The 288,358-nt window shown below is 35.8% G+C and overlaps 1 protein-coding gene across 3 annotated transcripts; it reads right to left on the bottom strand.

The window, feature by feature from the left end:
- Positions 1-87,963: 87,963 nt before the first annotated feature.
- On the bottom strand, positions 87,964-262,549 carry epha5 (EPH receptor A5). 3 transcript variants are annotated; one of them, XM_031903379.1, is made up of 18 exons: positions 261,491-262,549; positions 229,865-229,929; positions 197,702-198,365; positions 141,731-141,886; positions 138,810-139,145; positions 122,015-122,139; positions 119,813-119,972; positions 118,256-118,361; positions 115,669-115,698; positions 111,613-111,680; positions 110,141-110,266; positions 107,611-107,796; positions 104,540-104,601; positions 103,664-103,873; positions 102,401-102,550; positions 93,355-93,548; positions 90,056-90,211; positions 87,964-88,700 (listed from the first exon to the last, which is right to left on the bottom strand). In XM_031903379.1, exons 1-18 carry the CDS (start codon positions 261,681-261,683, stop codon positions 88,595-88,597), a joined length of 3,093 nt encoding a protein of 1,030 aa, XP_031759239.1. In that variant the 5' UTR covers positions 261,684-262,549; the 3' UTR covers positions 87,964-88,594. The 3 variants fall into 3 exon arrangements, with proteins under 3 accessions (XP_031759239.1, XP_012810832.1, XP_002936506.2); XM_012955378.3 differs by lacking the exon at positions 261,491-262,549 and adding an exon at positions 258,272-259,511; XM_002936460.5 differs by lacking the exons at positions 115,669-115,698; positions 261,491-262,549 and adding an exon at positions 258,272-259,508.
- Between the last annotated feature and the right edge of the window lie 25,809 nt (positions 262,550-288,358).

Genomic DNA, 288,358 nt, shown 5'->3' with positions numbered 1-288,358 from the left:
CTAGTGATAAAGTTGTGCATATTCTGTGAACAAAGTGACTCTTTCTTTCATATGTTAATAATCAAGGTTAAATAGAAGTCAAAAACTAAAATACATACTTTTCTGTTGTTTATCCCCAATTCCTCAGGGTTAAACTACTGTAAGAAAACCTTATTTGCGCCTAAGCAATTGTGGGACTTTTCTTCTTTTGTTTGTAAAATATCGAAGCCCTGGGCAGAGAGCTTTCAAAGTAGAAAACAAACTAGTGAAATGAAACAAAGTGGCAAATTTTCTTTCTTTCTCTTTTTTTGCTGATCGTGTTTTTTTTATTAGATTTCCTTGCCTTTATGAAACAGTGTTGGCGTGTAATAAATTTAATTAACACCCCCAGCAATCTTTAGAAGTAAACTCGCAGGGGACCCTTCAGAAAGCAGAGAGTTATTATGGTGTATACAGAAAAAGGTTGGTGCTGATGGCAATAGCTGATTGGATTCAAAGAAACTAGGTAAAAAAACTCTGAATTTTACACAGCAATTAGCCTAATGGCATCACCAGTTGACACAAACTCCATTATAAGAGAGATATATCCTAGAGGAACCTCTGACTTTACTTAATAATCAGCTGCTAAAATGATATTAGCTTTTGTTGGCTGTTTTTAGACTGCATGTTTTTTGTTGTTTCATGGTATCTTTTACCATTATTTGTCTTATGCAACCTTTGATGTTATAAGCTATTATAACTGTTTATCCCAACAGCTGCTATTCTGTTTTTAATTTATGCTGCCAATGGCCTTTTGCCATTTACAACGACATTGCACTGTGCAATATTTATTTATTCTCTGACAATGGGTTGCTAAATATTAGCATTAATTTGCCAATACATTATTTCAGAGAAATATGAATATTAAAACATCTATTAAAACTGAAGATTTAACTTGAATACACTAAGGGGGACATTTACTAATCCACGAACGCTCTGAGCGTATTTTCGGTGAGTTTTTCATACCTTGCACAACTTTGCGACAAAATTTGTGCGACAAAATTGTATTGTTGTGCCGAGTGCGAAAGTTTCAGATTCATTCAAGCTTTTCCCGTGTACAATCGTTCGGTACGACAATTTCGGATCGCCAATACGATATTATCGTGACTAATACGTTTTTTTTCATAGGCATTTTCGTGATATTTGCGATCTTCAGAAATTATCGTATCCAATCCGAATTTGTCCCTTTCGGGATTCGAACTTGGGTTTTCATGAATGTGCCCCAAATACAAAAACAAATATTCTTTCTAAGTTTTCGTACTGTGCGTATTTTTTGCAACTTTTTCGTGATGCGCAACTTTTTGACCTTGCGATAGTTTGCTCAACAATTTCTGCAACAAAATCATATTTGTCTCGCAGAGTACGAAAGTTTTGGATTCATTAAAGCTTCATTATCGTGACTTTCCTTGGGCCAGGTTGGAGCTGCAGAGTGCCATTGAGTCCTATGGGACGTTTCCAAAAACATGCACAGAAGGATCAAAGTCAGAAAGGTTTTCCCGCCATTTACAATCGTTCGGATACAAAAATTTTACGACTTTCGGATGGCTAATACGATATTATCGTGACTATTATGATTTTTTTGTAAGCATATTCGTGACATTTCCAATCATCAGAAATTATCGGACCTAATCCAAATTTTACCCATTTCGGGATTCAAACTCGTACTTTGACGAATCAGCCCCTAAATGGCAATTGCATATAGACAAAAGACAGATTCATTAATACCAGCTAATCTATGGGGCATATTTATAAAGCAGTGTAAAGGCAAGAAAAGAGTTTCCGGTGAAAAAAATTGGTGTATGGTGATGAGCGAATCTGTTCTGTTTTGCTTTGCCAGAAAATTTGTAAAACCACTGAAAAATCTGCAAAATGTCAAAAAAATGTGAGAAACGCATTGAAGTCAATAGGCAACTTTTTTATTTGTGACATTTTTACACTCAATGAATTTCTACACGCACAACAGTTTTTACAAGCAATTTTTACTCCAAATGTATTGAAGTCAATGAACATTCTATTTTTGTGGTGACTTTTTTGACCTGCAAACTAGGGGGAGGTAGAAGAGGTACCTTCTTGTTGTGCCTGTAATACATTTATAAAACTCTGTACCCTCTTCCCCTCAGTGAAACGCAGTGAAGTCACAGACAGTGGTGCTGTTATTACAAGAGGCTGGTAAGATAGCACTAAAAGCGCCAAACAGCCCTTCAGAATGCAAAACATGTCTGATGCTATACACATAGCACTGCCTTGAAACCTTGTGGCCAACTATGTATCCAGAACCACTGCTTTAATTGCACAGCCTAATAATTCAGAGCTATATATCCAAACTTACAGGCAGTTTTAATCTCTTTTCATCTCTGGATGGGAATCCAGGGGCTCTGAAATTAGATGAGTTGAAAAACTCTCCTCAGGCAGCGAACCATAAGTTACCAGGGGTGGCAAAAATCCACTCCTAGTAACTTAAAGAGCTCAATTTAGAGTTTTTAAACTGGAAATTTGGCTCTTCTAGTGCAGGGAGCACAATTTTCAGAGTGATATATTTATACCATTCGCCAGGGATGGATTTGTGGCGAATTTCCATGTTTCGCCATTGGCGGATTGTTTCGCGAAACAGATGAAAAAATTCACCACGCGTACAAAAATTGACGCGGGCGTCAAAAGAATAGTCGTGCGTCAAAAAATTATTCGCGGGAGTCAAAAGAATAGTCGTTCCTCAAAATAAATTGTCGCGGGTGTCAAAAGAATAGTCGCGCATCAAAAAAATAGTCGTGGGCAACAAATTTTTTTTCAGTACAGCGAAGCAGGACAGATTCGCTCATCACTACTATTTATACAACTTCATAAATAGGCCCCAAAATGCTCAAAATATGTACCTGTCTATTGATGTCTGACCATGACATAATGGGTATGCCATATAGAATAGTAGCTCCACTCACATGTATCAGATATGCAGAGAATAAATTCTCTTTGCACACAACAGATACCTTGTATTTTATTGTTTATATTTCTTAAAATGCAATTTGAACATCATAATTGGTTTACCTGTGATATTTGAAGGTTATGCAGATATTTGCAGATAATGAGCTGCTGTGTGTACATGTCCATCAAATATCTGTTTCCTAATAATTTTATATGTATTTATGTTTTATTTATTCATCTTATTTTTCCCGTTGTTTCAGTGATTGCATTAGTAAGTCAACAACATCTGTTTGCTTAAAAATAAATAAGAAACACTATTTTTTTTAAATAAATGCAATCAGACAACAAAATGCAAGAATATTCCAGAAATCACAGTGGTTGCCATCACTCATATTTATAAAACATGAAGAGTGTTTACCGATGATGAAAAATGACTTAACAACCCAAGAATTCAAAATTTTAGCGCAATGCTTTGTAAAAACGAACTGTTCATAAATGAAAAAAAATTAACACAACACGTCTAAGTTTGAATTGGTCTCACTTGTCATTACCAGGCACCTAGATTCATATTAGTTAAGGAAACTTAAAACAAAATGAGCTCCATGCATCCTCATTCCTATATAGTGTAAATTGCTGCATTAGTGCAATATAATAATCTGTGTATGTGGCTGAATTGCGCTGATATCCATCCATTTACCATATGGGATAACTGGTAAGATATCATGAAGCTTACAGCAGCACCCTGATATGATGTAACATGGCATCTTAGTTACAAATTGCAGTAAGGGTTGAACAGCCATTTATCAACCCTTTGGTAAGATAATCATCTTAATGCTGTTGGCTTCATGTAAATGCTGACATGGCATTTTGCAGACTTCAATTGTAAAACACTCTTCTTTTGGTATTTATGCATGTGTGGCCTATATGACAAGTTGCAAAATGAAAATACATATAACTGGTAAAGCTTAACTAACAATAGGATGTATATTTATGTATAAAGAAAGAACCATCTTTATGAAGATGATTAATATAAAAAAGGTTACTCTGATTATTGCTAAATGCACAGAATACTGTACTGTCAACAATAAATTAACCTTGGAGTGAGTATGCATACATGCAGCCTACGGTAGTAAGCAATATTAAACTTTTCATGGTATTGTATGCTGCATATTTTATTTAAATTGTGTTTTAATGTAAAAAGGTAACTTATTCCATGTACATATATATTAATAAATACATGCAAACAAAGAACTTATGCTACAAAACTGAACAAGCAGATGTGCCTCAGCCGCATTGACTCTGTGTCTAATATTTCACTGTGGCAGATGTTACCTGAAATTGTTTCTGGCCTGTTGAAATGTGAAGGTGACCAGATCTCACACTTTGAATGGTTCCTGGAAACTGAGACAGACAGTCCCAAGAGACCAAATGGAAATAAATAAACAAAATGGAAACTGCACCTGCCTTGGAAAGGACACTTCCACCTTCCCCTCTGCCTCTGTTATGAGACAAGTTAACAAAAAAAAAAAAAAAATTTCAAGATGTGGAACTGCAGAGCTGTGAAATACAGTATACATATTCATTATGATAGGGATCAGTAGCCTAGGGCTCTCAGCTGTTGAAATACCACTTCTGTTCAGAAATGGAAGAGGGAAAAGTAACAACATTAATGACTGATTTATTTATCATTTTGTAATTGGCCTTCATTTACTAATTAATGAACAGAATGATATAATTGCAAATTGAACACTGAACATAATTTTTGCCTATTGTTTTAATTTGGAATTATGAATATTTTTGTTATTTCTTTCACTTCTCAAGGCAAAATCTGAAACTGAAAATGAAGTCAGATGCTACTTACTTAAATCACAAAATTAGCAATTCACTGAGAAGCCCCCAGTGTAATGATCTGCTCTTTAGCTTAAAGTCTAATGGGCTACAACTAGGCGAAGGGAAGGGTTTGTTATTGGAGAGGGTTTCTTAATAAAGAGGTGATTTGTTGTGGTGGTGCTCATGAACAGGAAGTGGAATGTTACTTTACTTTCAACTTCAGATTTGCACTGTTTGGGGAAAGAAATAACAAAAACATTTTGTAGGGTGCTAGCTAAACTATTCAGTGGGAGCCTGTGTGCTATATAACCACTTCCATACTAAGGTTTGACATTAAGAGGCATATTTATTATAGTGTGTGTAAGCCAACATCACTGGTGATGTTGTCCATAGCAACCAATCAAATCTTTGTTAAGGCATACAATTTCACATTGCGAATATTTCTCCATTACTAACTTAATGTCTGTGTTTACTGAATTAGTGTGCCATAATTAACCAGCAGCAATCTATTTATGGACTGTCTAGCCATATGGGTGGGGAAAGTCCATATTACCTTATCTGAATTGACTCCAACTCCAGCATGCAAGCTCATGATGTTCTATTGTCCACATTGTCTGATCTAAAACCTTTGGGCCCTGGTTTCTTCTTCAGTTAAAATCACTCTCCATTGCCCCTGTCAGGATTTATTGAAAGTGCAAGGACAAGTGTTTGTCAGATGATTCTTCTTTGGACAGTGTTTTTAGGATTGCCTGATTAGCACCTGTGTTGGCTTTTAAAAGTAATCCACATAAGGTGGCCAATTGTGGACAAATTCATGCCATGCTTTTTTGCCAGGAAACAAGCCATGGGCACAAATCCAGAGATTTCCCAGTGTGACAATTTTTTAATGGCGTTTATAATTAGAAGCGCAAATAAAAATAGAAATAAATAAAACAGGTAAACCTTGGCACTGTTATCCTTTACTTACTAGGTAGCCACATACATTGCAAAGACAATGGCGATAGAGTGCTGAAAACAGAGCTACATGTTGTGATAAACGTGTTCCCTACACTAGGGGGCTGATTTACTAACCCACGAATCCGACCCGAATTGGAAAAGTTCCGACTTGAAAACGAACATTTTACGACTTTTTCGTATGTTTTGTGATTTTTTCGGCGTCTTTACGAATTTTTCGTTACCAATACGATTTTTGCGTAAAAACGCGAGTTTTTCGTAGCCTTTACGAAAGTTGCATAAAATCTTGCGATTTTTCCGTAGCGTTAAAACTTACACGAAAAGTTGCGCCTTTTTCGTAGCGTTAAAACTTAAAAGGTGCAAAGTTTCGCGTAAGTTTTAACGCTACAAAAAAGCGCAACTTTTTGCGCAAGTTTTAACGCTACGAAAAATCGCAAGATTTTACGCAACTTTCGTAATGGCTACGAAAAACTCGCATTTTTACGCAAAAATCGTATTGGTAACGAAAAATTCGTAAAGACGCCGAAAAAATCGCAAAAAATACGAAAAAATCGCAAAATACCGATCTTTACGAAAAAAACGCAATCGGACTCATTTCGACCCGTTCGTGGGTTAGTAAATCAGCCCCTAGGGATGGTCCCATGATGGTCACATGATGACATGTATGGGCACTTCTTGTGTGACCTAAGGGTCCAGCATGATATACAGACATTCCAAGAAAACATTTTCATGCAGTGACAAAAGAATGGGTATTAAAGAACTGGTAACACCAAATAATTAAAGGGTTTTATATGCATTTTAATATAATATATTGTTATGCTGCAATGGTAAAAACTACTATTAAGTTTCTATATATAAGCTGCATTGTAGCCATGGTAGCAGCCATCAAACTTAAATAGGACAAAAAGAAACATGTTTACACAGCAGTTAACTAATGAGGTCTATAACACACAATAGGGTTGATTCACTAAAGTGCGATAAGCGTTATCGCATATATATATATAAAATAACCTCTCTAATCTTTATTTACTAGTAGGTCCTTCCAACGAACAAGAGGGCACCCACTCCATTTAGAAAAAGGGAGGTTCTGTTTAAATTCTGTTTAAACTTCATTTTCTGCTTGATGATTTGCAATGATCCCCAAGCTTTGCTTCTCAACAGCTGCACAGAGCACACTGAGCATGTAGTTGCCACTGACACTTCTAACAGAATTCAAGATGCAGAGTTCCTGTAGCATCTTATTTCTATAGAGATTCTGAACCTTTAGTCTGGCGCAGCAAATTTGGTATATAAAATATGACATTTGTAGCTATTTTCATTTTTATGGTTTAGTTCTCCTTTTATATATATAATTGTTAGTATGAAACTTATTTTCTAAAGTCATAGCAGAGCTATATTGTTCTTTAATTTTTTTAATTTTTTTATTCTAGCGGCCTAATTCCCTTGTCACCTGGTGCTGCTGAACATTACATTTAGAAATTTTAGAAACAGCATAATTTTCACTTTTTGTTGATGTGTGTGTCACTTTTTTTGATGCACGCCATTTTTCACGTTTCGCAAATTTTTTGGTAAAGCAAAATGGGACAGATTCGCTCATCACTGGTAAAAAGAAAAACATTTAATTGAAATATGAATGAATTGATATATGTGCAGCAGCATCAAGACTGCGTAGTACAGGTCACTAAAGCTACGGATATTGCCATGTTCCCTGGGACTCATGAGGAAACTGTCTCACCCTTTTGAGAACTATAAAGAGGGGAAGATCACAGAATTTTTTTTGTAGATGGAGACGTTACAGGAAATTTCATAATTGTGCCTGCTCGCCACCGGAAGTGACATCACTGCACATGCACATTCATTTGCCTGAAGCCGCATGCACACACTGAAGTTCGCAGAGAAACTGAAAAAGCTTGGGAAAATGCTGTAAGGTGATGGGAGGCCTGGAGGAGACAGTCCCAATAGGGTAACTCCCAATGAAATAGGGGGAGTCAAGAGCTCTGTTTTAATATTGAAAGGACACATCTGAATAATAGCATTTATGTTACTAGTTAGTATTATGGTTAAAAGATAAACTAATAGGAAGATCTTTTCCACTTAAGAACTAAACAAAAATTTAAAAGCAAAGTGCATACACTGCTTTAGTAAGATCCTGCTTAATATATTCTCAGCTTCATATGACGCCATGCATCAATTATCGTTACAACCTCAGATTTGAAAGGTACTTGATGAACTTCAGAATAATGACTACGCTTTCAACATTCAAGGAAAAGAAAGTTGCAGGTGCAAAAGCAGAGTGAATAAAAGGTAAATACAAGTAAATGCAGATGTATGTTTCAAAGTAGTTATTGTAATTAACTGCCAGCTGTACATCACAAACATCACTGCTGTTTGCTTCTAAATGATTTAATCAGTATATTCATGGCTAAAAAGTGGAAATATCTCCCATGGCTTATTTGGAACATCCATACACAATGGGACATTAGATAGTTCTTAGTTGTAAAAATACTAAACAAATTTTCATGTGGTGGATGCTTAAGGTTCACAGCTGGGGATATTGGCACCTCTGCTTAGCCAGTGCAAAGTCAGGAGGGCTTTCTCTGCATGTCTTAGGCTAATGGCAGACGTGGCGTGGGGCAGATATTTTCGGCAAGCGGAAAACCGCTTGCCGGAAATATGCCCCACTACTGTAAAAATCGCCTACCTTGTGCATGCACCCAAATAAATGAAATACGCTTGTATGCAGGCACATGTAGCCGAAATATGCATAAAAACGCAAGAGAATGTCATATGGACATATTTAGGGCCAACCCCCAGGATTGTACTATTCATGGCTCACACAAACCAAAAGGGCACGCATACATGTTAGGTCAAATGAGCCAACTAATGGACAAAGTTCTGTCTGGTGATCACTGAGGGATCACATAGACCATCACAAAATGATGGCTTAATATAACAAAGGAAATATTTGCTGATATACTTTGTATATTCCAGTTAGAAAAGATGACAAACTGTTAATTAAGTATTTGTTCTGGGGGTATTGGAAAGGTTGAGTCTCTGGAGATTGCCAATTTGTTACACACCATCCAGCTCGGATTTGTTCTTACCCTGGGTTGGTGAACTGGTGAGCCTGGGAAGTTTACAGCAAGGTGGATTGTTGACATTTTCCCCTTTGCTTCCTAGACATTCCTGTGCCTCTTTAGACTTAAGTCATGCAAAGTGCAGAACATTTTGCAGTTCTAGATCACTTATTTGCACAGGCAAATTTATGCTTTGTATATATTAGTTTGTTATCAGTGCAAACTACAATGGGCAAAGTTATGTGCTTTAGTTTGCTTATTTTGTTTTAAATGAATATTTTCTGCAACTGTTGTTTTCAAAACTAAATATAAGTACTTAGTGACATAACCATGCAAATCCATGCTGACTTTACACCAAACTTCCTGCTGTCGCTGAACTACACTTTGCCTTCAACAGCTGTTGGAGTATACACAGTGGTTCTAGTCAGCAGCAATTGTTGGTGGAAAGGGCTCTAGTCAGCAGCAATTGTTGGGAACAGAGGTCCCAAAAGAAAATGTTTATGGGAACAGAGCTCCCTTAAGAACTACAGATGTTCTAGAAGAAAAAAAAAATCAAATTACATTTCGTTTATGGGCTATTTCTGTCTTGTGCTGAAACGATGATGCTCTAAAGATCTCTAGAGGGTTAGTGGCTTGATGTACCTTACATATTAAAGTATGATGATTTCTGTTATCCTATGGTATCCTGCTTTGTGATATAGATCTGTAGGATCAGTTCCCATGAGAAAAATAATCTACCTGTAGGCTTGAGTATACTGCAAGTCATATACTGTATTTGTATTGTTACTGATACTGACTAATATATTTCTATTATAATTTTATATTATTCAGCTACACAATATATACAAAATATATTTTTTTTATTCTAACTGTTCTTTAATTGATTTTATAATCAAATGCAATGGTCCACCAGATGGTGCTAATTAATAATATTTTTTACCACAAACTAACTGACAGTTATCATTTATATATATATATATTTTTATTCTTGATTACATGGCGTCAGATTTAACCATTGTACCATTTCATAAAAAAGAGCAGAATGTCCTACATTTCTTTTACGGCTTGTACACATGAGTATTTTTTCCTGCGCTCCCCTTCACTGGTGTTCTCCTACATTGCACCACAGGAAGAACATATCCCATTTTTTCTAATGGGGCTGTACTGAAACAGGCGCATGTAAGTGCCGAACGCAGCTGAAATGTAACTCGTTCATGCAGCCCTTACAAGTGATTTCTAAAACATTGAAAATTTCAATAAGCACTAAATGGGCACATTTAATTAATGAATGGGGCCCATTTACTTACTTTCATATTTTTTTTATCACAATTTGTGTTTTTTGTGATAAAACGCATTTTTTTCATGAAAAAACAGAAACATTTTCACTATTTATTACGCATCAAAATCACGATTTGTGGTTTTAGTGGAGATGAGTTTATTCATGGTTTCAAAAACCTTGAAAACCACAATATCAGAATGTTAATAAATATTAGTACAGGTATAGGATCCGTTATCCAGACCTGGGGTCTTCTTTCATCAGGGATCTTTCCGTAGTTTGGATCTCCATGCTTTAAGTTTACTAAAAAATCATTTAAACATTAAATAAACCCAATAGGATTGTTTAGCCTCCAATAAGGCTTAATTATATCTTAGTTTGGATCAAGTACAAGGTACTGTTTTATTATTACAGAGAAAAAGGAAATCATTTCTAAAAATTAAAATCGTTAGTTTAAAATGGAGACTATGGGAGATGGCCTTTCCGTAATTTGGAACTTTCTGGATAATGGGTTTTCCGGATAAAGGATCCCATACCTGTACAGGCATGGGTTCTCTTACTGAGCAACCTATTATGGGAAGGCAGCCTTCCATAGAGTCAATTTTTAAGCAAATATTTCTAACCATTTGATAAATGTTTTGATTTTTCAACCTTATTTAACCTCCCTAAACTGCATTAATCTACATTGGTGACGGAACAATCCTAATGGCTTTATTTACTATCCTATACTCGTTTACTTTTTTTTCAAATACATCACCACCAAACCTTAAAGGAACAGTTCAGTGTAAAAATGAAACAGGGTAAAACATATAGACTCGGCAAAATAAAAAATATTTATAATGGAATATAGTTAGTTCGGCAAAAATATGATCTATAAAAGCTGGAAGGAGCAGATATCCAACATAATAGCCAGAACACAACTTCCTGCTTTCAGCTTTCTAACCTCTTAGTTAGTCAGCAACTTTAAGTGGGGGGGGCACATGGGATATCATTTTTCAGTTAGTTTGTGAGCACGCAGGTCAGATTCAAAAACAATTAACTAAATAGTTATGTCCAATATGGGCCCCACTCAAGTCACTAAATGGTTACTGACTGCTTACAGCTTAGAGAGATGTAAAGGAGGAAGTAGTGTGTGGCTATTATGTTAGACATCTATTCACACCAGCCCTTATAGCTTACATTTTTCCCCAACTTACTATATTGAAAACATTTTTTATTTTGTGCGGTTTATCTACTTTACCCAGTTTCATTTTTACAATGAACTGTTCTGTTAAATTGGTCAGTGCCCATGCCCATGTTTCTCCACTACAGGTAATGTCATCATTATTTATTGCGGTGTATTCTGCCTTCACTTTCATTTCATAGGCCTTATCAAAACAGTGCTCATATGAAAGGAGTTATGCCTTACTTTAAATGCTTCTGTTTGCATAGAATCCAGTATAAACTAGAGCTCATTCTCTGGGGTTCAGAAGCTGGGGAATATATTCATTAGCTTAATACATTTTTTACAATTAGCCAATGTTTAAAATCCATAACATTTAAGAGGTGGAGATTGGGACATATTTTTGGCTCTCCCACATATTAGAAAGTGCAGAATCATTTTCTTTATCTAAAATTTTCTCAATTATATAGTGTCAGACTTACTGTTTAATAGTTTCAGGGTTTGTTTATGCATAGTAAAATAAAAAATGTACATTTAACATTGTTGATGATTTCTTTGAGTGTTTAAAGAAGGACAAATCTGAATTTACTTTTATTAAACAGCCTTCAAGGTTGTACATTTCTTTTGGGAATGCTCTTTCTCTTAAAAAATTAATATACTCTTTATTCCATAGGTTACAAAGGAAGCTGTACTTGAAGCTGAGATCCATTAAGATGATGATACCTACATATTTACATCTGGAATTTATTAAATTTTACTACCATTGTCTTTTTACAGTATGTCTTTATGTTCAGCTTTTGCCTGATTTGAAAAAAAAAAAGATGTTTAGAGGTGTCAGGCCACTGTACAGAACAAATAGATTACACATTAGAACAGGGAGCTCTAAAATGAAATGAGGCAAACTTTATTTCTTACGGTTGCTAAACTTGTCACTTAGATAAGTTCAAGTCAATGTCTGTTCAATGTCTGTTTTACTCTTATGCATAGGCAAACAAATGCTCACCAACAGCTGCCACAAGGCTTCCCCTTTCAAAATGAGTGTCACATTTTCATACAAATGTTTTTAAGTAGTGTATCTTTATAAAGTTATTTATTCACTACATTCTTTTTAAGTCTTCATCAGTTTTGTAAGAACAAGTGACAGTCAAGAAAAGCTTTTGTGCACCTTTATGTCCCAATACATTTTCATAAAAATCTAGACATTATTAAAATAACTATACTGACAGCCACTGTCAATGAATGCAATCTGTGATAGCCTGAGGATGGAGTAGCTCTCAACGGGAAGCCATATTATCCTTTCCAAGTAATTTGAAGGACTTCACAAGTTCTTCTGCCTCCTTGTCACAGCCTAATTAAACATGTTTAATAGAGCAATAATTTCATCTCTTATCACGGAAATCTAGCGGAAACGCCTTGCATGGTTAACCATATCTTTGCCAAATAGATTCTGCAGTTTTTCAGCAAGGCTTTAAAATAAGAAAGGCAATAAACAACTCTTATTTAAGTCCCGAGGAAAAAACCAGACATGTTTAATCAAACTAGAGTATCCTTAGGGATTCTAAGCAGTTTGATTGTTAACACAGTTATTAACACTAGCAAAGAGAAACTGTCCTTTTTGGTTTATTTAAATGTACCAATTTATTACAACTGATGTGTCTGCTTCAACTGCTTGATTCTTTATTGTTCAGAGTTATAGTTCAATGGTTATGCTAAGTTACTACACCCTATCAAAGTTAGGTGTATGTGGATTTAGAGGTAAACAGTAACACCATTTTTTTATTACATAATTCACCTCTGCACTGCTGTATTAACAGGTACATTTTAATCCCACTTACATTTTTCAGCTGCTTCACTTTTAATCAACCTTACAAAATGTGTTCTGTAGCTCTGCTGTAAGATAAAGGTGATTTGGCACCACCCGACGTGCTCAACCAGAAGTTAGCCGTCTTTAAAGCTTTATTGCAGAGGGCCTTTGATAATAAGCGCCTTCGGAGTAAATTTATGTTTATGGTCTGTTACACATCTCCCCCCAACACAAACATACATTTTCTATCTGCAGACTGCGAAGAATTCTGACCTCTGATGGCTTTTGGTTTACTATAAAATCAGCTGTGCAGATTTTAAAAAACAGCTTTTCGGTGTTTCTATTAAAAATTAAGTTTAAGTTTAAAACTAAAATGGTATAAATATAGATATACTGTATTTTTCGGACCATAAGACGCACCGGACCATAAGACGCACCAGTTTTTAGAGAAGGGAAATGAAGAAAAAAAGATTCTGAAACAAATACTGTCCTAAAATATTTTATGTGCATTAAAAGCGAACCTGTACCAGCAGCACCCAACATATTGCCCCCCACCTGTACCAGCAGCACCCAACATATTGCCCCCCACCTGTACCAGCAGCACCCAACATATTGCCCCCCACCTGTACCAGCAGCACCCAACATATTGCCCCCATCTGTACCAGCATATAGCCTACAGATATACTTTAAAAAAATGTTTTTACTTGCCGTGCTTAGCTCTGGCGCTGTGCGCATGCACAATGACGCGCATGCGTATGGGCATGCGCGTCATTGTGCATGCACACAGCGCCAGAGCTAAGCGCCGGTAAATAGAGGAGGGCCCTGCACGGAGACCACACGGGCAAGTTAAAACATTTTTTAAAGTATATCTGTAGGCTATATTCGGACCATAAGACGCAGGGACTTTTTCCCCCCACTTCCGGGGGAAAAAAGTGCGTCTTATGGTCCGAAAAATACGGTAAATATAGTTTCCCTGCAATCTTATATTCTTCACACCTTTTAACTGCAGAAAATGAAAGGTTAGGTGATACCTTTTACCTGAGATTTAATTTAAAAATATGTTTGAAAAATTCTCGAAACACATTTGTTGTGCAATTTTTTTTGTCGCCCGCATCTTTTTTTTGTTGCCTGCGTCTTTTTTTGTCGCAACCACATCCAATTTGACATGCCTGCACCCTTTTTTGATGCGACCACGCCTTTTTTTTAACACGATCGCACCCAATTTGACGTGCAACAAAAAAAAAAAAATTCTGTGTGACGAATTTTTCCGTGGCAAATTTTCACGGACGTTTCACGAAACTATTCGCCAATGGCAAAATGTGGAAATTCGCTGCGAATCCATGCCTGCTGAAAAAATTTGCTCATCACTAATATTCAGAGAATTAAATAGATCCTCACTGACACATGAAAAGGGCTAAAAACACTAAATTTGAATCACTCCTAAACAAAGATCCATTTGATACATTTGTGAACCTAAGGGGCATATTTATTAAGCTGCATAAATCTAATTCGCTGAAAAAGCTGTGTAAAATAAACGGAGAAGATCGCTCGCTGTCCGAATGCCAGATTTTACACCGTTATTTTATGTATGTTCCGGCGGAAGAAAAAACTCGTAAAATAATTACGCCTATTTTACACCATTTTCTTACACAGCAAGGCTTGCCGATGTATGGCGAATTTTCTCGCCATTTTTTACACAGCATAATAAATATGCCCCTAAGAATATTGTTAAGTTATTTGCCATTTTGATGTTGGTATCTTAAAAGATGTCTTTTGAAGAATATATCTTAGAACAGAAATGACAGTATGACAAATGACATGCTTTCGCTTCAAATCACTGATAATTTCTATTATGATATAACAAGAAAAATGTTACATTTCAATTGTATGGACAAAACATAAAAGAATGAAGATAAGGGTTTTAATGATTACCTATACGAAAGACAATGCATATGAATTATAGCTATTTCAGTTACAATCAAAAGCTGTGTTAGAAAATAACTAACAATAATTACATAAATCAAATATCTGTTATAGCAGGATTGTTCAACTAGAAGGTAAAAAGAAAGGGATTGTATTTTGTGGGCTTTGTTTTGACCTCAAGTAATAAATAAGATTTAATATATTGTGCACTCTGCCCTGTTTTGAAAGCTAGCACCTGAAAATTAACAAAATATTGAGACCAACAAAAGGAAATAAAATTGAAAGGAATAAACTAAAGTTTAGTAATTCATTATTGAAATAATTTGCATAAAGTTCCTGAATTCATTGTTTTACATAAAGAAGAAAAAAGTAACTATGCAGAAGAAATCATTTTTGAAGTCTTTGGTATTCACAAAGACTTGGTAATCTTATTCATGTTAAATGGATTAGCGCTTTCATTTTTGTTTGCATGAGGATTTTAATAAATCCTCTTTCGTTACAGCTTTGCAGTTTGTGTGTTGCATTTGTGGAAATCCAACATTTTATGGTTACTAAATTTCATCCTTATGTATTAGATAAATGCAGTGACAATCAATAGGTGTTTTAAACACTGCCAACTCTCACTTTTGCTAAAGCTGTATTTAGCATTCTTCAACATGCCATTCTCTTCCAAAGCATTTTCACTTAGTTCTGCTCTGTTTGCAGATACTATAGAAATGACAGTGTGCTTATAGCATGGGATTCATGTCAAAGAACAATTTGTGAATGCAGTGGAACAAGATAATGACCTTTCAGAGTTGTACAATTTACCCTGAATCTTCAGCAGAGATTACTAGCTTTGTCTAATAATAGTAGGATGGGAATTAAAAAAGGGAGATATATTTTGGGGGTCTAAATCTAAAAGATGAGCAGAGGTTGTAGGGTGAGGTTTAAGTTTTAGACGGGGATGGAAAAAACAAACCAAATGCCATGGTCATTATGAAGAATATTAGTATACAGTAGTTTGCTTTTTTTAATACTGTCACAAACATTCAGAAATGCAGCAACACACAGTATTCAGACCCATGACCTAATCTCCTGTTTTATTTAATAAAGAACCCTACACTGGAATTTTGCTCTCTATATTATTTTCTTTTTAATGGACTGAAACTTGAATTATTATTCAAAAAAGATTAGTCGTTTAAAAGATAAATTTAGATTTATTATGCCCCGTAAAAAACAGCAACAACATTCTAATGTACAAGTACATTAGAGGGGATTATAGGCAGATAAGGGATGTTCTTTTTTCCTATAAAAATTAACAGCGCACCAGAGGCCACGCCTTTAGATTAGAGGAATGGAACTTCCATTTGAAGCAGCGTAGGTGGTTTTTCATGCTGAGGGCAGTGAGGTTGTGGAATGCCCTTCCTAGAGATGTGTTAATGGCAGATTCTGTTATGTCCTTAAGAGGGGGTGGATGAGTTCTTGAACAAGCATAGTATCCAAGGCTATCATGATGCTAAAATCTACAGTTAGTATTGATGTTTGTATATATGATTTATGTATGTGAGTGTATAGATAGGTCAGTATAGGTTTGTGTGTGCTGGGTTTACTTGGAAGGGTTGAACTTGGCTTTGCCATATATAAAACAGTGTAAAATCCGTAGAAATTTTTTACGTGCTTTTCTTCCTCTGGAACTTATGTAAAATAACTACGTTAGGTCTGGTGTTCTGATGGCAAACATCTCCATTTATTTTACACAGCTTTTTACACTGTTTTTCTAGGCAAATTTTTATTTTACACAGCATAATAAATAGGCCCCTTAATCTTTAAAACGATTAAATATACTACAAATCCCACACATTAATATTCTGCAAAGTGAACTTTGCAACATCATAGTATAGGTGCTATGATGTCTCTACAAATAAACTACACTGGCATAACAGTCTAGAAACCAGGGGTGGGCCAAGCCCCACCTTTGCACCTCCTCCAGCTGCATTACGCAATGCTGTTGTGGGGGGGGTGTCGGATGGACAGCACTTGCACACTGTCTAGGAGGTCATAAAGGACCCCTTATATTTTCAATTATGCCACATAATGATCCAAAATACGTGAAAGAATTTAACAACAAAAAAAGGAAGGTATTATTTTAGGCTTTGAATTTGTAGTTAAACATTTAGAAATAACAGAGTGAACTACTCCCTTCTCCGAATTATGGAGAAAGTATTAGGGAACACAATCTAAATGTGGAGTGTGGAACTACATAGGCTCCAAGGTTTTTTTTTTTTTTTGCTTTTCTGGAACAGTTAACAAGGTTTCACGTAGACAAATGTTTGAACTTGATGGACATGTGACTTTTGTCAACCTCATCATTTGCCATGTAACATAGTGATTATGTTACATGTTACTATAAGAATATACGTAATAAATCCTTTTAGCATTTGAGTAACACTGATGAAAAACTCACTATGTGAGCAGTGTGCATATAGTAAGTCATCTGCCCATGTAGGTACAGTCATTTCTGGGTCCATGTATACCTCAATCCGGTGCACTGGGTTACCGAAACTTCATTGACTGAACGGTCAATAATTTTATGGCTCTTTATCTATTTCTTCACTTAAGTTGTTCACCAAATCTGAGCAAAACTGCTAGCCAGAAACTATTTGATTTCTAATGTATATTTTGCTTAACAGAAAATGCAATAAACAAGCCTGTATTGGTTAAGTAAAATTCAATTTCTTTTTTTATTCAGTGTTGAATGGTAAGACCAGTATTCTATATTTTATTCTTGCATTACTGATGAAAACCATCAGACAGTCATTTTAACTTTTCTTATTTCTATGAATATATAATAGAGAAACTTCAACATCTGAATAAGGCTATTCCCTTCATAAAGTAGTTACAAGAGTAACATACATCTTGATTGATTTTCTCTTATTTTTTGTATACACACATCTGCATGATATTAACAAGTCAGCTTTTGTTATTTATATGAAAGTATGCTGAGAGAAACCTTGCCTTTCTGGTATAAGATGAATAAGATTTCCTATTTTTATGTATTTTAAAAGAGACATAAACAAATCAGTTTTCATGGATCATTGTGTTTTTATATATATACATTATATATATATATAATGTAACTAGACGGTGGATATATGTGGAGCAGGTTCAGCTAAAGCAGTGATCCCTAACCAGTGGCTTGTGTTACACCAAGTGACCTCAAAATCGGTGCCCAATTTTTAAATATCTGGCTTGGAGGCAAGTTTTGGAAGCACATAGGCAAAGTTTTATTCCAGTCAGAGCCTCCAGGAAGCCCTGAAGCTATAAACGCAGGGGCTGCATGACAAGGGATCCAATTGACCAGCAGCCAGATTACACTGATTTAGGCTGATGCCACACGTGGCGTTTTTACGCTGCGTATTTTCTAATTCTCTCAGCGGCTAAAAAACGCACGATATCATCATCCATAGAAATAACTTGAAAAGACTCGAAGCAAACCACACAATGCGTAAAAACGCTACAAAATGCCTTACCACGGATTTTTCAAGCGTTTGCCGAAATACGCCAGTATTTGCACAGCAAGCTATTCCTATGTATACACAAAGGCTGCTGCCAGAACTAGCGGAAATACGCAGCATTTTTTACTATTTCGCACTATTAGCACCATAGAAACAGGATTTGCTACGTCACTAGTACTAGGCTGAAAAACACCATAGTCAGGGGCTGTGTGGCTTGTGCGGCGTTTTTAGGCTGAGAAAATACGCAGCGTAAAAACGCCACGTGTGGCATCAGCCTTATGTTTAAAGATTGGCAAAATCAGATGCAGCTGTGATTCAGTGATAAGCAACAAGTTAAGGAGGGGGAAAGCTAGGCTGGGGGTGGGGAAGGATAGGGATGTGATGTATCCCCTCTTTTTTGCCTATTGAATGTGAATGTTTTCCTGTATGTGCTGTTATATTGTGGTTTCGGTAATGTTATACATGCATGGTATCATTTATGTTAAATGAAAGTCAAATCCAGGGAATTTTTCAATCGCCATGGGGGCCAGGAAGGATTTTTTTCCCTCTTGAGGCATAGTTGGCACAGGCTGGGTTTTTTTTGCCTTCCTCTGGATCAAAGCAGTGGCTATATGGTAATGTATTTTAAGTTGTATCTGTCACAGCAGCAGTAGGACCTTGCCAGAGTACTGCACAGGAAATTTTAGAAGAGGGAGAAAGGAGCTTCTCTCCTTTTACTACATGGTGGGTTGATTGATACAGACGCTACTACTGCTTGTGCTAGTTGACAGCCTGCTTGGATTTCCTATCGAGGCACTGCAGATTCAGGACCAGCAGCAGGGCTGCTGAACTTCTCTCACGGTGGGAGATGCAGCTCCTGCTGGTAGCAGAGTTTAGGGCCATCCTCTCTGTAGGTAGAGGCAGTCTAATACTCAGTGGTGGATATAATGACATAGTGCTGATCTCAAGTCTTCAGTAAGGAACAGTAGAGCATAGTAACAATCTCTTATGGAATTCTGGCTTTTAATATTGCCTTGGGGTGAAGATTCAGAAGATTCATGAACAATGCTAAGATCAAGAATTATATGCTATGGACATTTAGCATGTTGCAGGGTGAAAAATACCAAAAAAATGGTGGTTTTGACCTGTTTCTTGAACTTTGCACCATTTGCTGCAGGTTGTAAATGAGCCCTATGGCGTGCTGTCTGCATTGCATGCACAACTTGACTGCTCTTCATCTATGGAAGCCTGTTTTTCACAGCTTTGCTGCAGTGCCTAGCAAAATATAATTTCTGGAAATAAACCAATGAAATGGCAACCAAGAATGGGCTATATCATTTTTAACATATTTCAAGTTAAAAATGTTGTATAATAGATGAATGAAACATTATTTTGACATGTCACAGCACAGCATTTCAAAGCATTCATTTCAGAAGACAAATGTGGGATAAAAATCTGTTTTTTTTTTTTAAAAAGTGACATAGTCAAACAATGAGCCACCTGAGATAATTTGTGATAATTTTTCATCTGCTTTTGGAGTTCTCCTCTCTGTCTGTATTTCTGCATTGCAGAGAAAATGTTTTGATAGCATATGCCCACCAAAACTACAGTAAAGGGCTGATTTAGCAAAGGTCACTTCTCTGTGTGAAAGTGGTTAATAAAAAAGGGGCACAATGTAACATTCATACTGGTTGCTGATTGCATAGACCTGCTTTAAGATGGTGTGTTCTTTTGATGCAAAAATAACTTTTTCAGTCAGTAGGTTTTTTTACACATACATTTTTAAAAATTAATGATAATAAAATGATTTTAGAAAGTATTAAGCTGAAACTTACTCATATCATATTGCATTTTTCTCATTCTGGTTTGTACCAAGGTAAGCATTACCTAGTTTAGCAAGAATGCATAATCAGCAGGGTCATTGTAGATTTATTTGAAAAAGTTACTATGTTTCTTTAACATAACCATTTTACACTGGCAAAGAACGCAGATCATCAATTACAGCTCACTCAATTATTTATAAATGGTCAAGGTAGTAAATAAAAGTGAAGATCAGCTTTCAGTACTTGTAATTATACCTCAAGGGATGTAAAATTATATATTTTTCTGTTGATGCAAGGCTAACCCTAACTTTTCCTTGATGTGCCATTTGTTGACCTGAATGAAAAATGCTAACTTGCTTAAATGTTGTCAGTGTTTGCTAGTAAATTGCAAAACAGCATATTTGCCCCAGCCCCTGTCGATCATCCCCCCACCACCCTCTTTTTACCTAGAACCAAATAAACACACAGATACCAGCTTGTGGGATGGAAAGGCCACAGAACATTAATTACAACAAGTAAAGTTTTAATTTAAATTGTGCAGTAATCAAAATGGCATTTCATAAACATATAATAACACTCCATGAACATAGCCCAACCTAACATGAATGTTTGTATAACTAACAATTAACTCTTGAAAAACCATGTAACAACCCTATAACTGCACAATGCAACTAGTGCTAGCAGCTGCCAAGCTTGCGTGGAACCACCTTCTCCCCAATCAGATTCATTTCCTTGGGTGCTTCCTTACCCCCGAGGTGCCAGGCCCTCCAGCCACCAATTAACCATGCATTTATCCTCATAACATACCCATTGATTCCTGGATTCACCCACCCCACCACAGACATGGACACTTGACACCTTGTGTATACCATGTACTGCCATCAAACAGCAACAAAGCCTTTTCCATCCCCTCATCAATGGCCAAGTTAAAGAGGTCCAGCCAACAGGTGAACCCCATCATGAAAATAGTAACTTGCCAGTTTCTCCACCAGCACCAGCTGGTGCTGGGCCTTAAATGTGGGGATGCACCGCTTACCTCCTCCCCTGCTGTTGATCCTGGGGCTTGTATCTTTGCAAAGGGCTTGTATCCTGGGGCTTGTGCCACTAGAAGAAGCGCCGCTAGTTCCCCCCTCTCTTGCTTCGGAGCACTGTGATGGGGCTGCCCCTCCCTTTTTCCCCTTGTTTCAGGCCTGCCAAAAGAAGCCCACCTTGTGCCTCGCCACTGATCCCAAAGCTGCAGGTTGGCCTGTTTGAATACTTGCCTGCTGCCTGTGAATGCATATGTAGGCCATGCCTACACTGCTGCCCCCACACTTCCATGCCTGCTGTCTCCTGGGACCTCTGCACCAGGTCTGCCAACTCTTGATTCCCTTCCATGTTAGGCAGAACTGTTCAACACAGATCCGTTTCCTTGTGCTGCCCAAGATGGAATGGAACACGGCGTACCACAGGTATCCGTTTTTGGTCCTTTGCATTTTAATTTGTTAATTAGTGAAGTGGAGGTGGGCATTGAAAGTAGAAGAGGAAAGTAGAGGAGGAACAGAACTATCATTTGAAACAGTGTAGATATTTTTTTTTGGTGAGGTCAGTGAGGTTGTGGAATGCACTTCAGAGTGATGTTGTGATGGCGGAGTCTATTAATGCCTTTAAGAGGGGGTTGGATGATTTCTTGAACAAGCATAATATCCAAGGCTATTGTGATACTAAAAATCTACAGTTAGTATTGATTTTGGTATATATGGTTTATGTATGTGAGTGCATAGATAGGTCAGTATGGGTCTATGTGCACTGGGGTTTGCTTGGAAGGGTTGAACTTGATGGGCTTTGGTCTTTTTTCAACCCAACTTACCTATGTATCCATGTAACTATATCTAGGAGTGACTTAAGACAACCTCTGGCTCTGTCATGCCCTACTTTCCCTCCACCTTGTTATGGGTCATCGGATTACTTTCTCACAATTCTGTGGTCTCACCCTCAATGGTAAAAAAGATATAAGTGTTCGCTAGTAAAATGAAAGTGTCAATAAGACACAATAAGACATGAACTGAGAAATATTATTAAGAAATAATAGTTAAGTATGATTCCTCTTGCCATTTCTGACCAGACTCTCAAACAGGTACAGTATAGGTTTCAAATAGCAAACAAAGAATAGGGGGAGTTGTTAATATAAAAACACATTATAAAGTTTCTGTACTGCAGAATTTGAATTGATGGGAGGGCCAGAGCACTGCAATATAGAATGGTATGAATTTGAGAACAAACATATACATTATGGTAATATGGTAATATAAGTAAAACTGTATTCTGTAATTGGTAATACTACAAATAATTTAGAGAAAATATATCAGCATAAAATGCTAAATTCTTTGGATTCTATTTTATTAAGTGTAAATGCCCGCCTATCAAACCTAAAAATACATCACTATTTTGATGAGCTAAGGGGAGTCTATACCTCACAGTATTTTTTACTGTATTTACAGTATAATTTAAAATTTTAAAGGTGCACTGTGGAACTTACATTTAGCAGGAATTTAATGCAGATGATTTTGAACACTACGAGGTCGGTAGATAGGTTAGGAAAGATTTAGCATTTTAAATTGTTCTTTTGGGCAGTATCAAAAATGATGACACATAAAAAACAAGTATGAGCTTATTCAATCATTTTCCATTTAACTACCAATTTTTAGCAATGTTAACTTTTTAAACACAAGTGTTAAGTCCCTATTAACTTGAACTGCTTTAATTTAGACAATCAGTGGGCTGTTAGAAGTATTCTCAGCATCCCATCAACATCCCATCTGAATTAGCTTTGGTCAATTGGAAGAGCAGAAGTGCTGCTTTAAACAAGGTTTTTACCTAACCTAAAGGTGGACACATTTTGTATCCCAAATATATCTTTCACAAGTTATTTTCTATTAAAAACATTAGTCGATTTATTTAGAGATGGATCTTTTTTAAAGCAACACAGAAAAAACAGGTAAATCATTAAATGGGTAAGACTGGGTATGAAAGAAGATGTCACTGTGGTCCACCTAATGTCACATTGGTCCACTTAATAAAGTTACATATATTAGCAATTCCTTCTCAACATTTAGAACCCCTTGGCATTAAACTGAACCACAAAGTGTTTGTTTGTCTTCCTCTTACCCACCTTCTTACCATATTAAATATAAATAAACATGGGCAATGTGCAATTTGTCAAAAGTAAGATTTCTGTCAATTGATTTTTTGTGGATAATATCTGCTTATTTGGTAAAAGTGTCATTTTAGATAAAACTTGAGATGGGAAAATCAATGCAGGTACCCAATTTCTGTGATGGCCTAGATTATACTGCTTATATTCTGCCAACATTGATCTACTCATATTAGCGGTGCTTCCCCTGATGTTCTGCAAAGCATGTTACCCTGTGTCACTTGCAGTCTATCAAATTCACTTAAACAAGTGTAGATATTTTAAAGCTGCATTTAAAATAACCCATAGAGAGCTTCCTTTTTAGAAAAATTACAATAATTTGCTTAAAATATGATAGTCCTTCTGAGAATTACTCAAATTAAAACATGCTATGGATTTCTAAGATTAAAACAAATTCCCTTCTCCATGTCTGCTTATGAAATAACCTAGTGTTCATATAAGAGTTTGTTTTTCTCTCTGTCCCAACATGCTTTATTTGTATTAAAGCAATCTATCATTATTATAGCAAGCCTCCTGTACAGCAAATGCATACTATTTAGGAGAAATAACATTTTTCTGAAATCTTTCACACATTGAAAATAAGGAAACATCATAATAATGAAAAGAATTATGTTTCTAGAAGGTGTTAATTCATTTCAAGCTTTGGCAGCATTAATGGGACAAACAATTTCCTTAATTCAGATAAAATAAATGTAGGTAGAAAACGTGTGTGCGCTTTTTCCACTTACAAAGGGGGTGGGAGGCCCTTGAAACATTTGGCTTTTTGTGCACTCAACAATAAATGCTTTTGGAAGTGTTTTTTACATCGTTTAAGGCTTGTTACTGAAAGTTGCTGAAAATTGTGAGTGAACAGAATGTAGACGGAGGGCCTAATCTAGGGCTGTAGGTAGCATGGGACTGTAGCTGGGGGGAGCAGCAGTGGCAGGGTTAATGATAACACACCTGGTGGGTAATGGGGTTCCTGATGAAAATTAAGCAGCAGCTGGGCAAGGGGTCATGGCAAGTTTAGGGGCTGACAGAACATTGGCTACAAGGAGTCACATGTACAGGGTACGGGGGGTATAAAAGGGCAAGCTCTTGGGCACAGGCTCACCTTCCATCAGGAGCGGTCTTAAGACGTTCCCACCATGATGTCCCAGCTGGTCTCCGCCGCTTCTGCTAGGGAGCTGTCGTCTGAAGAGCTACTCCGCTGGATAAGCAGCGATACCGGCCGAGACGCTATTTGGAAAGCCTTTCAGCAGCAAAAGCACCTGGAAGTCGGGGAGATGGAAGCCTGCCCATCCGAAGAAGCGGAGGAATCGGCGGATTCGGGAGCTCCAGAACCACCGCCGCCGGTTGCAGCAGCATCTGTGCCTTCTCGCAGCACTGGAGCAGGGAGGAAGCGGAAGCCGGCTACGAGAGCACGCACAGCAGGGGCGCGCACAGCAGGGGCGCGCACGACAGGAGCACGCCCAGCCAGGAGTGACGCGAAGAGGCGGGCTTTAGCGACGACGCCGGGTCCCAACAAGCAGCCAGCCAGCACAGCAGCTAGCCCCGCCCATTGCCCGCCCTGGCCTTCCATGTCACCGCCGATGGCTCCGCCCACCAGCAGCTCAGCAGAACAGCAGCAGCACGGGCTTCACAGCGCGGACTCCCAGGCTGTTAACCCCTTCAGCGCTGGGGTTGCGCAAGTCAGCTTCACACCTGCCGGCAGCACTGGGGTCTTCCAACATCTGGCGTCCGGCAGACCAGCAGCAGGTTCAAATAGCTGGGAAGCAGCATCTCCACTGCCAGGAAGCAGCAGCACTGCTCAACCAACACCCAGTACAAGCAGCTGCCTTCACTCCGGTCCTACCCAACTGCCTCAAGACGGAGTACCTCAAGCATCGCCCTCAAGCCACCCATCTGATTCAGCTATCCTGCAGGATATTGGTAAGTTAGACAGTTTTTTGCCTGGTTTCAAATCCTGCTTACTATCTTTCCTATCCAACAGCTCTCCTGGCGCAGCGGCAAGTAATTCAAGCGCAGGGGTATCAGAGCTGAGCTTTAAAGATGCTTTTATATGTGAAGTTACTCCGTTAGGTCTGCATCTGTCTAGCACGGTTAGGGATAAGATAGTAAAAGGTGATTATATCGATCTTTTGTCATTACTTCCATCTTCTAAGGAGTTTTTAAAAAATGAGAAGAAGGGAGATAATGAGGAAGATCGCAGAAGGCCTGTGGCTAGAACTTTCTCTAACTGGCTACAGGCTTTCTGTATTTATGCTAACATTTTGACAGAGAAGCAGCCTGGTTTAGCACCTGGGTTATTTAAGCATGTTGACACAATATTGGAGGCTTACAAAAGCTACGGCGGGGTGGCGTGGTTTATTTACGACGATAAATTTCGTCAGAAAATGTCTATCCATAGAACATTGAAATGGGGTGTAAAAGATATTGATTTATGGATGGGCATGTTAGTTCCCAGGCCTCAAACCCCTTCAGTAGGTCATAAGACTCCAACTGGTCAGCAAAAATACAATTGCTGCTGGGCATATAATGAAAGTGTTTGTAAGTTCCAAAATAATTGCAGATTCAAACATGAGTGTGCAGTTTGCATGGGACAGCATCCTGCTTTTCGTTGTATTAAAAGATTTCTTTCCAATACAGGAAAAGCAAGAGAGCAGCCCACAAAAAGTGACAACTCCAGTGAAGGTGGCAAAAATGCTGCCTTTCCTAAGATTATACCCAAACCAGCAGAGAGCGCAGTTGCTATTTGAAGGTTTTTCTAATGGGTTTTGGATTCCTTCAGATGATAATAAGTTTTCGCCAGTTATATTTAATAATTTAAAATCTGCAAATGAGAGGCCAGACATAGTGCAAGCTAAAATTCAAAAAGAAATCAACCTAAATAGAGTGGAGGGACCTTTCATGGAACCACCATTTTTAAATTTTAGGGTCTCCCCGCTGGGTTTAGTCCCCAAAAAAGTGCCGGGATCGTTTCGCTTAATACAGCATTTGTCATACCCACAGGGTTTCTCTATAAATGATGGCATAGACCCCGAATTGTGTACGGTGTCATATGCTTCATTTGACAAAGCGATCCAGATTATAAGGGAATGTGGCTGTGGAGCATGGCTGGCCAAGACTGACATTGAGGCAGCTTTCAGGCTATTACCTATAAATCCAGAGTGTTATCACTTGTTAGGTTTTCATTTTTTGGAGCGGTTTTATTTTGATAAATGTTTACCCATGGGCTGTTCGTTATCATGCTTCTATTTTGAGGCATTTGCCACTTTTCTACAATGGTCGGTATCATTTATAACGAAATCTGATTACATTACTCATTACTTAGACGATTTCTTGTTTGTTGGCCCGTCTCGTACTACAACATGTCAAGTACTGTTAAATACTTTCATTAATTTAGCCAACGAATTTGGTATCCCTTTAGCTCAAGATAAGACTATTTATCCAACCCAGGTTATTCAATTTTTAGGTATAGAAATAGACACAAATCTTATGCAGTTTCGCCTGCCAGAAGATAAATTGATTAAATTACGTAGTTTAGTGGCATCAACGTTAAAAGTTAAAAAGTTAAAACTTAAACACCTTCAGTCATTAATTGGTCACTTAAATTTTGCTACAAAGATTATCCCAATGGGCAGAATTTTTAATAAGAGGTTGACAGCCTTAACGGCAGGCATAAAAAACCCGAACTGGCATATACGGGTACCAACTCCAGTAAAAGAGGATTTATTAATATGGCAGGCATTTCTAGAAACTTTTAATGGTAGGTCCTGTTGGCAAGAGGAATTTAGGGATAATTCTGCTATTAACCTCTTTACCGATGCTGCTGCATCCACAGGGTTTGGTATTTTCTTTAATGGTCAGTGGTGTGCTGAGCCTTGGCCATCATCCTGGTTACAAGTTGGGTTTACTAAAAACATGGTTCTTTTGGAGATTTTCCCAGTGCTTGTAACTTTATATATTTGGGGCCAACAATTGGCCAATAAGAGAATCCTGCTACATTGTGATAATATGGGTGTGGTGGAAGTGATCAATAAATTATCAGCAAAATCTCCACCAGTAATTGCCATACTCAGGCAAATAGTACTTAAAACTTTAGAATTAAACGTTTGGCTCAAAGCTAAACATATTCCGGGTTGTAAAAACAAAGTGGCTGATTCTCTTTCACGTTTTCAGCTAGATATCTTCAAACGTTTGGTACCTCATGCAGAGGAGACCGGGATTGGCTGCCCAACTCATCTCTGGGGCTTGATCTGAACAGATTAGGAGTTATAATTGCTAATTCCATATCAGTTAATTCATGGTCAGCATATGTAAGCAGTTGGAGCTTGTGGAATCAGCAGTTAAAGCAAAACACTAAAAACTCTGATTTGGACAATTTGATTAAGTTCATATTGCAGTTACAACAGCAGGAAAAATCTCCTAATACCATTAAAAAACACATGGCTGGAATTTCTTTCTTTTTCAAGCTTTTTGATAGGCCAGATCTTACGAAAAAGACGATTGTAAAACAACTTCTTAAAGGCTATCAAAAAGGAAAACCACTATGTGACAAACGAAAACCTATTACTTTGAATTTGTTACTATTGATACTGAAAGAATTGAAACAAATATGTCTTTCAGTTTACGAGTATGTCCTGTTTAAATTGTTATACATTGTTGCATTCTTTGGTGCTTTGAGAGTTGGTGAAATAGTATCTCCTAGTAAAAATAGGCCAGGGGGTTTGAATTTAGCTGACACTGCTGTTATCGCAAATAAATTGCAAATTAAGATAAAACAGTCAAAAACTGATATAGAAGGAAAAGGGGAACTGATATGGTTAGGTTGTTTTTCCCACCAAGCTTGCCCAGTGAAGGCATATGTGGAGTTTGCCAATATTAGAGGCCCAAAGCCTGGTCCACTCTTCATGCACCAAAATGGGGAATTTGTATCTAAATTTCAATTTTCTAAAGTGCTGAGGAATACTATTGCCAAAATTGGCTTGGATCAGGAGTGCTATGGCACTCACTCCTTTAGAATTGGTGCTGCTACACAATTGTCTTTATATGGTTCCAATGAAGAGGTGATTAGTTAGGTAGATGGAAATCTGATAGGTTCAAACTCTACATACGTCCAGAGTTAGTGGATAATTGTTAATTTCTTTTTCAGAATCGAATATGGTGTCAGTCTTCATAATAGGACATTCCTACATACACAGGGCACAGAGAAGAGCAGTACATCGTTCTTATGGAGCTAATCTTAACTTCAAGGAGAAGGAGGTTAGAATAAATTGGTTAGGTAAAGGGGGGGCCAGTTGGCATGACTGGTTCCCTTTGTTATCTCAAATGATTTCTAAATGGGGTACACCAGACGTTGTAATTCTCCACCTAGGGGGTAATGATATTGGTAAGGAGAAGTCTATTGAACTTATTCGTTATATAAGGCGGGATTTAGCACAAATGCATTTCTTTTTTCCTGGGGTTGTTTTTCTATGGTCTGAGATTGTGGCACGGATTGTTTGGCTACAGTCTCCCACCACAAAACCTTTAGAAAAGTGTCGTAAGAAAATTAATAATGCTGTTTCTAAATTTACTGCAAAGTTAAAACTACTCACATATAGACACACAGACCTGGAGCTGGGTGGTAATGGCCTTTACCTAAATGACGGTGTTCATTTATCTGACATAGGTTTAGATATCTTCAATTTGGGGCTACAGAATGCAATTGAGTTAGCCATATTAAAATGGAAGGGTGCCAAAGCAAATCGCTAGGGCGATGCTTTGGCGTGGAGGTGTTTATGTTGGTCTAAAATTAATGGGAGAGTTAAAACAAATTTGATATGCTCCTGGCCTGGCATTAAGGCGGAGTCAAAAGATTTAAAATAAGGCAGCTGGAAGAGTTATTATTCTGGCGTGCTTGGTTCATTTTGTGTTTATTTTGGTGAGATTTAATAAATAAGCTGCGGCCATTATATTCCACCCAGCTCTGGTCTCCGAGTGGTTCTTTATTATTTTAAGTAAACAATATTACATCCAGCGTACAAGTCCCATGTAGACGGAGGGCCTAATCTAGGGCTGTAGGTAGCATGGGACTGTAGCTGGGGGGAGCAGCAGTGGCAGGGTTAATGATAACACACCTGGTGGGTAATGGGGTTCCTGATGAAAATTAAGCAGCAGCTGGGCAAGGGGTCATGGCAAGTTTAGGGGCTGACAGAACATTGGCTACAAGGAGTCACATGTACAGGGTACGGGGGGTATAAAAGGGCAAGCTCTTGGGCACAGGCTCACCTTCCATCAGGAGCGGTCTTAAGACGTTCCCACCCACCCACCCCATGTTAGTGTTTACTTTGTAATGATTGTAATTCAGTAGTTGTATTATAAAAAAAAAAAAAAAAAAAAAAATATATATATTGTCGCAGCTTGGAGGTGTTTATGTTGGTCTAAAATTAATGGGAGAGTTAAAACAAATTTGATATGCTCCTGGCCTGGCATTAAGGCGGAGTCAAAAGATTTAAAATAAGGCAGCTGGAAGAGTTATTATTCTGGCGTGCTTGGTTCATTTTGTGTTTATTTTGGTGAGATTTAATAAATAAGCTGCGGCCATTATATTCCACCCAGCTCTGGTCTCCGAGTGGTTCTTTATTATTTTAAGTAAACAATATTACATCCAGCGTACAAGTCCCATGTGAAGGAGACATGTCTATTTTATTAAAATCTGTGAATATATTCTCATTGCTACATGACAATGGCAGTCAATGAACCAAAATTTAAAATGTGTATAATCTTCCACCATCTGCTGCAATCAGATGTTATATTTTCTTTCATCCATGTCATGTCATTGTCTCATCTGAATTAGCTGAATCAACACAGTTGAATACTTTTCTTCACTTAACTCCCCTTTGCACAATGATCTGAAGCACCATACACCACACAAACAAACATTTCATCTGAAACAAGAACATGATTATGCACCATATGGTATGTTGTATGAACTAATGGCATGGTGTATATTTGTTCTGTATTTAAAAATTACCGTAATTACCAACTTTAATGACAAGGAGTCCTTAGAGCATTGACTTATTTCTCATCCAGTGTCTAAAACAGAAAGGTGCCCATTAATCATTTATCCACATGCATTTGCTTCTGTATTTCATGTTACACAAAGAGCTGTGGTTAAAGTAAAAGTATAATTAATAGAATCATTTTTCTCAATCAAAGCCTCTTAGCGTTAAACAAAAAGCTATTGTTGATTTTCTATAAATATGTAACCTGAAAAGGAACCTGAGATTCTGTCAGTCAGTAACTAAATCATAATGATTTGTCTGGGTTTGATTTGTTCATGAAGGAATTTAGATAATATTGAGTGCAATAAAATTTGCAATAAATTAAACATGCAACAGACTATAGGGTATACAGGGCTGTCATTTCATTCACTACTGCCCTAAACACTGGAGAAGTCGCATGCAAAGTAAAGTTTGCATAGTGCACATGTGCCACCAATAGAACCTGCTGCCAGATTTAGTCACAAGTTTTTGGGGGTGGGGTTAAACTTTTTTTTAAAATATATAGGCACCTGTGGTCCAGCCCCTAAAGGCACGGGCCCCTGGGTGCCTATATATATATAGAGCCTTGAGAAAGGTCCTAATAAGGACCGAAACGTTTTAACAATATATCTACAATAAAAAATTTTTTGATGAAACATTGAAGGGTGTGCTGGCCACAGATGATTATTTTCTACATATATATATATGTATATATATATATACAAAAATGCTGGAAGAGCTGCACACCATGAGGTAGTATTGATACCTGGGTACCTGTGCAAAAAATGAGTATACAGGCTGGAGTGACGGCACATACAGAATTTTCACAAAAGAGTCACAGGATCAAAAAAAGTGGAATAAATCAGAGGTTTATTGTGACCAACGTTCCAGCTCCACACAACTCCCTGACGAAAGCTCCTGTGTGGAGCTGAAATGTTGGTCACAATAAACCTCTGATTTATTCTATTTTTTTTTGATCCTGTGACTCCTTTGTGAAAATCCTGTGTGTGCCGTCACTCCAGCCTGTATATATATATATATATATATATATATATATATATATATATATAAATACTGTTCTAAAGGGTATAGTAGGGCTCCTTCATTAGCATACATGAACATTTGCACAAATGCTGTTACTTATTACTAGTATTCTCAAGCACTAAAGTTCTTTGCTCATCTACTGTTAGAATAATGAAAGAGAATATCTGATTCATTTCTGTGGGTTCATGCATTTTTATAGAAACATATTCTGCAATACTTTCAATAATGGTAAATTATTTGCATTATTCTCTGCCCCATTTTATTTCCAGGAAAAAAAATTGCACTTTTAAAATTCTTTACTGCCACGCTGAACAAAAAACCCATGGATAACCTGTTGCAGTCTACTAGTTTTCATCCACTTGACTTCTTAAAAGAGTTACCTAAAAGTGTCGAAGACTTACAACTACGGATGAGTTTTATGATTCTGATCAGTAAAAATGATTCATAAATTTAAGGAAAAGAATATGAAGCAGATGAAGCCTAAAAGAAATCTGTGCTGAAGTAAATGGGATTAGAAGGATCCCTGAAAGAAAAAATAAGTTGACACTAAACACATCTCCCAGTTGTTACATTTGTATCCATTTATGATAATAATTCTTTATATGGGAAATATACTATTTTGAAATATTGGGTTATTCTGAGGGCAGACCGCAAACATGGGACGATTCAGTGCCTTTCCATCCATTTTTTTCATACAAAAGAGGAAGGTTGGTTGGTAAGATAGTTAAAACCAAGCGGCACATCAAGGTGGGGAAACCAGGTTTTAAGAAAAAAAAGTGATTACACACTTAGGGGCCTATTTATTAAAATATGACAGGTACGAAATACAAAAAAATTCGTATTTGATCGTACTGTGCGTATTTTCTGCAGCTTTTTAGTATAATTGCGTGACTTTTTCGTACTTTGCAACAAAACTTACACAACAAAATCATATTGTCGCGCCAAGTACAAGAGTTTCGAATTCATTCAAGCTTCGGTATCGTGGCTTTCCTTGGGCCAGGTTGGAGCTGCAGAGTGCCATTGAGTACTATGGGAGGCTTCCAAAAACAAGCACAGAAGGATCAGAAAGGTTTTCCCGCTGTTTGCGATTGATCGGATACGAAAATTTTGTGACTTTCGGATCGCCAATACCATATTATCGTGACTAATATGATTTTTTCATTTGCGATCATCATAAATTATCTCATTTAATCCGTACTTTGATGAATAGACCCCCAAATTTACCAAATTAAGAATTATTATCATAAAAGGAGAAAAATAATAAACTTATGTGTAGCTATATTTTTGCATGTTTGCAGCAATTACTATTGTGCTGATTTGCTAATTTTATTAACTGCTGATGTTTGAAAAAGGCTCTTGGACTCTGGGAATTTACCAAGAATGAAACTGAATTTGAATTTGATATATGAAATAATTGGACACTTTTTCTAATTAATAATATATTAATTAATATTATTAAATATACTATTATTTGGATTAATTTTGTGTTCATCTTTTTAATAATGCTTATTTTTGGTCTTTATATATTTTCACTGGGCACTGATCTGCATGCTTAAATAAGGGGTGTATCCTCCAAATATTGCAGAGGGTCATCCCACTTAAAATGGTTCTGTTGTTCTTGTTGTACATTTATAGTTTTTTCCACCAAAGCACTTGGAACAATTAACATACTGACAGCAAGTCCATTTGGTATGTTTCCTTCATTTAAAGAGAAATCCCTTCAAGGCTTAGCTTTGGGTACTGCTTGCTCAAAAAGATACATGGGGACCACAGCCAAGTGCCTCTTCTTTCCATCTGTGCTGTGTAAGACATCTGGACAAACTTGGCCCCAAACTACTGTCAGGCTAAAGCATTGCAGATTTGTTTTGTCAACTTTTCACAGTCCATTGATCCAAGAAATCAGATCTACTGCAAGACACTTTCTTTGAAGACAAATATTCTAGAACTAACAAACTCCAAGGACTTTTTTTTATATAACAAAAACCAAATTCCAATTTAAAAATCAGTTTTAAATAAGCATAGGCACTGACCTATAAAAAATCAATATACACCAACTCTTTGGAAATTAAAATGTACGCTAGTCTTCTAGTAATGGCATACAGGCAAAAGCCTCCGTCTAAAGAGTCAAAGCTAGTTATCTGCTGAGTGCATTTCATTAAATCATTTCTTGACCTTCTTCAAAACCTTCAGGGAAATACCAGGCTGATATTCAGTTTTAACCCTATCACCTGTTATTTGTATAGTGTTGCAGTTAATTTAGTGGAAGCATCACTAGTGTAGGTAGTAATTCTAACTTTTGCTATGAATTATTACACTTCAAATTGATACAGGCAGTCTTCAAGGATATAAACCTTTAGCTTAGTATCAAATGTAACATCAGCAATGTGTTTGTTATTGCAGTGTTTTCATTATGTCTACAAAACCTGTCAACCAGTACTGCCTTGATGCATCCGTATTTTGTCATGTAACATCAAGCTTGCTTGACTTCATGAATTCCCTAACTGATAATCATTAAAATAGAAAATCTTATAGAAAAGAGCACACAACATTCACTACATTCATTCCTACCATGACGAGCACACAAGGATGATTTCAGCAACACTTGCATGGCATGCCATTAATAACAATGCACCTGTTTTTATAATGATTGGACAGTTAGTGCTGTGGGACTTTCAGTATTTATATGTTGCTTTCAAATTTGTGCTCTATTACCACCTTGAAGGTATTACCAAGATATAAAATATGTTAAAGGACAGATGGATACAAATATAAAGACTGATTCAGTATTGCAAACAAACCTTGTAATTTGCATAGAGAGCATCACTGTACAAACAAAGACAAAATATAAAAAGAATCAAAGAATCTTAAGTTAGTCTATAGTAAATATATTTTACAGTAGTCCAAGCATATCTTCATTTAGGAGCACATAAACAGATGTGTACTGGTTTAAGAGCTGGCAAATTTCTCAGTTTAAATGTAAAATACACTTAAAATTGTTGCTTTATATATGAATATTCATTATGTATATTTTTAGTGTAAGAAGCAGAGGCCTAATTATGCCAGGCACAAAAATAAAACAATGGTCATTGCAATCCATGTTCACTTAGGCACTATGTAGACACACAGGCAATGTATATAGAACCAAAAACAACCTATTGGTTGTTAGCAGTTACATCTTACAGGCCTTATGTAAATAATGAAAACAAAACTGTTTCTGATTAATATAGTTTACTAAGTTAAGAACATTGCATCACCTAATTTGGCATAGCCCTGAAAGCAGTAATTACTTGGTATCACTGACATTATCTGAATAATAGTTTGCAAATTAGTAAAATAAAGAAAATCTGTTTAACTACTCTGGAGCATTGACTGGAGAGTAATTTCATTGTGGTTACATATTTTCGTTTAATAAAGGGTTATTCAGTAAACTGATGGTACCCTTTAGAAATCTTCCAAAACTGTATTCTATATTTCAGGTATGTTATAGTTTCAAGTTTCAAGTTTCAAGTTTATCGTCATATACAAATAACAATGAAGCATCATTACTGGAATGAAATTTTTTTGACCCGTGTTCCTCCCAACTGGGGAGTGTGTGTTGGTTTGGGTAGAATGTCAGCAGTTCAGAAGCCTGATGGCTTGTGGGTAGAAACTGTCTCTGTATCTGCTGGTGCGGGTCTGGATGCTCCTGTACCGCCTACCTGATGGTAGGAGCGTGAAAAGTCTGTGGCTGGGGTGGCTGGGGTCAGAGAGGATCCGCTGCATCTTCCTCCTACAGCTCTGTCTGTACAGGTCCTGCATGGCCGGCAGTTCAGTCCTGGTGATGCGCTCTGCTGATCTCACCACCCTCTGCAGAGCTTTGCGGTCCAAAGCATTACAGCTGCCATACCAGGTGGTGATACAGCCAGACAGAATACTCTCAATGGTGCATCGATAGAAGTTTGTGAGTATTCTGGAGTCCATGCCGAACCTTCGCAGGCGCCGCAGAAAGAAGAGCCGCTGTCTTGCAGCTTTTGTGATCACACCAACATGGTGAGACCAACTCAGATCTTCACTGATATTGATGCCAAGGAATCTAAAGCAGCTGACTCTCTCCACCTCTGCTCCCTCAATGTGAATGGGGGTATGGCCTCCTCCCTGCAGTCTCCTGTAATCCACAATGAGCTCCTTAGTTTTGCTGACGTTGAGCAGCAGGTTGTTGTCCCGGCACCATGATGTCAGGGCTCTCACCTCTGCCCTGTAAGCCGACTTCAGATGGGGTTTTTTGCCTTCCTCTGGATCAACTAGTAGTTAGGCAGGTTATATATAGGCATTATGGTTGAACTTGATGGACGTATGTCTTTTTTCAACCCAACTTAGTATGTTACTATGTTACTATGACTCATCTCCATCAGAAATGCAGCCGATGATGGTGGTGTCGTCTGCAAATTTGATGATAGTATTGGAGCTGTGTGTTGCTGTACAGTCGTGGGTGAACAGGGTGTACAGCAGGGGGCTGAGCACACATCCCTGGGGGGCACCGGTGCTAAGTGTCAGTGTGGATGAGGTGATGTTGCCGATCCGAACCACCTGAGGTCTGTTTGTCAGGAAGTCCAGGATCCAGCTGCACAGGGAGGAACCGATGTTCAGGTCACGGAGTTTCGTGACAAGTCTGGATGGTACGATGGTGTTGAAAGCAGAGCTGTAGTCAATGAACAGCATCCGCACGTATGTGTTTCTCTGGTCCAGGTGGGAGAGGGCAGTATGAAGTGCAATTGCTATTGCATCGTCTGTAGATCTATTTGACCTGTAGGCAAACTGGAGTGGATCAAGTGAAGCAGGGAGTAAAGATGTGATGTGAGCCTTGACTATACGCTCAAAGCACTTCATGGCAATGGAGGTGAGTGCTACTGGGCGATAGTCATTTAGGCAGCTCACATTCATTTTCTTAGGGAAAGGGATGATGGTGGTCCTCTTAAAACATGTTGGGACAGCAGACTGGAGCAGGGAAAGGTTAAAAATGTCTGTGAAGACATCTGCTAGCTCATGGGCGCAGGCTTTGAAAACACGACCTGGGATGTTATCTGGTCCAGAAGCTTTCCGTGTGTTTACTTTTCTGAAGTGTTTACACACGTCTGCCTGAGATATCTGATAAGGGCGACCGTCCTCTTCCAACAAAAGCTCCTGAGATAGGTGTTTATCAAAGCGTGCATAGAAGGTGTTCAGCTCATCAGGTAGAGAAGCAGTTACCTCCCCCACTCTGCAGCTCTTTCCTTTGTAGTCTGTGATGGTCTTCAGTCCACTCCACATGTTCCTGATGTTAGAGTTGCTATAGCAGGACTCCACCTTTTCTCTGTATTGTCCCTTAGCTGTTTTTATTGCTTTCCTGAGTGCATACCGGGATGATTTGTACTCACTTGGGTCTCCGGATTTAAAGGCTGAAGTCCGCGCTCTGAGCACTGTGCGGACCTCTCCATTAACCCATGGCTTCTGGTTGGGGTAAGTCCGTACATTAACACGCGGTACGACGTCATTGATGCATTTGTGAATAAAGTCCATTACGTACTCAGCGTAGTTGTTGATGTTGTTGTCAGCGGCAGTCCGAAAGACTTCCCAGTCTGTGATGTTGAAGCAGTGACGCAGGGTGCTGTCTGACTGGTCGGTCCAGCGCTGAACCGAACGCATCATAGGCTGCTCGCGTTTCAGCTTCTGCCTATAGGCTGGCAGCAGCAGGACTGAGGAGTGATCTGATTTGCCGAAGGCTGGTCGAGGGCGGGCTTTATAGGCATGTGTGTACGGAGTGTAAACATGGTCCAGGATGTTTTTACCACGCGTTGGAAAGTTTACATGCTGGTAAAACTTCGGCAGAACTTTCTTCATGTTGGCTTTATTAAAATTGCCAGCCACGATAAAAGCAGCCTCCGGGTGTAATGTGTCGATAGCATCAAACAGTTCATCCAGTGCCTGTGTGGTGTCGGCGTGGGGAGGAATATAAACAGCGGTACAAAATATTGCTGTAAACTCCCTGGGCAGATAAAAAGGTCTGCATCTGATCATAAGATATTCAAGATCAGGAGAGCACCCAGATGAAACTGTCTGTACATCAGTACACCACCGTTTGTTGGTCAGTATACACACACCACCCCCCCTGCATTTACCTGAGTCTATTGTTCTGTCCCGGCGGTGAATGGAGAGTCCCTCAGGAACAATGGCAGAGTCAGGGATGGAAGGGACAAGCCATATCTCTGTAAAAACAAAGATGATGCAGTTCTTAATGTCCCTATGAAAAGTTATCCTGGCTCTTAGTTCATCCAGCTTGTTTTCTAAAGACTGGACGTTCGCTAGAAGAATGCTGGGAAGTGGGGCGCGGTGTTGTCTGTTCCTCAGCCTGACCAGGATCCCAGCTCTTTTCCCCTTTTTTCTCCGGTGTTTCTTCTGCCAAGGTAGCCAAGGTAAGTCACCTCTGTTCATAAAAAATTCAGTCTGTGAAGGTCCGGATTGTGAATTTTGTCGAATGTCCAGGAGAGTCATAGGAGATGAGAGCATTGCAGGTTGCAAAAAAACTAAAAAATAACACGACAAACATAAGAAAAAAGCAAAGTTGAGGAGGACACTGAGCAACGGCTGCCATCCTCATCGGCGCCATCTTGGAAAGTGCTCTTTCTATAGTAAGTAAACTTACTATATTATAGTGTAATATAGTAAGTTTACTTATATATTGAGTTTACTTATGATGCTGGAAAATACACAGTCACCTGTGTATTAAGTAGCAGACAATAAGTCTTTGTATCTGCTGTACTTTTCAATTCATATGCTTAGGGCCAGGATGGTTTTAGACCAGTATCTAGTTTTCTGCAGAAAGAAAAAAAAATAGAGCGTCTAAACATGTAATAATAGCAATTAGGTCACATTGTCAGTTCTATTAGGGTTAAAAGTGCCTCTAGTAAGATGTAGACTATTTTGTTAGGGCCTGATCAAATCAGATTCATTCCTGTACTGTTGAGTATAAAAAGGCACAACTATTTGAGAGTGATTGCCTGCAGAATGATTGTTCCAGGGGGTCAGCTGGTAGTCCCTTGACTAGAGGTGAACAAACCTCTTTTGATCCATTTACTTAATAGAGTAGATGAATGTAAAGGAAAGAAACACTAAAGGATCTTCTTGGGTAAAGCTGAATTCTAATTAGAACAAAGTCAACACCAGCAGGGGGTATCTGAAAATACTCAAAATATACTGTAGTTACAAAATCATTCCTAACTATCCTCTTTTACAATCTCCTTATACTTAAAACCTACTAAAATGTAGACAGAGGCATATTTTTAAAAAAATGTCTAATTGTTCACTGCATTTTGCAAATAAATTACCATTTCATTTTGCACCTCTTCAGACTGTAAGATAAACAGTTACCTCATTGTTAATGTTTTACTTACACCAGCAGGTGTAAAACTAGCAACCTGGCAGACAGAAAACAGGAAATGTTTCGAATTAATAAAAAAGAAATAAAACAATAATTAATAACATCAAATGTAAATTATATTTTTTACAGAGTAGTAAGCATTGGTATTGATAACAATACAGAGATTCATATTTACAAACTTATTTTATAAGTTCGAAAATTAAAACTGACTTTGAATATAAGTAATATGGAAAATAAGTCTATTATGGAGGAGGAGCTGAACAGAAAGCTTGCTTGTAGACCTGTCAATTCATTTCTCATGAATCGGCACATTTATCATATCAGAAAATGCTTTTTCAATGTGCCATACACTGTCAGGATTCTCCAGGAGTGAAATTGCCTCATTTTTCTTTGCTGAAAATATAGTGAAACTATAACATTTGTAGCCAATGAGCATTCACCATGCACGGGCATGCACCAATATGTTTCTCAAGCCTAATTCATTGGAGTCCATTTTTAGCATGTTTTTTTCCACATCTTTTCCCAAATCTTGATTTTGTTTCTGACAGAACAAAAACCTGGTGACATTCTAGCACAAATTGGCAAAAAAATATATTTTTCACGGTTTGAATTATTAGAATATTAGTAAATAGTTCTATATCAGTATGCAGCATGGCACAGGTTACAGAAACATTTTTTTTTAAATGGGTCAAATGCAAAAATTTCCATACATTAGTCAGACCATTAAAGGTCCCAACCCATGCATAATTTGTGGTTGTGACCTACTGTGAGCATGTGATGGAAGCAACCATGTATTGGGGGGATTTAGCAAAACTTGATTTTTTTAGTTTTTTTTTGTTTGAAACAAAAAAAACAACAACTTCACAAATGGCAGTCATTTATCAAAAGATCTGAACTGAAAAAGCACGAACGATTCATATATTTGCACAAAAGGCAGCATCAAACAAACCCCAAAACATCTAAAACTATGAAGAAAGATCATACAGTTGTAAAAGGTACATATACTGTTGACTTCTACGTGGTCTTGACAAGTTTTAGCTGGCATATTTTCACATTTGGAATTGCTGCGGTTTTGCTGCATAATAATTTATATTTTTTTTTGCAACAGAAAAATGTTTTTGGTGACAAAAAAAATTGAGCATTAGTAAATGCTCCCATTAATGTCGTTTTTGTCCTTTGTTAGTCATCTCTGAATGTTGGCAGCTGTCATGCCAAAGATAAAACTGTGCATGCTAGGCTGAACTATTAATACGTTCACTGGTGAAGCAAATGTAGTATAAGCGGCTTCAAGTATTTATAAAGACTTCATATCCAGTCTTTCAATTATTCTCCGTTTTTTTTTGCTGGTCTGTTGTTCAAATAAATGATTGCTATGTGCTACTGAAAGTTAGGTAAACTTTGTGTCTTTTATTACATGACATTACAACATTTATTTTGTAACGGGGGACAGAATGTATGAATATATAGTGCCATCATATGTCATATTCATATCACAGCAGGTAGCAAATTGAGCTTTCCCCAAAAGAGAATTTTCATTTTTGCTGGTATATCCAAATGCTTCTGTTTGGGAATTCTATAATAAACCCGTGTAATTAATACAAAGCTAAAGGATCTACAGATACACACTTATCTAGCAGGAAGTGTATGATAATTCTGAAACAGTATTAGCACATTAAACTACTTTAGAATACTTTATACATATTTATTCTTTAGGGTTTTTTTATCAGAACAGTTTTGTGACAAGCACAGCAAATGTGAAATAGAAATGACATTGTTGGCAAAGTCATTAGGTTTCCATTGGGGAATTAGCTGATAATAGTCTATCTTGCACCAAGTGTATGCAAAGCCATTAAAAAATTTCAAATAGATTGCAAGGTATTTCTTTATTTTTAGATAGTCCTCCATCAATCATCTGAGTCTGTTAATAACTTCCCATCGGAGACAATACCCAAGTGATCCGGAAGTCTAGGCTAATTAATAGTAATGATCTTTCCAGGAGCTGTAAAGCATAATGTGCAATATGCAAAGTAATAATTACGCACCACTGCAGTGCAAAGAATGTATGACCCACCAATTTCATTTTGAAATGAAGAAATTGATAACATGGAGCTGAAGTCATTTGTCTGAAAGAAAAAGACAGGGCTTCAGTTACAGAAGGAAAATGTGATGTTTAGTAATCATGCAGTATTTATTTAGAGATAGGCCTTATCTAGGCAGAGATACAAATTGAAGCTGCAGCGAGAGCTGACATTTACCAAACAAAATTTTGTTATTTGACCTACCCCTGTAAACATTGACTTTATACTCACATTTGTAATAAAAAATATTTTGGCCTCTTTTACTACAGCTGAATCTTACCACTGGGGATGATATTAGTTATTATGACTGGAAATTCACCTGCACCAGCTGTGAGGCTATCACATAAATACCATGCCAGGCCCCAAATCCCACAGTCTCTTAACAGACCTCAGCTTCATGACTGCCATTAAGAAAACATTCATCGTGGGATGATATGCAGAATGTCTTCCATTTGTTTTCCTTGAAAAAAAGTCAAAGAATTACTTTTTTTCATTAAATGTATTCTAAATGCAGGAAACAGATTTTGGATTCTAGCCATCTGTATTTATAGCGATTATTAAAACGACCTGGGGCAGGTGGATGGAAATCTCAAAAAATATCCTTATTTATGCATTTCTAGATGCAATTAAACATTAAACTCTTTATAAAACTATTTAGCAAAGTGCGTTGTCAGACACTTTTATTTCTAAATGGAAACTTTGCTCCTTGCAGTTAGATTAAACACATATCTTTCCTTTGGTACTAATAACATTCACTTTTTCTGTGTACTTCACTAAATGCTTATATATTTTTACACATTTATGCACAAAAAAATGCTGTTCATGAATAAACAAAGAAAAAAGCTTGAAAGAAAAACAAATAATTATATAATATAGCAGCAATCTTTTATTTGTGAAAAAAAGAAATGTATTGGACCAATAAGAATAAAATTAATGTTAACTATCACAACCCAAGTTAACATTTACTGGTCTACCACATGTATAGTATATTGATAACAGGCAAGTGTGAATGATTAATTTAGATTGCCAGACCTGGCTCACATTTCAGTACAATATAAGGGGACCTAGCTTTCTTGTTGAAGCTACAAAGACTTACAGTTATTTTTGTGAGAAATTGTTGTAGTGATATAGTTAATAGCCATCCCTACAAGATATGCATCTTTCACTGGGAACCTCTTAGTAAGAAAAAGTATGTAGTACAGAGCCTGTGGTAAGTAGCTCAGTTTAAAAGTGAGCCTTGGGACAGCAGTCTAACAAGTATGCATTCATGCAATCATATCGCCTACAATCCACACACACCTGTTAGTGTGATGGTAAAGGAAACCAGAACTAAGACTTATCAGCTGATGGTTAGATCATATGCTTACATACTATAAGAGCACACATTAGTATGTCTATCTAGGGAGTAACTATAGTATAAGGCTAATGCCAGACGAGTCGTAGGGCAGATTTTTTCGGCAAGCGGAAAAGCACTTGCTGAAAATTCTGCCCTACGCCTCCTACATGTGCCAGCACCCGAATGAATGACATACGCTCGGGTGCAGTCACATGTAGCCGATATACGCATGAAAACGCGAGATAATGCAAAGTCTTGCGTTTTTATGTGTATATCAGCTACATGTGCCTGCACCCGAGTGTATCTCATTCATTCGGGTGCTGGCACATGTAGGAGGCGTAGGGCGGAATTTTCAGCAATCGCTTTTCCGCTTGCTGAAAATATCCGCCCTATGACTCGTCTGGCATTAGCCTTAATGCAGTTAGTATCCAGAGTATCAACTTCCTCAATTGGTATTTTTTCGTTAATTTCCACAACTTTTTCGTACTTTGCAACAATTTGTGCAACAAAATCGTATTTGTCGCAACAAGTATGAAAGTTTCATTATTCATTCAAGCTTTGATATCGTGACTTTCCTTGGGTCAGGTTGGAGCTGCAGAGTGCCATTGAGTCCTATGGGAGGCTTCCAAAAACATGCACTGAAGGTTGTTGCGCTGTTTACAATTGTTCGGATACTGAAAATTTGGGATCATACCACAATATTTTCGTACGACCACAATGTAATTTTTTGCACAATTTTCACACATCAAAAATTTTCGTAGTTCATTCGAATTTTTTCCAAACATACTTTTAAATGTCCGAAATTTGAACTTTGATAAATCAGCCTCTATATACCAAAACCAGAGCTAAACGGCCCATATTAATTATTCAAGTCACCTCTAAGGATAAGTTAATGTGTATCCAATAACAATAATTGAGCCCAAATAAAATATTGTGCACATAATAATAAGTTTGGTTAAAATTCCCTAAAACTGTATAAACATCTAACAAGCAGACATCTCGAAAGTGTCCAATAGCTGAATATATGCAATATTTATAGAGTGTGAACATAATTTATAAAGCCCACAACCAAAACACAAAAATGAATGCCTGATCTTATGGTTGTGGGCTTTATCTCAAAAATTATAGTTTACAAGCTACAAATGAAGCAAGAAGGGGTGGGAACTTTATTATCACGGGGGGGTACGTTGGTTGATGAGAACGGGGAAAAAGCTGAAATTTTGAACTCTTATTTTTCATCTGTCTATACATCTGAGGAGCCAGATAATGAAGGCTTCCCTTTTAATATACCCAGTGCTAGTAATTTAGCTACTGGCGCATGGGTCACTCAGGAGGAAATTCAAAAGAGACTTGAACATGTAAAGGTAAACAAAGGTCCAGGACCGGATGGGATTCATCCCAGGGTATTAAATGAGCTGAGCGCTGTGATTGCCAAGCCTCTTCACATAATTTTTCAGGATTCATTGAGGTTTGGCATGGTGCCGAGAGACTGGCGGATTGCTAATGTGGTGCCGTTATTTAAAAAGGGATCTCGTTCTCAGCCTGAAAACTATAGGCCTGTTAGTCTGACATCAGTAGTAGGAAAGCTTCTGGAAGGGGTAATAAGGGATAGGATAGTTGAATACATTGCAGTTCACAATACTATTAGTTTGTGCCAGCATGGTTTTATGCGTAACAGATCTTGCCAGACTAATTTAGTTGCCTTTTATGAGGAGGTGAGCAGGAACCTTGATGCTGGAATGGCAGTTGATGTCATCTACTTAGATTTTGCTAAAGCGTTTGATACAGTACCTCACAGAAGGTTAATGATCAAATTGAGGAATATTGGCCTAGAACATAATATTTGTAATTGGATAGAAAACTGGCTGAAGGATAGAGTACAAAGAGTGGTGGTAAATGGAACATTTTCTAATTGGGCCAGTGTGGTTAGTGGAGTACCGCAGGGGTCAGTCCTTGGTCCTTTGCTTTTTAACTTGTTTATTAATGACCTGGAGGTGGGCATAGAGAGTACTGTTTCTATTTTTGCTGATGACACTAAATTGTGCAAAACTATAAGTTCCATGCAGGATGCTGCCGCTTTGCAGAGCGATTTGACAAAATTGGAAAACTGGGCAGCAAACTGGAAAATGAGGTTCAATGTTGACAAGTGCAAAGTTATGCACTTTGGTAGGAATAATATAAACGCAAACTATCTACTGAATGGTAGTGTGTTGGGGGCATCCTTAATGGAGAAGGATCTAGGGGTTTTTGTAGATCACAAGTTGTCTAATTCCAGGCAGTGTCATTCTGTGGCTACTACAGCAAATAAAGTGCTGTCTTGTATAAAAAAGGGCATTGACTCAAGGGATGAGAACATATTTTTGCCGCTTTATAGGTCCCTGGTAAGGCCTCACCTTGAGTATGCAGTGCAGTTTTGGGCTCCAGTCCTTAAGAAGGATATTAATGAGCTGGAGAGAGTGCAGAGACGTGCAACTAAACTGGTAAAGGGGATGGAAGATTTAAGCTATGAGGTTAGACTGTCGAGGTTGGGGTTGTTTTCTCTGGAAAAGAGGCGCTTGCGAGGGGACATGATTACTCTGTACAAGTACATTAGAGGGGATTATAGGCAGTTGGGGGATGTTCTTTTTTCCCATAAAAACAATCAGCGCACCAGAGGTCACCCCTATAGATTAGAGGAACAGAGCTTCCATTTGAAGCAGCGTAGGTGGTTTTTCACGGTGAGGGCAGTGAGGTTGTGGAATGCCCTTCCTAGTGATGTGGTAATGGCAGACTCTGTTAATGCCTTTAAGAGGGGCCTGGATGAGTTTTTGAACAAGCAGAATATCCAAGGCTATTGTGATACTAATATCTACAGTTAGTATTACTGGTTGTATATATATAGTTTATGTATGTGAGTGTATAGATTGGTTAGTATAGGTTGTGTGCTGGGTTTACTCGGATGGGTTGAACTTGATGGACAATGGTCTTTTTTCAACCCTATGTAACTATGTAACTATGTAACTATGTAACTATGTAATGGTTATATTTTTACAATTTGGTCACTTAAAAAGTAAATGTTTAGATTGCTTTTAATCCATAGTCTACTTGGATTTGTTACCTTATAACAACTGGTTTGAGATATTAAATTATTAGACTAGACTACATTGTAGATAACTAGATTAGTACATAGATACTGGACATCTATTAACAAAGCAATCACATTAAGGGAAAGAATGAGGATACTGGCAATATAATTAATTATCTACCTTGCAAGGACCAAATATGAAGTAGATTCAATAGCTCTGTTTCCCCTGTTTTGCTCAAGAAATAGCAAAAAACATAGATTAAAACAAAAGGCAAAAAAATATGTTCACCACAAGTTCTCTTTATTAAAGGGGAACTATTATGAATGGGAATCTGCTTAACTTGGCTTAGTTCTGACAGGCAGCTTGTGTTATGAACAGAGAGGGGTGGGAGGGGTACAACCATTCTGGACTGACATCAGTTGTTCACAATTTGTCCTCTTAACCCCCACCTACCCATCTTTCTTATCTGATAGAAAACCTGGAAAAGACTAAAATTCAGCCATATTTCCCCTTACATGAAACTTTCCCTCTCACACACCTGAGTCATTATCAAACACCTAGAACTTTATTTCTTTGTAATTTATGAGAAAAGCATGAAAGAAGCCACATATCACATACTTTTTTGAGCAGCAGCAATCAAGTTATTTAGCACAAAGGCCCAGCGATTTGAAACACACATGCCAAGTAAGCTGCAGGGGATGCTAAGAATTGTAGTTAAACAATAACTTTAAAGGGGACCTGTCACCTTAAGAAATAATTCCAGATTGTTTTCTATTGTGTTTGTCAAGCAAAATAAACTTCATTTACACTATATAAATTATTTTAATCTTATTTTCTTCAGTCTTGGAATTCACAATTGCAACAAGCAGGCAGGCGCCATTTGGTGGACACTGTTATTAAGGCAAACTTTGCATTCTGCTAAAATCTTGTTTCTGTGCCAGTATGGGGGACCTGATTCTCATGCCCATGCACTGGTTACAAAATTAGATGGTGAGGAGAGATAGGGAATGTGAGGAGAGCAGCAACATCTAAGTAGTTCTGAATTGAAAGTGAAAGTAACTCTCGGCCCCACCTCTATGCCATGCTCTAAGGCAGGGATCCCCAACCTTTTATACCTGTGAGCCACATTCAAATGGAAAAAGTGTTGGGGAGCAACACAAGCCTGAAAAAGGTTCACGGGGGTGCAAATAAGAGCTATAATTGGCTACTTAATAGCCCCTATGTGGACTGGTAGCCTATAGAAGGATCTGTTTGGCATTATACTTGGTTTTTATGGCACCAAAACTTGCCTCCTTACCAAAAATTCAAAAATAAGCACCTGCTTTGAGGCCACTGGGAGCAACATCCAAGGGGTGGGGAGCAACATGTTGCTCACGAGCCACTGGTTGGGGATCACTGCTCTAAGGCATAGAGGCGGGGCAGGCAATATATGATTGACATCTGGGATTTTTAAATGCTTTTATAATGGGTATAGATGTGTTAATAAAAAAATGAGTTTGGGTTTCCTTTTTAATTTAAAATGGGCTTTTATTATACAGTTTTTTATGCCTGGGTGACAGGTCCCCTTTAATGCATCCACTTGCACAATCCCATAAAACTACTTATAAATAAATGTTGTAGGAACCGTGACCTGTGCTACTGCTTGTGCAATAACATTTTAGTCACTCTTAATATGTATGAAAGCTAATTGAAAACCAAATTAAGGCCATTTCATAAGAATACATGGACTGGCTATAGCAGAGTATATGCTACATATTCGGTACGAAAATTTAGTGACTTTCGAATCGCTAATACGATATTATCGTGACTAATACGAATTTTTCGTAAGCATTTTCGTGATACTTTTGATCTTCAGAAATTATCGTATCCGATCCCAATTTATCCCATTCGGGATTGGAACTCGCGTTTTCATGAATGTGCCCCATAGGAAGGTGTCTGTGAATCCAGCATACAGGAATCTATATGCCTGTGCAGAAGTCTGTAATACTGTACAATTGATGAGTGACTGTTGACTGTTGAACAAGGGGTATACTGTCCCTGAGTACATTTGGTTATTAATTATTTTAAAGAAGAAAAAATAGGTTTAATGCAAAAAAATAGTTGAATCATTAAAATTAATTTATAGTTTAATAATTTCATAATGTAGAAGCAGCAAACCACTTTACAACAATTCCTCTTGATACACAGCAAGAATGCCAACTATGAATGCAGTTTGATTGCTAGTATACAGACATCCTGGAATATTGTGCTGTGTAACCTGTTCTGCAATACATATGCAGTATTATTATGTACATTACGTTTAGCTGACAACTGTAAAATTATCTGCTACTCGATTTATAGTAACGTGAGTAGAAACTGAACAAAAGGAAAAAAATTAGAATTAATGTGTTTATGCAAAGAAATAGAATTTCCCTGCATTCAGTTTGCTTTTCCAGAGAGTACTGCATCTAGGGTAAACCATTGGGTGCAACACAAATCAATCAATTAATAAATAATGTATATATACATTTAAAAAAGTATGTAAACTACATGTCAAAGTATGTAAACAATTGTCAAATTGTGTGGGTCATATCTGACACACAGAAATTTGTCTTGTAAAAGCCTAATATTTGATCCACACTATAATGCAATGCATCCTAAAGTCAGATGTTTGCTTTGAAAACAAATGTCACCTGCTGATTTGTTACCATAAATTGTAAGACCTTCAACAGCACCTGATCAAAATCTTTTGTCCCGCCCAATCGAAGACGAATGATATACAAAGCTTTTGTAATATTGGTCAATCCGCCATACATGCACGGAATATTGAACAAAACTAGGTTTTGTACAATAATATCTGTACATGTATGGCCAGCTTAAGATTGGTTGAACTACAGCTTACTTTTCCTCAACAATCATTGTTTTTATATAGGAGAACACTATTAGGAATGAGCAAACTTTTTTGCTTGGTACACATTCACAGCAAACATTTTTGAAAATCTGTGCTAGAATCAGACATCATTATTACCCTCCCTTGCTTTTGACATCAACCAATAGCATCAGAGCCTAATTTGAAGGGTTTCTGACCTATACAACTAGGAGGAAGAATATCTAAACTATATATTAATGGAGAAGTCAGTTTGGAGTCCATTTGGAAGAACTGACAACATAGGAGCCTTTTTTTCTATATGGAACATGTGTCTTCAAGGAAAAAACATATACATTGCCCTAACAATGTAGGTTACTGTATATGCTATTGCAAAGCTTAAATTGCCTTAACCATAAAGTGATTTCACCTTCCCATTGACTTTAATGCAGTTCAGCAAAATTTCAGTTTCACTAAATTTTCCACGGTTTCGCAAATGCTGCAAATTTTATAATCACTATGATGCCAATTTCATATGAAAAGTGCTGAATCCAAGTGAAACATGTAATATGTACAATAAACTTGCATCAGAAGTCAGGGTTGGACTGAGCCGGTGGGACACCGTGAAAAAACCCGGTGGGTCCTGGCCATTGACCCAGTCCCGTTCCTCGCTTGCTCTCTGACCCAGGCACTCACCCCCCCCCCCCACCAATTTCGGCTGCAAATAAGAACGTCGTGTCGTGCAAGGGGGCAGGGTGGAGGTTCACAACTAGGGGGAGGAATGTTCACAACTGGGGTGGGGGGGACAGCCCTGGACACCCAAGACCGACCCTGCCAGTACTTGTCTACCAACACATGCCTGCCCACACAAGCAGCCAAATGGTTTAATTAAGTCCTTTTTTATTGCCACTTGCATTATATAGTAGTAGTAAACATGGTTTGATCACGTTTTTACAGCAGCTTTTGTTGCTTGCTTAAGTAGATAACACACAAATAACATTAATAAAATCAGTTCCCCCCAAAAGAATAAGAAAACTATTAATAAATCTAACAGAAAACATATTCATATGCATACTTGGAAAAGTTACTTCTAGATTACAGGAAAGAAAGGTGCACAAAAATAATAAAAAAAAAAACAGCAGGAGCTTAAAAATGCTGCAGCCTTACTGAATGTTTTTTTTTTCTCTAAATGTAGTTCATCAGTGATTTCTCTCAGGGCAGTACCACCCTGTGTCTCCCAGATCTGGAACTGTTGCTTTGATGGATTACACTAATACATCATTCTAAAGCTAGTCAGGGCCATGATATGTTCAACTAATGTGTCTTCCCAGTGAGGACATGTTCAAGATTTATGGCTTAGATGGCAGTTACAGTAGGAACAAGTTCGCTTAATTGGAAAAGCAGAGTCCACAATGACATATTCTAAGGCATGTATCTTGATCAGCAACTAATACCATGGATAAACTTAAGGCAACCATGATAAATAAAGCTATCCAGGTAAACACCAAACATCACAACATGATTTTCTCTAGAGCATAATTGCATAGATTGTAAGCTCTTTGGGACAAGGACTTCATCCCAACTGTGTTTTAAAATACAAAAGCACTTAACCATAGAATTATCTATTTTTACTGTATAGCTTATACATGTACCCCTGTTTGTGCCTTTTAAAGCACTGCATACAATTGTCCTGTTCTATAAATAAATACACACATACATGCAGTACATAATTACTACTTAAAAGGTTTTTTTGGGTATAATTAACGGAAATTTAATTGTAAGAAACTTGCCAATAGGCATTAACTTAAAAATGACAATGGTTTTAAAATCATTTGCAAATGCAATTGCAAGTGAATGCAGTATTTGTATCCTCTTTGGGTCTCTGGTTCTGACTCTTGAAACAAATTTGCAGAAGTCAGTTTTCATCAAAGCCTATAAATGAACTGGCTTTTACTGCATTGTTTAGAAGCCAGAGCCAAGAATGTAGAGTATATAAACATGTCCTGATTTTTATAGCACCTACATTTAGAAATAACTTAAAAACCATTGCAAATTTTAAATTAAATTATTTTGGAAAATATATTCAGTAAAATACTTTGCTCATGAGAATTTTATTAACTACTAATTGAAAGATATTCTTAAACGTTAAACATTTTATTTCTAGTAAACCATGCATCTTGCTCTGCCTGCTCTTGGAAAGTTGTGTACATGTATTTGAAAAGATTGAAAACTTTCAGATATAATGTTCAGATAAACCTTAAAGATTTATATAAATACAGAGTACTAAGTCTGTGCAGTGTTCCTTGCCAGATATTGGTATATAAGTTATTTTAGATTCTAAATGGTAAAGCTGGGGATATTACAGCCTACATTGTTATCGTAGTTCCTAGGTTTTAGAGGTGTTAGTTAATATCTCAAGATAATGGGCTGTGTAGAAAGCCATATATCAAGCTAGCATATAGGATAGTGGTGGCTACAACTTTATTTGCAGCGTGCTTAGTTTTCTTGAACATAGGACTTGCCTGCCTAATTTATAAGAATTGTGCAAAACGTAAGGGCAAGTTGCAATGACTACATTGCCCCTGATGCCCCCCATTGAGTTAACACCCCCCCCCCCCATAACCTTGCCATAGAATGCTGAGACTTGCTCAGTGGGCTAATAATTGTAGCAAAGTTTCCCATAACCAGTCCCCAAACTAGGTATAGCCACCCACCCCCACCAATGTTGTGCCCTTCTGCCTACCCCTGGGTACAGCATTCATTAATAGTAAGCAATCCAAAACAAATGACTTAACACAGAACAGAATTTCAAAAAGGTTACAAAAAAGGTCTAAGTTTAAGTGAGAAACTCTTAGATCAGAATTGCCAAATTATGGGGGCAAAGACATGAACATTTATGTGTCTCCAGTCTTTTACTTTCATAAACAGTACGTTCAGCACGTTTTATTCATAGCTATGAATTAGATTTCAAATATCATAACTCCTCATAAAATGTTTTTTAATGGTGCATTTTCTTTCAGTAAAAAGCTTTGCCCAAGCATGTCCTGTTTTAATGCGCACAATAATATCCTGTCTTGAAATGAGCAGCACTTACTGAAGAAAAAAAACAGGTGCTAGCAGAAAACATTGCTGTTTAATAGACTGAAAGCAGGTTAAAAGATTATGGCATAATGATTCTGTTAAATAAAAGTCAAGGAATAACCACTTCCTACAATTCAGTAGGTAACAAATCACTCCCTTGACCATAACCACAAGAAAGAAGCCTATGAAGCCAGGCATAATCATTTTTTCTTACACATACAGCTTACAACATTACTGTTAATACTGTTATAGCACTAACATTACTATAAATAGTGTTATGGCACTATTCTATAGAAAGTACAGAAGAGCAAAGTTTAGATACAAATTCCTCAAAAAGCACACTATTCTATTATGTAAGATATGTCCGGTCTTCACACAGGTTGAAAGTACTTACTTAAGTCACTTTTGTGTGCCTATCTATCTATCTACAATATCTATGTATTAGTCAATGTTTCATCTGAAGTGAAAAACCAACAGTACTCTCCCTCCCCCCACATCTATTTAAACACTCTAGAGGAGTATTGGAGGCCGATTCTCACATATAAACAAATAAAGTGACTATAACATATAGGGGCTGATCCATTAAAGTCCAAATTACGAGTCCGATTTGCAACAATTTGCATTAAATACACACATTTCTGATGAGTGCTTCGTGCTTGTATGAAAATATTGTGGTACAATTAGAAAGTTAAAAATTTTTTGTATCTCTACAATCCTATACGGCGCAAAAACTTTTCTGGTTTTGAACCTTCAGTGCATGATTTTGGAAGCCTCCCATAAGACTCAATGGCACTCTGCAGCTCTAACCTGGCTTGAATAAATCCGAAACTTTCGAACTCGTTGCAACAAATACGATTTTGTTGCACAAATTGTCGCAAAGTACAAAAAAATTGCGGAAATTAAGGAAAAATAGCAGAAGTTAGAAAAAATAAAAAAATTTCTATTCGTAACCAATCGTACATTGATAAATGGGCCCCATAGAAAGTAAAGTAATAAACCTTTCTCCTTTTGCATTTACATTTTTGTATATAAATAATTCATTAAATCCTAGGAGTGCTGTCCTTTTTACAGTGTATTTTTCTGGTACTAGCACCCAGGTTTTGTTGCTGCATACGGTGTGCACCCTTTGGACTATATTGGCTCCAATTGTTCAAAAATATCAAAATAGTTTTATTGCTCCACACTCACATCGACGCGTTTCGATCCACAAGGGACCGTCGTCAGGATAGTACCCAGAAGTGACCAGGGTGTTTAAATAGTGCATACAACCAATCATTATACATACCCAATTAAGCATGATAATATATCTAAATTCATGCCCTCCCATGCCCTCCCATTTATATATATACACAGTCCAACGAATTTTCAGCATATCTTTTTTGTGCAAAAAACTCGACCCAGGTGCAACCAAAAATGAACTGAAATCACATATCTCTTGAATAGAGGTGCACACTAGGAACTTTTTTCATAAAGATAAACAATTCTTTTATTTAGAACATCTAAAAACAGGCCAACATTTCAGTCTCCATTTAAGGAAGGAAGGAAGACCAAAACGTTGAAATAACAAATAAACATTATTTTTTTTTTTTACCATACTTTTAAGTCCTGTGAGTGCCCTGCTTTATATGACAGTCTATATTAACTCTTTTGCGGTGTGCCCTCAGGCACTCTTTTTAATAATTGAGTGCAGCTATTGTTTGCATTTTATATATATTTAAACCACCAGGTAAGGCTGATATTTTAAATTGGATTATTAAAAGATAGTGTTAGGAATTAGAGTATAAAATGTAGACAGTATCTCTAACAAATAAAATATAGTGTACGGCTATACATTTATTACAACAGAAGGTGCAGTAGGTGGTCTGTAATGGAACAGTGACAATAACATTAACTTATTGCTGATACTCTTTTTTTAAATGACAGTTTTAGATCATACAGAAAACATATTTATGTAAATACCTAGGGGCCCATTTACTTACGAACGGGCCGAATGCGTCCGATTGCGTTTTTTTCGTAATGATCGGTATTTTGCGATTTTTTTCGGAAAATTATCGCGACTTTTTCGTTACCAATACGATTTTTGCAGAAAAACGCGAGTTTTTCGTAGCCATTCCGAAAGTTGCGATTTTTTCGTAGCGTTAAAACTTGCGCAAAAAGTTACGATTTTTTCGTAGTGTTAAAACTTGCGCAAAACGTCGCGCCTTTTAAGTTTTAACGCTACGAAAAAAGCGCAACTTTTCGCGCAAGTTTTAACGCTACGAAAAAATCGCAACTTTCGGAATGGCTACGAAAAACTCGCGTTTTTTCGCGCAAATCGTATTGGTAACGAAAAAGTCGCGATAATTTCTGAAAAGTCGTAAAGGCGCCGAAAAAATCGCAAAAAATACGAAAAAGACGCAAAATGTCCGTTTTCCAATCTGAATTTTTCCAATTCGGTCGGAATTCGTGTCTTAGTAAATCAGCCCCCTAGAGTAAGTCATTTTAACCCAGCTTCCAGGGAAAAAATGAAGGTTTTACAGAAACAGAAATAAATAAACATTCTAAGGTCATGTTATCAAGTGGAAATAGAAAAATAACATTTCAAAGCCTGTAAAGAGGGATTCTGTTTTCTTTGAAACTGCCTATGATATTTTGCTTTTGCTACTATTCCTGTCTCAAGAAAATATTTAATTTTTTTTAACCTTTCAACAATCTGCAACAACATATAAAGTTTTGTGTAAAAGAAAGTAATTTAGAGAAAAGCTGAGTTTTCATTTTTTATTGTTTTGTTTGTTTTTGTGTGTTTATCAGTATTTTATCCTTACATATTTGATTGCTAGGTATATTTTTACCATTGCGTTTAACCCAAAGCCGTTTCATGCAATCTACTGTATAACTGAACTAAAATTATTGATATTCAACTTATTTAACACCACATAAGGGAGTTCACAGTTCTCCCACCAAAAGGTTAAGCTGAGCAGCTAAAATAGTTCAGATATCAAAATCCTTCCAAAGGTCACCCTAGGTTGCAGTCTCCTCAGAATGTAGATCAATCTTCAATTGTCTAGAAAATCTAAATAATAAAGTGACACAGGCCCATTGTGTGTACAATTTAAAATTAATTATACAGTAAAAATGCCCTTATAAAGTGTCAAAGATTTTCCAGGCTTATCAGACAATTCCTGGATCACAATTGTATACAACTTGATAAGTTATATATAATTTATTGAAAGTTGGGCCATGGTCTAATGAAATGTGCAGGTCATTAGCTGGCACATCATTACTTCAGACTTCCAGTAGGGACAACACTCGTAATTATTTCCCACCTGCATAGAATGTACGCTGTCTTAACTGTAAATTGGGAGACTTATACAATTGTAATCCAGGAACTGTCTCATGAGCCTATAAAAGTCTGTGCCCCCTTATTATATATATTTTCCCTCATTAAGCCTTAATAGCCAGTAGGAGTTGTCCCCTGATGACAACTGCAGTGTATTGTGAAAAAAAAAATTCCACTAAATAGCTAAAAATTCTGGATACTAATTGGAATTAGTCAATTGAGAAGCTGAAATAAGAATGGCACATACAAGTCGACAATGCTACTAAACATACCTTAAAAGCCACCATAAGCTACTTGAAGAAAATCAAGTTGAAGGTTTTGGAATGACCCTCACACTCCTTCAGCATTATTAAAACAATCTGTGGGTAGGACTTAAACATGCAAGACAGCCCAAGAAAGTCTAGGAATTTGAAGTAATCTTCAAAATTGTGCTCTGTGTCAAAGGCATTGTTACTAACTACTGACTTTCAAGGGTGTCCAAATGAGTGAATCTGTCTCGTTTTGCTTTGCTGAAAAATTTGGGAAACCTTGAAAAGATTCGCAAAACGGCGAAAAATGCACGAAACATGGAAAATTAAGAAAAATTGTTGTGAGTATCTTTATTTTACACGTGCATCAATTTTTTTTGACACGCCCAAATCCATGCCTGCCAGAAATTTTCGCTTGACACTAATTAACTATAGTATATTTAAAACTTTATAAAATATGTTCATATTTTGGTGTTACTGGTCTTTTTATAATTAATAGGTATTACTAAAACCTGTAGGTTGCCAGGAATGGACAAGCAGTGAATTTCCGCTTTTTGCCATTGGCGAATTGTTTTGTGAAACTTCTGCGAAAATTCGCCGTGGAAGTATTCGTCGCGCATCAAAAAAAGTTTTACTTAAAACATGCTTATTTCGGAAAAAAAATCCAGCACTTGGAGAAAAAAAAGCATTTGATGCAGGAAAATGAGAGCAAGATCTCACTTGCATGTTTTATAATGATTACCACAAACCCAAGCTTTGATAAAAAAAATCTGCCCTTTATCTCTGGGGAAAGTAAATGTATAAATGTTTGAAATGAAATGACAAGCAACACTAATAATGAAAACATTTTATATTCACGTCAATAAAATGTACTTACAGTGCACTGCTAAAAACTGTGTTTTGTTTGCTTCAAAAGCACTACGAATTATATAAATAAGCTGCTGTGTAGCCACAGGGCAGTCTTCCAAGTCGAACCAGTGCTATAGGGTACATGTTTACATAGAACAGATAAGATGTGTACAGTAGCATACAGTTTTAGTTCTTACTGTACGTGAGTAAAATAAAAAGAAGTCAAATACCTCGGCAGGACTAGAATAGTATTACAACCTCTGTCATATAAAACAAGACATTTATTGAAGTAGTTTATTTAGGTGCTGGATGAATATATAGAAAGTTTATATTGAAAAAAAAAATAAAAAAAAAATATATATATATATATAACATGTAAGGGGTCATTTACAATGCCTCACTCAGTGGGCATGGCCATTTTCTTGCATGCCGCGCACTGCATGGGGCATTATGCAAATATCCACAGGCCTCTGCTCTCTGTTTCTTAGTGTATAAACCTGTAAAATGCACCTTAAATTGAGCACTGACTGCATTAGTCAGCAATTAGTTCAAGTGCTGTGGAAATGAGCACTAAGGGGAACTGTCTTGCACTTACACCTCTGGAGTTGCTGCTCTTTGCACAGAGCACCAGCTCAAAAATCTGTGCCTACGTGCCTCCCCGGGCCTGTCTCTATTTTTATCTTTTTTAATGGTGTTACTGATCCATTAAGATCGCTTTAATAGCTACCTCTTCTAAAATTGTCGAAGGATACTTTAGTGTATCAGTGTGTTATGTTCATATGATTTATTTGTGTTTCCAATTACTGTAGACATTAGTTATGTCTTAAAGGACAAGGAAAGGTTAATGTAAATTAAAAGTAAGTCTAAAGGCATTCTTTTTAAGTACTTACTGCATATCTAAATTCCCAGATCCCTGCTTGCTTCTCTGAGATATGGTGCTGGCAGCCTACAGCAGTGTGAAGACTATAGTGACATCACTGAAATCTCTCTCCCCTTCCTGTAGCCTTCAGTAGCAATGCACATGTGTGTAACTTGATCCTGTCTCCTGTTCTGAGCTACACATGCCCACCAGCCAATCAGAAGCGGATCTGGCAGAGGGGAGGGGGGGAGGGAGGGAATGAAACACATGTGCAGTATGAAGCAAGGAGGGAAAGGAAGGGAGAATACCTTTTTAGAGATGGCTGCCTGTTCTAGAAAATGTGAAGTAAGTGTGACTGTGTAAATATTTGATTAGGTGAGCCAAAAGTGTAGCGTCTTTACTAAACAATAGGAGGACTATTGGGCAGTATGCTTTTTAAATTTTGACTTGCATTCTCCTTTAAGGATCTGATTGTCTGTTAATGTATGGAGTAAAATGTATTTGTAATTGCACATGTGGCGGGTTCGGAAAAGAGGTTGTATGTGGCCTGCACCCAACTTGTTCCCTAATGTCTGAGTGACACATAAGTTAGGGGACAAGTAAAGGGGATGCCTACGTGCCTCCCACCCACCCCTCCCCCCTGCTGAACAAAGACAGGACTGCATTCATTTTCTACAAAACAAAAAAAACAGGCACTGTCCACCATTTTTTGCACTCTACACCCTGCTTTCTATTTTGTAAATAACACCTTATATTTAGTGATGAGTGAAATCATTTGCCAGGCATAGATTTGCGGAAAATTGCAGTGTTTTGGCATTGGTGGATTTATTTGTCGGCGAAAAGATTGTCACACAACAACAAGTGTCAAAAAAATGCCATCTCAACAAAAACATTGACGCCTGTGACAATTTTTTTGCGTGCATCTTTTTCACCATTTCACAAATGTTTTGCAGATCTTTTCAACACATATTTCGGCGAAGCGAAAGGGGACAGATTCTCTCATCACTTCTTATATTTTATACACCGAGCTATCAGTAGCTGTGTCTATTTTAACATTTCTTACATTTGGATATAATTTCCTGTGTCTAAACACTGAAATATATCTTTTATATAGCTAAAAAGAAGGCTTTATAAATAACATTTGTGAAATTTCTTGTCATATAATAATAAAGGCCATTGACAATTAAATGCATTTCTGGCCTTCATACATTTATAGTTATGTGTAAGAAACTGTTTCCTATACATTTATTTGACCTTTTTTACTAAGTGCTCCACTATACATGCATTGTACCCCTTTTATGAGAAGTGATTTTCTAGGTTTTCTAAAAATTACACAGCCACACTTAATACTGCTTGCTTTAGGATCTTAGATGTCAATGTCCATGGAAGGTGTTAGTATTTAGTGCCCTTGTCCTGGCTTTTCTCCCCTTGACTCTTGTTTACCCAATTGGAAATAAATTAATAATATTCAGTTTCTAAAAGAAACTTGGTATGCTGGCAGAGGCAATAGTGTAAAACAAAGCAGAGGAGAGACCAGGGTACAAGTCATATTTCTCTGCTAAGGCAGGAAAACAGTGAACCAAGCAGCTTCCGGCCTGAATATTCTTTAGAAATGGCTATAAGCCACAGCTTACTCTGTCTTTTAAGGTTGGATAGGAGCCACATTCACATTCCAATTCAAGTTGTGGTGACTGAATAGTAGCTATTGGGCAATCCATCCTCTCTGTAGGTAGACATTGTGAGCACTGTCAAAACCTCTTTTACAGTAGCTTTACATTTTAGCTGGATGTTGCTATCTATATTCAGTTTGGAGATATTGCATTTATTATAGAAACCTCAGCTAACCAGTTATAGATTTTTTAAATACCACCTTCCTGAGTTAAACAATGGCATTCCAGTCAATACAAATGCTTTGTTTAAGTGCATTTCTTTAGCAAGCCAAGAAAACATTCCAATTTGTATCATGATACGTCTACTTGGAATCCCTAATTCACTGAAAACATGCAGTATATCTACAAATATGTAAAGAAATAAGAATCTCTAGATGTACAACATTCAGCACTGTGCTGACATTTTGCAAATAGTTTTACAAATGATATTTTCATAGCCTCAGTGCATGTGTCATAGGTTTTTTTGCATTTTGTAAACACCTCCAAAGTCAAAACTAAAATATTTTCAGAAACAGGAAAGTGAAACAATATTAAACAGGTCGCAGGCTGGAATAACTAATTCAGATGTAGAAATAACAGCAACACCAATGTTTGCCATGCTCTAGTTCATTTCTTATTACACTTCTAAAAAAACAAATATAATGAACTCCTTGAGAACAAATATCTAAAACTTTATCTTTGCAAATTATCTGCCTCACTTGCAGATTTTAATGAAGGTCTCCTTGTAGGCTCTCTTTTCTTCTTAATAAATGTGTGATCTATATATTAAACAGTTTATGCCTTCTTTGTGCATTCAAAACTGGAAATAGTGACATTTTAAAGAATTTTACAGTGGTAAACTGAAATGGATGGTTGAAGTACATTAAACTTGGGTCTGTGAGACAACAAGAAACCATACAATGAGGAGGGTAGAAGTGTGTGAAACGCATCTTTATTCTTTTTATGGTCAGATAATTGAAGAAAAATGTTGAAGACTGAGCCAAGCAAATATTATAAGCCAAAAAGAATTTCAATCAATATCAATCCAAGCCTGAACAATTATATAAAGTTCCCATTCTGATATTATAGATGTTTTTTCCATAACATAAATGTAAAATTGTCTGTTATAGTTACCCACAGCAAAAAACTACAAGGTGTTTGTCTACAATTTTGATTTATATGAACATTAATTTCCTGTTACCTACTCTTTTTCATGTTTAATATTGCTTTCTCTTGAGCCTCCTTGCCTTATAACCCCCCTGATTCCCCCTCATAACCACCCTCTCACCCTTTTCTTCTCCCCTGGTGGACTACTAAGCATCTTTTATCTTTTTTAGTTGGAATAAGTAAACTTGTAACTTTCCCAATAGATTGTAAAACATGCAGTAACCAATATGTCCTTGCCAATGTTTTTAAAAATATAATAAAAATCTATTGAAAAGAAAGTTCAGGAAAAGAAGTACTGTAGAAAGGATTTACAGTATATTCAATAAATGTAAGGCATGAAAAAGATGGATGTCACTGAAGAGGATGAGAAAATGCTCTAAGGCAAGGTGGGTTGAAATTATACAGAATTTAAGGAACACTATACCCTAAAGGTTTAGGTTAGACATATATTTATTACAGAAATACAGGAATACATATGCTAGCATATTTTATAGTCCATAGACCAAAGTTATTGGTACATGCAAGTGTAGCAAAATGTAAATGTTCAGTTCTGTGCAATTGTTCTCTACATTCTCCCATTTTTGAAACAATCTGCAACATTTTACAAGTGGTGTAAAATGTCTCTGAAAAACGTTCAAAGTGCAAAGTGCTCAGTTGTAAATCTAATAGAGGGGTAGTTCACCTTTAGGTTTACTTCTAGTATGTTATAGAAAGGCCAATTTTTAGTAACTTTTCAATCAGCCTTCATTTTTTATTTTGTATAGTTTTTGAATTATTTGTCTTCTGACTCTTTCCAGTTTTTTATTGCTCTGTGAGGCTACAGTAGTATTGTTATTGTTACTTTTTACTACTTATCTTTCTATTTAAGCGTCTCCTGATAATTTAGCAATTTACATTGCAATAACATTTAAAAAAAAATATCAAGTGTGAACAAAGAAGGAAGAACTGTTGTTGGGATAGCTACTTGCATCAATGGGGCTGTTGGCCTTGCAAAACTTGTAAGAAGCTTTCAAGTGTGGCTTTAGGGCTCTGGCACACGGGGAGATTAGTCGCCCGCGGCGAGTCTTTTTCGGCGATTTGCGCGAAATCGCGCCACCGCGTCTGCCATCCCGCCGGCGACATACATGTTCGCCGGTGGGATGGCAGGGGTAGGCAACTCGGGGAGATTAGTCGCCCGCGAACAGGGAGTTTTGCCGCGGGCGACTAATCTCCCCGTGTGCCAGAGCCCTTAACAATCCATCTTTATGGTTGCAGGACTACAGTTACCATTGATTAGAACTGTTGATAATACAGTGGAAACTAGTGGATGTTGTAGTCCATAAATGTTTGTGTAAAAAAAACAGCACTTCTTTGGGAGGCTTATGTCCCCTTTAATCCTCTCTGTTTCTGTCATCTGATTGTACATTTCTCCATGGTATATAAACCTTTGTTAGAATAAAACATACTAAAGCTGGCCATACACGTGGCGATCCGACGATGTTTCGTACGACCATCGGTCGCACGAAACATCGTCAGATCCGCCACACACCATTCAGGGCTGAATCGGCAGGTAAGGAGGTAGAAACAATAGGATTTCTACCTCCTTCTGCCGATTCAGCTCTGAAGGGAGAATTTTGGTCAGGCGCCTTCTATGGCGCCCGATCAAAATTTTCTAACCTGGCCGATCGACGAGCCGACCGATTTCAGCAGCTTCCTGCGACATCGGTCGGCTCGCTGACATACCATACACGCACCGATTATCGTACGAAACGAGGTTTCGTACGATAATATCGGTGCGTGTATGGCCACCTTTAGGGTGATAAATAGCAGAGAAATGCACTTAAAAATATATATATTTATGGACATGTTACCTGTCAACTGAAGAAAAATAGTTATTAGAAAGTTAAACAGAAAGTTATGCACTGCTTTAATAAAGTTTTTAAAGCAGGCTTTTCAGAGAAAAAGTAAGGAAAACAATACAAACAAAAACTTTAATGCATATACTACTCTTTTCCCATCCAGTTTTAAAGTTATTGAGTCAGGTATCTCTTCTTTGATCAAAGGATTGGAAAGTATCATCATGAGAGCAATATACAGTTGCTGAGTTCTCAGTATTATGCTCATTGAAGCATCAGTAGTCAGACTTTAGTGCTTGTATTGAAAGGAAGGGGTAAGTGCAGAGGTACATCATCTTGATGAATCTCTGTGGCAATGCAGCCTATTATGATTTTAGCAACTCCTATTCTGAGTGTCAAAATTACTAAGCATTTGCTGACTGCATGTATAGATTACTGTAACTTTAGCATGGATTTACTAATTTTTCACTGCACTGCAGTTTAGTGCAGGAAATTACTAACACATCAAACAATAAACTGATACAATTTTGCTGACTGATGAAGGAAAGCCTGGAAACTAATATGACACCAGAATGAACTCTATATAAACAGCATATTAACCCCATATGTATCATAGAACATAGATTCTACACTGCACAAAGAGACCATAGCTCTGGTCTGCTATTGGAGCTATACTGAGAACAGGGTTAAACCACAGGTGACTTATATAGTAACATAAGGATTATTTCAGTTTATGTTCCTTTTTGTTCTAACATTTGATTTGATCTCTTAGCCACGACACAGATGCATGATAACATATAAATACCATCATCTTGCTGTCATTCCTTGGATAACAAAGGCAAAAAATAAGCCTTCACCTTTACATCTCACCATAACTGTTATCTAGGTTAGGGCACCATTGCACTGCTTTGGAGTCAGCGGCATGGTGTGGGAAGCACTCTCTACAGTATAATTACCATCCTAATAATATGCAGCAGCCTCCATATCTATAGACACTTTCATTTACTTGAGTGTGTTCTGTAGCATATAGCACAAGTGAGACATCAGACAAAAAACATTGATGGAACCTAATAAAAATATACACTGCACTTCAGATAATGCATAAGAAAATATGAATGTCAATATGAATGTCTATTACTTCTTGGTTTGGATTTTTGCAGATTGTTTTGTTACATACGTGGAGCAGTGGTTAATGCCTTGCCTTTCATCCCTGGGACATGACAAACTGATTTGTGCAAAATATCAGTTCATTGAGTATTAGGTCTGTCTTATCTTTTAGATATAATTCACCACAACAAAAGACAGCTGCTGACTATTGGTCCAAGGCAAATCAAGCAGCAGTGCAGTCATCACTACAGCTAAAGACAACAAGGGGCCCATTTTCCACCGTTCATAATTTTTTCTCACAATTTGTGTTTTTTTTTTTGCTCTAATACTCAATTTTACTGTGCAAACAAAAGGGAATTTTTCACTATGTATAATGTGTCAAAACCATATAATAAAACAAGAACATAAAAATATGCCATCTTAAAGCTTTTGAGGTCACATAGAAGTCAATGGGAGCTGACCAAGGCAATACTTTTTTGGTCCTTTTGCTTCAAGATATTTGAGCTTTTCATAATTTTTGGGGGAGTTCTTTGTGCTATTTAAAATAATGTAAAATTAATGATTCAAAGTTTTCATGTTTTTCATTACGCATTTTTTTTGCCTTGGTTTTCAATAAATAAGGAAACATTTGAGTTTTTTTCTCATTTGTGATTTTAGTTGTGGTAGAAAACACCTCTAAAACTACACACACACTTGAATTCTGCCTTCTGATTACTGATATTTGGCTGAATTAGTTAGAATACAGAAAATGTGATTGGATGGAGATCAGTGCATTGATGAGGTCCTGTCTTGACTAGTCTACATAGGCCTGTATTAGAATCTAAGCCAGGGATCCTCAACCTTTTTAACCTGTGAGCCACACTCAAATGTAAAAAGAATTGGGGAGCAACACAAGCACAAACAATTTTCTTGAGGGTGCCAAATAAGTGCTGTGATTGGCTATTTGGTAGCTCTTATGTGGCAGCCTAATTGAGGCTGTTTTTGGTGGTACATCTGGTTTTATGCAACCAAAACTTGCCTTCAAGCAAACTTCAAGCTCCAAGGAATTCAAAAATAAGCACCTGCTTTGAGGTCACTGGGAGCAACGTCCAAGGGGTTGGGGAGCAACATGTTGCTCAGGAGCCACTGGTTGGGGATCACTGATCTAAGCCCAGGGGCTTAATTGTTGGATTAGCCCAATTTGTACTACATATGTCCTGTGTGTAGTAAAATAAATAAATGTGATTCATTGCTCAATTTTTGGCAGAAAATGCAAATATGATTGCTTTCTTTCTGAAATCTACTTTGTGCATGCAGAGACAGGTGGATGCATTCATTTCTGTCACTGCACACATGGGATGAGTACGAGTAAGATAGGCCTTAAAGTTTATTTTGCTAATCCAGTTAGTCCTTTCCTTGTTAAAGCACTTTGTCAGTACCCAAACAAGGGACTCTGATGGGGAATTGGGATCACTGTTAAAAACATGTTTTTATAATATTCCATCCATTCAATTCAAACATGAATTGTCCTTAAGGTAGTGGATCATTAAAGTGCATGTTCATTTTATTTGAATGTATTGCACAAAAGCACAGACATTTCTAAAATGTTGTAGACATGTAATACTGAATCTGTAGTGGAAAAGGCAAATTGTATGTTCTTATTTGAAATTTCTGCATATATGCATCTCTATTTGAAGGTACTGTCTATCTTTTAAATATTTAAGTATAAACACACTATACAGTGTTGGTCATACTGTAACATGTGCACTATAATAATGTATAAATATATTATCTTCTCAGCATATTGTTATATATTTATATAAGTAGGAGCTGTCAGGTGGCTTGCCCTGACTGTGGCATCCTCTGTAATGATACCTAGAATCGTATAATGTATTTTAACCACTAGATGGTGTCGCTCTTTTAATAACTATAGAATAGTGAATCATAAAATAAAGAAGGAATGCCCTCTGTAAGCAATTATCTAACCCCTTATTCTACCATTTGTTAAAGGGGGAATATAAAAAAAATTATTAGTAGTGTATAGTTTTAATACAGTTATTTAACAAATGATGAGGAATTTTGTCTATTTAGGGCAGCGGAGACAAATCAGATAAACCATTAAAATTAATAGTGTGGTGTGAAAAAGATTTTGAGAGATAAGATAGGATAGACCTTAGAGTCAGGTGCTTTTTCTTTGCAGTAAAGGTCATGCATGCAGCATTAAAATTTAGCACAACAGGTTTAAAAATAAGTGCTGCAATCAACAACAACACAAGCTTGATGCATATTTATTAGGTGAATATAAAAAGACAAATAATCTCATATGTCTCAAATGCCAAGCCATTTATCTTAGATTATAAATTCAAAGGAAGCAAGACCTAGTGACCCAGCGTTTCAAAGAGTGAATAAGAGTTACACAGTAGACAACAGAACACTGTAAAAAATGTTATTTTATGAGCAGGTAATAAGACAATAGGGGCTATATATCAAGGGAATACTGGTGCACCAGTACTGAGAATAAAATAAACTGAAAGTCACTAAAATTGTATAATATGATTTTTTAAAATATATATTTTTATTGCTAGAAAATAAGTAGACAAAACAGGTAGAGAAATTTCCTAGGATGTTTGATTTGATAGCTTGTATTAAAAAAAATACTCCAATTAATGGGAAACCATATGCATAGGCATAGTTGTGCACATAGACTGCTTTATTCGAGCCACAGGAGATGCCCCTGCTGACAAGAAACAAATAATTCTCAAAAAGTATAAACAAAGAGATAGCCAGGTTAGGCAGACTCTAATATATATATATATATATATATAATATTTTAATATATATAATATAATATTATATAATATATATATATATATATCCAAAAAGACCAGCAACACCGAGTTATATTCCAAAAACAGTCAATTGTGTATTAAAAACGCATGAACAGCTGTTATATATATATATATACACACATCATGTGTGAACCCTTAAATTTGAAAAATAAATTACTAATAAAAAAAGCCAGTGGACTTAATAATGATAAACATTTATTTTTTTTGTTATGACTGTAAAAAAGAAAAAAAAAATGATGGCAACCCAGACATGCACAGAGCCTTCCCACTTACTTGTGCTTGCAAGGGCTTAACAATGAAAACTGTGTTTTTTATATTTTTTAATTCAAAGGTAGATGTAGTTCCATGGTATACACCATACAGTATGTATATAACAGAGAGACAAAGGGAGAGATGCAGCCTAAGTATTACTTCTCTTTCCATAAAATTCTAAATCAGGATTTATTACATTGTGGAACGTATGCCTAGTTCATATCTTGCAGGCGTGAATTATTGTTACCAAGATTTGAAGATGTTTTAACTAGAAATCTTGTTTCTGTGGGATGATCCCGTTGACACTAAAAGATTCCTCATTTGTTGTCGTGTTTTAATTAGCCTCTGTCCTTTTCATTTGCTTTCACTCTGACTGATTTTTAAAACATTCATGCCTATTTTCCTCCAAAAGGATATACATTGGTTTAGGCCAATATCTGCCAAGGCAATCCTGAACACAAATCAGCTGTAATACTATCCAGAATAATAGTCCCTTTTCAAGCTGACGTTAATATGCACATGAAATGTCAATTTCCTAAAGTAATTTGCAGAAGATTAGCTCCATGGTGATTCTATTTGATAAGAATAGGTATTAACATTACCTCAGTGGGCCTATTTGTAGCCTGCCCAGTGTATTGGTCATTTCCATAAAGATCAGTGAAGTGTGAATGATAAAGTAGCAGGAGAAAGGGCTCTTTTGCTAATACCAGCTGTGACTGAATTCTGGATTTCAATGTGTTCTGGTGCCTTAATTTATTTCTCTATTACATTTATGACCTAGGACCTGGTTTTGCTGCTATCATTGTCAGCCTTTTGGCCTTCTAATTATGGAAAGCACTGCACCTGAATGTTAATTATATTCACCATATTTCCCCTCTGTGAGCAACAAAGAAACCATCTGATAGCTCATGTCTGCTAAGGGAGGTGTAGCTTAATACAGCATAGCCTTCTGAGAGGATTTTAAAGTGTAGGGACAAAATAGCACACCAATGAAATGTTTTGCAAGGCACCCAAATGGCTGTGTGGCTTATATAAGCTTCCATGATGAAAACTAATTAATATGGCTTAACCACAGAGCAGTGTAGCAGAAGATTCCACATGGACTTTATCTCTCCTCTTCAACTGTGAAAAATGAAAAATGTAATTTCTCCAGTTTAATATGATGAGCTTGAGGGTTAAAATATTTTCATGTTAATATTCCAAATTCTTCTCTGCATTTCAGAAAATACTTAACTTAATGAATTTGCTAAACCAATAATGAAATCTGGAAACCACTATACAGAGCGTTGTATAGCCAATATGAAACCTTTTCAGAAGTCTCCTCTGAGAAAAACTGTGCTCCCTTTCCTAAATAATATTTATTATATTTCACTTAAATGACTTGAGATTTTGAGAATTCTTACCATTTTCATGTATTCCAAAATGCCTGGCAGTGAAAGTAGTATTTTAAAGGAATTCTGCATATTTATGAATGTCTAAAACAAAGTGGAAAGATAAATTATGTATTTATAAAACTCAGCTGTTGTCCTACTGCGTGAATTAACTCCAAAATCAATATCATGAAATTTACCGATTACAAAGAGCTTATTGCCACATTTAAAAGAGATGTGCTTCTAGAATGAGAAAAGAAACAAATACCTCTTTATTTTATTTTTTTTATTAACAGTTTTTGCCATTTTACAGGTTATAACATACAGAAAGCTAGTATAGCAAAATTAGAAAAAACTGAGGAAAGAAGAGAGCATAGAGAAGATAATAAGAGGAGGAGCACTGGCATGAAATAAGGTAAGTCATTAATTTTATATTTTATAGGTTTTTATTCTTCTATATACATATAAAGGTTTCCTTGTTAGTTTGTTGGGGCAATAAGCTGTTGAGGGTAGTAGCTTTATCTTTCTATTATGTCACAGATGATGCAAACGTCTATTCAAATAGTAGAATACGTTTTACTTCTGTGTGTATATCCTCAATATTTGGTAGGATTTGTTTTTTTTCCACTGTCTGGTAATGAGGGATCTGCTGGTGAATATTTTGTAAAAGATGGTTTGCTTATGATTTTTCTCTGACTGTTGTGGGAGAATGCCCAGTAATATTAATTCAGGTAATAATTGAATTGTGGAATTGGTAAGTTTTTGAATAAGGGTCTGTGATTTTCCCAGAAGAGCTTTGCAATTGGCCAGGACCACCAAATACGGAATTGTGACCCAATCATCTCCAACATAGGTTTAACATGTTATCTTATGCTGTATGGATTTTTTCTGGTGTCAAGTACCATCTATTCATCAGATTTATTGTTGTCTCTTAGCGATTTCGAGATAGGGGAAATGTAGGGGTTTGTCTATATAAGAATTCTCATTGATCGATCCCATTAATTTTGCTTTACATGTCTTGTTCCCAGAGTCTTAAACACCTAGGACCTAGGTTGTTTTTGTACACGTTTCAGCATCAAGAAATCATAGATGGCTGCAGTCCCCTTTTGTTTTTTAGGATGAGACAAATACCCTTTTAAATGTGGACAAAACATGTTTGGCCTTTATACCCTCTTCAGGCTGATTCATGTAAAAGGGCATGCAGGCCAAAACATGTTGTTTGCTTTATGACAAGTGTTGTAGTTAAAAAAAAAACACTAAATTGTTGCTCATTTTTCTAAAGATTATATATTATGTCTGTTTGGTGACATTTTTGGATGGGGTCAGCAACAAATTCCCCTTTGAGAACAATTATTGGTATGTAGCATCTAATAATAAATTATATTCAGGTTCATCTGCAGTTACAGTTGGGTTGTAACGAGTGCAAATTGAACCTTCACCCGCACACCCTCAGCTCTCCAACAGTCACTCACCGCTTGGTGCACAATGCTCAGAGGGATCGGCACCCTCTCCACAGACTCCAAACAAACAAATGGCAGTGGCACTCAAGAGCTTCAAACGGGACTTAGCCCTTAAAATTCTTTATTGCTGAAAAAAATGCAACGTTTTGAGGCAAGAACCGCCCCTTTGTCAAGCATAAGCAAACGTGAAAAAGACGGCAATATATAACCATTCAATTAACAATGATTGACACCAATCAGTTTAAATATGTTACTAGTGCAAAAGTGATAATTAATTAAAATTTTATACAAAAGTACCTAATACACCTTACTAAATTGAAGTAAATATACAAATAGCAGAAAAATTTTAATATTGCACATTTTGCATAGGTTTCTGCTATTTGTATATTTACTTCAATTTAGGTGTGCGTCAAAAAAAAGTTGCAGTCACATAAAAAAAAGTTGCGATTGTGTCAAAAAATGTCACGTCAAAAAAAGGCGTGGGGCACAACGGTACATTGTAAAACACATGTAAAATGTATATATAATCATTCAGTATCAAGCAACATATGAAAGAAAGACGTGTGCTGTAGCAAATTTAATAAAAGAAAAAAAATGGAAAATCATGGGTGGCAAAATAGATAATATTGAATGTTTTAGCTACAAATAAATACGGAATTTCAAGAGCACATACTGCTGATCTTTTGATACATTAAAGCTAAAGATAAAAGTGTATTATCCCTATTAAGAAATAACAGTACAAGGCTTGCACAGTGATTTTATTAGAACAAAGAAAATTTTAGGTGAATAGATCATATTTTCTATAATATGCATTTAGCCCTTTTGTTCTTTAAGAATACTTTTATTACAAAGTTAAAATTGATAAAAATGGGTAAAAGTGAAAATGTTAATAGTGGCATATACCTGTCGGTTTTCTCAGCATTAGCCTGTCAGGTTGTGGTTTATTCTCCGTTGTACTTTACTTGAAATAATGTTCAAAGGTTTTATGGCGTCATCAAATTCTGTAATTATTTTCTAGTCTACAACATTAGTTTTTCTCTTTCCGTTAGATAAAATTGAAAAGTGCAAGTAAACAAAATATGTAACAGAATATACAAGATTTGCTTTTGACAGTTTCTCCAATACAGCTGTGGATAGTTTAAACTTTAATGCAATTCTATGCGGCTCCCTCTTCCTTTTTCGTCAATAATATAGTTTGTTTTTCCATTTTCTCTGTGACATATTGCGTATATGCTTTCTGCTTGGTAGAAATATAAGTATAAAATAGCATCAGTAAAAATAAAATGCATTTTTATTCAATATAGTCATAAAGAACATTGGAATAGACTACTAGTGAAATTTCTTTTCATTTCAACAGAAATTCAGAAAATATAAAAAAAATGTCATAAAACAAGGAACTGGAAGAATTTGTGTTTAAAGATATAAAGAATAAGCCTGGTGCAACATTTTAGCACTGACAGTATTTCCACCACTCTTACTAGAAAGGGAGTAAAAGTGTAATAGGTGGGAGGCTGGAAAGAAGAAGAAGAAGGCAGAAAAGAACAGATAAGGGCCCCATGGCCCACCCTAAATCCTGCCTCTGTGATGTCATCACACTGCCCCTTGCTGCACCACTGGTATTTTGACTAAAAAGTGGCAAACTTAGTTGGCTTGGGGGCGGGGGTATTAATGTTGCACATAAAAAGGGGGACCTGAAAAAGATTTAAAAAAAAGTTTAAAAAACCTCTGGTTGATAGATTTATCTTCACCCCCCCCCCCCATATATGTATGTAGACTTAGCAGAATGAATGGTTATCCAAATTATATAGGTTTCCCTTTCTATAAAACCTCAGGTCCCAAGCATTCTGGATAATAGATCCCATACCTGTACTTTAAGAATTCTCGTACCTCTGCCCTAGGGGCCTTCCTGTAGCCTCTGGAACTCTGCTTCCTCTATAAATACACCACTAACCATAATGGTTTATTTGCTACCAAACCATAATAACACAAATAAATTCATTATTTATGTGCTTTCCATTTCTTCCTATGTGTTCTTAATGAGGTTATGAAGTATGATTTCTTTAGCCAAAAATAATTAGGATTAAGGTGCCAGAAGCAGTAAAAGACAATACTAATCTTTAGAGGGAATATGGCTTTCTGCAGTGCTATAGATATTAAACTGAAGAAACATATCTTTTCTTATTTAAATTAAGATGGCATACAATCTTGATCTGGAAACTGTTGAAAATAACATTTACAAAATAAATATTTTTCCTGCTCTCTATCCATTATTTTTCCCATCTGCCAACTGTTTTCTAAAATGCATCTATTTCTTGGAATGGTGCAGGTGGTCAATGGAAAAGAAAATGAAATCCTATCAATCCAGCAGAACTCCCAAGAAAAGCTGTTTTATAACAGGAGATTGACTTCTTTATATCGTACAATAGTGAAATCTCTCAGACTTCCCCACTATAATTTATATGCAAATGGCACTCTTGTTACTGAACACAAAGCTCTCCCCTTAGATGTAACCTCCAGAAGCTTTTCTCTGCCATTTTTGGCAAGCTGACAGCAAACATATTTTATGTAGAAGAAAGGCAATTGTTAAGACTTTGTCCAGTTCAGGAACTAGAATCAAAACACAACTGTTAAGGAAGAGGTAAAAAGAGAGTGTATTTAAATGAAAGTGTTAAAATAATAAGCTAACCGATTAAGGGTTATTGTGCTCCAACTGCTTTTTTTAGGCTATAACATGCACAGGATATATTTTTAAAATCAAAGTAGACTTAAACCAGAATTAGAATGCAGTACTGATGTTTTTTACAAAAGTTTAACTGAAAGTTAAGAAAGGCCTATCATGTGTGTAAATGTGATAAAGGAATAATGATATTCCTGTTTTAAAGAACCTTGTTTTGAAAATCAATTATTTTTACCCCACAAACTTTTACTCTCGTGCCCATTTTTGTGGCATTGCACAGGGGTGTAAATTCCATTTCCTCCCCACAAATATTTTTTGGGACCACAAGCACAAAATCACAGGTGACCAGTGGGGTGCACAAGATCATAGGTTACCCAGTGATTTCACACAAAAATTATGGGTTAATAATGAATGCCCCCTCCTTTACAAGCTCCCTGTTTCTCCACCCCCCCCCCCCCCCACATTTTTGTGCCTTAAGCATAGCCTAGTGGCTAAAGGGCTTGCAGGGTCTGACATGATAAGGGCATAACCAAAGAGATGGACAATTCCTTATGTTTGCAAAAAGTTTGTACATGGAGAGACCATAAAACTATCACACAGATTTATTAATAACTCTATGTCAAACCAAATCAATATTTACATTTTTACTATCTTGTCAGTCCTCTCATTGATGTACTTGTCTCACACAGGCCCTCTGGCCAACAAACCTCCAGGGAAACCTTACCTCCCCCTTGCCCAATAATGAGTAAACTTGTTAGCACTTTACTGGTGGATTTCATTTGACTAAAGCTAGTAGGCGTTATCTAGTTTTTAATTATGTTTTTAAATAAATATATTTTCCTTTCTGAGTTATTGTTCACTTATGCACTGATGTGTGAATACAATGTTGGGGATATTTAACATGGTGAAGATGAAGTTATGAGAAATAAATAAAATATATGTATTACATTATGTTAATATTTGTAATGAGAAAAACATATTCATAGCTAAAAGATATTCCTCTAAGTTGTACACACTAAGGGGGGATTTATTAACATTTTCATTTTTGGATTTTTGTGGGTTTTAGAGTTTTTTTTTTTTTTTTTTAAAACGATGACTAAACTCATTTCCACTGATGTCAGTCATTCATCAAAAGATCCGAATTGAAAAAGCACAAATGGATAAAAATATGCAACTTTTTCGTATTGTTGCATGAAAACGGCAATTTTTTCTACTTAAACCAGGGTGCTATTCAAGCCAGTACTATAAAAAATCCAAATACGGATGCTTACGAGGGATTTTCTCATACTAAAAACTCACCTTTTATTAAACATCATTAAAAAGATGTTTCGGCCATCTATATATCTATCTATGGAGGTGTCAGATTAAGCAGCCTATGGGTGGAATATTAGATGCAATATATAGTGAAATAGCACATGCACAGGGTATTAACATAGTAACATAGTAAGTTAGGTAGAAAAAAGACACATGCCCATCAAATTCAACCTTAATGCCTATATATGACCTACCTAACTGCTTCAGAGGATCTGAAACCTCTCTAATTTGCTGCAGAGGGGGAAAAATTCCTTCCTGACTCCAAAATGGCCAGTCCCTGGATCAACTTGTACTAACAGCTATCTCCCATAACTAGAGATGAGCAAATCTGTCCTGTTTCGCTTTGCTGAAAAATTTGCGAATTTTTGAAAAGAAAAAAAATTGTCGCACGTGACTTTTTTTATGATGCGCGTCATTTTATTAATGAGCACCAAACTTTTCTGCTGCGAATTTTGCCCATTTCATGAGAAAATCTGGCAATGACGAAATGCGGAAAATTCGCTGCTCAAGTTGTTTTATATTCTGATTTTTTAAGAAAGCAAACATTCAAGTTTTTTTAAATTGTAAATGAATTCAAAGTAGAAAAAAAGTCTAAAATCTCACAAATTTGAATGTTGATGAATATGTCTCCCTGTGTATGGTTTAATAATGCTGGGTGCAGAGTAATTAGCTATATACCAAACCTCACCTGATCTCAGTCCCTGACCAAATAGTGATAATTGGGAAGCTCAGGCAGATCATTTTCTGTGCCCACCATTGGTCAGAGGACCTGAATGCACTGTCACTGGATAAAATTATGCATGCAGAGGAATCCAGGTTAAATGACATCTCTGCAAATTAGCTGGAAATCAAATCTGTTTTATTTTTTCTGTTTTTTCACTTGCTATCTGCTTAATATCTCTACTGGACAGAACCCCCCCCCCCCCCCCCCACCAAGTCCTGTTATAATCTTTGAAAATCTATAGGAGTGAAGGTTTGTTAAACCTTGTTCTAATGATGGCTTTATAGACATCCACATATAACAATTTCTGCTGCTCTCCCTTGGAGTTTATGCTGATTTAGCCAGGTCAATACTGCTGAATGATTGTGTAGGTCTGCAAGGTATGTTTGCATTGCTCAAATCAATATAATTTAAACTCACCTATATCTAATCTGGGTTTGCTGGGATAGATTGCTTTTATTTATGACTAGAGACATAGCAAATTGTGCTCTTGAGGGTTTCTGACCTGTACAGTGCTTATAAGTGTGTGCAAGCATGAGAAAGAAATATAATTGCACTGTATATATGTTAGGATAATGGCACATTGCTTGTTTTTTTAATGACCATGCTCAACAAGTTGCCCAGGAACCCAACAGCAGAATAACTACTAACAGGAAGATTTCCTTTTAATGAAGAGCAGTTAAAGGACATATGTGCTTACTGGAGAATTTTCATGAAAACATGCTTTAGTGAGTATAAGCCTACCTTAGCCTTTCCCTACATGTGTATAATTCAAAAACTATGTGCTAGATAATAAATCCTTTGTGAGTGCTTTGCACAGTTAAGGTGCACAACAAGTTTGTATCCTGAACAATGTTATAATGCTTATTCAACATGTTGGTGCAAAACAAATGTACACTGATTAAGGTACTGTACAACATATATTTACTACAGTAAGCATTGATTTTAAATTCTAACATTATATGTCAACTGAGAAAACAGATATGGATGCAGACTTTAGTAAATCTTATTGTAACACTGCACATCATCACTTGCTTCCTTGCTGCTTCGATGACCTGTCCAAAACGACTCACTAATAATATGAAGGACAAAATGGTCAGCATCACAGAATACATTCATCTGTCAGTGGAAAGAATACAGCATGAAATTGACTCTCTAAATGTCAAGTCAATGTCATAACTCACTAGCTGTTATGTTGTGGGTCTCCCTATGTTTATTGAAGTGAGAAAGGAGAAAGAAACCCCTTTGCTTTGCATAAACAGCAGTTTAAAAATTCAGAAACCGCATAATATCACTAAATATATTATAATCTTTTATAAAAAAAATGGTACTGCTAAATTACCTAGTGAATTACAGAGAAAGTGTTAATAAATTAGACATACTGTATATACTAGTGGGAATCACAATATGAAAGTGCCCCTTTTAATATCATGTTAATATCTAAATATATTTACTAGATAATGAACGCTCCCATAACTACTGAACCAAGACAATTTTAATAATAATTGTGGAATCCACTAAAGTCATTATGGAATAGAACAATTTAGAATAAAACTGCTAATTTGTCTGTGGTAATAACAGTCATAATTAACTGAATTAATTAAACTGCAGTTCTGATAGATCAATAAAGAATATAAAACATAATGTATGCTTTTTTTATGTGCATGTTTATATTGAGAGTATCTGATTCAAACCCGAAACATTTATTTACTAATGCATATGAAAGGTTTGAAGAGATATTAGATGAGCTATCTAAACTACAGTGGGAGCAGACGCATTTGATTCTCACATCTGATTAATGCCTTTAAGAGGGGCCTGGATGAGTTCTTGATCAATCAGAATATCCAAGGCTATTGTGATACTAATATCTACAGTTAGTACTAGTGGTTGTATTTATAGTTTATGTATGTGAGTGTATAGATTGGTAGGTGTGGGTTGGGTGTGCTGGGTTTACTTGGATGGGTTGAACTTGATGGACACTGGTCTTTTTTCAACCCTATGTAACTATGTAACTATGTAACTATGATTCATGTCAGTAGGTGGCCTTGTGTGCTAAAATTAGAGTGTAGTCTTTTGAGCCTTTTATGAGACAATAAAAATATAATACTGCACTGACAGTGTCCTTTCCATTTGGTGTATCTTCTCACAATAATGTTAGCGTTGATTTTGAGATGATATTGCCACTAAGGAGGGGGCATTAAGTAATTTTGTATTTTTTGAGCTAAGACTTGCATTTTTCATGTTTAAAAAAATCACTCATTTTTTGTGAACGATTAGGCGTAAAAACCACTTAAAATTACAAAATACTAAATTTTACCATCTTAAAGCTCATGTAGAAGTCAATGGGAGTTGTAACAATTTTCATTTAATTTGTAGTTTTCTGGGGTTTTTCATATGATAGCGCGCAAAAAACCTTATGAGAACAAAAAATTTGAGGGTTTGGGGATTTTTTTTGTTTTGCATTTTAATTAGTTCATGCTTTTTATATTTTGATCTTGTACTGAATGATTATACATTCGTGATTATAGTGGAAGTTAGTAAATTTGAGGTTTAAAAAAACTTTCAAGTTGAGAAGAGACTTTTTTCGCTCTAAAACTCATGAATTTGAATTAAGATTTCAAAAACTTGAATGTTCAATATTCATTAGGTGTAAAAGTCAATGTAAGTTGTCCTAGGCAAAAGTCCTTTTTACAATTTGAGGTTTTTGACATTTTGAAAGAGGTTGTAGACCCATTGGAAATGATGGTTATAATACGAGTGTTTTATATTCAAATTTTTAAATAAAGAAGCAAACATTTGAGTTTGGTAAAATTTTGAGTTTATTTGCAATAAAAAAATCCTAAATTCAAAAACTGATAAGCCATCCAGGCCTGTTATATTAAAAAGTGTGCTTTTTTCTTGTTCAATGCTGATGTATAAAAAAAAGACAAAAAAAAACTTTTTCCCCTGAAAATTTGCATTGTAATACATAAAGCCATTGTCATTCGATTAGCACAATCTTCAAAACTTATCACAACTCTGTATTAACAACAGTCAATATCAAGTAAGTTTCATTTATTAAAACCTCAAACCTAAAATAGCTAAACTGATCATTTATGCCTTAACCAATACCTGGTACTGAGTTGAGAATCATGCCCAATTATCTTGAATGAGACAAAGCTAGTACAGGTATTTTCTCAATTTTATTTGGGCTAGATTAATGTAGCACTATAGCATTTCATGTAGTCTGCTGGCAGACAATGCATACAATACATATACATATTATAGATTACAAAGGAAAGCATAAATGTAGAATCTAACATACTGCTAGTAAAGAACTTGACAGCTAGTGCAGTATCTTTAGATTACTGGGTCCTACTATGCCCTGGGCTTATTTATTTGATCACTGTAAAACTTTCTATACTAAGAAATAAACCTTAGTTTAGCTTACAGAAGTGTTATATCTGTACTTCTTTATCTGTATTTATGTACATCCAAACATTTACTATATAAGTGTTTTTCAACAAAAAAAAACAAAAACAGGCATAAAATTTTTTGCAGAAAAATGTTTATCAAAATTCAGTTGATCAAAACTGTTTTTACCCATACTTCTTTTGTAAATCACAAAGCTTGTTGTACTAAAGAATCTGAGGTAGAAATAAACATGCTAAAAGCATAGGGTGATATAATGCATGATTTACAGTAGGGATCGTTTCATTCTCTGTCACGACTTCATTGTCTGCCTTTTTAAAAAATGATTAGAGAATTATGTTAAGACTGTTTGGAAAATCAAGTAGCTTAATACAGGACTCATCACAATTTGACAGGTACAGTGTTTGTTGTGAAACCCAGTCAAATGCAGAACAAGGAGATATAAAACCTACATTTGAACTTTTGCCAACTTCATTCATGTGTTACCCACCAAACTGGCCAAAAGTTGTGACCAAAAAAAAAAAATTTGGAGGAAATTTGCCAAGTTTAATGTATTTTAAACCCCCTGAATATAATATTGAAGAAGGCATGTATAAACCATTAGTGTTTAACCTCATTGAAGTATTCCTTCCTAAAACTAAAACACCTATTAAAGAAATCCCATGATAAATTGCTACTGATTTGTTTATTTATCATTCATAAACCCCCTCCCAATGAATTGTCATTTTGATTAGCATGCAAAATCCTTTTGTGCTTTCCCAAGGCATTGCAGAATTACTTATAACTTCAGGTGTCAGTTAAGGTGGCTTGAGTTGTTTTAGGTAGGGGTACAAAGGTGAAAGCCTCAAATTTTAAGTCCTAGATTCTTCTAGGACAAAATGTTTTTAGCAAAATGTGAGCTTAGAGCTTAATACATAAAAACTCACACAAGATATATTCATTCCTATGGGATTTTTAAAAGTGTATTTATCAATGGTTGAAATTTATAGCTCTCCATTTGATAAATACGCTTCTAAAAATCCCATCTGAATAATTTTTTAGTATCAAGCTCTAAACTCACATTTTAATAAATCTGCCCCCTAGTCTTTAGTTTTCTACTTCTTAAAGATTTCTTAAGATAGAGGGACCATTGTACTGACTGTTTATTAAAGTGACACTGACATCCACTTAAAAATTTTTTTTACACCTGCTGTTGTGTTTTAATTTGTATCAGCTTTAAATTCCTTATAAACTAAATCTGCAAAGTTTTTTTGGCTTCATAATTATGGTAGCATGAATTACAGACCCAGGGAGCAGCCATGTTTGTTCCCCTTTTCCGGGCTTTAATTTAAATGCCTCCCAAGTGAATAAATATGCCCAATCACAAACCTGCAACGCCCCTTCTGCTTTCAGCCGGTGTGTGACAAGCTCAGCTTCGGTGTCTATGTGTAATGGGGAGGGGGGAGGGAGAGGCCTTAGAAGCAGGCAGGCACAGGAAAGCTTAAGCTGGCCTGCTATTTAAGTCTTCGTGGGAAGAGCAGAGAGGGGAGAAGCCCTTTGAAGTAGGCAGGCAATGGAAAGATCAAGCCTGTCTGCTATGTAGTGCACAACGCCACGCGATGCTATGCAAGGGAGGGAGGGGGAGCTCCTTGAAGCAAACGGCAAGCTGAATCCTCCCAGTTTATGATGTAGTCCTTTTGACAGATTGAGAAGCTACAGTCAGGTTGCCAGACAGTCGGGTTCAGGATCTTCAGTAGGATTTATGTAGAGAAACAGGACTTTTAGGAAAAAACAGTCAACATGACCTATAGGTAGGTTTGGAAGTAGGTTCATATTTTTATAAGAATTTTTTTGGTGTCAGTATCACTTTAATAAACAGTGGTACCACCAGCTCTACTATCATAGTATGTGCATAGCAGTATCTGTGAGTTTTATTATAGGTATGAGATCCTGAAACCCATTATCCACAAAGCTCTGTATTATGGGAAAGTCATATCCCATAGACTTTATTTTAATTAAATAAATCAATTTTTTTTTTTAAATTAATTCCTTATTCTCTGTTGTAATAAAACAGTACCTTGTACTTGATCCCAACTAAGATATAATCAATCCTTATTGGTGACAAAACAATCCTATTGGGTTTAATTCATGTTTAAATGATTTTCTAGAAGATTTAAGGTATAGAGATTTAAATAACAGAAAATCAGGAAAACCCCAGGTCCCAAGCATTCTGGATAACAGGTTCCATACCTGTATTTTGCATCTCTCAGTACACCAATAGCAAGGTCTTTTAGAATACCTGCTATAATTCCATAGCCTTTATAAAAGCACTTGGCATGCAGTATTATGTTTTAGTATGGTCACAAAATGTCAAGGTGGTTTCTTTTACATTGATACAGTGTCAACATTATACTCTGTACAAGCATCACTGATTATGATTTACATGGTACATTCCATTTGTGCAGTATCTCTATACTAAAATCCCTACAAACCTGCCATGGGCCTAACCTCTGCGATTAGGATAACACACTCAAAGTAACAAAATACCTATACCTGGGTGTTTGCAAAAATATACAAACATTTCATGCAAATTTTAAAAATCTGATAAATCTGTTTTGAGGGATGAAAATATAGTGATGGTCATCTGAATATTGTACATTGTGCTTTGTTCATAAATGAGCCCTAAGTCTGCAGTTACCTACAACTGCAATGGTTAATAGAACTCTTGCAGTTAATAAAGCATGTTTCGATGGAACTTTCCATTTAATAAATAACAATTGTAAATGAACCCCCCTGGTCTGTTTTGACAATAACATTTTTTAGAAGTGCTTCAGCATGCTCCATTAAACTGAAAGCACTAAACCTGCAATTATTAAAACATTTAAAACAGAAACATGTCCAAAAAAGCAACACGATAAGAATTTAAAGTGCAGCCAATTAAAATTAGATTCAAACCCAGGCTACCAATTAGGCACTTAATTTAAAATGGCAAAATCACAGCTGATAGATGCCTGCACTGAGAAAGCACAGCTGTTCATTCCATAGGCATATACAGTACAGCATGGCATGACTTTCACACGTACAGTAAAGCAATTTCTTGCCCTTTATGCTTCTTCATGCTTTTGCCCTGCAAGCATATTATTTCTGTAGACTGGTAGAGTTAAATTGATCAGGGAAGGTAGGAGCTAAGACAGTGAAAGACTTGCCTAGATGGTAGCAAAAGAGAGGTAAATTATATCAGGGAACGGGGTCAGTTGCATTCCTAAGCTTCTCAGCAGGTAGTAACAATCGACCCAGCATCACATTCCTTTCCTTGTCTGAAATACTTTCTGCAGTCATAGTGTAATGCCATTGTTTACAAAGATAAATTAGACAGCATTACCATACTTCATTAAAATTGTGGAAATGGTGATCCAGCACTAAGTTGTTATCTGCTATGTAACCTGTGCCTTGGGGGTCTGGAGTTTATATGTACATTATGCAAGTTTCTTAGAAAGTATTGTAAGTTTTTGCATAAGTTACATAAATTGTGTAAGCGTAGGGGCCCAATGATGTAGCTGTGGGTCCCAATAACCAGGCATTCCCCTGGTGAAAGTTCATGTAGGAGACATTAATAAAATTCAGTAAATACAGTAGCTTCTAAAAGAAATTACATTAATTGTGTAAGTTTTAAAGTAACCATTTAAGTAACTTACGCATTTTGCGAAACTTTTGCAATGTGGCCGGGCCCCCTTCCAAACCAGATTTTCATGGGGGGGGGGGAGGCACAGCAGTACCAAGAAGTGCTTGCCTGTCCTTTTCAATTCTCTGCCCTGGTGGCGTCGACTTTTGAAACAATTTAACACAAACCAGCAGACTGACAGACCTGTCTTGCTAAAGGAGACTGACCTTTGCAACATTGTTTAAAGAGAAACAACCGGGAGTTTAGCAAATGTTGCTTTTAATAGCAATTACATTTACAAATAACTTTTAAAGCACTAAGCATCTTTAATAAATTCATATTGGAAAGGTACTTAGAGTTATGTTTTCTTTTATGAGGCAAAAAATTGTTTTGGGGTTGACATGCCCTTTTAAGAATAACTTGGCTAATCGTACTGCATTAGAAGTGCTGTCTCTAGCAAGATTCTGTATATTTTTTCTGCCTGTTGTAACAGCAGATGCCTCAGTAGCAACCCCATCGTTACCATCAGCTGGATGTAGGTCTTTTGTCTTAAATGCAGATGGTACTTGGCATACTGCTTTAGAGTCATTCGAAAGCAGCGGAAACTTCTGTTGACTTTTCCAAATCCCAGTCTTAACTGTGGAGATATGTGATGTGATCAAATTGTGCATTTAATACATGCTCTTTAGTGAAACATGAGAGTCCTTGATTATAGAATGCAACATATATAGTACACAAATATATGTTTTTCTTCCTAATCTAGTTCAAATAAGCATATATTGCTTTGTAGATGTTTTACAGCATAGGTTTCAATTCGCCAGTCTATAGAGGATCAAAAACTCATTTAGCAGTTTGGGTCAGAACATTGTAATTAATTTAAGACAATTATGATAATTCAGAAAGACTTAAAATGCTCTCCTTCACCAATTAGGGAGACATTTACACACTGCTATATATCTCCCATTATACAAAGATCCACCATGCATTATGATGAAATTAACAGCTCAAAACGCTATGTCCAACATAGCATTGTTTTGACGTGCAGAAAAAGTTCAATGCATCTGTTTACTCTGGCATAGAAAATTTTTCAAATTTCTCCCAATCTCATTGGTAAACAGCCAGATGCCTCACCATGCTTCAATGACGTAAACATTATTGAGCCTTCTGCCTCTACGTTCACATCCACAGCTCTTTGGCTTTGTATCCCACAATACAAGGATAACTCCCAACATTGGATTCCTCTATCTAAATATAAAAAGGGCAAAACTTTTAATTCTGATATTTGCATCTTATTGCAAGGAAAATATACTATATTTATAAAGTGTTTACATTCAGTTTATACGGCTATAAATATTTAATAAAACATACTATATCAGATTTAAAGTAAACATCCATCTGATGAACCTGTGCCCAATATAAGAAAACATAGGGTAGGGACCATCCAAGGGCCATATATTGCATACATATATTGTATTATTAACGAAATTAAAGGAAAATAGAAACCAAAACTCACCACAAATGCAGTAATAAAGACAAATATTTGTAAATCCCAAAAGCATACCCCATACGTATTTTGTGTTTTCATTTCCTCAATCAGCCTTTTATCCATAGTTCAAAAATAAAACCTATATGGATACAATATATGTGCATTGGGTGGAAATCACCTAATTGATTGCTAGCAGACAAGGTTTGGTTTAGTTTGGTTCAGACTACGGAAGAACCATATCCCAGATTCAGTTTGGGATACTGCTGAATTCAAGCCTTTCTCAGAAGGATTCCAATTCATCCCAATCCAAGTGCCTGACCAAACTGAAAACCTTGCTTGACTTTAGGAAATTGCTAAATCTTGCTAACCTTTTTTTTTCCTATTTGATGCTTTAATTGCATATATGTTTTCTCTAGTCAATACATGCACTTTAGATCAAATGCAAAAACATGACAAAATAAATTAATTAATTAAGTAAAGAACTTATGGAGGTGATTTTAGAGCATGATGATCGATCAAATCAAAATGGCCAAATAAGAGTCCAGAACAGAAAAATAAAATAGAACTTAACTTAAAAGCAGTGGTGTTCAACCAAGAAGATGGGTGGTGTTCAGACAAGTCTGGTCAGAACAACAATACCAAAATGTAATTTTTAGACTACAACAACTGTACCATACAACCAAGTGATCCAATTCTGGTTTATTGGACATAATTATTCTTGAGGCAGGGCTTTCCTATAATACCACATATGTTTTGCCCAAGATTCGTAAAACCACGGCTAGACAACCAGGATGACCTTTCAGCAATTGGGTCCCTTTGAGAATACATATGTGTTTTTTTTATTAATTATTTCCTTCAACTCTTGGTTGCCAGGTTACCCTCCAACCTTATTGGTGTCTTATTACGTAAAGACCCTGTATTTGTCAATAAATCACAATCGCAGTTAAACATTTTCTAATAAAATGAATATTCCTAACAATATTGGAATTGGTTTTCACACTGTTAAGAGTTTGTTCTGAATCATGATTATTTTACCTATGATAGAAAAATGTATTTGCAATTGACAGGAACAGAGTGGGTGCCAAATATGCCTCTTCATTAATTCATTTGTTCATGGAGAGATAGCAACCAAGGGTTGTCTTTGGCAATTAATATCACAGAGATTTATAGATAACATACAGTATTGTTACATGGCAAACAAGTGAGAATCACTGCCTCCAATTTATACAGTGTTTAAATCAAAATGGTTTTGGTATTCATTTAATGTCCTTGGTCCTTGGGATCTTTGTTTAATTTGAATTTTCATTCCATTACAAGCTAAAAAAAACAAAAAAAAAAAATCTCAAACTAAATATTTTACAATTTGCAAAGGACATCTCCCATTGACTTCTACATGAGCATCACCAGCCTCTAGAGTTTTTTGTGGTTCTTACACTCATTATATTATGTAAATTTGTGGTTTTAGAGTAATTATTTAAATACATGATTTTTTGCACTAAAAATTTTGATTTGATGAAAAGAAAAAATATGAATGTTTATAAATCTGCCCCCAGTATCATTACTAATCTACTGATCTACAATTCATATCAGGGTTTCATCCTAGGACATTGGGGAGTTGATATATTAACATTTGGATTAAAAATTTTCCCTCAATTCAACACTTTTTGCTCTAAAACTCACAAATTGAAAGTAAGGCTTCCAAAACTAGAATGTTCACTTATTTATTAAACACAAAAAATCTAAATACTAATACATCTAAAATCGTCTGAGTTCATTTAGCAGTCAATGGGCGTTGTCCTACAACGATATAAGCAAACTTTTTCAGTTCAAAATCTTGACATTTTTACATTGACCCACTGAAAATAATGAGTAGATTACGAATTCAATGCATTAAAAATTTTTTCACAGTTTTATTCAATCAAGTTTTTTAGATATTAACTTTTTAATAAATAAGCGAATATTTAAATTTGGTCATATTTAGAGTTTATTCAAACTAAACAAAGTCGAAATTTGCAAATTTGAATTTTGATATATAGCCTTTTTTTGCATAAGTGGTAACTTGAAACCAATTTTGTGTTGCTTTTATTTTACAACTTGTAGTAGGCAGATCAAAACTACTAGCTACTGTGCAATTTAGCATCTTCTGTATGTTTATAATCAGCACCACTGAATTCAGTAGATCACCTGAAATGGATGTTATTATGGTTGTACAACATGACCTACACGATACATTGATGCTTTTCTTTACTAACAGTATTGTTTTAAATTCTATTGGGGCACATTTATCTGAGACATTCATTTGAAAAGGGTCCAAACATTGCAGTTAATTTATGAAATACAGAACAGAATATTAGTAGGCCATGTGGTGGCCTGTCTTCCACTATGACCTTGGTTTTAAAAACCATCATACTTCAGTGATTGGCGAGAAAATCTATGGACACTTTGGAGGTGCTAGCATTGTCTTTCAATGAATCACTTTATCACCCAGTTTGTCACAGCTTTGATAAATTGTTTGGAACAGTCTATTAGTTTATAACTGCACCCAGATAATCTTTCTTTCTCTTTATTTTTCACCCATATTTTTTGTAGTGTTGTATTACAGTAGGGAAAGTGAGCAATGAGAAGTGTAAAAATAGAATCAGTAATATTGGAATCTGAAGAGTCAAGGGTAGAAAAAGGAAAAAAAATTCTAGGCCAAGCATATTACATTATAACAAGAAAACAGCAAAGTAAAGCAAAAGCATGTAATAATTCCAAAACTTTATCACATTGTACTGTGTATTGCAGTGAATCCTGTGTAATACTAATACATACTAAATCATTTTTTTTTTTATTATTCAAACGTGGGGATTGTGTCTGTGTGTATGCAATTCTCTAAATTTGATCTGTACATTTTCTATTTCAGCATAAGGTTATGTTAGTTTCTTAAAGAACCCCACATTACATGTCCATCTATTATAATGTTTTTCAAATATTACTTCAATTACTGCTGAGCTTCCAATCTCTGCCTGGTAAATAAATAAAAGTAAAGCAGCAATAGCATAATACAATTTATTTTATGTAAAAAAAATATAAAAGTAATCTGGTTACTCACATACAGTACAGGTGATTTCATGTGTCAGAATTTTTTTGTGTCTGGATCAACACACTGTTTTGCCGGAAACATTTGTCATTAATATGACATAATAAGCAAGAGGCACTTTAGATCTTGAAATACTCATTTATAATTAATTAATGCACATTTTAATTACAAATCCATTTATCCCAAAGGATTTTACTCAATTTAGGTTTGTGCATGGTTCTTTTAGAAACTAAATTATATATATATATACAGTATATAAGTAAGATGAGTCTGTTAACAGTATTGCTTTAATCGGTCAGTGTTTATCTTGTATGCCAATTAGTGCATCTACTAGTAAATCTACTAAACATAAATGCTGCTTCTTACATTTGTTACATTGTTCTTTAAATTCATTTTGACCACTGATTAATAACGTACGTAGAATGTAATGTATATTACTAATTTCACATGTTATTGTAGGTTAGAACTAAGTTTGGTTTGAATGCAGTATTCACAGTATAATATTTCCTCTTAAAATTGTATTCCTCTAGAAAACTTACCCCAAATCTACTGTTGTGTTACTTCCATAAAGATAATTAAAATAACCCTACTTTTATTAATAACAATTAAGTTAATTACTTTGTACAGGATATTTACAAACATTTTTTGTTGTTTAGTCTCCATTAAAATACATAACCGTATCCTTTTTTAAAAAATTGAACTGAAAAAGTATTAATTGTTGGCTAGCATGCTTCAATAGTCTAAGGCAAATCACACCCACTGAGCAAAAATAGTAATGAACAACATTTTCTATAATTAATGTCAGTGGGCACTGATTTTTCATCCGAGAATTTGATCGGGACGTTTTGAAAATTTTGTCCATTGTCCAGTTGTTTGTGGGACCAAACAGGTAGTTTTCTAGCTTCAACTAGACTCTATCACTTCAAATGGTCATTTTCATTGACAGGCAAATCATACTTAAATGATCATTTCAGGATAAGCTTTTTCCTATGATAACGAAAAGCTCTTTTAAGAATCTTAATGTGTATGGCCAGCTTAAAGGTGGCCATACATGCTGGTCCCAAATAGCATGGTCCCAAATTTGGTATAGTCCCAAATAAGCATATCTTTACCAATATGCCCACCTTAATAGGTGGCAATGCAGGTTATTGAAGAGAACTGCATCAAGTAGTCAATGTTGTCCTTTGGTTTACAGTAGATAAAATGATAAGACATCCTTTACTTAGCACTAATGAGTGAAGTTTTTTCATCTCTGGTATGAGGCCATTGTTTTTAATACAAATACAAGAGATGAATGTTTTAGGACATATACCCTTTCTCTTATTTTCACTTGCACCCCCATAATTAATAAAATGCACTTAGTTTGCCCAGGTACAGTAACCCATAGCAACCAATAAGATGTTTGTTTTTAAACAGGTGACCAGTAACTGCTGCCTGCTAAATAGTTGCTATGGGTTACTTCTCCTGGGCAAACGTACTGCCTTTTATTACATAAAACCCTGAATGTATACATAGTCAAAAAGAAAAATGATTTGAAAAAAACACTGATTATTTTAAATAATTTCAGACTTCAAATATCAGCTACAAACTATTTGACAGTATCATTCATTCAAACTAAAATTAATATAGATAAAGTTATCAACATCTTTTTGTGCAAAGTTAAAATAATCATTTATACTGCTGTAAATCTATTTTCTACAATTTTGTCTTTACTGTACAGTGATTTTGTGGTCTTACACAGAGCAAAAAGCTCTCATATCTGCTTATTTATTACACTGTGCCACAAGCATTCTGTGCTGTCAGAAGTAATTGTGGGAAAAAATAGAAAATTACACATTTTGCATTTAATACTATAACTCATCTGTAAATCAGTGGCTAGATCTGCTAAAATGCATTTTGGCATTTGATACATCAATACTGCATCAGATTTGATATCAGTGACAATAAATATTTATGAAACATTCCCTATCCTGTAAGTGTATGTTCAAATGGAGGCAAGCCAACTTAAGTAATACAAATATGACCAATACGACCAATGTTACTTTGTGTATCTTATAACGAAAAGTCATGTGTAGATCAAGTAAAAAATAAAAAACTAAAATATTCAGTTTTGTCCCAGCCATGTGTTTGCCCATGAAGCCTTTGTTTTGCACTATATATTCATATCTTCCTTAACTTTCTCTGTCAGATGACTTACAAATATCAATAAAAATACGAGCTTACATACAGTATGTAAGAAAGCAGAGCTTGTAACATGCTTGGTTGTATTTCTGAAAATTGTTTGCAGTTATTACGAATATCATTCAACAATGTCCTGCTTCATTAATTTTCTCCTGTTTGCCATAGCTAAACAATACTACCTCCTTTCATTAATCTGCAATGTGAATATGAACAAATTCAATAACATAAATAATGAAAGAAAGTTTATTTAATTCCTATTCTAAACTAACTAAACATTTTTGCCTAAAAATATGATAATATTCTTTTTCATTTCTGTACCCTATCTCAACAAAAGTTAAAAGGGATTCTGCTGTGATTTTTATGGTTTACTTTTTATTTCTAAATTACACTGTGTACATTGCAAATAATTCATTCTACCGTTTAAATTTTATTTTTGAAAAAAAAAAAGGTATATTTATATAATTGTAATATAGGTGTGTAGGCAGCCATCTCAGTGCATTGTGTCTGATTCTGAGCTTTCAGAAGGAGCCAGCGCTACACATTAGAACTGCTTTCAAACAGCTATTTAAACAAGCTGTTGTTTCTCCTATTCAATGTAACTAAATGAGTCATGAGCCTGACTTGAATTTTTGAGTACTATTGAGTGCTATTCTGATATGTACCACTTTTCACAATACATGTGTCAGGGAGTGGCTATCTTGCTACCTTCCCATTGTTCTGCTGATTGGCTGCTGGGGTAAAGGGGGTGTGATATCACTTCAAATTGCAGTGCTGCAGTAAAGAGAGACTGAATATTATCAGAGTACAAGTCATACAACTGTGGCACCCTGGGGATGAAAAACATGGTTAGCCTCATGTGAAATTTCAAAATCTGTTTGTACTTTTAAAAAATGGATTTCAGTGCAGGATTCTGTTGGAGAAGATCTATTATCTGATGCATTTTGAAAAAAAAACCCACTGTCCATGACAGTATTCCTTTTAGAAATTGAAGTGTTTATTTTGTCTAACAAATGATGTCTGATGTTTCTTCAATTATATTCTTTTCTTTAAATTGTTCAAAATATTCTAGGATTTTTTACATGATCCCTCCACAAAAAAAATTACAAGCATAGTGCCTGTGCATAACTGAAACCAAGTGTGTAGCAAACTGTACAATATATACATTTCATTATAGTCTGTTAATCTCACAAAAGAAGACTAAAAGAAATTCAAGAACACAAAAAAATAAATATATTGTATTTGCAAGTGATCAAGCAACATGTTTATACATTAGGTTCTATAGATAATGCTGTGTAACAGCATTTTTTAAATTTAAAAAACAAACAAACAGTATAACTAACAAGAAAATCTAAACATATTGCTCTTCAATACACCTTTGTAGACAATTGAACTTAGTAAATGTCCAAAAACTGCAGCTTTTGACTAGGCCATACATGGCTACAAAACTTGGTTTGTAAATGATCCATTCAAGTAAGTTCTTGGAAGAATTTATCGTGCTGCTACAATGAAAGCACTATCAAGATGCTATATACAATTCATGTACAAAGCATCATGGGAAGTCGTTTGTTACGGAAACTGAAGAACTGGTCACCCTGTCTTATTATACATCCATCTCCAGGTCCCATGCATGTTGCAGTTTCTTATGAAGAATGATAGAGATAAAATAAAAAATAAATGGAAGTCTGATTCCAATACTGATTTTGAGTCATCTTGTTGCGTGTGCTATTTTCTGCTTTCTATAGCACTCTACTTCCCTTTTTCATTTCAGTTTAATCTGTATCTATAAATCTCTGGGCAGGTAACAAAGTGCAGGTTTGCTTGGTGGTGAAACGGCACAATTACAATGGCACCATTCCGTTCAATAACTGGGCCCTCATTTCTTGAATGCTGTTCATTATCTTCTTCTGATGGCCAGTTAGAGTCACTCCAAATCTCCTCAAATCTCTGAAAAGGAGAAGCACAAGTACAATTACCCACTATCTAAATACAAAAGCTCTGCGCTTCAGAATTGTTATGAATTCTGTGGTCTTATCTTAATTACTTGGATTCTTTCTGTTTGGAATCGAGAAAATAGGCTGAGATGGTGTTAAATCTTAGCAGTAGGAAAGAAAACAGCTAAACCTCAAAGCCATGGTAGAAATGGTTTGGGAAAACAGATTATTAAAATATTTATGGACAGAAAATATAATATTTTATTTGTTATATATAACAAAGATAAAACTTCTTAAAATTGTGAAAACAAAATCAAAATGGCAAAAAATTACAAATCGCGCTGAAACATTTTTATGCAAAATGCATTAAAGTCAATAGGTGTTCCTGTGTGAAGTACATTGAAGTCAATGGCATTTTTCGCTGCATTTGTAATGCAAAGTGCATTGTAGTGTGAGGATTTTAAATACAAAGTAGGAATGAAGAACCTTCCTGAAAGAGCTTACAATGTATGAAGAAGAGGAGAGAGACAAACAATGGGGAAGTAAAAAGTAAACTATTTCTTTGTGTGTGATTTCACTTATGTGGTAAACTGTAAGGTAAATAGATTTTCCCGAGGTAAATGGAAGGACCAGGCAGGAATGTATATGGAGATGAAGGCAGATAAAGAGAGAAGAACAGAGGGATTCCTGGATTTAAAGTACATGGTAGGAATAGTATACTGTACTTCATTTTTTTTACTACTTTTTCATTACTCTTAGGAGCACATTTACTAATCCACGAATCCGAATCACGAATGGAAAAAAATCGGATTGGAAACAAAAATTTCTGAAGATCGCAAATATCACGAAAATGCTTACGAAAAAATCGTATTAGTCACGATAATATCGTATTGGCGATCCGAAAGTCACAATATTTTCGTACCGAACAATTGTAAACAGCGGTAAAACCTTTCAACAGGGTTCTGTGCATATTAATGGCACTAATCAAAAGTGTCAGCATATTTCAGATTTTACGTTATTTTATGTTCTGCTGTTTACAATGACTTTCTACTTATGAGTACTTGCAATTACTTTTGGGTGAGTACCAACTATCTATACATGCTAACGTGCAGGTATTATTATTTGAAAATTACTTTCGTTTTTATTGGAACTGGTTGTCACACAATCCACAGTGTTTAGCATCTGCCACACATAGCATACATATTTTGATTTTCTTAGCACACCATGCAATGGTTCAGTCACATACTGTGACACTTCTCAGGGTTTGGTTGTCCCTGAGGAAGGTCACAGTAATTTTTTACATATATAAATACTTATACATTGTATATATACAGTAGGTTGTATATCTAGTGTAAAACAATTACTTACTCCACTGTCACTTGAGTAACTGCATCCATTGAATTAAAGCCATTCTCCATAAATGTCTCAGTATACCTTCCCATTTTGATAGCTTCAAGCCATTCATTTACTGATCTATAGGCACCAGTTCCACCAGGACTATGTTCAATCAGTAAATTTGATACTCTAAAAATAAAATAATGTGTCAACTTTATACATATGATATGCCATGTTGCCAGTTATGTTAATAAATAATACCTTTCAGTATTAGCACAAAAATCAGTGTTTCTTTAAAAGTATTCAGATTTTTAATTTAAGGCCCATGTCACATGGAGTGGTTTAGATGTACTAACCATTTTACCATGCTAAAAATGTGGTGTCAAAAGACTATCAACCTTCACAAATGTCAGCCATCTTTTGTTTCTAGATTGAAACATGCCCATGAATGTAGCCACTTTATTGGCAATCGTTTTCTCTTTTGCAATGTAGTTTCCTTCATTTCAGTAGTCGTCTATTCATATATTTTCTCTGAACATCTCACATATATTTTCTCTGAACATCTTAAGGGGGCGGGCTGCCCTCCTTAACCCTGTCATGCCCTGCTTCCCTACACTACGCTCTGGGTCATTGGGCCCCATTCTAACTGCACACATTTCTAAACTGTACTTAAGGGTTTACTTTGTTAATTAATGCACTTGAAGTTAACCTGTTATATTCAAGCACAACCTTTAACCAGATGTAATACAAATACAAATTTACAGAAGGTAGTAGATATTTTTGTTGCATTTGTTACATGTGTTATATTTTTATTATTTGTCCTCAAATAAAAGACCAAAATAGTAAATTCCTGACCTGAGTCAAATGGAAATATTTGTAAAAGCCATTGCATGTATTTGTATAATGGGAAAAAGTAAGTCAAAGTTAACGGTGTTAACCGTTAACTCCCTCTAGCACTCCATACTTTTTGCATGCTTCTGATAATGTGTACAGGACACTTACAGTAAGTCCATATGAAAAGAAGTAATAGGCCATCTGAACTGTAGCATTACAAGAAAATAAAGGCAATAAAGGCTGAAATACAGAAGATTAATTCATTCATTTGAAATGCCTCTCTTTTTTATGTTGAAACAAATTCAGTATATTAGTCTGCAACACATTCTGCTTTCATTAAATCTTTTTTGGAGAACATAACTTTTTTGCTTGAAAAAGCAATATTGTAATATGACAGGTTGCTTATTTACTTTTCTGGAAACTTGTAGCAGTTTATATTAAATTAATTTCTAGTCAGCAGATATTTGTACCTTATTAGGGATTTACAGGTACCAGCATGAATGTCTTATAATTAAAGTTTTGCCGTTCTAATTTAATACTTCCTGACATAACCTTGTGCATTAATATGATTTCCAGCATCTTATTACATTTTTTCTCTTGTTGACTGCTTGAATTTTGATAACAAAGCAAGTTTATTGTTAATAATGGGATTCATTGTTTTACTCAGGAACTTTCCATTAGTGCCCCAGTGGGTGAAAGCCACACCTTCTCATGATTTATTTACACAGAGAGCTGAATTTAATTTTATCAGTGCTACTGATTCCAATGAAAGTTTCAAGTATATTCATACAAATCACAGAATTTGTTCTTTTAAGTTTGTATGTAAACTGATTAAATATCTAAATGTCAGATAAACAATTACTCATGTGTACATTATAGTTTCTACCATAAGCATACTGGCTTAAGCATAGGCATATTGTGACTTATTTTTTCTTCAAAAACCCATTTTCTTTTTTATTTTGGTGATGTTAGATTAGTAAAGTCACTTTGCAAAAGTTATGACTGACAAAACCTTTGAAAATCTGCATGCATTTGTTTGGGGTATAATTTGTAGGGTTATATAAATTTTGCTAATTTAAACTACAGGCATAAGCAGGATCATTTTGTAACTTACTATCTTTTTAAATGGGTCTCTATGGTTTTTCTTTTTCATAGTTCCTTGCATGGTGGAAAGCCTGATATTAATTTCTGAAGCAGCAGTTTTAGTGGAAGCTTCAAAAATGTGTTAAGGTGCTGCTTGTGTTAGCAAGCCAAATGACACGCAGTACAGATGCTCATCATCACTGGCAAGATATATGAATAGCAACAGCTGATTATTCATTTTGGGCATTATTTGCTAAATCACAGCATGGGCAACAGCTTGTGTCAATTACATCCAAACACACAAAAATGCAATCAAGGTCTGTACAATTATAATTATGTTTTTGGTAATGAGAACCCTTTTGACCACACTTAAATGTACTGTAAAGGTGATTTTCATTAAAAAAAAATGGAAATGGGTTATTTCTTTGAAATAATATAATAAATATTTTTGTATTACAGATTACTTATAGATGTTTAATGTATTGTTGGAAGGTCAAAAGTAAACTCCAACTTTTTTACAAGAAAACTTCTAAGTTTAATTTCTTACAATTTACATTCTTACAATTACATTACAATTCTTACAATTACATTCTTACAATGGTTAAGAGAAAATATTTTCCTCAAAACAATAGTTTCCAAGAATTCTTTTGTTTGTATTATGTGCAGTTGTAAATAAGTAATATTCTTTGACACAATGATTGAAATATTTAATTCCCAAAGCTAAATTTAATTTGAGCAAGTGTTCTGGAAGTTAAATATTAAATGGCCTCTATTATCAGCAAAATTGTGCTTAGTACAAGGGAATATCTGTACTGGCATAGATATAAAGCATCTATCTTTACAGGTAATGAATTCCTAGGGAGTTTTCTATGTTATGCACCATTTAAAGCTGACCAAACCTTGATGATATCATACAACACCTAAAAGGCTAAAAGGCTATGACCATTCTTGTTCTTGTAAAGGGAATAAAGGAAAAAGGGTTTACTTCTAAGAATGCATGTAAATATTGCATTTTTTATGAATGGGGTCCAAAATAGCTGCGGAGTGGCAAATGTACGAGTTATGTACTTGAACTTAAGTTACCTAGATTTGAAAGGCATATTTTGTTGTAGGAAATCCAGCCATTGCATTGTTTATACCCATGCAGACTTCTGACTTCCTGATTAAAAGCTGTCTATAGTGATCTAGTAATCTAAATGTGATCCTCTGTCACTATAATGCATGGGGTCTGTGGCCCTGGGATCTAAAGATATTTCAGACCAGAGAATTCTGAAAACGGCTTTAACTGTCCTTTAGAATTGTTTAAATAATGTTATTTTCTTTCCCTAGCAATTTTTCAGTGAAGGGAGCATTACCTCATCAGAATCAACAATTACTCAAGATGTATATAATTAAGAAATACATTTGTTTAATACCTGTTTGATGCATTAACAAGTGTCTTCAAGCTGTTTGGGTTACGAATCAGTTTATCCAAAATACTGACAATTTCTTCAAACTTGGGTCTGCTGTTTCGGTCTTTGTGCCAGCAATCCAACATAAGCTGGTAAAGAGCAGCAGGGCAATCCATAGGACTTGGCAAGCGGTAACCCTCCTCAACAGCTTTAATTACCTAAAAGAAGAAAATCGATTTTTGTTTCAGATACGCAAACTTAAATAACATGTTCTGTAACTGGTTGGTAATTGGCAATTATATCCATTTTAATATTAAAATTGCTTACAGCTACTGTGTTGAACATTTTAGCCAAAATCAATCAAGCAGTGAGTACATTTTACAGCCTGTAAAAGTTCTTTGTTTGCAAAAATATTCAACAGCATTAAACGAATAGGCCATGTAACAATTAAACATTTTACAGAATCTATAACTCAATAAAATCATACATTTTGACTGATTTGCTTTTAGTTATTAATATAAGGCTATAATATGTAAAATTTGCATGTTAACTATTGCAAATACAAATATTGTGGCCTATTCACTAAAGGTCGATAAACCAAGCGCTATTTATAGCATGTGTTAAAAATGTTATCGCTTCCTATTCTTTGCAACTTAACGCTCAATTCACTAAAAGCACACTTGTCATATTTAAGAAGCGATGTCCTTTGCGTTATTTAACTCGCGATGAGCAATTTTCTTTCATTATTTTCCGCTGCGTGCGTTATTTCCCGCCGCGCACGATATATAGGGCAGGTAGAGTATGGCAAAGAGGCAGCATACAATGACACAATACTGGCACTGCTTCTACAGGCTGAGGTGTGAACAAGTGAACAATCTGGTGGTTTACAGACTAAGCCTGAGGTGTGATCAATGTAGTGGGTGAACAATTCAGGGATTAAAAGATTTGAAACCCATGTATTGTTTAAACAATACATGGGTTTACAGCCTTAATCTGAAGTTTGAACAATGCAGGGGGCCAGTTTATCTCAGTACTGATACCATTTAAATATTACACAAAGGTAAGTAGTCATAGCAGCCAGACAGGTGGGGGGGCCACATAGAGGGGGGCCGAGGGCTGCCAGTTGGACACCACATATCTAAGACCATCAGTGTCTTTTGGGTGAAAGAACATAAAGAACATAAAATAAAACAATATTCCGATTTAAACAAATTCCCTTAACAAGGCATTCACTAAAACCAAATCATAGCTTAATGATCATGGTAAATCAATCAAAGCCATATATATATATATATATATATATATATTGTATAATCAACAAATGTGAGCCGCACTCGCAGGTCTTAGTATGATCAAAAAAGAAAATTTATTATAGCATCAAGCTAACGTTTCGGCTGCTTCCAAATACACAGCAAACAAAACTTGATAAACCAAATGTGGCGCCAAAAAATAAACAGGTGACGTCATTCCCCTTTCCAGTCCCACCCACCTATCGTGAGAAGATACCACAAATTAAAGACAGAATAAAAGTCCAAAAAAGAGAAATAAAATATATGTGGACACATCGGAAAATGTGGCAAGAAACGACAGACTGAAACTAGCAAACAAAAGAGAAAAAGACAATAGAAAAAAGAAAAACACTCACTATAGCGCTGAACTATAACTCTCTATTGAATCCAACACTAGGATGTCCTTCGGGTCAAACTTGGGGGTGATCGCCCATAGGGTCAGGCTTTGTCAGTCCAGTTGGTCAGGTTATAATGGAAAGTGGTATGTGTGGCTGCGATGAATCAAGGGCAAAGCGAAGCGTGTCACCGTAAAAGCGCTTAGTATAGTAGCGAGTCAGACCGCTCAAAGAGGAAGTGCAGGGGCAGCGCCGATATATCACGCACACGTACGAAGGGTGACTGTGCCCGTAGTACAGTGCGCTAAGTTAGTATGGACACGCAGCAAGGAGGGACTGGTGTAAAATTGGATACATGCCATGTCTGTGGTATAGTGCCACCCGCTTCGGATCGGAGTCCACATCACGTATAGGGGAGCTAGTGTGTCTGGGGACAGATATCGTGCCTCGACATCGGGTGTTCCTTACTCCACACATAATATGTGGAACTTTATAAACAGATCTATAGAATTACCAATGCCCTTTTTACAGGCGAATCTTTTATGTCATATAGTTGTTCCGTTGCGGGGATGGTTACACCAACCCATACCCCCATTTAGGGTCACACTGGTCCCAACTCTGAGCTACCTCAAAGGGGTACAAGATATTGAGGAGCCTCATGCCACTCACCAAATAGGTACCTATTTTCCTATCTATCCCCTATAATACTAATGGGACACCGATCCATGTCCCGTGGCCATATACCACGGGCATGGCAGGTGCCCCCTCTTCCCCCAATAGTCTTAAGGTGGACACCGATGCAGGCTCCGTGTTCATAAACCACGGGCCTGTCATCTGCTCCCATAGACACCGTGTCCTCAGGGATGACATCGGCCCTGTGGCTATAAACTACAGGCATGATATCTGTCCCCAGACACACTAGCTCCCCTATACGTGATGTGGACTCCGATCCGAAGCGGGTGGCACTATACCACAGACATGGCATGTATCCAATTTTACACCAGTCCCTCCTTGCTGCGTGTCCATACTAACTTAGCGCACTGTACTACGGGCACAGTCACCCTTCGTACGTGTGCGCGATATATCGGCGCTGCCCCTGCACTTCCTCTTTGAGCGGTCTGACTCGCTACTATACTAAGCGCTTTTACGGTGACACGCTTCGCTTTGCCCTTGATTCATCGCAGCCACACATACCACTTTCCATTATAACCTGACCAACTGGACTGACAAAGCCTGACCCTATGGGCGATCACCCCCAAGTTTGACCCGAAGGACATCCTAGTGTTGGATTCAATAGAGAGTTATAGTTCAGCGCTATAGTGAGTGTTTTTCTTTTTTCTATTGTCTTTTTCTCTTTTGTTTGCTAGTTTCAGTCTGTCGTTTCTTGCCACATTTTCCGATGTGTCCACATATATTTTATTTCTCTTTTTTGGACTTTTATTCTGTCTTTAATTTGTGGTATCTTCTCACGATAGGTGGGTGGGACTGGAAAGGGGAATGACGTCACCTGTTTATTTTTTGGCGCCACATTTGGTTTATCAAGGGGTGTTTGCTGTGTATTTGGCACTTTGATAAAGGCTGTGGAAGCAGCCGAAACGTTAGCTTGATGCTATAATAAATTTTCTTTTTTGATCATACTAAGACCTGCGAGTGCGGCTCACATTTGTTGATTATGCATTTTACTTGGACTTTGCACCCAGGCATCCTTTTCTATTGTTAAACGTGAGTGCCTGTTGCCTTATATTTTTCATATATATATATTGTATATACATATCTGACATGCATAATTATTCTCAGAGCTAAATAAGAAGATTAATTCCCTTACAACCAAATCCTAGCATAATGATCATGGTAAATCAATCAAAACCAAGCAAAGCAACAGTATGGGGCTGATTTACTTACCCACGAACGGGTCGAATGGAGTCCGATTGCTTTTTTTTCGGATTTTTTACGCGAAAAGTTGCGCATTTTTCGTAGCGTTAAGTTTTAACGCTACGAAAAATGCGCAACTTTTTACGCAACTTTCGTAATGGATACGAAAAACTCGCGTTTTTACGCAAAAATCGTATTGGTAACGAAAAATTCGTAAAGAATCCGAAAAAATCGCAAAACATACGAAAAAATCGCAAAATACCGATCATTACAAAAAAACGCAATCGGACTCCATTCGACCCGTTCGTGGGTAAGTAAATCAGCCCCATACTGTTGCTTTGCTTGGTTTTGATTGATTTACCATGATCATTATGCTAGGATTTGGTTGTAAGGGAATTAATCTTCTTATTTAGCTCTGAGAATAATTATGCATGTCAGATATGTATATACAATATATATATATGAAAAATATAAGGCAACAAGCACTCACGTTTAACAATAGAAAAGGATGCCTGGGTGCAAAGTCCAAGTAAAATGCATAATCAACAAATGTGAGCCGCACTCGCAGGTCTTAGTATGATCAAAAAAGAAAATTTATTATAGCATCAAGCTAACGTTTCGGCTGCTTCCACAGCCTTTATCAAAGTGCCAAATACACAGCAAACACCCCTTGATAAACCAAATGTGGCGCCAAAAAATAAACAGGTGACGTCATTCCCCTTTCCAGTCCCAACTTTTTACGCAACTTTCGTAATGGATACGAAAAACTCGCGTTTTTACGCAAAAATCGTATTGGTAACGAAAAATTCGTAAAGAATCCGAAAAAATCGCAAAACATACGATAAAGTCGCAAAATGTTCGTTTTGAAGTCGGAACTTTTCCAATTCGGGTCGGATTCGTGGGTTAGTAAATCAGCCCCTATGTGTGCTTGAATATGCATTTCACTTGTTTATTGAAGTCAATATTTAATTCAAACACAATCTGTTTAAGTGCTATTGTGATATTTATTTTCCATATGTTATGCATTACCTGGAAAAATAATCTGATACAGATTAAATTATCTTTGCTCCTTTTTGGTCTCCTTGTATTTGTTTTTATGTTTTCTTTTTTAGCAAAGCATTAAAACAATTTTAAATGTAAGTTCTACCTTGTACTTTATATAACCAATTAACTCAGTTGATTCAGAAATATACTCACAATCAGTTTCTGCATCTGATTAGGTGATCAGCTATAGTGCTCATAACTGTACAGGCACATTATTTATTTTAGACAAGCTAATTACATTTGGGGATTGTGTTTCAGGGTCTTTAATTACACTTTGATTTTTTTTTTGTTCAAGATCAAGCAGGTTGTAATGAAGTGATTTTTCTGATTTATGGACTACCTTATTAGATAAAAAAAAGTTTCATTACAGACCTGCTTCATGCAGAATGTGGGGATCTATTTACATAGTAACATAGTAACATAGTAAGTTGGGTTGAAAAAAGACATACGTCCATCAAGTTCAACCATAATGCCTATATATAACCTGCCTAACTACTAGTTGATCCAGAGGAAGGCAAAAAAACCCCATCTGAAGCCTCTCTAATTTGCCACAGAGGGGAAAAAATTCCTTCCTGACTCCAAGATGGCAATCGGACCAGTCCCTGGATCAACTAGTACTAAGAGCTATCTCCCATAACCCTGTATTCCCTCACTTGCTAAGAATCCATCCAGCCCCTTCTTAAAGTTATATAATGTATCAGCCAGCACGACTGATTCGGGGAGGGAATTCCAGAACCTCACAGCTCTCACTGTAAAAAATCCTTTCCGAATGTTTAAATGGAACCTCCCTTCTTCTAAACGGAGTGGGTGCCCTCATGTCCGTTGGAAGGACCTACTGGTAAATAAAACATTAGAAGGGTTATTATATGATCCCTTTATATATTTATACATAGTTATCATGTCACCTCTTAAGCGCCTCTTCTCCAGTGTAAACAGACCCAACTTGGCCAGTCTTTCTTCATAACTGAAACTTTCCATACCCTTTACCAGCTTAGTTGCCCTTCTCTGGACCCTCTCTAACTCAGTAATGTCCCGTTTGAGCACTGGAGACCAAAACTGAACAGCATATTCTAGATGGGGCCTTACCAGCGCTCTGTAAAGGGGAAGAATAACCCCCTCCTCCCGTGAATCTATACCCCTTTTAATACAGCTCAAAACCTTGTTTGCCCTTGCAGCTGCTGCCTGGCATTGCTTGCTACAGCCAAGTTTATTATCTACAAGGACTCCAAGGTCCTTCACCATTATGGATTTGCCTAGTGCAGTCCCATTAAGGGTATACGGGGCTTGCATATTTTTACATCCCAGGTGCATGACCTTACATTTATCCACATTAAATCTCATCTGCCACTTAGCTGCCCAGATTGCCAGTTGGTCAAGATCCTGCTGCAGGGATGTCACATCCTGGATAGAATTGACTGGTCTGCAGAGTTTTGTGTCATCTGCAAACACTGATACATTACTCATAATACCCTCCCCTAAGTCATTTATGAACAAATTAAACAAAAGTGGACCCAGTACAGAACCCTGAGGGACCCCACTGAGGACCTTATTCCAAGTAGAGAATGTACCATTAACAACCACCCTCTGTACCCGATCCTGTAGCCAGTTTTCTATCCATGTGCAAACGGCTTCACTAAGACCAATAGACCTTAGCTTAGAAAGCAGTCGTTTGTGGGGAACGGTATCAAATGCTTTGGCAAAATCCAAATAGATGATATCTACTGCATCCCCACTGTCCAGCTTCTTACTTACCTCATCATAAAAAGCAATTAAATTGGTCTGACATGACCTGTCCTTCATAAAGCCATGCTGATTACTGCTCATAATGGCATTCTCCACTACATAATTTTGAATGTGATCCCTTAACAAGCCTTCAAATAACTTGCCCACCACGGATGTCAAACTTACAGGCCTATAATTGCCAGGCTGAGATCTTACTCCCTTTTTAAATATGGGAATGACATTCGCCTTCTTCCAATCCCTAGGTACCATACCTGATGAAAGAGAGTCTGAGAATATCAGAAACAAGGGCCACTGCAATTCTGCCCCTAGCTCTCTCAGTACCCGAGGGTGTATTCCATCTGGCCCAGGTGCCTTGTTTACATTTATCGTGTGTAACCCTTTAAGCACCATATCCTGTGCCAACCACTGTGTAGTTGGAGCTGAGGCAACAGTGCAGCTATTGGGTGGGACTTGTCCCACTGGCTCCTCTACTGTATACACAGAAGAAAAGAACTGGTTAAGCACATCTGCCTTTTCTGTATCCGCTGTAACCATATTGTTATTATAACTCAATGGGGCCACACCCTCAACCTGCATCTTTTTACTATTAATATACTTAAAAATCTTTTTGGGGTTAGTCTTGGCCTCGGCCGCGATGCGCTCCTCATTTTCTATCTTTGCCTTCCGGATTGCTGTTTTACAACACTTGTTATAGTGTTTATAATCATTAAACGCAGCTACTGTCCCCTCTGACTTATATTTCTTAAAAGCTTTCCTTTTTCTCCCTATTAACTTCTTTACCTCAGAGTTAAGCCACATAGGGTGATTCTTAACACTTCTACTTTTTCTTATTAATGGAATAAATTGAGAACAGTAATGATTTAATATCATTTTAAATGACAACCATTTCTGCTCTGTATTTTTATCAGAAAACATAATGCCCCAATCTATGCCCTGAAGCGCTGCCCTTAAGGAGCTAAAATTTGCCTTCCTAAAATTCATTGTCTTTGTTGCCCCCGTGTAAATTTGTTTCCTGCACCAAACATTAAATGAAATAACATTATGGTCACTATTACCCAGGGGTTCAACCACTTGCACATTTGCTATACGTTCTGGGTCATTAGAGATCACTAGATCTAGTATAGCATGGTTCCTGGGTGGCTCCTCAACAACTTGTGACATAAAGTTGTCATGCAGCAAGTTTATAAACTTGTTCCCATTTACTGTCCTGGCAGTACTATTGCCCCAGTCAATATCAGGGTAATTAAAATCCCCCATTATTATCACTTGCCCCAAACTAGCAGCCTTTTCTATTTGCAACAGGAGCTGGGCCTCCTCCTCTTCGCTTACATTAGGGGGTCTATAGCATACCCCTACAATTAGTTTGGTAGATTCCTTACTATCTGTGAGAAGCTCAACCCATAAGGATTCAGCTCCCTCTGTTAACCCTATCACTTCCTCTCTAATATTTGCTTTTAATTCCTGCTTAATGAACAGACACACTCCTCCTCCTTTTCTATTTCCCATCATGAAATTGCTATTGATGAAACTTTTATACATATGCACATCAAATCTATGAAAATATATCTAATACTTGGTACTGGTAGAAAATGTGGTATTCTATATTCCCTAATTTATTAACTCTTCTATGGCATACAAATAACAATGGCCGGGAGATGTATTCAGCAGCCCTGCTGCCGGTCCTGAATCTGCAGTGTCTCGATTATAGGAAATCCAAGCAGGCTGTATAGCCACTGTTTTGATCCAGGGGAAGGCAAAAAACCAACCTTGAAGCCTGTGCCAATTATGCCTCAAGAGGTAAAAAATTCCTGACCCTAATGGCGATCGGAAACATTCCCTGGATCAAGGATTTTACTTTCATTTAACATAAATGGTACCATGCAGACTCTCACATTTATACTGTATAACCTTACCAAACCATAATATGACATTCTGTTATTATTGGATAATATGAGAGCATAAAGAAGACAATCTCCTGGCATTTTACAAAATACGCAAAAAAGAGGGGAGGTGGGTGGTATGTTTCTACCTGCTCGGAAGAGGAAATGAACTGCTTCTTTTGTGACATCACATCCCTATCCTTCTCCACCCCCAGCCCAGCTTTCCCCCACCTTGATTCATTGCTTCACACCCAATCACAGCTACATCTGATTCTGCCAAACTTTAAACATAAACCAGTGTAATCTGGCTGCTGGTCATTTGGATCCCTTGTCATGCAGCCCCAGTGTTTATAGCTCCAGAGCTTTCCTTTCTCATTGAACTGAATCTGGCCCAATGTGTTGCTATCATGTCTAAGGCTAATGGCAGATGGGTTGTGTGTGTTTGCACTGACAGTTTTGATCCTGTGTCTGTCAGTGTGCACATATACCAGATGCACTGATTTATATAAGCCAGAGGAGAAGAAAAGCTTAATATTTTATTTAGTATATAGGCCCTGGTGTGCCTTTTTTAAGCTTTCAAAAGAAGGTCACTGCCAAAATGCTATTTTTCTGTAAAGTTATACTTTTTATTACTTATATTTCTATGTAGGGCTTTTAAAACCACTGCCAGTTGCTATGGTATATTGGACAAAAAGAGCAATTGTAAAGTGTCTCCAAATAGTACTGTCTATATTATACCAAAAGTTAATTTTATGGCAACTTTCCACATTTAGTGATAAGCTTAGTCATGAAACAGTTCTTTAGAGGTAGAGATAAGGGAAAATTATTCATCAAACTGAATCAAACTAACCATTTTTTCAGTATATTGTATGAAAAAAAAGCATTTATTACATCACACAACACTTACATCCTGATTTGTCATCTCCCAGTAGGGTCTCTCTCCATAAGATATTACTTCCCACATTACAATTCCGTAACTCCAAACATCACTAGCGGAAGTAAATTTACGGAAGGCAATAGCTTCAGGAGCGGTCCATCGGATTGGTATCTTTCCTCCCTGTGAAAATGGCAGCAAATATAGTAAAGCCTCTTTAAGAATGAGAAGCATTTTCTTGGTCAGATCATTAACACTTCTAACACTGTTATTATAATCAAACTAGGCGCAGGCAGAAGAGGCAGCTGCCTAGGAAGCAACGATTGGGGGGCGACAGGCAGGAGCCTCTCCTGCCTACCCCTAGCCCGCACTCCTTTGTCATTGCCCCCGCCGCTTATCATTATGCTGTAGGGCAATCACGCATCGCACCCAAGCCGCACAGAACTGGAGGGGGAAGGTGCAGGGGCAAGGTGGCCTAGGGTGCCTGGTCGGCTTGGCCCGCCCCTAAATCAAACAACTAACAAAATGGTGAGACTATACTGCAAAATGCTACATGAAGAATAGAAAAAAACAGAAATATATAATATATAGAAAATATTATGCTTATTTTAGCAAAAAAGTGTTTTTTTTGCAAATAAGGCTCAGCATTCACTAAATGTAAATAGAAACTCCAGCTCACAGTTAAAATCAATGATAAGCTTTGGAAGTTGCTGTATTTTTACACAAGTATTTTTTAAATAAAATGTTAATCATCAAAGGTGTTGTTAACGTTTATGTTCATTTTAGTATGTTATACAATAAGCGATTCTTAGCAACTTTTCATTTGGACTTTTTTTTATATTTTTTGAATTATTTGCCCTTTTTTCTGACTCTTTCCAGCTTTCAAGTGGGGACACTAACCACAGAAACCAAAAAGTAGACTTTCTGTGAGGCTACAATGTTATTATTGTTACATTTGATTACTTATCATTCTGTTCAGTCCTTCTTATATTCACCATTCAGTCTCTCACACCATTGCTTGACAGCTAGTGTAGTTTGGACCCTAACAACCAGATAGCTGCTAAAATGCCAAACTGGAGAGCTAAGTAATTCAAACAACACACATAATAAAAATGAAAACTGATTTCAAATGGTCTCTTAAAATCATACTAAAAGTTAACTCAAAGGTGAACAACCAACAGGATTTCATTTAGAACTATTTAATAGTTCTTGTTAATGCTCTATAAATCTTAATTCAAATTTGGCAGTAAATGCTGTTGTACAGGTGTTTACATACTTGTCAGAGCGTCACCTTACCCTGGTAGTATAGGCTGCTTCAGGATCATCTTCCAGAACACGGGATAGACCAAAATCAGAAACTTTACAAACCAAATTGCTGTTTATTAGAATATTTCTTCCTGCCAGGTCCCTGTGTACATATCCCATATCAGAAAGATATTTCATGCCTGATGCAATTCCTCTCAACATGCCCACCAGCTGAATAACGGTAAAGTGACCATCATTTTTCTAAGAAGACCAAACAGTTTCATGTTAGATATAAACTTTTATAATAGTTAGTTTATTTAACATTCACTCTGGCTACACAACATATATTACATTATATAAGTAACATTTTAATTATAAATTAATTTTATGGGTTCAAATTTTAATCATGTTTCTTTAGCACATACCAGTGTTACATACATTGCAAAACATATATATATATATATATATATATATATATATATAGAAAATACTGTTTTATCAGCCCACCTGTTGTGATTTTACCACCCCATGGAGTAAGTTCCATAATTTTGCAAACCTGTTATTACCTTGAAAGGTTAGATTTTTTTTTGCTAATTATAAACTAGTGTCCATTAGTGATGGGCGAAATGTTTCGACAGGCATGGATTTGCGGCGAATTTCTGCGTTTCGCCATTGGCGGATTGTTTCGCGAAACGGATGAAAAAATTCACCGTGGAAAAATTCGCCGCATGTCCAAAAATTGTCGCCGTCAAAAAAGAGTAGTCACGGCCGTCAAAAGAATAGCCACGCAAAGAAATAATAGCCGCGTTTATTTGTGGATTTTAGATATGAAATAATTTAGTGAATTAAAGTTTTATTTTGCAGTAATAAACATTGCCAATTCTAATTAAATACTAGTTAGCATTAAAATAAAGGAACACAATTTACCTTTAGAAATGTATCAAGAGAACCATTTTCCATGTATTCTGTTACTATCATCACTGGTTTGCCTGTGTTAAAGAAGACATATTAAATTTAACAAGTGATTAGTTACAATGCTATATTTTAGCATTTATATGTATGGAAACTAAACATTAAATAATGCATATCTATTCTGAGAGACTAAAGCTAGCCTCACACACATTGGTTAGATTGACAAGTCTGAATTGGCTGACAATCCCTCCCTCCCCCCCCCCCCCCACGTTCTGGCCTCTTGATGGTTTTGAACCTCACTTGACCTTAAGGTGGAACTGACAGAACTTTTACTACAACCAATACATTCCCTCCATGATCAGAACATTAAAATCAGTGTAATTTGCAATTAAAATAAATCACCACATTTCAACTTTTAGTCTAATTTCACTCACTATACAGGGCAACGGTAATACATGTTCAGATTTTAGATTCCAGCTATTAAGCTGATTCTCAAGTTGTTTCTTATCAAACTGTCAGCTGGGGAACAAAATCAAAGTGATCTAATTCTTGCATAGAAAGATGACAAACTTGAATTTAAAGTATTTTAAGTGTCTGTGAAGAATCATGGGGGGGCATAGAAGAGTTGGGCCTGGGTTATGAAAGAATGTAACTTAAGCGACACAGAATGTAAAAAGGAATGAAGAAGAAAATCTTACATATATTAAAATGACACATATATGGTACAGATGTTAAAACTAAGGAAGGATATGAGAAGAATGGCATATGAAGGTTACTGAAAGTAAATTGGTGGGAAGCAGGTAGATGAAAGAATGGCACATAGAAGATAATAAGAGTAGAGTGACATTTAAAAATGTTAGCTAACTGCATGCAGGATGACAAAGGAAGAGCACTTACGACAAAGAGAACATGTAAAGTAAAAAGGAGAAGAGTTTTAGAAGGCAGCAAATGTAATAATGGCAATAAATTTGCTATTGTTGTATTAAATGCTAATACATTTCCATTAATTAATTCAATTATTAGCACATTTACAGTCTTTGCTCTCTGTTCCATTATCTCTAAATATAACAATATCAATATTATTGTTATTATATAATTCATAAGACATACAGTATAAAGAAAAAAAGTATATAAAGGCCTCAAAGCACTCAAAATACACACAAAGAATACTATGCACACATCTCAGACCTACAGTATAACACACTAGTGATTTTTTCTGTTAAATGTTCACAAAGAAGCACTTACATAAAAAAGCAGCATTTGAATTTTGTTGCTTCTTCATGCATTTTAATAAATGCCATTCAAACGTCCATGTGTAAGACCCTCACAAAGTTTTAACAAACGACCTGAACTCATTCTACTACAGTCACATATGGCCAGGCTTGTATTTCCTGATCTCTGTGCCACACTTTGGAGTTAATTGTTGAGCAAATTAGCATCGGATCAGGAAGCATGAAATTAAAGGTGCAAATAACACTGCAAATTAGAAACCACAGTAGAAGTCCTGTGGCTACTTAAACAGAAAACTGCTTTGCAATATACTATATTTTCAAATTTGTTTTTCACATGTTAAATTGGGTTCAAACTAAATTTATTGTATAAAAATATCTCTGGTCTATAAACAGAAGTTGTTTCTTCTTTACAGTGTATATGACTTTGTTTTTTCACGAAGCAGACACTTGTGAGCTTTGGTATATAATATAGAGCAAAACCACAAGAGAAATCTTACCTGCCTTGATCTAAATACATTCAACTCACTACTGTACAGCTGTGCATTTTACACAGTTGTTTATTTTGACTGCCTACTGTTGAGAGTTTATGACTGCATCGTATTCTCGGTCTGCGTTAATGAGAAATAAAAAGTATTCCTGTGGTGGCAATTAAAAGTAAGGAAAATCTACAAGCTGTTGCATTAGGCTGAATTCTCAAATGTGAAATGCAGAACTGGTGTTAGATTTCTGATTTTTAGATTGTAAGTTCTTGCGTGCAGGGCCTTCTCCTACTGTCTTCTGACAATATGCAATTTCTAAATATGTGTATCAACTTTGGTTAAAGATACTGTCTATTTCTGCAAACTGTTATGCCTTTTATCCGTATAGCACTGAGGGAGAAAATGGGGCTATATAAATAGTAATAATAATGATATCTCTATTTCTGATATTCTTAGAAAACCTGAAAGTGGGGAAATATATCAAGTACAAAGCACAGCAGATCATCCCCAGTCTATATTTAGAGGGGAAAAAGGATATAAATTATAGATACTATGTCTGACAGCTTTTAGCTGTTTGGTGATTTGTGGCAGAAGATCTGGCTGCTGAACATTGGCTATCCTTGTCTCATCCTTAGGTTTTTAGGTGAGTCCATCATTTCTTTTATACATACTGTAAATGAGTGATATCTCAGCTGTGCCTTTGGCTGTCACAGACTGTCAGGAACTGTAGTTCAGCAATAACTAAGGAGATACAGCCATTTCTTATCCTTACATATTTAGTTATTATTTCACCTCACATGATTAGTGACAAATTGTGACCTAAAATTGTTAAAATGATCCCTTTTTGTAAAAATATTATTATTCAGTAAAGCAACATTTTTCACGAGTTTCGTAAAAAAAAATGGCTATAGCAAAATGTGGAATTTCGCATCAAATCCATACCTGGTGAAAAATTTCACTCATCTCTACTTTTCAGTTCTTCTCAAAAATCTGATCCAGTAAATATATTTTTTACAAAAAAGTAAAATATAAAACTAAACATTAAGTCAGTTTAACCTTACATTTGTTTAACATAAGGGTTTGCTTATTCTTAAATAGTAGAGCTCTGTAAGCTATCAAACACAGCCCTCGCAAATGGGAGAAGCAGAGGTAAGTGACGTGGGGCAAGGGGTGGCATGACAAATATACTTGCGGTGGCTGGTCTCTGCTACCTTAGGGGGCATAATGACCTTGGTCATCCACCAACTTTTATTTCTAACAGCTATAAATAAAACAATCTGTGATCTGTAAAAAATATATAAAATAACATATATATTATGTATAAAATGTATTCATAATCAGGAGCAAAAAACTATATTTGAAAGAAGGAACATACTTTTGGTGACGACTCCCTCCAGGTGGATGATATTAGGATGGTCAAACTGCCCCATTATGCTTGCTTCACCCAAGAAATCTCTCCGCTGTTTATCACTATAGCCAACTTTTAAAGTCTTTATTGCTATAGGAGACTCCCGTTTTCCAGCAAGTTTGATTCGGCCACTGCAAACTTCACCAAATTCACCTACAGATGTAAAAATACATTATTGAAGTAATACTGCACACCAACTGCAAAACATTAAAAAACACCATATCATTAGATTTCTTTTATGGAGAACATGGTGATCAAAATGTTAAACCCATGTCAGTAAACAGGATGACAAATAATAAGAATTAGCATTATGTACTGGTTTTTCCATTAAATAATACAGGGTAAAGAATAATTTTATAATGGCTTTAGGCCTTGCAGCCCCGGGAAGGTGTTTCAGAATTCTTTTCAGGGCTTTGCCCATGCAAAAGGAAGTAGAAGATAGCCTATCTAAACTTAAGGATGATAATTTAGTAGGGACATAAGGATGCTGTAGCCTAACTAGAATGTGTGAAGAAAAATGGTAAAACATGTCTTAAAGCTGGTAGAGAAACAAACAAGGGACAATGACACTGAGTTGCTGGCCAAGGCAAACTAAAAAGAGTTTCATTTAATGTTATGCAATGCTATTTTTGTGCTGTTTTGTGAATTTTTCGGCAAAGTGAAATGGGACAGATTCACTCATTGTTGAAGCTTTATTCCCCTACTATTACTAGTGGTGCTTTTCTATAAAATGTTAATTTTGCTGTAGTGTTCCTATATCACATTATTTCAGTTCTGAAGAAGATATTCTAACTATAATCTAACAATCATACTACAGTGGAAGAGTTGCTAAAACCGATGCAGTCACAATCTTCTTAATGTGACTTTTAACGTTAACTGTTAAAAGAACAAATCCTGCTAGTATATATGTATTTAATGTTAAACAGACCACTTGTCTTTGTATGTTGTCTGATGGGTATATCCATGCTGGTGATTGGAATACCAAGACATAGGGGGGGATTTAATAACATTCAGATTTTCATGGTTTTATAGTCACAAATATTCTCATTTGCATGAATGGCAGTCATTTATCAAAAGATCTGAACTAAAAAAGGACAAATAAAAAAAAGTCTTGGAAAAGTCACGAAAAACTGGCCTTTTTGACTTTTTGTATAAAAACCACAACTTTTTCATATTGTTGCACAAAAGCCAGCATCAAAACCCCCCAAAAACCTCTATAACCACGAAGCAAAGAAATATCTTTCAATTATAACAGGGACATCTGCCATTGACTTCTACATGATCTCGACAGGTTTTAGCTGGTGTATTTTAGCATTCAAAATTGCCATTGGAATTTATTGCATAGTAAAGTGATACAAAAAAAAAAGAAATATAGTAAGAGAAAAGAGAGCTAGTTTTTGCAAAAAACATTATGATCCATTTAACAACGTAAAAAGGCATTTGGCATATCACCTCTCAGGAATAGTATAGCTTTATTAGAATTAAGCTGAGTACATCCAAACACTGCCTTAGTTAGGTGGGAGTTCACCCTCCCACACAGCAACTTGTTTGATTAACAAGTCTCCCATATAAGTTCTCCTATATTATCTTATTATATTACTGTATAGCAATATTGCTAGAGCTTGTTGGCTACCTGAATTCTTTTGAAATCAGAGACAGACTGGTGCATTTTACCAACTGTCTGTGTAGAAACTAATCAACTGGACTCTAAAACATTAACATTTTCCCTTTCCAATTTCTTTTGCTGCCCTTATATGAATAAATATATTAAAATTCCTCATGGGGTTTATTCTGGGAATTACTGCACATGGCATTATACTGTTCTACTTGCAATACCAGCTCTCATGGGCTTATGAGAATTTGTAACCTTTTCACAAACAGTAGTTTAGTAAGATGGACATGTAAGCACAATATTTTGAGTGATACAATGAAACCAGCAAGAGAGTTAGATAGTACTTCTATCAGTTGTACTATACTCCTATACAGTTATTCTTTATGTGAATTGTAGTCTTTCATTACATGTTAATGATGGAAAACATCAACTTGTTAATCATTGTGACTGATGTCATGGCAGCAAGATGGATTCATTGAGTAATCTAGCTGTCATTGGCCATATGCAAGAGAATCACACATCATGGAATTTTTACCATTTTGCCCTTACACTACAAGATTTAAGAACAATGAATCCCAACCAGTAAACTAAATCATTTGGCTGGTGACTTCTAATTTCTTAGCAAAATATACTATGGCAACATTATATAATATATAACATAAAAGTATACATTATTCGGGCATACAAACAGCTATGATTATATCCTGTAGTGCTGAAGTTTTACTTTTGAGTTTTTCATATTTTTGCACCTAAGAAACCATTTGCATTTTGGAGACAATTATTAAAATTTGTGAGTTTTAGCACAAACAATTTTTTGTTAAAAATTCAAATTCAAGCTATGATAAATCAGCCCCTTGAAAGAAATAAATCAATATATTTACTCACCTGCTCCAATAACTCTCTCAATTGTTATGCAGGAAGCATCTATCTCCTTAGCAAATTCGTGCACTGCTTGGTTTGGGTCTTCATATGTATGTGGGTCAATATATGTCTTAATTCCTGGTAGTTTAACTGTAAAGGAACATCATGTAGTGTATTAGTATATTGAATTGTTATTCCATTATTGTTATTTGCTAATTCCATTATTATTTGTGTGTCCTTTTCTTCACTGCTCATTCTGACTCGTGGAATAATGTAGCTGAAACTAGCTATCATTCTGTCAAGATACCTGTTTTTACAGTGTTTTTTCACAAGTCTCTTAAGCTGGCTTTGCGATTTGAGCCAGATCCAGCATTGCAACAAGAGCTAAACAAACATGGCTTTCAACAGCAGTTTGGATTAAGGTCCCCTATAAATATCAGTAAATGGGTGTAAAATTATTTAATTTTGCTTAATTTTTCCTGGTGTTCCTCATTCAACTAGCAAAGTCCGACATAATACCCACTTGTGCAGTCACAACAGCACTTTAAAGGGGTGGTTCACCTTTTGGTTAACTTTTAGTATGCTATAGAATGTTCTGATCTTAATAACTTTTTAACTGGTCTTCATTTTTTATTTTGTATAGTTTTTGAATGATTTGCCTTCATCTTCTGTCTTTCCAGCTTTCAAATGGGGGTGACTGTCCACAGCAGCCAAAACTACTATTGCTCTGTGAGGCTACAATTTTATTGTTACTTTTTATTACTTATCTTTCTGTTTAGGCCCTCTACTATTTATATTAATGTCTCTCTTTCAAAACACTGCCTGGTTGCTAGTGTATATTGGCAACCAGATTGCTGTCGAAATTCCAAACTGGAGAGGACAAAAAGCTAAATAATTCAAAAACCGCAAATAATATAAAAACAAGACCAACTGCAAATTGTTTCAGTATAGTACTCTCTACATCATACTAAAAGTTAATTCTAAGGTGAACAACCCCTTTAAGAGCTTATAAGCTTATAGAATGAACAAAGAGATGCATCATACAACTGTCAACATAGATCATGTCCCTGTTTTAAATACAATTCATCAAAAAAATGTTGGAACTTGTAAACCTATGTAGTGGTGCCCAAAAGAAAGACTGTGATCTAGCAATAGTAGCTGGTGACTAGTAAACCACTGCAAAACATTTCACATTTAAATTAAAAGGAAAAAGGAATAGAATATGTTGGTCATGTAAATGGCACACTGGTAACTAGTAAAATAACTTATGTAATCTAAATAACATGCCCTGGGTATATGTCCCTGGACTTGAGGTGGTAGATCTTAGGAGTTAAAATTAAATTTAATTGAACCCCACAAGGTTGAATTTAATGCATTCACGTATGTCACACTTCTAATAACTATTTCCTCAAAAAATATCTGAGTTTTTTCCACTTACTTACATTGGTTGCTAGAATAATTTATTGGTAAGAAAATATTTATTCTTTGGTACTTACTGTGCCCATTGTGAAAATGCATCTTCTCTTCTTCTGGATCTTGTTTAGCTTTGCTGTAGCCACAACGTCTAAATAGAAGCAATTTGAAATATTTTTAAAACACCAATATCAGAATTGTTTCTGAGCAAATAAGAAATATTGTTTTCTGGAATACACTATACAGTATGAAGAAAAAGTTGGTAACATAAACAAGAATGGCAGAAATTTGATACATTTTGATGAATAACTGTATAGATATAGTCACAAATGAGAAAAAAAATGAGAAAAAAAAACCCCTTTGTGCTATACATTTTTCCTTGCAGGTTAAGAGGTAATAAAAGCCAGTAGTTAACTGGAATAATAGTGAATACTGTATGTATAAAAGTAAAAGTTTAAATGAATATAGGTTGTAATAGTGTTGTGTTAATATGTGTTACATTAGATATTCAGATTTTACATATATATATATATATATATATATATATATATATATATATATATATACATATATATATATATGTTTAAATACATTTATGTGGGGGTAATAGGTATTTGCTATTCCTTTATGAATTCAGTATTCACTTCTATATCGTTTGATTAAATGGCTGGTCTGGACAAGCATGGATTTTAGTTGTAGCCTCATTAAGTTGTAGGCATATCCTGTTTGTTAGGAATCCCCATTGGTACAATGGCTGTTGGGTGGCTTTTCTCTAAATGTATATCAGGTAGGAGGGCTTCCAGTTTAGTTCTCTTGGCCTTCCTCCATGTTCTGCTATTACCCTGTTCTATTTTTATCAAGCTAGCCCTTAATGCACTTTTTAGGCAGGTGGTATTACCTCGCTGTTTGATCATTGCTAACTTATTAATACATTAGATTTGATCACTTTTTTTATTTTTTATCACAAAAATTATCCTGGGGTTAGTAGCAGATCAATCATGATAACTGTAAGCCAATTAACACAGGCTATTGGCAAAGTTGATTATGTAAAGAATAAGATTAGCCTTGTGAAAAAAAGCTAAAAGAAGAATATCTTGCCTTTGCTAGTTGTGAGTTGGTTAGTGGGTATACTTTTTTTGTGTGCTCTTCTAGATATTCTTTTCTGATAGATGATAAAAAGAACACTGGATTTATTTAAGGCCAAAGACTAGAATCTAGAATGCTAGCCTGGTGTTCACTGGAATCGGTATAAAAGCAATTCTGTGCCTATAAGGTAGCTTTGGAAGGACTTCTCTCTTTTTTAGAAGATTTACTTTTGTTCCCAATTGCATTTTTTTTTACTTCTGTCACTTATATTTTTGGCTTTGAGGGCATGCTATGCATGCCACTTAAGGCATGTTTATACATGCTGTTGTAACAAAGCTTTCATTGCACAGTGGTATGGCTCCCTTTAGGACTGCACTAACCAACCTGATTCTTCTGTTTGGTTACTCTTCAAGTCCTAAATATTCACTAAATATTTTAAAAACACTGGTAGAGAGGCATGACAAAAACTTGTTTGTATTGCATACTCTTAACCTGACTGCAGCTGCATATCACCCTTTTATGGCCCAAGACCAAAGATGTAATAACATAAGTTACTTTTGCATTCCATCAGAAGAGTATATGGCCAGGGCCCAATCAGATTTCATCTGAGAGAAGACCATATCTGCTTCAACAGGAATGTAAGTCTTATTGAAATATCATATAAATATCTAGAACTTTTCATATTCAAACCTTTATGTGTAACATAGGTGGCCCTCCAAAAATTGCTTGCCGGTGAAAGCTTGCCAAAAGAGGCTAATTATAGCACATTTTTTGTTTTGCTTAAAATGGCTCAGAATTGCCAATGAGTGGTTAGTTAAAATGTTTTTACACACACAGTTGTGATATGTAATGTGATTAGCAGCTGAACGCAGTGGCATGTCACGTCTGGTGTGGTCCTTGACCCACGAACCTGCATACTGTATACAGCTAAATAATGGGTGTCTATAGTCTAATATTTTAGCCTTTGTTCAGAAGCAGTAACTTCAGAAACATAGGTGTAATGACCCAATTTATATTATGGTGCTGAATGTAAGAGACTACACTCCACTGCAGAATGTACATGCTCTACTCATATTTACAGCCTTGGGGACAAAAAGAATCCAAGAGACTACTACACACACAGGGATATAACTAGGTGTATAAAATAGGTTTTGTCATGTCTAAATGTGTTCTACTTTATTATCCAAAGTGATATTAAAAAGGCACTGGAAGCAGCTTATTTTTATAACATCTCTAGAGCAACATAAATGTGTACAGCAGCATGTCATATTAGCATATGAAATTAAACCCCGAAACCCTCCAATGCACCATAAAAAAGAACTCAGTATGAAGCACTGAACAACACTTCAGCAGGTTTAAAATGATATTGCTGTATTGGTTTGACTTCTAAAAATGTATCAGGCAAAAAGGAAAGATTACCTGCCAAAGTTCTTTACATTAAGATAAGGTGTCTAATATATATATAATATATATATATATATATATATATATATATATATATATATATATATACACACACAATAACACAATAATTTTCTATCATTGTTTTACCTGCAGCTGGCTGAAAAATACTAATCTGTACTCACTAGGTGCAAAATCTAGATACAAATAGCAACCAGTCAGATGCGTGTTTTAAAACAACTGACCAGCAAATCCTTCCCACTTGGGTTGCTATGAAATACTAGATAAGTAGCAATCTGCCCCTTAGTCTTTAAAGACCTCTTGCCTATTAAGCATAAACCATGGTGACCACCATTTTTAGCAGTGCATTCTTTTATGCAGTGTAGAATTTAATATGAAATTTCGTTTACAGTACAGGGATGGGACCTGTTATCCAGAATGCTCGGGACCTGTGGTTTTCTGGATAAGGGATCTTTCCGTAATTTGGATCTCCATAACTTATGTCTGCTAAAAATCATTTAAATATTGAATAAAACCAATAGGCTTGTTTTGCCTCCAATAAGGATTATTTATATCTTAGTTGGGATAAAGTACAAGGTACTGTTTTATAATTACAGAGAAAAGGGAAATCATTTTTATAACTTAGAATTATTTGCTTATAATGAGTATATGGGAGATGGCCTTTCTGTAATTCGGAACTTTCTTGATAATGGTTTTCCAGATAAGGGATCCCATACCTGTACTCAAATTGTTAGCCCATAGAACGCATAAATAAATGTTACTGACGGGATCTTCTTGATAGGGTAGAGAAAGCAAATGAAACATGCTTGGCAAGCCCAAATGGGCCCAGCAATCGTGGTTAGTCTCTGCGACATTACAATTACTCCTGAATTAGACTTCATCCTACTACAGTGCACTAACTGCATAGTTTTATGGGTTTATAAATCAGGTCATAAGCACATAAATGACTATTAATATTTCACTGAGGATAATGCGTAAATTTAACTTCATTAAAGGCCACTATACAGGTACCTATGTTTGTTTTATTTATGCCTTGTATTTGTTTACTGTTAAAGGAGAAGGAAAGGCTAAGTCACTTGGGGGTGCTAAAATGTTAAGCACCCCCAAGTGACTTTAATCGCTTACCTTGTACCCTGGGCTGGTGCCCCTGTTAGGAGAAAACATCACCAGCCCGGGGTACCTGTAGCAAGCGCTTCCTCCTTCTGCCTTCGTTTCGACTACACAATAGGCGCATGCACAGTAGAGTGAAAAGCCGACTTCTCTGTTAAAGTTCGGCCTTTTACTCTACTGCACATGCGCACGCTCTCGCAAAGCAGGAAGGAGGAAGCGCTACAGCTACCCCGGGCTGGTGCTGTTCTCTCCGTACAGGGGCACCAGCCCAGGGTAAAAGGTATGCGATTCAAGTCACTTGGGGGTGCCTAACATTTTGGCACCCCCAAGTGACTTTGCCTTTCCTTCTCCTTTAAAAGACCTCTACACCATCACATTATCCTGCTGATTTTGCCTACTACAAGTAAATTCTTTAGCTGGCATAGATTTATGGTGCCTGTACAGGCTATGGGAAAACATGATCTAATATAGGGATATGTGCTTGCTATGGCGATTGCCATTTACAGCCCTGTTTAACTGACCTGGAAGGTGGAAAGGAAGCCTGTGAACAGCTGGAGAGAAAAGAAAAGGCAGCTCAGGCAATGCTAAATCTGCAAGGTGAGCATATAAGATAAATAAAGCAACATGCAAAAAAAAATCTACATTATATAATAATTAGTATAATATTTTAATTATACTAATGCATATGGACATTTTTTTTTTTAAAACTGATAGCACCCCTTTAAGTGGTGAATATTGATTTATTTTCTTTTTACCCCTACTTTTATCCATATATTGAGCTTTCATTGGCCCATGATAAGCAATCCCCACCCTTTCATATCATCTTCACTAGTCCTCCTATTGTTTTATAGTCCCCTAACAAGAAGCTGAGAGGGTGCTTGGTTTAACAGTGCAGATTAATCAAACTGAGCCATAAAAGTGTTTTCTAAAAGCCTGTACAATATATGCACCATATTCATATTGTTATTTTCATGTATTTAGATTAAGTCAACTAGAAAGAATATGGCCCTTTAATATATATAATATATATATATATATATATATATATATATATATATATATATATATATATAAAGAGAGATCTATGCCATTTTAGAACATTTTTACATGATATATGTGCAATTAGTTGAAAATGTACGTATTGATGTCAAATACAGCTGCAATGACAAACATTGCATTAGTAAATATATCAATTTATCTAAAGTACATGGTGCATATGCAGAGAACAACTGTGGAACAGTGTTATGGTTCAGCTGCGAAGGAATTCCCAATGCAGTCTTTATTTAAAGTGTTCTTAATCAGGCTTCCTCTCTTCTGCATTTTATAAATGTTGGGCTATAAAAAATATACATAAAAAGGGTTTAATTAAATGCCATCACTCTATTGTATTGTAAATTGGATGCTCGTAAGCACAGTTGTTTATACTGGGGCATATACTTCACATTGTCATGCTTCTGTAAGCACGGTTTTCAAGAACTGTCTCAAAGACAATGGGGCTATTTTATCTGTTCAGAACCAAAATGAACTGCACATGCCATTTTAAATGGATGAGCTGTCTAAACAAAGTATTGTTAGATGTGTGAATAATACATAACGTAGTTTTCCAAGGTTATCATGAATGTGATATCAGTGTTGTAGTAATGTTAGTATACATTACAGAAAATGTATTGTATCCATAGCTCATCTGCAGATCTCCAACTGGAACATATTTAAAACTCCCAGAATCCTCAGCCAGCTAAAGCTCCTGAATATTTTTTTAATTGGCAACAGCTATAATGGCAATAAATTATAATATGGGATTGTGGATTTGGTATATTCTCTGCTGTTGGAGAAAGATTGATATACGTAACATTTTATATATCAATGACTTATCAATGAATTTTTGTGATTAAACCTTCTGTTTTAGCATTGCAATTTTTTAAGAATTTATGAAGTGAAGAATTTAATGTAACATTTGTCAACAAAGTTTATTTATAATGGTATGTAAGGATGCAATGTGTGTGTTCATGTATGGCTTCACCTAAGGCAGTGGCTCCCAAACTGTGGCCTGAAATTTGGGTAGAATGCCTTTTTTTGTTTTAGATACTAGGGGGCACATTTACTAACCCACGAACGGGCCGAATGCGTCCGATTGCGTTTTTTTCGTAATGATCGGTAATTTTGGGATTTTTTCTGCGTCTTTACGATTTTTACGTAAAACGCGAGTTTTTCGGCGTCTTTACGATTTTTGCGTAAAAACGCGAGTTTTTCGGCGTCTTTACGAAAGTTGCGCAAAGTCGCAATTTTTTCGTAGCGTTAAAAATTGCGCGCAAAGTCGCGCCTTTTTCGTAGCGTTAAAACTTAAAAGGCGCGACGTTTCGCGCAAGTTTTAACGCTACGAAAAAATCGCGACTTTGCGCAACTTTCGTAATGACGCCGAAAAACTCGCGTTTTTACGCAAAAATCGTAAAGACGCCGAAAAAATCGCAAAAAATACGAAAAAGTCGCAAAATGTTCGTTTCCAATCGGAATTTTTCCAATTCGGATTCGAAATCATGTCTTAGTAAATCAGCCCCTAGATATCTAAATAATCGGATAATGGGTACTACAATGTTTTTTCAGTTATCTAAAGGGTTTAAGGGTCCTGGCCAAATGTTGGATCTCAGCTAGGGGGACTTGAAAAAGTCTAAAAAGCACTAACTGAAACATGTTGTTTCACCTCTTCACAAAAAACGATTTTTTCTTAAAGGAATGGTATACCCCCTTTTCAAAATTTAATTAATAGGGTTTGTCCTAAACATACTTTTGCTTATTTTTTTAATAAGGAAATATGTACTTTTAAAAACATTTTTTGCACTAAACATTGGAAAATCTGAACCTGAACTTTTTTCAATAAAAAGTGTTCTTTATCTTTAAGCTGGTAAAAACCATTCAATGTACCAAAAAAACATTTCCAGGCAAGCTACCTTGAATTCCAGAACAATGTATTGGGGCTTAAGGAAATCAAACATATTGTACATAGTAACAAAGTCTTTTTTCTTATAACATAAACATGTTACTAAGAGTAAAAAAAAAAAGTTAAATTCATGTTAGTAAATTTATGATTTAACTGTTAATAACTATACATACCTTCCACTGAGAAGAAAACCAACTATACCAGCCAGCAAAATAATTCCCACAGTGACCGACACAGCAATTATAGGAATCTGGCTCTGATCTCCAGTTGCAGCAAATGCTGAGTAGATAAACATAAAGTACATATTACAGCTTTAATTATAAGCAACACAGAGGAAGCCATAGAACTTCTTGTATGACGTATGCAGTTTTAGTACAAATATTCAAATTAAGAAATACAGCTTAGTATTACCATTTTTAACTTACATAGCACATTTTTCATGTTACACAGCATAATAAGTAGGCCCTTTATTGTTTTCATTTAAGACTTATGCTGGTCGCATATAAACTGGTAATGCCAGACATTTTGCTAATTTTCCAGCAATTTGGAAGAATAGAATCAGAATTGTATTGGTAAGATTTTATGGTACATGTTGATAAATCATGTGAGTGATTGCACTGACCTATGCATATAGTCAAACACAAATAGCTTGTCAACCTCCCTCCTCCCTTTTGCCAGCTGCCAAAATACTGAACTGGTATATTTAATTGCTAGTTGACTAGAGACTATTTAGCAACTGGGGACCAAATAAAGTAAAGCTTCAACATTATATATATATATATATACTTGATTTAATGTCAAAAGTGACTGAAAAGCAACAAAAATCGCATCAAACTACATGAAAGAAACCCTGTGCCTCACTGGCTACTAGCGATCATCATGTGATTTTAGGTAATGACTTTTGGCTTTATCGCCCAAAAGGAAAAACTGTTTAAAGATGATTATGTTACACCTGAGACACAATAAAAAAATCTATTATATTTTATTACATTTTACAATTGGCAAGGACTCACATCTCTTTGCTATTCTTCAGACTGAGGAATTATAGGCCAAACCCACATGTGAAGTGGTACAAAAACTGCAGTGACATAAAACCACAGCAGAAAAAATAAACCTAATTTTTATAATAGTTTATGCATTTTTAATTTAAATAATCCTGATAAATCCTCACCTGAGTTAATAACAGACTTCTTTGATTAACAGACATTATTATGAGAACATTATAAACTATTTTACATTTTGGGACTTTGAAATGATTTGTTATGGTGATATTATGGTGACACAGTGAGGGATTTTCATTATTCACATAATTAATCACATATTTATAACTACTGCAGTAGGTACTTTCACATAAGAATAGTACTTCATTTCACTTTAGTCTGCCATAAGTTAAACATGTCTGTTCAGATTCTTTGCAAGAGGAATCAATCGATATACAAAAAAAAGGAAAAATGCATTGCTAAAGTTTAAGGATAGCTTGACATATCCCCCATGTGACCTCCCCCACCCACTCTCCTCCTTTACTAACTCAAGCAAAGAAGCAGAGCCCTATACATTTACTATTCCAGTCAAGTGACATGAATGAACCCTTTTCATTTAATACATGAGAACTGGGAGAGGAAATCTGTTTCAAGTGTTAGAATGACAGTTCCCTGTTACAGTATTGATCTGCTGACTCTTTCTCCTAACTATTATGTGGACACGAGTTGACACTAACTAGAATTACTTACACACTGGGCTGGTTTCAAACTCAAATCTGCGGCTGAATGCACCATACCCTGCGGCCGTGCGTGCTCTTATTTGGAAAATATAGGATGATGCAGGTTTCAATCCCTCCACTGTGATTTCTGTCTCTTTAGACTTGACAATTGTGTAGCTACTTTCTTGATCCTTGTTTGATGTAAAAAAAAAAAGAAACATTAACCTTTTATAAATGGTGTCAAAACATGGGTGAACACAGAATCCCCATGTATCATATATACATTTGTTTTTATTTTGTGTATTAAGGATGTGAGTGGCATATAAATGATGTCACAGTATAAAGTATATTGTATTCTTTTAAAATTAAAGTACAGGTATGGGAACCTTTATGCAAAATGCTCAGGACCTGGGGTTTTCCGGATAAGGAGTAATTCGGATCTCCTACCTTAAGTCAGCTAATAAAATTATTTAAACAGTAATTAAACCCAACAGGATTGTTTAGGCTCCCGTAAGGATTAATTATATCTTAGTTGGAATGAAGGACAAAGAACTGTTTTTTTATTACAGAGAAAAAGGAAATAATTTTTAAAAATTTGAATTATTTGATTACAGTGGAGTCTATGGGAGATTGCCTTTCTGTAATTCGGAACTTTCTGGATAACAGGTTTCAACACCTGAACAGGTCATGGCTACCATTTCTGGCTATTTATAATTGTATTAAACTACCAAATGAACAATTACTCACAAGTTTTCATGAATGCATTAAAATACACATATATGCTTTACTGTTCTTGTTTTTGAAATGTTAAGATCAAAATGGTAAAAAGCTTGTATGGATAACAATTATCAATATTACAGGAAAAAGAAGCAATTGCATATAAACTAAATATTTATGTTCCTATTTTGTGCCCATTTAAGATATAATATTGTGCAACAATATATTAAAAAAAGACTCTTCTCCCTTGCACCAATTAGAACTGTTTTCTTTAAATCACATAGATTACATTCTCCACTTTTATTTTGTTTATGCTTTTATGATACTACCTCTTTGTACATTTATCCAAAACCTTAGTAACCAAATATTTGTAGTATATAGGTATGGCTACCTTATCCGGAAATCCGTTATCCAAAAAGTTCCGAACTACGGAAAGGCTATTTCCCATAGACTCCATTATAAGCAAATAATTCTAATTTTTAAAAATAATTTCCTTTTTCTCTGTAATAATATAACAGTACCTTGTAATTGATCCCAACTAAGATATAATTAATCCTTATTGGTGGCAAAACAAGTCTATTGGGTTTATTTAAAGGACATGTAAAGCCTACATTTGCCTACAATGTATATCAGTTGGGCATGCCTCCCCCACCCAAATGGCATCAATTGTACTGCATATATCCCCTCCGTTTGCCGGCACCGTCACATTTTCCTAAAGCAAATAGCAGCTTTCACCCGGTGGCCATTTTTCCTCTGATACATAATTGGATACATTTAAATCTGCAAACAGCATACACACACACACACACACACACAGACCCTTATTCAGCATACATTTCATCAAGAATACAAGCTCACACATGCAGAACTGTCTCTGATAAAGGTTCTGCTTTGTTTGAGCTGAGTTCAGGAGAGTTGAAAAAAATTGAAGCAGACAGCTAGAGCTGAGTTTCTATGGGAACCAGCACTGCCATTTATTCACTGGCTGCTAGACTGGAGGGCGTTTAGTAATCTGAGCTTAGAACAACTGAGCATGCCCAAAAGCCAACAGCCAAAGCAAATTCCTGAGGGTGGGGGCCGAGTGGGTTACAGGAGGAGAAGCAAATATAAGCGATTAAGGGGATGTTGCAGCCTTACTATTAACCTCTGGACAGCCAGTGTGGCAGGTATTGAAAGATTTAAAAGAGGCTGTTCACTGATTAAATTTTTGTGTGTGGGGTTTACATGTCCTTTAATGTTTAAATGATTTTTAGCAGACTTAAGTTATGGAGATCCAAATTACGGAAAGATCCCTTATCTGGAAAATCCCAGGTCTTGAGCATTCTGGGTAACAGGTCCCATACCTATACATATCTAAAAAAAGATTCTGCTTTCAATATGATATGTATGTAAACAAAACTAAAAATAAAGAATATACAAAAAAAAAAAGATTCTGCATACAGCTGATGGGTCCCCAAACAGTATTGAATATGTCAAATAGTAATTATTATATAATAGTAGTTATAATGAGTCAAACCTTTTCAAAGTATTTGATTTCATATTCAAGGATGATACCATTGGGTCGATCGGGCTCTTGCCATGACAATGAAATGCTGCTTTTGGCAATTTTCCCCTTCTTCACAATGCTGATTGTGGATGGTGCTAAATGGAAAAAATGTGCAACACCATTAATTTTCTATTAAGCTTTTTTATCTACCCTAGCAGTCTAACATATAAGAGGGAAGTGCATGTTTAATTTGAGGCTTGGACTGCAGCATTTAGCAGCACTTTGGCAAGCAAGTTAGTTGCTGACCCTTGGTCAAGTAACTAAAATCCAACAAACCCAACATCACTCAACTGTCTATAGCCTGACACTTTCAAAGATTATGACAGATTTTTAAAAGAATAGCTAAAATCCAATAAATCACTAACAAATTATGACTACATATATTCTTTATGTTAATAAGAAGCCATGCTAGCATATGGAGATATATATTTCTTTGTTGCAAAAGATTGCAAGAACTAAATGGACAAAACTTAACAAGCCCATTTTGGATTGAACTTTTACAGTGAATGTCTTTGTAGCTTTGTGACATACACAGTTGCCTGCAAGAAATACTCTACCCTGACATTGAATAAAACTCATACAAAGAAACAGGTAATATTATACCAGAAGTAAATGATAAGCTGAGTAATTCTACCTCGCTGAGCTTGCTTTAATAGAAGTGTTAAAGTGTAACCGTGAGATAAAGGCCAATTAAGTATATCAAATCGATCCCAAAGGTATATCTATGATGGCCCTTTTGTATCCGGAGCATATCTGTGTTACAATACGTCCTACAGAAGGAAAAAAGGTAGGAGTATTTTTTGTTTTCGTTCTCAAACAAAATGTAATTTAATCCCAGTATCCTCACAAAGCTAACAATCATTCTATCTTAAAAGTCTGCAACTGGATACTGCACTCTATGATTTGTAAGAAAAGTGCAGTTGCACGGAAACCTGTTTTTAAAGGTCATTAGTTCTGCAACTTGCAAGGGCATCTTTCAGAATTTCAGATGACCATGCTGCAGAATCCAGCTTTACAAAAGCAAATACAACTTTAACATTTTTGTAAAACAAGGTAATATTCATTTTGCTACTGGGATTTTTGAAAAGCATACAGTTAAATGACATGCAAATTATGTACAACACAATAAATCACAATGAATGGGCTGGTCCCATATAGAGTTTCAAATTCCAATATCTGGACATTACTGTATAGGGCAGGTTTCAAACCTAGGCTCCACTGGTGAGTCTCCTAATACTGTACACACATGAGGTAGATCTTTATTATTATGCCGGTGTCTCATTAGGAGTGTAGTAAGTCACAGGGGCTGGTTAAAGTGCACAGGTTCTCATTTCAAGACTTTTAAGTGATGTTTTGGATCTTTTGTAGTTCCTTTTATAATACATGATAGTACCTGTTTGTACATCTAGAAAGTCACTTGCCAGCACCCAGCCACCATGCTGAGTTTGAAACATGTGCATTGTTAAAATGTTTTTACAAAGTAGAAAAAATTTTCTTTTTGTGAATCTGCTTTAGAATTTTGTCGCGCAATTTGTATTTCTGGAATATCAATTCTCTTTTTTTACATGGGCAAAAAGCTGAGAAAAAACTCCCTTGACTCCAATGTATTTGGTTTGAGAAAAAACATGTAGGAAAAAATGTCCATTGACTGCAATGCATTTGGCGCATGAAGAAACACAAGCAAAAATGCAGATTTGGTGCAATTTTGTCAACATTTCACAATTTGTGAAGTTTTGCTTGGTTTCATGAATTTTCAAGCAAAGCAAAAGGGAGCAAATAATCACTACTGATTATTAGTGATGGGCGAAATGTTTCGCCAGGCATGGATTTGCAGTGGTTAAGTTTTAGATGCTAATCTACCTTAAAAGGCTGTTTTGTGTTTGCATTTCCAAATATAAGATGGATTTATGAATCTACCAACATTTTTCTGGATTTTTTTTTAATCCTCCAACATACAGCATTTTTGCAGACAATGATGCAGGTACTGTGTTAAAAATTGGCTCTGGTTTTAGGAATTCATCACTAAGACTGATTGCTGTATCATGTAGACTGGCAGGCTTGGCACAAAAGGACATTTCCCACACAGCCCAAGCAGGCTTCAGTGATTGGTGTTCTTTTTTTCTTTGAATTTAATAACAGCCAAGGGAAGGATGCAGAAGTTCCTGTTAAAGGAAAGTACTGAATCGGAGATTAAGAAAGGAAAATGGGTGGGCTAAATTTCTACTAACACATGGGAGCTTGCAAGAAAAGAGAGCTTGCATCTTCCATCTGCAGAATAAAATGATTTTACTTGAACACTAGTTGTAAAAACACTTTTCATTTAAATAAAATATAAATACATTTTAATAGTATATATAACTTCATAATTATGGAAAGGTGTACATACCTAACTTTTACAATTATTTAAAAATACATTAAAGTGAATACTGAATGAAACTACTGCAGTAGTTATCAATGCGTACAGGCTATGAGCAAATATGTGGTTTTGTTCTTTTCTTATTAGGGCCGGCCATGCCTCCTCTGAGTGATGTTTAGGCTTGTCAGTTGATGGTTATATGCAAGGAGATGCAAGCTAAATTAAACTGATGGATATACTGTTCAAGATAGGCAACATAGTGGGCCATAGAAAAAAGAATTAGGAGTCCCGTGCATGCAAATACTATGGGGCTGATTCACAAAAGGTCAAAATAGTGAGTGTTATTTTTTCGCATGCTTTAAAAATGGTATAACTTCTTATATTTTTAGAATTGACGATAGATTCACCAAAAGTTCACTTGTCTGACCTAAGATGCGATTTTATTTTCGTTATTTTTCGGTAAACCATGTACATTTTTTTTTTAGCATGCCATATTTTAATCCATATGCAATATGTTTATGCGTTATTTAATAACACGCAATATTATCACACGCTGTTACCAAGGTAACCATTACTTTGTGAAAACTACCGTTCTAAAAATTACCATTTCCCTGAACTCGAGGATGCATCACTCTAGAGAGATCACATACTTGATTCTCTTCTTCAGATTCAAGAAAATCTCCAACTGCAAACTCCATTGATCACCAAATGTAATGTTGTTTAGTAACGCCCACTCCTAGGAGGTGTTATGTTTCACAGTAATTATCGCCACATTTTATGCTTTTAACGCTTAAAATATGTCTGTGAATTATGCGTTAGGACTGTTTCTATTAGATAATTATTGCAATGCTATGGACATAGCACTTTGCGATAATTGAGATTTTTGCCCATGTGATATGACTAGTAACGCATGTGAAATTACCTTGATGGATCTTTACTTAATTAAAGATCATTTTTTAATGCATAAAACTATGCGTTAAGTAATAACGACCCTTTGTGAATCACCCCCTATGAGGTTCACATTACAATTACTTAAAATTATGGAAGTTTATAACAACATACATTTTCTAGATCTAGAAAAGTAATACTAGATAATCACTACTTGCTGTAATTTCCATGGAAATTATTAAGAAGGGATTGTTGATGACTTTGTGAATCTCCATTATACATTAATAACAAATTTACAATGATTTTACAGTTATTTGTAAATGTTCTTGCTATTGAAACATGATCTGTCTGTACTATTTCCTGGACTGTTGTAGAATTAAGTTCTAATATCACAGCAATTTGCTAAATGCTAAGTGGCTATTTGGTTGTCTCACTTTGAAATGAGTAAACTTTACTTTTTGTGTTTTCTCTTTATTTTGGAAGCCTGTAACAATGGATAGGTAGTATTTTAAACTTAGCTATTGACATTTAATATAAATAAAAATCAATATCACAACTGTAATTGGAAATCTGGAATGAACCCAGGAATTCTTAACAGTAATTTGGTAGAAAATGTCACAGAAATTGCTCCTGCAATATCATCTCATGCCAGTCCTACCATTAGTAAATCTTAGCTTTAACCTAAATCATCCAAAGATTATAAAAACAGCCCTTTAAACTCCACAGTGAACTAACCCTTTGTACTAAGTCAAACACTGTGAAAGTGTAAGTCATTCTATGGTGGTTTCAAATGACAGCTAAAATCTCAGCCTAGGCGGTGTGAATCATTACTTTCTAGATTGGCTTAGGTTTTAAAATTAATAGGTAACAGAATTTTTCCAAATACACTCTAGGGACCTTATGGAAGCAAGTAATGAGTGAACAGCAAACACACATATTTCTGTGCTTAAATGCAATTGCCCAATATAATTTATTTGTTTAACAATGCTATTAGATGTCCCTTTATGCAATACAATGTAGACCTAGAAGCAGACAATTTGGGTGTGTGGAAGTAGTAAACTATAAAATATGTCTACATAGACTAGCTTTATCTATTACAGAATGTGTTTTTTTTTGCTATGTTTGACAGATAAAGAAGAAATAAACATTATTTCCTCTTGTAGGGCATGTTTCAAGCCTCTTGAAGCAGATAACATTTTAATAGGACAGCACAACACACAAAGGGATTTGTCACTTCTGCAATCTTTCCAGAAATGCCAAAAATGGTATCTAATGATAGAGCATCAATACATGTACTTTGCTTAAACACTTAACTGTCAGGGGGAACATGACACATTTATTTTAAGGAAGAACCTTTATATCCATCTAAAGGTAGGAGCAGCAGCTCTGCATTTTGTTGCATTTTGTACATTCAAAAAAATGCTCTTTAATAAAAAAAAACAAAAAAACCTCAACAGACGTAATGCCAAAGGCATTTTACTACCTAACTGGCCTTCTTTGAAGGGGCACTATACCCACTTGTTTAATGACTAGGTCTTGTGCCAAATTTCTTTGATGTACTGCACAAACAACACAATTATCAACCACAAAACAAAATTTTGCTCGACAAAATCGTATTGTTGCGCCAAGTACGAAAGTTTTGGATTCATTCAAGCTTTGTTATCGTGACTTTCCTTGGGCAAGGTTGGAGCTGCAGAGTGCCATTGATTCCTATGGGAGGCTTCCAAAATCATGCACAGAAGGATCAAAGTCGGAAAGGTTTTCCTGCAATTTAAGATCGTTCAATACGAAAATTTCGTGATTTTCGTGTCGCCAATACAATATTTTCATGACTAATATGATTTTTTCGTAATATTTGTGATCTTCAGAAATTTTCGTATCCAATCCAAATTTATCCCATTCGGGATTCAAGCTCGCTTTCATGAATGTGCCCCCTAGTGTAAGCTATTACAAGTCTTTAATCACAGTGTCTTTTCCTACCTGCAACTTAGGCTCTCTAGTACAACCACCCCGTACAGCAAGTGGGCTTCAAAGACACCAAGCACATGGTTACTTCAACTAGTTTAGGGAAACCTGACACCCCTAGCCACCTACACAACTGCCAGGAAAAAAGGGAAGCAGCTGCACCACCCAAATGTGAAACATGCTCAGCCTTTGACTGTATTATTCCTTATGAGGACTGCCTGAAGAAAAGGTTAGCAAAACCTTAACCCCCCCCCCCCCTGCACGGAATTAAAGATTTGATGTATGTTTGTAGATACTGTATCTGTTCTGTGGGATTACTTGTTCACTTGCCAGAAGCAATGTGCAAAGTTTATTTTTCAGATGCAATTTACTACTTTTTTTTCAACCCACTGAACAAGATCTTTCATCAGAAAAGGCAGGGTAGACATAAATGCACTTATCACAACTTTGAAGGAGTGTGTTTGGACAAAAGTACCTTAACTGATTATGTGGTCTACCACTAAGTGAACTACCTAATTTAGTCCTGACATACTGGTTCACCTTAGGCACCTTTTAGAGGCAGCTAACCTCAGGCCCATGGCACCATGAACACTTCTTTATCAGCCAAAGAGAATTGGGAACACTAGAAGATCCCTTATGTAGACTTCCCAGGGGAATTCCCCTCCTTTTGATCGACAAGAGATCCCACACTAACTTGCAAAATATAAAATGGACTGCAACACAATTTTCTCTTTCCTACACTGCCCTTTAATGAATGTCATGACAACCACATAATATAAAATAATGCTGTGTTATATAAATATATTAAATTCAAAGGGCATTTATTCACAGCGTGCTTGGAGTTCTCTCAACTGTTTAAGCACTTAATATTACTTACATTAAAATATAGCATTTTAAAACATAACCAGATTCTTTATAACAGAAAAAATAAAGAACATAAAAAGCTATAAGTAAAACTATAAGGAATCAGAGTTTAAAATTAGCATTTATATTTATGGTGATGACAAAATCATTTAACACCATTTTAAGTTATGGGTTTATGACGTGCTTATACACTTATACACAGAGAAATACACAAGTGCTTCCCGAGGCTTAATTACACTTGCCATAAGATAGAAAACAGAATTTAAACCATCTGTTTGACAATTAATTGATTTCGGATATGATAAATCTATCTTAATGTGATAACATTATATGTGTGGTTTAAATCTGGAAGCACATCTGCCTAAATGATATCTTTATATACATTTATGAAATATATGTGAGTCAGAATGCCTGATCTCTATACTTAGAATTTTAACTAAAGAAGTAGGGCAGAAATGTTGTACATTATGTTTTGGGCTTCAGTACTAGCCCAAGGCAATCAAAAGAAGATCTGTGCCTCCAAAGATGCCCCAGTAGCTCCACATCTTCTTTTCTGCTGATTTACTGCTCATGCTCTGTGCTGCTGTCACTTACTGGGCCTAGATTAACATTTGCTTTGATAATTATTTAAAGCCGTTGTTATGCTACAGAATGTACTATTCTTAGCAACATTTTTTATTTGGTCTTCATTTTTTTTATTACTTATAGTTTTTTTAATCATTTGCCTTCACCTTCTACCTTTTTCCAGCTAACCCATCAGCTCTGTAAGGCTATATGTTATTGTTACATTTTTACTCATATTTCTATTCAGGCTTTCTAGTATTTATATTCCAGTCTCTCATGCCAAACACTACCTGGTTGCTATGGTAAATCAGAAACTAGCAACCAGACAGATTCTGAAGTTCTAAACTGTAGAGCCACTGAACAAAAAGCAAAAAATAAAGACCATTTGCAAATTTTCTCAAAATATCTATATTATGATAAAGGTGGACATAAAGGTGAAGTACTCCTTATGCTTTTTAGGCAATATGATACATTTATTCTTAATAATAAAATAAGAATATTCTTTGTTGGGACATACATTTTCTCTTATTATTTACTATTTATGATATAAGCAGTGCCTTCTAATACAAATACAATTAATATTGAAATCAAAGCTTTGGATAACATCATCCATTTTTGAATTGCTTTCAAGCCAATGGAGTACCTGCCATGCTTCTGCAGCTTCAGTACATTAGATAGACAAGTAGGAGCAGGTAACCGTAAATGGTGCCTATCTTCTGGGACCCTGCACTCAAGGAGACCACAGAACACATTTAGCATCCTTGTGATTTTAAACTTAGGGTATATACCTACAACTCCCTAGCAAGTATTCCTCCAATAAAATAAAAGAACTGTGACCTAAACTCCAAGAAATATTAGGGATGGCTAGTGGGAACATTTATCCCTTCTTGTTTAAATGCAGAAAGAGATGCTTCTGCAAGGGAATGCTATTAAATACTTTCTCTTCCTCTCTATGATCCTTAATAATTCCAGGCTAATTCCCCACACCTTGCTCTGCCCCTTCCCTTTCCCAGATTCACCCATAATCCTGCCCCAAACCTCCTTATGAACTGCTGTACCTTCTACACCCAATTAAGGCTCCTTCTCATGTTCATTGTTTGATTTATGGAAGTACAAATGGTTTTTACAATATATATATATATAGTTACATAGAGTTGAAAAAAGTTCAACCCTTCCAAGTAAACCCAGCACACACAACCTATACTTACCAATCTATACACTCACATACATAAACTATATATACAAACATTAATACTAACTGCAGATATTAGTATCACAATATCCTTGGATACTATGCTTGTTCAAGAACTCACCCAGGCCCCTCTTAAAGGCATTAACAGAATCTGCCATTATAACATCACTAGGAAGGGCATTCCACAACCTCACAGCCCTCGCAGTGAAAAACCACCTACGCCGCTTCAAATATCTTGAAAGCTCAGACAAGATCTACTGTATGTGCAGATATCAATGTTTTCCTTTTTCATTATGAAATTGTATTTTAAGTACAAAGAAAGCTTTAACTAATGGAGTTAATATAAATAAGTAATGCTTGTACGTATTTAGATCAATAAGTATGGAAGTATGAAAGGCATCTATCCTAAACTGCAAATTTATGGTAGGAAATGCTAACAGAAAATAATACTGACTATTCCCTTTTGTTCGCTCTCATATGCAGGATCAGTGGTCTAATACTTATGAAATGCAAAGTCACCTCATCAGATCATCTAAGATGTGATTTTGCAGTAGAACTTATAACTAAAAGTAGAACTTTATAAAATGTACTAATAGACCCCATAAATATTTCAACCACCTGCATACCATCCAAATTAACCCTTAAATTTGTTAAGAACACCCTAGCCCCAGCTGATAAAACAATTCATTTCTCTGACACTTGGTTCTGCTTTTATTTATTGTTATATAAATAAATTAATTTTAGATAACACAGGTCTATCATGTAAGTCAGACTGACATGCAGAATGAGAACTATTAAGACAAACAGACTTCTCTTTCCCTTTACCCAAAACCCAGCAATCAATATTTCCTGCAATGTGTGCAGTTCACAGGTTAATTAACTTTACAGAAAGCCTTTTCAATCAAGTCTTCAGCATTTAAGCTGTTATGGCATAGAGCTAGTAACAGAATAGTGTTCCCAAGTCTAGCATGCCCTCAGCACCACTCAATCAAGTACCATGTCACTATACATGTAACATTACCAGATAATTTTAAAAATTTTTAACTGGATGTTTTTCAGTATGATTTGGTAACCTTACAGCAGTGATCTGACATAGGCATGGTAAGTAACTTAATTCCCATGTCCTTATCAGATCAGTGACTGAAATATATGTATGGGGCACTGAAGGCTTCATATCGCTTACCCCATGCCCTCCTTTGGCTGCTAGTTATGGGCTCCACATGTTTTACTCAGTTGATGCACATGGCATGCAACCTTCTTGCTTGCACAGGATCCGTTATCCAGTTCTGAATTACAGGAAGGCTATCTCCCATAGTCTCCATTATAAGCAAATCATTTAAATTTTAAAAAATGAATTCCTTTTTTTAATAATAAAACAGTACCTTGTACTTGATCCCACCTAAGATATAGTTATATTGGAGGCAAAACAATCTTAATGAGTTTAATTAATGTTTAAATGGTTAATTAGTAGACAATGGTATGAAGATCCAAATTACAGAAAGATCCCTTATCCAGAAAACCCCACATCCCAAGCATTCTGGATAATAGGTCCCATATCTGTACTTTCACCTACACTACAGCAGCATTTAAGCTTGTTATGCTTAAGCTCCCAAATATTAATTCTGCCCAATCAAATCAAATGATCTAATAATGAACTAGAAATTTGTTTAAAATGATTTATTTTGCTAAACACATGAACATCTTTTTTGTGTTTGTTTTTCCTTTTTATCTTCTTCTGTGCTCTTAATTTTTAAATATATTAATTACACTGAGAAGATTTAAGCAAAGCTGAGAAATATATAGGCCAAAGACATGTAGAACTGATCCACCACAAGTCATCAATCAAATCAAATCATAAACCTTGACATATACTCTGCTTTCTTTCATATGGGAATTTGTTTTGGGAGCATGTTTTGCATATCTTTGTATTATATGTATATCTATAAATATATATATGTAAGTATATGACATTTATATATGATATTCTAATGTTTATAAATATATGCTTGTGACATGAATGTGTCTCAAAGAAAATGAAGTATACAAGTGTAAATGTCAGGCATTTTTATATGTTTGGAACTACTGTATTCCTTTAGAGCTTATCTGCAGGGGATATGATGCTTTTGTATTTTTGCCAAATTAATATAAGAAGAGCAGATACAGTGATCATTAAGGGTTAGGAGCTAGAGGAAACATGTCGTTCACTGATTATTGCACAAATAAAAAATAGGGATTGGGGTGTATAAAGAGGATGCAGGATTCTGAATAAAGGATGCTTCTGCATTCACTGGGGTGCTCACCCTGGAGAGAGAGGGACAGGGATTTATTGATTAATGTTGCTTTAAAATGTAGCTATAATACTCCTAAAGTAATACATTAAAACGTATATTAATAATTGTAGCAAGATTTGGGTTGAGCAGCACTCCCATGAAAGGTTTATGTCCCCTTTAAATCTCAACCATAGATTCAAATGGATATGTGCTCTACTGGTTTCCTATTGCAAGTTTAAACTGTCCTTTGCAGTCTGCATCAGGCTACATACTCAGAATATGCAACTTCTACAAAAATTAACTGAACTGTTAAATGAACTATTAATTTAAAAAATGTAGAGCTTGTTATGACTATAATTACAGTAAAGTCTGCTCTCCTGTATTAATGAGGCCTATAGCAAATTTTACTTTGTAGTCACTGAGATAGTTCTTTATGAGTAAAATCACAGACAGTATCCCAGTTTGTAAGCAGAATCTTCTCTCCACTGTATGGACCCTTACAAATGCAAATCTACAGTTCATATCTGGATATACACGCAAATTAAATTGCAAAATGCATAGGATACTATATGCCTTTCAGCACTTTCAAAACTGCAATACATTTATCATTTGGGCTATTACAATGCATAAGGGTGAAACAAAGCTTGTCTTCCCAAGGGGGTCTACATATTAGCAGTGAAGAAAGTCAGCCACTTGCATTGCTTCTATGAACTCTATTTAATGAGATATTTCAATCCCTAATGCACCCCTCCATTTATAATTAAATGTCTAGAAAAACTCCTTTCCCACTAAGCCTTACCTCCCAAGGATTTCAGATAAGGGATGAAAGCACAGAACAAATTCTAACCCTGTGATATCATGCATTGCCTGAACATCTAAGCAGAAAACAACTATTTCTTAGCCTTAGCTTGAGAAAAAGTTTATTTTTTGGCTGGCTAAGCAAGACAAGCAAAAGGGACATATCCATCTTCATCAGCCTTAATAGCAAGAGAACCATTTGTTTTGGAACATTTTGGGTGGTTTTAGCCCATTCGTTAGGTACTGAGAGAAGAATGTTGCAGGTATCTAAACAGAAGAAGATCTGTTTATTTGCAAATCTGAAACAAACAGCAAGCACTACCTCCACCTATCTCTACAAATTGGGTCTACACACTTGTGACAAGATGATCTGACTAAATGCAAAATGGTGAAAATTTGTGAAATGCATTGAAGTCATGGAACATTTTGCAAAATGCACTGGAGTCAGTTGGCCAAAAATGCATTTTTTCTTGTGAATTTTATGTGGCAAATCTATGCCTGGCTAAAAATTTTGCTCATCTCTACTTCATACAGACTCTTCCTAGAATTTCTTCTCGGGTAAGGCTACTTCTTGACACATATAATTTAGAAGCATACAAGGACAGCAGATGCAAACCCTACCTAGCTACTTAAAAGGAGTGACAAAAATACTGAGACATCAGTGACAAATGTTTTTTTTTCTGTAATTACAGAAAAGCATACTACCCAGGCTTACATGCTTATGTCAAACAGTTCAGCTGAAAAGGGCACAGAAAATCATGGAGAAAATAATGCGGCACCCACTCAAAGCATGGAAAAATTGTTTGGGTTTTTACTTATTCTTTATACATATACCAAACTAGGGGGCGTGTAAATAAATTGGTTTCCCAAAAGGTTTATAGTTAGCCCAGATAGAATGCCCCTTTCCTTCATCTTACAATTGTCAAATTTGCAGAGAGGTCTATTACAAGATTATACTCTGTAGTTAAGGGTTCTTTTATGAAACTTGACCAGCAAGGTACAGTTATATGTCACATGATTAACTTATAAGTATGTGAGACCTAGAAGCTATTGGGGTTATGTAATAAAAGATACAAACGTTGCTCACGTGATGTAACCTACAGTAGGAAGCATTTATTTGTCGCTTGTTTAAAAACAAATATCTAGTGATGAGCAAATCTGTCCCGTTTCGCCAAAAAAATTGCGAATCCGTTGTGTGAAACGGCAAAAAATGTGCGAAATGGCAAAAATGTTGCGCGCAACTTTTTTTTTGACGCGCATCATTTTTTTATGCGCACAATTTTTTGACATGGGAGTCAATTTTTTTGATGCATGCTGAATTATTCCGCAGCGAATTTTGTCACCCATTCCGCGAAAAAATCTGCCAAGGCTGAAACGTGGAAATTTGCCACAAATCCATGCCTGTCGAATTATTTCACCCATCACTACAAATATCTTATTGGTTGCTATGGGCTACTGCACCTGGGCAAACTCAGTATTGTGCTCAAGGATGCTTTTATAGGGTACTACTGACCCTAATTTTCAGTCAGAAGCAGAAGTTTGCAGCCAACAGAAATATTGCAAATATTTCTGTTTGGCTGCTTAGCATTGTTTTTTGTGGATCTACTACACTATTTGGATTTTTTTGGCTTAAAAGTCTATGAATCTGCTCTAAAAATCTACTGCAATGTAAAATTTATTGGAGTAATCTTATTCACTGTAATTTGATCTAATGGGGTATCTTTCATACTAGACCAGAAATGGAGCCATCTGTATGGAGACATCTGCATGTGTATTTATGAATGCATCAAAATGCTGTTTCATAAAAACTGAAGATAGTTAACATCTGTGTCCTTGTGTTATAAACTGTTCCCATCACATATAGTAGTTTTGCCAGTCAGGAATGTGTGTTGATCCAGCAATATTGTTACATATTATTGCATTCACTGTGCTATTCCATAGGGAAGGATTTTGACATCTGATGTACTGTAGGAGCTTAGGACTTCAGCTTCTATAAATCTTTTTTTATTGTTTTAATTTGTTGTAGTTATTAAAAGTGAATTGAATGATTTTTACCAAGATAATCAGCATATCACAGACTTTTCAAGTTGTTTTGTTCCACTTTACCACTGGAACACATCTGCTGTTAAACTATGAAATATAACTACATCACCTTTCTTGGTTCACAGACAGCTCTGTCCCAATCAGAAACATACAGTATATGTCCTTTGTTGCTTATTTATTGTGTCTTTTCAGCTGTATATAAAGAAATGTAACAAAGGCATCTGTGATCAAAGTCAAAGGCTGAATAGGCATTCAGACCGATTTCAGGATGTTTTCAGAATGGATTACATCCTTTCATTAATCTGAGAATTTCCCGACGGCTAATAAACTAAGGGAAAGCTGCAATTACCAACTGGGGAGATATAAATAAAACTATAAAATATTCAGCTAATATATAATTCATCTAGTAGCAACCATCCAGCCATATGTAGTGCAATGAAATCACACTGCAAGCACAGCTTGTTTTAGATGTGGGAAGTGTTAGCAAAACAAGGTGTGGGCATCACAATTGGCTGCACTTTATGTGTATGTATAGATTTCAGCTGGATCCTTGCAGGGGATTTATATCCTGAAACCAACTTGGCTCTGCTTGAAGATTATTCATTCTATTAAATAAGGACTCGACAAACACTGTATATCAATCAGTAGAAAATAACTTAGGTTCAGCTATGTTCTATATTCACATTTAAAAAGAATGAAAAATAGGCCATTTAATGCATGTCATTAATTTTGCCTTTAGTTTAAAAAATCAGCTATAGCTAAAAAACAGATGTATTTTCAGAGCAAAATATATATTGTACATTTCTTGACATTTGTATTAATTCTGCAAGCTTTTTGTTTTTTTATTTGCACCTAATAATGTCTTTTGCAGTTTTGTACCAACTATCATTGATATGGAAATTATATAATTAAATATGTGGTGCTGTAAAAAAAGCTAAAAAATGAATGATACTTGCAATTTCCTACTCACACTAGCCTATGTTTACAGGATTTGGGCCAACGTCCTGCCATCTGGTACAAATCTAGGCCTCACAAAACTCTAGGCCAATCTTCCCCTTACAGAGGATGTGTTAATTGGAATCTTTAGATACATTTAGATGTACTGCCAGTCAGTAAGAACCATACAGTAAATGCATCCAATTCGGTTAAGCCAATTGACATAATTTAGTTAATATTGTGATTGGTTACCAGTTCATGCAGTATATAATGTAAGACTTACCAGCTTTGTGAATTTCTGTTCTCAGGACACAGGCACTACATAAGTGTAAATACTTAAATCTGTTTAAGATGGCCCCCCATTATATTGTCTTAAAACATGGCACTTTTAGGCCAGAAGATTTCTTACGCCTAGAGAATGCACACTCAATGAACTGTATGCTTCTTTTTACTTAATTTTTTTTCTCAAGAATAATAAAATAGAAAGGACCAATTCTAAAGGCAGGTTAGTCAGGTTATTCTTTTTCAGACCTTGGTTTTCTAGCAGACTCCAACATTAGCATTACAAATATATTTGTGAATATTAATTAGGGTAAAGACAGTACTCAGCCAAATATTTGGGGGGACAATGAGGCCACACTGTCCACACATACTATAAAGCAGCTATATAAATGCCACAGGAGTAAAAAGTGCCAACCAAAATGTAAACAAAGGCTTTAGTTCTCTTTTATTATGTCATAAATGGACTATGAAATCCCCCAAGCAGCAGAAGAGACTGCCAGTATAAAATAGCTTGTGAATTGTGGTGACTCTTTATGGGATGTAAAGCTGTCATTCACTAGAGCTGTTATGTTTTATCCAGTGATTACTGAAAGCTTTGTTTCTAAAGGAGTTTCACACATTATGAAGCCCCTATGTGATTGACTTGGCTTAACTTAATAAAAACATTAAGTTAAACAAAAGAATAACACTAAAAAGAACCAGAATATTTTTGACACTTTTAATGAGAGTGCCTAGCAATTAACCAATTCTGACTAAAGAAAACAGCAATCAGTGAGTTTCTGACAAAATGCAAATGTTCACATGGAACAGCATGTTGATGTTTGAATGAAAAACAACAAAAGAGATTTATTTTACAAATACTAATTTATGTTAAATTTGTCTTTTGTATTTAAAGAAGGATTTAACACATTTTCTACATTTAGAAATACACAGGCAGGATTTAAGGAGGTAAAAATTGGGCAGATATCTATTGGACAGGTTTGAAAATCCCACTGTGTGAGAACCCCTGTGGTGCATTGATGAGGTGCATAGGCCTGCATAGGCCAAAGTATTGGATCAGCCCAATTTGGCCCTGCACATAGGTGGCCAGAACACCTACATTGCAGACCTTCAATTTAACAGATGTTCATACATGTGTATGGCCAGCTTAAGTCCTATAGATGGACTAGTAATTCTACCTGTAATGGTCATTGCGTCTTATAAATTTGCTGAACTTTGCTTACAACAATTAAATACCCATGCTGGTGTGATTTTAGATGTATCTTTCTGGACAAAAAAATGTTATAGTGCTCTTTTTAAAAGAAACACAGATAGACACACTTTACATAACTATTAAAACAATCTGGCAAGGCTTGACTGCTATAAAGCTTTTAAATCACTTTATTTAATACAAATCAGAAGTCAGTTTTTTGGGTTGGTGTGATGCATTGTGAAATTAGAGGTTCAACTAATGATGAGTGAACCTGTCGAAAAATTTGCGAAGCGCGGCTACCGTGACTTTTTTTGATGCAACTGAGACTTTTTTTTACGGGAAAAAAATTTCCAATGCGGAATTTTACAGTGAATCCATGCCTGGCAAAAAAAATTCTCATCACTAGGTACCACTCTTTGTACTCTTTGGATTCTTTACGAAAGAGTGGTTCCTATCCTAACTCATCTATCCTTAGAAATTTTCATTTGCATGACCTATAATATAATTAGTAGACCAACTTGTTGAGGTTTATTAATTTATCGATCTACCCATGATCTTCAACAGAACACCCAAATGTGACCCAGTTATTATTTTTGTTTTACACCTACTCATATAAACAAGAAGCTATAAGGAGGTTTGATATGGGCTCACAAACACCTTTATACAAACAAGAAATATACTACAATATTCGTGCTTCCTCTGTGACACTTCTTAACAAAATGCTATAAGAAAATATGCTTCAGTAAAGATGCATGTGCCGGGGGCATGATGCTATAGCAAGAGAAAATTGTGGGCTTTCTTTTGTGGTCAATTTGAGGGCATTCATACACTGCTGAAACTTTACAGCCCTTTTCCAACAGACTAAAAATGTACAGAGGAATAGAAATGGGCTGCAATCTTCATGCAAAATTCTAAAATGATTTTAGTGTTGTTTAAACAGCAGACATTGGCATCTAAACAGGGCAGAAAAAAAAGAAATAAATGAAAATATTTGAAGAGGAAGCTGAAAACCAGATGCATAGATTACTGCCAAACTTCCTTATACCCAAAATAATGAGGCTGGCAAAAATTCTGCTGGCTCTGCACTCTAAAATGTTCAAAAGTAAACTCAAACTTTCCTATGCTATAAACCTAAATATTGTTTCAGTTCAGCTATTTTTCTTTCTCTGTGTTTCCATCAGTTTTTGCAATAGTTATACCAATAAGTACTTTAAATAGTGATAAAACAGAATACAGTGGAGTTTGCTTACTAAGGTAGATGCAAGTGCAGATGCGCACTAGTGCAATAATCCACACTACTCAGTATTTTCTTTCATCTAACCAACTGTACTAGGCATCACTCCTATATACTTATTTTACTTTAATGATACATAGTGATGTGCAGCTTTGCAAAATGTACTTAGGGCTACACTTACCTGCCTGGTTTGTGGTGACATTCACAAAAACATACTGTCGAAAACCTGGACTCAGCTCAGAAACACCGTTTTCAGCTTCAATCTCAAAGGTGTAGTTTGTGTGGGCCTGAAGGTCTATTACCATTACAGAAGTATTTTTCAAACCAGTTTGCTGAGGTATGTAACGGACATGCATACCACATTCTTCACATGGACTAGAGAGGGAATTGCACTTTTTGCAAACTATATTATAAAAAACATCTTTTCGTCCACCAGTATCTGAGGGGAACATCCATTCAAGAAACACACTTGTCTCATTGATGTTAGATATAGCATTTCGTGGAGCTGATGGTGGCCCTATAAAGAAATAGAGGAAACATTTCTAGAGTTACTTTTACTTTAAAACAACACATCATATTCAGTATAGGAAAGTTATTGCTAGGTATTATTAGGTATTATTAGCCATTACCACCTAAGGAGCAGGACTGCTGGTGGAAAGAAACACACTAATAAGTCCTATCACTCTTAAAAGGTATTACAGTCCTACCCCTTGTAAGAGGCATGTTGTTGGGGGGGGGCAGATAATATTTCCCAGAATCCTCTTTTTCTGAAAAAGTTACTTGCTCTGGAAGCAGCCTAACTGAAACCAGAAAGAAGAGGTTTCATATAGCTGAAGTTTAAGCTAAGGACCTTGGTTTAAAAAAAAACCAAAAATCTAATAACACAGCCTATATGAAACTACTAGAGAGCAATGTGATGGTAATAAATGTTTCAATGCATAAAAGTCACTTAAAGAGGAAAAAAAATATTTACATTTGATAATGTTCCAGTAACATTATCATAGATTTAGCAATATATGTTTTTTATTACTCTTATTCCTATTTACCAAACATTTAGAGCAGGCTTTACAACATGCCTTGAATATAAATGTTAATACTATGCATATACTGTACTTTACTGCATGCCTTGAATATAAATTTAACACAATGCTTGAGCAGAAATACATTCATAATAAAGGTGGCAAATATAAAAATATGTACATTCAATTTACCTGAATGTTACACTAGACTTCCACCCATGAATTACAAATAATAAATGCAAATGGAAATTTGTCAAGCATTTAAATTCTCTTTGCTCAAGTGTTCCTTCCTGACATGATACAAAACTATGATGTGTTTGCTTTAGTTCAGCTAAATTACTCAGGATGTTTTATATTATGCTGTAGGAAATAAATGATTGTGTATTTCATATTAATAACATTGTAGAAAAGAAATAAAACATCAGTGCACTGTACTTTAAATGGGGGATATTAACAAATAAACAGTAAAACTTATGTTAGACAGTTATTTCAATAAGCAAAATTTAGGGACAGAAAACAATGTTTTTCTCTGTGCAAAGCTCAACTTCCAACTGACCTGCTAACAAGTGACCTGGAAAGCCTAAATTTGGTGGATTTGGTCTTTTGGAAACCTAGCTCACTTACTACTGTATGTAACATTTCAAAAAGGCTGTTTCTTAAGGTTAAACTTTTACAATGCAGATATACCTTTTTTAATCCCTACTACACAAAAAATAAAATAGCAAATCCAAATAATGGGCTGTAAGGCTGCATCGGTTTATAAATATGTCAGGGTAATAGTATGGCATACCACCCCCTAAATACCAGATGAGGGCAAAATACCAGAGCTCAATTCAGTATTAACAAGGCAACGCATATGAAGTTATCATATGAAGTAAGTGATATAAGGCTTAAGTATATACAGGAACCACAGAAGAGTATTTGTATAAAAAATGCCATTTTTCTTTTTTACGCATCAAATATATTGAACAACTAAGCATTTAATCTTAATTTAGATGCTAAATCCTGCATATCAAGGTTCTTTCAGCAATTACCAAGTAAAATGGTGTTATAATTGTTATGCAGAATAGCTGACATTAATAGGATTAAAACAAAACACGTTTTTTTTTATTGGTGGCTGAAATGTCAAGCCATTCATCTTATTAAAGCCTTGCAGATTCAAAATGATCTTTCAAGGTGTCTTAACTAGAACATTAGACAACAACAAGAGATCGTCTGCACTCACTCATTATGAATATACAGGGTATAAGACATTAAGACATTCCATGCATTAAGCTACTAAAAAATCCCCATTCCTTTAAACAAAACAGGGATTGTCCATATATTGCAATATTTTCAAACTGGGCAACTATGGCAAAGTCATCCCCTCTATGGCCAGTCCTACACTCACTTTCTTTTGATTCCTTAAGAATTTTACTGCTTCATTATACATTTTCCATAGGGACTAAGTTTTACCTGCAAATTACTTGCTTTCAAGGTTAAAACTCCCAAATGGTTGCCCATTTATTGGCCAGAACTGGTCAAAGCCTCATTGCACCCTCGCCTAATTATTTAAAATTTATTGGTGAACACAACGTTCCCTTTTTTGGTATGTCATAACTAGAAATTGCTGTAAAAGAGTCCTTTTTTCTGGAGAAAAGATCAGATTGATTTACAATATACTAACCCCCTTATTTAATAAAAGACACTAAGTTTGCCCAGCAGTAGTAACCCATAGCAACCAATAAGATGTTTGCTTTTAAACAGGTGACCAGTTACTTGCTGATTGGTTGCTATGGGTTACTGCTCCTGCACAAATTTAGTGCCTTATATTACATAACCCCAAAATTGTTTAAAAAAATAATCCCTTGCATTTTTTAACCTTCTGTATCATAAAGAAAAATGATTTCTGTAAAGCAAATGTTACTTACAGTGCTTCTCTGCAGGATTATTTCAGCCTGCTAAAAATCACCCATGTCCTACTTTTAGCCAAATCTTTTAGCTCATATCTTTTTATGCAATTAGAGCCAATAGGAACCACAGAAGGTAGTCATGATTTAAAAGTGCTGTGTGTAACATTAGCTTTATGACTGATTTTGCTTACTTGTACAAGACATGGTGTATGGATCGGATTCTCTCCTATAGTAACGGTCTTCACAAACACAAAATGTGGATCCCTCTTCATTCGTGTAACTGTGAGGTGGACATTTGCTACACATCAGACTTTGAGGGGAAGACTTGAAAAATCCCATTGGACATGCTGGAAAAAAGAAAAACAGGTTGATTTTACAAAGTAAAGGGATGGAAGAAGCAGCCTTGGAGTTATAAAATACTTGAATAATTTGTAATGATGTAACTTCAGTCAAATTATTTAGTGATACTTTTATTAAAACATATACTTTAACATCTGTTATTAAAAAAACTCCACCTTGGGAGTTCCATAACCTCAATGAATCCTTTTTGTGATTACAGAACTCCTTTAATATACTTATTTTTTACAATAAGGTCAAGATTATTCCTTTTATCCATTTTACAGCAGAGAATACAATATCTTCCAATTAATATCCAACTAAATTTTTTGTACATAGGACTGGAACACAACTTAAGACTAAGAACCCACGGAGTGGGTTACTCACCTGCTATACATCTCTACTATTTCGGGCGAGTAACCGCTCCAACAAGGCTTTCCACCAGCAACAACAGAAGTCACCAGTGGAAAGCCCTTTGCATCGCTTTGGTAATCCATAGTCGCACAAAGTTTCCACCTGCAGGCAACTTTAAGCAACTTCTGAAACAATGCAAAGGGATTTCCACCGGCGACTTCTATTGTTGCTAGTGGAAAGCCTATAACGGGCGAGTAACTCGCTCCATGGGTTCTAACCCTAAGCCATATCTTTGCTAGTCTTAAAAATAAAAAGCAACTTATTATTCAGAGGGCTTATCTGCAGACTGTTAATTTGCTTTAGTAGCTTCTCCTCTGTAAACAGTGACTAAACAGAACCAGGATATACTTAAGTGAAAGTGGTTTCATTTTCTTGTTTAGTTCAAGAAATAATATATATGAGATATTACTTAACCAAAACAAAAGTATGTTACATTCTATGGTATGTATGCAAGCACCCACCCTGAAGTTATTAAACATTGTGCATTTTTAAGCAATTTCCAAAGCCACTTAAACGGTGCCTTACATATAGTAGTTATTAGCCTATCTAAAAGGTTTAGATTGTAAGCTCTTGCTTTTGGGCTTTATAAATATTAATAATGATGATAGTTTTGCAGCATTTTGTCTAAATCAACAAAAACATATTGGCTACACATTCTAATAATCAGTTAAAGAGTAAGACACGAGGAGGCCCATTTATCAAAATTCTGATTTTCCTGGTTTTAGAGTTTTTATCCATGAATCTCTGTGGAAAACCTCTAAATTAAATTCAAGATTTTGTTTTAGTGGAAAAAAACACGAATCGTGAAAAATAAATAACATACAAATGTTAGTAAATGCCCACCATAGAGAGAGAATTTGAGTAGCTCAGAATATAAATGAAATGCAGTTATGGATCAACATAGAGATTATCTACATAATATTCTAAAGGTGTCCATATCATTTGACCTCCCCAAAAAAGTAAGATGATGTGATTTGTTTATAACCTTTTAAATATGCACATTTTATACTTTGTCTTTTGGAAATTCCAGCACCAACAAAGTTTTAGAATCCTAAATGTGTTTGCATGATTTTCAAAGGCATAGCATTTTGTAAAATGCAAATATCTGCAAACAATGCCTATAGACACAGCACTGAATCTTTTCCCCTTAGGATTGTGAAGGAGAAGAAAAGCCCTGTGGTGGATGTTAGCTGCCTGACAGCTTTCTCAGCGTACATTGTGAACCAGACATGCCCTCTATTCAATACATTTCCTCCAGCTGTAATTTATATGTATGATGTTTTTGACACATTCCACCAAAGACCTGTACAGTCCTCTTTTCCTTTGTTACAAAGCAGACAATGCCTTTTCTGCAATCTGAATTAGATCCCAATGTTTTCAGCAACCGACAATTTCACTATAATCCAGATGGTCTCTCCAGTCTGAGGCATATCTGTATATTTAATTGGTCTAATTAAGAATACCAGAGAACTAATTCATAACTACAAAACTGTATAATTCATTTTTGGATTAAAGGAAAATCCATTACACTGGTTCAGAATGCGTTTACTGGTTTGATATACTTACATTAAAGCTGATATTTGAAAAACATAGAAGGATTTTGCATCATCTCTATTACAGAGTTTATAAAAAGGATAACTACCGCATAAAAAACAACTCTCCCACCATAGAAAAATGCATATAATTTTTTTAGAGACTCCCTGCCTAGTGCAAATCTCTTTCTCTCATACATTGTCGCAGCTCTTTATTTATGAGGGACAGACTGCCTATGTGCCATCACCCTCCCTGCCCATAGCTGTCATTTAAAAGTGCAAGTTAGGTGGGCACATGGTACAAAGGTGCCCTGTACTTACTCTCTACACAAAGCACACAAAATACCTTAAAGGAACAGTTCAATGTAAAAATAAAACTGGGTAAAATGGATAGACTACTAATATTCACTGGAAGTGACCCCACTTCCAGGGGGTTAGATTAGGACTCCCTGTAAAATTCTCAATATTACTATACTTTTCTTTTGTGTAACATGGGTATGGGAAGCTGATGTACAGCTCTACCCCTTAATCTGGAAAAACAAAATAAATTAAATATGTTTTTTATTTATCTGTAATTAGATTTTTATATCAGTTTCTTGGGTAAAGTGCGACTCACAAAAAAATCCATATCTTTATATGTACGGCCAGCTTAAGGTGTTTACTTATGGATAATTATAAAAAAAAATATAGCCTAAGATAGATTAGCATTCACCAATTCTTAATTATTTTTTTTGTAGGAGACCAGCACATTTCAGTCCTTCTTATCATCTTTTATTGCTTTAGTAAACCACTGAGTTTACATGAACAAAATTTGTATTTCCATGCAGGTTTTCATATATATATAACTATATATTTTCCTGCTGGTGATTTAAGGTTTACTCACTCCATGGATTTCTAAAGCTAATACATTATCTCACCTCTGTCACAATTATGATCTGTGCTTTGAGTCACGACACTGACTGACAGTTTTGATAAGCTGTCAGTTGCATGATATTGCCTGCAAGCCTTACACTTTGGGGCATATTTAATGTAGTGTGTAAGTCAACTTCACTGGTGATGTTGCCCATAGCAATCAATCAGAGCTTTGCTTTTGTTTTCTAATTTGTAGGTGACCCTTTAAATCCAATTGCTGATTGGTTGCTATGGGTTATACACTATAATAAATATGCCCCTTTCTGTATGTAAAGGAATAATCATACATCTTTTACTACAATGGCTACAAGACCTTCACAAGAGTTTGCTGCACAATCAATTGAAATACATTTCACGGTAGAAAAAACTTTAAGTTATTATAATATTGCTCTTCTTATTATAGATCTATTTATTTTTGTTGACACAGGTTATTCACCAACCTTGTGCAAAATACACTCATCTGGATGACTTATTGACATAGCTGTACATTATAAAAATATGTGTTGCATTTATGATACATGTTTCGGGCTAAAAATAAAAATACAGTCTAATATCCTTTGATTGGATTTCTATTTCATTATGTTAATGACTGACATTCATTTCTTATTTTTGAAAAAGGTGGACAAACTGGAGTGTTTTCTAAAGCACAAGGCACAAAAATCATTGCATTTCACTATTTTACCCACAGAGTGCAATATTCTTTCATGCATTCAGGAGGTTCAGAGTTTTCCATGGATTGAGAAATTGCTGACTAGATATGAAGTAACATTTTCACTCATAAAATGCATATAGACAAGGCATGCAAACCAGAAAAAATGCACATGGCGCAGAGCCCAGGGCACATGTAGGAACAGTCTTTTTGTAAATGAACTTCAGATGGTTAGGTTCTGCACCTTGTTTTGCACTTTGTTGTATATATGTTTTGCAAATGTAATTTGCATGTAAATACTGATATTCTGTGAAGACATGCAGCATTCTGTGCTCAAAGTAAGCATTTTACTCACACTGTCTATTTATGGTACACCTATGTTCCATAGGTGGGGCAATTTGGTAGCACAAAAAAGAGCACCTTTGAGCACAGTGGAAGCCTGTTAAATACATCTGGTCATTAATGTTAAGTGCAGAGTTCCCTTGTGGCTTGTGGCGCTATGCATTGCATCTAATACACTAGTAATTGATTAATTGTGTTCCTGATAGGCAAACATATGCTAGAAGCAATAGCTTTCAGTAGGCAACATTTTAACATGCATCTTTTTTAGCTCACATTTCCTAATAGAGTTGTGCTTGCTAGAATGAAGTGGGCCCTTTTTTGCCTACAGATGCAGGCATGTGCAGCCTCAAAAATTGAGCCTATGGTTAAGTGCAAATCTTTGCATTTCCCATAGACTCCACTTTAAGCAAATAATTCTACTTTTTTTTATTCCCTTTTCTCTATTATTATAAAACAGTACCTTGTACTTGATCCCAACTAAGATACAATTATTCCTTGTGGGAAGCAAAACAATACTATTGGGTTCAGTTAATGTTTAGAAGATTTTGTAGTGAAATTTTTATGAAGATCTTACATAAAGATCCCTTTTTTCAGAAAACGCTTGGTCTCAAGCATTCTGGTCCCATACTTGTATGTATTTGCAAAATGTTTTGTTTCCTTTTAAAAAAGAGTGTCACTTTGGGTGGGTTTAGCAGAGCTCTAAATCACTGCATATTGTGATTTCAGCCAAATTTATGAAAGATGGCTCCATTCAGATGCACAAGCTAGAGAGCACTGGGAGCCTCAAGGTGCTGGAGAGCCCAAGTGTGCTTATGGGGTCCCTTGAACTCAACAGCAATGTCACCTGTGAGTATAGTAAATGAGCCCCTTGGTCTAATAATATGTTGATGAAGTTTCTTATACACAACATTTTCTGTGTATGCCATAATGTACCAGTGTAACAGCTCACAGTGTGTGTTGACACCTGCACAAATCACAAGACAGCTTAGAAAGAACATTCATATAGACCTGTGCTAAGACATGTGTGTTTTGGCAAAAAAATGCAAAAGGTCTATAGGGGACACTATAGTGTGTCTGCACAGTATCTGAAACTCATTGTAAAACCTATTTTGCACATCCTCCAAGATGTCCTTGAACTGTCATGTTAGAATTGTTGCCAAGAACAAATACTAGGATATAGGAAATAACCCTCAGATTAATTCTTCCTTGTGGTCACCATTTCCCTTAATGCCCTTTATTTTCAGTGCAGCCAAGCTGAACATTTGTTTCATTCCCTTGTAACCTGAGACTGCAGGTTTGCACAGATGCAACCTTTAGAAGGATCCTAAAAAAATAATATGCTCTGCTGTAAAGGAAAACTCTGCACTTCTCTAAAATGAATACTTTCCTAAACACATGAATTTATTGATATTATGGTTCTATTATTGTGACTTCAGCAATAATAAAGAAGATTTGGCCAACATATTGGTGAACCATATTTTAAATATTAAGCAAGCACAGGGAATGTCTAATCATTTCCATCTGTGCCTGGCCCAGTGGGGCACACAATCTAATTTCCCTACCACAGGCAACACATTAGGATGAAGTTCCATAAGAAGTTAATTAACCTACCAGTATGTTTAAGACAGTGGAAGGAAACCTGGAGCAAACTAATGCAAATAGGGGAAGAAAATAAGAACTCCCTGCAGACAGTTCCCCGGGCAAACCAAACCCAAGACCACAGTGTTGCAAGGCAGCAACTTTAACCTTTGCAAACCCATGTCTTTTTCTCAGTAATTATTAATGTAATTTTCTACAAACTTCGAATTAAACCAATATTCAGCGCTGCGGAATATGTTGGTGCTTTATAAATAAATGTTAATAATAATAATAATAATATTTGTACTATTCTTAAGCATTTCGGGAGATAACAGGTGAAAATGCTGAAAAATGACATAAAATCATTCTTGACACCCTTTAAAAGAAATGAGGGCCTGTAGTCATGAATGTTTGCATCTGCGCTTTCCCTGCATTGCATTCCTGTGCAAATGGAGTGGACAGCTTTGATTGAGAAGATAGCATTTCATGTATATTAAGGGCTCATGCTCATGAACATTTGCTTCCACGATTCCCTGTGTTGCGTTCCTCTGGGTTCCATCGCAGGGAAGCACAGAAACAAATGCATCCTATTCTTCCTAATGTGCTCGTCCTCATATAGGCACATGTAAGCACTGAACATAGGTGGGACACAGCAGGTTGCGTCCCATCTGTGTTCGGCGCTTACCTGCAGTGGAACGCAACACAGGAAAGCGTGGAAGCAAATGCTCATGAGTATGTGCCGTTAATATACAGTACATGAAAGGCTGTCTTCTCTATCAAAGCTGTCCACTCCGTTTGCATTAGGTTTTTCCCCATTACTATCCAGAGTATTCTAATAACCATTTGCAAAATGTACTTTACAGATGGAAAGGTAACTGGTCAGACTACAGATGATCAAGTTTTGCAGACTCTTGATTACAGAACGGTGTCAATATTAGGATATTTATAACCAGTTATATTTATGACTGCAAGTGCAGTGTGCATAGCCTTAATGCAACATTATATTCCACAGTTCCAGTTAGATTTGCATTTGGAGCAATTGCTGCTGATATAAATATGCTTAATTGGGCTTGTACATTTTTATGAATTAGATGCAATTTCTCTTGAAATTGTTGGAGTGGGATTGTGTCATTTTCAGCACTTGGCATTAAGATTCATAAGGTGCAAGGACCCTGGAATTGCCACCATATTTAGGGCAGTAGTTGCTCCAGGGTTTCCCTGCATTATTAGGCAAACTTGTGCACTATTAAAACAATGGATCTTAATATTAAAAAAAAAAACATATAGTACATAAGCCTAAGTGGATAAATGTGTAAAGTAGACAAACAAAAACATAATAGAACATTTTTTACAGATAATCTATTTTCTGTTTCTAAGAAAAGCATTTCAAATAAAGCAAATGTCTACTGTTCCTTTTTTCAGCAAAAAGATTCAAGCCTGGCTCCATGTGCTAAAGCTATTCTAAAATAAGGCAATCGGATATCAATATGTTAGGAAATGTGTAGGGGGGGTATCGACATGCCTCCCCCTGCCCACCACACATGAAAACAGCCCTGCAATACACAGGCAGCAATATATTAAATGGGGAGGGGTAGGCTGCAGGTCTCAGAGACCCGCAGCAATTCATCTAGTATGGAAGGCTAGAATTGTATTTGCTTTTTGCACTTTGCACTCTACTATCCCCATCAAAAATAACCCTTCATGTTCATAATTTTTTTCATGAAATTTGTTGCAAAATAGGTCTGTACAAATATAAATGTGAAAGTTATTATATTATGTCATGAGTCTTTTCATATGCATTATCATAAGCACATTTCACACTATATAAATACATATTTTTATTGTTCCCAACTGTCCATGAGTAAATTAAATTTAAACAAATTTAAAAACTTTAGAACTCCCTTTCTACCTAAATGGGAAACCACAAAAGTCCACAGAAAGTATTTAATAAATATAGTATAGTTCATATAGTATAATTCTTTTGTTGACTTTGCCAGCAGTACAAATTATTTGGGCTTAAAGCACAACATAATAAGATTGCTAAAGCTTCAACTTCAATGTCCTTAAATTACATTATGATCAGGTTTCTTTTTTAACTGGTGTGTAAATTGCATTTCTTATTGTTTGCCACCATTTACAAATCTTTGGGGAAGGCTCACTAAAAGCAGATGTTTCCTCATGATCTCTCGACCCTAAATAAAGTATCTGAACAGAAGGGGCACAGCATAGCTATACAGTCAATGCATATTAATATTGTTTTTTAAAATTTGCAGACTATTACAATTGCATCTGGTTATTGTATGCGCTGAAAGTGTTAACCAGATGTATTGTGAGGTCATCTGCGTAGGAATGTAAAGGATTACTTCCAACTGCAGAACAAACACCACATTGATCAAGACCAAAAAATATATGCAGCTTGTGGAACTGTGAAGATCCTTAGATAATGCAGATACAGTCAAAAACCATGTAATATATTGCCTTCACTTATTCCTTAGAGTATGCAGTCTAGTCACACACATTTTCTATATTAGATATTCTCTGCTAGAGTACCTTGTATTGAACAGAACAATAACCAGAAACTACTTGGCAGTAGTGTGGCAACCAAACCCCTAGATCTTTAGCTGGCCATACACGCACCAATAAAATCGTGTGGGCTCTGAGTTATTGTCCTGATAATTTCCGTACTATGGCGATCGATAGTTTAGTTAGGGAATTTCGGTTGAATAACGATAAAATCTGGGCATGTACTGTGTATCTGATGATATCTATGCAGGACCTACAATGCATTTCCTGGAAGTCACTTTCATATGACTGGTGTCTGCCAACTATTTCATGTTCATCCTACAATTTTAGTCTGAATGTTAGTTTTAGGTTTGTTGCATTTAAATGTATGATCGATATCCGAACATCCATTGCAAGAAGAAGTGTATGGCCACCTTTCGTTTCTCCTTGCTGGGGAAGCTTTACAAATAAAAACCCAAACAATTATGTGGGTAAAATAACTTTACAAATCTGCATGTAATCACAGCTACATTTCACAATAAGTGCATAAGCATAACTTGCCCAGATGTCCAAAACTGTCAGTGTGGGTTTTAAAAAATATTTGGGACATATGATGATATGATAAAGAATGTTTTTTAGTAATATTCAATTTAAATTATTTTGCTTTACCATCAGCATCAGTCAATTTTCCATGTAAGTACTCATAAGAAGGGCCATCTGAGCTCAATTTATCCTTGCCAATTCTTTTAAATTTAGTCATATTGATTTTGTTCTCCCCAATACACTGCCTATCTTTGAATTATAACAATTAACTGTAATAATAATAATAATAATGTTATCTAACTCATTGGGGAAATCAGGAGAAGCAAACCTGGCCTTACTGAGTGTAGCTTTTATAATAATATGCATACTTCTCTAACCGTACAATACAACCCAACTAGATTAAAGATTATAAAAGTCCCACCAATGGTGCAGGTATATGGGGTCCTCTATTGACTAGGAGTTTCATAAAGGGGTATTCCCATGTGCACTACCTATAAGCGGACCAAATTATTAACTATAAAAAACTAATATGAAACATGTTTGGCTGTTATAAATATATTTTAGACATAAAAACTTTCTAGTTGTATAATAATGTATCCAAGTCACATCCTGTCCATTAAGCCATTATACAGCAAATCCAAGTATACATGAGCTTTTTTTTTTTAAAGAGTTATAATAGTAATAAGAGTTTCTTGCAGCACAAAAAAATCTTTGACAGAACAAAATGTTATGAAATATAGCATGTGCTGGTGCAAACTATAAAATGCACAACTGTTTTTCTGCTAGTAAATAGGAAACAAATACTGGACTGGGTTCACAAAATATCTAAAATCAACTGAAAGAAAAATTGTTTGCACAATGGAAACAGTGGCAAATGGTTTGAACATTTTTTTGATTTGATTCTATTTCTCAATTTTTATTTACAAAGAAAAAGGAACTGTAGTCACTCCCTATCGGAATATTATATATATATATATTAGTGATGTGTGGGTCAAGAAAAACCCAAATCCTACCCGACCCGGCTTCTGCCCTGTATTTATAGACCCCGCCCCCCACAATGATGTCACAAAAGGGGCATGGCATGGAGGACCTATAAATACAGAAGCCGAAAGAGACAGCCGGCAGTGTTAGGCGGCAGGCGGGGAGGGCGAGCAAACAAGCTCAACCCAAACCCACCCTTGACCTGCAAGTGATGTGCTGGGGTCGGCCCAAACCTGCCCGGGTCTGTATGTATGAGTGAACTGTGAAACATGCAAAACACGATTTGTTGTGCAGAACAACACATTGCTACTTGTCCAAGATATTTACCTATCCCTGGAATGCAAAGCCCTGCTGGTTGTTCAAATTGGTGGCCAAGAGCAAGTTGTAGTGTTTTGATTGTCTTCAAAAGTAACAGCCTTTAAATGCTGTAAAAGCCCAAAAGGTAACTAGTATTATAAATAACCCACGATAATTCTCAAATTGGGGTTATTCTTGCAGTCTTTTGATTGTAATTTCAATTATGGGGCTAGAACAAACCTTTTTGTCATACGTGCCATACCTGCAAATAGTTGTAGTTTCATGAAGCTGTAGTCCTCTAATGTCTCAATTTAATTTTAAATTTTGCAAATGCCTTGACTGTTTTACTAAAGATATATATATGATTTTCATGAATTTGTTAAAGGTACACAAAAATGAATGTGATTTTTTTTTCTTTCAGCTAATCAAGCACTCATGTTCTTTGGACTTTCCAGTGAAAATATATATCTGTGCTCTGCTGACACAAGGAACATTCTATCTTCTCCTGGGATTTTGTGAGAGGAATTAACTGTACTTTAAAATGGAGCAAGCTTCAAGCAAGCAGTTACATTTCTAGAGGGAATTCATTAAACTGTCAGAAAAAACCAAACAGTGATAAGTTTGTCTTAGTCATATTACCTATTAGGGTATTGAATTCATTTTTGAACATATTGATATACCATTAGCAGAAAAATGCAAAAGGTATAATAACGGGAAAAAGTAAAAACACCTAACTGAATTGTCCTTTTTATTGATCAGTTAAGTTTCTTGATACTTCATACAGAGGAACTTAACATTACATTTATTTATATTAGACAAAATGCATAACAAAATACAGTTATTGTGTTCTGTTGTTAAAAGTTATTGTGCCTAATAAGCTGACTATACAAGAAAACCATATGCTTTCAGGTCACCATGTTCAAAATATGCTTATCTCTAGCAAACTGATAAATAGAATAGAGGAATCCTTGTTTATGAAGGAAATTAAAAACTTAAGAAATGAAAAGGAAAAGTCCTTTAGAAAAACATATACTTTTTAGAATGTATTCTCCTTATTCCAACTAGCAGAAAATTGTACAATTATTTCATCACTATTAGTCCTATGATATACATTGACAGTTAAACCTGTCCTGTACTTCTTCCTGAGGCAAACATTAATATACAGAAAACCTTGGAACATGTCATTTTACTGATATAGTTAATAGTGAAAATCAATCGTATATGTTAATAATAACACCATTTTCCATAGCATGCCTACTCAATGCATATACAGGTATTGGACCCCTTATCTGGAAATCCATTATCCAGAAAGTTCCGAATTACGGAAAGGCCGTCTCCCATAGACTCCATTTTAATCAAATAATTCACATTTTTAAAAATGGTTTCCTTTTTCTCTCTAATAATAAAACAGTACCTTGTACTTGATCCCAACTAAGATATAATGCATCTTTATTGGAGCCAAAACAATCCTATTGGGTTTAATTACTGTTTAAATAATTTTATTGGCAGACTTAAGGTAGGAGATCCGAATTACAGAAAGAAATCCCCAGGTCCCGAGCATTCTGGATAAAGGGTCCCATACCTGTTCTGCTTTTTCACTAAAATAATTTGTTTTCATGGTATGGAGATTTTATGTTTCCAGTCTGTAATAATGTCTAGGTGTTGCTGTATTCTATATACTATTAACAGAGAAGTTTGAAAGCACACACCTTGATTTAAATGAAAAGGAGGTCAGTGGCCTTGTATTCTTGCCTAGTTTATTTGCCACTGTCTAATTCCTGATATTTTTTTCATTTGCTGTCTTTATACCACATTCCTACAATTAGAATTAAATAAATTTCCTTTTAATATTTGCAAAGGCCGCAATCTTTTACATAATCATGCAATTTTCCACTTTTCTGTGCCTTAGAGAAATTAAACAATCTTGATCACCTTGTATTTAGGACTCAGTGAAAACCTAATTATTATACGTCTGTCAACTCATTTCTCAATCTAATCTCAAAATGTGCTATTTATATTACAAACGTTAATTAGCTGAAATAAATTCTTCTGTGGCTGATTTAGCTCTTAAGGTCATTTAGCATTTTCTGTATTAAAATGTTTTACACCCGGACTGACCAAAAAAGAACAGGCTAATTTAATAATGCAACTACCTAAATACAATCATTCATTCATTCATGCATTAATACTTTCTTTTATCAACAATTTACAGTATTTTAGAATAAGGGTTAAAGACATCATATATCTGTAAAAATGATTTTTTCTTCAAAGCATTTACCCCAAATGCTATTGCAGATGCAAAAGGATTTTCCAGTAAGAACCATTTTTATTGGAAATTATCTCATTATTATGTAACAAATTAATATTATTGTGCATTTTTTTTGCTTGCCAATATTATGATATAGTCCTATTTAAGTGTTCTGCACAAGGAAATGCATGGTATGCCATAGATGGATGGTTTTTTTTAAGTTAATTGCTAAAACACAATACTTAACTGGAGGCAAGTCAAGGCTAGTGGAACATGGGCAATTTTTTACCAAATCTGAAAGATTAAAAAAAGAAGCAAATAAAAGGTCCAGAATACAACTCACACTGCATTTAATAGAATCAGAAACTTTGCACCCAAAGTTACTGCATTAAATGCTCCCAGCAGCACCTGCAACATATACAGAGTCAGAGTGTCACCCTATGCCTAATTGACAATGCATGACATGCATTATTAATTTGGGTGAAGACACACAGTGTTACTAGTAGCAGCTACTTGTAGACAATGCTGATCATTTACTGATAACTGTCTCATCAAAATAACTTTATCAAAGTACGAGTTCAAATCCAGAAATGGATAAAATTCGGATTAGATACGATAATTTGTGATGATCGGAAATGTCACGAAAATGCTTACAAAAAAATCGCAATAGTCCCGATAAAATCGTATTGGCGATCCGAAAGTCACAACATTTTCATATCTGAACGATGGTAAACGGTGGGAAAACCTTTCTGACTTTGATCCTTCTGTGCATGTTTTTGGAAGCCTTCCATAGGACTTACTGGCACTCTGCAGCTCCAACCTGGCCCAAGGAAAGTCACGATAATGAAGCTTGAATGAATCCGAAACTTTCGTACTCATGACAAATACGATCTTGTCGCACAAATTGTCGCAACGTACGAAAACGTCACTCAAATTAACCAAAAGGTTACAAAAAAATACGCGCAGTACGAAAACTTAGAAAAAATAAAAAAAAATTGTATTCGGAAACAATCGTACTTTGATAAATGTACCCCTAAGTATTGTCTATGGCAAGGTATTAGTTTAGTAGCCATGAAAAATTAGCTGCTACTAGTAGCTCAGTGTGTCTTCACCCTTAGGATTGAGCTGCTGAGCTGAAAGCCTGGCAGTAGATTGCTAATCAGTCATTGTCTGATTTAGATCAAATTTAATAACTAATCCGTAAACAGTCTGTTTTAACAACAGCAATTTTAAGATACAATAGCAGCATCTAATACCCAAACTTAATATATAACATGTTCATTCTACATTTTTAATTAGCACAAAAGCTTTTCACTTTTTTTTTTCAAGGTATTGAAAAACAAAGGTGCTTCTTTTTGGTGCTTTCGCTGACCAAATAGTTCCTTTATCCAAGCTCGCTCTATTTGGCAATAATTACTCCATGTCTTGGAAGGTAACTGGGTCACTTCACCTATTGTCTCCTAATTTCTCTGTGACTTTTGGCAACCTAGGGAAAACCTTGGGAGGAAGAACCTGATTTTTTGAATGGTAAGCAAAGGAAGCAAATACTGCAAATAATGGATAGTCTCTAAAGAACATTGCTTTTGGTGGTTATCTGATGGGAGTATCTTAAGGAAATCACAGTAAAGGCACTTAAGATAGCTGTTTAATACAAAGAAGCCATGCAAACGATTGGAGTCCATGGTTTTTGTGATGATACATAGGATGGGATCATATTTAAAACTTTTATAGAAAATTAACCACAATGCAGTTTTTTCAAAATTACAGTGTCATTTCAGGTGAGTGCAGTGTAGTATCTGCTGCAGTTGGGTCTGATATGTCAAAATAGATGCAACTGTGCAATCCTTCACTGGTTAAATAGGCGAACAGTGCAACTAAAGTTCTTAAAGGTGGGAAAGTATCACTTCTGGTATTCTGTGTTAAAACAGCTTTAGCAAGTGATTCTTTGGGTGCAAGCCTTTTGTACCTATTGATGCAGCCCACTGTAGGATCTCTGGAATTATCTCTTTGCTCACAGGTGCTTCAGTGTTTCCTTAGGTGCACATATGAACGATTGCATCTGTTTAAGCTAAGGCACACTTGTGTTTTATATATATATATATATATATATATACACACACAAATATATATATATATACAGGTATCAGACCCCTTATCCGGAAACCCATTATCCAGAAAGCTCCGAATTACGGAAAGCCCGTCTCCCATAGACTCCATTATAATCAAATAATTCAGAATTGTAAAACTGATTTCCTTTTTCTATGTAGAAATAAAACGGTACCTTGGAATTGATCCCAACTAAGATATAAATAATCCTTATTGGATGCAAAACAATCCTATTGGGTTTAATTCATGTTTTATTGATTTTTTAGTAGACTTAAGGTGTTGAGATCCAAATTACAGAAAGACCCCTTATCCGGAATACCCTTGGTCCCGAGCATTCTGGATAATGGGTCCTATACCTGTATATATATATATATATACACACCTGTAGTCTTTGAAACTTCAAATATAAAATAAATACCTGTAAAGAAAATCCTGGGTTTTGAACAAACAGAATGAAATTGTGCAAATTCTAGCGTATCACTGTATTTTCAAATCTGTGTTTTTACATGCCATTGGTGTTGGTAAAAATGGTAAATGTTTAATATATTCAGTTCTGTCCTCTAAAAAGAATAGGAAGTATGGTTTTTATTTTTAGGTTTTGCTACCATTGTAGCATACCTTAAGGAAACAGGTGCATCAGTTCAAAGACATGCACTACATGAAAGTTGCCCAAATATGTTTAGTCTTTCCCTATCACTTGTATACTGACTACTGCTTGTTGTCTGACATCAGTTTCATGGTGTCTGACTTTCACATCTAGCCTAGAGCAGATTTACCAGCATCTGTTCTGACCACCCTCCGTGCTCCTCAGATTTAAGGCTGTCATAGATTGATTCATGGAAGCTTGATAGTGAAACTATTTTGCAGCAACATGATTGCTAAGCCAAGGTCTCATTGCCCTTAAAATAAAAAACAAAAAAAGAAAATCGCTCATGAAGCTATGCTTCTATTTTGGCTTACGAATAATGAAATGTTAAACTATGGCCGTGAACCTGTGGTTTTATTTTTTAATAATACAAATATCTAGAAAGTTAGGTTAATTATTGCTTAAATATACACTCAAAGAAGTAATTAAGAAATATTGGTAAATTACCGAGGCTGAGGCAGTAAAAAGAACATAAACATTTATGTTTAACCAAATGTATATAAAAAGCATGTCTAAGGTTTTTATACCACAGGTATATATGCTGTATGTCCAACCCTGGTATCTGCAATGTTCAGCCCTCACTGCCCAGTCTTGCAAAATGCTATTAAGGTGTAAGTCATATGTGCAAGTTAAAGGTACTCACAACACTAAAAAATGTAAATGAATATTGGCTCTCCTGGGCCTTATAAAGCAAATAACTTTCTTCTGGTGTTTGAATGAAATTTGTAAAAACCCATGGTCACCAAAAAAAAGTTTTGTTTTCATTGCTGTACCTGCAGCTGGTTAATCAAGGTTCTTTGGTGCAAATTTGCTAGTAAACAAGCTCCATTGTTTTCAGACAGTACTCTTGTTGTCAATGAAGAGATGCCAACGATCAACTATCCCTTTATGGAAGTAAGCCCGTGCTGGACTTGGCTAAACAGGGGTGGGAAATTCAACAAAACATTTACAATGCAGCCTGTGGGATTCAAACTATCCTAGACTTTACCAATGATATCATTAGGATATTTTTTTTACTATTACAGGTATAGGACCCACTATCCAGAATGCTCGGGACCAAGGGTATTCCAGATAAGGGGTCTTTCTGTAATTTGGAACTCCATCCCTTAAGTCTACTAAAAATCAATAAAACATGAATTAAACCCAATAGGATTGTTTTGCATCCAATAAGGATTGTTTATATCTTAGTTGGGATCAATTACAAGGTACTGTTGTATTATTACAGAGAAAAAGGAAATCAGGTTTAAAATTCTGAATTATTTAATAAAAATGGAGTCTATGGGAGACAGACTTTCCGTAATTCGGAGCTTTCTGGATAATGGGTTTCCGAATAAGGGATCCCATACCTGTACTAATATTCAGACATTCAAACACTACTGAAAAGTAAGTTACTTGTTGCATGTTTAATGTGGTATGAAATTCATCTAAAACTCTTACCTAGTCCAGGTAGGCTGTAGAAAATCTTTATCTGTGATTTCTGTCCCATTTCACTTTACCAAAACACACTGAAGTCACATTTTTTCACAGTGACTTTTTCCATGGCACCCTTTTTTTATTTTAGTACAATACATTGGACTCTGTAGGCATTCTTTTTTGCAGTGAAACCTGGCAAAAATTTTTGCTCATCACTAAAAATATGTAGTTATTTTTTTGTAGTACTGTTTAGTTAAATATAATCCTGTCTTGTCATGCTAAGTTTTTCAAATTATTAAATAGAAATATAATTTAAACCCTAAAGAAATCTATACAATGCTTTATTAAAACCAAACAGATTGTTTATATGCCTCATTTGCATTTTAAAGCATCTAAAATGGCATATACCATATACAGCTCACAAGAATGACATGAAATATATAGGGCAGTTTTAAAAGTGTAAAAAACAGAATTATACATGAAATCAGGCATTGCTGATGATGTGCGAAATGCAGAGAAGAAAGAGAAATTACATAAAGAATCATCTGGACTTACTTTAGCTATAAAGTTATATTGACCAGCATTATTCTGACACTTAATGTGGAAATGTTGGTTCGGAAGAGGAATAAAATCTTGGATATGCCTGATGTTTTGTTCTCCCTTTGTTGCAGAGTTATTATAGAAACATAAAACCAGAGAATGAACACATACGCCCTTAGGAGGTTGTGATCTGTGTCAGAAGAGCAAAGGAATCATTTTCAGCCAGAAATCTGCTGCTTGGGTGATGTGCAAACATTGTGCAGATCATTGATCATTGCCAGGTTTTGAAGGCCAAGACAAAACAGATACTCTGGTTTGGAATACTTTTCAGTTTTATAGTGCAGCTTCCCTTTTCAATGGTTTACAACAACCTTAGGAAAAAAGAAGCAAGATTATCCCTAAAGAAGTTATAAGTATTCTTTATGTTTAATTAAATATATTACATACAGTCAGGTTAACTAGCATGTGCTCTTTTTTCTCAAGCAGTTAATGGTTTTGTAATTAAAATATTGACTAATCTTTGGTTGCAGTAAAAAAAAAGCAAATTTTTAGCCATTTTTCCACATATAAGACAAATTATAAAGAAAAGTAATTAAAACCAAACCAAAGGAAAATTATTCCCCAAACAATGTAGTGCAGTACAAAAATACATTGCATAAACAAGCACATGTAAAACCCCGCTTCACCATAAACCATTTTCATTAAAATATACTTTTTTAGTAGCATGTGCTATTGGGTACTCCTAAATGCCATTTTAAGAATTAAGGGCCGCCTCCTGGGATCATAGGATTCACAGTGCACACAAACAAGTCAAGGCACAGATACATGCTAGGCCACATCAGCCAATTAATGGACAGTGTTCTGTTTTTTGCTTCCATACTATTTCCTGTTACAGTAAGGGCTGCATTATTTCTGGTCATGTGATCTCTGAGGAAGCACAAGGATCAAGGAAAAGGATGTAAAAGGGCAATATTTACTGATATATATTCAAGTTTGTTTTCTTTAATATGTCACTTAACATAATGTTGGCTAAGTATTCATTCTGGGGGTATAGTTTTCCATTAAGAGAATGTATCAAGCAATAAATCACTTGAACTTTATTTTTTCTCTAGTGTATATTAGACAAAGACACCTAGAAGATAAAAAGATCAGTTCTAAATGATTTTCTAAATTTGTAACAAGAATAAAAGGTTGCATGAATTACCCTACCATGTCTCCTTTTTCAATATTCCCAACATTTACTCATTTGTATTAAAATGTATTCCCTTGCCAGTAAATGTTACGCATACTGTAAGACCTCATTCATACACAATGAAAATGGATAATTTTGAGATTTGCCACAAAAATGACATACCGGTAGCACAAGTCTTTTAAAGATGTATATATTTAGCACCAATCATAAATCCTGTTTAGGAATTTCTAAAAATATAACACATTAAATAAAATATTCTGATATTATAAAATGTATTTATGCCTTCTTCTGTTGTCCAGAGTAGGAAGCAAAGTAGAAGCCACACACACAAGTTGTATATGCTTGTCCACCGAAAAAGTGATCTTTTTTCACACTTGATTGCCAAATAAATGGGTGAGGTACCTTTGCAATGTAATTTGTGCATGTAGCTCCTACTTTGCTATCTGCTGTGGATTGTGATACCAAGCCAGGTATCTCTGGGGCATCTGCACCCCCACCTACAGACTGTATGTTGTCCAACATGTAGGGTTTACTGGCAAAGAAGGGACTGAATTATTTGACCCCTTGACAATACTCCCAGCATACTCCTTTGTAGGTTTTATATAATTGGTGGTTGACAGATTCATTCTTGCATAATTTTCTTCTCAGTTATTAACAAGGCTGAATTTTCAACATACTAACATTGTAACTTAAGCTTAATAGAATGCAAAACTACCTACTATAACATCTATTCAATTACAATATGCATAACTTTTTCTATGAGAATTACATTATTTTTTTCGGATTACAATTGATGGCCAAAGTTTCTTATCAGATGCAGGGACAGAGGTGTCAAAGCCTAGTTTCTGAGAGTGGACATATACAGTACAAGTTGTATAATATTAAACTGAACAGAATGACAGGAAGGTTCTGGTCTATTGATACACCCCTCACATGAACTGAATGGGGTTCAAGTTGTGATCAAACAGCTTGCAGTGCTGGAAAATACACTGCAGTCCAGCTCACAGTCTGGGATTTGAATCCAGGCAGATCCTGACATTAAGGGGCCCATTTATCAATGTATGATTGGGTTCGAATACTAAATTTTTTTTAAAGTTTATTAAAGTTTTAGAACTGTGCGTATTTTCTGAGATTTTTTTTGTTAATTTTTGCGACCTTTTCGTACCTTGCGACAATTTGTGCGACAAGTACAAAAGTTTTGGAATTCATTCAAGTGTCAGTATCGTGACTTTCCTTAGGCCAGGTTGCAGAGTGCTATTAAGTCCTATGGGAGGCTTCCAAAAACATGCAAAGAAGTTTCAAAACATAAAGTTTTTTGCGGCTTTTAAAATCGTTCGGACACAAAATTTTGCAACTTTCGGATCATACCACGATATTTTCGTACAAGCACGATGCGACTTTTTGCAAAATTAAAGCACATCAGAAATGTTCTCATTTAATGCGAATTGTCGCAAATCATACTCGTAATTCACACTTTAACAAGTGCCATAGTGCCAAAAACTCAAATGTAAAAATTTGCTATCTAAAAGCTTGTGAGTTTCTATAGAAGTCAAAGGGAGTTGTCAAGCCATATTTTTCAAACTTGAGTTTTTGGAAGTATTCAATTTTTTTATTTAAACAATTTTTCCTTATTAATACATACAAGAGCATTTGATATGCAAGTTTATTTGATTTAGAAGAGCAAACTCAAATTCACAAACTAGATAATTGATAAATAAGCCCATTATATTACTTGAACTTATTCATACCCATCTGTCTTCGCACATATAGTAAAAAGTGTGTACAAAAAAAAACTTTAGTCCTAATATTTTTTACCATATGCTTTCCAAGTTTGACAGTTTTAATTTTTTCAGTTAAATGGAAGACATGCCAAAGAATGATTAGAGTGGCAATAGCAGTTCCCACTTTCCTTGTCATATTTAAATGACAAGTGACAAAACAAGATACAGTACTTGTGAGAACCTCTGATGTATATCATTAGCACATTGTCTCTTTCAAATAAGATGCATTCACATTAGTGTCAAATCATTAATTAAGCACATTTTTCATTGTAATAATTATTTTTTTCTCATAATTTTTTTAGCATTTTAAATAAAATTAATGGTTAAATGAATGCTATGATTGCTACATTTTCCCACAGAAAGCATTGACACAGTAAGCAAAAACACAACTAATAAAGCTTCAGTATGATGAAGAAAAAAGTGTATGTACTGTATAATAATATATTATATAATAAACTCATGTACAGAACTTGGAGTAGGGTGACCAGATAACTTGAAAATTCAGGGACACATCTAAAAAAATCCAGCTAGCAGGGCTGAACTGAGCAGTTTATTTTAAATGCAATCAGTGATGCCCTACAACATGTATTTTTTAGATGTGTCCCTGACCTTTTCAAGTGATCTGATCATCTGTGATCTGGTCAACACTTGGAATGTATAATAGTGCTACTGACTCCTGATATAGATCAGGAGTCCTATCTAAGACACTGTTGCATAAGTTCAAAGTTATTATTAAATAATGGAAATAAATGGAAAGCAACATAAGATTTCATTAGATCACGTATTTTTAAACTGATACAGGTCACTAAATTGCTAACAATGGTTATGTGCTTATAAGTAAAGAAAAACATTACAAGATTATGCTTGTCCGAAATAACAAAATGGTGTAGTAAAACATCTATCTGACATCCTATTCTTTCAGAAATTCCATAAAAATGTAAATAAATTAGAATTTCTTCCAAGCAGCTTTACAGTTGATTATTTTCCAACCAGTGGTTTGAATTCTAGAACAAGACTAGGGGGCACATTTACTAATCCACGAATCCGAATCACGAATGGGAAAAAATCGGATTGGAAACGAACATTTTGCGACTTTTTCGTATTTTTTGCGTTTTTTTCGTCACCGTCACGACTTTTTCGTAATTTGTTGTGACTTTTTCGTAGCCGTTACGAATTGTCGCGAAAAAGTCGCGACAATTCGCGCAAGTCATAATGGCTACGAAAAAATCGCAACAATTTACGAAAAAATAGCAAAATACCGATCATTACAAAAAAAACGCATTCGGACGCTTTTCGGACGTTCGTGGATTAGTAAATGTGCCCCTAGATGTCAGTTTGCAGTGAATGCAAAACAATATTTAATCATCACAATAAATGTATAAAGACTGGCACCTTACTTAGCAATGTTCTGTATCTCTCTGGGGCTGATTTGTCAACATTTGAATTGAATTTTTTTCTAGGAATTCCAATTTTTTTTTCCAAAAATTCCCAAATTTACAAATGTTTCCCAAAACACAAATGTTTAATATTTAACTGAAATGTAAAACTTCAGCATCTAAAAGCTTGTGATTTCATGTAGAAGTCAGTGGGAGTTGTCCTAAGCAAAATGTATTGAATTTTTTTTTTTAATTTTTCAAGCTTTTCAACATTTTTTCGAGAAATTGTAGACCGATTGAAAATTATACTAAAATTAAGAATTCAATGCATTGAAGTTTAATTTGATCAAGTTTTTATATTCAACGTTTTACATAAATAAGTAAACATTTGAGTCTGATAAAATTCACGAATTTGCAAACTGATAAATAAGCCTCCCCGAGTAATTACTGTATATTTGGAATTTTCAGAAACAAACACTTAAGAGGGTCATTTACAAACAGTCAGATTTTTTTCCCCAACTTTTTTGTGCTAAAATTCGCAACTTTTTCAAGATTCACTATGCGTCCATGGTTAAAAATCTGAATACAACAATTCACCAGCTTAACGTGGCCAAAAAAAGTGAGAATTTAAACATAATGTCATCATCGAGCAAAATGTTTGACAGTGTCCTGCGTGCCATTAGCCTAATGGAAAGTGATCTACTGTTATCACCAATCCTATTATCACTGAGGCAAATGTTCAACAATGAAAAATGGGTATTTTACACACTGTGCAACTATCTTTAGTTAAGAAATATGGTAGTGGCAATTGCAGAACACTATTTACTAACACATTCACATTTACTAACACACGAACGGGCCGAATGCGTCTGATTGCGTTTTTTTCGCAATGATCGATATTTTGCGATTTTTTCGGAAAATTATCGCGACTTTTTCATTACTAATACGATTTGTGCGAAAAAAAAAGCGAATTTTTCATAGCCATTCCGAAAGTTGCGCAAAATCTGGCGATTTTTCGTAGCGTTAAAACTTGCGCAAAAAGTTGCGATTTTTCCGTAGCAAGTTTTAACGCTACGAAAAAATCGCCAGATTTTGCGCAACTTCCAGAATGGCTACGAAAAACTCGCGTTTTTTCGCGCAAATCGTATTGGTAACGAAAAAGTCGCGACAATTTCCGAAAAGTCGTAAAGACGCCGAAAAAAATCGCAAAAAATACGAAAAAGTCACAAAATGTTCATTTTCAAATCGGAATTTTTCCAATTCGGTTCAGATTCGTGTCTTAGTAAATGTGCCCCTATGCATTATATATATATATTATATTATATTATACTAGATTAAATTGCATATTTATTTATATAATAGTTATGGGGGAGGAAGGTGCAAAGTTTTAGGGTTAAGGGTCAAGGCAGTGTAAATATAGGGACAGTATGTTTCTAAACTCTAGTCAGAATAAGGCAATAATCAATCAGATGTGTAATATGACACATCTGTCTCATTTTATAAGATTCACTGACACAGTTGAGGGGGAAAAATGTGACACAAATGCACAGATTTATGAGGATATGATAAAAAGAACTCCTCAAATGCTATATTATTCTTTGGAACAAATTTATCAAGGTGTCTGCAAAGCATTTTCTGCTTCATAAATCAGTTCAATCGAATAATTTGTATCTACAGTTCTTTTAGCATTTCTGAATCTGTTTAGCATGCCAGAAACTTTAGCATACTAGAATTACATTATATCATTAAAAGAATTACAAAAAATCTGGAAATTAACAATCTGTACATGTGAAAAGCAAGATTGTTCGATTTTACTTTTTTCTGTCATTGCAATTTACAGGAAATATAGCTACTCGTAAAAATCTTTGCTGATAGCTATCAACACAGTAACGTGTCATGGATTTAATTAAGGAAAAGGATTCTGGTTTTGCTCTATATAAAATTCAAGGTTTGCTTGAGTACAGCACTGTAGTGTTATAGCCACTTAAATTGGAATGTTCCCTTCTGACTGCAAAAATGACACGATTTACTACTCATGTTGGGTTAATTAAATGAAGTTCTAATTTTTATTCCTAACCTAGTAACCCATAGGACAATAGCATGTCAATATGTGGTACATGGTGTACAGGTAGAGGATCTATCACTCAAAATGCCAAGGGTTTCTGGAAAATGGATCTTAGCATAACTTGGATCATCAATGTGCAAATGTTAAAAGTCATTTGGACATTAACTAAACCTAGTTTAATTGTTTTGCCATCAGCTTAGTTTAGGATTAAGAACCAAGTACTGTTTTATTCCTACAGAGAAAAAGAAATAAATCTTTCAAAATTGGAATTATTTGCATAAAAATTACTATGTGGGAGATAGCCTTCCTGTATTGGTAAATGGGATTCTCGAATAAAGTATCCTCTATCTGTATTTCTGTTTGATCCACTATACACTGTGTACAGTTACCGACAATTTTCCCACTGAATATTTTTTCTACCGTTTTGTGAAACAATCCGCCAATGAAGAAACATGGAAATTCAACATGAATCCATGTCTGCAGAAAAATATCACTCTTCACTAGTAAAATGGGATGTAGATTGCAGACCACCATAAATTATGGTGTTAGCATGACATAAAATGCATTACACACCTTTATAAATACTGGAATTATCTCTGTAGTGTATTATTTCTGTAACTATGATGCACGTGTAACAGCGTGAGAGGATCAAACCTATGAGACCAATGCTTTGGACAGGAGACACTTTTTTCAAGAAATGCAATCATGCAGGGAGGTGGCAGCCTGTTAAAAATATGACGAGAAATCATTTAATCATTAAATAAACCCAATAGGATTGTTTTGCCTCTGATAAGGATTAATTATATTTTAGTTTGTATCAAGTACAAGGTACTGTTTTATTATTAAGGATGAAAAGGAAATTGTTTTTAAAAAATTAGAATTTTTCAATTAAAATGGAATCCATGGGAGATGGCCTTCCCTTAATTCAGAGCTTTCTGGATAATTGCTTTTTAAATAATGGATCTCATACCTGTATGTTAGTTAATATATATTGGAGAGTAGCCAAGGCTGTATTTAGGCACTGGACCTCAGCCCACCACTTCATTTCTGTGATTAGTGCATGCCAAGAAGATCTTGCTGGTAAATCCCCCGTAGTTCTGCCACTGGATTTAGCCTGTACAGGTATGGGACCCATTATCCAGAATGCTTGGGACCTAGGGGTTTTTCTGGATCTTTCCATAGTTTGGATCTCCATATCTTAAGTCTACTAAAAAATCATTTAAAAATGTTCTGCATCCGATAAGGATTAATTGTATCTTAGTTGGCATCAAGTAGAATATATTATTTTATTGTTACAGGAAAAAGGAAATCATTTTTAATAATTGGACTTATTTGCTTATAATGGAGTCTATAGGAACTTTCTGGATAACGGGTTTCCAGATAATGGGTACCATACCTGTGGTGGTGGGGATTTTTTACTTCATGGCAAATATAGCCCTGTAAGAACTTTTTTTTACATTATGCAAAAAGCAACAAGAAAAATGAGGGGGCTGGATACACCCTTTAATTTGAAGATGTTTTAGTAAATCTCTAAAAATTAACATTAAACAGAGTAAAAAAAAAAGTCAAAAGTGAAGCAATTACTTCAACTATACACATTAATGAAACATTTAAAATGAATATAAAGGAACTGAGCATTGCTGGCTTTACAAATCAAATTAATTGGCTGATTCAGTCGTTTTTAGAAGTGAACTTTTACAAGAACAATGCTGTAAAATATTTAAACACATCTGTATTTTACAATGTATTCATTATTTAAACAGAAAAAGAAAATGCATTTCAGCATTTACCGAAAAAAAAAACCCTCCCAGTTATAGATTGAATTTAAAGTTAGTTACATTAAATTAAAGTAGATCTTAGCAACTCACAAATAGCTCACTTTTAAGAAACTAGAGACAATATATAAATGCCAGGTCAAGAATGTAGTACCGCATATGAATGCTTATATATTGCTTTAGAAAACTATAAATTGCATAAGGGAAGAGAGACTAATAATTTTGTTTTTAAAAATTAATGACTGCTAAAAGAAAAAAAGGGCCATTTTCTGTGACTTCCATCAAATATTTATGGTTCTTCAGGTTTCTTTCATGCAGCCCAGTATTTCATGTAATATATACAGGGTAGATATACACTTTCTATTAACTTGAGAAGATGGCTATGCACCTGCCTCGCAGAGCTGGAGGCACACTATTTATCTGTCCACACCATTACTGGAACAAGCACGCCGAGCAATTTATCAGTATCAAATTATATTCTTACTTAAAACTTCTAATTCCGAGCACAGTGCTGTGAGTTTCTTCTTGTCACAGCTGTTATAAACCTATTGAAAAATGAATTATTTTATTGTTAGAACAAATAGCATGGCTGATATTTTTCTGCTTGACAAAGAGTTTTTGGAATGGGTTACACTGAACAAGTGGTAACATTATTTGTTTTAAAATAAAAAAAAATCACATTTATTTATTTGCAATAGTTCTGAGGACATGGTTGCATTATAAGATTTCCTCTATCATTGGCTAACAGAAAACACATTATATTAAAAGGATACTTCAAATGACTTAATGCCCAGATTTACTAGAGGCTAATATCTTTTTATTTTTAAAACCCATTAAAAGTGAATTTTGGTAGTGCTTAACTGAGAAACTATTAGCTGCTTCTCTAATAAACACAGGTGAAATCCCCACCTTGCATGGTTCTGTTGTGTTGATCCATTTGATGGATTAATCCCCATTTATTAAAATGCATTTTGCATTTATTACACATGGTTTGGCCTTGTATGTTTTAATGTTTTTTATTTAATTGTTTATTTTTAAATGTTTTATGTATGTATTTTTTTATATTTTGATGTTTTAAGTACTATGAATAAAACGACAACTTTATTGGTGATACTTATGCTAAGTCTTGGTATTATTACCAATCCAAATCATAGTTAAGAACATAGTTCAGACATTCCCATGGCATTCCCATAGCCATGTTCTTTTTTACTTTTATGTTATTAACATAATAAGAAAAAAAAATGGTTACAGTAAGCCTGCATAGGAAACAATGTCATTGTTAATATTGATTAACGCAAAATTACATAGAAACACATTAGGTAATGACATTTGCAGTAAAGTGTAACACTGTTTAATAGATTTGGGTCTACGTGCTTTATTTATTTTTCCCAGTCACTTATGTACTTCAAAGCCTTTTATTACATTGTGTAATAATGTTGGAAAAATTTATATTTTTTGTAAGTTATAAGGCTCATTTACTACTGAAGTACTTCTTCCTTGTGCTGTTGAACAGCATGCCAGAAAATACAAGAAAAAGACAAGGCTGATTCTCATTTTAAAAGAATTTATACAGTTACAATTTGCTTCTTTGTATCATTTGTTATAAACTGTTATAAGTGGGTGCTGACAAGTGTGTTGGAATATAAAGCAAACAAAGTCCTGTTGAATTACTGCAATATTCAAATATTCAGGTGCTCATCATGCAGTGGTTTGGGATCACCACTTCCCATACCAAGTAACATAAATACATGAATATAATAGAATACACTGGAGAGCACTGTTGGCTTTATTTAGAGATGCACAGCAATGCATCCACAGCACTCCCCACAAGGGTACTTCCTCTGGTACAGTTAATAAATCATGTCTGTTTTCATGTATTGTAATCAATTGTTAATTAATTGTAATTGCTGACAGGTCACTTTTATCTTGAAATCATAGGTAGATCATCCAACATATAAGTATATTATATGTTTTATGCAGAGTAATAGGTGCGTTTTTCTAAATTAAAAAAAAAAAATATATATATATATATATCTGTATGTATGTATGTATATATGTAAATTATAACTTTAAAGCATAAGTTTCAAACCCAGCTCTGACTTGAGGTCCAGTATTTGGTCAGACCCAATTATAGACACATGAAAACATTGCTGTGTAAGCCATTTAAAGGGGTCCTCCACCCAAAATCTTTTCTTTGCATAACACAACAAATTGTAATTTTAAGCAACTTTCCATTATAAATTAATTAAACATTTTAAGTGGTTTAAACTTATTTGTAATTGAATTTAAACGTGGTATTTGATTTTCTTTTAAAACAATGTGTCAGTTCTCCTCCAATTCTGCTAATCAGGTGGTTCTAAACATTGTTTCAGACAGATATTTAACAGTAATTGCATTTACAAATAGCTTTAAAACTGTTGAAAACCTGCAATTAATGTATACTGGAAAGTTGCTTCGAATTTGAATTTTCTTTCACTTCCCATAAAGGCCCAGGGCTAGGGTGGCTTAAATTATGGGGTGGCATGCCGTCCAGCCGCACGTAAAATGTGCTCACATACAGAGCACTGGGGACGCACAGAAAACTTTAGCAAATCCCATCCCCAGTATGTTTACCCCTCAAACCTTATTTCAAATTACATTAAGGCTAGTGTTCCAGAAGTGTCAAAAAATAATACCCAAACTGGACAGCTTGCTGGTACTCTCCTCATAGGAAAGCAAGCAACACAGTTTAGGTACAGTTTTGTAGTTTAATAAATAAAAAGCATAGTGATACCAAAACTCATAACAAAACATAACAACTAGGCTGTGAAAAGTTCGGTAAATCAAGAAATTGTCTTTCTGTTTATCTGATCACAATCAGTTTCAAGGAGTTTAGCTCCACTACAATTTTTCACACTTTGCAGCTGTAAAATTGTAAAACTGATCCCTTTCCATGTGGTTACTGTGTTATTAGTACTTACTTTGGCATGCCACCTTAGTTACAGAGCTTAAATGCCACTTTCACAACTTCCCAAGGTAATCCTGGCCATGAAATCAGAAAATCGGATCATTTTCTGGTCTACACTCCTCTTTTGTTACTAGATGAGATTATATTTAGCTATGCTTGAGTGGCAAGCCTCATTTGGGATTCTACAAAAAGACACAACTGTGACGGCTGGAAAATGTTAAAATGTTGAAGGTAAATTGTTTCTAGACAAAAGCAATGTATTTAGGAAACTAATTACTTTGATGGTATCACCATTAATAAGCAATTTACTGGCATAAATGAGGCATACTAAGCTTGTGCTTTCTGGCCTTTAGTGTCATTTCAGATGTTATTTAATGTTTTAAAAAATGTCTTGCTATAATAAGCACTCAGCATCAGTGCCCACCATAATAATGCTCTTGGAAAGCCACCAACCTGAGTCCAACATCGAATAGAAAACTGTCCCAAAATAGTAGAAGCAGTTTAAGCAGAAAAGAGACCAGCTTCATATATATACCATTACTTTCAGAATATATGTAAAATTCCATCTATATATCAATTTTACAGTAGAGAAAAAAAGCACACGCAAGAAGGACAAGCATAATACGTATAACTATACAGATGTTAAATTCCATGTGGTAGGAGACTCACTGGCCTATAGTACTCCAAAAGGTAGAATAAGTGGGGGTCATTTATAAAGTTAGTATGTTTTTTTTTTTTGCAAATGGTTGTTTTGCAAATGTTTTTGCCTAAATTCTTACATTTTGCACTTTTTTTTGTTGCAAATCTCAGTAAAATGTTTAAAGTGTTTATTGTGCACAAACAGCACCAATTTTCACTTCATGTGGTTTCCTTGTAGGCATCGGTGGTTTATGTAAAGTTGAACAAAATACATATGTTAGGTTGTTAATGAGCCCACAATGTGATAACATTATGTAACACAATTTGTAACATAAATATCACTTTAAATATAACTAGTGCCCTCTTTGCAGATATTACATCAATAACAATTCTTTGCAAGCCTAGAATACCGACTATTTTAGAAGACATAAATGAACTTCATTTTTAATTCTTTTAATTCTTCTCAGTTATAGTAAAGCTAATAAGTGGCTTTTTTAAAGAGATTATATAGTCTCTATAGTCTATAAATGTCTATATAATACATTTATTTTGGATGCAGATTTCTTTCAAAGTGTACCTAAAACCTAAAGGTAAAATAGCTATGGGTATTAAAGTGACTAAAGACTAAAATCTAAAGATATCTGTGTTCTTTGTACAGCAATACTATAAATCTTTCTTGCAAACAGAAGATATACACCACAAATGTTTATACACAGGGGGTAACTCACTTACAGATATGAAGTTTAAATACAGCTGAGTTCAGAAAGCCAAACCAATGACTGACAATGACATCTGTTGATGGGCAATGCAGCAGCTGGCCAAGTAATTACGCCATGTTTAGTTTGTTAAAAACATTCTATTTGGTATGATTTGTACATGTTCATTAGTAATGTTGGATCAAATATCAGCTTCAGGATAAACAGAAAACCTAAATATTTATGAAATGATCTACGGGAATATTCATCCATACGACATTTAGATTTACAGTAAACCAATCATTTTCTCTATAGAATCTGTAAAATCATTTATGCAGTAGATGCGTGTAAAATCAATAACATTTCTATTTTTAATAAGTCTCTTCAGAGAACAAGGATATTTGTTACTTACAGATCCTTTACAAGCACAGTACATGGGGATGGGGAACTGTCCTCTATTTATCAGTAGGAGTAATCATCCAATTATTTTGACTTTAATAAACAGTTAAGCATGAATGACTAGGGAATCATAGCACAGGGAACTTGTATTTACCTCATGTATTTATTTGGGCTTATTGGATTTATACTGTCAGCACATTACTATAGAAGTCCCAGAGGGTGGGACCCGGGGGGCCTGGCACGCTGTAGGTATGCCACTGACTGATGGACTTTAAAATGAAGATTTCTGTATAATTTTTATTACACCTGGCACTGATCTAGCTATGTCCTTTCAGTTGGTCTCCAACCCAACCCCTACCACCAATTATTTAATTATTTATCTGTGCCAGACTCTGAAATCTCTTTAGGCACAGCTTTAAAGTCAGCTTTGGGGGCTGTACAAAGACACAAGAGAATGGAGCACCAGTGTTATGAAAACTCTATTTTATTTATCATATGGTTGATTTTATTAATATGCCTAAGGTAAGAGATATTGGAGGCATGTGATATTGTCATTTTAGCCACAACATTTTATGATGGTATTATTTACAATATATATGCAGGCATGGGATCTCTTATCTGGAAACCCAATATCCAGAAAGCTCTGAATTACGGATAGCCTGTCTCCCATAGACCCCATTTTAATCAAATAATTCAGATTTTGAAAATTAATTTCCTTTTTCTCTGTAAAAATAAAACAGTGCTTTGTATTTGATCCCAAATAAGATTTAATTAATCCTTACTGGATGTAAAATAATCCTATTGGGTTTAATTAATGTTTTATTGATTTCATAGAAGACTTAAGGTATGAAGATCCAAATTATGGAAAGACCCCTTATCCAGAATGGTCCCAAGCATTCTGGATAACAGGTCCTATACCTGTATTACTTTTAACGTTTATAACTGTCATTATAATCACTAAATAATAACAATTAAATGTGCAAAAACCTTCTAGACTTGATTTTCCACTTCACCTAGAAATTAATGTCCTGGTATGGGGGTCTAATAAACTAAACCTGGGATTTTAATTTTTTTTGGACAAAATATACGTGGAGCAAAAAGCTATAGTATTTTTAACCATTTTTTTTTTACACACAAACAGAACAACAGCATACTGACACTGGATATCCCTAATTATAACAGTAACCTTAGATTATATTAAACTATGTTGGTGACGCTACCTTCTTAATATAATGCTTGGCATAAATTATATGTTTGCGTGTACAATAAATCTATTTTCATCTTTTTTTTAGGTAGTTCACATTAAAGAAGTAATTCTAATTGAAATATGCATTAATCCCAGAATAAATGATTCCATAAGCAACATTGGTAACTGTAGTAGTAACATCAGTATTAAAAGAGCTTTGGAGTAGATTAAAAATTGTATACAATATGTTAAGTCTTTAAAAAGGCATTTTTAATAATGAAGTGATAACTTGGCCTTCATTTTTTACTCTTGCCAAATGGCTGCTCGATTTTAGGGAGGGATGTGTTCAGACGAGCTTTCTAAAATGTGACACATCTAAAGACCAGAACCATTGAGTAACTTTATGATAGTACAAGAACATATGGCTATATTTTTTTATTTTATATTTTGTATAAAATGTCATTTTCTTCATTGAGGTGCAACCGTGTTACAGAAAGGGCAACACAGTGGCACGGTAATTAGTATAGCAGCCTCACAGCTAATAGTGATATTATGTTAAATTTTCCACTACGGAAATGCTCTGTGGAATTTATATGGGTTCATTGGGGTCAATTATAATTTGAGGGGCAAAGTGAAAAATGCAAAAAACTGGTGCCAGCTTTCATGTTTTTCTCACCCTGCAGCTGTTGGCATCTAACATGTGCTTTCTTAATGAATACATTAAAGCATGTGTATGGCAGTACTGTATTCATTATGGACGCCTGGCAGGTATGTGTCTTTCATGCCTTCCCCTAACTTGCACCAGAGGGTGCATGGTGCTAATGAGCCCTGTCCCTAATACCTGCTCAAGCCTACTTTGCACCCTCCAACATTGTGCTCTGCACCTTATGACAAGGCTGCACAACACTATTCCATACACAAGTGCTGGATAAATAATCACAAAGGGGTACAATTTTGCATCCCTTAGTGCACAAGCTTTGGTATTTGGGGCAATTTTAAATGAAGCAAAAAGAAAGTAGAGCATGAGAGTTGAAAAAGTTAATAGACTCAACTGGTTGCTTACTTTCGTCAACCAGTGGCAGGTATGGATAGTCACTGGGGATTTTTTTTCCACATCATCCATGGATTGACATCCTGTGTGAAATACTGGAAATACAGGAGTATGTTTCCCCAGGAAAGGACAAAGCATGTTAGGTGTTAAGGGTATGCACTTTATCCACCATGTATACTATACTGATTTCTGCCATTTTGAATTTGGAAGAATAAATGTGACTGTTTTTATATAACATGGATTCAGACTGAATTAGTCTCCTTTTCTTTACATTTTTTAATAAAACATTTTGGGGCTGATTCATTAACACATGAGTTCAAATCCCGAATGGGATAAATTCGGATTGGATACGATAATTTCTGAAGATTGCAAATATCGAAACAAAAATGCTTACGAAAAAATCATATTAGTCACGATAATATCGCATTGGCGATCTGAAAGTAATGAAATTTTCGTACCGAACAATTGTAAACAGCGGCAAAACCCTTCTGAATTTTTAGCGCAAGTGTACGAAAAAGTCGCGCAAGCACGCAAAAACGGCGAAAATCAAATCGAATCGAACACTTTGAGCGTTCATGTCTTAATAAATCTCCCCCTTTGTGTTTACATGACCTTCTGCCTGGAAATTTGGTTTTCTCCTATGTATTTATATGAACTTTAATTACATTGGCCTTAGTGTGCTCTATTTGGGTAGGTACAGATGTGAATTTTTACATATTCTCTGTATATGTTATATGTTACTTTTTCATAAAATCCTCACAAATATTATGCAGGCAATGACATAACGGTTATATTTGATGTCCTTTATATTTATGCATTTATGAATAATGTATTTGCATGTATATAAAGACTCCAGAGTGCTGACACTAACTATCTTTTAGCTATCAAAGTACACTCACTGTCAGTTACATATTTTCTCTGCCTACGTGCTGTTATCTTACAAACTTACAGGAGACATGACAAAAATTCTAAAAGGACTGTAGAGAATTCAAGAATTTAGTGACCTTTAAGTGATACTAAGATCCTAAACATGCAGTACATAAGAGGTCCATAAATATAGTGTATTAAAGTACAGGAATGGGAATGGTTACTCAGAATGCTCGAGACCTGGAGTCTTTTGGATGTCGTCTTTCCGTAATTTGGATCTCCATACTTCAAGTCTACTAAAAAATCATTTAAACATTAAATAAACTTAATAGGGTTGTTTTGCCTCCAATAAGGAATAATTATACCTTAGTTGGGATCAAGTACAGGCTACTGTTTTATCATTACAGAGGGCATTTTTTGTCTTAGAGATAACACAGAGCTATATTTCCTAAACAGTGCAAATCTTTCTGGGTATCCACATGTGTATAAAATGTTTGATACAAAATAAGAATGTTATGTAATTACCTGCCGATACAGTATCCCTGATACATTGTCTCTCCATACATTTCTATATTAAAATCTATCTTTCTATCGATTGAATAATCGATAGTGTGACTTCTCAAGTAATGTAACCATGGATACATTTAACCCTCTGAGATCTGGGGTCGACCCTTTTGATGTTTGTCGCACATGAGTTTGGCATAGGTCAACAATACAACTGGCAAAAATAAAGTTGAAGATTTATGAAAGGTTCCCAGCACTTTGATACTTTCTAGGCTTATTAAAACCTTCCTGTCAGTACATTTTCTTTACATTGAAGAAGGAGATACTGTTAAATGCAAACAACAGCAGCAACGTTTCAGGTCACATAAGACCTTTTATCAGCTTGATAAAAGGTCTTATGTGACCTGAAACGTTGCTGCTGTTGTTGTTTGCCCCAAAAAACTTTGCAATAAAGGCATTTTAATCTACAAAGACAAGAGGTGCTGTTCCTGTTCTTCTGTACCAGGATATGCCGATGGAAAGTGGCCATTGGGGAACCTGCACTACTTCTAACTAATCACAAGGCTTGGTGCTGACTACTACTCTCCAAAAAGAAAAAAAAGGAGCAGACAGCTACAGGAGAGTTTCCATGGGAACCAGCAATGCCATCTCTTCACTGGCTACTAGGCGTGTTTAGTGATCTCAGCTGAGAAGAACTGAGCATGCTCAGTAGCCAACAGCCAAATTAAAGGGGGCAGAGTTGGTTAGATGAGGAGAAGGAATCCAAAGTGAATAAGGGGATGCTGCAACTTTACTTTTAATCTTTGAACAGCCAGAGTTGAGGGTATTTAAATATTTCAAAGTGGCTGTTCACTGATTACATTTTTGTGTGGGGGGTTTACATGTCCTTTAAACCTCAACTAATAAGGTTTTTTTCCCTGAAACCACACGTGACTTGCTTAACTCACACAGGGAAGTTGAAAGGCTTGAGCAATCATAAATCTTCCCCTAACTTTCAATACTTTACTTAATACAAGTATAGGATACAATATCCAGAAATCTGCTGTCCAGTAAGCTCCAGATTACAGAAAGACCATCTCACATAAACTTCATTTTCAATGAATAATTCAAAATGTTAAAAATTATTTTCTTTTTTTCTATAATAATAAAACAGTATCTTGGACTTGATCCTAATTAAGATATATCAAATCCTTATTGGAGGCAGAGCAATCCTATTGGGTTTAAATAATGTTAAAATTATTTTTTTTTGTAGATTTGAGGTAGGGAGATCCAAATTATGGAAAGACCCCTTATCAAGAAAACCCCAGCTCCCAAGTATTGTGGATAACAGGTCTCATACTTGTCATCTTTATATATGAATATCATATTGAGAAGTCTAAACATCTCTGTATACATTCATGTTAACATGTTATAAGTGCTCCTTTATACAACGTCCCTTGTTCCTGTCAATTTATATTAACAAGCTATACTAATTTAGTAGCCATACAACTTTTAACATAAGTTTCAATATATTGTGCATTAAAACAAATAAATCAAGTATAAAAATAAACATTCAGAAATTACTAACTTTTATTAAGAAAAGCCAATCTAAAAGAGCAAATATTACCGGAAATGAAAAATAGTATCATACCTGATTTTTTTTTTTCAAAATTCAGGATATTGCAATATAAAATGAACTCACAGCTGCATCAAAAAATCTTTTTGCCATTACTTTTATGGTGAAGCATCACTAGAGTCTTAGATTGCTGGAATGGTTTTGCAGTGATGGAATAAAAAAACAAGCAGTTACAATACTATCGTTTTACAGTATCTATTACCTACAAAGCAAAAGGAATATTGCTTTGAAAGATACCAAATGAAAACGCAATAACAACAGAGCTCTTAATCTTCATATACTATAGAAACCTGAAACACCGCTGAGAAAAAATTTCCACACTGGACTTTTTTTTATTATTGTATCTAGCTTTGCTGTATTTATTTGTTCATTTATTCTGTACCATTTTATTTTCTTTCCCTAACAGATAGTGTAACCATCATACTGGCAGCCATAGACTAGATTTGACAATAACACATTGCACAATATACTCATGCCATGTCTGCTTTGGGTTAAGATTAGACTTTCCACAGGTCCTTTGTTTATATATTTTTAAAAGTCAAGATCATTTCTACAGTAAGAGATTTTACATTGCATGTCTACTTTCTACAAGTGTGCTACAGTTGACCATATATTATTTTTGATGCAAATTTTCTGCTGGTAACAAAGGCAATACTGAAAACAGATATCCTTGTACATTTAAAATTGTTACAAAATAAATAAATTGTTTTGGTATATATAAAAAGACCTACACATCTTATTGGCCTATTCCTATAACTGTTTGGGCCTTTTTAATCATGTGGTGTTTTACACTGGAAATGTAAAAAGTGAATCTATAAAGGTGTGTATTTTCTTTTATGATGGAGATCTCTGTAATGTATGTGGTTATTTTATGCCATTACATTTATGGTGTAACCCACTGAAGTTAAAAGCAATAATTTAGGCAACAAGTAAATTCCCACCACAAAAATGGCATTCACGGGATTGTTGAGTTGTTTTAAGATCTCTACAATAAAGACACGTTTTAGTGGACCAAGGAGTGCATGCCGTTTCTCTTCAAACTGATGTTCGCTTAATACCTCAAGCTACGGGTTCAGGGTGCTGCACCTGGACCACCACTTGTCTTTGGCGAGTGTATTTCCCAATAACTTTGCCAGGACTGCTTTAAAGTCGTGTGTTGGAGGTGGAGGGTCCGGGGTTTATACACCCAAACCACATAATTTACGGGGTGAGCTTATTACCACTTCAATTGCATTTAGCTTTGAAAGATAGCCTGGGGATTGTACTGAGGCTTGTATACACACATTCCCCCTCCTGTTACCGTAATACTGAGCCACTTAGTATTATTTTTAGGATTTACACAGTATTTTACACTGGAATATTGTTTGGCAAACTTGAGCCAAATATGTATAAGCAGTTTATTGTCCTGTTTTTCCTAAAGGTGGTGTAAAATACTGCAATCAATAGCTACACAGCAATAAACTGTTCATTTTAAGATTTCTTAGACATTTAGTGGCACATTTATCAAAGTATGAATTTCAGACATTAAAAAGCACAATACAAAAATTTTGGATTAAATCCGATATTTTCTGATGTGTGCTCAGGACTGAATGGCCCAAGGAAAGTCACATTACCAAAGCTTGAATGAATTCCGAAACTTTCGTACTCAGTTCTAAAACTTTTTAGTATTCGGACTCAATCGTACATTGATGAATGTGCCCTTTAGACTGTCAGTCTGTTCTGTCTATTCTGCTTACTTTGCTTGTTGCATACAGTATATTATGTCTGTTATGCCTACTTTAAGTTACTTTAGGGGGCTGATTTATCAATGTTTAAATTTTGCACCGATTAAATTTTTTTTCCCGCTACAACTCACAAATTCGAATTAGGGTTTCCAGAACTTGAATGTTCAATGTTTATTAGGTGAGTAAAACTCAAATGTAAAACAGTGTCATTAAAAGCTTCATGTAGAAGTCATTGAGAGTTGTCCTAGGCAAAATTTAACTATTTTTTTTTTTCAATTTGGGTTTTTCAAATCCTTTAAGAATTTGTAGACCCATTGAAAATGATGAGTAGAATATGAATCTGATGCATTCTATTTTTTCCATATTTTATTTATTTAATTTTTTTTAGCTTCGTTTTGGTAAACTAAAGTTTTTACTTGCCATATGTATGCAATTTAGCAGCAATGCACCGTTTTGCTTGAATCATATTTGATGTGCTTGTAACACTATCTGTGTGAAGAAAATTGCCCTTTTTTGCAGTAATGTTCATAATAGACCTATGTATTCCACAATGGCATCCCTAAAAGTACTGGCAAATAAAATTTCCCAGCCTTACAGCACTGTCTACCAACTTTATCCAGCATTTGGACTCCAGCCTGACAATACCCAGACGGTTGCCCCTAAAACCATTATACCAGTGATCCTCAACCAGTGGCTCACCCCCCCCCCCCTTTGATGTTGCTCCAAGAGGATTCAAAGTAGGTGGCCATTTTTAAGGGTAAGAACCAATGAAGTGGTACATCTCAAGCAACTAACTGCTCCAAAATAGGAGTTGCCGGTGGAAAGCCCTTTGCATCACTTTGTTTTCTGAAGTCACGTGAAGTTGCCTGCAAGGAGGAGCTTTCCACTGGCGACTCTGGTGGAAAGCCATTTTTAGAGCGGTTAGTTGCCCATGATAGCAGAGACCTATCTCGGGCAACTGAATCGTTTCATGGGTTCTTACACAAGTTTTGGAAACACAGAAACCCAGTTTTTCTCAAAGCCTTCTGCAGAATAGCAGTCCACACAGGGCTACCAAATAGCCACTCACAGTCCTTACTTTGCATCCCTAAAGAGTGTTGCTCATGAGTGAAAAAAACTTTGGGGGTCCCTGCTTTATACAGTGCAGAGTCTCCTTGTGCTCTACATCAGAGACATATGTTTGCCAAATAGCATAAATGTTTTACTTTAATAAAACATAAAAAAAGAAAACAAAATTACAAATTGGAATGTTAACTGTGTTAAAAGGGCATGGTATATACATTCAGTAGATCCTCATTAACTTTGCTTTTATTAATATCATTAATGGCAGGACAGATCAGTGTCTATATGTGGTCATACTACAGCTATTCAATTTCATACCCTGATATAAGACCAGGGTATAAAGATATTCTTAAAATATTTACATTCAGAGTTGTAATTTAAAGCTGCAATATATTTTTATCAATGCCTGCATGCATAATGGAGATCTCTAAAAACAACAAACTGTGAGAAAAATCCCGCCTTCCTTGAAACTGCATGGCTTTGAATATGTGTACAACATAAATGCATCATTGCTTAAGCTGGCCATACACGTGGCGATCCGACGATGTTTCGTACGACCATCGGTCGCACGAAACATCGTCAGATCCGCCACACACCATTCAGGGCTGAATCGGCAGGTAAGGAGGTAGAAACAATAGGATTTCTACCTCCTTCTGCCGATTCAGCTCTGAAGGGAGAATTTTGGTCAGGCGCCTTCTATGGCGCCCGATCAAAATTTTCTAACCTGGCCGATCGGCGAGTCGGCCGATATCAGCAGCTTCCTGCGATATCGGTCGACTCACCGACATACCATACACGCACCGATTATCGTACGAAACAAGGTTTCGTATGATAATATCGGTGCGTGTATGGCCACCTTTAAAATTACATGTTCAGGGTGGCTTGGAGAACAAAACAACTTTATTTCTCAATATAATTTGCATTCATCTATACAACATAAATAATTTGCATTGCTAGATGCATATCTTGGTTTCTGACATGACCCTGATTTTTATACCCATTTAAGACATATACAATTTACATATCTGTTCCTGTGTGTTGATACCACATGTAGAAATTAGACGAGGATTTAAAAGTAAATCTATGGAGCAGTCAATACACTTGTGCATTTAGCCTCAAAAGTGCTTGGGTAAGCTAATGCATTTGCCCATATTGTAATTATCCATTGACAACATGCAGATTTTATGTTGGTGATAAATTTTATTAAATCATCTTAGTTTAAAGAGTTTAAAGACCACAGTATCTAAGCACAAAATCCATACTATGCACGTTCATGCTGACAGAGCAGTGTGTTTCACTTATGTTTAAGTACATATAATGATAGGATTTTACTAGTCCCATGAATAGAAACTGATTGCTCTAAAAGTGATTAATATGCAGAGAATCTTTGCTAATCTGTACCTATTGTCTAATGTACCATTATAGAGAGGAGGTTAAATAATCAACAAAATGATACCATCTGCCTTTTTAAGTGATTCTTCAATGATCTTTTAGTAGTTGGACTATGTAATGACTGTGACATAAAACCAAGACATACACTTTCATCAGAATATCTAAAAAAAAAAAAAAAATGAATATCTATATATATATATATATTTTTTTTTTAAATCTGTATGTGTATATGTTAAATGAAAAGATCCACAGTAGCATGAATTTAGCTAGCATCTTTGTGTTATAACAAAAGTGCTTGTTGGCTGTATATTTAAAACAACCAATTATATATAATTATATCTACAATTTTACCAGCAATTGAAAACCATTGTTCTAAGAATGATATACATAAAACAAGTTTGCTATACTCCTGTAGCATGTTGATTATAGATGTAAGACAAGTTTCTGAAAGTCAGAACACTGAAGTTACTTGTAGGGTCATCATGAATTAGAGCTGGGGTATATTATGTATTAAATAGGATTTTGTTTTTTATTATATAAATCATCTCATCTTCCTGTTGTGTAAACCTCTTGATACTTGACTCCATATTTTGCTGCTGCAGTGCACAACGCCAGGTATGTAAATCAGAATGCTTATATTGTTATACTTTACAAATAAGTTTTTATGTACCAGTCTACTGGAAATTCATAAATCTTAATGTAATATGCCAAATCCCCAATATATAGTGTATCAGGTTGTCACATTAACTAACACAAGGCTAAAGAAAGCCCAGTTCCTGCCTGGTGTGTTGCTTAGCAACAGAACAAAGTAAGGCATGAGTAACTTATTTCTAACACAATTCAATTTATAGCTAAAAAAACTATTGGTAGTTATTGGGACAAATATTTTTGCCTTTCTTTAAAAGGTTGATTCCTCTGCCACTAAACTTAGTTAAAAAGGAATTAAAATTGTAGTAAATATTGCTAATTTCTTATCTAGTGGTTGCTTCTTTTTTGGTACAGGTAAATGCACAGGTCAGGAAATCCCAGTCTGGTAGTGGCTGCAAGGAGCCTATTTCCTATGTAGCCATGTAAAAGTATGTTGGGAACTTGATAAAAACCAAGAAAGAACATATTGAAGATAAAGAAATTGTTTAACGACTATACAAAAGTAATGGTGAACAGTAAGGGCAATGGCCCATGGGGTGATTTTGGAAAAACAAAGTAATGCTATGCCTTTCCACCGGTGATTCACTTTATTGCCAGTGGAAAGATATTTCAGGAAGATGTCTCCTGCGGTAGATGAGATTTAACCATAGGTGACAAATCTCCCTGTGGGCCATCAGCCTAACCAATGCAATAGCTAGTAGGCTACAAGGTAAATGTATGCAACTGGCCAATGGTCAGGGCAGGTGGCAGGCAAGCACTAGTCAGTAAACAGGCCAATGATCAGAGTAGGCAGCAGTAAACATACAATATCATGTATCAGTATTGATGCAGGTGCTTAATCAATTCAACCATTAAACCATATTACAATTTCAGAGTGTGAGTATGGCACAGTATAAAAAGGAACATATTCTAAAACCCTAGCTCCCCCCTAAAGTAGATGCCAGGAAAGCAGTATTAAGGTGGCCATACACGCACCGATAATATCGTACGAAACCTTGTTTCGTACGATATTCGATGCATGTATGGTATGTCGGCGAGTCGACCGATATCGCAGGAAGCTGCTGATATCGGCCGACTCGCCGATCGGACCAGTTTGAACATTTTGATCGGGCGCCATAGAAGGCGCCTGACCAAAATCTCCCTTCAGCGCTGAATCGGCAGAAGGAGGTAGAAATCCTATTGTTTCTACCTCCTTACCTGCCGATTCAGCCGCGAATGGTGTATGGCGGATCTGACGATGTTTCGTGTGACCAATGGTCGCACGAAACATCGTCAGATCGCCACATGTATGGCCAGCTTTAGTCCATAAACAGGCCATGTAGCATACAAAAATAGATAGTTACAGCCAGAGGTAAACACCAGGAGATCAGTAGAAATCAGGACTTGGGACATGATAAATAAAAAGAGATGTATTTAATAAAATGTCAAAGTAAAACAAAAATACAAAGATGTAATATATATTGCATAGATATAGAAAATACCCTTTGATCTGATGTTCTTGAGCCCCCTACCAATTTTAGCAATAGGTTTACTAACCTCCACAATTTTGAGCATATACACAATTCCAAAAAAGGTGTGAAACAGTCTTCTGCTGAGAGAGGACTCATGACCCAGAGGCTTAATTCAGAAATAAGTAAGAGAAAGAATCAGATTTAGCTGCCCCTTAACTGGAAAAGTATTGGCAGCTAGACCTGAGGAACAAAAGCTTTCAGCCAAGGAGGGCAGAAAATACACTTTAATTATACACAGAACATTTTATAGGAATGCTTAAAGATGTCATATTTTTGCTACAACTCAAGCGAGATTTTTAATCTGGCACAAAGTGTAGTAATTCCCCTTCCTCTAGTCTAAGTGAATGAGTACTAAAGTATGTGCTTTTTCTTTGGGCTCCTGCAATTGCAGGCCCCATTTAGCTTTTATCAGCTGTCTTTTGTTGTTGAGGTTGAACACCAAAAACTCATAAAATCATTTCAGTGGTTGTTAACTAGCTTTTGGCAGAATTGTTTTTTTTTTTTGTAATGAAACTGTTTGTGATGGTATTCTGACAAAAAAATATAATGAATCAGTTAATCAGATAAAATCAGATGAAACAGATAAAGCCATTTATGAAAGACAAGTAGTTTAATTAACACAGATGACATCTTAAACATATGAATTTGCTCTACAAAGTATCATACAGTATGCTTGTCCAAAAGACGGGAAAATATTGCTGGATTTATTAAAATAAGGAATTAAAAGTTGGCTATACTCATTGCAAATATTGAAATTGTTTACACCAATTAATCTAAAAGTCAAAAATAATTGTTTTTTAAAGCCTAGAATACTCTAATAATATTTGATCTTAGACATTCTACTTTCTTTAATGAAAGCTTTTCTGACATAGAACTCATTCATCCTGTAGAGTGATCACTAGCAAAATATATTATCCATATTGCCAGCCATTTGATTTCCCCAGTGTATATACTATGTAAAAGGAGAGACTGAGCATTTGTGTGCGCAATGAGCAGAAGACCCAGCAGCTTCAGCAGATTCAAGGCTCAATTTATTCATACCTTGCAGCTACAAAATACTAATTATGTACCAATTTTCTAACTGCTGACAATTTCCCTTCTCGGCATTGAGACCGTAGAACTAGAATCACAGCAAGAACATATCTGACCTTGAAACCGATTGCCTTAGGCTGATATTGGAAATGTGAATGATGAACACTAGCTTCAGTAGCAGAACTTACTAATATCAGAACTGAACTCTATGCTTTGTTTTTTAAACATGTTAAAGTAAATATCTTGCAGCAGATACAAATAAGCATATTGTAGAAGAACATGCAAAATGGGGACACAGTGTGTAATGATAATAGGCTATAATTGTCAATCAATTATTAATAAGTATATGTATAGTGGTACATTTTGTGAACCTATTTAGTTTTAACATTTCTGCATAAATATGATCTTAAATGTGGTCTGTTTTCATGCAAGTATTATTGAGAAAATCAGTCCAGTTTCACTTTGCTGGAAATTTGCGAAACGGCAAAAATTCACGAAATGCAGTTAATGGTCATTTTTCCATGGCGACTTTTTCTAAACTGCACAACTTTTTTTTTTTACCAGCCATTGGAGTCTATGGGCATTTTTTTTTGCAGTAAAACCTGGTGAAAATGTTCACTCATCACTACACACAAGTCCAAAAACTAGATAATACAAACCCAATAAGATAGATGAGTCAAAATGTTCTACAGTTACATAGTTATGAGTGGCAAACGTATGTGAACATGTTCTTTTAGTAACTGATGTGCCCCCTCTTAGGCAGCAATAACTGCAATTAAATGTTTCCAGTAATTGTTAGCCTTGCATATTGACTTGGAGGAATTTTAGCCGATTCCTTTTTAAAGAACAGCTTTAATTTAGGAATGCTGGTGTGCTTCCTCACATGAACTGCTGCTTCAGGTCCTCCTACAACATATCTATAGAATTAAAATCAGGACCATTTGACCACACAGCCATTACAAACATTAACTTTCTCGTGCTTTTTAGTAACCTTCTTTAGATGCTAGCTAGATTGGGGTAACAATGGTTTTGAATTGGGGTCTATTTGTATACAATTGGCCAGACAGTGGACTGTGCAGTCCAACCTCTTTAGAAATAGTTGTGTAACCTTTTCTAGCCTGATGAGCATCAGTAACTATTCTTGGACCAAAACTGCTGCCCAGAAATGCCAAATGTAAGTGGAACACATCACGTTGCATTCCACCTGTGTTCCCTAGTTCCTTGCAGCACAGTGAGTACAAACAGACAATAAAGCATGGGCTGTGTTAAGTAATGTGTTTCCTTGTGGTGAAACACATGAAAGAGCCCATTAGCTAAAACACCTGACCCTAATTTCCCCTTCAAACGACCTGAGATACCGAGAGGGTCACATACATTTGCAGAACACAATATGTATAATTAGGTTCTGTTTATCTATTTTTAAGACTTGCATGAAAAACAGTTTTAGATATATATAATATACAAACATAGAAGAGCACTCCATTTCAAAAGACAGCTTGCTTGGGTGCAGGTAGAAGAAAGAGAAATATGGTAGAAAAGTTGCTTTTTGGCAATTCCTTTTGCTTGAGAATTTTCTATTTTATGTATGATTAGGTGATCCTTAACACGTCATATGCTTTACTCAGTAACAATGTGCTACCATCATAGAGCTCTAAATACAGGGTTGGACTGGGGGGCTGGGACACCGGGAAAAAAACCGGTGGGCTGTGGCCCCAGTGGACCCGACCCTTGCAGGCGCTCCTGTGGCCGATGGTGTTCGGTCCCAGTGGGCCCTGCACCCCCCAGTCTGACCCTGCTAAAATCTGCTGCATTCATCAACTACAAAAAGAACACATGCATGCAGTACAGGTATAGGACCCATTATCCAGATTGCTCGGGACCAAGGGTATTCCGGATAAGGGGTCTTTCCGTAATTTGGATCTTAATACCTTAAATCTACTAAAAAATCAATAAAACATTAATTAAACCCAATAGGATTGTTTTGCATCCAATAAGGATTAATTATATCTTATTTGGAATCAATTACAAGGTTCTGTTTTATTTCTACATAGAAAAAGGAAATCAGTTTTAAAATTCTGAATTATTTGATTAAAATGGAGTCTATGGGAGACAGGCATTCCGTAATTCGGAGCTTTCTGGATAAGGGGTTTCCGGATAAGGGGTCCGATACCTGTACATTCAGTAGTGTAAAACTACACTAGGTTTTCAACCATGTAACCACATATAATTTTGCTTTCCCAAGAACTGTTGCCAAACATTGCTTAAAAAAAATCACATAACAGCATATCAGGGTAAAGTTCACGTGCTTAAAACCTGCAGCCTTTACTTTATAGAAAGGTAAAAAGGAAAAGTCGCTTTACTTAAGGCATTAACTTAGGCTGATTATATCTATTTCCATGGGAAGATACAGTCACCTGATATCCATAGAAAATGTATATCATTAAAAAAGTATTCACTCTAATATAATAACAGAATGGAAAACACAGCAACTAGATACAGCTACTAGCATACGTATATATGAATACACACACACACACATATATATAATATACACAGATAGATAGTTAGATAGATGATAGATAGATAGATAGATAGATAGATAGACAGACAGACAGAGAGACAGACAGATAGATGTATAAATCATAAAACTGAGGTAAAAAAAATATACACTCCTGAGCATAATCGTGTGGTTACTCTATATCGTAACATAGTAGATAAGGTTGAAAAAAGACTTACTGTATATCCATCAAGTTCAACCTTTTTGTGTAAATAAAATCCAGAGGAAGGAGAAAGAAAAAACATCTGAAGCCTCTCCAATTTGCCTCAGAGGGGGCAAAGTCGGACCACACTCTGTATCAACTTTGTACTAAGAGTTAATTTCACCTTGTATTTTATTCATTTATTTTTTTTTCAGATCATCCAATCCTTCCTTGGAACTTTCTAATGTATCTGCTAGTACAACTGCTTTGGTAAGATATTTGCATAAAATTACAGTTATCCATGTTGGATGCAACCCCCATTTTTTTACCTGAAGAAATAATAAGTAAGTATCCTAGGCTTACTATTATTTATTAAAAAAAAGCAGTTTAAAGTTTTAATAATCTTGATTCATTTGTTTTAAATTAGAGTCATACAGAGTTTAGTAATGTCAGTGCACTAAAATTCACTCATTCCTTCAGAGTCAATTGTGTTCTTCATCAGAGGACAGTTTCATAATTACTCTGCAATTAGCTAATTGTTTGTTAATTATACCAAAAAGGTAATTACCCTCAGCTTCATATATATTGTGTTTTTTAGTTTAATCCAATTTTATTGCCATTGCCTTATAACCATTACGTTTTACCTGCATGCAGTTTAACTTAATGGATAAAACATAATGGCCCATGAACTAGATAGTATTTATAGCAAAAAAAATGTATTAGTAATCACCCACAATTATACACATTTATTTTTTATCTTCTGTTTTTACTGTGCTTAATGGTTTGGAGACAATTCAAAGTTTCAAAAAAATATGAAAAATATATTTTATGGGAAGGTAGTGTTCTTAACAATGGTGTATCAAAGTTTAGTACAGACATTACGGGTCTGATTTATTCATTTATACCGAATTAATTTTCAATTTTTCTGGATCGAACCTTTTAGAGCAAAAAAATAGTGTAACCACACATTTTTGGAATTTAATAAGTGTAAAAACCACGAATACAAAACTTCATCATTTTAAAGCTGGCAGGGTTATATAGAAGTCAATGGAAGATGTCCTATGCAAATTGTCAAATATTTACAGTATTTACTTCAAAGTTTTAGAGTTTTTCGGGGGGGTTTCACTCATAATCACATGACAATTCTTATATAAATAAAGATTTTAAGGTACTTGTATTCATTTTTGTATTTGCTCCAGGTTTTTTTTTTTCCATCTGTGCTTTTTATAATGGAATTTTTTAATCAATGCAGAGACATTTGTGCTTTTTTAAAAAGTAAGATTAGCTGTGGTAGAAAAAACCATGAAAATTATACCAAAAAAAAATCCTGTGTCTTTTAGGGAGACAATACTGCCAGGAATAATAAGGGTTTCCAAAAAGCAGCACCAAGTGGAAAAAATGCTTTAGGAGAAGGACACGTCATTTTATTTATTAGTTTTGGGTAAATCATTTTACACAGCTTGATACAAAGTCTCTTAACTGTTAATTGCTTCAATATTTATATTTATACCATACCTAAGGAGCTTTCAGTCATAAGCCTACAAAGAAATATCAATAAATGTTCAGTCACACTTTGCCAGGAAAATCTGAGAAGGTGCTGGAATTATTTTGCAAATGTTTACCTTTGCCTTGTAAAAACTCTAGCTTGATATAATTAATATCAATTCAACATCTCTGATATATCAGCACACATGACAATAATATGAAAGGCAGCTTTCCAGAAATCAGTAGACTAATTGAGCAAGTTCAAATTAACCATCTTTTGTTTTTTTCCCTCACAAAGTCTTCAAAACTGCTTTTGACTGAAATCCCAAGAGACAGAACAGCACTACTCCAATTTAATTCACAGCGGTGAAGCTGGGTGTCCATAACCCTGCGGCACTGAAGTGGCTGGAAACATCTGCCAGTGAGTAATGCCAAGTCCTGTCAGTTGTATGAACATCGTGCTCTCAGTATTGCAGATAAAAGATACATTCAACAGGAGGCATTCACTGTGACAGAACACTAATTATTAAGCATGAAGAGCTACTCTAAAGATATTTGTTTTCCTTTCCAGGTTTGAAAACTGAAACCCAGACTTTTTAAACTGATGAACACTTCACTGATGCCTTTGCCTATTATAGGAATGAGACACCTAGGGGGATAGATTACCATATAATTTCAATGCTGAAAATACCTGTTTATAAAGCTTGAAAAAGTTTTTGGTTAAAGCCTGAAAGAAGTAACATAGCTGCTGATGTAAAACAAGAACACCAACCTTAACCTTTTTAATACTAAAATAAATAAAATAATGCTGGGTTCACTTGGAAGGGTTGAACTTCATGGTCTTTTTTCAATACTAAGGGGCTGATTTACTAACCCACGAATCCGACCCGAATTGGAAAAGTTCCGACTTGAAAACGAACATTTTGCGACTTTTTTGTATGTTTTGCGATTTTTTCGGATTCTGTACGAATTTTTCGTTACCAATACGATTTTTGTGTAAAAACGCGAGTTTTCCTATCCATTACGAAAGTTGCGTAAAAATACGATCATTACGAAAAAAACGCAATCGGACTCCATTCGACCCGTTCGTGGGTAAGTAAATCAGCCCCTAATAGTATATACTGTATATATATTAGTATGAGACCTGTTATCCAGAATGCTCTGGACCTGGGGGTTTCTGGATAAAAGGCCTTTCCGTATCATTAAACATTAAATAAACCCAATAGGATTGTTTTGTCTCCAATAAAGATTAATTATATCATAGTTGAGATTAAGTACAAGTCACTGTTTTATTATTAGAAAGAGAAAGGAATTCATTTTTTTTTAAATTTATGGCCTTCTGTAATTTGAAGACTCCTGGATAATGGGTTTCCGGATAACAGATCCCATATTATTTTAATATATAATTTATTACATTTAATTAATGGATGAGTAGCCACAGCTAAAGGAAATTCTGATCATTCGGAAATACTAAGCATTGGAGTGTGTGTGTGTGTTTCCTGCTTTTTCCTAAAATTTGTTTTGGTTTACATGTTTCATGGGCATTGTTGAGCTGAAAGTCTTCAATTCTGCTCAAAGTTTGGAATATCTGTCATTCTGTCCTTTCTCATTCTGTCATCAGACTTTTAAACACATCATTTCAAAGGCTCAACTAATTCGTAAAGTGATGACATTCCTAGCACAACATTACAAATTGTATGTCTAATACATTAGCTACAGTTGTGCCTGAAAGTACTTATATGATAGTGCAAAGCATCCAAATACAATATAATTATTCAGGTGCGTGTTTGTATGATGGAGAGAGGATTAGGGTAAAATGTTACTATTATTGGGGAACTACATTTGGTTTGCAATTTATGATGCACACCAAACAGCTGCTAGAGGAAGCCTAAATGTCCTTAGCAGTTGTTTAGCAGTGAGTGAGCTACTTTGTGACAAATGGACCTAACTCACTCCATGGGACAGTACACCCCCCTTAACTGTAATAGGGACCTCCATCCAATTTCAGCTGTTAAGAACTAATCACTGCTTCTACTACAACATAAAGGGAATAAGCAGACAACATATACACGTATCCCTTACATTACACTAACTTTAACCTTTATTTACTGAAATGCAAATAAAAATTAGACAACATACAGCATATTAGGTGATCTTAGATAAGAAGGTTAAATCACAGCATCAGAAAACATTTCTGTCTTAAGGGCAGACCACACTACAACTATATACAAAGGCTGATTAGAGCATTAGTACATGTTAATGTTTACCTTAAATTGTTCCAGTTTTGACCCTTAGCAATGAAAAACAAGCAGCCTAGACTAATAGGTGCTTATAAGTGGTGTATGTAACAACAGAACACTGTATTCTTGGAACTGTAGTTAAGCAATATTTGGTTGAAAGAACAGTATATACTATAAAAATTACTAGAAAAAGAATAAAATGGAACTTTCAGCATCTTGTTGTGTGGCTATAAAACCACATCCTATGTCTAACTAAAAGCCAACTCACCATGCCATGTTGTAGAAATAAGGTGCATAAACCCTATTGTTCTGTAGCTAAATTCTGACATCCTATCGTATTTTAATAATACATATTTTAAAATATTTTAATAATTAATCTTCTAATCATTATCATGTGAAAGATGTCTGTTGTACCTTGCCCAGCAAAGCTAAACGAGGTGTGTCAGTGTCCTTAATCTGTGAAAGATAAATTATAATGTGATTTCTGTATCATTCTCAAACCACTAAATGGTTTAATGTAGAAATGCATTTACTGGAAACAAAGATATGCCATTTGACCTTTCTCTTTGTAGTTCTCAGCACTGTGTTCAACAACTGCTGATTAAATGTTTCTCCTTTTTTCAAACAACCACATAATACCCGTTCCCAAGTCCTAATATATTTCACATCACTGATCAATGGATTCTTTTCATATATTTTTATGTGTGGCTGTGTGTGGCCTTAGTCCACAATAAGTTGAGATGTGTCTGTTGGTATTACCAACGTCTAAATTCCCTGCCGTTGTGTTTGTCAGGGGAAGCTACTGCTGTCACAATACAAGAGCACATTTTAACTGTTGTGACACTTCATTTGTCTGGGCAGCAGCATGCTTGAAAGGACGGCTGCCCCATTTTAGTGGAAGTATGTCAGACAATCAAACCTAGTTAGGCAAACAAGTTGTGACATATTAAATCATGCTTGAACTTTAAAAGCAGAAATAATGTAGAAACAACTTTAGTAAGTCCTGGAAAATAAATAAATAATATGGTTAGATCGTAAAACATTGTGTGCCAGCCAGTAAAAGCTGTGTATTCTGAAGATGTAAAATACATGTTTAAATAAATTAAAAAAATGCACAAAACCTTTTTGTACTTTTATATATGCTACAATAGTAGCATCGTAGCATAACAGTATTTGAAGTTTTTTAAAAATGTTGTTTGATATATATTTTATAGGTAATGTTTAGACCATTACTATTTAGTTCCTAACAGTTTACTATCTTGTAGAGACTGTTTACGACAAAGGGGTCATTTACTAGTCCTCTGCACCTCAGTTCCCACAATGCAATTTCTTTTCCAGTGATTCCAGCAAAACTGTGGTCGCCAAGGGGAGATGTGCTAATTGGTTATTATTCAAGTAATTTCCAATTGCTCCTAGATGTAAATTAGATGCAAAAAAAAATTGCTAAGTCCAGTTAGCAACATTACCAATGTTAAGAGTTGGAGTGGCACGTGTGCCCAATTGTTTAGAACATGTTGATGCAAGTACTTTTAAAGAATGGAATTTTTTTACTCAACTGCTTTGTGGGGCAAAGTCTTAAGTCTTTGTACTGAGGGATATATCAAGTTGTTGCATACATTTTTTTATTGCATTTGTATATGAATTATGCCAATTCCAGAGTCATTCATTTATGAAAACTAATCCTCCAATGAGAAATGTAACTTTCTGTGTAAATCTGGCTAAATATTCTGCATCCTGCAGCTAGCTGGAGTTGTTATTCATTCATATCATAGTTAATTACAGTTAATCACAGAATATCAATAAAATGTCATCCTTAGTGATGTTTGAATACAGTGTAATATAATGAAGCTGTAAGTATACAATAGTCTCCGTATGTTAGATAAGCAACAAGGTGATTGACATAGTGCTGCTAAGTAGCACACATTCATAAATTCTCTTGCATCTGTAATTAATTTTTTGTTATTGACTTTACAGAACTAGGGAACCCCGTGGGACAGTTTTATGAAGGGTTTGGATCCCCTTTAAGACCAATGATATCACAAAAGCATAATGTGAAACAGCGTGTAAGATTTAAGGGCCTTTTGATCACCACAGTTTCTCAGAGTGAATTCAGCATTTAAAGTCAACTGTGTGCCATAGCCCTAAAACAGTTTTATTTTATTTCTTCCTATATTTTGTCACACTGTTAAAATCTGGCATGCTGTTATAGCACTGCTGTTTATGCAGCAGCTCTTACACTCATCATGATGTGGCTCATTATTCATCTCTAGCTGGGTAGTTTGTTGAAGTCTTTAGTGTAAATGCAAAAAACAATCCTGCAGTATAATTACATGATTACACAGGTCAGTTAGGCTACTTGCCAGTTATTTCCCATAATCACAATAATACACATATAGACTTTCGAATGTCATTACATTCTTAATTTATTACAATTAAACCAAATGTCACAAATGTAAATTTATGACTTGAAAAAGAATATGACCTATCAGTTAAAAAATTACAACATTGTATTGCTCTTTTTAAACACTCATTGGAGTTTGAAGATATATTGCAATAGAATTTTATTGAACAAGATATAAACAATATATAAAAGTCTCCCATTGCTCTTGCCAGTTCTCAAAGGAAAAATATAGTCTGGTCTAGTGTGGACCTGTATTTTTATGTGTGTTTACATGCATTTTACAGATGAAATAAGAAAGGCTTTTTTGTATAATGTTTGATCCACAGCTTGGTGAAAACAATTCTTTTCAAGCTAAGAGTTTTCTTCTTTCCTTTTGTTCTTTTTTCTACCATTTTTCCATAGCATTAAGCCCAAACTTAATGAGAGATGCAAAAGTTTTTTTCTCTCTCTCTACAGTATATAGGAAAATATTTATATATTTTTGCTTCTAATACTGTACTGTGGTTAAACATCTGGAAATAATACATTGTGATAAATACCTTCAGTAATGGTTAAATGAAAAAAGAAAGAAGGCAGGCTTACTAGATTTTCCAGCAGTGGGCAACTGGTCATATAAACCTGTAACATTTAGGACCAAACTATGTTTTTTTACCACTCTATCATAATGCTGGACTATAGCTTTTCGTTTTAAACCTTTTTAAGTTTAAGTATTAATTCAACTAAGCATCTCAAAAGTAATTGACCTATCCTACCATGATATATTGAAATTGCTTACTAATTAGGTCTGCCTACACTCTTGGGCCCCCTGCTGTTGCCTAGTTGCCTGCTGTTGTCTAGTTACACCCCTGAGTCTAGCAACTCGTGGGTAGATCAACACTGTGGTAGAAATTTGGTGCATTTTAAAACAATAGTCAATGTTTCATTTTATAACTAGGCCTTAGTTCTAAAAGAAGTATAATTCCATTTATTAGAACATGAATTATGGTTTAAGGAAGTGCTGTTGTAACTATTGTTATACCATATATGCATTTTCTTTTCATTTCTTTATAACATGTCAAAAACTAAATGTCCAAGGAAGGGAACAGACACTATAAAAATATTTTTCAAATTAACTCATGGTTGTGAAAAAAAAAGTTGCTAAAATGAATCATAATAAATGTGCAATGCTATCAATTTGCAACTAGATTGGATAATATTTTGTTATAAAGAGTAAGCATTTTGCTCATAAAAATCCAAGTAAGTAACTAAAAATCAGTGGATAAAAAGTAAGAATGTACTAGGTTAATATTGGTATTATTAGAAGTAGAATGAGTATACATGATCAGTTTTAAGCAATGACCCTGTTATGCAGGATGCCTGATTTACAATGTAATCAAGCAGTATATTACTTTTTTAATACTTAAAGCTAAGGTTTGTACCTTGTCTTAGACCTGAAGTTAGTAAAGCATGACAACAATGTCAAATAAGTATTTAGATAAATTACCATGCAAGGTGTTCTGTAAACTAAAATATACTGTTGTTCTGGGGACATTTATTTGTATTTAAAAAGAAAACTGGGGGGGGGGGGGGATAAAAAGATTGGTAACTTGTGTTATCTTGGCCGATTCACCACTGACCTTGATAATAGTGTCCTAGTTTTTGTCCAAAATACGGGACAAAGCAAGATAATAATGTCCATGCTGGATGCAGATACAGTGGAGTAATAGATGTCTAAATTGCATCATCAGTATTCAATATAAATGAACTCATGATTAATTTTTTGATGGGGATCAAAAGGGTTAACCAGACAATTTGAGCATCATGGTGGCACAGGGACTAGCATTGCTGACATGTAGCTCTGGAGTCCTAGGTTCTGTTCCATCCACGGCATTATCTACAAAAAGTTTGTATCTTTCTCCTATATCTGTGCTCTTGGTTCTCAGTTTATCTCACATACCAAAAACATGCAGGAAGTTCAGTTAGCTTGTGATCATATGTGTGTGATTAGGACCTTTTGTGAAACGGACACAAAATTCAGTGCAAAAAAAATTCTCAGAGTGAGGAAAAAGTCAAAAAAAGTGCTAGTCATGGCAAAAAGGTTGCAGTCACATCAAATACATCACAGTTGCGTAAAAACAGTGGCACACTTCACAAAAAGTTCTGCAGTAGCCACGTTTCCCAATTTTTCACCATTTTGCATATTTTTCGGCGAAGCAAAATGGGACGTATTCGCTCATCACTAGTTTTACTAATATTCTAACTATATTTTATCTATCTTCATATCTTTAACACTAACATGGTCCTTCAAAATGCAGCTTACAATCCCATCCACTACACTTATCCAAGATAAATCAAACCCAGTCAGTGCATAGTCCAGTTGACTCCAAAGGAGGAAAATACATTTATTTTCATTTTATTATTTCAGTATATGTTATATACATTAATGAAACCAAAAGCTGAAGAAGCACATTATTATGTATGCAAGCAGAAAAGGGCATGTGGGTACATACCAAGTAAGCGTGTATTTTTTTGATGTACAAGTACATGCATGATCAAGTTTTAATTAAAACATTTTAAAGAAGGCACTAGGGATCACTATGTGGAAATAACCTTTCTGTCTTCAGCGCTATTTTTCTTCAGTTATGCATTTTAAGTCATGATTTAAACAATTGTATTAAAAACTGCATTCAAATAACTGCAAACAACAGCATGTTTTTTCATTTAATAAGTGCTAAGTGCTGTGCAGAATGTCTTGTTAAATTTGAATTAGGGATGTGCGAATGTCTATGAAACCCTTTTGTCACAAAACTACATACATATTTGCTGATCTAAGGAAAATATGAAATGAAGCTGCGTTTGCAATGCAATTAAGATTTTAGATGGTTTAAGTTGTTCAAAATGTTGTTGAAGTTAGAAAGGTATTAGGCATGGAAAAACAAAGGTTTACAAGGGAAATATCACAAAGTTAAAACAGCATCTAAAACACTCTATCTATCTATCTATCTATCTCTCTATCATCTATTGATATATATTTTTATACAGTACGCAAATAAAACAGACTTAATTGATGTATCTGGCACACAGACCTGTATGCCATTTCTTTTTAAAATGCATTGGGCGCATCACATGCTCCAGACTGTATTGTGAATCTATTTTTTTCCTGCAACATTCATACATATTTATAAATATCACCTCTAATTATAAAATTGCTGCATATTTTACAGTACTATAGTAGAAATACATTTATACATATTAACAAGCATGCATAAAAAATATGGACTGATACAAGTGAAGAGTTAAAAGCGTATGTGCATGGAATGCAAGGATGCAAGAATATCTGATTTTTTAATTAGTTACTTTTTGATTTTTGAAAATAACAAGGTCAAGAAAAGGTTCCTTAATGTAAGGGATATGGAATTGTAAGAATGAAACAATCATCATTTAGAGCTTAATTCATCCTTAGGTATTACAAACGGAATTTGAAATGTATAACCCATTTCAAAAACAAATGTGCAGCTGTCTGTGAATTAATGTGTGTCTGTCTGTGTTTGTGATATCCTCACAGGAACACAATTATTCTTAGTACATCTTTCAAGTAGTTTTATCTGCAGTTCTTTTCAGTGAAAACTCTAAGCCACCCACCTAACATGTTTCCTCTTCAAGACGCTTGGATGAAATATGTCAGATGAGCCACCTTCTGTGTTGTTTAGTACTTGTTTACTCATGAAGGTGGGCTGATTGCTAGCACAACATCAGGTATTGACAATACCCTGCACAGTTGTTTTAATTGCTCTAGATGTGTGTGTGTGTGTGTTTTTTTTTTTTTAAATATATATAACATAGGGGTAATTTACAAACTAGAAGGCAGGGTGCAAAGTGCACAGTCCATATTTTTTTTGCACTTTGCTCCCTACCCTTTAGTATAAATGAACTTACCGCCTACGCTACGGAAGGTGTTAAGAACAGGGCTTGCCTCCACCTGCCAACACTGAGTTGTGCACATGGTACCAGATTTTTCTATGCAGTAGGAGGTTCAGTGTCCAGCCAGACCATAGGCAAATGTGCTCTCTGCATGAGCACTAAGGATGCTGCACTTCTGCCCAGTGTCAAAGCAAATGACCCCTTATGAGTCTACTAAGGAACAAAAGAAGAATCAAACTTCAAGAAAAACCTCTATGTTCTGCTGTGATTTGCACAGCTAATGTCATTTACAAGAGTATTTTGCCAAGTGCCTAATATGTAACCTTGATGTTTTGTACTTCTGTTTGCAGAAGGAACCTGTTTCTATCACCTGATAATCCATATATCAAAGGCATCCTCTGACACAAATTTTTATTTGGAAATCAAATTCAACTATATAGAACTGATTTATGGGCTCTTTGTCTGGAAAATTAAAATAAATATACCATAATAAATCAATATACCAAAATAATAATTTTACCATTATAGCCACAAAATATTTACACAGATAATTAAAATGATATATACATTTTTATTAACAGAACATTTCTTACATGTACTTGTTAATATGAACTTAAAACACTGCAAAGTATGTGATATACAGATGTCAACAAATGTGAACAAAAAATATCACTGGCCTCTGATATAGTAATTTGGCCCTTGAGTTATTGATCATAACATACATGCAATGCCCTTGACCACAGACGCATTGATAGGTCAAGACGGTCCTCAGCCAATGGGTTTTTCACTTGCTCAATATTTTACCTAGCTTCAATTAGAGCCAGTGTCTAACCATAAATAAATATATAGATACATTTTTTATTTATACCAATGCTTATAAACTATGTGGTTGATAACAAAATAAGCATAATAAAGGGGTTTGTTTGAAAAGACTTACCTTGGCATGTATTGTTTTTCTCTTCATACCCTTCTTCGCACATACATTTTCCAATTGGGACAAGCCATTCCCCTTCAGCACTGCAATGCATTTTGGGGGCTTCTTCTTTCACGGAATTGTTGACACACAATCCTGATACTTCCAAGAGCTGGGAGGAGTCTGCACCAGTTATTGTGTCAGGAAAGACAGCTAAATTGCGAACCACCGATGGGCATTTCTTATAATAGACTCGCACAGAAACCAGAGCAATACAAGCTCCTAAGTCTTGAAAAGCAAGATAAAAGCCTTTTTTGGTCAGAGGTCCAACATCTCTTATTTCTGTATTTAGCTTCATGATTCTATCACCCAAGTCTAACTCTGTAAAACTCTCATCAGCTGCAATAGTGTCAATTTTGATATACTGGTTTTCCCGAATTTTCCTTCCATCCTCTTCATTTGATTCAAAATAATATACATTGAAAGTTTCTTTGCATGTCCCAAGTCCCCCTGGAAGACTATTACAATCTCGAAGAGTGAATTTTAGTTCAATGAATATCCGCGAGGCTCCTTCATTGGAGATCCAGCTTGTCAGTAACCAGTTGTTCTGACTCTGTTCCATCACTTTACATACTTGGTATGTATGTATTGGAGCATAGTTCTCATCTACCTCTCCAATTTCTTCCCACTGTTCAGAGACAAACAATATGCATTAAATTAATTACTTTACATAATTAAGTTAATAAAAGTGTAAAAACACTGCAATCTAAAAAAAAAATATAAGTATTTTTTTTTTAGATTGCAGTATTTTTACACTTTTCCAATAAATGGGCAGTGTTTTTACACTAGTCCAAGAAATGGGCTAAGACAGGTAAATTAGAGAGACAAATATATTTTAGAGTTTTGAGCGAGAGAGAGAGAAATTGAGTATTACAGGAAGTGTGAGTGTACTTTGGGTTTTGCTTGATCACAGTCTGACAGAGGAAGAATTGCCAAGAATGAGATCCTATAGGTATTAGCTCTGTTGCCCTTGAGTGGCTAGCATGACAAGCAGATCCTAATATTTTGGAGGAATGTATTTCAAAAATAATCTGTTCTGTTAAATTCTGTTATATTCTTCTAAATTATGTTGTTTTACCTGTTTGTATCCTATTTTGCATCTTGTTCTTGTCCATGAGAAGGAAGGTGACATAAGGAAAAATGGGTGGTGGGGACAGTGTTGCCCAAGGATATATTTATGTAAATATGTATATTTATTCTTATATACACATGCACATGAATATTCCTGGTTATAAGGGTTCTTTAATGAAATAGTTCAATCAAAAATATACATTTATCAGCTAAAGCTATTGACACATATCTACAGTAATAAACATACAAAATACAAAACAGCACTAAATCTAAATACAATATATAACTGATATTTACAAAAGATAATTATAAATGTGGATATGTTACATATAATCCCACTGCCTCCCTTATACTCATCCTTCCATGGAGTCAGGCATCTGTATCCTCACTCCAGGAACTCCAGGAACACACTAACTAAAACTTAACCCATGCTATTAACCTAGAGATTGGCCATAGGTTTATGTATCAAGTTCTGATTGAATTTGGGAAAATACAATTGAGGACAAAAGGGATTGAATTTCCAACTGCCCTTGGTCAAAAGGGAGAAGACTTAGGGGCAGATTTATCAAAACCCGAGTTCGAATCCCGAATGGGAAAAATTCGGATTGGAAACGAAAATTTCTGAAGATCGCAAATATCCCGAAAATGCTTACGAAAAAATCGTATTAGTCACGAAAAAATCGTATTAGTCACGAAAAAATCGTATTAGTCACGAAAAAATCGTATTAGTCACGAAAAAATCGTATTAGTCACGAAAAAATCATATTGGCGATCCGAAAGTCACGTAATTTTCGTAGCAAACCATTGCAAACAGCAGCAGTCTTTCCGAATTTTTCGCACGACTTTTCCGTGCGCCCGCGCGAAAACGCCGCGGCCGCTCTAAAAAATCGGGCGCGAATCCGCTCGGCACGTTCGGACCCGTTCGGGTCTTAATAAATCTCCCCCTTAGTAACTGTGTGCTAGATAGGATGTGTTTGAAGCTTGCATCTGTTGTATCCTGATTGTATCTAATATGTACATTACACAGCATCCTTAAATACACAAGTCACAATGTATATATAAAATACACACATATTCTATTTAATAGAGATATGACGCAATCAAGTCTCCCTGGGTTAACAGTATTCTTAAGTGCATGTCCTTATTTGAAGTCTCGTAACCAAAAGCATATTTATATTTCAGGGATCATTTCCTACATTAAAAGACTCTGTAGACTATTAAAATGTATCTGTGATTAAATTATGCCATCCTATTTGGCTCACTAACCACAATGGAGTAAGAAAGGAACAAAGGGGAAAGGAAAGCAACCAGCTAATCCAATACAATCCTGAGATAAACCTCCATTAAAATTAACACAGCCACTGGAGAACACAGAGAATAGAATGTGCTAAATGGTAAAATACAAAAGCTGCTTATCTACCAAAAACCACAGGGGAAGGAGAGCACAATCATATCTTGGCACACGCCTAGTGCTCTGCTTTCTTATCTTATCACTGTCATCTGAATCAGAAAGTGTACAGCAACTCTTATTTCTTTTCTGATTAACAGACCCTGGTTTGGCATACCCAGAAGGTTCTAATTCCCCAGCTCCCTGAAGGAAAAAACATTCATCTGAAATAATGCTAGTCTCCAAATCCCCTAAATAAATAAATATATATATATATATATATATGTTTGAAGCATAATAAACAGGATAAAATATTACTTAAATATGTGAAAAATGTGTCAATGTAATAAATTGCAAACCTTATTTGAGCATTGCATTGTATAAAAAAATATTTTACTGTATTATTTAAATATTCATACAGTTTAAGGCCAGAAAATCTAACTACTAAGGTACCAGTATTCCTTCCTGCTTGACCCAATAATTATTATTATTTTTTTAATTACATTTTAATTAAGCATTTTTTCGATTATGCATTTTCACTGAGAACAGCATTAAATTATGATTATGCACCTTTATATACATACATATATGTATATATGTATATATATATATATATACACAGTATAATGTCCGAAGATATTTCACAGTGCTATAGTGCATCATTCACATCAGAGCACTATACTTCAGTGACCCCTCTGCTTGGGGTAACACAGTGTCTCTATGCTTCCAAAATGTGCCTCCAAGAGAGAAATTTAAAAATGGGCACCTACTTTGAGGCCACTGGGAGCAACAACAAAGGGGATGATGAGCAACAAGTTGCTCACAAGACACTGGTTGGGGATATTGGCATTAGTGGAAAATTTTTAAAAATCTATTTTTTGTTTTTTTAATTTAAAAAAGGCAATAATTCTAAAATGTGAATGTGAGCATATTTATAACAAAATAGAATTTCAAAAACTTTATAACTGTGAAAAACTACTTGAACTTGAAGTGATGGGTGAATCTGTCCCGTTTTGCTTCACCAAAAACTTCACTCATCACTATTCATTTTCAATAAATATGCCAAATGTGAATTAATGTTGAAAACATGAATATAAATAAATCTCGCAATGAGTTTCAGGGATTCAAGTTTAAATTTGGGACTTTGGCCGCAAAAAAGCTAGAATAGTGAACAGGTCAAATTCGAATGTTAACAAATCTGCCCCATAGAAAAAAATACACATTCATGTTCAACTTCAAAAAAGCCCTGTAAAACTTTATTTTTAATATTAAATATTGTGCTTTCTAGCAATAATTTAAAAAGGAGTAACATCAGTAATTAGGTGTCATTATTGCCCAATCATTGTTTCAGCTTCAGGTACACAATGCATGTTCTCCACCAGCATATTCGGTCCAATCTGCAAGTGCTTATAACCACCCCTACTGCCTCCCACCGACCGTAAAACAAATTGCCAAAGGTAATAAATAGTTGAGCACAGATTCTACACAACATAATAAATCAGAATTTCATCATGGTGAATCACTACAAAGTACAATTTAAAGTTTAAGAAGTTAAGTGCTGAAATACAAAGCTGAATATTTATTTGCTGTTTTTTTAACTGCATACTAAATATCCATTTGAATCTATGATCCCCACACCAAGCAAAACACAAGTACAATTTGTCTGTCAAGTGTTCATTGTGTTCAGCCATTTATGAAAGAATCATCCTGAAGACAATTACATTTTAGGAAAACCACCATTTTTAGGCTCAGATGGAGATAAACTAGTAGTGATACTATGCTGACACATGCAAATCAAAATTGTGTTTCGTTTCATTAATTTTGATGTTGGCTGTTTTAAAAGTTGCATAAAACTTAATAGAAAGCCTGAATTTTATTTCATTGTTTGAGAAAATGGTAAAATGCTGGCGTTGCTAGGTAGAATACTTAATATCAGTATCAGATACAGTTACACATTAGACTTACTGTACATATACAGTACCTATATCACTATACTTATAAATACAGTATACAAACCATAAAGAGCAAGGGAGTTGCAGAGAATATGAATGTGAAAACCTGCCAAAAAGTACATGTGTCAAATCCTCATAAAGAACAACAATATAATTAGATTTTTAGTAAGCAACCTTTTTGAAACATGAATTATATTCCACCATTTTGCAAGGTTTCTTTTTACCAATGTGTCTACAATAATGAGCAGAATATTGCTCTATCTCTAGTTCTTTTTGGAGTTTGAAATGTCCACAAGTTTTCTATAATTTCTTATAGAGATCATACAGATACTTTTGATAAATTATCAAAAAGTCAGGTTTTATTGTCACAGTTAAACATATAAGGGGTCAATATATCAGGTTTATACAAATACCCATCTCTGAGGAGTCCAGGTAGGCACAGGTATATGTATTATGTTTTAATTGGTACACATTTGCAATCATTACTGTACCTACAGCTTTACTAAATTATTCCTATAGGCTATACACTGATGCAATGTGGGACTTTTTAACTTCTGTCTTTCATGCCACAGGTGCAAAATTTGGTCCCATTAGTAGTTAGAAATGCTGTATTTTATACTTACTGCATCAGCCAAAAGTTTAAGAATCTCTATAACATTAATGATTCAGCCATTCAAAATTGTGCACAGGTGGTCACCCATCTTGGGTTTATCAAGAGTGTCAATGACATGCACATGGTCAGTGTGGTCTGGGCAGCTGTTAAGAAGCTAAGCTTAAGGGTCTTCACAAAGCTTCAAGCAGAAAATAAGGTTTGTCTGTTAAAGAACCGATGCTACAGGGCTGATTATTAAATTCTGATGCAACTTTCATTAGTTTCTGAGCTGTAATGAGAATCCAGATAAATTACTACTCAGCCTTGTATTTTGATTTTTATATATTCTTTATATTGTAATTCAATCCCTAAACTTCAGTAACAAACTAGATATTAGAGTATGTTTTGTGAATCAAAACCTTCAATTCACTTGTATTTTTTTTGGAACAATCATACTAGATACACAAAGATTAGTACAGGTTAGTAAACTGTGAACACCTAAATGCAACTTACAAGAGTGAAGTGGCAGGACATGGGTGTAAATATACATGACCTTAAATGTTGTGTAATTTAACCCATAGGTGCAATATGCATAGAATACCCCGTACTTACTGCTAGGTCAAGGCAGTTGTTGGTAATTGATCTTCCTTGCACCAGAGTATGCTTTTCTTTGCACCTCATGCATAAAAGTAGGCATTCAAGGTAAACTGGTGCAAGACAAAACCATAGATAAGTCCAAGTAGGGTAAAGCTTATTATGCAACTTTAACAGATGCAATTCTTAGCTACTTTAGTACCTCCAATTTATTGAGGAGCCTTAAGGAGCTGGTGCCTAATATTTATTTAAAATTCAGCTGAACAAGGAGATAAATAAAAATACCACTTAAGTACTTGGGCAGCATATTGCCAATCTCCGAAAAATAGCATGTAAAATGTTGTCTTCAACTTTCTTTAGCCTTTTGCTGTGTGATTGTTACTCTCAGTAACTGAAACAATGATACACTGTGTATATTTTTTCCAAAGCAAATTTAATGAGCCACAGATATGTGGTACAGAGAGATCTGTCCTGTCATTTGACCTTTAATGATCTGTGCTTGTTATACTGTGATGACACCTAGCAATTACTGGTTTGTAAGCAATGCTATATTGAGCCCTTGAACATATCTTAATTGAATTCAGAGGCAATGCCTATAATTTCCTTTGTATTGTTTAAACTAAAGCAAACTTAAAAAATAATTTGCCTCCAGCTAAGCTTAGCATTTGAGCGGAGGCGTTGCTGCCATGAGGTGAATTGAAAAACTCGCCTCAGGTGGCAACGCTCCAAAAATTACCAAAGGCAGCAAAAATCCACTTCTGGTAACTTTAAGAGCTGCATTTTCATTTCTGAAACCAGAAATTTGGCTCTGCTAGTGCAGAGAGTGCAATTGTGCTCTCTGTTTTAGCAATGCGGTCTGGACCCCCTCCAGGTGGTGAGGGCTGCATTACAGCAACATTACAGCAGCCGCCTCAGGGCGGCTTTGGGGCCAGAAACACTCCCGCATTTGAGAAACAATTTTTTTGCTGCTTGATGTTTAACATAACAAAACACATGCTACTGGCTTAACCAGAATTTAACTTGCCACAGGGTATACATAGATAAGCATACACAAAAACACACATACACACTGCTTATTTTTTATGTGTATTGTTTTCAGTGCTTTCTAGAAATAGTGTCACATACTGTACTTGCTTATTGAAAATGAATGCAGTCAGATGGTTGGAGAAATAGGAAATTGTTGTATTATTTGTGTTGTAAATAGTGGAACTCTTCCAACAATTACGCATACAAATCATTGAAAAGCAATTCGAATGTCAGTTAGAGCAAAGAATAACACTGGGTTCTGGTTTTTATCCCATTTTTTCTTAATATGCTCCTTACCTCTGTTGTCTCATTAACTTTTTTCCAGTTATTAACTTATGTAATATACTATGAGAATCCAGTCTATAGCAGTTTATCATTTATATAATTTTTGTCATGTATATCACCTATACAGTGGAGTCAAAAATGTTGTGTTGCACAAACAGATGATAATTATAACGAAACTGATTATAAGGAAGAGTATTAATCACTATGAGCTGTTTCTCATGGGATGCTTCCTTATGATATTCCATCATATTATTGTTTGCAAACCTAGTTCTTAAACTGCTGCAAGAATATTATAAAGTCAATATTAACTCATAACACTCAAGGGAATAATGGTTAGAAACAATTTTGCAGATGAATGCAATAAACTACAGTATTATTTTGTGTTAGGGACAACGTAAATACAGAACAGCTATATGCAAGGTCATATATAAATATATAGCTAAAGTATGTTCTTTTTCACAACTATACTACATGTTTGGAGATAAACTAATGTTAATGGAGCCTGTGAGCAGGCTGTGGGCCATAAACAGCATGTAGATCTCTAGTGGATAGCCCTAAATTCAGTCTAGATTATCAACCATCCTCAAATTCAGTTTACTGAAACACATTTAAGAAACTTCAGTTGTCCTTTAAAGAGGTCTTAAGTATTAGGTCCTGGAACATCTATTTTGGCACCTAGTTTAACTTCATGCAGTGGCAGTGCCCAAAGGACAGGGGACCAGCTGTATGACAGTCCCTCTCCCCAGCTCCATTGTAATACTGACTAGTCTCATCAAATAACACCCTATTAAATGTGTTAGTGACAACTCAACGCTGGATTTGCCTGAATCATTACAAGAGTCTTGATATTAAGTCCATTTAATGCTTCCTGTAGGTAAAGCCCTAATGAAGGGATATAATAAAGTAATTGCTGAGTTTTGTGTTTGTGCATAAGATACATGTTCTTAACTTGGGGATGTGCAGGTGATTAGGTTGAACAGCAGGGGCCTATATCATTTACATTAGTTACCACTGATTAGGAGATGCATTAATGTCCATCTGTTTCACTGTGGCTGGAAGGGGTTCTACATTATTGCGATATCAATGGGAGTTCAAGGAAAAAATCTGCTTGATTTACAATAATGACAATAAACTGGCACTGCACATCAAGTGTTTGCCTGAGCAACTAGTGAGCATCACATTGGAATGGCTGTCTGCATTGTTCCCCTACAAGGGTAACAGGTGATGTTTGTCTATCTGCCAACAGTACTGTTCCTGCCATTGGGATGCAATAGATGGCACTTTTACAGCCTTAAGCACAATGTGAAACACGGACACGTATCAGCAAGAATGCAGCATTTTTTTTTCATTCATAAATTATACATTGGGGTCAGAACCTTTCTTTTCTAGGTTCTGGAGATGTGACAAAGAAGGAATGATCCATTAGCACTTTTGACAACCTCTTGTGAAGGTTGTTACTTTGGTTTGCTGTTTGTGATCCTGCCCTAATGTGTATTGCTTCAACAGCTGTACTATTACTACTTCAATAATAAAACTTGCAATATTAGCCACAAGTGCTTTTGCAAATGATAACTATGCAGAATTTGGCCTGTAACCTAATGCACTTCATCCAAAATGATTTAACCATTAACATTCATATTTTACACTGTATTAAATTACAGTTTGTTCTCTCCAACTGGCATGTTAATATCCTGATGCATACTTATATTGCTCTCCTTCGCAGATGGTTTATTGTAATGTACTTTACTGTGATATTCCCATCTATCTCTTGAGAATGGGCCATCCAGCACTAACTGATGTCACCCTCTATAGGAACATTTTCTTTTCTGAAGGAAATGGCCAGATTCATTTTTAATTACGGTAGATTTAAGTACATCCCTTAACTCCTCTGTAACTTTCTTGCCTGCACACACATTTTCACTCTTAAAGGTATATTTTAAACTCCCTTGTTTAAAATTGCTTTATCTTTATAGCCTTACATCTATCTATCGTTATATGATTCATCTGAAATAATTTTTTATGGAATGAAAAGGTTTAATATACAACCTGTTCAGTGCAGAAGCTCTTCAAAGTATCCTTGCACCAGCAGCGGAGATTTGTGTCCATAAAATGATTGGTAAAGCTAAAACAATTTAGTCTTTTATGGGTAAAAGAAAACTTTTAAAATAGGGGAATCCAAAGTCTTAGAACCTTTTGTTATAAGGGATGCCGAACATTGCTTACTTTAGTGACTCAATACATCAGCTTACAAAGTGTTCCTCAACCATAAATCAGTCTCTCCACAATAGGAGCAATGTGGTGAAGTAAATGCTTCCTCCAAGGATAAGAAAGGCAAATATTCTGTACAGACATAAAGACTGTCCTAAAGTAGCCTTAAAAGCATAATGTACAAATTGAAATGCCAGCCATGAATTTCTCCAGACCCAGTTCCTCCTGACCCAGTTCTGGCAATTTTAGTGCAGTATCAACCACTCTAGACTGCAAACATTCATATCCTACTGTTTGTGTCTGTAAGTTAGCCATGCACTAAGATTGTAAGCTCCACGGGGCAGGAATCCCCTTACTCTTGTGTCTTTGACACTTAGCTCTTTATCTAAGTGTCAAAGTAACTGCATTGATGTATTAACTGTACTTTGTATTTGTTATTATAATAATACAATACACAACTCTGTGTACATAAGTAACACTATATAAATAAAAAATATATTTATACATAAAAATTATTATTAATAAAAAGTTTACTGATTCATGGATCAATTAGCTAATATACATTTTTAGAGAAAGGTGCTAGAGAGTGTTAAGTTGAAGAAAGAATTTTGTTTTTTATATAAATTGCTATATTAAAATTAAAAAAAAACTGCCCTTATTTTGCTTAGCAAGTATCCTATAGAGGCATTATCATATCTTTTGTCTTTCTTCTGTCTTTGAAGAGAGAAAATCACTTAAAATGTTTTAAATTACTTTACTGGATAAGCAACATAAGGGAATACCAGCTTTGACAGTTAATAATGGATGTATACAAAGCCAACAAGGGCAAGACCCTTGCATTATGATGGCCATGAACCTGTAAGGCAGATATGCCTGGTGAAGAATTGGTGTTTTGTGCTCTGCCTCACAGAAACCAGTCTCTATAATTTACAGCAATAACATGCTTGTAGCTCATCTCATGGCACACCACCTGCTTGCACTTCTCAAAAGACATCTGTGGGCTAATGGGTCAATTTGGGGATGCGTGAGCTAATGCTGTACATACACACATCATGAAGCTTGAATACAAATAGCTGGGTCAATCTGCCATTATTTATATTCAAAGTTATTATATAGAAGTTAACAAAATTGTTATGTTTGATTTTTAAAAATGCACAAAAAAACCCAAGTAAACACCATGTTGTGAAGATAAAAATTTAAATTGCACTTAACTAATGTTTTTAATAAAATATCACCCATTATGTCCTACATGAATGCTAAGCTACCCCTGAATGCTACTTACTTAAGAAACTTGTTACAAGTCCGCTAATTGCTAGGACGATGTTAAGAAGTATATTGCATACATTTTACAGAACTGCTCCCTAAGTGGTTATTTTGGAAAATGTACACACTGCAAGCAGCGGTGGCTTAATTATCCACTCCCCCTCTTGTCTCCAACTTTCTAGTTTTTTCTCTTAAGTGTTATGCAAATGCAAACACAAGATGGCTACAAAGTAATTATGGATGATGGGAAAATAAAAACCCTCTCGTTTCAACTATAGGGCAGCCGAGTAAAATGAGATCATGAAAAATAAATATTGTGCAAGAATTAGGGAAAGCAACTTGGAACCTTTTTTTTCAGTCTCTCAATTAGAGTATAAATATACAATTGCCATCTTGACTAAATATTTTCCTAATGTTTTTTTTGAAGGAGCTGGTACATATAGCAGATATAGCAGAATACTGCAATATTTCTGTTCCCCAGGCTGTAATCTGTCCAGAACATTTTGCACAGATACTATTACATTCATGACTTTGTCTTGACAACTGCACCCATAAATCAATTTCAGATCTTGGATAAATCATTTTCCTGTAATCAGGGGCTATTCAGCACAAATTTACATCTCATTTCTGTTGACCAAACAGTCACATTAACGCTCTGAAGCTTATTCAGGCTTAAATGATTATATTCCCCTAATAAACACTGAAGTCCTTTCAGTCTGGGTGGCGTGAGTTGCATTAATGTGTTTCTGTAAGAGGGGCTCAGCAAAGTCAGCATTGATTGCTCTTGGTGGCTGAGACGCTAAAGAGAACAACTGTTCTGCTTTCCCACTGATGACTACAGTCATCACTGGTGTTCACCAGTTAAAAGGCAGTAGGGTCAGGGGATTTTGTGGTATAAAAGTATTTAAAGTTTCATTTCAATTATCATTCCTAATAATAGAAATGAATCCTTTGTAACTCAGTGTTGGGAATTCTTTTAGCTTACCACTTGCCAAAATGGAAGAGATTTGGGATTAAATGTAACACGCCATAGTGTTCGTTGGAAAGGTGTTTATCAAGGCCACCAAATTTTTTTCACTCCTTTCTGTGGGTGTATTAATATGTAGTCTTGTGTATATTAATTGTAGTTCTACTTTTTTGATGTAAGTAGTAGAATATGGGGAATTTAGTACATTAAAATGATTGAGGTTCTTTTGCAATTAATTACTTTTCCAGTCTAAGGCTAATGCCAGACGAGGAGTAGGGCGGTATTTTCAGCAAGTTCTTTTCCACTTGCCGAAAATATCCGCCCTACGCCTCGTCTGGCATTAGCCTTATTGCTTACATTTTGTAACTGCCCAGTGATATAAATAATGATCGTTCTTATCCTTATCTTACAGAAGTGCATGCTGATGTAATTGTGACATATGTCAAGTTCATCTATATTCTCCCACTGTGCTTTTTTTCAAACACATAGCAGTTTTCTCTGTTAAAAATAATATCTTAGTATCGGATCAATTAATTTCTTGTTGTTAGTAGAATGCTGATTAGGCTTATATTTTCTGCCATCAATAACGCTATACAGGGTATAGCAAATACATTGGAAAGGGTAATGTGGTAATGAGATACAGTACCTCCACTGTGATTTGACTAGAATACTAGTCCCAAAAGTTCACTGCTACTTCTGTTGTTTATCGAGCAGTCTGATTGATGTTAATTATCACAAATAAGCTTGGGAATTACAAGTTCATGTAGAGCAAAGCATAAAAACGATGTATTCAGAATATTGCACCGCTGTTATGAAACTAACCATCAGGAGGCCTTGTTTCAGTGATTTTTCTAAGCTGTTTTGCATACTATAATAGACATTCTTTAAATCTATTGAAAGTAAAATGAAATCTCTCTTTGTTTAAGAGCAAACAACTATTATACATCATAAATATGCTTCATATGTTTGGTCAAAACATTTTCTTGGCTTCAAAGTCACAAAACAATTAGCAGATACAGATACCAAACCACCAAAATGTTGTTAATTTTAATAGGGGAATATTTTAATAATGGGATCTGGGGTTTTTAGGCAAAACATTTCTTTTTTTGTGTTGACGTCCTTTAAAAGAAAATAATCTCAGTGGTTCTCATAAGTGTTTTAAAAATTGCAGTCTAAAGGTCCCCATAAGGTCTAAGGGACCGATATTGGCAGCTAGGATCGGCCCGTGTATGGGCACTACTGACGGGCCTGCCCGACCGATATCAGGCCTGAAATCGGCAGATCTTGATTGGGCAGGTTAAAAAATCTAGTTGGGTCGGAGACCGCATTGGCTCATTGATGCGGTCCCCAGACCGACTTTGCCTATACCCGTTGTTATAATTTGATTGTTTGGCTCCAGGGCCATATGATTGAATTAGCCTGGATTCTCCCGATATCGCCCACCCATAGGTGGGGGATATCGGGAGAAGATCAGCTTGTTTGGCGGATCTTAAGGTGTATGGGCACCTTTATGCTGGAATCAGGCAAAAAGTCACTGATATATAAAATAAGAAATACAATAGGGGTCAATTTTTCTGCAGTCAGTGTGACATAAAGCTCCTTGAACTTCGGTTGGACTAGGCCCTGCAGAGTCCTTCCTGCCTTCCATTCCATAGCTTGAGGGTTCCCTTTGCACCCAGCATCAATAAGCGAAATGTAAGGTCCCCATACACCTTCAGATCCACTCGCTTGGCGATGACGCCAAGTGAGCGGATCTTCTCCCGATATCCCCCCGCCTACAGGTAGGCGATATAGGGAGAATCCAGGCTAATTCGATCGTATTATAATGACGGGTATAGGCAAAGTCGGTTAAAAAATCTAGTCGGATCAGGGACCGCATCGGCTCGTTGATGCAGTCCCCAATCCGACTAGATTTTTTAACCTGCCTGATCGATATCTCGCCGATTTCAGGCCAGATATTGGTCGGGCAGGCCCGTCGGTAGTGCCCATACACGGGCCGATTAGCTGCCAAATGTCGACTGATATCGGCAGCTAGAATCGGCCCGTGTAAAGGGACCTTTACTTGTGCCTAAACTTGCACAGCAGACACCAGAAAATATGCCAGTATGCCATATGAACTTCTGTGTAATATGCACCATATTAATAAGCATATCACCCCCTTCTGCACTGTGGGGGAAAACATGGTAATTGCACTAGCTATTTGCCCTTATTTTTTAAACAGATTTAATAAATATTCACAAGTTTAGTGGGTTTTTTTTAATAATAGCAACATTTTTCCAATTTGATTTGTATACCTTACGGAAGTTATTGTAATTATAATCAATGAAATATTCTGTATTGTTTATTGAATAATAAAGTTATTTATCAGTATCTCACTCTCAGCAACCTGTTACTCTTCGAGCTGAGGTCTGGGTCTGATTTTGATTGACAAGTAGGTCTAACACGTCTTTTAGGGGGGGCTCCCTTTCCTAGCAGATGTTTAATAGCCAACTCAAGTACAAACAAAAGCTAACAAAATAACTGACTCTAGCACACACATTGCATGCAGAGAAACAGGATTTCCATCACAGCCGGTTATTCTGAAAGAGTGAGCTCTAATATCTGTTCTAGGCAGAAGGTGTAACCCCCCCCCCCCCAAATGATCAAAAAAAATATTTAGAAAGTTTCTTATTTCAGTGTGATGAAGCTTAAATTAAATTTTATTTTTTACGATAGCTCTGCTTCTGCAGCACATTTCTGCATTGAAATCCATATTTTAAAAGTGCAAATAGATATTTTAATATTTAATTTTGAAATTTCACATGGGGCTAGCCATATTCTTCAGCCACATGACTTGTGCTCTGATAAACTTTAGTCACACTTTACTGCTGTACTGCAAGTTGGAGTGATATCACAGCAGAACAATGGGAAGCAAGATAGCAGCTCCCAGTATATATCAGAATAGCACTCAATAGTAAAAAAAAAATCCAAGTCTGGCTTGGGACTCCTCCAGTTACATGGGAGTAGGAGAAACAATAGGTTATCTGAGAGAAGTTCTAATGGGTAGCACTGACTCCTTCTGAAAGCTCAGAATCAGGCACAATGCACTGAGATGGCTGCCTACACACCAATATTACAACTAAAAAAATACATTTGTTGGTTTAAGAATAAAAGTTTAAATGGCAGAGTGAATTATTTTCTATGTAAGCAGTGTAATTTAGAAATAAAAAGTATGCCATAAAAATCATGACAGAATCCCTTTAACACTGGTGTGTTTTTCCACTAGCTCCTGTGTCCTCTAGTAAGACATTAGGATAGTGGCTTTAGGAAATATGTAGTGACGATAATAATAAAGACATAGCATTAATATGTTGAATCAGCCTGTAAATCAGGGTATGGAAAAATAATTGTTTTCCTTTTTTGTTTTACCTTTTTGACATTTCTCACCATTTTGTCATAAAAATGTATTACAATTGTAAACAAAAAGAATGTTAAAACTCTGTGAACCAAACCATAATAAAAATGTTGAGCCAGTTAGCTTGTATCACTATGCAAATCAAGTTGTCAAAAGCCTTGTACATTTTGCTGAAACGTAACTTCAGACTTTTGGAAGCTTTCTTTGCATAGCATTTGACTCTGGATACAAAGTTCACAAAAAGGCTAGCCAAAGAGGTAACACTATCATCTGGAAGAAATGCAGCTTTCAATGAAGCCTAAAAAAATACAGAAGAAAATGATAGGTAATGATAGATTACACAGAAGATATTGTGTGAGGGATTTCAGTACAGGTATGAGATCTCTTATCCAGACAACTCCAAATTACAGGAAGGCCATGTCCTACAAAGTACATTTTAAGCAAATAATTCAACATTTTTTTAAGTACCCTTTTTTCTGTGATACTTAGTTTCTAGTACTTAAATAGATAGCATACATCCATATTTGTGGCAAAAAAAAACAAAAATCCATATTTGTGGCAAAACAAAAAAAAATTATAGCATTAATTTAATATTTAAATATTTTTTATTATGTATAATTCTGATGACCTCTCATCTGCTGGAAGGAACTGTTGAGAATTTATTGTATGGTTCCATATATTTATTAGGGATGCACTGAATGCAGGATTCGGTTTGGGATGCAGCCTTTTTCAGCAGGATTCGGTTGAATCCACTCTCCTGGCACGTGACTTTTTGTCACATATGGAAGTTCAACATGGAAGTTGAAGGTTTTTCGCCATGTGCTGTATTACAGTATTTGCCCGAATCTTTTACAAATGATTCGTGATTCGGCTGAATCAGAAAATAGTGGATTCTGTGCATTCCTAATATTTCTAATATTTCTAATATATCTTACTGTATGCCAAGTACAATATATATCAGTAAGTTCAAAATCATACATTGTAGATACAGTAAATGAGTAACAATATTTCATCAGAGGAAATTCCAGTACATTAGGCCCCACTCAAAGTCCAATAAAGCGAATATTTATTTATTAGGATGCAATAAAATAAACACCAATAAAAATCTGAATGAAATCTATTAGTGTTGATTTAATTGCATTCTAATAAATAGGGTACGTTTCTTGTGAATAATCAAGCTGGATTTGTGTGGTTCTGTTGGCCATATATGTGTGAATATAGTGTTCATTATTTGCAAATATAGGGTTGCATAATGTTACCTGTGTAAATAACCCAAATAAACAAAGCATCTAATAAATAAGGGGGCTAGAAAGCCTTAAAAATGTATTTTTTAAATACATAACTGTGGTTTGTCATTTCATCTAACTGCTACAGCATATATAAATTATGGTCTAGCAAGCTGACATTTACAAGGAAAAAATAGATTAAATTTGAAATGCAAAATATAGCAGCCGTGTCAACAGAAATAATACAGTTAATTTGTGTGTATATATACAGTATATATATATATATATATATATATATATATATATATATATATATATATATATATATATATATAAAGAAGTTGAGAGCCGCACACACAGGGACTTTGCAAAAAGATAAAGTATTTATTGAAAAAGACTCAACGTTTCAAGCACTAACGGTGCTCTTCTTTAGGGCCAAAACCCTGAAGAAGAGCACTGTTAGTGCTCGAAACGTCGGATCTTTTTCAATTAATACTTTATCTTTTTTGCAAAGTCCCTGTGTGTGTGGCTCTCTGCTTCTTTATTATTACTTCTGCCAGCACCCAGGGCTTTTGATCTTTTATAGGGTGTGCTCCATTTGTTCCTGTATATATACTGTATATATATATATATATATATATATATACCATATGCTGAATAATACATTTATAATACATTTATATATATATATATATATACATACGTATTATAGAAATGTATTATTCAGCATATGGTAAATAGTATATACAGGGGCAATACCTGTTAACATTTCAAAGAACTCAGCTCATAAATACCATGTTAGTATAATCATATATGATTTTTTATTAAGCTCATATTTACACGGATTGGGTATTAGGTAAATAAGTTTATATTAACAGTGACAGGGAGAAACATGTAACTTTACTATACAGAATGTTATTCTGCAGTGCTTTCTATCACATGGCTACAACAGCCAGAGACACAGCATTGACTGTTGCATCTGATCAAATGACACAACTTTCTATCAGCCTTTTGTGCTAAACACAAAGGAACCAATATCTGCCTTAATGGATGTCAAGCTCAATTTGCAGTGTGAATGACTGAAAGTGTTTGAAGTTGAAACCTGACAAGACAGAGGTGGTAATTGTGGGAGTTTACTGGATGATAACATTCACAGTGGTGTCTAACAATTGGACTTATATGGATATAATAATCACATTTCTCATTTAACATTTCTTGTAGCTATGTTTGAAAACTGTATCCAAGTAGATTATCTGTAATCCATTATCGTGTATCATTGAAAAATATAATTTGAAATGTATAAAATTCTTATTTTTTATTATATGATCCAGATTCCAGTAATTATTAACTTTATACATATATATATTTTTTTCTGTCTCAGTGGGTAACATTGTTGCATTACAGCGCTGGGGTCCGGAGGTTAATTCCATCCAGGGAACTATCTGCAAGGAGTTTTTATTTTCTCCCCGTGCCTGCATGAGTTTTCTCCTGGTACTCTGGTTTTCTCCCACACTCCAAAAACATAAAGACATTTTAATTGGCTTTTGATAAAATTTGACCTACTGTGTGTAAATGTGATAGGGATTTAGATTATAAACTGCACTGGGGCAGGGACAGATGTATAATCTCTGTAAAGTACTGCGGAAATGTGTGTATATAAATACCAGGAAAATAAATATAGTTTATTAAAATTGTCTACCCAATTTTTAGGAAAAATGAAAAGGAATTGCCAAGCATTTATATACCTTTATAAATGTGCTGTTAAATAAATAATTTCTCACCTCATCTCATCAATTTTCCTACTGTTCAAACTTTACCAGTGTCATTCCCAGCAGTGAGCTCTTTCTTTTCATGTTATTCATTTTTGGTGTTGAGCTCTAAATTCTACTTTTCAGTCTGGCCTATCTATTAGCAAGCATATGGTAAGTGGAGGAATTAACCCTTAATAAGTAGTCTGTTGATACTCAGGTAAAAAGTACAATGATCCTTCAATTTGATAGTGGCTGCATTGTTAAGCCCCAGGTTCCAAAACAACAGATACTATGAGATGGACATAAGCTACCAGCAAAGGTGCTTGATTTCCCATGGCTCATTTAACAGAACACTCTGTTATTTTTTTGCTTGGCCATACAACTGACCCTGAACTCTGCAGTTAAATATAAAAAAAAAACAAAACAAAGCTAAACAGAAAAATGTAACTGCGATATCGCTTTTGTCATGTTGATCAGTGAAATTTGGAGAACTGTGTTTAAGACACACAAGAAACTGACCTGCCACACACAAAATCCATAGGAATGAATAGAAAGTGGGTGAGTTTTTCTCTAATCTCACATTTTGCTAAATCTGGCCTTAAGCTTTTTCACAAAATACTGAAATATTATTCTGAGACATTTTAATGGTAATGCACAAGAGGAAAGTCATGCCCAGATCACATAACTCTGCACATATCACTCTCTCTCTAAAATCTAAATATTATACATAGTTGTTGCTTTTACAGCAGAAAAGTCAATTGGATTACATTATTGTTTCAAATACAAATAACATGTAAAATGAATCAATACCATTAAGGTAATGTATTACTACAGAACATTAAACTTGAACATAAAATGTAGAAAAAAAGCAATAACTTGCATCAATACAGCAAATCCACTCCATTTTAGGTGTCTTGTTTGGTCCCTTGATGTACATTATAGTCATGCATCATCTTTATATCAGTTTTCTTTCATTCTGTCTGGGCAGCAAGCTACTATTCAATGGCCTAGATTATCTTTAGTCAAGAAAGAAAAAAACCCTTTTTAATTCATAACATTATTCCAGAGAGACCAAACATCAAAGTGCATCAAAAAAACTCTTGACTTCATAACTAAGCTCTATAAAATAACATGGATACAACAGAGCTTTTAGACAAATGTAAGCCTATGATTACAAACAGTCAGATTTTGCTGAAGGCTGTTTAGAATAGGAATTATTAAACTCCAGCAATCCTAGATTTTTCTGAACTAGAAATCCCAAGATACCGCCTGTGTAATTCTTAAATAGCATTAACAAAATTACAAATAAAATCTTAACAAATGTTGCCCTGTCCTCTTATATAGATCAGTGTGCGAGTTATACTTATACCTTTATTAAAGGGTTCCAGACCCCAGGGCATTAAAACTCACCGTTAATACTTTTAGTTATAACTGTTTAATACTTTTTAGTTATAATAATTGAATTATCTATGTTTAAAGTCACTTGTGAACTCAGTTTAGTTAGATTTACCTTTTTGTATGCATTCTCCCCATGTTTTTCCTAAAGGTTCTTTTTTCTAGACCTCCCCATCTACTATTTGAAACCCCTCACCCATATCAAAGTCCAAATTAGAAAAGGTTTTCCAAAATACCGAATTTGGAAGCCTCCATATCATTCCTGAAGCAAGCATTTTGAAAACATACAATTGTTTAATTGCCTAGATACCATGACAAAAATGTAATGCTCAGTTTTAAAGCAGAACTATAATCTAGAGACAAATATGGGTAGAAATTACATCTTTTATATCCTGAACTTACTGCACCAGCCTAAAGCTTTAGAATCTCTATAACAGTAATGATTCTGGCCTTCAAAGTTGTCAACGGGGGTTCACCATTTTGGGGTTTTCCAGTGACACTCACATGCTGTGTGTGCTCTGGAAAGATGATGAAAAGCTAATCTTAGGGGTAATCGTAACTCATCAAGCAGAAAATGAAGTTAGTCTGTCATAGAAGCTGATGCTACAGGGCTGATTCATTCTGATGCAAATTGCACTGGTTTCTGAGTTGTCATGTAATAACTGAGTTAAATACTAATTAGCGTTGTATTATAACTTTTATATATTTTATATATTCAGTATATTGTAAGTTGATCCGTAAGCTCAGAAATGGTTTTGCATTGCAATCAATTATATTCTGCTCCAGACTCATCAAAACAAATGATATTTTTTTAGTTTAGTGTCCCCTAACCATTTCTTAGAAAAGGGTATTGGGCTTGGTTAGAACTATCACTCCTTAAAGGCCCTGTTTTTTCATAGTAATAGCCAAATGGTTTAATAGGAGCATCTTCCCAAAGGGACATACAGATAATTCTGTAGTTTATTAAAACTAAATCTTGAGGTTTGACAAATAATGTTGTCTAAAGGATCAAAGATTCTATCAGCTACAAAAGAAACTATGCATATAGTATTTACTGTTGTTATAAATGAGTTATTTCATTTATAGGTAACCGGAACGTTCTTTAGACAGCATCCTTCAAATTCAAATACTGTGTGCTTTAAAAACACTTCTAAATCAGCACATTCATTGCAATTGCAAAAATTTATTTGGGAACTGCTCCAAAATATAAAGAAAAAAATTGAAATGGTTAAAAAATAAAAAAAGGAAAACAATTAACACAACTGCCATCTATTTATGATAATCTATTTGATCAATTTGCATTCTAAAAAGATGTAAGATTGGATAAATAAAGACCTGTCACTCAATGGCTGAATAATTACCAGTACGGTGTACAACGTGTTAAGCTTCTAATAAAGTGTGCACTCATCCTGAAATTATTAACTACAAAAGAACTAAAAGTGCTAAGCTGCGGAAGAAATGTCATACTAAGTATAACAATGAGCTTTCATAGACAAAGTAATAAAATAGAAAATTCTGTTATCACATCTGGCAAGTTATGCAGTGATATGCATATTAATTCCCATGCATTTACATAAATATGCTGCAGAAAAACAGGGAGTAGAACACACTTTATCTTCAAGCCAATTCCAAGTCCTGCAAGAACTTTCAAGACAAACTAGCAATTAGTTAACAGTAACAAACAATTATTTCTATTGACTTTGGCAATCCACTTGGAAGAGTCTTCCCTTTTCATTTTAAGTGCTTAAATTTAGTAACTATTGCTTTTATACAATAGGCGTACTTTTCTAGAAAACACTGTTAACTCTATCAGAAATAAGAAATAAACTGGAAACATTGTGTTTACTTTTGAAAATGTATAGCCCCTATTCTGCTTGCATACGTGCTTATCCATATAGAGTGTGTGCAATTAGAACTCTCCTTTAATTAGCCAGTGGCCTGATATCCCGTTGTTTCATTTTATTACCAAAAAACAACCTAAAGATCCATAAAAGGCAAGTAGAGGAGATAAGAAGGGAAACAAAGCAAAGCTTACTATAAAAGTTATGAAACTTTGGGTGTTTGGACTGTTCCGTGTCTATGCTTTTAAAATGAATAACTTAAAAATGAGAAACATTTCGGCTGTAGTTGACATAGGCCAAGTAACACGCAGTTACTCATCAGACTTACTGATACTGGTTGTTGCAGCAGGCACCTAGGGTCTATTTGACCATTGCTGTTCTCCACAAGTTCATGACATTGTCAAAAAGCACCACTTATTCATTTTCTGCTAGTGAGCAATATTAACGGAAAGAAGTTGAGTGAACTGTATTATCTGATACGCTAGAATGGGCCTTTAAAACTTCAAATAGATCATTTTTGCAAACACTAAACTATAGTCATCACATATTAGTTAGTGGTTCCAGGTGTAAGCATTTTTTTTTCTGATGTTTCCAATGTTTTTTTCCAAAGTCCTTTTATGTGCATTTAATATAATATATAATTTAACATGAAAAGAAAGTAGTTAAAATCCCCAGACAAACATTTTTTTCTTCATTCTCTATTTTGATTACATGTTGTCAAGGTAAATGTATTTAACTGACAAAACTAATATACTATAATTTGGATATAAAATGTTACTTGGCAGAGGGAATCCCCAATCTGACTACACAACTTTAATGGTGATTTGATTGGCTTCTGTTTGGAAGCTCCTCTCCAAATGTTATGTTTTGAGACTGTAAAATGTACCCTCAAATCAGCCAGAAGGCACAAAGCAGACACGACACCAATGAAGTTAATCACACAAGAAGAGCCAGTTGTTCAATTTGGCATCAAAATAAAGCTAATGGAACACCAGAAGGAGCCTGTGCTACATAATGAATTGATGATATCTTTGAGGATTATCTGTATGGTTATGACTTGTGAGATCTAGAAGGATTTGCAACACAAAATTACTAATCTTTCATTATAGTAATGATTTGTAATCAGCTCTGTGACTATGATTTATTGGCCTGTGGTGTGTTTGCATATTCCAATTACACAATACATTAAAAAACACATGAAAAATAAATGGAAAGCTCATATTCACACAAACACTCATCCAATATTACATGCGTCCATACACATTCACATATATCATTGTAAAATGTTCCAGGGTAGAGAGAGATTTCACATAAATTATATATATAGTAGAAGAGACATAGTAGAAGAGATAGATATAAGAGCTTATTAACAAACCAGAGATGATGCAAAGTAGCGCAATGAACCTTTCAAAGCATCACAACCTATATAATTATGAGCCGGTAACACTCAAGTAGGAGCATGAACATGGGAGTTGTGTCTTATTTTTTTGTAATTTATACTTAATTTTTGATGCTTATTCATAACTTTAGGTCAGAGGTAAGCAATTTTTCCCCTATATCTCTCTAAATAGAAAAGTTCTATCAGGTACTAGGCCTACCAGAGCATCACTTTCAAAATAGAGCTAGTTACCCTTTAAATTCATAATTTCCTTGCACTGTATCACACTGTGCTGTGTACCAAGCTAGGTGCAATCTGCACAACAGTTCAAGGCTTTCCTTTAAGAAAATAATTATTAAAGAGAAAAGGCAACTGCACTAATGGTATATAGAAAAAGTATTAAAGTGGTAGATATATTAAGGATCAAACAACAAAATCTAGAAGGATTCCCAGCAGTTCCATTTTTTTAAACATCTATCAAAATGTTCCCCATTTTTAAAAAGTTTTTAATCAACACATTAATCAAACCACATAGAGTTTTTTTATAGTATATTTTTGCAAAATCAGTTCATTGATTTTCTATGGGATGGGCAATAATATATATCCCAATCATTAATCCCTGATTCATATCTGATGTATAAATAAATGAGTTGGACAAATATTGTTCTAGTGCAAAAAATAAACTGTTGGCAATAAAGTGTTTTCTTTTTTACAAGTGGTATACATAGGTAAAGCTAGTAAAAATATTTGCATAATGATGAACAGGCCCCTAAATGTCAACAAAATATTAGTCATTAACTTTAAATTAGAGTGAAAATTTGACATTGATTTTCTGATTATAAGAACATTTATAAATGAAATATCAAATTTAATTCAGCTATAATATACCTTTCATACCTTCTGCTTCCAGAGTTGGGTTTACTAAAGGCTGCAAGTAACTCCATTGGGATGTGCGCATTCCTTGCTTATATGACAAATTTGTATAAGATCAATTATTCATGTATCATTTTATCACTTTTACAAAGTCTCATAGGTGCCAAATTGAGAAGAAAGCCTTACACAGAATCATTGCACTGCATTTATCAAATGGCAAAATCCAATTATTTTCCATTAAGAAAGAAAAAGTTGTCTTTTGCTGAATGATTGCATTCCATTTATCAAATGGAAAAATGTACAGGATTTTATTTTGACAAATATGGATGTTGGTCTGGTTTTATCATTTAGCATGCACAAAAACCTTTCTTCTTGCAAGAGTTTTGCTATAACGAAGGCTAATTTACAGGCTGGGTAAGAAAAGTGAAGCTTTTTAGCCTTATAGGACAACCAGTATTATGTAGCCTGTACAAAATATTTCAAAAAATGTTAAAAAGTATGTTGCAGGACCAAAAGCTGCTAGAATACTGAGATAGCTCTGCAGGAAGATGAACGTGATTGGCAACTTTGTCACCTTTGTGGCTTCTGCCTTACTGGAGAAACTTTATCTCATAACAGTTTAGACCAAATCCTTGAGGTTGTGGGTCTGTGCACCATATACAAAGTGTGGCAGAGGGTATAGTTTGTGGGCTATGGACAGGGTCAGGCTGCCTGGCAGTAAGGACACTAGGAAAAATCCCAGTGAGCCACATAACCATTGGGTCCTCTTTGCCTTTGGTTCTGCTGGATATAACAAGCCAAGTGCGCAGATGTTAATTTAGGACTGGGCCCAGCTATCTCCGCTCTCAATCCCTCTTCCCGTTTCTGAACACATCCCTCCATAATGAAAAAATCCTTTACGAGTAGTGATGAGCGAATCTGTCCCGCTTCGCTTTGCCATAAAATTTGCGAAACGCATTTGTCATACTTTTTTTTTTAACCCGCGTCTTTTTTGTCGCCCACTTTTTTGACGCATCCGTGCCATGCGGACATTCGCTGCGAATCCATGCCTGCCGAAAAAATTCGCTCATCACTATTAACAAGTTCGAGCTCTGGACTCACAGTTGTGTTTTTTTAATTGTGGGGAAGGTTGAGGGGTCTGGCAGTAGTGGGTAGGGTGGACCCTGAGGTCACGTTTCCTGGTGGGTCCCAGGTACCTTAGTCTGATGCTGGCTATGGATAAAATGTTTTCTTTCTGGCTTTACACATGCTGCTTAAATCACTTAAATTATGGTGTCAGCGCTTTAAGAAGAAGCAAGAACCCTACAGTAAGGGGCAAGACATTTCTCAGAGAAAAAGGTTGTCATGAGTTGTCATGAGAAGTGTCCTTGCCACTTTTACTACAACAATTCAGTTTTGTAGTTGCCAAATAAGATTGAATTAAAAGTCTCGTTAAAATCAGTGTCTGAACTAATATCAAGCAAAATGGATTCTATTGACCTATATATTTACAAAGATATTTTTGAATACTGTTCCCTTTCAGATGAGCACACAAGGAAGAAAAGATCCAAGAATTAATTAAGAGAGTAGTGAGACACACTTTATGCTGTGGGCCATTATAACACTTTGTGGGGTTTTAATTGCTCAGTCCTCTTTTAACCATTTTAGTGCTATGTGCTCACCTTAAAAGGAACAGTTCATTTTACAGCTGTGGATATTACCGACAAAAATAATTTATACTAAGATCATCTGCCTTGCTAATTCTCCTCCCTCCAGAAATAATTATTTCCTTATGTAAAAAATGTTATGACTGTTATACCATTTCCCAGCTCTGTGGCTTTTTTATATCTGCATAACAAAATCTGCACAACTACCCGAGGTTTGCAGCTATAGTGCCCTAAATATGCCAATTGCTATCAGAGAAATGTGACACAGCTCAACAGTGCCAACACTCCTCCTTTCCCTTTCATTCATTTCACTGTCCCTTGGGGCACATGCTACATAAAACCCACACTGAGCCGACTGAGTTGGGATGCCAGCTTTTCTAAATCACTAGCTTAAGTCAGGCCAGCGCAAAAAAACACTAATGTGCTCATGAAGCATGCTGACTAATCTAAATCGCACTTATTTTTAACCTCTGAAAAAAATGCACACAATGTGGTCTGGCACAAAATAACTATTACTGTAATGGTACAGATCAAGCAGCATTGGAAAACTGTTCCAATAAACACTAATGTATTATTTCCCAGAGTACTCACCTTATGAAATCAGACCGTAATTGCTCAGTTAAAAGAAACATTTCATAGCCAGTTTCAAACATGTCTTTGAAACAAAGCAACAAACTAATATGCTATATATGAATATAGTTGTTTCTCTTATAAGGATTCTATTAATAGCAGTTTTCTCATATAATAAAGTACGCTGTGGCTATTTCTTGCACTAAAACATAATACAAATAAAAAAGGAGTAATTATCAAATGTACCTTTTCTTTTGTGGATACAAGTGGATACAATGTTTATGTAGAAAATATCAGTATCAGAACAATACAAAAAAAAATTGAAAAAAAATGTTTCCCTAGACAATACAAGCCTGTTTATGATGAATGAAACACATAAGCAACATTTCTGCTACCAAAACTGCAGTCACTTTTTACTGTATGTTCAATAAAGAAGCAGTACAAAGCAGTTTAAATAAATAGATGGTCAAAACTTTCTCCCTTACAGTATAGCATATTTAAAAATTTGTAGACCCAACCTGTCCTCTCTTTCAGCTACCCAAACTTGTAATTTACCCGTCATACCCACCTAAATCCATCCTGCAACCATGTTTTTCACATGCCCATCCAGTCATTGCTGGTCTTTGGGGAGTACAAGGAAGTACTGAAGAAGTTTGGAGTGGCTTTGTATTTACAACAGATAAATGTGATACAGCAGACCTGATTCAGGCAAGCAGGTTAACGTACCCAGACCCTATGTGCAACAACAAAAAGCCTTCATTCACTATTAGTGCCCCACCTACCACAGATGGTATTGCTCATGAATAAAGAAGTCAGCATTGCTGAATTATATTCCTACTGTAAACGGAGTATGCTATAGGACAACAGCTTCCCTTTCACTAAAATGAGAAGCAAATTCTGGCAGGCAACTCTTACCCATACTATTACTACCTGTACAAATTACAAATATCTGGGTCTGATTTATTAGACACCAAACTGGGGAATCCAGAGCAGTCAAGCATAAGTGACAATTAATGATTTGGATAATTATATTATAAACTTGAATTAAAATAAATTGTCAAATCAGAAAGCAAAGATAATGGTTAAACCAAATGGGAGCAATTGTTACTGTCATTTTATAAATTGCCCCCTGGTAAATTTATCTGAAAATCTATTCTACAATGCAGCTGAAACACTATTTCACACTCTTTAAATTATCTCCACTAAATATAAAAAAGAAAACACATCTATCCTTGACATGTAGCTAAAAGCTATGACATGAGTCTATTAGCTCAGTATGACCAAGCAACAGTGACATTCAGTAAAGCTATAAGTATCCTATCCTAAATGTCATGTTACACTGAATACTAAATATTACAGCACCTAAAAGCAAATTATTATTTTCTGAATAAGTGACATGCATTTAAACTTTTAAATGGTAATAGTTTCAATCCATTATGCAAGATGCATTTTCTCATTCTTTCTATATGAAATTTGATAGTAGCTATAAATGATTTAACAAGACTGAGGTGCTTTTGACTTTATACCTGTTTTTAGCAGTTATAGTACAGTATAAATATATAGATAGTAATGCATAAAAGAGGGTTATTTAGCATAAGGTACAAAGTTTGCTAAAGTATCTATAGCAATCAGTATGTAGCATTAATTAGTCATCTGTTTAAAGAATGTTTAATGTTTAAAGTAATATGCGTACTGCCATCCTCTGTCCAAGGAGAGGGATGACCTGTGCCCTTTCCCAACCCATGCCCCTTCCACCCCAAATCTGCAATCTGAACATTTAGCCATAAATGTATCCAGTGTGAGGCAGGCAAATGTCCTCCATGCATATGTACCCACACTTTGTGTGTAAAAAATTGTGTAAAATAGGCATACTCTTCCAATATTTACCTTTTATTTTTTTGTTATGAGTTTGGCAAGCGGAGGGCATTTCTCAGCCCTCTGTATAATAGGGATTTAGAAATGCCAACATCTTTTTTTAAAGCTCAACCAATGCAGACATGCTGGTCTTGTAGGTTTCTAAAATAGTACATTTTTTCTATCCCTGATTATGATAAAGTGTTCTGCCTAAGGTCACAAATAGCAGATAGGGAAATGAATTTTGAGATCAGAAGTTCTTCTAATTTAAAGTGGGTTTGTGTTTGCTGGAATCCTTTGCTAGTTATTTTACCTATCAACTCGTGACAAAATAATGCTAATAAAACAAATTTCTTATGTGTGTGAAAAAGGTGCAATCAGTTTTCAACACATTTCATTCTGTACTTTGCCCCACAGCAGATTCATAACAAACTGATGGGGGATATCTATTTTTAGACTGTTAGTCACAAACCTGTTCAGTGTGCTAGGATTATAACAGAATCTGTATAATACTTCAAATATTGCTAGACTGCATTCTGAGCCAGTCAATGTGCAGAGTGGAAACGGAAAAGCAGCCTGGATTGTGGATTAATTTACTGACATGACTGACTATTGACCAGATTTGCAAATGGACAATAATGTGTTTTACATATCATTTCTTCCCCTCTGTTACATAAATATGTCAATTTCAAAGCCTAGGCTAGACCAGGAAATATACCTGTGTATTACCAGGAAATATACCTACTGTGACCCTAAGGGGCTGATTTACTAAGACACGATTTCGAATCCGAATTGGAAAAATTCCGATTGGAAACGAACATTTTGCGACTTTTTCGTATTTTTTGCGATTTTTTCGGCGTCTTTACGATTTTTGCGTAAAAACGCGAGTTTTACGGCGTCATTACGAAAGTTGCGCAGTCGCGATTTTTCCGTAGCGTTAACACTTGCGCGCAAAGTCGCGCCTTTTTCGTAGCGTTAAAACTTAAAAGGCGAAACGTTTCGCGCAAGTTTTAACGCTACGAAAAAATCGCGACTTTGCGCAACTTTCGTAATGATGCCGAAAAACTCGCGTTTTTACGCAAAAATCGTAAAGACGCGGAAAAAAAACGCGTTTTTACGCAAAAATCGTAAAGACGCCGAAAAAATCGCAAAATTACCGATCATTACGAAAAAAACGCAATCGGACGCATTCGGCCCGTTCGTGGGTTAGTAAATGTGCCCCTAAGAGTCCCCAATCAGGCATGACTACTATTGTTTACAAATGTTCTCATAAATGTAATAAAATACATTTATATATATACCCAAGTATAATACTGCTCCGCCAAGTATTCCTTGTTAAATGCAAAAAAGGGCCATTCTAGGGAGCCCACATGCAAATCAGTATTAAGCATTAAAATTATTTTCCTCCAGAATTACTACAGGGCCTTGATAAAGTGAGGCTCTTATAGGGTAGATCTATATATGTATCTATATAGATATATCTATATCTATATAGATAGATAGATAGATAGATAGATAGATAGATAGATAGATAGATAGATAGATAGATAGATATACAGTATATATATATATATATACTTGTGCTCTGATAAATATTTTTAATTTGACCATATATTGACCATATATTTGTATCCACCAGATGCCCTTGTCTGCACTTGCTTACACTTAAAACTACATTTTCAATCATAATCCTTTCACACTAGAATAAACCTACCCTTTTGTAAAATCAAAAGATGATGGATTGTTTGTCTATATTGGGCACAATGGGAAATTACATTGTTATATTTCTAAAGTAATTGTTTCTTGTTTTGTAAAACAGCAGCCAATTACTTTTTTCCAATGCAGTAAGAGTTATTAGGCCAAATAGTTCTGCCCATTGGCAAAAGGAATATATTCCCCAAGCTCGGAGCAATGATGCCCATCACTTCTGTAAGAATTGCTAGGAAAATCTAGTAGGTCGAAAATATAAGTATAAAATGCTTGGCACAATATTTATCCTGCATTCTCAGAAGAAAGATAAATACGCAGCATAACTTTATAAAGCTGAACATATGAAATGTCACAATAAAATCTCAGATTTATTGTGATTTATTCTATTGCTAAAATATTTAAGATCTAGCACTTTATGTTCCCAGCTTTTGTTTCTCTCTGTCAGAGATGTTTTTACTACCAGAATCCACACTGTGTAGTTTAATATAACTTCCCTCAATGCCAAATAAAGTATATAAATGTGTGACTGGATAATTTTTTAGGAGCAGGTCTAATAATTTCATAGGTGACCCATAAGAGCTTCTTTAGAGTTCAAAACTTCAAAAATAGGACCAGTAAGGCCAGTAAGAAAGTATAGTAAATGTTATAACGAAAAGCAAGTTGGTCCATAGACTGGGATAATAATAAGAATTATGTGCTAGAGTTTTTTTCTGTCAATGGGTGTCAAGAGATGGACTTGGTACTGAACGACAAGGTCACAAATGTAAGTAAATAAGTTATGAGAAATAGGTGTATTTGTAACATTTAGGGGCTTATTTATTAATTTTTGAGTTTGTGAATTTGAGTTTGCTTTCCTAAAGTGAATGAACTCGTATATAGAATGGTATTTATTATTAAAGAAAACCAGTATTAATAAAAAAAACTCGAATATCTTGAATTTTTCAAGTTTACAAGCTCTAAAAAACTAGAGAAACTCGAAAAATTTGTCTTTGAGAATATCACTTGACTTTACCACTTTACTTTACCTCCCATTGACTTCTATAGAAACTTGCAAGCTTTTAGATGGTGAATTTTTACATTTTAGTTTTCAGGTTTTTTGCAGTTGATAAACACCAGACATTTGAGTTTTTAAGCTCATGGACACATAAATCGAGAAAAGAAATCAAACTCAACAGTTGATAAATCATCCCCTGAATATTCTGTTTTCCCAAAACATTAGATATTGAAGCAGCAAAGCCTTATCATATCCTTATTATTTAATTATAATTACTAACAAATCCTGTCATTAAAGCAGTTCATTCTGACTTTGAGAAGGGAATTGGACCAATCCCTGGATCAATTTTGTGTTAGGGGCACTGGCACAAGGGGAGAATCCTTGGCCTGTGGATAAATGCAGGTTGATATTTGCCATTATGCATTGAAAGCAACTTTGTTTCAAAATACGCTCCATGTGCCTACATCCAGGCAAATGCAATGGCACCAGGTGCAGGCACATGAGTAAGATGTTTAACATAGGGTCAGATTCACAGTCTCTATTTATCTTAGTTGCAATGCTAACTTGGCCAGTCTTTCTTTATAACTGAGATTTCCCATACTGCTTTTTGGATTTTTTTTTTTTTATTTCAAACTTATTTTTTTTTCTAGGTCCTTCTCCACTAAAGGATTTGCCTAACTTAACTCTATTAAGGTTATAAATTGACTATATATTTTTAATTCTTATGTACATAACCCTACATTTATCAACACTGAACCTTCTCTGCCCCTTAGCCACCAAGATTGTCATTTGTTCATGCCCTGCCACAAGAATGTCACATCCTGGTTGGGATTAATTAGCCTGCAAAGTTTTGTGTATTCAAAGACACATCACAAAAACTCTTCTCATTTCATTAGCTAAAGTTTGGATATTCAAGTGGTAATAAAACTGAAAAAGTTTGACAACCACTGGCCTATATATGGCAGATAAAATACTGTGAGTTTAAACTTTATTAAAATTTTCAAACTGAAGACTTATTTAGGACATTCCAGATAGCACAGACCTCAAAAATCACATGCTCAGATAAGAAATGTAGTAATATTAACAAAATGCTAAACATCACTAATGTTTGTTAACGTTAAGCTCTTAAGGTGGCCACACACGTGGCGATTTGCGATCTTTCGTCCATCGGTCACACGAAAGATTGTTCAATCAGCCACTAACCGTTCAGGGCTGAAACGGCAGATAAGGAGGTAGAAACAATAGGATTTCTACCTCCTTCTGCCGATTCAGCCCTGAAGGCAGATTTTGCTCAGGCACCTTCTATGGCGCCCGATCAAAATCTTTTAACCTGGCCGATCAGCGAGTCGACCGATATCAGCAGACTCCTGCGATATCGGTCGACTCGCTGACTTGCCATACACGCACCGAATATCATACAAAATGAGGTTTCGTACGATATTATCAGTGCGTGCATGGCCAGCTTTAACAGAAAACACACATATAACAGATTTCTATCTTTTTTTTTTTTAAACTGATTTTCGTTTTAGCAGAAATGCATTCAAACATTGCTAGAAAATAATCTTTTTTGAATTCACACGTGTCTTGTATATTGCTGCCTGTCAGATCAATCAACTTGCAGACATTTAATTTGTGCTTTGAAAAAGTTTAGAAATGCCAGTGCTAGATCTGATTTGTTCTACATTACTGTAATTAATTTATTGTTAGTTTCATTATGAAAAATTACAAGGGGAATTAAGCACTAGTTCTGATTGATATTACATCAAAACATAACAAGAAATAAGTAAAAGAAGTAAACATTGGTAGAAAAATGAATGTGTATCACCCAGCATGGGTTCACTTTCATTTTAAAATAGTTGTATTGCTTCCTAAAATATACTGTACAACACAGTACAACTAAACTAGAAGGTCTCCCCTTTGGTTTTGTGACCCAGTGCAATGATAGCCCACAGACCACATGAAGCCCACAGGCCCCTGTAGAGTTGCCTACGGGTCTGTATTATCAGCCTGCCAGTCTAGCTGCCTGCACATCTTTTTAGAGCTTCCCTTCTAACAAGCAACTACCGCAAACTGCATTCTGATTGGTCATTGTCGTTTTTATTTTTTGTTTATGCTATTATTGTTTGTAGTAACAGTAATACAAAACTTACCCCATTTTTAGGGAAGGCGATCCATCCAAGGTCACCCATGACAGATCGGGAATCCAATAAATTCACTGTAAAAACATAAATACAAACATCAATGACATCAGTAATGTATCATCGTAATAGCTATGATAATTCACATGTAATGCTTTTCTTCATCTTTACAGTTTGAGGAGCAGAGGATCATAATGATTCATTGGTCCCAGTGTAGCCTCACAAAACATGGATTCTTGTATAGCATTTACATGACAATGAATTATTTGGCACAATATTTGCATATGAACAGCATTATGGTGCAGGCTTGGCCTAATGCATTAATGCAAAGAAAATAAGTCACTCAGTTTTGAATATCTAGGTGTAAGGAAGCATAGGGATGAAGAAACTATATTCAATAATATTAATGTTTTAAAACTGACAGTGGTACTCACAACATATAACATATTAGTATGCATATGAGAGACACATCATTACAGCTACCATCTTCTTTGTGCTACTTAGCTCGACAATAATTAATTTCTAGAGCATAACTAGTTATTATTCCTGTGATAGCATAGAATATATTACTGAATTTCTCGGTGGTAGAGATCTTATTTTCACAGTATTTCTTTTATAAGAAATATTTATTTTTCTTTATTAACAGACTTTACACCAATTCTAAACATTCACATAATAATCAGCAATTCAGTATTATTTATTAAAAAATCAGATGACTTGGAGTTATTTTATTTTCATGGTATCCAAGTTGTTCAACCCAAATTGTGCTTCTACTGCAAAGATGGAATATTTACTAATTCATGCTGAATTAAAAACTTTCTTGATTCCAATTGTAACATATATGGCATACCAATAAAAGTTATATGTGTTATTATTCTATTGTACCTGCTCTACAATTTGGGGACAAAAGAATGTGTTAGATTGCTAGTTACTAGTGCAAACTAGTACCCACCTTTGCCTCTACTACATGTACTATTTTGCTCACAATTGTAAAGCTGGTTTTGGATTACAGAAACAAAATGAAATATAAAAAGGAGGTTTCTTATGACATACAGTATAGGATTTCTATATTCATTATGATTCTCCTAAATAATCTGTTTATCAGGGAGTATTACTCTTGTGTAAATTTGTCATTATTTGCAATGCCACCATCACACCTTGAAAAATGATCCCTTAGTTGTGGGGTTTGTATCTAGGAAATATGGTGAATATTTTAAGGATTTTGGACTAGATGCCAATTATAAATAACTACACACATGTCCACAGACAAAGTGACCCCATATATAAGAGCAGCTGTCCTAAGAAAATAAGGTAGGGAAAAACAATGGTTGGGAGGCGGCACTTACTATGCCCCAAGCAAAAGTGGAGGAGAATAAGATTCCAAGAAAAAAAATCTAGTTCAAGGTGAAGTGCCTAATGTTGGTGGATGCTGCTCTCTAACTTATGTACCATTCTCTTCTTCCCCCTCATAGTTGCCAGCAATGTTATATTGCACATGTAACAGTAGTGGAGCATTGATTAGGAATGTGTATAGTACAACTTTAATATGTTATCAAGCAATGTCTTGTGTTTGGTTGTTAAATTTTTCACTTTCCTTGTCACAAGATTATTTTGAATCTAGTAACATAATGCACAAACCCATAGAAAGGGGTAAATAATCTTATGAAAGAAGTGATTAACACTGAATGCAGACATATAGAAAAACATTACTTCTTTTTTGTTTTTTATTGTCACAGGACAATGCTAAAACTACTTGAATTGGGGGATGAAGAGTGACATGTTACACTACACTGATTACAAGTTGTAACAAAGAATATCTTGGGGAAGAGGTGGCATACTTGCTAAGAATTCTCAGAGCTACAATTACAGTAATTAAGTGCTTCAGATCATTATATTCTCCTCGCAAGTTATAATAGGCATACAGTGAATATTGATCCACAATGTAGACAGTCATTTTATAAAGGGGCATATCTTTGAAACGGATCAGCTGGATAACAGAATAAATATTTTATACCTTTATGGCAATTTCCACATCATTGATTAATCATTAACAACATGCTTTTAAATATATATATTACATAAATTTATTTTGTGACTTGTAAGGGCCAGAAACTTCAAACACGGGATGGGTTAATATACATCTAAAGTATAATGTGCTGTTATCCTGCGCTTTATTTAACAAAGCTTCTTTCTTTATAGCAGTGAAGGCAGTCATGCAGCACTGCAGGGCCCATTTCACATAGCAGATAATCCTTTCGGGGGTAATGTAATAAATGGTGCAAAGTTTACTACTTGTCTACTAACCCATAGCAACAAATCAGCAGGTAGCTGTTTGGAAACAAACATCTTATTGTTTTCTATGGATTACTAAACCTGGGCAAACAATGCACCTTTTATAAGATGATTACAGGACACAATATAACATTTTTTGGTACTTAAATGGTAATTAACAGGGATCAAGCTTAGGTCATTGATGGCTCTTTATAAACTATTATGATGGAAAACATTCTTATAAAATTGTACTGTTGTTGGCAATAAATATTTTATTTGCAGATGCTGGAAAGATTTATTAAGTTATACGAAGAATTTTAACATAATTATAAGAATAATTTCACAAAAGTACCACTTATGCTGTAAATTCATAATTATAGTTAAGGTTACACCTCCTCAATATATTTATTGGTCTCTACTAATTACATAGCAATGTATTATAAGAAAAGGTAAAAAAGACACATTTATCAAGTTAAAGCCTAACTTAACACTAAGAAAGCAATTGACTTAATTTACATTTTTCGGAGGATGACCTACTTTGTAAATCTCCAATAACCTGTCAAGAAGTTCTTGTGATTACCTTCCAATCAAAACCTATCCTTAGAGGTTACCCAGGAAATTAGTAGTGTTCTGTGCATACTTCATCAAAAGCATGATGCCATGTGGTGAGTTGAGAAAGCGCCCAGCAAAAAGTTGCAACTGTAAATTTAAAGAGCTGAAATTCAGATTTTTAGTGCAGAGAACGCTATTGGGCTCTCTGCACTAGCGATGTGGCAACAACTTGGCCACCTCAGGCGGCTAGGACCCCTGAAGCGGCACAGGCCATAAGGCTCCTCCCTTTAAAAAAACTCACTTTTTGTTTTTTGACAGCAAAAAGGTAAAGAAAGTTGTTGTCAAACTACCATAATGGTAAACAAGTACATTTGCCAATGAAATTATAATATTCTGCAAGGCGATTTGACTAGGTTTATATACACTTTCAAGTACAAATGCAAAAAAAAAATAGCAGTGGAACAATGACTCTGTTTACTCTAAACTTAAAGGAATACTGTCACGGGAAAACAAGCTTTTTCAAAATGCATCAGAGCAAACAAATGTTTTAATATTTAATGTTTAATTTTCACATGGGGCTAGCCATTTCCTCACTTTCCCAGGTGTCCACAGCTATGTGACCTGTGCTCTCATAAACGTCAGTTACACTTTACTGCTCTTTACTCCTGACTCTTCTGCTGAAGGATTCAGCTGCCTGAGCTGCTTTCATGGGTTAATAGCACTTCTGGTACTGTCCTGAATTTTAATGAGAGGGTAAACAGGCAAAGCCCAATAATTTAGGACACTTTCAGACATTTCTCTGCCAGCTAAAATAAACTGTCCGATAGCTGTTCCATGTGCCCTTAGCCTCAATTAGTGTGTATAGTAAACAATTTATAGATATATACACACAGTATGCAATTGTAAATAATGGTACTCTGACTTCTAGGAACATTAACTCCAGATTCTAAATACATTAAACCAGGGGTCCTCAAACTTTATAAACAGGGTGCCTCAGACTGTTGGGGGCCGGACTATAGTTAGTCAACTACAGCCCCCACCCCCACTCCCACAGGTTGCATCATTAGCATTGGCGCGTTGGGGCCAAGGACTGAAAGCAGTTCTATGTGTAGCTCTGGCTCCTTCTGATAGCTCAGACTCAGGCACAATGCACGGAGATGGCTGCCTACACACCCAAATTACAACTAAAAAAAAATACATTTGTTGGTTCAAAAATAACATTTTAAATGGTAGAGTGAATTATTAGCTATGTAAACAGGGTAATTTAGAAATAAAAGTACACCATAAAAATCATGACAGAATGCCTTTAAGGGAGGCTCACAAAAAAGTGATGCATAGAACAATAAACTATGATAAATAAAACCTCCACTTGCTGTTTCCAGCTCATTAATTTAGAAACAATCACCTATAAAATATGCATGCTGCATAACTGATAACTAATCCACAATTCATGCTGCACACTTTGTTGTACAAAAAATGGAACTTATCAGATCTGTGAGGTCCCTTGCAAAAATGACTGTATTTTTGACAGATTTCCTTTTATGCTCAAATATCTGGGCATAGGATTTAGGAGTGCTTGACATTTTCATAACATTTTTTTCTGCGCCAACAAATGGCATTAAATAGGTGTGTTGCTGGATGCAATAAAAGTTGTACTACATGCATATTTAAATGTGGCTAAACATTAGTGAGCTCTGAATTCATTACATCATATGGAATAGCTAATATTACACATATTCATTTTATGTTGTCCGATTTTCTTTTGACCTCTATATTAGGTGTAATATGATACTTCAAAATCTTTATGTTTATAAATTTAGCACAATTTTGACTTTAAATGAGGCAAACCACTAAAAATGACTGCCTATATAATAAAACTATACAACTTTCCATAATGCCTCCTTTCTTTCTACAGATTATATTTTTTACACTACAATAAACTTTAATGTATACTGTAAAATAATCTGCAGTGTGATACGTTTCTGATCATTTATTTCCTGCAAACTGTACATTGATTTTGTTAATTTATTTTTCATCCTGTTTTATAATAGACTGAAAAAATGTTTTCAGATCAGATCTATGGACCTAAGAACACATAAATATGAATGAACATAAACATGCTATCCTCAATGACAGAAGCAAAAACCCAGAGCCATTATGTACAACAAAATACTTTATGTGACACTAAAAGCAAATATTGCTTTTTAATATTCTACAAACCATGTTTTGCTTGCATAGGAGCATATTAAGAAATGCATTAATACACTAAAATGGCTGGAGTGAACTGGTGGGAATTTTTGGTGGGTTCTTCCCTGAAGACTACTGACAGATTATACAAGCACTGCATTGAAGTCATAGTAAGGGGCAGGACAGAGGCGAGCCAATCCGGCTAGATGCCCTAAGCGACCCGGCTGGCCACCACGCCCCCACTGCTGCTTCCCATCCCCCGTGTGTGCACACATGCGCATCATTGAGGGGGAAACGAAGCGTGTAAAAAGCGCATTTGCCATGCAGAGGGGGGGAGCGCCAGGAAATTGGTAGTATGGGAAATAGATAAGTTAAGTTAAGTTTTAACGCTACGAAAAATGCGCAACTTTTCGCGTAAGTTTTAACGCTACGAAAAATGCGCAACTTTTTACACAACTTTCGTAATGGATACGAAAAACTCGTGTTTTTACGCAAAAATCGTATTGGTAACGAAAAATTCGTACAGAATCCGAAAAAATCGCAAAACATACGAAAAAGTCGCAAAATGTTTGTTTTCAAGTCGGAACTTTTCCAATTCGGGTCGGATTCGTGGGTTAGTAAATCAGCCCCTAGGGGTTGGCAACAGAGGTACCTGCCTAGCACCCCTTTAGTGTTGTGCCCTAGGCAGGTGCCTCTTCTGCCTCCCCCTAGTTCCGGGCCTGGGGCAGGAGGTAGAGGAGGTATGAAAAATGTTTTAAGTAAATATGAAAAAATACATGCGATTTGATGCCGGATATACTGGATATTTTTGTAGGAATGCAGGATTTTATATCACTGATACTGTCACTTTCTAGTTTCATCAATTTGCAAGTCAGAACCAGGCGAAATAGACTTTGACGAAAAGGGGAAAAAAAAGAACATTTCAAGTTTTAAGCAAATAATTGTAATTTTTAAAAACGATTTCCTTTTTCTTTAGGATAATAAAAGATTAACTTGTACTTGATCCTACAGTAACTGAGCTACAAGAATCAATATTGGTGGAAAAAGAATCCTATTGGATTTATTTAATGTTTAAATGATTTTTAGCTTAAGGACTTACGGTATAGTGAGGTAAGGTATTATCTATAAATTCCCAGGTCCTAAGCATTCCAGAAAATAGATTGTATAACTGTAACCTATACTGTTAAACTATGATGCTAAATTGGTAGTGTTTATAAAATAATAATAAACCTGTATATATATATTTTATATTTTTATAACATTCCTAAAAAAAAAATGAATGTTCAGAGAACCCTATTCACTAACCACAGGACTATGCTACTTACAATAACACTGTAACACCACAATTTTTTTATTTTGTTAAATTCCTAAATTACATTTTTTCATATCACACACTTGTGAATAAATGCAATGATCCAAAGAAATCAATTACAAACAAAATAATCCTGCAAACCACAGCAAATGTGAATAAAATCCCAAACATATTACAGCTATCTAATTATATTGCATTCTTTTCTCTAAAGAAAATACTAAACAAATGTTTGATGTGTCTATGCTGTATTAAGCACCATCATTTCTGCATGTGCCATGTTCTGAAAAATTAGATATACATTCTGTAACTGCACAGTGCTGTCTGTTTCTTGTTGCTGTAAATAAATAATTACAAAGCATACTTGGTTCCAAGGACCAAGAACATGCCAGTACAACTAGTATTGTGCTTACTAAATACAGGTCCTTTTCAAAAAATTAGCATATTGTGATAAAGTTCATTATTTTCTGTAATGTACTGATAAACATTAGACTTTCATATATTTTAGATTCATTACACACAACTGAAGTAGTTCAAGCCTTTTCTTGTTTTAATATTGATGATTGTGGCATACAGCTCATGAAAACCCAAAATTCCTATCTCAAAAAATTAGCATATCATGAAAAGGTTCTCTAAACGAGCTATTAACCTAATCATCTGAATCAACAAATTAACTCTAAAAACCTGCAAAAGATTCCTGAGGCTTTTAAAAACTCCCAGCCTGGTTCATTACTCAAAACCGCAATCATGGGTAAGACTGCCGACCTGACTGCTGTCCAGAAGGCCATCATTGACACCCTCAAGCAAGAGGGTAAGACACAAAAAGAAATTTCTGAACAAATAGGCTGTTCCCAGAGTGCTGTATCAAGGCACCTCAGTGGGAAGTCTGTGGGAAGGAAAAAGTGTGGCAGAAAACGCTGCACAACGAGAAGAGGTGACTGGGCCCTGAGGAAGATTGTGGAGAAGGACCGATTCCTGACCTTGGGGGACCTGCGGAAGCAGTGGACTGAGTCTGGAGTAGAAACATCCAGAGCCACCGTGTACAGGCGTGTGCAGGAAATGGGCTACAGGTGCCGCATTCCCCAGGTCAAGCCACTTTTGAACCAGAAACAGCGGCAGAAGTGCCTGACCTGGGCTACAGCTGCATTGGACTGCAGCACTGGACTGTTGCTCAGTGGTCCAAAGTATGTCATTCGGAAATCAAGGTGCCAGAGTCTGGAGGAAGACTGGGGAGAGGGAAATGCCAAAATGCCTGAAGTCCAGTGTCAAGTACCCACAGTCAGTGATGGTCTGGGGTGCCATGTCAGCTGCTGGTATTGGTCCACTGTGTTTTATCAAGGGCAGGGTCAATGCAGCTAGCTATCAGGAGATTTTGGAGCACTTCATGCTTCCATCTGCTGAAAAGCTTTATGGAGATGAAGATTTCATTTTTCAGCACAACCTGGCACCTGCTCACAGTGCCAAAACCACTGGTAAATGGTTTACTGACCATGGTATTACTGTGCTCAATTGGCCTGCCAACTCTCCTGACCTGAACCCCATAGAGAATCTGTGGGATATTGTGAAGAGAAAGTTGAGAGACACAAGACCCAACACTCTGGATGAGCTTAAGGCCGCTATTGAAGCATCCTGGGCCTCCATAACACCTGAGCAGTGCCACAGGCTGATTGCCTCCATGCCACGCCACATTGAAGCAGTCATTTCTGCAAAAGGATTCCCGACCAAGTAGTGAGTGCATAACTGAACATAATTATTTGAAGGTTGACTTTTTTTGTATTAAAAACACTTTTCTTTTATTGGGCGGATGAAATATGCTAATTTTTTGAGATAGGAATTTTGGGTTTTCATGAGCTGTATGCCACAATCATCAATATTAAAACAAGAAAAGGCTTGAACTACTTCAGTTGTGTGTAATGAATCTAAAATATATGAAAGTCTAATGTTTATCAGTACATTACAGAAAATAATGAACTTTATCACAATATGCTAATTTTTTGAAAAGGACCTGTACTCCTATGTATCATCTGCATAGCGAAATAATGTTGCAATTTTAAGTGATTTTTTTATTATCAATTGATTTATTTAGTATATATTTGTAGGCATGTATTGATATTTAAATATGGATTCCATAAGGCAGAGTTTTTATAACTGACGGGTTGATCCCACCTTAGAGGACAGAAATTGGTGGATTCAGGATCCCAGCTTTAATAAAAGTTTTTGCAGTTTCTCTTAAGGTGGTCAAACATGTACCAATATTATCATACATCGGTGCATGTATGGTGGGAGATGAGGCAACCTATATCGATAAAAGCCATGGAGATTGGTCACCTCATCGACCAGGACTGGAAATTTTGGAAAAATTGAAAGTTAATGCTGAATCGTCAGATGGGGTAAAGAATTCCATTGGTTTTTCCCTGCATATTTGACGATTCAGCTCTGTTAGTAGCTGTTAGTAGTAAATGTTAGTAGAGTGGACAAATTATCTTTCCAGCCACCAATGGTTGCCACGTCTTGGGTTCCCGCCAAACATGGTATTTATGGGTTTTACTTGTACTGCTGTGTAACTTTGATAAAGGCTAGGATACCAGCTGAAACGTTAGTTCTTTGCCATGTAATAAAATTCTAAATGTATCCTTAAATTCTGTGTATGCGGATCCTGATCATCGAATGTGTACATTAGGGGGCTGATTTACTAATCCACGAATCCGAATCCGAATGAGGTTACTTTTTCGTAACCGGTACGACTTGCGCGAATTGTCATGACTTTTTCATTGCCATTATGCCTTTGGAGAATTGTAGCGACTTTTTCATTGCCATTATGCCTTTGGAGAATTGTAGCGACTTTTCCATTGCCATTATGCCTTTGGAGAATTGTAGCGACTTTTCCATTGCCATTATGCCTTTGGAGAATTGTAGCGACTTTTTCATTGCCATTATGCCTTTGGAGAATTGTCGCGACTTTTTCATTGCCATTATGCCTTTGGAGAATTGTAGCGACTTTTCCATTGCCATTATGCCTTTGGAGAATTGTAGCGACTTTTTCATTGCCATTATGCCTTTGGAGATTTGTAGCGACTTTTTCATTGCCATTAAGCCTTTGGAGAATTGTAGCGACTTTTTCATTGCCATTATGCCTTTGGAGAATTGTCGCGACTTTTTCATTGCCATTATAACTTTCGTGAATTGTCGCGACTTTTTCATAGCCATTACGACTTTCGCGAATTATCGCAACTTTCGTATTGAGAGCTCGAAAAAGTCGCGACAATTTGCGAAAAAGTCGCAAAGTACCGATCATTACGAAAAAAACGCATTCGGACGCTTTTCGGACCTTCGTGGATTAGTAAATGTGCCCCTAAGACTCCTGAGAACTGTACCCAGGCGCAGTATCTCATAGTAACGTGAGTGTCGGCATCCCACTACAAATATATATGTATTTGAGTGTGACACTTACTTCTCTAAATATGTTGTACCGTGCAGAATAAAGATTTGTTTACACAAAGTGAAGGAGAGCTAACCATAATTAAAACCCATATGATATTATATCCCTTACCTTTCCTTCAAGTAAATTGGCCATACAAATACTAATGGTAAGTATGTTGGGTTGAAAATCCTGACTAACATCATTCTATCATGAATATTGTCAGATTTGTCAGAAGAACATGGTTGAAAATTAAATGATCATTAATAGTGATGGGCAAAATTTTTCACCAAGTTTCACTGTGAAAAAATGGCCATAGACTCCATGTATTGTTAAAAAATGTTGTGGGGCTTGGAAAAAGTCACAGCAGAAAAACGCAAATTTTAGCCAATTTGCAAATTTTTGCAAAGCAAAACATGACAGATTTACTCAACACTAAAATATTGCTAAGTATATAGTTAATCTAAAAATCACAGTATCCTTTTTCCCAACCCTTATACCTACTAGATTCTACTCTGTATATTAGCAATGAAATATTTAAAGATCTGTCACTATAGTGATTTTTGTTTCCATAGCAGGGGGACAAAATGCTGAAATCATGCTGTAAACTTTCAAGTTTATGACTAGCTTCACTCAATGGCACCCAGTAGCACACAGCTATCAAATGTTCTGTCACTAAGGTTACTGGCCTTCCTAGATATTTATCTTTTTTTCCTATTAATAAAATTGAGATCCAGCATGATTTTTACCGGCCAGGTGGCAACCCTATCTGTCACCATAGACATTTATGTTTCCAAAGCAGAAGGGGGGGGGGGGGGGGTTGCAGAGTTGCGCATTTCCATGTAGTATATTCCTGTCACTAGACAGGACAGGGAACAATCACAGTGATTCCCATTCACTTTGAATGACAGGGAAGGTTTATAGCATTTTGTTCTTCTCCCTCAAAGCGATAAATCACTGGAGCAACAAAATGCTACAAATCTCCCCTTGTGCCATTTTCTGAAAAATAATCAATCAAATCAAAGACAGTAAAGTACATGTGGAATTTACAAACACAGGACTACTGTGAAATATAAGACATTCAATAAATTTTCTTCTAAAACAACATAATAGTTGCCTGGGTTGAATGTATTATTTGCAATAGAATATTTTGTAGAATTAATGCACTTAAACCTAGGTTGGTTGCATATAGTCTCAGCTGTTGTAGTCCCACATCTGTTGAGTGACTGACTAGTGTGTCCTGGAAAACAATATAGAATAAATCATATGAAAGCTAAATTAAGAACTTACCATTTTCCCTTTCAAAACTTCAAAAAACCAGGCATTCTAGCCAGTAAGAAATTTTATGTGAATTTCAATGTATTCCCAATAGAATTATGGCTACAAATCTCTGCTTCTCAGTTGTAATGTTGTATTTCCCAAAAGTAATGATTCATATAAAGAATTAGTAAAAACAGAAATAGATCACAAGTCACAGATGTCACAGAGGTAACATGATATACAGTATATATATATACTTTGAAAAGCACTGTTTTTTAAAAAAAAATCTAATAATCATAGAAAATGTTTAACAATGCTGCATTCTTATGAGTTTAGAGCACATGTTGCCGACACATGTTAACTAAAGATACATATGCCAAGACAGCTCTATGATCTATCATTTGATTATGAATATAAAACTTATACCAAAAATGTGCAAGTTAATATCTGAACATTATGATACCATTAGTTTTGCCATTTTTTATGAAATAATATCAGACAAAATATTATCACACCTGTCAACCCACCAGGAGTCACCTGGATTAATACACAATGCAGGTTCAGGGCGTCGGGGGAATGGTCATTGTAGGGCATAACAATGTCATGATTTTATTCTATATTTTCTAAATTACACTGTTTACATAGCAAATAATTCACTCTGCCATTTAAAATGTAATTCTTCAACCAACAAATGTACTTTTTTAGTTGTGATATTGGTGCATAGGCTGCCATCTGCATTGTGTCTGATTCTGAGCTTTCAGAAGGAAAAGACTACACCCCCTAAATGCCACTCCCATTTTACAAAATTTGGCATGTTATTTTGGGGTCTTGTTTTATGTTTTTTTTCTAAAAAAAGCTGAAATGACCCTTTAAGCTGCAAGTCTCAGTTCCCCCAAGAGAAATGTTTAGCTTATTAGTTACAATTGTATCTCAGTGCAGGTGTGGCTTGTTAACGTTCTGGGCTTTGTGCCAAAAGCCCACTTATTTAATTAAATGTGAGAAACAATGTACAATGCAGGTATAACTTGTTAAGATTTCTGGGCTCTCTGCCAAAAGCTACTTTTTAATTAAAGGTGGCCATACACGAGCAGATCCGCTCGCTTGGCGATGTCGCCAAGCGAGCGGATCTTCCCCCGATATCCCCACCTACGGGTGGGCGATATCGGGGACCATTTAGGTAAAAAAAATAATAATCCGATCGTTTGGCCCTGGGGCCAGACGATCGGATTATGTGAGCGGCAATGGGGCAGTCGGATCGGGGACCGCATCAACGAGCCGATGCGGTCCCCGATCCGACCAGATTTTCTAACCTGGCCGATCGAGATCGGGCCAATTTCAGGCCAGATATCGGTCGGCCAGGCCGCTCTGCTCTCCCCATACACGGGCCGATTAGCTGCCGAATCGGTCCAAGGGACCGATATCGGCAGCTATAGTCGGCCCGTGTATGGCCACCTTTAGTTTGTATCTTTTTTGGGTTTAGTGCAGGAGATCAAAGATAAATGAGGGACTTTTCAGTAACAATCCGGAACTGTTGGTTGAGCTGTTAAAAGAGGGACTGTCCCACAAAAATGTGTTTCTCCTACTCCCATGTAAGTGGAGGAGTTCTAAGTTGGACTTGGGTTTCTTATTGTTGAGTGCTATTCTGATATCTACTGGGAGTTGCTATCTTGCTACCTTCCCATTGCTCTGCTGATCGGCTGCTAGGGGTGGGGAGGTTGATATCTCTCCAACATGTATCTCAGCAGTAAAGTGTGGCTGAAGTTTATCAGAGTACAGGTCACATGACTGTGGCACCCTGGGAAATGAAGAATATGGTTATGAAATTTCAAAATTTAATATAAAAAAAAATCATATTTCAATGCAGGATTCTGCTGGAGAAGGTCTATTAACTGATGCGTTTTGAAAAAAAACATGTTTTCCCATGACAGTATTCCTTTAAATAAAGGGAAATTATACCTTTAGAATGAAGACTTAACCAAAAGATAGTTTATATCACATTAAGTTGCCAATTAAAGAATGTTACCATCTTTTCACTTGAACCACCATTTAGTGATGGGCTGTGTGCTCCCTCAGAGATCACCTATCAGGAAATAATGTAGCTCTTACTGTAACAGGAAGAAGTGTGGGAGAAAAAAGATAGAACTTTGGTCATTAATTGAATGATACGACCCAACATGTATATGTTCCCTTGGTTTGTTTGTGTGCATGAATCATATGATACCAGGGGTGGCATGAAAATATTTTATTTAGATTAAGCAGTGTTTGAGATTTGTTTTTAGCATTATATTTTTATAAATACTTGCACTGTTGGGGTGTATAGTTTTCCTTTAAATATCCCATATAAAACTGAACTGCATGAGTTCTATACTAATTTCATTACCGAAAATCAGTTGGGGTAACTTGTGAGCGCTGGTTCTTTTTAAACAGTACTGGCAAATATTTATAGATGTTTGTATTAAATGGTATTAATAAAGGGTTTTTTGGAATATGTTACACTAAAGGCTATTGTGAGAGCATGAAATTACAGTGACCTCGAAAAGCTCAGCAGAACTGGCAATGTTCTCATTAAAATGCACAGAAAGTATGGTAATATGCATGTTTATGCCTCATTTTTCATGCGCAGTATTCCAACATTAATGCATTATTAGGTTTTATCATAACAGACAGGTTAACATAAAAACAAATGAAAAATGCTTTCATTTGAAACACCTAATATATCACACAACTGCACAAAATACTGCAATTTATAATACAGCAATGCTTTGACTCAAATATAAAAAATATATTAACAACACTAATCAGAGGGGAATTCCTTGATAAAATATGTCATATAATACAATAATTATGCCCTAATCTGTAGCTTTGCTTTTTATAGATACATTTTTTTCTTATTTTTAATGATTTAGTACAATTTATCAAAGATACACTTTGCCTGTAGTAAGATAAAGTTATGTTTATATGTAACTGTATAAGCACCTTCCATGCAAAAAGTCTGAATGAAATTAAATGTCACCCCCTGACCTTGAGCTTTGCTTCTCCCTACAAACTGGATTATAGCAGGGCTGGCAAAATGTTTTCTATGAGCCTTCTGTCAGTTATGAATGGCGGGCCCTTTGTAATCTAAGTCTGCTACTGGTTTATGAGAATACATAATTTTTACATACATGCTGTATAGCCCAGCATCATTGCGATTCTCAGAAGGGATGGATGGATTTGGAAGTGACATAAGTATATATATATATATTTACATTTAGCAAGTTGATATACATTTGGTATTTAATCAGAAAACAGAATTGAAATAAAAGGATTGTTTATCACCTATGAATATAATGTTAGGCAATAAAATGTGCGTACAATCATGCCCATTAACATGCCATACACAATGTGCTTGTATATACCTGTCCTCTGCTATTCTATTTAAATACACTTACAATTACTTCCATTTATCAATACTAATGCATTTGGCAGTTGCAGTTTAATGCATGTACAGTGCACATGCTTGCAATGTACTAAACTCAACATTTTTTTTTCTTCTGACATCTAACCCTGACTGAGGCAGTGTCATTTTGGACTGCAATTCTGATACATCATCTACACAGTCATGGCTAATAGCACTGATGTTTTTTTTAAGTCTACACCCTTTTTGAAATAAACCCTAGATTCTTAATTCCAAGAGGCACAATGTATATGTATTAGAGGCACACTGAACATGCTTGTCATAAAGGCCTTGCATCTAAATAAATGACCAAGAGATGAGCCTAAATTCACAGTGGCCAGGGCTTTAAATGCACCTGGTTGCTGAATATGAATAAGCATACTGTATATCGGCTGTTATATGTGGAAATGTGTACAACAGCCCCAAGGTCGGACTGGCCCGGCGAGGCACCTGGAAAAAACCCTATGACCCTTATGGGCCCAAACGATCCTGGCCCACTCACCTAGTATGCTCCAGACATTCCCCAGTTGAGGGCTGCCCCCCCCTGGCGGGCAGAAGTCTTCCATTACAGTATCTAGCAAAAATCTAGGTTATGAGAATGCTGGTTATTTAATAGCTTAGCTTTTAAAACTGATCAACCCACACAACATATTTATTTTGCAAAAAAGGAGTCACAGAACAATATTGTGAATAAACAGGATACAATCCTTTTGGCAAGCTTTGTAGGCATAGATGTTTAAATGCCTGTCTTTGTCCATTTGCCCTTCTGTAATTAAAATACACACGGATGCGTAATTTAATTCTGTACCAGACTAACCATTGTCTGTAATTATTGGAACTTCTTGTGTAACACTTTTGCTGATAATTATTGGAAAGCCTTGTGTAACAGTTTTGTTGGAACAATCTCTGTCTAGTTACTTCACATTCAAATATGTGTCACATTAAAAAAAGAAAAATTCTCATGCATATGGCATTTTTTTTTATTGTCAAATCTCAGTACTAAATTACATTATTTGAAATTATAATTGAGTTTTTGCAGTAAAATCTGCACTCCATTATTCCAGCACGCTTAAAAATACCCACATTATAATTTTTAATTTGGTTAAAATGATTATCCAGCTGTTGCGGCCAGTAATGTTCAGCTTGTCACACTGAATTAATATCAGGGTAAAGAAACATTGAGGAATTGTACAAACTGCCAGTTTGCCACCCAAAACAATGCAAATAATTTATGATGAGGGAAAGCAGCTGACTAATATCTGATTATATTTAATCAACTCTAGACCACCCTGTTTTTATATGACTGCTGAATTCCTCCTGAAAGACATAGATTAAAAATGAAATAGTTGCAGCCATTTTTTTCCCATTTGAAGTACAGCCCACACAAAAAAGATGAACGGATCTTGATAAATTCTATAACAAAAGAAAGAATCTTGCAAATCAAGGGATGGAATACTCAATGATAATTTATATATGAAACATAAGGAATCTTCAATACTTTTTTGCTCCATCTTTTCTTTATCCTCTGCCTCTCCCTACTTCTGTCCCGGCCTGATTTAATAAATTATAAGATCGCTGTTGCAGTCCTTCATAGCTATGAACATTACCCATCTTTGTTCTTAATATGGAATGACAACATTCGGTTGACCTGTATAGTGTATCTGTATATGTAATACACATATTTATTAATTTTGGAATGCACATACAGTATTTATTAATTTAAAACATACCTGCCTGTCATGTCACCATTTTCTGAATGTCTGTATTTCGGAATCCTATTATATTGACCAGTAAAGGTATAAAAAGCATATGATCTTGAGTTGGTAGTGCTTTAAATACAAAAACCATGTTTATCAAAGGCTGACGCACTGGCGTGCATATTATAGGTACACTGGAACACCACCCTAGGCTACTGTTTATCATATGTATAAGGTGCAAGGCTAGATTGTTTGTGTTTTTATAAAGAAAAGAGGGCCCTGATTTTTCGTCAGTACAGGCTGTAGTAATAATGCCATTGGCCATTTGGGTACAAGAAGTAAAAGTGGAACAGGTGCTTTGCATATATATCCCACTTAATACATGAATCAGAATGTGAATTTCATAAGGTTGTATCTCTAATGAGAGACACATTACATGGAAGCTTAACTTTAATTGTTCTCATTTTTTAAAGATTTAGTTATTTCTCTAATGAAGGATAAAACTAATAAAATGTAAAACCGTGATATTAAGTGGGACATTTTGTTGTACATGCCCAAAATACTCTTTCATATGTGAGAACTGCAATCATCACAAAGCATGTCAGAAAAGGGTGTAATAGCATTTTTATGTTAACCGCTAACCACTTTTTCATTGACAGCTTACATTAATTCCAATCATTACCTGTGAAAGGGTATTTTTGATGCTGACAATAAAGTATCCCATGTGCCATTGCCCACGGATCTAAAGATTAAACATTATTTATACATTAATAAAGATGGTAATATAGCATTTTCTTTTCATATAGATTCCCACCAAGTCCACTTTTCTGGTTTCTAAGTTACATAACCATTGCAACAGCAAGAACAGCATCAAACTTTATTGCACAAAACACTTTTCACCTCTTTAACATGGTAAAATTGCTTTTTTTCTGTTAGTTCAAACTGGAATGTGCATATAACCTCTGCAGGGAGGAATTAACTGCAGCCACTATACTGAGTTATAAAGCTGTAGAGTAGTTTCAATATAAAAACAGTGAAGTCAAAATAAAAGGTTCATGACCCTTCTCCTATTACATGTGGATGAGTGAACTAGTTTGGCATAAAGACACATTCGTTTGAACACAATTGATTAGTGTGCACAAAAAACTGTCACAACATTGTAAGTTAGCTTGGAGAGTCAGTTCTTTGTTTCATGGCCATACAATATAATTTGTAACCCTACCAACACAAACATGGTTTGTAAGGGGGCCTCTTTATTATACATAACCCCTAAACAGAGATAAAGGGGGATGATGCTAGCAAGTTCAATGGCCCCACTAATTGTGGGAGGCAGCAAAGAAGTTGCATGGCTGTGGTCAAACAAAACACATCTATTGCTCCTCAGAGAACTATTTATTTTCTGGAAATTATATTAAACCAGTGGATAATGTGTATAGCAAAATAAGACTGTATCAGTGGGGTGGGCCACACCAGCCCAGATTCTATTCCTGCCAGGTGCTCCCCCCAGGCTGCCGGTCTCCCTCCCTCGACGCGCTGAAGGTAAGTTTAATTTCCACATGCTCGAGGGAGGGGGTCAGGCTGTTGGAGGAGGCCCCTAGTGGGCCCTGTAACCCCCAGTCCGACCCTGGGTATCAGTAGGACATTCATGTTGGGCAACACGTATTTTCTAGTTGTTTTTTAACCTTATCTCCCAGAATATACCCTTATAGATTATTTTTCCATGGGCTCCAACAGCACTAGAGGAAACGTCTTTATTATTTGTCATCTTATGTTATGCTTGCTCTTTCTGTTACCCAGATGCACCCTTAATATATTCAAATATAGTACAGAAAGCATATCCAGCTTTGAGGGAGTTATACAGATCTAGTGTATTGTAATCTATATGCAGTTGAGCAACTTTTTGTTAGAAAATAAGTTCAATTGTTTCCTATGACTCAAACCATCTGGACCAACTAATAGCAGCATAGTTTGACCCACTGGAACAATGAAGTGCATTACTAACCAGATGACGTAGTTCAAAGATAAGCCATTTGGGTGCATGTTAATTAAAGGGAATGATTCTTGGAGAAGTGAATACAGTGGGCTATTAATAAAGTTATCTGGCACATTTTTACTGTGAAATTCCATGGTTCTATGGAACAGACTCCCTATTTTCAAATTGCAATTCTGCATGTCACATGGTTATATACTAATAATTGATAACTGATATGTGTTGTTTCTCTAACAGTGTTTTAACAATACTGACAGACGAAAGCATAAAGGCATTAAAGTACCATGTGATAACTAAACTGAGAGATATTTGGTTTAATATGAATTTTGGTAGTATGGCAAAGATGGTGGTTCAAAAGTACAAAGCTCTGCTATGGAGGCTCCTATAGCATATGGATATAAACCGATAAAACAGCTAATTTGCTTCTGAGCTGGCTACGACAAGCAAATTATAGTATGATCCTGTTAGCTGACTACTACTCATCTGACCCCACACATGAATATATATTATTATTATTATGACACCTAATTTGTATAACACCAACCTATTCAGCAATAATTTACAAAGTATAATCATTTACATCAGTTCATACCCCAGAGGACCTTACAATCTAATTTTGCTATCAGGAACCAATCTACCTAACATTTTATTCTTAAACTCGAGCAAACCCAAGCATAAACAAGGAAAACATGAAAAGTCAACATAGATATTTGCTTGGCTGTTTCTCTGGAATGCCAATGACCAGACTGCATTTAGAGGCTGTGACTACATGGGAATTGCAAAGAGAGCAGTAAGGACTGTCTTTTGCTATTTTCTTATAACTTCCCACACATGCTGAGACACTTATTGGCTGAAAGAACAGCTTTCATCAGCAGTCAACTATGATTCTATTATATTCAAGTGGTGGATACTTAAAATTGAACTTTGAGTGCAACACATACTGTTCAGTGGTCACCCAGTTTAGTGTAGTTTAGAAACATTTGTTTATGGGGAATATCAGCCATCTCCCAACTTGAATTTTTCCCCAAATTAACAAATTTTCTGCCCTTTCAATTGTTAGCTATTCCCATTCTCAACAATTTTATAATTAGTCAGTTATGATGACAGCTGCAACTATACATTTAGCTAAGAGAGTATTAATAGGCAGCGCCATAAATTGAGAGGCAGGTAACAAATTCCAGACTAGGAGTTGGCAAAAGAGGTACTTGCCTAGCGCCCCCACTGTTGTGCCCTAGGCAGGTGCTTCTTCTGCGTGCCCCTAGTTCTGACCCTGGTCACTGCAAGAACACCCAATAGGGTTGATTCACTAAAGTGCGATAAGCGCTATTGCATGCTTTTTTTGCATTAAAATTGATGAGAAAAATAACGCTCGATTCGCTAAAGTATTATCGCTTGCGTGAGGATGCATAGTGCATGTGCTAAATAACGCATGATTGCAAGGCGTTAATTCTCGCATAGAAGTAATACTAACGTATGATTCACAAACACATAAGAAGCGTTAAACGCGCTAAATATTGCATTAGTCTGTGCGAAAATTAACACCTACTTGGGGCAGGCGGAACTTAAAGAAAATTGTGGTTTGTGAGCTTTTGGCAACACAGCATGGACTTTGCAGTGGGATTTTTTCAAGTATGTGTTGGCCCGAGAGTGATGCATCCTCCAGTTTTCAGGGAAATGGTCATTTGCAAAAAAGTAGTTTTACGAACTTAATGGTTACGCGCGTTAAATCGTGCACTAATATAGCAAGCGGCGAAAGATATCATGTGGAGCGTGAATTAAAGCACGCGCGGAAAATAACGCAAGAAAAACGCTCAATGCGTCTAACATAACGCAAACAACATCGCATCTTAATTAAGGCAAACAATAAGAAGCGATAAAATTTTTAACGCATGCTATAAATAGCGCTCGAAATATCGACCTTTAGTGAATCAACCCTAATGTGTTTTTCTAATTTTTGCTGTTTTGCTAATTTTTCGGCAAAGCAAATCGGCATTGGCTCATCACTAACAATCAGATCTTTTAATAACAAATGATGTCCATGGCAGGCAGAGCTAGTTCACGGGTAAAATCAACTACAAACTACCTTTCATTTTTTATACATTTCTAGTAATTTTTTGGCATAAATAATTTAAAAAATATTTTTAAATATTCTTTAGGTTTTTTAAATAGCCTGTACTTAAATACTACACTACTATGTGTTTTCCATGTACCACATATAATAATACTGGCAAATTAAAGTATAAAGCTTTACTTTAGAACAATCCAAGCACATAACTTCAGACTGATTTATATGAATAAATACATTGCACTGTAGGCACAGCATACATACATATATTTACTATAGTGATTTGTATACTTATTTCCATTTAGCTGAAAGCCAGCACATTTCTTCATTCTTGTATGTCATTGTAGATGTCATAACATTGTTATTCATATAATGTATAATAATATCTTCCTAAACTGTCTAAACTGTCAGTTCTACCTTGAAACTTAACCTCTTCTAGACCATGCTATTTACTTATAGAAGGTGATTTGCATCCACACAGATGCAGAATTATACACAGTACATCTGAGTGTCTTTTTCCCTCTGCTCACACTTTCACTGTGCAGTTGTGAAGGAGTTAAACACAAAGGACTCCTTTCATATTTAATACTAAGAAATATGTTTAAAAACGTACTTTATATAAAAAATTTAATTGCAACTCAGTCAAATATAAAAATGTGCAACAACTTAAATTCTGTTCTTTGAGTGAACTTTATTTGTTCGCAGAGTTGTAAAAAAAAAAAAAAATCATATAGAGGGATTTTAAAGACAGACATTAGAGCTAGCTTGGTGTTTCTATCAAAGTGCAAATAAAATATGGCATATATTAAATAAGCACATATATATAATTATATAAATACATATACAATAAGCATTAAATCACTGTTTGAATATTGCAAACTCTTAACATTTAGTCATTTTTTCACTTTGCTTATAATGCAATTGGCCATTGGCTGCGTGCTGATCTTTAAATCATTTTATAGGCACCAAGACACACTCATTAAGGCAACTACTATTTTCACCGTAACATATGGTTTCATTAAATCTCAGTTGATATTAAACTGCATAACTTACTCTTATTCCCTAATTAAGCATAAAGCATTATACAGGAAGCATTACCCTTCTGTAAGTCTTTTACTTTTTTCTGCTTAATTTCTACTAAAACAACAACTTCACATTAACATTTTATAAAAACAGTTCAAAAGCTCTGCAACATTTCTGAAATTTTTGGCCTTGTGCACCTTCGTCTTTTGCTTTGTGGTTGCCTCTGTTAGTATGACAGGGTCAGAAGGGGCAAAGACGTTGGCAGAAAAAAGGACAGCCATTGTGCTGTGTGGTTTAAGAAAGAAAGAAAAGGCTTAGAGAGGAGTTTTGTAACACAGGGATTTTACTTAACCTCATTAGTTCCAGATGGGCCTCTAATATAGTGACATCCTTTGACACAGGGAATGGGGTAGCTATAACATTTTATACATTTTTTTTAAGTTATTCCGGTTTGCACTTATAGTCTTTAATTGCATTTATTTACACGTCTCCTCATAAGCTTCACGCAGGACGGCAGCTAAATGTCTAAACAAGATTTTGCTTTCCCTGAAATTTAATTCAGCACAGTAATTCTATCCCATCCCATACCAACATTTCTAGTTGGTAGATATACTGCAATGCACTATTTTCTCACATTGCTCTTGTTTGCAAATCTTTTCAAACTCTGCTATAAGGTAACTCATCAAAGCATAGGTTGAAAGCACAAGTATTTTTGTTTCAGACGAAATATAGTAACTATAGCATTGCCTACAGGCGTTAGCTTTGCCATCTGGCAGACCAGGGTGTTTCAAAAGTCATCTTATTACAAATGTATTATGTATGCATGCAAGCTCATCTGACTACACTTTGAACTACTTTTTTAAATGTATCTTGTTGTTCTGTTAGAATATAGAACAATGCATTATATTAGCTCAAATTATGCACACTCTAATGTCTTGATTTATCAAGCTAAACGTACAATTAATATTAGTTGCATGGGTGACTATGTCCAGTCCCATAGAAGCTAAATTAAGCTCTATATATCAGGCCTAACAAGACACCTAACATGACAAATTTGCAGATGGGTGCGACTCATATAGATACCTTCAGGCAAAGGAAATAAATACCTGCCTTATTTCTATTGAAGTTTCTGTTATGAGAGACTACTCAAGACTCAAGTAGGCTCATTTGATATCTATGTCCCTGTGCAGTAACCCATAGCAACTAAGCAACAATAAGCTTTGAACAGCCTACTGCTAGTTAGAAAATGAAAGTCTGATGGTTTCCTATGAATTATAGCAGTGACACACAATCATCTATATTTAGTAAATGAGCCCCCCAAAATTAACTAGGACGCAACTGTGTTCTGCACCCAGGTGAAAATGTTAACCCATTTTGTACTTGAAGTACTTAAGGTATTGTAGTGGGTCTTTTCCCAAATGTTTAACATGTCATGATGTTACATAGTTAAATCATTGAGTCCTTGTAAAACTGGCAGCATGAGCAAAAATTCTTACCAATCCCAAATCTAGCAGGCCGATAATTACATTGGTTAATCAGAATTGTGTTATAGAGACATCAAGATGATGATTAAAGTCACAAAATGAATTGCTAACTCAGTGGGAAGGAAACTTTATAAAACTGGTTACTAATAATGACACTTTATTTAGCCCAAATTTAATGAAACCACCATCCTAAGAAAATGAATAAGTTTTTGCATTGAACTTGTATATGTTTTAAAATGCCAACCAATTTGCCCCTATTCTAAAGAAAACCGAATGGCAAGCATTTTATAAAATGTTGATAAATACTGTAGTTTGTTTTTTCTATTTAGAACCAAATTCCAGTCGCAATTACTCTTCCTTCCCTTGAATACATTCACTTTTTATAAATGTTATGCATTTTATTAGGCCTGGCAGCAGCATCTGTCAGGCAATTTGTGCTGTTACTAGTCTTGCTATATACTATTATTTCAATATTTATTACATTTAAAATTGAAATTGCTTGTTGGTTATCATGGTCCATGATAATCAGTACCTTATCAATAAACCTCATCTCTCATTTGTCTGTCATGTGCAAAATAATGCAAACAAATGCCTCTCTTAGTCTCATTATTGAAAATGTTTCCCTTTTACTATGCACATCCTTCAATAACCTCTTATGCTGAATAATAGAGGTTTAAGACTGATAATCATATACAACGCTTTACTAGCAGCAGGCACAACACATACCTAATACAAGCAATCTCTTTTTATTGCAGTGCTTATTATAGATTGTGCAGTGTGATCTGCAAGGTGTTTACATTTTTTTAAGGGGACTAGGAATACATTTCTCCATTTTTAATAGCCAAAATATAACATTTCTTTTTAAGCATACAAAACACCTACTATGAAATAATAACATTGACATTCAAGGATGCTATTATGAAGTATAACAAAAGAGAGAATTGAGAACTGGACTAATAATTAATCTGGCACGTATTGTCATGTACTTCAATGTATAATTTGATTAAAAAAAAGCCAACTATTTTAACCATAATAAAGAAGGGCAAGTATAGGCTTGGGAAAGAAAAGTAAAATATTTTTTTCCCATTTTGCATCATGTGATGTAAATATTTTAGATGGCAGTCATCTATTACCCCCTTCTACTTACTGGACTACTTACTGGACATTACATATCTTCCTGAAACATTCTTAAATGTGGAACATACAATTGGTCTATGACATCTTCAATAACAATAACACTGTGGAAAATAATCTAAGTTTATGTATTGTGAGAAATTTTACACTGTGTCAATTATGGCTAAGCATCTCTTTGCTGCTGAATGGTACTATACAAGATTAAAGTACAAGTTATAAAAAAAAATTCTTGAAACTGCTGAAAAATTTGGGAAATGGCAAATAATTTGCGAAACATATTGAATTGAATCAATAGGCAACTATCTTTACAGGCAACAATTTTTACAGGCGTCAATTTTTTACACAGGTGGCATGTGCAACTTCTTTTCTTACTCCAAATGCATTAAAGTCAATGGCCATTTTTTTTTTTTTTTGCTGAATTTTTGGCATAGACAAAAAATCGCTGATGGTCAAATACAGATTTTCGCTGCGAATCCATGGCTGGTGAAAAATTTTGCTCATCACTACTTATATCACCTATCACTTCATCTTCTTGCAAGTTAGATATTTATATTTTCTGTTCTCCGATATGCATAGGTGAGTGTGTGTGGCCTCAGATATATAGGGCCTAGTTAATGTTTCCCTTATTATTGGTCCAACATATGGGTTACACTTCACTTTTGCATATATATGCATAATTTGGCAATTCTTCATAAATACCTGATAACATTGTTTATATATATGTCCATAGGGTAGCACTCTGCTTCAAACAATCTCTTCCCAGGTGCACTGTAAAAAACATAGAATCAACAAAAAGACCAGCAACACCGGGATTTTTTAGTGAAAAACCAAATGTGTATTTAAATACACATTTGGTTTTTCACTAAAAAATTCTGGTGTTGCTGGTCTTTTTGTGGATTATTTATATATATATATATATATATATATATATATATATATATACTGTATATATATATATATATATATATATATACCTCTATCTCTTTTTCTCTCCCTCCCTCTCTCCCTATATATATATATGTATTATATTTGAAAATCCAGTTCTCAGAATTTAAATGTCAATGCTAAAATAGAAAGCTGTAGATTACAATTCGATCATTGCCAAAAGCAGATTGTCACTGACTAACATTCGTGTTATAAAATCCATTATCATGTTAGCTGAAGCAGAATGTTTGTCTCATATATGTTAATAGCAGCTACACAATGTATGATACTACTTGTGTGCTGTGTTAGTGTTACACTGCTGAAATACACAGAATTATACATTTCCTTGATATCTAATTTTCCTATTGTCACCTTTGCAAGGTAAAACTTTCCAGGGCATTTATCTTTTCTGCAAGAACAATGGAAAAGGGATAGCTTTCATCTACCCAGCATCAGATTTTGCTTTGTAATTTGATTTGATGTAGCGTTAGCATGCCTAACAGCAAGGTACTTTATGTTAACACTAATGTCAACTCCACTCTTGCTTTTGAGATTCCCCAAGACTTGGTTTAAGGAACACAGCAAATGAAACGGTGACTTTTCTGTGAGTTTTAAGTGCTTTTTATGGTGCTTTGAAATCACACTGTGCAGAAAAAAATGTTCCCTACAGTTATTTTTTTCCTTGAGTTTAAAAAAGAAACAAAGAAACTTTTTTTTTCTTCCAGACTAGATTATTTGCTGAGTTCTAAATAACAGTGTATATTTCCCCTGGAAGTGTAGTCCTTGCTAAAAGCTCAGGTAGAAGTAATATGGGTATTATTTGATACGTTAGCTGAATTCAGGCAGGGGTCTTTTCTAAACTTGTGCTGTGATACACAATGCATTCATTGCCGCAAACAGTACTTGCCTTCTACTTTTTATGTAATGTGGCCTACACACAACAAGCTCTAAACTCTGAATGCAAATACATTTTGCAGTGATCCATTTCTTTCATGAAATAAAAGTAATTTCAAGAAGTAGCTTTTAAGCAGACAAGTTCTTGTTTCACTTCACAAGTTTGTCTCACTGCAAACAACATTAAAACGTTCTTTTGCTCAAGATAAAACTTCCCTTGCTATGGATTGTTTGGGTAGAAGAGAACAGTAGGTGAAATCTTTTAAGTGACTTGTATAGACTAAATCAAAAGACCTTTTCACTGGTTTAAGGTTATTCATTGCAAGGTGAACCTACAGAGCCGTTGATTTATAATTGGCAAAAATGACCTGCTGTGAAGGGCACTTCTCTATCAGTGCTTGTTTAAAAACATTTCTAAATGCCAGTGAATGGCTCTTATTGAAACTGTTTTGGTCCAAAGCTGACCCAGCATAGCAATAATGCCCTTGACAATCTGTAATACATTTAAATAGGCTCAAAAAGTATATATTACAAAAGTAACACAGACCTCATGAAAGCAATACCTATAAATGTAGCTGTGGCCATAGTTGTACTAATTTCTTGCACATTTCTTAATATATTTTTCCAACTTGTAAACAATGATTTTTAATCCACTCAGGAGAAGAAAGTGTGAATCATTATCCTCAGCATGATGCAATATTTTGATCCCTCCACCCAGAAAAAGAGTGTAATTTTTATAGGTAAGATATATGATAGAAAAAAAAAGCATACATTAAATAAAAAAAATAAAAAAAAATTGAAAATGAAAAATAAAGACTTATTAAGAATTAAAAAAAAAGACACGTTTTCTAAAACTTCTATTCTAAAAGTATGTTGTTGGGAAAAAAATTCTTTTTAATTTAGATAACTTTTTGGACCTTTCTTTTGTATTTCCAGGATTAGCAACAAACATTTACAAGTCTACGGGCATTTTTACAGATCACACAATTATTTTCTAAATATATAGATAGCCTTAACAACATCTCTAGTTCATTCTTAGTGATATGGTGAAGAATAAACTAGGGTGACCATAACTTCAAAGCAAATAAGTCTGCCTTGGTCAAAAACTTGAAAATGGAAAGTTGCACTTGGATTTAAAAAAAAAAAAAAAAAAATTATACTGTACATCATATGTACACCTGTCTGGGATATTTAAAACCCTACTATTTGAAGCACTACTGGCAAACTAAAAAGAGCTAACATAAACAGCAAGTTATCGCTGACAGGATTTGTGTTATAAAATCCATTATCATGGTATCATAAAGGAATTATTTCATACATTTCTGTTTTTCATACGTTTTTGAAGATGCCATAACCCACAGCCACGACATAAAAGCTTTGAGGTTTGTAAATTATCAGTAGTAAGAAAATGCAAACAGATGTAAATTTATGTTCAGTAGAGAGTTATTTAAACTTCTTTATCTGTTTTTACAGATTGCTATTCAACATTCCTTGTATCTACTGAGAATGGGTCGAAAACACAAATGTGTTAGGCTATGTCAAATAAAATTCCATTGTACACCCTGCAGCCAAACAATGGAGATTTAATATTAGGAGCACCCAAGGAACACCTTAAGCAAGACTCATGGGGCAACTTAAGAACTAATGCCATAAAACATACAGAACTTGTTTGATGAAAGAATAAATCACATTGGCACTATCACTATCACCATACCATATTTGACTGTACAGAAGTTGGTTATTTTATATATCTATATAGAATATGGAAACCAAATCAACAATGAAACAGCAAAACTACAGAACACCCTTGAGTGCCTTCTCTAATACCATGCACCTCACCATAAGACATTTCACACATTCAGGACATAAATTTCACTGTATTACCATTGTGCTTTCATAAAAATACTTCCCAGAATGGAAAAGCTGATTGTATACACCATATTCTATAATGAAATATAAATACTTAAGAAGATTATAATTTTAAACTATAAGGCATGTCACGGCAGTAAAAAAAAAACAGATTTCCTAAGTCTAAATTCTTAGTTAAAAAGAAACTGTACTTTCCCACAGAGAAGTATTAAATTCAGTAATACAGCATCAATTAAGAGAGAGGGGTTGTAAAAATGTCAACAAGTTAGGCAATGAGTAAGAGGTGAGACTGTAACATCAAAGCCAAGGAGTTTATACTGGTAAAGTGGTTGTAAAAGAATACACAGGGTGCTGACTACAGAATTACTGAGAAATGCCTGATCCTGAAATTAATTATATAATTTATCAAGAATCCAACACTCTGCTAGAATCCTCTGAATTTTTAGCCACAATGTATCAGTCTTTTTTCTACTGTGTTTTATATTTATATTACACATGGCAGCGTTAAGCGACAAGCATGGGCACACAGGGACAAGTACAATACTGGCTGTTTCTCCCTGCCTTATGTAACTGGTATTGTGCCAGAATTATTGTAAATAATTCACTTAGCAGAAACCATATAACATATATCAGACAAGCCATGGGGTATAAGCATGCACAATGCTCCATACATATGGTCATAACTATGTACAAAATAAGAATACTATATATATTTTAAAGGCTTCCCACATTGCTCTGTATGTAAGAACGTTGCATGTGTGCATCACTGATCTCACGCAGACTGTCTAGGCTGCTGGTAATTTATGTCAAAGACGTCCCGATTTCACCCACCATCCATACATCCTATAGCACTGCTGTGTGCTCCACAGATGTATTGCAAGCAAGGTAAAGGGTGCTGGTTCTTACCTTCATTGCCGGGACTTGCAGTGGCCCTGGGATTGCTCCAGGTGATAAGGCATATCCATAGGGTTAAATAGGTCTCAAATCTTCCCCAGGTCCCCAAAGTGCAGGGAGACAGAGCATTAAACCAGGACAGAACCTTGACACCAGTACTGTGCAACATCCCAGGCCAGCAGCTCAGTGTGTGTGTTAGCCCCATTTGGTACTGTGTCTATCTGTTCTGGGATCCTTGGCTATCAAAGTCAGACAGCTTAGTGCCTTTGGAAGGTGTCCAGTCGTTAATCAGCAAGTTCTCTCTCCCTCTCTGTCCTTTCACTTGCAGGGATGTGAGATCAGGTGGAAGGTTTTCCCCCTGTGGGCTCCTCCTTGCCTGGCACATAAACCTGCTGTGCCCCTTCTCCTCTCCTCCTGCACTTTGGTTCTGACGTGCGTGTGTGTGTGATGGCTGAGAAGCCGGGCTGGGGGGTGGGGGGGGGGGGGGAGAAGCTGATGGAGGATGTGACAGGAGACCTCCCCTCACACTTACACACTTTGCCCCCCCTTCACCAAAAGTCAGATGGGAAGCAAAACGAACGTAGGATGGACAGGAAAAGAGGAGGTGAGAAGAGAGAGAGGGAGGGAGCAGGAGGGATACGATTGGACATGTCCAGATTAAGGAGACAATTACATGAAAATTTTGTTTAGTCGCATTTACACACAACCCAAAACCTAACATGCAGCAGAATGGTCACAGACGCAGCAGAGACAGGAAAGAGTAACTGATAAATGCTTGGAAAGCAAAAAGTCTTAGCCCTTGATTCTGCCAAATAAAAATAAAGAGCAAAGGTTGTAACTTGGAGTCAGTTCCAGAGTGCCCCTTCTTTCCTTTCCCAAACAGGGTTAGATGAGACATTGTTATCCTGCGTGTGACCGTGCAACTGTGCGATGCTGCCTGCTGCTTGTGTGCGAGCAAGTGACTACCAGCTGCTGGATGTGCTGCTTATGAACAGGGCACTACTGGACCTGGTAGGTTGGTGTTGCTGTTACTTCTGACAGCTGCTGGATGCTACTGTGTGCCTGTCGCTTGCTGCTACTGTCTGTGTTCGAGGAAAGCACCACCAGCAGCTTGATGGACTGTGTGTGTGCGAGCCCAGGGCTGGCTGCAGTAGATTAGTTCTGCCTGCCTGTGCACGATCAGGTTACAAATAGCTGCTGTCAGTGTGCTAGCTGGGTACTGGCAGCGGTAGGTTGTTGCTGTAAGTGCCAGCCTGTGTGGAAGTGTGATACCCGGTACTGACAGTTGCTGGATTGTACTATTTGAACGCCAGCTGAGAACTGTCCATGGTAGGTTCCTGCTGCCTATCTGTGAGAGAGCAGGGGTTGTGGCAATTAGTGATGGGCAAAATTATTTGACAGGCATGGATTTGTGGCAAATGTCTGCATTTCAGCATTGGCGCTGGGCAATTTTTTTGCCATGTGATATTTTTGCCGTTTCGCATTTATGAATTTTTCAGGGAAGCAAAACAGGACAGATTCGCTCATCACTAGTGGCAATGCCTTGTACTCTGTGGGGTAGGGGCTAGAAACAGTGTCAGACTGAGATGGCAGGGCCCTGCTCTCAAAACTTTAATTCCTCCTTTCTTCCCTCAAACTCTCTATTCTTCTAGTCTCTTTACTCTACATACTATATTCTATTCTTCTATCACATCACACTTCCTTGTTCCCATACAGAAATAGGGAATGACCATGAATTTGGCTGAATAGTTAGAAGAAAGAGGGCCCACTAACACCTGGGAGTTTTCCTGGTATCCTTGTGGGCCAGTCCGACACTGGCTAGAAATAACAGATTGATGAGGGCTCCAAATAAGGGCTAAGACTGCCCTTTAGGTAGCCTCTATGCACACATTCAGCTTACAGGGGGCTTTATTTGGTAGTAAATCTTGTTTTTATTCAACCAAATTGTGCCACCAAGTCAGGAATTCAAAAATAACTACCTGGTTTGGGGGCACTGAGAGCAACATCCAAGGGTTGGTGAGCAACATGTCGCCCCCAAGCCAATGGTTGGGGATCACTGCAATAGAGCAACCTTCAGTATGATGTGCGTAAGTATTTAAACCAGAGTGTGTGTTTTAGCAGCACTTGTATCCTAAAACGTTGCACATTTAATAAAAATTGTTGCCCTTTGACTTCAATGCATTTTGCAAACTTTTTGGTGAAGTGAAACGGGGCATATTCATCCGTCACTAGAATGTGTTAATGGTCATAAAGAGAAGTCAGTGGGCATTATGAGTGATGTGGGGCATTGGAAAAATGATACACATTTACTGGTTATGTACTGCACTCCCCAGTATATTAAAATCTGAACTAGTATTAGAAAATAGTACAGACATATACATACTAAATATAGATACATACAAATGAAATTTATAGACCACCCAAAATGTTTTTTTTAATAATGACTTCTTCCATTACATCAGATTAGGGTCTCCTTCTGTTCCAGACTTTGCTACTTTTTTCCTTTCTCCAAACATCTCCAAGCTCACCTCTCATGTTTCAAATGTATTCTTCTTTTCTCATCTTTTTTATCTTTTTATCTTTTATTCTAAAGAATTGCTTAGGGGTAGCAATCAGGTATTTAGTCTGAACCATCTCTCCAGCTGTAGTGTGTACTGCACAGCAGAGCTACAGGATGTATGGATGGTGGGTGAAATCGGGACACCTTTGAAATAAATTACCAGCAGCACAGACAGTCTGCGCAAGATCAGTAAAGCACACATGCAATGTTCCTATATACAGAGCAATGTGGACAGCCTATAAAATATATCATATTCTTATTTTTGTACATGGTCCTGACTATATGTATGGAGTATTTTGCATGCTTATACCCCCATAGCATGTCTGATATATTTTATATGGTTTCTGCTTAATGAATTATTTACAATTATATGGTACAATACCAGTTAGGTAAGGCAGGGAAAAAAGCTAGCACTGTACTTGCATGTTTGTGCCCATGCTTGTCACTTAACACTGCCATGTGCAATATAAATATTAAACAGAAAAGATAGATACACTGTGACTGAAATTTGGAGAAGCCCAGTGGGGCAGATGGGTGTATTTCTTGATCATTGTGTGGGGAAGCAGGTTGTGCCAGTTGGCTGTGCACTCTGGATCCCACCCCACCCAGGTACACCACTGGCTCCATACACAGATGTGTTGCATGCATGGTAAAGGGTGCTGGTTTCTTACCCTCGTTGCCGGGACTTGCAGTGGCCCTGGGATCGCTCAAGGTGATAAGGCATATCCATAGGGTTAAATGAATCTCAAATCTTCCCCAGGTACACAGAGCGCAGGGAGACAGTACATTAAACCAGGACAGAGCATTGACACTGGTGCTGTGCAGCATTCTGGGCCAGCAGCTCAGTATGTGTGTTAGCCCCATTTGGTACTGTGTCTGTCTGTCCTGGGATCCTTGGCTATCAAATTCAGCTTAGTGCCTGTAGAAGGTGTCCAGTCGTTAATCAGCAAGTTCTCTCTCCCTCTTTGTCCTTTTACTTGCAGGAATGTGAGATCAGGTGGAAGGTTTTCCCTTTGTGGGCTCCTTCTTGTCTGGCACATAAACCTGCTGTGCCCCTTCTCCTCTCCTCCTGCACTTTGGTTCTGACGTGTGAGTGTGTAATGAATGAGAACCGAGCTGGGGAGGGGGGGGGGGGGCTGATGGATGATGTGACAGGAGACCCCTTCGCACTTACATACTTTGCCCCCCCTTTACCAAAAGTCAGATGGGAAGCAAAATGAATGTAGGATAGACAGGTAAAGAGGAGGTGAAAGAAGAGAAAGGGAGGGAAGATGGAGCAGGAGGGATGCGAATGGAACTGCCAGTCATATCCAGACTAAGAAAACAATTATATGGAAATGTTTAGTCGCATTTTATACAAAAACCCCAAAAAATGCAGCAGAATGATGGTCACAGCAGAGACAGGAAGAGAATTACTGATAAATGCTTGAAAAGCAAAATGTTCTAGATTCTAGCAAATAAAAATAAAGAGCAAAGGTTGTAACTTAGAGTCAGTTCCAGAGTGCCCCTTCTTTCCTTTCCCAAACAGGGTCAGATGAGACATTGTTATCCTGCGTGTGACCGTGCAACTGTGCGATGCTGCCTGCTGCTTGTGTGCGAGCAAGTGACTACCAGCTGCTGGATGTGCTGCTTATGAACAGGGCACTACTGGACCTGGTAGGTTGGTGTTGCCGTTACTTCTAACAGCTGCTGGATGCTACTGTGTGCCTGTCGCTGGCTGCTACTGTCTGTGTTCGAGGAAAGCACCACCAGCAGCTTGATGGACTGTGTGTGTGCGAGCCCAGGGCTGACTGCAGTAGATTAGTTCTGCCTGCCTGTGCACGATCAGGTTACAAATAGCTGCTGTCAGTGTGCTAGCTGGGTACTGGCAGCGTTAGGTTGTTGCTATAAGTGCCAACCTGTGTGGAAGTGTGCTACCTGGTACTAACAGTTGAAGGATTGTATTGTAACCCCTTCTTGGTTGTAACCAAGCCAACAGCATGGCTAGTGTAGGTTTAGAGCATGGTGCACATGCAACTCAATCCTTCGTGATGGGCCTTCGCTAAGTCGAAGTGACCAAATGGGGCTAAGTGTAGTGCAACTACAATCTACTGTAACTGTGTGCAGTGCAAAATAACAAATGGGCGCCAGAAGTTTCTTGCAGTTGAACAATAGAAATGGGGTTATAGTAATACTCACACAGAGGAGATATCAGGCAATTGCACAACTGGTAGAAAAATATGGTGTCCACCGCCTTTGCCCACCTCAGCCGAGGGTGGGGAAGGTAAGGACCACCAACCAGCACAGCCTCCCTGCGGAGAGTAGCCTGGCCAAGTATCTGTATCCTCAGGGTGTCCCTTAGCAGGCAACGATCCCTCACAGCCGTCTGTGGATCAGGGATAGGAACTGACCTGATACCTACCTCTTAACTGCAGTCCTGCTCTAAGGCAACAGTGCCTGTAGTACTGTAGTACTGTACTGTAATGCCTGTAGTACTGTAGTACTGAACTGCAATGCCTGTAGTACAATGCCTGTACTTCTAGCTAATCTCTGCTGGTTGGAGCCAAAACTGCTCTTTCTAACTAATCTCACTATCTCACTTTCCTAGAAAGAGCTCTTTATAAATTATCCTGACACTTACTATTCCTCATTCACGGGGTCCCTGTTCCCCGACTTCACTAGAGTAGGAGGCAGCCTCTAGGGTACTCACTTTACTGGGGCCTGTTGATCCCAGGCTCAGTGGAACTTCCACCTGGGTCAGCAGATGCAGCCAAAGAGGAAGACCCACCCTCCTGCTAAGCACTATATCAGGGTGCCAAGGGAGTGGTCTTCCTGTTAACTAATAAGACACATATGCAAAACTATAAACTGATACATTGATCTTTGCCCAGTAACAGCACAGACTAAGGAAGTTGTAGGGTTTAAAGCCATAGGGACATGTTAACCCTATGGGTCCCTACAGTACTATCTGTCAGGGTACCAGCTGAGAACTGTCCATGGTAGGTTCATGCTTCCTGTCTGTATGAGAGCAGGAGTGGTGTGTGGCGTAGGGCAGTGTTTTTCAACCTTTTTTGGGCAAAGGCACACTTGTTTCATGAAAAAAATCACGAGGCACACCACCATTAGAAAATGTTAAAAAATTTAACTCTGTGCCCAGCAGCAGTGCCCCCCTAGTACACTGGTGCCCAGCAGCAGTGCCCCCCTAGTACATTGGTGCCAAGAGCAGTGCCCCCCTAGTACATTGGTGCCCAGCAGCAGTGCCCCCCTAGTACATTGGTGCCAAGAGCAGTGCCCCCCTAGTACACTGGTGCCCAGCAGCAGTGCCCCCCTAGTACATTGGTGCCAAGAGCAGTGCCCCCCTAGTACATTGGTGCACAGCAGCAGTGCCCCCCTAGTACATTGGTGCCAAGAGCAGTGCCCCCCTAGTACATTGGTGCCCAGCAGCAGTGCCCCCCAGTACATTGGTGCCAAGAGCCAGCCCCCCTAGTACATTGGTGCCCAGCAGCAGTGCCCCCATAAGTCAGTGTGCCCCGTGGCCCCCCCTAATACATTGGTGCCCAGCAGCATTTTACTCTTCGGCGGCTTCAGCAGCATCTTCCCCTCACGCGCGCCGCCTCTGCACTTCTGCCTACACGCGACCGCACATAGGCCCTTTTATAACGTTGCGCCCCGTGCGTACTGACGTCACCCGTACACACGGGGCGCAACCAATGACAGGGCCCGGATATTTTTTTGAAAGTAAAAATTGCGGCCCTGCCTACGGCACACCAGGCAACATAGTGTGCCGCAGAACAGCGGTTGAAAAACGCTGGCGTAGGGGGTAGAGATAACAGATTGATGGGGTCTTGCTGCTGGAGTGCAGTGTTCATATATTAACATTATGTCATAAAGAGGAATCAGTGGACATTATGGGAGATGTGGGGCATTATAAAAACTGTATTTATGCACAATTGTTGGTTAGGCACTCCCCAATATAATACATGCGGTACTAGCTTTAGGAAAAAGCACAAACAGCTACATATACATACCAACAAAAAAATACATACAAATGATATTTACAGATCACCCAACCAGTTACTTCTCCTAATTCCTACTTATATTTAAGTATACAGTAAGGAACATAAGTATTTTAACACCCTGCGATTTTGCAAGTTCTCCCACTTAGAAATCATGGAGAGGTCTGGAGACTGGGTAGGCCACTCCAGAACCTTGATATGCCTCTTACAGAGCCGCTCCTTGGTTATCCTTGCTGTGTGCTTCGGGTCATTGTCATGTTGGAAAACCCAGCCACAACCTATCTTCAATGCTCTGACTGAGGGAAGGAGGTTGTTGCTCAAAATCTCACAATACATGGCCCCATTCATCCTCTCCTTAATACAATGCAGTCGTCCTGTCCCCTTCACAGAAAAGCACCCCCAAAGCATGATGTTACCACCCCCATGCTTCACAGTAGGGATGGTGTTCTTGGGATGCAACTCATCCTTATTTTTCCTCCAAACACGGCGAGTGAAGCTTAGACCAAAAAGTTCTACTTTGGTCTCATCTGACCACATGACTTTCTCCCATGCCTCCTCTGGATCATCCAGATGGTCACTGGCAAACTTCAGACGGGCCTGGACATGTGATGACTTGAGCAGGGGAACCTTCCATGCAATGCATGATTTGCAACCATGACGTTGTAGTGTTCTACCGACAGTGACCTTTGAAACTGTGGTCCCAGCTCTCTTCATGTCATTGACCAGCTCCTCCCTTGTAGTTCTGGGCTGATTCCTCACCTTTCTTATCATCAGTGATACCCCACGAGGTGAGCTCTTGCATGGAGCCCCAGTCTTAGTTGATCTATTTTCACCAAGCTGCTTGGCAATTGCCCCATAGCCCTTTCCAGCCTTGTGGAGGTCCACAATTTTGTCTCTGGTGTCTTTTGACAGCTCTTTGGTCTTGCCCATGGTAGTAGTTGGAGTCTGACTGACTGTGGGGTGGACAGGTGTCTTTAAAGAGCTCAGACAGGTGCTACTAATTTAGATTAATGAGTGGAGTAGAGGTGGACTTTTTAAAGGCAGAGTAACAGGTCTTTGAGAGTCAAAATTCTTGCTGATTGCCAGGTGATCAAATACTTATGTGCAGCAGTGCAATACAAATACATTCTTTAAAAATCATACAATGTGATTTCCTGAATTTTTTTTTAAATGCTGTCTCTCAAAGTGGGAATGCACCTACAATGTGAATTTCAGACCCCTCCATGATTTCTAAGTGGGAGAACTTGCAAAATCGCAGGGTGTTCAAATACTTATGTTCCTCACTGTATATATTTTAGAATGAGACCATATTAGGGTCTCATTCTGCCCAAGCCCTTGCTGCTATTTGCCTTTCTTTTAACTCCTTTTTGATTTCTCCAAGCTGTTTCCAATGTTCAGGTATGGGATCCCTAATCCACAAACCCCTTATTCAGAAAGTTCTGAATTATGAAAAGGCCATCTCCCATAGACTCCATTATAAGCAAATAGTTCTAATTTTTAAAAACAATTTCCCTTTTCTCTGTAATAATAAAACAGCACCTTGTATTGGTCCCAGCTAATATTTAATTAATCCTTATTGGAGACAAAACAAGCCTATTGGGTTTATTCAATGTTTAAATAATTTTTAGCAGACTTAAGTTATGGAGATCCAAATTACGGACAGATCCCTTATACGGAAAACCCCAGGTCCCGAGCATTCTGAATAAGAGGTCCCATAGCTGTATTCTTCTTTTCTTATATTTTTATCCAATCTGTCACTCACTGGAAATAGCTGTCTGAAGAATTACTTAGGGGTAGCAGTCAGGTATTCAGTCAGAGGCCCACATTTCTCTAGCTGTAGTGTCCATTTCAAAACATAATAAAATGTCACAAATATCACTCTCCTCAGTTATACTCCTATTAATCTGGTGATTTACAGGTTAAAATAGCCTTTTTTGAATTTATTCAATAGATCTCTATACCAGGACCTTTATTATAAGTCTTGTGCTATGGATCATGAGGACTGCTAAAACTACATCCTCCATTAAGAAACCAGTCATTTTAAAAAAAAGGAGGTGGCATGAGAACTTGAAGACAGAGATACTGTAAATTAGATCAGATGATCCCCTACTTTGCAACTGCCTCCCTTAGGGCAGATAGAAGCAGTATATTGGGGGTAAGGGGGTGGTCAGATATGAATGATTTATAAGGAGAGATTGGTACAAATATTCTACTTACTACCAGAGTCCCAACCTGATAGGCATTTTGTGATAACATACATTTACTGATGTATTGCTAATATTCTTGGAACTTAAGTAGGATAAAAAAATATGATTGTTATGTTGCAACACAAACACAGACTAGAACCAAAAAACTGAAACCTCTGCTTCAGAGTTTGGAAAGGCAGATGGGTCCAAAATGACTCCCAATAATTAAAACATGTAGACCTCGGATACATGTTTTCTATTCTGCCTTCTATTCTCACTAAATCTCAACACCTCCAGCCAGTGGTTTTGAAAGTTATAGTTCAGAAATAGTGATGGGCGAAATATTTTGCCAGGCATGGATTCGCAGCGAATTTCCGCGTTTCACCATTGGCGGATTGTTTTACGAAACGGATGAAAAAATGCGCCGCGTGTCCAAAAATTGGCGCTGGCGTCAAAAAAGAATAGTCGCGGGCGTCAAAAGAATAGCCGGGCGACGAAATAATAGCCACGCGACAAAATAATAGCTGCGGGCGACAAAATAATAGCTGCGGGCGACAAAATAATAGCTGCGCGACAAAATAATAGCCACGGATGACAAAAGAATAGTCGCGGGTGACAAGTTTTTTTGCCGCACAACATTTTCGACATTTTGTGAATTTTTCGCTGTTTCGCGGATCTTTTGAAAGATTCGCGAATTTTTCGGCGAAGCGAAATGGAACAGATTCGCTCATCACTATTCAAAAAGTTAGAGAACTGAAGTTTAAACATTCTAAATACCACAGTCAGCAAATACATCTGGTAATTTAATGCTACAATGCTATAATGCTCTGTAATCCAACATTTTTTTGACATTATTTTTTCCTTATTTAATTTGCTAAAAGGGTTAATTACATAGAATTTATGTATTTTCTGGATGTCAATGTTTTGCCTTGATACTTAACAAATTATTTGTTGCAACTGCTCACGCTGCTGGGGAGCACAGGTCTATAAGTGCATACTAAGGCACTGCTTTGTGAAAAGTAATTATGAATCAGTCAAGTTTGATCAACTCAGTGTTGAGATTTAACATCCCAAATTGGTTGGTTTAAAGTGATTTGTTCTGAATCCATCTAATATTGTTTGATCTGCCCTGAAAGAGGTTAGGGCTCACTTACGTCCACAGGCGAAGTGGGCAACTTGCGCTTTTCTCTGCAATTATTAGTGCCTAAAACCACTTTTATTAAAATTACTTGCATCAAAATGGGCTAAAGTTAAGCTCGGCACTGCTCAGTCCTTCCTGCCTTCTGTACTTAATTTGCCGCTGCTGCAACTATTGACACAGGGAATCCTGATCATGCGATAGCTCCAGGGTTCCCTCAGCACCATGTGTCAATAAGCACAGCATATTTGCGCCCAAAGAATCAGGTGCAGACATCATTTGCACACAGGAAATGACACCAAACAGATTTTAAAAACATTCAGCACAACTGCGCTCGATTTGTGGCAAAGCCCAAACTTGAGTGCACTGAGGGAAAAAATGGTAAATGCATTCAGAATTGCATTTTTTCACACTGCATCATTTTATTTCTAAATAATGCGCAGATACATTAGATAGTTTCAAAAAGGGGTTAGATACATTTTAGCAAGTGAGGAAATACAGTATAGGGTTATTGGAAATAGCTCTTAGTACAAGTTAATACAGGGACTGGGCCGATCGGCATCTTGAGGTCAGGAAGGAATTTTTCCCCCCTCTGGAGCAAATTTGAGAAGCTTTAGATGGGGATTTTTGTCTTCCTTTGGATCAACTAGCAGCTAGGCAGGTTTCATATAGTCATAAAAGGATAAACACAAGGACAAGTGTCTTCATTCAGCCTATATTATGTTAATATGGAAATATTGATCAATATAAATATTTATCAGGAATTTTAACAGGAAGAAATTGTCAGTGCCGGTAGCCTTGTATGGCATTCTGCATCCCAGCTTTTTTGTTCTTTTAACCGACTGAACTAGGCTGTCAAACTGATTGTCCAGTTGGAGCAATTTCATCAGTATGAATGCTTTGGAATCCTGCTGGAAACATGATGTTGAACTTCATATGTACCTTTTTGTGCCAAGGGGGCTGAATAATAAACATCTGCAATACCTTGGGGCCTGTATTTTATTCTGTTTAACAAATATATAAACAACTCGCATTCTGTTTCAGAAGTATTCATTTCCATCATGGAAAACATAGTTACAAGGGATTTTTTATGGAAACTTTTATATGTGTATTTTTTTGTGTTGTTTTACGAAAGTGAACATTTTAATACTGACATTTTACTTTGTTTTGGAAACTAAAGCTTTGAAATAATTGCTTGCAAGCCTAAGCAGAAAACAATTTCAATTACACACCCAAAATTAGGCCTCTCGCATTTCATATAAAACGTGTCACTACTGTTGTTTTTTAATCTCTGAAGTTGATACATCACAAACATTTCTTGGATAGGGGCCTATAATGTGGGCTATAGGCTATTTTTTTTTTTTTTTAAAGAAATAGAAGGTTTCTAGTAAATTATTGCATAAAATCAAGTGAAGGTTAGTATTGCATATTAACTGTACAACAGAACAGCAGCAGAACTAACAGGACAGTATCTGTTGTTCTGTTGGCACCATAAAAATAAATGATAAAAAAGCTTATTTATACATCAGGTAGGCTGTGAATATTATAGAAGTGAATACTGCTCAATTGATGGAACCCTGTGGGCATGCTAATAGGTTTATCTGTCAAGGCACAAATGTCGCCCAATGCATTATTCAATAATTGTGTATAATTATCCACTTTGGCTGGATTCCTTTTTTGAGAAACTGTGATTTAGTAAAGAAGTGAGAGCACATTCTCCCAGTGATATATGTTTATGGGGGTGAGCTGACCGCTTCTATACAGAAATGCTCTGAGCTGAGAAGAAGGAAATGGTCAGTCCGGTTTATAGAATAAATCATGCTCTCTAAAACACCCCAGGGAGAGATGTGTTTCATTTGTTGCAGATGTCTTGATAAAAGCAGTAAGAAAAAGATCAGGATTTGCTGGAAAGTACCACACTGGATGTCACTTTTTAATATGGCCTTGACAAATTTGCCTTTCATATTTCCTTTATCCTGTTTGTTGCTTTTAAATAGACCGGAATCCAAAACTACATATTACTTAACTTTATTTGCAAACAAAAAAACCCCACGCAATTATTTTGTTTATTCTTAGTACATAAAAGCCTTTCTGGGAAAAGGAACCTTTTAAGCCAATAATCAGAGAGCAAGTTGCATTTCTGTTCATGATTGATATAAATAATATGGACAAGTTTCAGGGCATTTTAATAATTATGTTGGTTATCTACAGAAGTGCACATTGAGGAACAGGAACCACAAAACTGCAAGTTTTTTCCGATAGTGGGAATTTGCTTGACCATTTAACTGCTCTTTATGCCATTCTTTTGCAATAGACTGATCATATTAAACATTATTATTAAAACCAGAAAGGAGAACCGCACTCACAGGTCTTAAAAAATATATACAAGATGCTTTATTGCAGATGGACATTATTATTAAACATTATTATTAGTCAGAATGAACAAATACTTGCCAGTGCAGTAGTATCAGTATGGTTTGGGGTGAAATGCATACCATAAGCCAGAATCAATTTGACGAGAAAAAACTTTTGTCTAATTCAATTCCACATTTCCCCATGTAGTTGGAAATTTTCATGGAGTAAACCAAGAGATACATTTTTCTCTAACTGAATCTGGCTCTACAATACAATACAATTGGCTGTAAAAGAACCTCATTCATTATTTTATTATAACATTTTTGGGATCCAGTTCTTAGGCCCCTGATGCATAAAATTGGAAGGGAGTCCTTGATCGGTTTGTAATTGTATGTGTTACATGGATAATCTTCTCTTTTTGAGAAGGCTTTTGTGGCATTATTGTTAAATTATGTTAGTACTGTGTAATTATCAAAATGTTCCTTGACATAAAAATCAATGTTAGGCTTCTGATTGGTCACCAGTGATGTCAGATTGCTGAAAGATGATGCCGCTTAACAAAACAGCATGGCTACAATTAAAATTGATTGAAGTAATGAAATAATCAGCAATGAAGTAATTTTCACACAATAAAATGACAAAGGATTCAAAACCCATATACATTGGTACACGACTAGTGAAAATCAAACGTTATCATTAAAAAATATCTTAATGATACAGATCAATACAGTGTGTGTGTGGGCCATCATATATTTTAGAAGGTGGCAGGCATGCTTTTAATTTTACTAATAATGTAATGTTCCTTAACAATAGCAGTTCATAAAAAAAAGAATAAAGGAGCAGCAGAAGACCCAGACTGACAATCTGTGGATTCTGGCAAATGCTGGAAGGGCTGCTATAAGATGCCATAGACAGTTACAATTTATTGGGATGCTGGGGCACTGTTTTGACACTTTCTAGTATAGTTGTCCACATGAAGCAAGCCTGAACTGGAATTTAAAAAAGGCCCTGACATTTCAAGAACACAGAGGCCCCCACCAGCCCAATAAATAATGATTCTTTTTGGTATCTTACAGCAGCCCCTCATCCCCTCATTTGCCTGAATCAACAAATTGCCAGTATGGGTCTCTGTGTCTCTGAATACAGAATTAATATATATTAGTGAAAAGTGCTGCTCTTTTATTCTTTTTTTATAAGCTGCTGTAAGATGCCATAGACAGTCACTATTTATTGGGCTGGTGGGGGGCTGTTTAGGCATCTGTGCCAAGTTACTTTTAGTTTCTGATCATCAAGTAACTTGGCCAATTAGGTTACAGGGACCAGGAAAAGCAGGTATGGAAAACACCTTAGTGGGTATCAGTGGAAAAAGGATCCACTAATAAGGGCTACATTTTGCCTAGCCCAAGGGGGGGGGGGGGGCGGTACAAACTGCTGCAAAAGAGACAATGTTTCTTGCTAAATTGGCAGGTTTGGGGTGCATAGGTGGATGTGGTTTGCAAAGATCTTGGGTGGAATCAGACTGATTAGGGGAGTGGACAGATAGGCTACATGATTTCTGATGGCAACCATTGGAGAAAATATTGTAGCCAAAAAGGCAAGTTTAGTTCAAGGCTCCCTTAAACCTTGTATCCACTGGAATTTTTGCACATACAGAAAAAGAAAGAGAGCTTTGAGCTCCATTCTTAGAGACCAAAAACTGCTGCAAAGCATACCAGACACAACTCAGAATTAGCATTGTGGGGCTTTTATCCCTTGATAAATGATCCCTTTAATTACATTAGATGCATGCCAACCTCCCAACTCATATATAGCTTAGTCTTTGAAATCGCTTAGTCTTTGAAATCATTCTCTTTCTTCCTCTCTATTTAGGAACAAGCTAAAAAGATATTCTATATAAATATATGTGATTTTAGAGAGCCTGCACATAACCTGACTCACACAAATGGCACTTACTGACTGATAAACCAGAGCTTCCCTCTTTGTGCTCTGATGTTAGCATAAAATTTACATTATTCTCTGAGGTGGCTCATTTAGCAGTTGAAGCTGTAAATAAACAACTCTTAATAAAATCACAGTGAGTCATGGGAAGCTACAATATAACAATGCATAATCATTCAGGAACCACCGAAAACAGTAATGATTGCTATGCAAATCCTGATAAATCGAGTAATTATGCTATTTGGCAAAACCAATTTAGGTCTACCTGTAGTAGAGAATTACAGTAGATTGAGCTTTATTTTATTGAAGAATTAAATGAAGAACTATTAGAAATCTTGTTTCATTTTAATAGTTACATCAATGCTTTGGCATTTTAATAAAAGCATCTTATTGCCTATGACACTTGCTTTATCTTCTTTATCCACTGAGCTGCAAGAACAATTACACATTAAAATCTGAGGTTGTCACAGTGCAAATAAACCTTATTATAATAATGTTGAACTGGTGACTAATGACAATTAGTAACAGGGATCATTCTGTTTGCTATTACTAGGTCTTTTGTCACAGGAGCGAGTTCTCTTTCCTTGTAGTGAAAAGCAGAAGATAATCTGATTCTTTTAAATATATATCTTGGATTGGGAAAAAAAAACCTCTAATCCCGTAGGCAATTATGAATAATATATGGCACTAGTTAAACTTTGGGCTAAAAATTAATACTATCAGTAAAAATGGCCCTGCTCCCTATAGATCCTCTCAGGTCCCTGTCCTTGTGTTTTAAATGAGGGGTGGGCATGTCCTAATGGTCCCTGCCAGAAGAACAGTAGGAGGGGAGTAGCCAATTACAGCCCTGCAGTCACACAAGCAAACACAGGCTTCTGTTCCCTATCAGGTCAGCCTAGCTGCTAATTGGTTTAGGAACCTACAGTGCAGTGTGCTCAGTGCCACTGCCCCTCTGCACAGCCTGGGAAAGGAGGCAGCAGGAAATTGGGACTAGCAGGGTGTTTTCAATAAATCAGCCCAAAACAGTACTTTTTAAAGCACATTACTTCTATATTTACAAGTACAATTCATTATAAGTACAATTCATTGATACAATATTGTTTTTCACACAATATGTCCCCTTTAAAGTTAAGATTTAGAATATACAGGTAGACCTGTAGGTCTGCAGTAGGTTTTGTCACATACCTCTCTACTCATATGTCAGAATAACTCTCAGGGTTTATAAAGATGACAAGGTGGATATGAGGTTAGACAGTGCTGACTGGTTTCATCAGAACTTGTAGTTTAGGGTAGTGGCATAAAGGATTGATTTGTAAGCTTTGAAAAAAGTGTAAAAATACAGCATAAAAACGCTAGGAACAATCCCAATAAATGTACATTTGTGCCGGCACTTGTCAGACAGCTGAGTTCAGTCTATGGCAGATGTTGATGTAGACTACAGTTCTACTGCAAGTTGAACTTCACACAGAAGAAACCTTGGATTTTGTTGCTCACTAAGAGGTCTAAGGGTTGGGATTTACATTTTGGGTCTGAAGTTACCACAAATTTACTGTAATGCAGCAAGTACTTTTCACTTTCTACTTGGTTCTGGTAACCTTCTTAGAGTGTGCTCTATCTGGGTTTCCAGGACATTCTGTGCTGCTATTTATAATATTTGAGCAACCAACCTGTGTTGACCCGTAAACTATTGCAGTTTTGGACATTATTTCATACTGTAATAAAGAATGGAATAAGTTTGCAGCTTATGCATTACCCTAATTTTTTATGTCCTTGGTATTATACACTGTCCTGTCTTTTAACGTTAATTAGGTTTTTCAGAGGCTGTGTCTAGTTTTATGGATCAACTTTTGGTTTCATAGACACAGGACAAGCTGTCAAAGGGAGGGTGGTAACAAAAACATTATTTAAGGTGACCAGCAATGTTTGGGGAACCCAATTAAATATAGGCAGAAGTCAAATGTAATTTAAAGGTTGAGTCAACTGCGTCCATGTTTAGGTTAGACAAGTTTTCCTTCACCAAGTCAATGCTTCAGCACATCTTATAAATCTTGAAACCTGCTCTAATAATTTTATAGACGCCACTAACTTTTTAAGCAAATTCTGTGTTTGAAGCCCAATTTGTTACAGTTACAATTAATGAGACACATGGTGACAAAACATCATAAATATGTGCAAGAAAATACTTCTCTGTGCAGCTGAAATATTGTGCACTTTTTTTAAACAAAATATATATTTGGAAATGGCATACAAGATCTTTTATTCAGGATTATCCTAACTGCTTAACTATTTACTGGATCAATTCCTAAGAAGGTTCATAAATGGGTCTATCAGCCTCCAATTCCAGCTTTTACTGTTAACAAATATCTGGGCATTTGCACAGCGATTTTTTAAGACCTCTCAAACCTAGCAGGAAAGATATACAGTGAAACCTCAAGTTTTCCGTTTATGTAAATTGTGCTTCTTTTCCTTCTGCTCCCCAATAACTGCTTGTGTGCTGAAGCTGGACTCTTTTCCTGAAGCAGATAAAATGACATGTGAAATATTCTGGGTCTGTTTTCTAAGTCTACCTCTTCCACTCAAGATAAGAAACTACAAGTTTGTTACAGAGTCCGATTAAAACACTTGAACTGGAACTCCATCATAGACTGACAGTATTTTGTTGCATATAAGAGCAGGACATTTCAGCTTGATTCACTTCTACCTAGCAGTATATTGTGAATAGTTGTCCTGAAATTTTGATTAAAAAACTCAGAACTTAGAAGCTGCAGTGCGCTTAATCTCTTTTGGTACTGCACATATACACAACAGATTTAAAGCATCTGCCAATTTAAACTGCAGTAAACAGCAAAACTACAGGTATGCAATCTGACATTTGAGAATACAATGTACAAAGTGTAAGAGATCTTTCATTGTTGGTCATCTCCTAGTTTTCTAGCCTGGTAAACTATGCAAGAATAACTGGATTACACCGTATAGCGGGCTCTGAAGTACGTAAAGGCCATATATATATATATATATAGGTGCATGGAAAAGCCAGCACTCACGGGACTTTTAACAACAGTAAAAAATAAAAGATTATACCAAAGCAAAGCGTCACAGCATGGTTTCTTTATTCATCCGACGTTTCAGTTCCAGCAGGAACTTTCATCAGGGAGAACAGCACTGCATGTGTATACAAACATTTAAAGGTGCAAGGTGGCGCCAAAAACGTGTTGCTAGGCAACCACCAACAATAAACAACCGAAATACACATAAAGAATTGGTAAAAAACCAAGGGAGATGGATAGAGAAAAGTTGTAGGGTAAGAAAATATATTGCACAGCACACTAGGTGGAAAATACTATAAGGAGAGAGTTGCCCCGTGTCAGCCGACATCGTAAGCGTTCGTGCCCGCACTTACCAATCGCAGAGGAATAGAGAGGCAGCCAGTGGTCCCAAGTGTCCCCCAACCTCCAACAGTCCCTTGTGCCGAGTTATCAAAGCAGGACTTACACGGAGTCCTAGAAAGTGTGCAGGCGCGCCGAAGCCGACGCGTTGCCTAGCAACCAAGTTCAGGAAGCGGCTCTCGATATGCCCCTGTATCAGCGCTTACATACGTTAAGCGGCAATTGTCAAAGAGAGGCTGGGGACGCTCTGGGCCAGCCGAATGGCAGTCCACAGTGCCCCTGCCTATGTCTTTAGGGTGGGCAGTAAATGAGAGAACCTTGTCAATATCAGGCACACATAAGGGGGACTCCCCCCCACGGGGGGATGGAGTGTTCTAAGGGGGAACAATGTGGCATCAGGTGCTACAGTCAGTGACTGTTATGCAGGGTATACCCGCTAATCTGGCCATGTAAATTTGCGATTGTTACTCACAGAGATGGGCAAGTAGGGTTAGTCAGTCCAGTAAATCCCAACATAGTGTATGTGCATACAGATACAAGGCTGGCCGGCCAAAGATGATAGGTAGAAAGAGAGAGAATAAAGTGAAATAAAAACAAAACATAAAGACAAAAAAAAGGAGGGAAAAGTTAGAGAAAGAAGAACCTAACATGGATAATACAGCCTATATCAGTACATGATACATCGGGATTGCAAGGTGGCACAACCCAGTAATGAGGCTAATTCAGGTTAAACAAAGCACCCAAGGGGTAATGTTTCGTTCAGGCCCCTGGGGGCCACACAGTCCAATGTGTCAATCCGGTTGCTAGGCATTTTGCCCAGCAACGACACCTACTTCCCACATTCAGGTGCATGGCAATCGATCAGCAGCCTCCCCTGTCTAGGGGTAGTAATAGGGACTTGGCCCTCCTTCGGAGGGAATCAAGATGGATTGACACATTGGTAAGTGCGGGCACGAACGCTTACGATGTCGGCTGACACGGGGCAACTCTCTCCTTATAGTATTTTCCACCTAGTGTGCTGTGCAATATATTTTCTTACCCTACAACTTTTCTCTATCCATCTCCCTTGGTTTTTTACCAATTCTTTATGTGTATTTCGGTTGTTTATTGTTGGTGGTTGCCTAGCAACACGTTTTTGGCGCCACCTTGCACCTTTAAATGTTTGTATACACATGCAGTGCTGTTCTCCCTGATGAAAGTTCCTGCTGGAACTGAAACGTCGGATGAATAAAGAAACCATGCTGTGACGCTTTGCTTTGGTATAATCTTTTATTTTTTACTGTTGTTAAAAGTCCCGTGAGTGCTGGCTTTTCCATGCACCTAGATTCATTTTTTACTGGCATTAGCACCCGGGCATTTTCTATTGTTTGTGGAGTGCTACCTGTCCTGGAACTGTATATATATATATATAACAAATGTAGGAGTAATTGCATAGTTCTTTATTGTAAATGGTGAACTAACGTTTCGGCTGAAACCTCAACCTTTCTCAAAGTTACATAGCTGGGTGAAGGTGAGCCATAAATACTACAACTGGCAGGAAATTTAAACAATGATGTGCATAAGTGACGTAACAGATTCCAAAACCCAAAACACACCGACATTTAACCACGTAAAAAATAAAATCCCAAAAATAATGTAGAATATAACAAACTGTTGCAGAAGATATCATAAATCCTAGGGGAATTTGGATCATATGGGGGACAGAGATGGACAGCCACTGAGACGTGAAAGGGCAGTAAAGAATATATTATAAAACAGAAAGAAAACACCCATAGAGTACGTATAAAAAAACAGTGAAAGGGGGCAACAACTAGAAATTTAACAGCAGGCACACGGACTAGCCGTTCTGATTGCCCTCTGTCTACACATAACTGATTTTGTCTCCTGTCAATTTAAGATCCCGCCTAGTCCATGTGCCTGCTGTTAACTTTCAGTTGTTGCCCCCTTTCACTGGTTTTTTATATGTACTCTATGGGTGTTTTCTTTCTGTTTTATAATATGTTCTTTACTGCCCTTTCACATCTCAGTGGCTCAGTTCAGTCTACTGCGCATGCGCAAACGCGCGAAGAAGGAAGAGGACACCACGCTCACAGCTAACCCGGGCTGGTGAGGTTTACTTCTCACAGGAGCACCAGCCCAGGGTAAAACATGGCCTAACATTTTGGCACCCCAAGTGACTTAGCCTTTCCTTCTCCTTTAAACATAATAAATCAGTACCAAGTTATAATGTACAGTGATGACAACTGTAGAAATTCAGTATAGTACTTACCAAGTACAGGTATGGGACCTGTTATCCAGAATGCTCGAGACCTGGGGGTTCCGTAATTTGGATCTTCATAGCATGCTAAAAATGATTTAAATATTGAATTAACCCAAGAGGATTGCTTTGCCCCCAATAAGGATTAATAATATCTTAGTTGGGATCAAGTACAAGGTACTGTTTTATAATTACAGAAAAAAAGGAAATCATTTTTAAAAATTAGAATTATTTGCTTATAATGGAGATAATAAGTTTCTGTATAATGGATCCTATACCTGTAGTAATAAACAGATAACTTCTTCAGTTCCAGTTAGTCTGATTTCTTTGTGCTACTGCCACCTCTGCAGGCCCGCATAACTGCGTTTGTGAGGTGACGTTGTGGTTGATGCTGTTGTGGCAGATGTCAAAGCGCTTTCACTTTGACCTGAATGAGACACAGCTGTGATACAAATCTTTGGTGTTCATATACAAATATCAAGGGGCAGTGGCTCTATACCTAAAACTCCTGACACTGAAAATATCCCTAATTTCTAAACTGACCAACTGTATACACGAATTTCAAAGCATGTCCTAATGTATATGGTTTAAAAGCCCAGCAGTAAAGTCTCCCTGAAAATTATTAGGGGGCATAAACAAGAGAGGTTTTTTTCTGCATAGTGGATTTTTCATTTGTTCCACTGAAGGGAAATGCAAGAGTTAACATAGTCTGTCCATTAAAATGAGTTTGTACTCATTAAATTTCCACATGATGTTGCATTCTACTGGCTTTTGGTACTTCCCTGCGGAAGAATGAGTACAAACTTGAGAAGAACAGATTGCATTTCTTCATGCAGTTCCTTGCCGTGGAATGCATGAAAGATCACAGCAAAGAATCACATGAGGAAATGCTAATGTGTAAGAGTCCTTATAAGGGATTTCCTGCTGTGTACTTGCTGTGAGTGTAGGCGCTCAGCAGTTGTGGGCTGAATGTTAGAAAGTTTTGTCTGTGCATGTTTTGGAAGTGATTATGGAAATTGTCTTAATTAAAGAAATATATATTTATATTAATTGGATTTAATCCATGTTTAATCGCAGCAGTTTTCATCACTTTACATTATTACTGTTATATACAATGTTTAATGTAACCGTTTATGTGGGCACACCATAAAGTGTAATGTATAAAATGGCACACAAACACCTCTCTCCTGACTGTGGAGACTTGGTGGCTCTGAACATTACCTTTCTTAGAGAAGATTGTTCAAACCTGCAAGTAGAGCATAATAGAGGAACTATACTTTGTTCATTGACTGATGTGCCAGAATAACTCTTCTAACAATATTCCTAATCTGTGGAGACTTTGGAATACAATGTTATGGTTTGTTAAAGGAGAATGCAAGTCAAAATGTAAAAAGCATACTGCCCAATAGTCCTCCTATTGTTTAGTAAAAACGCCACACTTTTGGCTCACCTAATCAAATATTTACTCAGTTACACTTACTTCACATTTTCTGAACAGGCAGCCATCTCTAAAAAGGTATTCTCCCTTCCTTTCCCTCCTTGCTTCATACTGCACATGTGTTTCATTCCCTCCCCCCTCCCCTCTGCCAGATCTGCTTCTGATTGGCTGGTGGGCATGTGTAGCTCAGGAGACAGGATCAAGTTACACACATGCTCAGAGAATAGGAAGGCTGCCGCTGGCACCTACAGGAAGGGGAAAGAGATTTCAGTGATGTCACTGTAGTCTTCACACTGCTGTAGGCTGCCAGCACCATATCTCAGAGAAGCAAGCAGGGATCTGGGAATTTAGATATGCAGTAAGTACTTAAAAAGAATGCCTTTAGACTTACTTTTAATTTATAATTAACCTTTCATTGTCCTTTAAGGAGTACCACAGTATCATGTCACATAAAGATTTAAGGTGTGGTTTACCTTTAAATTATGTTTTGGTATGATGTAGACATATTCTTAAACTATTTGAAACAGTTTTTTTAATTTTTTATTTGTTTTTTTTAATTATCTAGTCTTTTGTACAGCAGCTCTCCCCAGTTTGGAGTTTTAGCAGCTATATGGTTGCTAGGGTCCAAATAACCCTTGCAACCAGGCAGTGGTTTGAATGAGAAACTGAAATATAAATAGGAGTAGAAAGACAAAAAATAAAATGTAACAATAACAATGATATTGTAGCCTCAAAGAGCAATAGTTGTTTTGGCTGCTGTTTTTATCATTCAAAAACAATAAAAAATGAAGATTTTTGAAAACTGGTTATTCTATAACATAGAAGGGGCTGATTTATCAAAATTCGAATTTCAGATGTTTCTAAGTACGACTGGCAAAAATTCCTATTAATAACAATAATTGCTGATGTGTGTTAATTGCATGAAAATTCATATCGTGATTGTACCAAATATTGTTGTACGATCTTAAAAGTTACGAAATTTTCGTATCGGAACAATCATAAATGGCGCAAAAAACTTTCTGACTTTGTACCTTCAGTGCATGATTTTGGAAGCCTTCCATAGGACTCAATAGCACTTTGCAGCTCCAACCTGGCCAAAAGATAGTCACAATGCCAAAGCTTGAATGAATTCCAAAACTTTCGTTATAGCTGTGCAAAATACGAAAAGTATGGTTTTGTACAATAACGAACTTATCACCAAAAAGTCGTACTTTAACGATATTATCATTAACAGTACGAACAGTTCTAAACTCTAGAAAAAATACGTATTTTTTGTAATTGTACCCTTTCGGATAAATCAGCCCCTAAAATTTAAAGGTGAACCTCTCCTTTAATGGCACATACACCAAAAATGTAACTGGGCTGATACATGCAAGACATTCATATATCAATTATATGAGCACTTATCTGGTTGCTAGGGTCAAGTTTACCCGAGCAACCAAGCAGTGAATTGAATAACATACTGTAAGATGAATAAAGTGGGCCTGAATAGAAAGATTAGTAATACAAAATAACAATAAAATTGCATTTTTACACAGCCACAGAATTTTGGCTGCCAGGGTCAGTGACCTCTATTGAAAAGTTGAAAAAAGGTAGAAATTAAAAAAAAAACAAATACAAAAATTATAAACAAGAAAAAAAAATTAAAGACCATTGCAAAATTGAAAAGTGGGAATCCGTAATCCCTATTTGCAATTTTCAGTTGATATTGGCAGTAGAGCTCAGAACTGCTGTTCAACTGTTTATATTAATTAAACACATTTTACATAATCAACATTAACTACAATGATAAGCATGTTGAAACACTTTCCTGTGTCTCTTAAAGGGGTGGTTCCCCCTTAGGTTAACTTTTAGTATGTTATAGAATGGCCTATTCTTAGAAACATTTAACTGGCCTTCATTTTTTACAGTTTTTGAATTATTTGTCTTCATCTTCAGACTTTTCCAGCTTTCACTGACCCAACACAGCAGCCAAACAACTGTTGCTCTTTAAGGCTACAATTTTATTGTTATTATTACTTTGTTCTTACTTATTTTTCTATTTATGCCATCATCTATACATATTCCCATGTCTCTTTCAAACCACTGTCTGGTTGCTAGGTTAAATTGGACCCTAGCAACCAGATAGCTCCTAAAATTCCAAACTGGAGAGCTGCTGAACAAAAAGCTTAATAATTCAAAAATAATAAAATATGAAGACCAATTGCAAGTTTCCTCAGAATAGCACTCTATACATCATACTAAAAGTTGATTTAAAGGTGAACAACCCCTTTAAGATGACCTTAAATATGTGAATTATGTAAATGGCCAAAAAATAGTGGCATCCACAAAGATTTCTTGATTTATTAGATACAAGGTTGAGGTTGAATAAATCTGTTTCACAAACAGCCTTTATTTTGTTTTCCTTTAAATATTAACAATTTATTTGTGACTTCCTTATCATACATTATTTTGGTTGCAAACAACACACTCATGCTGTGAGAGACAGAATACTACAGCATACTATTTGCAATGCACCTCTTACAAACAGTATGGTTGATCTGTTCGCATTAGGGGAACCATTGGGTTGAGGTAGCACACTAACATGGTTATGTTATATTTCATTTTATTTATAAAACTATGAGAAAAAATATTAATTGTAGAAAATAATTATTTAGCATCAGCTTAGCATCTACTAAAGTCTGGGAGCATGTTTATTGTTTATTAATTACTCTTCCTCTTTAAGTTTGGGCGCTCGTTCTAAGGTGCCCTGCTGCATCGTTTTGACTATCGTACACTTACAAATAGTTGAGTAATGCTTGTCTAATTTGTAGTGGGATGTGTCCCATGCCTATCTAGTCATCTCATCTACTTTAAATATTCTACTATGTAATGTGAGTAAGCTTCAGTTTGCACCTTGGGAATGGATTCGTGACCCCCAACCTTCGAAAGCTCACCATTAGCAGTTCCCACCCTTTCAAATATATACAAATAAATGTCAAGGTCATAGAATTCTCCCTCAGAAACAGAGCAATTATTTTAAAAAGGAAACTAAAGTTTAAGTACAGCTTCTCCAAAAATGAATGAACATGGGGAACCAATTTTACTTGGCAGCCACCCTCACCTATCCTGATCCTGTTCACAATTCTGAATTTTGCTCCTATGTATTTAAAGCAATAATTTCCTTTCCATAAATGTATGCATATATATGCAACACCCTGCCAAATTATGGTAATGCATATAAAGGCATGTGCATATTTTTCAGCTTGATTTAACCCTTTTAGTTGGCTATGGAGGTAGCAACCAGCACCACATAGTAGTAAACAATTGTATTTGTCCAGCAGCTTAGAACGACTCTGCTGAATCTACAGTGCATGGCAGTATGGTATTGGGCAGTTCAGTAGTTATTTACATGCCAATGACTGTAGAATATACAGCAATGACTGTCAAGGACCTGACTGTCCCACTCCATTTAATCAAAGTTTCATGGCTTTATTCTAATACATAGGAAAAACACATCGAAAAGAGTTAAGAGAAGGGTTAAGAGCAATTTAGTTTCTCAATTGAAAGTTGTAAACTTAGGGGCCTACTTATCAAACTATGTAAAAAAAAGCCAACCAATTGCATCACACGTCAATATCTGATTGCTGGACAATGTAAAAAAACAGAGTGCTTATCAAGCCGTGTATTCATTTCTGGAGTACATTTTCCATATAAAATTCTAACATAACAAGTAGCAGCTGCTTAAAAACGCTGTGTAAAATGGTCATCATGCATCACTGCTTAGTTCTGTTGATCATTTGCAAGTTGAATTTAATTCCAGTTAATTTGCTTCCACCTACATTTTTTCATTGACTTAAATTTGTTACAACATAAATATAATAACTTAAATTACAGCAGCTGAGTGGTGTCAAAGAAAATACACACCGTTATAAATTATACACAGAAAATAGGCCCCTTAAATGTTCCTGCTGAATTGTTTGTACAATGGAATGCCTCAACATGACAAAGGTTTTTTCCAACCAATATAAATAGAAAGTGCATCATTCATTACCCATAATTTATGTTTTTAAAGGAAAATTACACACTGTGGTCATTTTCAACCCATTTTATGGATGTAAGCGGGAAGTGACCTGCAGAATTTAAAAGGCACCTTGACCATTGCTAGAAATTGTAGCAATAAAATTCCCTCTATGGCAGCTGAATCAGAAACAAATTGCACTGATACCACCTTCAGTCACTTTTAAATTAAAAAGGGGACATAAAAATGAAAATACAGCAGCCCTGCATCTTCACTAGGGCTAATTTAGTAAAACAGGCACAACTGTAGGCCAGTTATATCATTGAGTTTTCTTACTAAAAGCAGAAGTCCAAATGATTGTCGTGGAATACTGTAAATATGAGCCAATGTTTGTAAATAAAAACTTAACAGGGCTACATGAATGTCCAACTAATGGCAACATTTAAAAAATAAAATGTTTTCTCCTCTCTATTACAATTTCATTTTTGTAATGAATTTGAATATAATTTGTGTTCATTTTGTCAGTTATTATATGCAATTTAGTATGTGGTGTACAGCGTAACCTCTGAAAACTTGACCTCAGAATAGTGACTTTGCTAAACCTGGTTTAAACAAACAAAGAAAAGGGTAAAATAAAATCATCTCCCAAAGTCCCCAGTGAAAATAAATGGAATTGGCCAGCCTAAACTTGATGGATTGTTTGTCCTGGATTTTCCTATGTAAAGTGTTCCAAACAGAAAATTAAATGGACATGTTCTTTTTCCCAGTACTTTCCTGCATACTTTATGTAAAGAGAGTTTTATCTGAAGCAAAGCTGACAAGAAATGGTAGTATTCTTCATTTAATAAATATGTGAATATATTGAAGCATTTCATGGAGAATTATCTCTTTGCTTTTGCTTAAATCAAATCCTCAGTGTATAACCCCATTCTGTCCTCCAAAAATCCATTTACCTAAAGCAAGTTATTAAATTCAGCTTGCAAATGGAAAGTCCTATTTGTACCCCAGTTATAGAATTTGAAACAAAAATGATTATTTCAAAAGTAGAAAGGAAATCTATAACTAAAATCCCAGGTGTTCTATGCATATGCAAATTTTTCAGCGCCAGCAGAGAAGACATAATTCTCTAGGAAACTCGAACTTTCATAAAGAGAACAGTTATGTAATGAAAACTGCAATGTGTGCTACAGGTCTAGTCACCTATACCAACCAATCAGTAGCATTTATGGGTTCCCTGTTTAAAAGCAGACATTTTATTGGTGTGTGCCTTTTATAAAATTCATCATTTTTCTTCATTTATTGACTGTACAGATTAATGTACATATCTTTATCTCTGAATCACTGGATTTAGTCATTTCTGGTCACTCAGTACCAGTAATGATATCACAACAACAGCATTCTGTATCTGTATTGCAATCATAGGGACCTGTAACAGTTCCTAATCTCCAGGTTATTTCAAGGCTTCAAAACCATTGCCCTTTGCAGTATTTAATAAACATTTTTCTGCTAATATGTTCCCCAAGTTATAACATTAGAACATAAAACATTGCTTTTGCTTAGAGGCAGATTTACTAAAATTCACATATTTCTCATGTTCTTTAAATAAACTCCATTGAATAAACTTTACATCTAACATTTACTAGAAATTCTGAACTGAAAAAGTATGTGCAGGAAAAAGTCGCAGAAAAGTCTCAAAACTTTTTTTACTTTTTCACAACAAAACTTTTTCGAATTGTCACACATAAAAACCAGCATCAAAAATCCAAAAATCTCTAAAGTTTTGAAGCACAGAAGGATCCTTAAGGGAAGGGAAGAAACATCTGCCATTGACCCCAGTTTTAGCTGACGAATTGTTGTATTCAGATTTATAGCCGTTTTGTTGCATAGTAAATCTCTAAAAAATCAAGCCTTTTTTATGCCACTTTTAGTGCTTAAATATCCGAATCGGGATAAAAAAATCTGTCCATTTCTAAATGGCTCCCTAAGGGGCTGATTTACTAATCCACGAATCTGAATGGGAAAAGATCGGATTGGAAACGAACATTTTGCAACTTTTTAGTATTTTTGTGATTTTTTCGTTGCTGCCGCGACTTTTCTGTGAATTGTCGCGACTTTTTCGTAGCCGTTACGACTTGCGTGAATTGTCGCAACTTTTTGTAGCCATTACGACTTGCACGAATTGTCGTGACTTTTTTGTATTGAGCGCTAGTAAACGCCGGCAATTCGCGCAAGTTGTAAGGACTACGAAAAAGTCACGACAATTTTTGTGTCCATTAAACAACTGGTAAGGGGTCATTTATTAGCCTTTACTATGTAGATATTTTACATGTAGATACCTGCCTTAATTAGGAAAATCCGCAAAACGTTTTGGGCTCTTTTTATTACTTTCAGAACATACTGGGCATGGGAGAATTTCCCTTCCCTGACTTACGGCGGTTTTGTTTTTCAGATAATAGCATTTTTATCATTGGTTAAATTGAGACTTGGAAAATGGAAATTTTAGCTTGTTTCAGAGTCCTAATGGACAGGTAAATGTTTTCCTGAACTTTTATAGTTTAAGAATGCTTCGTAACAGGGACGTTAAATGAATAAAATAGAATGCTACATATGCTACTTAGATTCGAGGGAGAAAATGTTTTTCTGGAACATGACACTGCTACTAATTATGGCCCCTAAATCTCAATGCTAAGAACAAGAAGAGTGTGCTTCTGTAAAAGACCTCAGTGAGAGTCAGAGTTAAGTCTGCTTTATTATTCTTTCTCTTGCTTAAATTACAGCTCCTACATACAGAAGCTTAGCAAGAACGAAGACATGAAAAGAAAGAGACAGAGAAAAAGAGAAAACTGCCTTTAAAACTTACATATATACCAGCATGGTTGTACATATTTCTTTGCTATACAAGTCTTCATAACTAAATCTTAAATACTGATATTGCTAAGATTAAACAAAATTGTTTCTTTGCTCTTTACTTGCCATTATGTAAAAAAAAATAGGTTGCTACAGAATATCACAATAAAATTACTAGTACAACATCTATGTACTTTGTTATTATACAAATAGTCATACACTTTATCAAGGCAAAAAAACTGCCCCTTTTCCTTTGCATAAGTCTTTAATCAGTGCCTGTTTCAGGCATCCAGTTTTGTCTCCAAGCAGCATTCTGTTATTTCAAGTTTAAAGAATGCAGCCATATGCAATCTTTACACACTGCTTTATTTTAATTCATGTACAAGTGACCTTTCTCAGTCATTAAGGTTTTTGAGGTGAAAACTGTTTGAGTTCATTCAGCGTTGTAACAATTCCATGATGGTTACCATAACTCTATTTAAAGTAAAATGGCCAACTAAAACAACTGGCATCACTCCCAAACTGGCACTAGGAGCCTAATATAATTGTGGATATAATTCCTTCAATGGGAGTATTTTTTGAGCATACGAGTCTTTATACAGCGTGAATAGGAAATTTCTCTTTCTCTTTTGAAGGACCTGAATTGGTAGTTGATGAGCAAATCTGTTGTGTTTCGCTTTGCCAAAAAATTTGTGAATCTTGTAAAAGATTAAAGAAACGGTGCAAATTTAGCGAAATATCGAAAAAATTTCATGAAACTGCTAAAATATAGTGCCCCTCAAAAAAAAGACAAGTGGCAAAAAATTGTTGCACACGTATCTTTTACAAATTATTTTGCAGCACATTTTGTCGTCCGTTTTGGGGGAAAAAATGCCAATGGCAAAATGCAGAAATTCCATCCAGGCAAATCCATGCCTGTCGAATAATTTTGCCCATCACTAAAGGTGATATCTGCCTGTGTATGGCCAACTTAAGACCCCTGGCAGGCACAAATATTTGCTAAAAAGTGCATTGGTCTAGGGTACTCTCTGCGCAACATCTTTGAAGTCGTCCCAATGATCCTCTGCTCTGCCTTAAGCATGCATGCACAATAAAGTAAAAGTCTGAACTTAAAGTTCAGGTTTTTACTCTATTGCACATGTAAGTTTCAGCCAAAATAGTGGTATATTCACTTCACTAGTGATGGCCGAAATGTTTTGCCAGGCATGGATTGGCTGGATTTCCATGTTTCGCCATTGGTGGATTGTTTTGCGAAACTGATGAAAAAATTTGCTGCGGAAAAATTTGCTGCGCGTCCAAAAATTGTCACCTGCGTCAAAAGAATAGTTGCACGTCAAAAAAGAATAGTTGCGGGCGTCAAAAGAATAGCCACACGACAAAAGAATAACCGCACGACAAAAGAATAGTCGTGGGCGACAAAAGAATAGCCACAGGTGGCAAGTTTTTTCTGACGCTCGACATTTTCGCCGCTTCGCAAATTTTCCACCGTTTCGACAATCTTTTGAAAGATTCGCAAATTTTTCAGCAAAACAAAACGGGCCAGATTCGCTTATCACTACACTTCACTATTAGCCTTTGGGCATTTGTACAATGAACCCACCCTTGCCTCAATGCAATGTGTGTTTATCTGTACTTATTTATTACAATTAGTTGTCTTAGACCTTACTCTAAACTGGGGCTTGAGTATGCACCCTATACTGTATGATATAATACACCAGTTCTTAAGATTCCTGAATATAACTATTTGATGTAACTGGATGTGATTTTACGGTAGCATGCTAATGGCTGGGTTTGAATTTGCATACATTAATAAGCATTATTTTGTTGAGATTGGTAAAGAAAAAGTCTAATGATATGTTTTATGCTTCAATAAGCATACTGAATCTGATGATGTGGTATTTATAATGCAAATGGTGTAAGGGTAGCACCATATGGCCTTAAAGAAAAGAGGCATTTTTTGCTACTTTTGAATATTGCCTTTTTTCCATTCTATAAGATG

Source organism: Xenopus tropicalis, chromosome 1, assembly GCF_000004195.4.
Source record: "Xenopus tropicalis strain Nigerian chromosome 1, UCB_Xtro_10.0, whole genome shotgun sequence".
NCBI lineage: Eukaryota > Metazoa > Chordata > Amphibia > Anura > Pipidae > Xenopus > Xenopus tropicalis.
Note: the sequence above shows the minus strand (reverse complement) of the source record. Positions and strands in the feature narration are given on the sequence as shown.

Excerpts from the sequence above, each read along its gene's own strand:
- epha5 (XM_031903379.1), bottom strand. The coding sequence starts at position 261,683 with ATGGGGCTAACACACATACTGAGCTGCTGGCCCAGAATGCTGCACAGC. Across the intron at positions 139,146-141,730 it reads ATACACCATGTCTTGTACAA|GGCCACCATCAGCTCCACGA; the intron begins GTAAGCAAAATC and ends ATTTCTTTATAG. Across the intron at positions 118,362-119,812 it reads GTTTGAAACCAGCCCAGTGT|CATTTGCTGCAACTGGAGAT; the intron begins GTAAGTAATTCT and ends TTATCTACTCAG.